The following is a 288,358-nucleotide window of genomic DNA, read 5'->3' on the forward strand; positions in this document are numbered from 1 at the left end:
GAACCACACCACCAGGCCCCCAAGGGCAGGAGCGAGCGGCGGCAAGGACGGGGGGGGGCAAAGGAGCCACCGCAACCGAATCCAAAGCACAAGGTAGGGACCACCGAGCCATATGAGAGCAGGCCCCAGCCCCCAGACAAGAGGCGAGGCCCAACCCCGGGGCCAGGAAGAGCACCAGGCCCCCTGACAGCCAGGCCCGCCAGCGCAGTCAGCAGGGCCCCCCAAACTCCCCCACCCCAACCCAGCCCCCACCCCGGATCCCACCCCAAACACCAAAGCCCATGATCAAGAGACTGCCCGAGCGAGAGCGGGCCCCATCCTGCAGAGACCACGGCCCCCATCCCCCCAGCAGCCACCAACCCCCCAGTGCCAAATTCAATTTTATTATTACACATTAATAAATCACAGAATTTCCCAGATGTTACTGCACATTTTGGCATAGCTTGAAACTTGTTACAAGTACAGTAGAATTGGTAGCGTAACTGATTGTACAATGTAGAATTTTGATTTCTAAATAACTGAAGTTCCACATAACACATTTCTAATGTAACTTTATAAAACTCTTAACGTTTATGAAGCCGTGGCTCCACTTCACGTGGATTCAAGTGCTGCTAAGGCACAGGTGGCTCTGTTCATCTAAGACTGAATTTTAAAAAAATCATACTATGCAACATAACATCAATTAAACTATTATACATTGATTTACTCTTCATCTAATTTCTTTTTGTTGACTTTAATTTTGATGTTGGCCAACTCTGTCTGGCTGTCGAAGTACCGGGCAGCAGATTTATAAAACTGCATCTGCAGTGGCAGGAGTGCTTTCTTAGCATCAATACTGCACTGAAGATACTCCTGCCAAGCATCATCAACCTTCTTGGTGTGGGAGCTTGTGGCTGGTGTTTCTGCTGGAGGTTTAGTGACTGTATCTGCAAAAGGAATAATTAGTTTAACAATACTATTCAAATTGGAATTGTTACAATTTCCTGGATGAGACAATATTCAATCAGTCAGTACTTTACAGTTACTATAATTTTCTCCATAAATTTCTATGAGAGTTTCAACATGAACTGTGCTTTGTTCTACCCAGATCTTTTTGAACAGTCGATATTATGATCACCAGGTATGGTTGTTAAATATGCATCAAAAGTACTGCTAATGTTAAAGGCCAGCCAACTGTCCACATCAAAACTAAAAAAAATTAAAATGACTGCTGTCATTAATTTGCGTATATCGCTCTAATTTACTGGAGAGTAGTGAAGACAACTGATAATTTCAGTAAAAAAAAAATTTTTTAAATAATCTTACCATTTTCAAGTATTTGGAACCCTAGGTTCATAATGCTCACTGGATTGATGATGTCAACTGCTGCTGGAAGAAAAATGTTCACTGATGAAATAAACCGCCTTAACAGAACACTAACTCACCCATATTTATACTGAAAGAGGTAGAACTACTTACGGAGAGCATTGTCTCTTCCTGACTCGAGGACAGTGATGGTGTTCTGGGCCTCGTTCAGGCTGATTCCCTTCTCCTCAGCCTCTGTGAGGACTTGTGTAGGGACACCACCAGTACCAGCATTGCTGTCCGTCTTTTTTTTCCCTGAAAAGTGTTTATTTCTCGTTAGCTTTTATATAATATACCAGAAATAAAGCTATTAGCAAGAAGCTACACCAGGAAGTGATGTCACCATGCTAACCACAAAATGTCTTGTAAATAAGTTCAGAGGTGTTATTTGGTTCCAAAAACAGCGTTTTCAGTTTTACAAGTGTTTATTTCTTGCTAGCTTTTACATAATATATGAGAAACATGAATATAAACACACAAAACAAAGTGGTTTTGAAGAGACCAGTGACTGATGTCATGATGCAGCTCTACACTGACAGCACGGTGACTTAGTGACTAGCACTATTGCCTCACAGCAAGAAGGTCATGGGTTTGATTCCCTTCTGTGGCTTTTCTGTGTAAAGTTTGCATGTTCCACTGTGTTTGTGTGGGTTTCCTCTGGATGCTCCGGTTTCCTCCCTAAAGACATGCAGGTTAGGTGAACTGGAAACTTTGTAATTGTCCAGGGCTTCCTTTGCAAAAGAGGTCTCCATCTCAATGGGACTAACCTGGTTAAATAAAGGTTAAATTAAATTAAAATACTCTGATTAGCTGTCACCTGCATCACTCAAACACAAAACAGATCAGAATGAAACAGAAAGCGACATTTTAACCTCTTAAAATACATTGAGGTTAGCCATCTTTGAACTTGTCCAAGGTCTGTGTCCCAAGAATGTTCTCTGTGAATTTCATGAGCCTGGCAGTAATAGGACTGGACTTATGCTGAGCACAGGCAGACAGACAGACGGACAGACGAAAAGCCTTCACAATACCTGATGGCCATATTTTATGGCCTTGGGGCAAATGAGACTTAATTATCCAATTTTTAAAATTTGGATTTTTGTCAAAAATAACCATGAATTATCCATATACAACCAGATATCTGTGACAAAACACATGAAAGGGCAAAGCATTTTTTAAACAAATAAAGTGTTGTTGATTCACTACAACTTTGTCCCTTCGGCCATGAGACTGTACAACTCTTCACTTAGGGGGAGGAGTAACAGGAAGACAGAGGACGGGAAGGAGAGGAACAGTAGTAGACCTACTGCACAGTTTCTGTAAGCTTGATAACTATCTATGAAATTTATCCTTACCTGATTGAAGGATGTTTTTATATTTTCTCCTGACATCTTCCCAGGAGCGTACAGCATTTACATTGAAGCTGTAAATTGAAACAAATTAATTACTGGCCTGATTTGATGACCAGACATACATACAAATACAAAAAAAAAAAGCAGTGAAATTTTTTCTTCATTAACTTTTTCTTAGTTATAGCATAGGCTTAGTAGGCCTAATTTTTTTGCAGTAGCAGCCCCTAAAAATGAAAAAGTAAAAGCCATAGGCAAACAGAAAGGCATTTCAAACAGAAAGGCATTTCGTTATGGGCTGGATTGCTGAAGATCACATGAAAAATCAAACCCAAGAAATAGTATTATGGCCTAGACTTTTTAGGCAGGTAGGCCTACCTACCAGTATTTGTAAGTACAGCTAATTTGACGCACCACCGAATGTTTTTGCCAACTTTGAGGCTGTCATGTTACCTAATACAAATTCAAGCTGTTCTAAAATCTTCATGAATGATAAGTAGAGATCATCAACAAAATTTACTCCTTATAAAATATACTTACACTGAGCAAACTGTTTATGTAAAATCCGAGGTCAAACTTTGGTTGGACCCCGTTTGACCCCGTTCAGAAGGGTGGGGCAATGGCCTACGTCACCCCTGGCAGAACCTGGGGTTCTGTCCATAACTACTTTACTTTGTATCTATCAAATAGACATCAATTTGTCTCTCTATATCACTTCCCACAACTTGTGGGGTACCACAAGGTTCTGTTCTTGGTCCCCTTCTCTTTCTATTATATTTTAATGACTTAAAAAACTGCTCCAATATATTTTATTTTCATTTGTTTGCTGATGATGTTAATTTATTCATCGCAGATCATTCCATAGAATCCCTAGAATCGAAAGATAATTTGGAATTGAGTAACATAAATTGTTGCCTATGTGCAAATAAGCAGTCATTAAATAGTGATTAAACAGATTTTATTTTCCATCCACCTCAAAAGGGATTGGAGACAACCCTTGACATAAAGATAAATTATAAGCCAATAAAACAAAAGAATAGCGTCAGATGTCTTGCAGTGGTTATAGATCACTATCTTAAGTGGAAAGAACACATTAACCAATTGTACAAAAAAAAAAAACTCCAGGGGCATTGGCATTTTATCTAAGCTTTGCCACTTTGTCACTTGAAAAATCTTTATACAGCTTTATTTTACCCTTATCTAGCCTTATTTAACATATTGTGCATTTGTCTGAGGGAATACTTATGACACAAGTTTAAAACCCCTTTTTGTATTACAAAAAGGCCATTAAAATAATTTTTTCATCTTTCAATGAGCATACATCTTCTATTTTTAAGAGTGAAAATATCCTGAACTTTAATGATTTTTTTTTTTTTATCTAAGTTGGAGAGAGAGCAAAGATAGACCTACCTATTGAGGGACACTGCAATCTCCTCCCAAGCCTGTCTTTTGGCAGCTAGGGCTGATGATGTTCCTGTGGAACACTCAAGAACACCCCTACGTCGCTCGTATTCCCCCAAAAGGAGAGCTTCCTCCGCTTTGGAGAATGTAGGGGCCTTTTTCCGGGAGTGTTTCTCCTCTGGTGCAGCGGACTCTGCCATGGTTGTAGCAGATGACCAACCTAGGTATCATAAAATGAGCAGATTGAACTGCATGATTAGGGAAAATGTCATTTTCTGCAATACTGTCTTTTCTTGCTAGCTGCTGATCTGAAGCCAGGTAAAAGCTATTGCACTGCATTGATTCCTTTAATAAATTAATACAACTAACTTCGGAGGAGATGAAGACAAGATAAAGATGGAATTAAAACTTTTAATACACTTGAAATGTGAATTGTGTAAACGTGACAACAGCCCAATGCCTTTAAAAATGTCCCTAATGGGTCGCAGATCCACAGCATGTGACTAAAGTAAACAAAACTCTCTCGCATTGGAGGCGTTTCTTGGCCACAGCACTTGCGCGGCTGCTTATGCCCATGAAAATTGTTGACTAACTTTAGACGGCTAATCTACATGTACACTCAACAAAAATATAAACGCAACACTTTGGGTTTTGCTCCCATTTTGTATGAGATGAACTCAAAGATCTAAAACTTTTTCCACATACACAATATCACCATTTCCCAAAAATATTGTTTACAAACCAGTCTAAATCTGTGATAGTGAGCACTTCTCCTTTGCTGAGATAATCCATCCCACCTCACAGATGGGCCATATCAAGATGCTGATTAGACACCATGATTAGTGCACAGGTGTGCCTTAGACTGCCCACAATAAAAGGCCACTCTGAAAGGTGCAGTTTTATCACACAGCACAATGCCACAGATGTCGCAAGATTGGAGGGAGTGTGCAATTGGCATGCTGACAGCAGGAATGTCAACCAGAGCTGTTGCTCGTGTATTGAATGTTCATCTCTCTACCATAAGCCGTCTCCAAAGGCGTTTCAGAGAATTTGGCAGTACATCCAACCAGCCTCACAACCGCAGACCACGTGTAACCACACCAGCCCAGGACCTCCACATCCAGCATGTTCACCTCCAAGATCGTCTGAGACCAGCCACTCGGACAGCTGCTGAAACAATCGGTTTGCATAACCAAAGAATTTCTGCACAAACTGTCAGAAACCGTCTCAGGGAAGCTCATCTGCATGCTCATCGTCCTCATCGGGGTCTTGACCTGACTCCAGTTCGTCGTCGTAACCGACTTGAGTGGGCAAATGCTCACATTCGCTGGCGTTTGGCACGTTGGAGAGGTGTTCTCTTCACGGATGAATCCCGGTTCACACTGTTCAGGGCAGATGGCAGACAGCGTGTGTGGCGTCGTGTGGGTGAGCGGTTTTCTGATGTCAATGTTGTGGATCGAGTGGCCCATGGTGGCGGTGGGGTTATGGTATTGGCAGGCATCTGTCATGGACGAAGAACACAGGTGCATTTTATTGATGGCATTTTGAATGCACAGAGATACCATGACGAGATCCTGAGGCCCATTGTTGTGCCATACATCCAAGAACATCACCTCATGTTGCAGCAGGATAATGCACGGCCCCATGTTGCAAGGATCTGTACACAATTCTTGGAAGCTGAAAATGTCCCAGTTCTTGCATGGCCGGCATACTCGCCGGACATGCCACCCATTGAGCATGTTTGGGATTAAGTCATGTCTGGACCGGCGTATACAACAGCGTGTATCAGTTCCTGCCAATATCCAGCAACTTCGCACAGCCATTGAAGAGGAGTGGACCAACATTCCACAGGCCACAATTGACAACCTGATCAACTCTATGCGAAGGAGATGTGTTGCACTGCATGAGGCAAATGGTGGTCACACCAGATACTGACTGGTATCCCCCCACCCAATAAAAAAAACTGCACCTTTCAGAGTGGCCTTTTATTGTGGACAGTCTAAGGCACACCTGTGCACTAATCATGGTGTCTAATCAGCATCTTGATATGGCACACCTGTGAGGTGGGATGGATTATCTCAGCAAAGGAGAAGTGCTCACTATCACAGATTTAGACTGGTTTGTGAACAATATTTGAGGGAAATGGTGATATTGTGTTATGTGGAAAAAGTTTTAGATCTTTGAGTTCATCTCATACAAAATGGGAGCAAAACCAAAAGTGTTGTGTTTATATTTTTGTTGAGTGTATATCCGTCAATGTGAAATAAAAAATAGAAGTAAGTTTAGTCGACTAAAAGATGATTGGCTTTACAACCCCAATTCCAATGAAGTTGGTATGTTGTGTAAAATGTAAATAAAAACAGAATACAATGATTTGCAAATCCTCTTCAACCTATATTCAATTCAATACACCACAAAGACAAGATATTTAATGTTCTAACTGATAGACTTCTTTGTTTTTGTGCAAATATTTGCTCATTTTGAAATGGATGCCTGAAACACGTTTCAAAAAAGTTGGGACGGCGCAACAAAAGACTGGGAAAGTTGATGAATGCTCAAAGAATACCTAATTGGAAACAGGTGAGTGTCATGACTGGGTATAAAAGGAGCATCCCCAAGCTGTTCACAAGCAAAGAAGGGGGGAGGATCATCACTTTGTGAACAACTGCGTGAAAAAATAGTCCAACAGTTTAAGAACAATGTTTCTCAACGTTCAATCGCAAGGGATTTAGGGATTCCATCATCTGCAGTCCATAATATAATCAGGAGATTCAGAGAATCTGGGAAATTTTATACACGTAAGCAGCAAGGCCGAAAACCAACCATGAATGCCCGTGACCTTCGATCCCTCAGGTGGCACTGCATTAAAAACCAACATCATTGTGTAAAGGATCTTACCACGTGGGCTCAGGAACACTTCAGAAAACCATTGTCAGTTAAGACAGTTCGTTGCTACATCTACAAGTGCAAGTTAAAACTCTATCATGCAAAGCGAAAGCCATCAACAACATCCAGAAACACTGTCGCCTTCTCTGGGCCTGAGCTCATTTGAAATGGACAGATGAAAAGTGGAAAAGTGTGCTGTGGTCTGATGAGTCCACATTTCAAATTGTTTTTGGAAATCATGGACGTCGTGTCCTCCGGACAAAAGAGGAAAAAGACCATCCAGATTGTTACCAGCACAAAGTTCAAAAGCCAGCATCTGTGATGGTATGGGGCTGTGTTAGTGCCAGTGGCATGGGCAACTTACATATCTGTGATGGCACCATCAATGCTGAAAGGTACATCCAGGAGCAACACATACTGCCATCCAAGCAACATCTTTTTCAGGGCCGTCCCTGCTTATTTCAGCAAGACAGTGTCAAGCCACATTCTGCACGTGTTACAACAGTGTGTCTTCGTAGTAAAAGACTGCGGGTACTAAACTGGCCTGTCTGAAGTCCAGACCTGTCAGACCTGTGTGGCGCATTATTATTGCATTATTATTGTTTGACCTGATGCTCTCAAGCAGGAGGTCTGGGCTTGCCCTGTTTCTTAAAGTACTATTGGGCTGCAAATATAAGTAAAATAATATACTGGATATCCACGTGGAGCAGTAGTCAGGGCCCAGTTTGGGCCAACATGGAGCTGTTTGGCAACCCAGGAATTTATCCTATTTCTTTATTAAGTTCCGCGATTCCTACGGGTCCACAACCTCAGATCCCTAACCCGGTTCTCAAGCACTCTTTAAAAATATGGTTTCAGTTTAGGAAGCATTTCCGTATCAAACAGCTATGCTCTTTTTCTCCTCTGGTAAATAATCATTTCTTCCGGCCGTCTCAAATTGATTCTGCATTTCAAATCTGGCATAACAACGGCCTAGTCTTTTTTAGTGTTGAGTGTTGATGTCATTCGAAATGTTACAAAGGAAATACAATATCCCAAAATCTCTTTTTTTTTTTCTTTTTTTTTTTTTACAAATTAGGAGTTTCGTCAATAAATATTTTAATCCTTTGGCCCCACCATCTAAGAATGTCATAGATGACATATTAAGCTTGAAGCCCTACACGAAAGGTAATATATCAAAAATTTACAACATGATTCAGAATATTCACCCACCCTCCTGGAATAAAACCAAATTAGCATGGGAAAAGGATTTAAACATTGTGCTCTCCAGTCTGACCTGGCAAAGTTATTTGAAATGTATCCATACTTCCTCTGTCTGCATTAGACAATGTCTGATTCAGTTCAAAGTATTGCATCGCCTTCATTATTCGAATGACAAACTTTCAAAAATGTATCCCAATGTCAATCCAGCATGTTTAAGGTATCATCAGGTTCCAGCTACTACGGGACACATGTTCTGGCATTGTCAATCACTGAAAGGGTTCTGGAATAACATTTGTGATGTCATTTCATATATGTATCGGAAAAAAGTGACACCTTCTCCATATATCTGCATTTTTGGAGTTCCCCCACCTGAAATTTCTATTTCTAGGTCACAAGCAAGTGTTATATCTTTTGCCTCTTTAATGGTACGCAGACTTATTCTTTTTCAGTGGAAATCAGCTAAACCTCCGCTATTTGATGGCTGGATTAAGGAAATGCTCGCTATGCTTCAGCTAGAAAAATTGAAATATTGCAGAACTAATTGCCCTGAGAAATTCTGGGCGGTTTGGTCGCCCTTTTTTGGCTATATAAAAACATACGTATACCAAATTGATACCTCCTTTTTGTTAGAATACAAGATGTGATACAGATATGATGGAGCAGGTCTCGCCCTTTTTTTCCCCCGTTGTTTAATTTGCTTATTTATTTCTTATTGTTTATTTTATTTATTTTTATCTTTATTTATTTTACTTATTTAAATTTTTTTTTTTTTTTTGCTGGGGTGGGAGGGTTTCAACGGGGGGGTGGTTGCTGAATGTGTTGTTCATTTTTGCTTGTTGTGAAATGAAAAGTTATAAATAAAGTTATAAAAAAAAAAAAAAAGGCATTCAATTCAATTATGAAGCGCAAAATACGACAACGGAAACCCCGGACTGTTGAACAACTGAAGTTGTACATCAAGCAAGAACGGGAAAGAATTCCACCTACAAAACTTCAACAATTAGTGTCCTCAGTTCCCAAATGCTTACTGGGTGTTGTTAGAAGGAAAGGTGATGTAACACAGTGGTAAACATACCACTGTCCAAGCTTTTTTGAAACGTGTTGCAGGCATCCATTTCAAAATGAGCAAATATTTGCATAAAAAGCAGTAAAGTTTATCAGTTTGAACATTAAATATCTTGTCATTGTGGTGTATTCAACTGAATATAGGTTGAAGAGGATTTGCAAATCATTGTATTCTGTTTTTATTTACATTTTACACAATGTCACAACTTCGCTGGAATTGGGGTTGTATGACACCGGGCCCAGGGTGGTCCAAACACCTTTGAGGAGGATAAGCAAGTTGACAGATGCACCGAAGCTAGCAGATGCTCTGACGGGTCATTCTGAGTGAGCGAACGCTAACAACAAATTAACTCATAAAAGAGTGGCAGGCACACTTGTGTCTAGCAGCATTAAAGGAGCGGTGAGCTCAGCAGTGGTGCTCAGCAGTGATAATGGAAATGTGAGGTTTGGCTTCATAAACATGAAAAAAAAGTGTAAAAAAGGTTGTTGAACAGGTACATGTTAAAGTATATCCTGTACTTTGTCCATGCCAAGAGCAATGTAAGGAGGATGAGAGGTACATCCATCTGGGCTCTCAACCCAACTCTCCGACCCTCCTCTGCTGCCCCACACTTCTCGTCCATGCTTGCCTCCAGTTCCTTATACCTGCCACTCCACATAACAGTTGGAACTATTCCTTATATCCTTTATATTTTTAATGACCAAAATTCTGAGAAAAAACAAAAAACAAAACAAAAAAAAACAGTTAAAACCAGTTTTGGCAGGCATATGATGGTCCACATCACACTTGCAACTTGTGAGATCATGTTACGAGGCGGACGATGGTGAGTGCTATTGATGATGGTGAACTCCCACCAAACACAACATACTCACTCCTCTCTTACAGCCTCCTGTACTCACCTCTCTCACAAGAAAATCCTACTGAAGATATTAGTGACTTATAGCGCCTTGGGGCAACTGTTTGTTGTGATTTGGCGCTATATAAGAAAAAAGTTGATTGATTGATTGATTGACTTATTTCATATTATTTAAATATTATATACTGTTGACTGGCTTTGATAACTTGAAGATGTTGAGTAAGAATTTAACTGTAGATATCAAATGGTTCTAAATCAAATGTTAAACAGGTATACTGAATATGTTGAAAATGGAATAATTTACATTGCACTCAATTTAAGATGGATTTGATTGATATGTTTAAACGAAAATAATAGTACTTTGCATATATATGTGTTAGTTATCAGAGATTTTCAGGATTAATTTTGACTTGCACAGCATGACACAATGTCGAAATACTAAATGCTATAATACAAGTTGAATATGAAGTATGATACCAATTGTTAAGATATGATTTTGGCACAAATTATATTGCATTTACTGGAGAGTAGTGAAAATGACTAATAATTTCAGTAAAAATTCATTTTTGAAAGAATCTTAGTATTTTCAAGTATTTGGAACCCTAGGTTCATAATGCTCATTGGATTCATGATGTCAACTTCTGCTGGAATAAAAATGTTCACTGATGTAATAAACCTCTTTAACAGAACAGTAACTCATCCATTTTTATACTGAAAGAGGTAGGACTACTTACAGAGAGCACCGTCTTTTCCTGACTCGAGGACGATGATGGTGTCCTGGTCCTCGTTCAGGCTGATGGTCTTCTCAGTCTCTGTGAGGACTTGTGTAGGGTCACCACCCATACCACCATTGCTGTCTGTCTTTTTTTTCCCTGCACATATAAAAAAATTGTGCATTCTGAAAGCACTTTGGTCAGTTTTTCGTGGTTTAAAACACAGTGGTATTTTACTCACACTGGAACAAAATATGGCTCAATTTATTTACTATCTTGTATGTATTGTCTGTAATAAGTTTCCACAAATGGACTGACTGCCTGCATTAACTGACTTTAATTCTGCTTTCATTGTTTTCATTCTGCATTTATCAAATTCTAAGCGTGTCTTAAACAAATCAATAATTACACCCTTTCTGCTTTTAGTAAATAATATACTTAAAGACACTATAACTATTGACAGTGTCTTTTGCCACTTGTAAGTCATTTAAAACTGATGCAATAGTTAAAAAATTTAATAAAAAAGACCATCACCAGATCAGTATCACATAATAATGTCAAATACCACCACCAGACCAACTGAATTCTAAATAAAGTGGTGTGAAATGCCATCACCAGAATGCAGTGCTTTCAAATGCCACCAGTTGTAATATCAATAATAAAAATCATAACCAATGAATATACCTCTACAGTATTTAGCACAGTGTTTTATCTATTAAAGAGTAAAAACTGAAGGAAATCAATTGTAAGGCCTAAAACAAGTTTCTGTAGGATGTATTTTAGCCATAAGGTCAAGTGTGGGAAGTGTTGGCTTTTAAAATACTTGAAAGACACTGGACTCACTGAGCGGTTTTAGTACAGCTATAAACAACAGGGTGATTACAGTAAATAGGAAATTGCTATTCAGAAGAGACTGGTATGATAAATAGTCCAGGAGCTACATGACTTTTATTCAACATGAAAGGTGCGGAAGGTCTGTAGTATCAAAAATGCTTATTAGGCTAAACTGTGCCAGGAAATGCGATTCTTAAGTTTCGCAAGTGGTGGGTGTGGCTAGGGGCCACACCCAGATTACCCCCAAAATCGGTTTATTTAACATGGGAGGTGCAGACTTCGTTCCAATGCCAGTTGATGCAGGTGTATTTACTGAATGAAAAAATCCAACTTAAGAAGATTTTCTTTGGTGGAAGCACTAATTAAGAACACAATTAATTAGTGCTAATTAGAGGTTTATTAAACATAAAAGGTGCACAGTTGAAACAAACTTCATTATATAGTGCCACATCTCAGTACTCATAAAATAAACTTAAGAACAAAAATGATGGTGGAAAGATCCCTTAAAAAGGGCCACACCCTGCCACACACCCCCAAAATGGATTTATTTAACATGGGAAGTGCAGACTTTATTTCAGTGTCAACTGATGTGGGACTGTTCACTGAATGGAAAAACCCAACTTAAGAACATTTATTTTGGTGGAAGCACTAATTAAGAACATAGTTAATTAGCGCTAATTACAGTTTTATTTAACATAAAAGGTGCGCAGTTGAAACCAACTTCATTACATAGTGCCACATCTCAGTAGTCAGAAAAATGAACTTAAGAACAAAAATTATGGCAGAAAGACCCCTTTAGAATGGTCATACCAAGATACCCCCAATCACTGAAGGGGTATTCACAGAAACCCTATTGTTAAATCCTTTTGGAAGGTCACAGTTGAAACCTACTTCATTACATAATACCACATCTTGGGGGGATAAGGAAAAAGTAATGCCAAAAGTCACTCCTTACAAATAAAATAAGGAAGGATGATTTGTATAAAAGCAAAGAGGTATAATATATAATATGTGCTTTTATACAAATCATCACCCTTAAAGTATTAAATAGCAGACATCATAATGCTCCTACCTGTGTACTTTCTAAAACATGTTGAATGACCATTGGGTAATCAGAGGAAAAACGGTATAACTACTATTTTGGGCAAAATATACTTTGTTCAGAAGACAAAATTGGATAGTCCTCCAACATTTTGGCATTGTAGATTGACATGAAATATGTATGACTGTAATTAAAGCCATCTAAATATAGGCATATGCAAGCTATCTAATAATACATTTGATGAAACAACATATTCACAATCAAAATATCTCAGAATACATTTGTCTCTGAGTCTCAACAACATAACCACAATCAAAATTAGTTAGAAAAAAAAGTTGTGTTTTCAGTTTGCTCCATTGTGATTACAGCATTTACTTACTAGGACAACAAATTATTAAACTATTATTAAAAATTAAAACTTAAACTGTGTTTACCCAATGATCAAGATGGGAAAACACAGTTTAAGTTTTGTAACCACTTTTCAAAGTTTGAATACATCTATATAAAGTGTAAAATGCATTAATATGATATCATCAAGCAAATCCACTTAGTGACATGACCATTTTAGAATGATTTTCATAGTGAGAAAGGGTGAAGATATACAACCATCCTCAATACTGAATGTCAAACCTACACCAGCAGCAAGGGTCAAAATACATGTAGACAGCTACAAATAACCCTGATATAATGCAGAAAACTGCCAAAAGGATATAATAAATCAGTCAATCAATATTATACTGCCTTAGCATATGGTATTAACTATACTAGCTTTCTATACAGTTGTCTACACAGTACCCTGTCTGGTGAATGTTCGTTTCCTCATAATGCAGCTGAAGACATTTTTACTCTTCATCTGATGATAGGCAGCGTTCTTCATCAGAGGATGAAATCTCAAAGTTTTCATCGGAGTCTTCTTGTGGGTTTCGGAAGATAGTGAACCACATTTTTCACCATTTTATGGACCAAACAATTCATGGAGAAAACAGTCAGCAGAATTCATTCATTCATTCATCTTCTACCGCTTAGTCCAATTAAAGGTCGCGGGGGGCTGGAGCCTATCCCAGCAGTCATAGAACGCGAGGCGGGGTACACCCAGGACAGGACACCAGTCTGTCGCAGGGCCACAAATAGACAAACACAGACACACCAACACACACACCTACGGACGATTTCAAAGATTCCAATCCACCTAACCCGCATGTCTTTGGATGTGGGAGGAAACCGGAGCACCCAGAGGAAACCCACGCAAACACGGGGAGAACATGCAAACTCCACACAGAAAGGCCACAGGAATTGAACCCACGACCTTCTCGCTGTGAGGCAACAGTGCTAACCACTAATCCACCGTGCTAGTCAGCAGAATTGATTTTTAAAATAATAAGTTTCAACCTATATTAGAATGAGTGTGAGTGTATGTACGGTATATATATATATATATAAACTTAAACTGTGTTTTTCCATCTTGATCATTGGGTAAAAGTGTAATTTACTACAGGTGTAATATAAATTCAATAATTTGTTGTCCTAGTAAGTAAATGCTGTAATCAGAATGGAGCAAAATAAAAACAACTTTTTTTCTAACTAATTTTGATTGTGATTATGTTGTTGAGACTCAGAGACAAATGTATTCTGAGATATTTTGATTGTGAATATGTTGTTGCGTCAAATGTATTATTACATAGCTTGCATATGCCTATATTTAGATGGCTTTAGTTAGTCATACATACACTCAACAAAAATATAAACGCAACACTTTTGGTTTTGCTCCCATTTTGTATGAGATGAACTCAAAGATCTAAAACTTTTTCCACATACACAATATCACCATTTCCCTCAAATATTGTTCACAAACCAGTCTAAATCTGTGATAGTGAGTTCTCCTTTGCTGAGATAATCCATCCCACCTCACAGGTGTGCCATACCAAGATGCTGATTAGACACCATGATTAGTGCACAGGTGTGCCTTAGACTGCCCACAATAAAAGGCCACTCTGAAAGGTGCAGTTTTATCACACAGCACAATGCCACAGATGTCGCAAGATTTGAGGGAGCGTGCAGTTGGCATGCTGACAGCAGGAATGTCAACCAGAGCTGTTGCTCGTGTACTGAATGTTCATTTCTCTACCATAAGCCGTCTCCAAAGGCGTTTCAGAGAATTTGGCAGTACATCCAACCAGCCTCACAACCGCAGACCACGTGTAACCACACCAGCCCAGGACCTCCACATCCAGCATGTTCACCTCCAAGATCGTCTGAGACCAGCCACTCGGACAGCTGCTGAAACAATCGGTTTGCATAACCAAAGAATTTCTGCACAAACTGTCAGAAACCGTCTGAGGGAAGCTCATCTGCATGCTCGTCATCCTCATCAGGGTCTCGACCTGACTCCAGTTCGTCATCACAACTTCGCGCAGCCATTGAAGAGGAGTGGACCAACATTCCACAGGCCACAATTGACAACCTGATCAACTCTATGCGAAGGAGATGTGTTGCACTGCATGAGGCAAATGGTGGTCACACCAGATACTGACTGGTATCCCCCCCAATAAAACAAAACTGCACCTTTCAGAGTGGCCTTTTATTGTGGGCAGTCTAAGGCACACCTGTGCACTAATCATGGTGTCTAATCAGCATCTTGATATGGCACACCTGTGAGGTGGGATGGATTATCTCAGCAAAGGAGAAGTGCTCACTATCACAGATTTAGACTGGTTTGTGAACAATATTTGAGGGAAATGGTGATATTGTGTATGTGGAAAAAGTTTTAGATCTTTGAGTTCATCTCATACAAAATGGGAGCAAAACCAAAAGTGTTGCGTTTATATTTTTGTTGAGTATATTTCATGTCAATCAACAATGCTAAAAGGTTGGAAGACTATCCAATTTTGTCTTCTGAACAAAGCACATTTTGCCCAAAATAGTAGTTATAGCTTTTTTCCTCTGATTACCTAATGGTCATTCAACATATTTTAGAAAGTATAGCATTTGAATATACCAAATGCACAGGTAGGAGCATTATGATGTCTGGTATTTAATACTTTAAGGATGATGATTTGTATAAAAGCATATATTATATATTATACCTCTTTGCTTTTATACAAATCATCCTTCTTATTTTATCTGTAAGGAGTGACTTTCTGCATTATTTTTCCTTATCCCCCCCGAGATGTCGTATTATGTAACGAAGTCGGTTGCAACTGTGACCTTCCAAAAGGATTTAACAATAGGGTTTCAGTGAATACCCCCTTCAGTGACTGAAATTAAGTCTAAACCTATTGTGTTATATAATACCATTTGGGGGTATCTTGGTATGACCATTCTAAAGGGGTCTTTGCAACATCATTTTTGTTCTTAAGTTCATTTTTCTGACTACTGAGATGTGGCACTATGTAATGAAATTGTTTCAACTGCACACCTTTTATGTTAAATAAAACTGTAATTAGCACTAATTAACTATGTTCTTAATTAATGCTTCCATCAAAATAAATGTTCTTAAGTTGGGTTTTTCCATTCAGTGAACAGTCCCACATCAATTGGCACTGAAGTCTGCACTTCCAAATAAATCCATTTTTAGGGGGTGTGGCAGGGTGCGGCCCTTCTTAAGGGATCTTTCCACCATCATTTTTGTTCTTAAGTTTATTTTTATGAGTACTGAGATGTGGCACTATGTAATGATGTTTATTTCAACTGTGCACCTTTTATGTTAAATGAAACTCTAATTAGCACTAATTAATTGTGTTCTTAATTAGTGCTTCCACCAAAAAAAAATCTTCTTAAGTTGGAATTTTGCATTCAGTAAATACACCTGCATCAACTGACATTGGAAGGAAGTCTGCACCTCCCATGTTAAATAAACCCATTTTGGGGGGTACTTTGGGTGTGGCCCCTAGCCACACCCACCACATGCGAAACTTAAGAATCGCATTTCCTGGCACAATTTAGCCTCATAAGCATTTCTGATACTACAGAACTTCCGCACCTTTCATGTTGAATAAATGTCACCTAGCTCCTGCACTAAAAGGCATTCTGTTTGTAAAGGATGTAATGGATTCTGATGGAAATCTGTTGCACTATTTTTATCTATTTTTTTTGCACTATTTTTATTTTTATTCTATTTTATTGCACTGCAACTGGATGGCCCTAATCTCGTTGTACCAATGTATAATGACAATAAAAAGCATTCTGATTCTGACTACAGGGCTTGGCCAGAAAAATTAGATTAATTGTACTTAGAGAGAATATATTAAGATTTGTAAAGCAATCCCCTTATCATTGATTCAACTAATCCAAAAATACCTTATTATATTCAAATGTTAAATTGGTATTATGAAAACTGATGATAAATTACTGTAACCTAAATGATAACAAATGTAATAAATTGATTAGTGCTGCATTAAAATCTGTAATATTTTATGATTATAACAGAACATTTAGGGGAGGTGATGGTCTAGTGGTTAAGGTGTTGAGCTTGAGTCCAGAAGATCATGGGTTCAAACCCCGCCTGACTGGAAAATCACTCAGGGCCCTTGGGCAAGGCCTTTAATCCCCTATTGCTCCCAGTGTGTACTGAGCGCCTTGTATGGCAGCACCCTGACATCGGGGTGAATGTGAGGCATAATTGTAAAGCGCTTTGAGCGTCTGATGCAGATGGAAAAGCGCTATATAAATGCAGTCCATTTAAAGCACATGACTGATAAAGTATACTGTGTCTATGATGGTAAAAGCTTATTCTAAATATAGTAGATGGCCTATTTCGCCAAAGATTAACCCTCTGGGGTCCGAGGGCATTTTTTGGACAGTTCACTCGCCTGGCATAAATGTTTTATTATTGCTGTTAACAGCTCTTCCTGCATCCCACAATCACGTTTTATGTCTCTTTTTTTTCCAGGACAACCTGTGCTTTCAGAATATATGTTTGTGTTGTGTTTTATAAGTGCAATAAAGGTTTACAATCAAAAATAGGCAAGAAAAAAAAAATAAAGCGAAAAATAATTTTCCACACACATTTATTCAAAACACACAGCAAACTATAATAAACAACTGTTTTGACACTTTATAAAGGTAATTTGAGGTCTTGTGTGAAAATATGTACAACAAAAAGGTTCAAACAATAAACACAAATGCACATTTTGAACAATATATACAAAATGGTCTATGCATTTTGTTGGTAAGGTAAATCTGCCCTACGATTGGATTTTGGAAAACCATGTGACGGTGAACCAATTCCGATTGGACACTCACACTGCGCACGTCATCACACAGCTTCTATGAGGAGTACAAAGATGGCCGATGGCTGGCTCGAAAGTCCGCAACGTTAACTTTTCAGCAAAAAAAAGTAAGTTTCTATCTCATATCATTCAAAAGTTATTTATAATTTAGTAAAGCTTGGTCTTAGCCATCGTATATGACGGCGTCAGCCCCAGAGGGTTAAGGAAACTCATTTTATGATACTTTATAAGGTGTACCTGGTTGCAGAATTAAAAAAAAAGATTTAAATCTGAAGTTGAACTTTGTACCTTCTGTAATGCAGCAGATGAAACATTAGAACATATGCTTTTCTTATGTCCTGTGCCCTGGACGTTTTGGGTAGAAATAAGAAATTGGTTATTACTTAGAATAAATGACAGCCTAGCTTTTGAGATTTCTCATATATTATTTTCTGTGTATTTTTAAAAATCCAAAGTCTCTGATATAATAAATATGATTATTCCAATAGGTAAATATCATATTCATTGTCATAAGTGGAGAAATAGTAAATCCTTTGAGTGGTTTATAAACTACTTAAAATGATTTTTCCTATCCCTTAAAAAAATATACTCCAACAAAATAGCTAGAAAGATCTGTGGAGATATGTCATTTCTTGCATATTTGAATTATGCCCAAGGCTTTGCTTCTTTTCTTCTTTTTTTTTTTGAGAGCATTGCCTTGTGATCCGTAAAACCCCAGTCCTTGTATTTTTTTCTATTTTTTACTTTATATTTCTCTGTATTTTGATAACACTTTTATTGTTTGAAAATGTATAGTCCCTACGAGAAGATGCATGCTTTTATATAATTTGTTATTGTGTTCAATTAAAAAAAACAACAACAAAAATTAATATTGCTATAATGGAATGATGCAGACGGTGGCAGCAATGCAACAATAAGGATGCCGGCTGCCATTGAACACCACAGAACAGTGGTGTCCAAACTATTCCAGTTGGGATGAACACATTCCACCTGGAACTCATCCCACCTGCTCAAAGTAATGTTAATCAGTGAAATCACCTGCTGGAGTCAGTGGCTGCAAAGAAAACCTGCACCTTCTCGGCCCTTTCTGGAATAGTTTGGACACCACTGCCATAGAAGAAGAGAGAGTGCATTTGATTTACTGCACAGGGACATGTTTTGTGAGGAACGCATTTTGCGTCAAAATAAAGCCATAAAGAGTAAAAACTGAAGGAAATCAATTGTAAGGCCTAAAAGATGTTTCTGTAGGAAGTATTTTAGCCATAAGGTCAAGTGAGAGGGGGAAGTGTTGGCTTTTTAAATATTTGAAAGTACGGCTGGGTGATATGACCAAAAAGTCACATCCCATCATTGGAATCACTTGAATCCCTTCACTCAACCATCACCTCCTTTTGAGGTGACGGTCTAGTGGTTAAGTGTTGGGCTTCAGATCAGAGGATCCTCAGTTCAAAACACCAACCAAACTGGAAAATCACCAAGGGCCTTTGGGCAAGGTCCTTAATCCCCTAGTTGCTCCCGGTGTGTAGTGAGTGCCTTGCATGGCAGCACTCTGACATCAGTGTGTGAGTGTGTCTGTGTGAATGTGAGGCATAATTGTAAAAGGCTTTGAGCTTCTGATGCAGATGGAAAAGCACAATGTAAATGCAATCCATTTACAGTCACAGTATATATTGCGATATAAACTTCTTAAGTGTAAAAATGATAATGGAAGTGTTTCTGAATGGGTTATATAGCCCCTTAGCAAAGCTAAACTGATAAAAACAAATAAATAAATAAACAACAAAAAACAAAAACATATGATTTTGAGAACACTTATTGTGCAGATATCAAAACTATAGCTACAAATTGCCAGAGGGTACATCTAAGATGCAAGCCTAGATTTGATGTTTTGGAGAAAGAATTAAATAAATGTATTTTAGGGCTGAAACGATTAGTCGTGTAATTCGAATAATTCGATTACAAAAAATGTTCGAGGCAAATTCTGTGCCTCGAAGCTTCGTTTAACGTTGTAGTACATATGCCAGGCCTGTGTGTGGCGCTGTAATGTCCCCAGAAAAACAGAAGAAGTAAAGCAAGCGCTAATCAAATTAGCACAAAAGCTACAGCTTTCCAACGCGACAGAGGGAACTACAGCTTTTTAGGAAAAAGACGATCCACGCTGATCATAGCTTACTGTGCATTTAAAGCAAAACAGTGTGTGTGTTTTTTTTTTAACAGTTTCGTCCGCTGGCCGCTCTACGCGCGGCGGCCGGCTGCTGCCTCTCTCTGCCCGATGTGAGCGGCTCAGCTCTGCCCTCACACAGCTCCGTCCCGGCCACAGACAGTCTCTGGAAAAAGTCCACTCTTTCTTCTGTGCGACTCGCAATGAGTGTTTCGCGTTTTAATTTTCGCTTTTTTTGGCAACACACAATGCTTCACAAACATGGGAACTCAAATAAAATACTAAAAAACAACTGACTGCGAGGCTGCATGTTCAACCTCCAGCTGAAAATGAAATGCGTTGGCTGAACCGCAGAGAGTGTTAAAAAGAAATTCATGCAGGGAGCTAGTCCACCACCTTAATTAATAAATAAATAAATGAATAAAAATGGCTAAATTTTACAAGTTGGGGGAAACAAAAAACAGCCACAACCCATCCCCATTTCAGCAAAATATCAAGACTTTGGCCCGAAACCAGGAAAGATCCAAAACTTGTAAAGATGTGAAAAAATAATTACCCAGGAAAACAGAAAGGGATACACTAAATTTGATCATCTCCATGATGACGCAGTGACACTGTGCCATTATTTAGGGAGAACCCTGGACTGTTAATGTTTTAAAACGCAAAAGTACTTTTTATCCGATTACTCGATTAATCGCCAGAATAATCGATAGAATACTCGCTTACTAAAATAATCGATAGCTGCAGTCCTAATGTATTTATTGTTGGGTCAGTGGCTGAAGTTTCATCTCTTGAACATAAGATGGCACACCCGCTCTGAAAAGATGCAGTGTTTTCAGGATGGTCAGAGAGTATTTCCTCATTTACAAAGCTCAACACAAAACCAGCAAAAACATTAATAAAAGTACTTCATTTACTCATATTTGAAGTCAGTTTGGGTAAATTGGCTTTCCCTGGCTGTTTTTGTTTTCCTGTTTGGGTTAAAAAATTCTTGACTTATTTAATATGGTGTTTTCTCAAATGTTTGATTCAGGTCACAATGGAGTCGTCCGCCTCCACCCGGAGTGTCTGCTAAAATAAACAACGGCTTTGCAAAATATTGCACATTGCCTATTTGGCTTTGTGATGTTTAGCGACCGAACTCCTTGCCTGTTCGCTGGCTCCTGAGTACACTACAAAAACTGATATCTATGAAAGTTTAAAAAAAAAAAGAAAAACAAAAAAAGACTTGTAAAAAAAACTGACTTAATTTTTGTCTAAATAGAAAAATAACCTTATCAAGCACTGTTTAGATAAGAATAAATGTCTCTAGTTTTGGAAAATGTGTTTCACCTTTTAAGTTTTTCCCAGCTAATACCAGGCTGTATTTCACCAGTAACAAGGAAAGGCAATGAATTTCAAATCATCCAAGCAAAGAAAAAAGACTGTTTTCCTTATTTTAAGACAGAGGCTAATCTCAAAATAAGAATTCTCTCTAGTTTTAAGGCAAATTTTGATTATTCAGTGCCTAGACATTTTGCTAGTTTTAAGAATTCTAACCAAGTAAATTTTTCTTACCCCACTGGCAGATTTTTTTATTATTTAATACAAGACAGTCTGACTAGATTTCAGATTATTTGGCTTATTTTGAGAGGGACAGTTTTGCACTGTATGGAAGACACTCACTGCTCGAATGGAAGCGGCTCATATTGCAACAATCATCGTCTCAGTGAGAGACACGCCTCAGCTCAGAACATCAAACCCCGCTCCCCTCTGCCGGTGAGCAGTGGTTCACAGACACTTCACAGAGTTTTCCTGGATCAAAAAAACTCTGCGGGCATTATCGCAATTGGTTGGTGGAGTCCAAATCTCTACCATAGCTCAAATTTATATAATTTCTACCTTCAACCGCAAATACCACGCACCCCTACTAGAAAGACACTGGACTCAGAGGATTTAGTATTGCTATAACGGACGGATGCAGAAGGTGGCAGCAATGCCACAATAAGGATGCCGACTACCATTAAACACCATAGAAGAACAGAGGGGTGCATTTGATTGACTGCACAGGGACATATTTTGAAAGGAGTGCATTTTGCATGAGTGCGGATGGTTCCCGGTTCAAACCCCACACCTGCCATATTTCTCCATGTAATGTGGAGTTGCGTCAGGAAGGGCATCTGGCGTAAAACCTGTGCCAAACCAACACGCAGACCCACCTGAGATCTGCTATAGCGACCTTGAGTGAAAACAAGGGAGCAGCCTAAGGGACTTATTTTTATATACACACACACACACACATATACATATATATATATATATATATATATATATATATATATACACACACACATACTATTAGAAAAGTATCGGACCTTATTATTTTTTTCAAAAACCATATGGATTTGAATTACGTGTGATTGCGTCAGACAAGCTTGAACCCTCGTGCGCATGCGTGAGTTTTTTCACGTCCGCACGTCTTTCATTACAAAATCTCCTTTAACAGTGGAATGTCTGTATAAACTGCTGATCCCGACCTCTTCTGAAACTTCTCTGTTCTCACGATGTCCTGGGTCAATAGAGGCTTAAATGTGGAAGTTTTCATCTCGAAACAGGCTGACGACGGCGGCTCGGGGCGCGGCGGGCCGTCTGGCGCCATGGGCTGTCCTTAAAGCGATAGTAACACTCAATCTCTCATCAGTCGTTAAAATTTTCACCGAAAACCGTCTGAATTTCTCGAATGGTGTCCACTTGGATGTGCCTTACAGTTTCTGAAAAAATTTTGATCAAGCAAAGCGCCAGTCTCTCAGCAAGAAGTCAGACAAAGGAATTCCGACGGGAGGGGTGGACCAGTGCTCACTCAAAGCCTGCCCACAGGCGAATGACGCAACCGACAGGCGTGAAAAAACTCACGCATGCGCACGAGGGTTCAAGCTTGTCTGACGCAATCACACGTGATTCAAATCCATATAGTTTTTGAAAAAATAAAAAGGTCAGTTTCTTTTCTAATAGACCTCATATATATTTATATATATATATATATATATATATAAAACCCCTGGCAATAATTATGGAATCACCGGCCTCTGAGGATGTTCATTCAGAAAAAAAGCAGATCACAGACATGACACAAAACTAAAGTAATTTCAAATGGCAACTTTATGGCTTTAAGAAACACTATAAGAAATCAAGAAAAAAAAATTGTGGCAGTCAGTAACGGTTACTTTTTAGACCAAGCAGAGGGAAAAAAATATGGAATCAATTCTGAGGAATAAATTATGGAATCACCCTGTACATTTTCATCCCCAAAACTAACACATGCATCAAATCAGATCTGCTCGTTAGTCTGCATCTAAAAAGGAGTGATCACACCTTGGAGAGCTGTTGCACCAAGTGGACTGACATGTATCATGGCTCCAACACAAGAGATGTCAACTGAAACAAAGGAGAGGATTATCAAACTCTTAAAAGAGGGTAAAGCATCATGCAATGTTGCAAAAGATGTTGGTTGTTCACAGTCAGCTGTGTCTAAACTCTGGACCGAATACAAACAACATGGGAAGGCTGTTAAAGGCAAACATACTGGTAGACCAAGGAAGACATCAAAGTGTCAAGACAGAAAACTTAAAGCAATATGTTTCAAAAATCGAAAATGCACAACAAAACAAATGAGGAACAAATGGGAGGAAACTGGAGTCAACGTCTGTGACCAAACTGTAAGTAACCGCCTAAAGGAAATGGGATTTACATACAGAAAAGCTAAACGAAAGCCATCATTAACACCTAAACAGAAAAAAAACAAGGTTACAATGGGCTAAGGAAAAGCAATCGTGGACTGTGGATGACTGGATGAAAGTCATATTCAGTGATGAATCTCAAATCTGCATTGGGCAAGGTGATGATGCTGGAACTTTTGTTTGGTGCCGTTCCAATGAGATTTATAAAGATGACTGCCTGAAGACAACATGTAAATTTCCACAGTCATTGATGATATGGGGCTGCATGTCAGGTAAAGGCACTGGGGAGATGGCTGTCATTACATCATCAATAAATGCACAAGTTTACGTTGTTATTTTGGACACTTTTCTTATCCCATCAATTGAAAGGATGTTTGGGGATGATGAAATCATTTTTCAAGATGATAATGCATCTTGCCATAGAGCAAAAACTGAAAACATTCCTTGCTAGTCCGGATCTTAATCCAATTGAAAATCTTTGGTGGAAGTTGAAGAAAATGGTCCATGACAAGGCTCCAACCTGCAAAGCTGATCTGGCAACAGCAATCAGAGAAAGTTGGAGCCAGATTGATGAAGAGTACTGTTTGTCACTTATTACGTCTAGAGACTGCAAGCTGTTATAAAAGCCAGAGGTGGTGTAACAAAATACTAGTGATGTGTTGGAGCGTTCTTTTGTTTTTCATGATTCCATAATTTTTTCCTCAATTGAGTGATTCCATATTTTTTTTCCCTCTGCTTGGTCTAAAAAAGTAACCGTTACTGACTGCCACAATTTTTTTTCCCGATTTCTTATAGTGTTTCTTAAAGCCAGAAAGTTGCCATTTGAAATTACTTTAGTTTTGTGTCATTTCTGTGATGTGCTTTTTTTCTACAAAATTAAACAACTGAATGAACATCCTCCGAGGTCGGTGATTCCATAATTTTTGCCAGGGGCTGTATGTATATATATATATATATATATATATATATATATATATATATATATATATATATATATATATATATATATATATATATATATATATATGTTAGAGGTTTTATATGATGATATAAACGTAACATGGAAACAAATTTTGATGGACCCATGCATAAGCCTCCAGAATGCTTACTACACAGTTTCTGTAGGATTGATAACTATCTAGCAAATTAGTGCTTACCTGATTGCAGGATGTTTTTATATTTTCTCCTGACATCTTCCCAGGAACGTATATTGAAGCTGTAAATATAGACAAATGAATAATTAACTGGTCTAATATGATGACTGCACATACAGCGGGGAAAATAAGTATTTGATCCACTGTTGATTTTGCAAATATTCCCATCTACAAAGAATCGAGAGGTCTGTCATTTTTATCATAGGTACTCAATGGTGAGAGACAGAGCCAAAAAATAAAAAATAAAAATCCAGAAAATCACATTGTATGATTTTTTAAAAATTAATTTGCATGAAATAAGTATTTGATCACCTACAACCAGCAAGACCTCTGGCTCTCACAGACCTATTAGTTTTTCTTTACGATGCCCTGCCATTCTGCACTCATTACCTGTATTAATTGTGCCTGTTTGAACTTGTTACCTGCATAAAAGACACCTGTCCACACACTCAATCAATCACACTCCAACCTGTCCACCATGGTCAAAACCAAAGAGCTGTCTAAGGACACCAGGGACAAAATTGTAGACTTTCACATGGCTGGGATGGGCTACAGGACAATAGGCAAGCAGCTTGGTGAGAAGACAACAACTGCTGGCACAATTATTAGAAAAGCAAGAAACAACATAACTGTCAATCTCCCTCGGTCTGGGGCACCATGCAAGATCTCACTTCCTAGGGTAAGGATGATTCTGAGAAAGGTCAAGAATCAGCCCAGAACTACACGGGAGGACCTGGTCAATGACCTGAAGAGAGCTGGGACCACAGTTGCAAAGATTACATTAGTAACACACTACACCGTCATGGTTTAAAATCCTATAGGGCATGCAAGATCCCCTTGCTCGCACCAGCACATGTCTAGGCCTGTTTGAAGTTTGCCAATGACCATCTGGATGATCCAGAGGAGGCATGGGAGAAGGATGAGTGCAACCATAAGAACACTGTCCCAACTGTGAAGCATGGGGGTGGAAACATCTTACTTTGGGGTACTTTTCTGCAAAGGGGACAGGACGACTGCACTGTATTGAAGTGAGGATGGATGGGGTCATGTACAGTGGTCCCTCACGGACGTTAGGTTCTAAAAATCACCCGCGATAAGCGAAATCCGCGAAGTAGTCAGCGCTGTTTTTTGCAATTATAGACATTTTAAGGCTGTAAAACCCCTCACTACACACTTTATACACTTTTCTCAAACAGGCATTAACATTTTCTCTCCTGTGTAAACACTCTTTTTTCTTCTGTGTGAGAAAATTATAAACAGACACATGCAGAACACAATGCGCGTGCTCTCCCTTCGCTCACTGCCTCCGGAGGTACGGATGCGGGACCCGCAAAGAATCCAAGTCCTCTCTCGGTGGCCACGGAACTCTGCAGCTGGGGTCAACATCTGCATCAAAACAGCGAGCGTAGTCTCTGGACCTGTTGCCAGATTTGGCGCAGCCCCGCACAGCAGACAGGAGGGGGGTGCGAGTGGCCCGCTGCTGCGTTTACCAAGCCCACAGAAAGCGCATCGGAGGCAGTGAGAGCAATCGCGGTGATGCCGACCGGTGCCGCAACCGGCCCGCCTGATAGGACGCAGAACACAATGCGCTGTTTAAAAAAAAGCTTGCAAAATTGCACTAACAAAAATCCGCGAAATTGCGAGGCAGCGAAAGGTGAACCGTGTTATAGGGAAGGACCACTGTATCGTGAGATTTTAGCAAACAACCTGCTTCCCTCAGTAAGAGCATTGAAGATGCGTTGTGGCTGGGGCTTCCAGCATGACAATGACCCAAAACACACAGCCTGGGCAACTAAGGAGTGGCTCCATAAGAAGCATTTCAAGGTCCTGGAGTGGCCTAGCCAGTCTCCAGACTTGAACCCAATGGAAAACCTTTGGAGGGAGCTGAAGCTCATTGTTGCCAAGTGACAGCCCAAAAACCTGAAAGATCTGGAGAAGGAAGATCTGTATGGAGGAGTGGAGCAAAATCCCTGCTGTAGTGTGGGCAAACTTGGTCAAGAACTACAGGAAACGTCTGACCTCTGTAATTGCAATTACATTGGTAATTTGGTACAGAAACAAAGGTTTCTGTATCAAACATTAAGTTCTGTTTTTCTATTGTGTCAAATACTTATTTCATGCAATAAAATGCAAATTACTTATTTAAAAATCATACAATGTGATTTTCTGGATTTTTGTTTTTTAGAGTCTGTCTCTCACAGTTGAAGTGTATCTACGATAAAAATTACAGACCTTTATATGTGGGAAAACTTGCAAAATCAACAGTGTATCAAATACTCATTTTCCCCACTATCCATACAACTACAAAAAAAAGCAGTGAATTTCTTTCTTACGAACATTTTCTTAGTTATAGCATAGCCCTAGTATGCCTAATTTTTTGTAGTAGTGGCCCCTAAAAATGAAAAATTAAAAGGCAGAGGCAAACAGAAAAGCATTTCGTTATGGGGCTAGGTTGCAGACTATCATATGAAAAATCAAGCCCAAGAAGACGTGAAAGGCTATTATGGTCTAGACTTCATAAGCAGGCAGAACTACCTACCAGTATTTGTAAGAACAGCTAATTTGACGTACTACCAAATTTTTTCACCAACTTTGAGGTTGTCATGTTGCCTAATCCAAATTCAAACTGTTCTAAAAACATCATGAATGATAAGTAGAGATAATTAACAAAATTCACTCCTTACAAAATATACTTACACTGAGTTTCAGTAAAATCCGAGGTCAAACTGGTTGTCAAAATCAGCGGTGCGTCAAATTAGCCCTCTCTACTATACCACAGAACTCAGTAACAAGACATGAAAGAACCCCGCTTGTGTGAGTTGTGTTGGACTAACTTGGAAATTTCCATGCTAAAAACGGTAGCTAATCATCAGAAGATCTCCCAACAAATTGTGAAACTTACATTCCAACTTCTGAAAATCGTTTTTATTTCTAACAACTTGGAGAGCGAGCGAAGAAAGATCTACCTATTGAGGGATGCTGCAATCTCCTCCCAAGCTCGTCTTTTAGCAGCTAGGGCTGATGTTGTTCCTTTGGAACACTCAAGAGCACCCCTACGTCGGTCGTATTCCTCCAAAAGGAGAGCTTCTTCTGCTTTGGAGAACGTAGGGGCCTTTTTCCGGGAGCACTTCTCTGGTGTGGCGGACTCAGCCATGGTTGTAGCAGAGGACCAGCCTAGGGATCATAAAATGAACAAAATGAGCTGCATGCCTCTTGATGAAACCGTCTCATGGATGTCTTGTCTGGTCAAAATTGAGTTTTGGGGATCTGTCCGACTTTGACCGGGCATATAAAAGCCATGAAAAGAACAATGAACATGTGAGTGCATGTGCAAGGTTAAGCTGGCCATTGAGAGGACACTGGTCAAGTCTCTGGAAAAGATGCCAACTTGGTGCGATAGGATCACAGACCACTTTCTTGAAAATGCTCCCAAATACACCACATGGCCCTGAGACCACACCCTTTAGTGTTAAACAGATTAACACTGTATGCGTGCTGATGGAAGGTCATTAGCTCTGCAAATCACAGTTATACAGCTAGACAAATATTTCAGGTTACAATGGTAACTCAGAAGATTGCATAAAAGACGTAAAGATCAGTAACAGCAATGAATGTAAACCACAAAACATGCAAGAAATGGCATTAACGGTTAGTTTTTTGGAAGCAAACATGCTACCTAGTGCATGCTGAGAAAATCCCAACTTCCGCTCCCCCACCATACAACATTATGTTAACTGAAACAAGGAAATACTATAAATGTGTTTTATTTACAGTGTAAGAAATGAACAATGGAAATGTTCATGTAATTTCACCAAGCAAATACCAAGAAATGGGTTGCAGTTTGTCTTTCGACTTCAGTTTCAAAATCCATGATGGTGTATATCGCAAAATATCATCATGCAGAAGCTCAGCGTCCAGGCCAGCCCACAGCTCCATTCACCCCCAGAGACACTGAGCGTCCAGGGCGGCACAAAATCATGGCATTTATCCAATGACCATCGAGTTTTGAGGGAATGGGAAAAAAAAAAACTTCCGTGCAATCCCAATGAAGTGAACTGACGTTCAGCTTCTACAGGCAAATGCACTTAACATAGTCCATATAAGAAAACGATTTCTTTAAATGTATGGCACTGACGCTACAGGAATATATGAGAAGTTATCAAAATCGAGTCAGTCGATTTGTGATAAGTAGCTGATTCTGAATGAACTCATCTTTGAGATGAATGTGTTCCAACGCATTTGTAGTCAATGAAATCTTACCACAAATGTACATATTTGACGATTTCATTTTTTACATTTTAGGGGAAGCTGAGCTTGCCTTGCAGTCTTTGCAAAATCACCTATGGTGAAATCTCCGCCCCCTCTGTTGCCGTGTTCAATCCAAGCAAAAGCAACACAATGCATAGAACAACACTACCATGTACTGGATGGCAGTGTGAATAGCAAGCTACATACAGTTGTATACATGCAAAAGTTTGGGCACCCCTAATAATTTTCATGATTTTCATTGATTGTCTGGATCAGAAATTTAAGTTAAACATATCATATAGCAGACAAACACACTGATATTTGAGAAGTGAAATGAAGTTTATAGGATTTACAGAAAGTGTGCAATAATTCTTTCAACAAAATTGGGCAGGTGCATAAATTTGGGCACCCCAACAGAAAAAAAATACATCAATATTTAGTAGATCCTCCTTTTGCAGAAATAACAGCCTCTAAATGCTTCCTATAGCTTCCAGTGAGAGTCTGGAATATGGTTGAAGGTATTTTGGACCATTCTTCTTTACAAAACATCTCAGGTTTGTTGGTTTCTGAGCATGGACAGCCCGCTTAAAATCACACCACAGATTTTCAATAATATTCAGGTCTGGGGACTGAGATGGACATTCCAGAACCTTGTACTTGTTCCTCTGCATGAATGCCTTAGTAGATTTTGAGCAGTGTTTAGGGTCATTGTCTTGTTGAAAGATCCTGCCCCGGAGCAACTTCAACTTTGTCACTGATTCATGAACGTAATTTTTTAAAGAATCTTACCATTTTCAAGTATTTGGAATCCAAGGTCCATAATGCTCACTGGATTCATGACGTCAACTGCTGCTGGAATAAAAATGTTCATTGATATAATGAACCTCTTTAACAGAACACTAACTCATCCATTTTTACACTGAAAGAGGTAGGACTACTTACAGAGAGCACCCTCTTTTCCTGACGCGAGGACGATGATGGTGTCCTGGGCCTCATTCAGGCTGATGGTCTTCTCTTCAGTCTCTGTGAGGACTTGTGTAGGGCTACCACCAGTACCAGCACTGATGTCTCTCTTTTTTTTCCCTGAACATATAAAAAATGAGACTTAATTATTCCATTTTTAAAATTTAGGCTTTTGTCAAAAATAACTGTGAATTAAAAATTGATCTCATTCATATTAAACTAGATATCCGTGACAAAACCCATCAAAGGACAAGGCATTTTTAATGCAAATAAAGTGCTGTTGATTCACTACAATTTTAATTTTTTTCTTAAAAGATTCATTGATTTATTCAAATTTTTAATAAGGAAATAATTATAAAAAGAAAAGCATATTCACTGAGCTGAGATGCTGAATAGTTCTGAGATTTTCAATTTATTTTATTTATTTATATTGCGCCAAATCACGACAAAGCTGCCTCAAGGCGCTTCACACAAGTAAGGTCAAACCTTACCAACCCCTAGGGCAAGCACAAAGGTGACAGTGGTAAGGTAAAACTCCCTCTGAAGATTTGAGGAAGAAACCTCAAGCAGACCAGACTCAAAGGGGTGACCCTCTGCTCGGGTCATGCTACCGACACAATTGACAAAACAAATATACAGGAAATTTTGGGAGTCCATGCTGGTGTCCAGGATGGGAGGCTTGCAGAAGAAGACACCCAGTCCCACTTCTGAATGGAGCCACACCTCAAATGGAGAGAGAAATAAAAAACACAACAGAATCAGGCAGTAGAAAGACAACAAATACGAGGTCTATTAGATAATAAACCGACCCTTTTATTTTTTTTACTATATGGATTTGAATGACGTGCGATTACACCAATCATGCTTGAACCCTCGTGCGCATGCGTGAGTTTTTTCACGCGTGTCGGTGACGTCATTTCCCTGTGGGCAGGCCTTGAGTGAGATGTGGTCCCGCCCTCTCGGCTGAATTCCTTTGTTTCACACGCTGCTCGAGACGGCGCGCGTTGCTTTATCAAAATTTTTTCTGGACCTGTGAGGACTATCCGAGTGGACACTATCGAGAAATTAAGCTGGTTTTCGGTGAAAAGTTAACGGCTGATGAGAGATTATGGGGTGTTTCTGTCGGTGTAAGGACTTCCATGGAGCGGGACGTCATGCAGCGCTTCCAGGCGCCGTCGTCAGCCTGTTCGACCTGAAACATCCTAATTTAAGGCTTAATTCACCCAGGACGTCGTGAGAGAACAGAGAAGATTCAGAAGAGGCCGGCATGAGGACTTTATGCAGACATTCCACTGTTTAAGGACATTTTTTAAATGAAAGACGTGCGCGCAAATTCGCCGAGTCGTTTCCGTGACGACTCAGCAAATCTGTGTGCGCCGCAACAGGAAAAACACCTCCATGTTGAAAACCATTTGTAAAATTCAGGCGGCTTTTGATGGCTTTCAACAAGTGAGTAACTGAGAAATTGTTTAATAGCTTGGGCATGTTCCAACTTGTCCGTTAAGGTTTCCAACGGAGGTGTTTTTCCTGTCGCGACCCCTCGCGGTCGGGTCCGGCCCGACATGCGACTCTGTCCGCACGTTCTTTCATTACAAAATGTCCGTTAACAATGGAATGTCCGAATAAACTCCTCATGCCGACTTCTTCTGAAAGTTCTCTGTTCTCTGATGACTTACTGGGTCAACAGAGCCTGAAATGTGGAAGTTTTCAACTTGAAACGGCGAGACGCTGCCGCCTCGAAGCACAGATCGCCGTCAGGTGCCGTGGGCCATCCTTACGGCGACACTACCAGACCAAATCTCTCATCAGCCGTTAAACTTTTTACCGAAAACCAGCTGAATTTATCGAATGGTGTCCACTCAGTTGTGCCTTACAGTTTTGAAAAAATTTTGATCAAACAAAGCAGCAGTCTCTGAGCCATTCCTAAACAATGAAAAAAATCGACGAGAGGGTGGGCGACTCCTCACTCAAAGACTGCCCACAGGCGAATGACGTAACCGACAGGCATGAAAAAACTCTCGCATGCCCACGAGGGTTCAAGCATGTCTGATGTAATCACACGTGATTCAAATCCATATGGTTTTTGAAAAAAATAATAAGGTCGGATACTTTTCTAATAGACCTCATATAGTACAATTATTATAATTTATGCTTTTCAATCTTCTCTTTAATTCAACATGAGAAGCTGATACTCAAATTATTAATTATATTAGGTAAGCTTCCAGAAGGCTTACTGCACAGTTTCTGTAACATTGATAACTACCTAGCAAATTAATGCTTACCTGATTGCAGGATATTTTTATATTTTCTCCTGACATCTTCCCAGGAGCGTACAGCATTTACATTGAAGCTGTAAATGTAGACAAATTAATAACTGGTCTGATACAATGACTAGACATACATACAAATACAAAAAAGCAGTGAATTTTTTTCCTTCATTAACGTTTCCTTAGTTATAGCATAGGCTTAGTGGGCTTAATTTCTTTGTAGTAGTGGCCCCTAAAAATGAAAAATTAAAAGCCAAGACAAATAGAAAGGCATTTCGTTATGGGGCTGGGTTGCTGACAATCACATGAAATATCAAGCCCAAGAAGATGTAAAAAACTATTATGTCCTATAAAGTATTTGTAAGTATAGGTAATTTGATGCACTGGCGAATGTTTTCGCCAACTTTGAGGTTGTCATGTTGCCTAATACAAACTCAAACTGTTCTAAAAACTTTATGAATGATAAGTAGAGGTCATCAAATGTACTTACACTTAGCAGATAGTTTTTTGTAAATATCTGAGGTCAAACTCTGGTTGTCAAAATCTGAGGTTCGTCAAATTACCCAACTCTACTACACCACATAACTCAGCAACAAGACATGAAATAACCCCCTGGAGAGCTCCCAACAAATTGTGAAACTTACATTAAAACTTCTGCGAGAATGGTTTTATTTATAATAAGTCAGAGAGAGAGAGCAAAGAAAGACCTACCTATTGAGGGACACTGCAATCTCCTTCCAAGCCCGTCTTTTGGCAGCTAGGACCGATTTTGTTCCTTTGGAACGCTCAAGAACACCCCTACGTCGCTCATATTCCCCCAAAAGGAGAGCTTCCTCCGCTTTGGAGAACGTAGGTGCCTTTTTCCGGGAGCACTTCTCCTCTGGTGTGGCGGACTCGGCCATGGTTTTACCAGACGACCAACCTATGTATCATAAAATGAGCACAATGAGCTGCATGATTAGGGGAAAAGGTAATTTTCAGCAATACTGAGTCTTTTCTTGCTAGCTGCTGAGCTGAAGCCAGGCAAAAGCTATTACATGGAATTAAACTTTTCCCACACTTGAGATGTGAATTGTGCAAAAGTGACAATACAATGTCCCTAGTGGGTCACAGATCCACAGCATGTGACTGAAGTAAACAAAACTCTCACGCATTGGAGGCGTGTGTTGGCAAGGGCACTCTTGAGGCCGCTTATGCCCATGAAAATTGTTTGCTAACGTTAGAAGGCTAATCTACATGTTTAGCTGTCAATGTGCAGGCTTGGGGAGTAACGGAATACATGTAACGACGTTACGTAATTAGGATACAAAAAAAGGTAACTGTATTCCGCTACAGTTACAGAAAAAAAAAAAAAGACGTATTCAGATTACAGGTATAAGAGGTCTATTAGATAATAAACCGACCCTTTTATTTTTTTTTTTAAATATATTGATTTGAATGACGTGCGATTACACCAATCATGCTTGAACCCTCGTGCGCATGCGTGAGTTTTTTCACGCGTGTCGGTGACGTCATTTCCCTGTGGGCAGGCCTTGAGTGAGATGTGGTCCCGCCCTCTCGGCTGAATTCCTTTGTTTCACACGCTGCTCAAGACGGCGCGCGTTGCTTTATCAAAAATTTTTCTGGACCTGTGAGGAATATCCGAGTGAACACTATTCGAGAAATTAAGCTGGTTTTCTGTGAAAAGTTTAACGGCTGATGAGAGATTATGGGGTGTTTCTGTTGGTCTAAGGACTTCCCACGGAGCGGCACGCCATGCAGCGCTTCCAGGCGCCATCGTCGGCCTGTTTCGACCTGAAAACATCCTAATTTAAGGCTTAATTCACCCAGGACGTCGTGAGAGAACAGAGAAGATTCAGAAGAGGCCGGCATGAGGACTTTATGCGGACATTCCACCATTTAAGGACATTTTTTTAATGAAAGACGTGCGCGCAAATTCGCCAAGTCGTTTCCGTGATGACTCGGCAAATCTGTATGCACCGCAACAGGAAAAACACCTCCGTGTTGAAAACCATTTGTAAAATTCAGGCGGCTTTTGATGGCTTTCAAAAAAGTGAGTAACTGAGAAATTGTTTAACAGCTTGGGCATGTTCCAACTTGTCCGTTAAGGTTTCCAACGGAGGTGTTTTTCCTGTCGCGACCCCCCGCGGTCGGGTCCGGCCCGACATGCGACTCTGCCCGCACATTCTTTCATTACAAAATGTCCGTTAACAATGGAATGTCCGAATAAACTCCTCATGCTGACTTCTTCTGAAAGGTCTCTGTTCTCTGACGACTTACTGGGTCAACAGAGCCTCAAATGTGGAAGTTTTCAACTTGAAACGGTGAGACGCTGCCGCCTCGAAGCGCAGATCGCCGTCAGGTGCCGTGGGCCGTCCTTACGGCGACACTACCAGAAAAAAATCTCTCATCAGCCGTTAAAATTTTTACCGAAAACCAGCTGAATTTATCAAATGGTGTCCACTCAGTTGTGCCTTACAGTTTTTAAAAAATTTTGATCAAACAAAGCAGCAGTCTCTGAGCCATTCCTAAACAATGAAAAAATCGACGAGAGGGTGGGCGGACTCCTCACTCAAAGACTGCCCACAGCGCAATGACGTAACCGACAGGCGTGAAAAAACTCTCGCATGCCCACGAGGGTTCAAGCATGTCTGATGTAATCACACGTGATTCAAATCCATATGGTTTTTGAAAAAAATAATAAGGTCGGATACTTTTCTAATAGACCTCATATTTAGTAAAAATGGGGATTACTTCGCAGGATTACAATTTTAATTTTTTGTATATAATATTTTTCTGTCTTTGAAATGAAAACGTCCCTTCATGGACAGCGACATGACATCTCCTAACCGGGCAAAATATTGATGAAGTTCACGGATGTTAATGCATTTTCAATGGACATCCACGACTGCACACACTCAGAAAAATGCGTGTAAAAAAAATGCCATTTTGACCTGGATATTGAGCCAATAAAATTAAATTACATTAATTATGTCAGGAAAGTATTAAAACTGACTCTGACACACACACATTCCCAAATATTAGGGTGAAAGTTACCACAGATCTGCGCTGTTCCACCTGCTGAGCTGAGGCGTCCTGCTGCAGCTGCTGTTCAACGCAGCTCCTAAAACCATTACAATACATTTATATACTTGTATATTATATTTTTACACATCCTTCATTTGACCGAGTTTCATTCATGAAGTCAGTGGTGTGGGTACACATCTCTATGTGTGGGTGTGACGCGGGACATTATAATCTCATTATTTTAAGGTGCAAATAAAAAAAATCCCCAGTCTTGTCGAACAATTTAATCACTAACGACAAGTATTTTAACTAGACATTGGTCTAGCAGTGGAAAATATCAACTAGACATAAGTGAAGAGTTAATGGTCCGTGTCATCGGGCGACACAGGTACAGCAGGAAACATACAGCTGTTTATCATCCAAATATCACGGACAAAGTGACAAGAAGAACAAAAAACACTTACTTATGGAAGGAAATATTGTCTCCCTTGTTCCTCCGTTTCTGGCTTTGCCAACATGCGCAGCTTTCCGGCATATTCCACCTGTTTCTTGAACTTCTATGTATGCAAATCACTAACTTGCCCGGAATTAAAATGGCGACCACGCCTCCTTACTGACAGTATTTACTTAATGGTTTTCATTATGCTGTTGTTCTTATTTTGAAAGTTCAATAAGTGGACTGATATGTTAAACATGGTGCGAATTTACTGAACAAGTAGTAGACTTGTATATTGTTCTGCAAGCCACTTTAATTACAAATTCATCCACACATGCCTGAGTTTTTCATTATCCCTTCATTTGTTTGGCATTTGTTGTTGAAAATTTAGGTGAACACTGGGTGTGTTTAAAACATATTGTGGTGCTCTTAATTCATAATGTGAAGTAAAACAGAGCATGCCATGTAAAAGAAACAGTTTTATTTTTGCTTATAAACTGTACTATGTAGTCAAGACTATTTATATTTAGTTTCTTTTGTCTGTATTAGCATATCTGATATTGGAGTAATCCAGAAGTAATTGAAAGTAATCAATTACATTACTTTAATATTATGGTACTTGGTTACGTTACTGATTACGTTTTTCAACAGGTAACTATTAACTGTATCGGAATCATTTTTAAAGTAACCCTCCCAACCCGTCAATGTGAACAGAGAATAGATGGCTTAATGTTGGGTGACTACCCTACTCGACTAAGTAAGTTTAGTAGACTATAAGATGAGACTGCATTTTGAAACTGGGCCCAGGGTGGTCCCAAACACCTTTAGAAGAGGACAAGCAAGTTGATGGATGCGTCAAGCTGGTAGGTGCTCTAACCTTCATTCGGAGTTAACAAATACTCACAAATGAACTCTGATTCAAGGAAGCGGCGGGCACCTAGTGTCTAGCAGCATTAAAAGAGCGGTGAGCACTCTGGTGCTTAGCAGTGATAATGGAGCTGTGGAGTTTGGCTTCATAACAAGAAGAAAAGTGTAAAAAAAGGTTGTTGAGGATAAGTGCTTTGATATGGTAAAATGATTTTGGTATTGATCAGTGTATTCTTGTGTGTTACCGAGGAAATGCACCCAAGGAGGAGGAGAGGACTGGTAGGGGCATGGTGGGGAGAGTCACAAGGAGAGGTTTGAGGATGGAGGGGAGCAGGATGACATTTGCTACAAATGTAGCAAACCTGGACATTTGGGCAAGAAAGTGCAGGAGAGGAGGAGGTGACAGAGAACCCAGACTGGATCAAGAACATGCTCCGACATGACTCCTTAACAAAAGCGTCATGCACATGCGGCACACAAACATACATAAACATAGAAAGTATTTAGCTTATTCACTTTTGAAAGAAAATGAGACACAAGAAGCATTTTTTTGTAGAACATTGAGGATAGATGACCATAATGAGAGACAATGACAGCCAGACAGACACCTCACGATGGCATTAGGTTATCCAGGCCTTACGGTAACAAGCCACTTGAAGCCACTAAAAGCCACTTGATTCAAAAGCTCTCAAATTTGTTTGCAAATCTCTGAAAAGTGGGTGTTGTAACCTCACAGCCTGCAACGTAAGTGCACATGTACATATGCCGAAATTTCAAAATAAGGATTCAAATGTTCCAAACTAATGCTTCCAAGTACTCAAACCTTTGCCCCACCACCACCACAAAAACACCAGTTTTCAGATCCAATTTACAAGGTTTCAAACCTGGAAAACAGAATAATGCACCAGCACAAGAGAGACAAATTGAAAATGCCCAGTGGTGTCAAAAGTACACACATTTGTTACTTAAGTAGAAGTATAGATACTGCAGTTTAAAAACACTCTGGTAAAAGTTGAAGTATCAACTCGACCTCTTTACTCAAGTAAAAGTGAAAAAGTATGTGCTCCAAAACCTACTTAAAGTATAAAAGTATAAAGTAACCTTAAAAAAAAGAAAAAAAAAAAAGGTAGATGCCACTATATGAATTGAAAGCTTAATTTAAAAACTGATTTGTTCTACATGTGGCCCAAAACCCAAAATTACCCCCCAACACCACCTGCATGAAAATGTTTCAATTCTAGAAGCTCTGAAATGCAATCTGGGACTATTCCAGACAATGAACTGCAGTGAGTGCAGCATCCATTTAGTGAAGGAAAAAAAATAAAAAACCCCACAACTTTCCTTGTTCAAATTCATTCCAGTAGTATTCTGCTCTTACTAGGATACAGCAGTTTTCTAGTTTGGCAGATAGTTCTGGAGGAAATCACTGAAGAAATTAACACATTGAAAATATGGTTTGACCGAAACAAACTGTCATTAAACTTAAATAAGACAGGGATGAATGGAGGTGTGAGAGTCACTAGGTGTTCACAGGAAACACTTATTTATTTCTGTATGTATGTATTTATTTATGTATGTTCATTGTTAGTTGCTTTTATATTTTCTCTTGTGTTTCTATTCAGGTTCTTTTTGCCTCTTTCTCTAAAATTGTATATAATAATCATTAGATTATTAATATATAAACAAAAATAAATTTAAGAAATATTACAATTTGAAAACAAATGCACCCGAACGTGATGACGGCTGCAGTTGCTTAATGCTATGTTTTAACATTGAAAATGCCATAGACATGCTAATGCGTTAGCATCGCTCCCGTTTTTAAGTTATAAAATACATCAGCTGTTTCAGAAGACCATAACAGGTCGGTTTAACATAGAAACGGTAAATAATACTCACAGAAGTATGCTCTTTAGGGTTTTAGTGGGGGAAAATTAAACAAAAGAAAGAATAAACGAAGCAATAGGTCGAAGGATTGCTTCAATCTGCGAACCACTGCTTCGATTGGTTCACGGTTCAAAGCAAAGCCACGCTGCAGAAAAGTTGATTACAGGCGCACATGATGTGAAATATATATATATAAACATTAAACTGAAGCCAAGAGTAACGAGGCTGTTTTAAAAATGTAAGGAATAGAAAGTACAGATACTTATGTGAAAATGTAATGAGTAGAAGTCAGAAGTAGGCAGAAAAACAAGTAATGGAGTAAAGTATAGATACCTAAAAAGTATACTTAAGTACAGTAACGAAGTATTTGTACTTTGTTACTTGACACCTCTGAAAATGCCCAAAAAATGTGTTTGCCATATGGGTGATTCTATGGTAACGGAATTACGACGACGGGAAACTCTGGCCACATTTTAGCTCCCCATTGTAATTCCGTTACCACAGAATCGCCCATATAGAAAAAATAGTGTTTGCGAACATTTAAATTATGTTTTAATCGGTCAAAATATTATCCAAGTCTTCAAAAATATTCATTAGATTGCACCTTTTCATACCTTCAAACTTAGGAATTACATGAAATCCATCTGTCAGCATCAGTGTGAGAAAAGTCAGAACCCTTACCATCAGTATGTGGTTGTACATCTGAGTTGCTGGCTGGTTGCGATGCTCCACAGTCCTCTCCGTTAGCTCCTATTTTCAGTGTTCTGTGCTCAGTGGAAAAACTCGCGAGAAGCTCCACTTCTGTACTCTCATCTCTCTTGCTTTGATGAAGTAGTGGTAACTGTGGTTTTTCTTCAGAGTCACTCTTCACAAAGAACACAGTGAAAGAAATGTTAATAAACAGCCTCCCCCATCGCATGCAGCTGCTTTCCCACCTGACTTACCCAGAGTTCCTCCTGTTCCTCTTTAATGTTAGGAGGCTCTGAGTCCTTTTGGACGAGACATTGATTCCATTCCTGCTGCTTAGGGAGAACATCTTTACTCACTATGGATTGCTGCATGTCTGCAAGGAATAATTTAAATAGATAAAATTACAAATAACATTAATTATAATAAAGATAAAGCCGTATACTGGTGTGTGTGTATGTTATGTACAACAGCATGTTGTTGGACTGAGGAAATCAACTCAGCTCTGGGATCATGTGCCGCTGTTGCACGTTGCTGCATCCACCACACTACAGAACTGCACTGGGTCCTGTTTGGTAACCAAGCGGCAACCTGAGACCGCAAAAAATGAAGCCTATGCGAAAGTGAAGTCCATTGACTGGTCGCTTGAGGCTGGCTCAAAAACAGAGCACATTCTCACAGGCCTGTGTGTTAAAATGTCCAACATTAGAGCAGAAATAAACATGTTCACTACCTGGTAGAAGCCTCAGTACGTGATCATGAGACTATATACTTGTACATGTATTTTCTATTGTAGGGTGACCATATTTTGATTCCTGAAAACCAGGACAATCGGCCCGGCAATGAGATACTCAAACGATACTCAAAGTTACTCAAAGATGGCTTATAATTTCAATACATTTAAAGTATGCTTCCTCTGTATGGATAGAAAATTGTTATATTACAAAATACTATCTACAACCAAACACAAATTCAGATAGGCTTCTCAGAGGTTACTCAACATGTTTTATTATGCCTAAAACAATACCTCTTTGATTAGACAAATATTTGGCTTTTGGATCTGTAGTTGTTGTGATGTTTCACAGTATGAAATGCCAACACACCACCCACTGTTTTTCCAGGTCTAACAAAGAACTCTGTCAACTTTGCTGAAGTACTCTCACCTCGCACAGCTTTTTTGTTTTTCGGTGTAGGACACCGACAGTGTCCAAACATATGTGCCAGATTTGCACACAGTGCACTCAGCCTCCCAATTTTTTCTGCAACTCAAACGTACACTTGCACTTCAGCATTTTGCAGGCAGACGTAACGCTGCTTGAATGGCTGTTCACCAAGCTGTCTGCTCGCTCATTTGAGAGAGAAGACACCCCGCCTACACGGCAGCCTCTCAGGGATTATGTCACGTGCAGCAGAGGGCCCTAATGCCGGTGCTGCTGACCGAACCGCCCCCCCTAAAAATCGGTTCATCCTGCCTTCACTGTGCATGCATCATTTCGTCTGAGACTGACTATCTACACCAAAAGCGATCAAAGGGAATAATGTGATTATTAACCATCAGATGACAAAGTAAAACCTCTTAAATCATTCTAAAGTGAGTTTCATGCAGAAACAAGGTGATAATCGGTGAAGTCGCTACTGACGCTCCGAAATGACATAGGCGCAGCAACATATCAGACTGCTCTGATCGCTTCCCCCATCTTTTATTATTAAATAATGCTGAATTTGTGGAAATTATTGTTGTACAAAAGCTTCAGCTGTCGCTGAGATAGATGATGGCTGGAGTGCAGTTTTAAGCAGAAACACGGGTGATAATCGGTGAAACACTGCTGATGCTCAGAAATGACACATGCACAGTGAAGGCAGGGCGGACCGATTGTTAGGCGGGACTGTTCAGTCGGCAACCCCGGAGTCAGGGGCTCAGCACTCGACTAGACTGAGCACTCCTCTATAACTAGTCTGCGCATGCGCAAACCCGGTGTTGCAGTGTGATCTGTTCTGTCACGTCGGAGTGTTAGCAGCAATTAGATTATTGCAACATTTCTGCTTAAAACTGACTTTAGAACAATTTAAGAGGTTTTACTTTGTCATCTGATGGTTAATAATAACATTATTCTGTTTGATCGCTTTGGGTGTCGAGTCAGACTCAGAGTCAGTCTCAGACGCACTGGTGTTGCGCTCTGATCGCTCACCTGTCTTTTATTATGAAATAACACTGAATTTATGTGTAAATGATTGTTGCACAAAAGCTTCAGATATCTGTCACTGAGGCAGATGATGACTGGAGTGTAGTTTTAAGCAGAAACAAGGCGATAATCGGTGAATCGATGCTGATGCTCCGAAATGATGCATGCAGTGAAGGCACGGGGAGTGCTCAGAAAGGGGAGGGCTGAGCTCCTCACACCCGGACAATTTAACGGCCCAATGAAAAACAATGAAAACCAGGACATTTTCATCACTTTCTAAAAAAAACAAAAACAAAAGACGGCCAGGACAGGACGTGAAAACAGGACATGTCCTGGGAAAACAGGAGGTTTAGTCTCTGATACGTAGGTTCTTAAAACTCCTCACAAGGATTAATACGGTGTCATGGTCTGAGTTTGCGCCGGTCTCATTTTACCACGCGCATGCTCAAATCGATTTTTTTTTTCGCGGTCAACTTCCGGGAGGTCTAGAATTACGATTTCTTGCTGCGATCTTCAACCGAGCAGACGTATTTTGAAATAACTGTATTTTCCACACACTTTTGATTCAGAAAACTTTAAGTGGGACATAAATTCAGACTTGCAGGCTGGAAATTTCAGACTAGCTAGGTAACTAGTAACCAGAATTATAATGGTTAAATCAATAAGCATCAACAGAAAGTGACAGGATTTACTTGTGGTTCCAATTTAAAAAATTATTTAATATATTTGCTTGGCAAATTTGGACCAGGGTCAATAACACACAAGTCTCAATATACCAAGATGATAAAATCAGACTGGTGGTAAGTTCAGACTGTGACTGCTACAGTCTAATTTTACCTGGTAAATTCAGACTGGTAGCAATCTCAGACCGTGACAACGGCTACGTATGACCACTCCATAAACATAAAGTTTAGTGAACAAACCTGTTCTGTATCAGCGAACTTTAGGCTTTCAAACAGCATCCAGCACTTTGACTCGTTTCTTCTCTTCTTTTAAATCACTAATTTATTATTTTTACTATTTTGTTATAACTCGAATATCTCTTCATTAGCAGCAGTTAGCCGCTGTTTCACTAAACAAACCTAGCTGTTGGACTTTTTGCGCTAACTCCGCATTTCTTCCGGGGTTTTTTCGTTCTTTCGCGCGTCTAGAGAAACGTATTAAAAGTTTACAGCGTGAAGTCCGATCTGATCCGAGGAGAGTTTTCAACGTTTACAGCTAACTTGCTTTAGCTTCGGAAGCTAACAGACGTGCGTCTTCTTCTTACTCCTCTTGTTTGGTTTATTGGTGGTTGGCAAACCTAGAGGTGCGTTACCGCCACCAACTGGGCTGGAGACAGCAAACTGACAATAAATAAATAAAATAAAATAAAGAACAGTCACCACCGCCAGGCGTCCCATCACTCAGTGCAACCAAATAATGCCCAGAAACCTTTCAGCTGATTTCACAATTATTTTCATCTCCCCTGCTCACCTTGTCACCTGTGCCAAATCATACCAACCATAAACAAGACAAAATGTTAACCAAAAGTGCATCCACCATTCCAGCACGATAAGAATCAGAGGCCATGGGGGGCAGTGGCGCCGAAGGAGGTGAGTTTAAATACTTAGGGTCAACTGTCCAAAGTAATGGAGAGTGTGGTGGAGAAGCGAAGAAGAGAGTGCAGACAGGGTGGAGTGGGTAGAGAAGGTGGCAGGACTGACTTGTGATAGAAGAATATTTGCAAGAGCGAAAGGGAAAGACATTAGTGAGACCAGCTGTGTTGTACAGTTTAGAGACGGTGGCAAGAACAAAAAGACAAGAGGCAAAGTTGAAGATATTGCGATTCACTTTGGGAGTCACAATGATCAAGACTCTTCTGAGTTTATGATGTTTTCTTGTTGCCCATTGGCTCAAGCATGTCACGTGATATAAAGGCGCACTCTGGCTATTGGTTCATCCTGTTTTAGCTCGAGGAAGGACAGAGGACAAATTTCATTAAATGTATTCATCCATGTACAATGGCAATAAACACCATTATTATTAGTAGTATTATTTGCTCTGCATCCAGAATCACTAGCTGTGTTTATTGCTTATAAATTTGGATTATGTCTTAATTTCATGTTGTAAACAATGGATTGTCCAGGCTTGGACCCCTAAATTTCATCTGTGTCACCAGGCCAGGCAGCACTGGAATGTAAAGTGAGCCTTTTCATGAAAATGATGCGTTAAATGATGGATTATATCTTAATTTCAGTGGCAGTTTGTCAATAGGGGGTGCTAGTGCACTGCCCCCTCTGAAATTTGACAGAAGAAAATTTACATAAACATAGCAAAATTTGTCATTATATTACATTTAAAAAAGTTGAAATAAGGTTTTACTTTTACCATGAATTTCATGTTCACATGGGTTTCCAGTCTTTGACCCTTAAATTTTGTCAGCGTCACCATTTTGTCTCAATAATTGACTGGTTACTGCTTTTGTTGTGTTGTATTTTTTTAACGTTTGCCGGACCCCAGTGGAAACAAGCGTTTCTCACTTTCTTGTGCTATCTGTGTATTTTAATGGGCAAATACACATGTATTTTGTGCATTATTCTACTAAATAAATTCAACCAATTCAATCAGTTATTCAATCAGTCAGACCAGGCTGAACTGGAATGTAAAGTGAGCCACCGTTTGTGCGACTGATTCGAGTCCAAGTCTCAAGCTAAAGTTGTTAAATTACTTTTGTATTAAATGATGGACACAAACCCTGACAGGGTGTTGGGAAAGTGTAGGTACACGGACCCACAACAGGGGGCGCAAATGAACGGACAATGGAGGAAGTCAAATAACAACACTTTACTGTTGTGAATGGGCACAACAAATACAACAGATTACAACAATGGACAAAAAGCCAAATCACAAAAGGTGTGGTGTGGGCAGGCTCAAAGATAGGAGACGTCTGTCCAAAGCAGAACCGGAACCACACGATTTCCTCCGCCACCAGACCCCGGGAATACTGGAGCCGCCAAGTCCCGAATTCCCAGGTGGCCACTGCCTCCGCGTGTCGGACCTGGTACTGCTGGCGAGGAACAAAGAAACAATTAAATGTGGGCGTGTTTGCACCCAGCAATCCGCACGGCAGGAAAACTACCTCCACCTCTCGTTGGAAAAGGAGTCTGTTATACAACGCACAAAAGGTTACTGTCACACAGTTAGCTGAGAATGTTACCTTCCAGGTAGAACGATATCTCGGCAAAGAGGTGGAGACGTCGTCCTGCTGATGTACCCCTGCTGATCAGATGATTGGTAACAGCTGTTGCAGGTGATGCGTGACAGCTGTCACCCTGGCTGCTCCTGTGAGGCGGCTGCGCCCTCTGGTGCCTGGAGCCCGCACTCCAGACAGGGCGCCCTCTGGTGGTGGGCCAGCAGTACCTCCTCTTCTGGCGGCCCACACAACAGGACCCCCCCCTCAACGGGCGCCTCCTGGCGCCCGGCCAGGCTTGTCCGGGTGGCGGCGGTAGAAATCGGCCAGGAGGGCCGGGTCCAGGATGAAGCTCCTCTTCACCCAGGAGCGTTCTTCGGGACCGTACCCCTCCCAGTCCACCAAATACTGGAAGCCCCGGCCCATCCTACAGACATCCAAAAGCCAGCGTACAGTCCAAGCCGGCTCGCCATCGATTATCCGGGCAGGAGGCGGCGCCGGACCCGGAGTACAGAGGGGTGAGGTGTGATGTGGTTTAACCCGGGACACATGAAACACAGGATGGATCCGCAGTGAGGCTTCAGCTTCCGGCCTCACTGCGGCTGGACTGATGACCTTAAGGATCTTGAATGGGCCGATGTATCGGTCCTGTAGCTTGGGGGAGTCCACTTTGAGGGGAATGTCTTTTGTGGATAACCACACCTCCTGCCCTGGCCGATACGCAGGGGCCGGGGTCCGCCGACGGTCTGCATGGGCTTTAGCCCTCGTCCGAGCCTTTAGCAAAGCAGAACGGGCGGCACGCCACACCCGACGGCACTTCCGTAGGTGGGCCTGGACCGAGGGCACACCGACCTCTCCCTCAACCACCGGAAACAACGGGGGCTGATACCCCAGACATACCTCAAAAGGGGAGAGGCCGGTGGCTGAAGACACCTGGCTGTTATGGGCATACTCGATCCAGGCCAAATGGGTACTCCAGGCTGCCGGGTGCGCGGCAGTCACGCAGCGCAAGGCCTGTTCCACCTCCTGGTTTACCCGTTCTGCTTGCCCATTGGTCTGAGGGTGGTACCCGGACGAGAGACTCACCGTGGCCCCCAGTTCCCGGCAGAAGCTCCTCCAGACTTGCGAGGAGAACTGGGGACCGCGATCGGAGACAATGTCTGTTGGAATCCCATGCAGCCAGACGACGTGGTGGACCAGGAGGTCCGCTGTCTCCTGGGCTGTTGGGAGCTTCGGGAGGGCCACGAAGTGGGCCGCCTTGGAGAATCGGTCCACTATCGTGAGGATGGTGGTGTTACCCTGGGACGGCAGGAGGCCCGTGACAAAATCCAGGCCGATGTGGGACCAGGGGCAATGAGGCACAGGCAGCGGCTGGAGTAAACCTGATGCCCTGCGATGGTCAGCCTTGCCCCTGGCGCAGGTGGTGCAGGCCTGGATATAATCCCGGACGTCGGCCTCTAGGGATGCCCACCAGAAGCGCTGCCGGACAACTGCCACGGTTCTTCGCACCCCTGGATGACAGGAGAGCTTGGAGCCGTGACAGAAGTCCAGGACTGCAGCCCTAGCTTCTGGTGGGACGTATAGTTTGTTCTTCGGCCCAGTTCCGGGGTCCGGGCTTCGTGTCAGGGCCTCCCGGACGGTTCTCTCTACGTCCCAGGTGAGGATGGCCACGATAGTGGACTCCGGGATGATGGGTTCCGGTGGATCCGACAACTCCGCTTTGACTTCATCTTCATGTACCCGGGACAAGGCATCCGATCTCTGGTTCTTGGTCCCGGGACGGTAGGTGATCCGGAAGTCAAAACGGCCGAAGAACAGTGACCAGCGGGCTTGCCTGGGGTTCAGCTGCTTGGCGGTCCTGATATACTCCAGGTTCCGGTGGTCAGTGAAAACCGTGAATGGCACGGACGTTCCCTCCAACAGATGTCTCCACTCTTCAAGAGCCTTTTTCACCGCAAGGAGTTCTCGATTGCCGACGTCATAGTTCCGTTCGGCCGGGGTCAACCTGCGGGAAAAATAGGCACACGGGTGAAGGACCTTATCGGTCTTCCCGCTCTGGGAAAGCACAGCTCCTATCCCTGAGTCCGAGGCGTCCACTTCAACGACTAACTGGCGACTAGGATCGGGCTGCACCAGAACGGGTGCAGACGAGAAGCGCCGAGTCAACTCCTTGAACGCGGCATCGCAACGATCCGACCAGGTGAAGGGGACTTTTGGTGAGGTCAGGGCTGTCAGGGGGCTAACTACCTGACTGTAGCCCTTAATGAACCTCCTGTAGAAATTTGCAAAGCCGAGGAACTGTTGCAGCTTCCTACGGCTAGTGGGTTGGGGCCAGTCTCTCACCGCCGCAACCTTGGCCGGATCAGGAGCGACGGAGTTGGGGGAGATGATAAACCCCAGGAAGGACAAAGATGTGCGGTGAAACTCACACTTCTCGCCCTTCACAAACAGCCGGTTCTCCAACAACCGCTGCAGGACCTGACGTACATGCCGGACATGAGTCTCAGGATCCGGAGAAAAGATGAGTATATCGTTTAGATATACGAAGACGAATCGGTGCAGGAAATCCCGCAAGACATCATTAACTAATGCTTGGAACGTCGCGGGGGCGTTTGTGAGACCGAACGGCATGACCAGGTACTCAAAGTGACCTAAGGGGGTGTTAAATGCCGTCTTCCACTCGTCTCCCTTCCGGATCCGAACCAGTGATTACGTATTTCTAAGATCTAGCTTAGTGAAAATTCGGGCTCCATGCAGGGGCGTGAACACTGAGTCCAACAAGGGCAACGGGTATCGATTATGTTCTTTCTTTGCTCTTCAGGTGGCATGGAAAACTGATTTGTCTGTGGAGAAGGTGCTGGCTGAAGAATCCTCACCCTCATCAACATCATGTGTAGCACCTGTGACTGGTGCTCACATGCAACCTTAAAGACCTTCAGCTGAAGCAGATAATTGGATGCGTTCTGCATTTAAGTCATGTGTGATTCAAGCAGAACTGCCGGGAACTCGACCTTGTGATGTTCGTTTGTGAGACGCTGAGGACCGCGCCTGGGTTGACACATCAAGCCCGTGAAGCAAGGAAGGGTGAGGACACATGCTGTCAGCACACATTAAAGGTAATTAGTGTTTGATTAATTGTTGATAGTAACTTGGTGTTTGTTACACAGTACTTGAATTGTGATGAGAATTGTGCAGCTTGCTTATCACTGCTGTGGCGTGCGGATAAGTGATCCTCCACTTGTTGTGAGAAGCTGCTCATTTGCATAAAGTTAAAAAAGATACAGACCTGAATGTGTTGCTGATAGCGTGTGTCCTTTGAAAGATATTGTTGAACTGCTGGACTTACCTCACCTCTTCTTTTGCTTCACAGAGAGTCAGTTTGTCTGTGTCCACCTGGGGGGGTGTTTGGCGGTGGTAGTGGGTCCAGGAGCGTCGGGCTTTGATCCTTGCGGGCGCTGGAGAGCGTGCCAACAGTCACTCCACCAGAAGACGCTATTTTTGTTTTTACCACTTTTTATGCAGCGGGTGAAATAAATATATTGTTTTTGGAACCGCTTTTTCTGGTTATTTGTAGCGCTGGGTTCCATCTGACGCAGGTCCGCTCCTCAAACCCCGCGTCGACACATAACAGGATAGCAGGCAACGTGAGTGTTTGTATTTGAGTCCAGTTGGAGTGTTTTCTCTCTGGAATCTGGAAATTATCACTATTCTACTCCGCAGTCACCCAATGTTAAAATTTTGTCTTTTACTAAAATACTAATGAAGAAATAAAATCAAAAGCCACATTTATTCACAGTTACTTCAGTGTTTAATACATTTGCATCGACACCATAAAACATTTTGTACTTAAATACACAGAAAAGTCATTATTAATGTTAAACCTACCCATCACCACACTAGAATCACAGATCACAGACAGCCTTTGTTCGTGTGCCAAACCACCACAGTGGTCTTGTTATAAAATGTGGTTAAGCCGATGTCCTGCAGTCCCAGTTTGGCTGATCTTCTGATTTGGTGTTGTGCAGTGTTATCCTTGAAATTGAGGATGTTCTGTTGAAACCAGAGTGATGCCATAGTTCAGGGGTGCCCAAGTTCAGTCCTCGAGATCTACCACAGGTATGATTTTGTGTCAGAGGAGAAGTTGCCTCAGCAGAGTCAGATCAAGAGTATCACTTGCATTGTGAAGGAAGGTCAACTACAACCTTCTGTCCATGTAGCTTGTTTCTCTGGGTGTGATCAGTAATGTTTCAGGTTTTCAATGTTGAGGACCCCAGTGGTTGGAAAAAGCCAAGAGTACACCCAAGTCTCCCTACCTACAGCACATATGGTAGATCTTTCGGTGGGGGGTGGGGGGTGGATCTGTCTGCCTGGGTGGTTGGCATCTAGGACCCAAAATGGTTCTTTGGTCTGACACGGCAATGCACGATGCCAACGCCTGCTCCCAGAGTCTACCTAAACTGAGAAAACACATGAAGTCACCATATTTTATCAGGTTTGGTTGATAGGACAGGCAGGACGCAAATGCAGGATGCAGGAACACAGCTTAGTGGCGTAAAAGCGTTTACTTGGTTATCAGGCTGAGGTCGGTACACAGAAAAACAGTCCACACAGAGCAACAGGATCAAAAGCATCAGGCTAAAGGCATGGTCGAGGAACACAATGAGGCAATCAGAGCAAGGCAAAAATACAAGAATAAGGCTGGAAAGAGGCACTAGGCACATCGATCTGGCGAAGGACAAAGGCAAACTGTGAGGCTTATAAAGCACCCAGGTGATTAACTGCAAATCAAGAACAGGTGTGTGGAGAAGCTCCCAGAACTTGGGTGTGGCCAGACAGAGAGAAACACCCAACACCAAGAGCCAAGAGAGGGAGACAAGAGAAAGCAGGACAGAGAACAACCAATCAAAAAGACAGTGCAAGAGACAGACAGAACCCAAAAGCATCCCAAAAGACCAAAAACCTGACACATTTGAGTGTTTTGTTTACATGTCTTCTTGGTAAAAGGTGGAATTATGCAGGAAAAAAAAAAACCTTTAATGACCACAGCATGTGTCGAAGCTGACAGTAGCCAACGTGAGTGTTTGTACTTGAGTCCACTTGGAATGTTTTGTCTCTGGAACCTGGAAATCATCACGATTCTACTCCACAGTCACCCAATCATTTCTGTGCCACTTGTACAAACTTACAAAATGTAGCGCGATGACGCCTGCTCCATGATGTCACTCTTTGAGGTGTCGAACCTCTGCACCTGTACGTCTGCACCAAACATGAGCCAGGTTTTAGATCTTTGCAATCCTCAGTGTAGACACACCCGCACCTGCATGGATTAAGTGGAACTTTTTGAATTTAGGTGAACGCAGACGATGTTAACACCCGGAATCAATCCTTGCGGTGTGTTTTCTCCTATGCTTGAGCGGTAAGATGAGATTTTACCCTGCTTGATGATCATCTCATGCAGATTGACGTCTCCCTCTTCATTTGGACATTTACATGGTAACTACAGCACTCGCCAGTTTCCTATTGACCCGATCCATTTTCTCGAGCTGTCTATGAATATAATATTAGGGTTTTTATCATCCCGAGTTGAGCCTGCTCTGTTGGCACGCAGCGCATTCAAAAGCTCTTCATCAGACACTCAGATTCACACGCAGACCCTGGCTGCTGCAGAGGATTTTTATCCACACAGACGCACATAAATCCCTCCAAGCCAAAGGCCGGGACAACAAATGTTCCCTTCTGACATACTCGTATGAGTGTACACACACTGATACTTTCTCACCTGCCTCAGATGGTTCCAACTAAAAAAGAACAAGACAAGAATCTATGCAAGGGTAAGAATTACATATATACATTTTGTCAGCGTGTCTCACTAAACACGTCTTACTTTGATTAGTATGGAAGCCCTGAAGCTACAAAAGATGGAATTTTGTGACAAGTGTATTGGCACCCTTATAAATAATCATTAGTGAAACCATTTTGGGAAATCTTTTAAATACTTTTTAACCACAGGCAAAACTAATATGAAGACTCATCCATTTCTTTTACAACAGTGATATTATTATTATTGTTATTATTACTTTATTTCATGTTATTTTTAAGAAGCACTGCCAAAAGAATGTCAGATGACTGTAGACCACAAAGACGTGATGTTACACCAAATAATAATTGCACTATACAACGTTTTTCCCAATCACAGAAGACTATAACAGCTCCAGACTTGTCAGGTCCATAAGTATTTGGACAGTCTTGCTGGCTTCCCTCCCTTGTCTCCTACTCACATGGCCATTCAAATTTTTTCATTATTTTTTTTTTTAGAATTAAACAACTCCAGAATAATTTGCCATACAGTACTATAGTGACTGTATTTCTTCATCATTGATGTAAATTGATGTTCATTCATTTATCTCCTGACTTGTCTAAAAAAAAAACAAAAAACAAAAAAACAACTAGCTGTAAAGATGATGATTAACGATAATCCATATATTTAGTTTGTCCAGTTGCTCATGGTCTATGAAAATGGATCTGTATATAAAAATTGCCATAATTCCTTAAATAGTTAATGCAAGTGTTTTTGATCAGTCCTTTATACAATCACAGAAATATTTAACCCTAACTTTAAGATTTATGTAATTTTATTATATGACAAATTCCCATTTACTTTTTATTTAGATAATTTTAATACAAACCTACCAAATAAACCTTACATGATGCATATTCATTACTGTAATAAATCCTATTCATTTGAAATGCATAATCCTCAGCTTTATGTATTTAGTATTAATAAAATATAATTACTCTAAATCAATAATAATGACAGTATTTATTTAAAATACATAAAGTATATTGTTTGAATTGCATAATAATTATGTTACCTATGCCATTTATCTTGTATAGGTAACATAATTATTATGCAATTCAAACAATATACTTTAAGTATTTTAATAAATACTGTCATTATTGATTTAGAACAGGTTTTCCGTGCGTCAAGGTCGAGGCCAGTCGCGGATTGTTGGCATAGAGCGTCCAGCCAATCAGAATGGAGTCTGTCAGCAAGACGTGGTAGGCACAGAGCCCCAGCCAATCAGAAAGCAGGGATTAGTTCTCATTCACAACTTAACGCAGGGAGTGAGTGGGTTCAAATCCAGCAGTGCACACAGACGTCACATCTGCATTTTACTGATTTAACCTTCATTTTGAAAAAAATGTTGCTGAATTGTAATAGTGTATATCATAAAATCCAATCTTGTCCTAATTTTAAACAGTTTGTAGCGTTTCATCACTGTTACTAGTGGGATGAACTGACCAACTGAGATATGTTTTCTTTGATCTGCAAATGTTTATACAGTAAAATAGATTGCTATAAATAGACATCTTCATCACCTGTTTATAGGAAAGGGAGTGTTTATTTGTATATTTACACTAAATATCTGTTTTAAACACCACCACTATATGCAGCACAGTAATTAATCAGCAATAAAAGCATTTTTATATACAAATATTTATTTTTACCCCGTGACGGGTAATTGGCTTATTGTAAAGATAACCAAAATATCAGTAGTTAATCATAAAACACGAGAAATTATTAAAAGTCAATATAATGATATTATTTTGTCAAATATAAGCTATTTACATGTACACAAACATATCTATTTGAAAAAAAAAACACGGCACAGTCATAATTTTACACAATATGATGAATATATTTTCAGATTTATATACAATTCATAGTCACGTGGACTTTAGGCAGAACACACATGAAAGAAACAATGACAAAAGTGACTGGAACATGGTCAAGAATGACTGAACTCATGCAACGGAATAGAACACGTCCCAAAACAGTCCTCAAGGGTAGGAACATGTCTCTGAACCTGTTGGCTGCTGCACCTCTCCCACTACTGCTGGTGATAACAAAGCTGAAAGACAAATCCCAAATATGTTTGTTAAAAATACACAAAAATCAGCTCTAATACCTGACAGTAAGTAGAACTTACACATATCTGTATACTCAGGGGTTGTTGAAATGCTGAGCATTGTCCTTTCGAGTTCCTCATCTTCTTCCATTTCTTAAAAAAAATAAATACATAAAAATACACTTACTGAAATTGTTAATGCCTTGCCATGATTTAGTGCCTCTTCTACATGTGATGCTGATGAAATCCCTTCTGTCTATTAAGAAGTCTGCATACATTCTAGTGTATATAGTGTTTACTCATTACTCATTCTACCTATTTACTTTAATAATTATTTCAAAGACTAAGTGCTGTGTAATGTGGAAAAATGCACTTCAGCAATTTGAAGCTTTTTATTCACCCATGGGTTCAGCAGATGAGACAGAGGTGGTGTGGACAGAGGGAGGGTGGATGGGAGTGGAGGACACAGGGGTGAAGGACAGCTGCTGTCTCTTCTGGAGGTACTGCTGCAGTTTGTGCATCTTGGTCCCCGGAGCGCACTTCCTTTTTTAGGATGAAGGCTGCATAGCCATCAGCCCTGCTCTCCCAGACTTCCCTCCAAGTGCTCTTGGCACCGGCACCGAAACCAACCCGCTGGTCCTCCTCTGCTGCTGGAGTGGTGGGCACAGAAATTTTCTGCGCTTCATGTTTAAGCAGAGCGGTGATCTCCTGGAAGCTGAGAGCATAGCGGAGGAAGGACATCAGGCTGTCTTTGCTACGCCCCTCAGTCATCAGAGCGCCAGCAGCTTCCTCTCGCTGATGGCTTTGGATGAGATACAAGGTGTAGCCCACATCGTTCTCAAGGAGCCAGCGGAAAGACTTCCCCTTGTACCTCCCAAACTGTAGGATGTACTCTCCCAGCAGCTCTTTTGGCTCAGAGGCATCTCCTCCCCTCATCCGTATTATAGTGAGGGCGTCCTGCCTCACAGTCTCCTCCTTCACTGGGGCACTTTGGTCCTTCATAGACGGGTTGTTCTTCATTTTTTTGGCCTCATCAGAAGGGTCTTGCCGCAGGAAACCCAGTGGGCCCTTGCGGAAAACCACACTGATTCGGACAGGGTAAAAAATAGTCTCCTTCATTTTCTCTCTCTCTAAAAAAAAAAAAAAAATTAATAAATAAATTAGTATACTTTTATTACTAGACTAACTTTGCAGTACACAGCACTTCAATGCAATATACATTGTGTGAAATCATTCCCAAATTATACTACCATATAATGTTGATAATGATGATGTTATAATCATGAATTATCTGATTATCTGATAATGTTGGAGAACAAAAGAAAACATTAAAAACAGAAATAAATTGAAATGAACTGGATTGTATGACACTGATATAATTGTATAAGCAAGTGTTGGGAAGGTGTAGTGACACGGACCCACAACAGGGGGCGTAAATGAACGGACAATGAAAATACCAAGAGATAATTTAATGTTGTGAAAATGTGCACAACGAAATACAGATACCACTTTTAGGAAACAGTCAGTTAAACAATAGGTGACGTGTGGGCAGGCTCAAGGATAGGAGACGCTTGTCCAGAGAAGAGTCGGCCCCCACACGATTTCCACTGCCAGTGGATACCTGCAACACATTGGAGCCGCCAAGTCCTGAGTCCCCAGGTGGCCACCGCCTCCAGCTGTCGGATCGGGTACTGCTGACAGGAAGCACAAACAGATTATGTGGGTGTGTGAAACACCCAGCAACAGTCAGCAACTCACAGTTCTTTCTGGAGTGACAAGTCCTTCACTCTCAGGTAGCATGAAAACCAGTTCGTGCAGTGCCTATTGAACACGAAGAAATTTAGGAACGGAATCGCCGACTCCTCCAAATTTCCAACACACCAGCTCCAAGCTGTTAGGTACGGTAGGTTACGACTGTAAACAGGTTAACATTCAATATGTGCGTACGGCACAGAGAAAGGCTGAGAAGGTTACCTGTAGGGTAAGCAGATTTCTCGGCAGGTGTGTGATGTCACTGCCAGGTTTTTATGGAAGATGGTGATGATAGATGATTGATGACAGCTGTCAGCTCCGGCTCCTGGGGGCGACTGCGCCCTCTGGTGCCTGAAGCCCGCCTTCAGGCGGGGCGCCCTCTGGTGGTGGGCCAGCAGTACCTCCTCTTCTGGCGGCCCACACAACAGGATCCCCCCCTCAACGGGCGCCTCCTGGCGCCCGACCAGGCTTATTGGGATGACGGTTGTAGAAATCGGCCAGGAGGGCCGGGTCCAGGATGAAGCTCCTCTTCACCCAGGAGCGCTCTTCGGGTCTGTAACCCTCCCAGTCCACCAGATACTGGCACCCCCGGCCCTTTCAACGGACGTCCAGGAGCCGGCGTACTGTCCACGCGGGCTCCCCGTCGATGAGCCGGGCAGGAGGTGGTGCCGGTCCGGGGGCGTACAGGAATGAGGTGTGGTGAGGCTTGATCTGGGAAACATGAAAAACAGGATGTATCCACAGTGAAGCTGGCAGCCTTAGTTTCACCGCGGCAGGGCTGAGGACCTTGATGATGGTAAAGGGTCCGATATAGCGGTCCTTGAGTTTCTGCAACTCAACCTGTAGCGGGATGTCCCTGGTGGAGAGCCATACCTCCTGCCTGGGCTGGTATGCAGGAGCGGGGGTACACCGGCGGTCTGCATGGTCCTTAGCCCTCGTCTGGGCTTTAAGCAGGGCAGAGCGGGTAGTGCGCCACACCCGACGGCACTTCCTGAGATGTGCCTGGACCGAAGGGGCCCCGTCCTCTCCCTCCACGACTGGGAACAATGGGGCTGGTACCCCAAACACACCTCGAACGGGGAGAGGCCGGTTGCTGATGATACCTGACTGTTGTGTGCGTACTCAATCCAGGCCAGATGGTTACTCCAGGCCGTCGGGTGCGCGGAGGTTACACACCGGAGGGCCTGTTCCAGTTCTTGGTTGACCTGCTTTGCCTGTAAGTTGGTTTGCGGGTGGTACCCGGACGAAAGGCTCACGGTGGCCCCCAGTTCCCTACAGAAACTCCTCCAGACTTGCGAGGAAAACTGGGGACCACGATCCGATCCGATGTTCGTTGGGATACCATGCAGATGCACGACGTGGTGGACCAGGAGGTCTGCAGTCTCCTGAACCGTCGGGAGCTTCGAGAGGGCCACGAAGTGGGCCGCCTTGGAGAACTGGTCCACTATTGTCAGGATGGTGGTCATACCCTGGGACGCAGGGAGACCCATGACAAAGTCCAGGCCTATGTGGGACCAGGGGCGACGTGGCACGGGCAGCGGCTGGAGGAGTCCTTGTTCCTTTTTATGTACTGCCTTGCCCCTGGCACAGGTGGTGCAGGCCTGGACGTACTCCCGGACGTTGGCTTCCATCGACGCCCACCAGAAGCGCTGCCGGACCACTGCCACGGTTCTTCGCACCCCTGGGTGACAGGAGAGCTTGGAACCGTGACAGAAGTCCAAGACTGCAGCTCTGGCCTCTGGTGGGATGTACAGTTTGTTCTTCGGTCCATCACCGGGGTCCGGGTGTCATGTCAGGGCCTCCCGGATGGTCTTCTCCACGTCCCAGGTGAAGGTTGCGACAACAGTGGACTCGGGGATGATGGTGTCTGGTGGATCCGACAGCTCTGGCCTGACCTCCTCTTCATGCACCCGGGACAGTGCATCGGACCGTTGGTTTTTGGTCCCGGGGCGATACGTGATTTGGAAGTCAAACCGACCGAAGAACAGTGACCAACGGGCTTGCCTGGGGTTCAGACACTTAGCGGTCCGGATGTACTCCAGGTTCCGATGGTCCGTGAAAACCGTAAAAGGTTCCGCAGCTCCCTCCAACAGGTGTCTCCACTCCTCAAGGGCCTCCTTCACCGCCAGAAGTTCCCGATTGCTGACATCATAGTTCCTTTCGGCCGGGGTCAACCTGCGGGAATAATATGCACAAGGATGGAGGACCTTATCGGACTCCCCGCCCTGGGACAGCACGGCTCCTATCCCTGAGCCAGAGGCATCCACTTCAACTATAAACTGGCGATTGGGATCGGGCTGCACCAGAACTGGAGCAGTCGAGAACCGGCGTTTCAACTCCCTAAACGCAGCTTCGCACCGATCCGACCAGGTGAAGGGGACTTTAGTGGAGGTTAGGGCCGTCAGGGGGCTAACTACCTGGCTATAGCCCTTTATGAACCTCCGGTAGAAATTTGCAAAGCCGAGGAACTGCTGCAATTTCCTACGGCTCGTCGGTTGGGGCCAATCTCTCACCGCCGCAACCTTGGCTGGATCAGGGGCGACGGAGTTGGAGGAGATTATAAACCCCAGGAAGGACAAAGAAGTGCGGTGGAACTCGCACTTCTCACCCTTCACAAACAACTGGTTCTCCAACAACCGCTGCAGGACCTGACGTACATGCTGCACATAAGTCTCAGGATCCAGGGAGAAGATGAGAATATCGTCTAGGTATACGAAGACGAACCGATGCAGGAAGTCCCGCAAGACATCATTAACCAAAGCTTGGATCGTCGCGGGCGCATTGGTGAGGCCGAACGGCATGACCAGGTACTCAAAGTGACCTAACGGGGTGTTAAATGCTGTCTTCCACTTGTCTCCCTTCCGGATCCGAACCAGGTGATATGCATTTCTAAGATCCAATTTGGTGAAGATTTGGGCTCCATGCAAGGGCGTGAACACTGAATCTAACAGGGGTAATGGGTATCGGTTGCGAACCGTGATTTCGTTCAGCCCTCTGTAGTCAATGCATGGACGGAGTCCACCGTCTTTTTTGCCCACAAAAAAGAAACCAGCACCCATTGGGGAGGTGGAGTTCCGGATCAACCCGGCAGCTAAAGAGTCCCGGATGTAGGTCTCCATTGATTCGCGCTCCAGACGTGAGAGGTTGTACAGCCTGCTGGACGGGTACTCAACACCCGGGATCAAATCAATGGCACAATCGTATGGACGGTGCGGGGGCAGTGTGAGTGCCAGATCCTTGCTGAAAACGTCAGCAAGGTCGTGGTACTCGGACGGCACCACCGCCAGATTGGGGGAGACTGGAACCTCCTCCTTAGCTGTCACGCCGGGTGGAACCAAGGATCCTAAACACTCCCGGTGGCAGGTTTCGCTCCACTGAGCCACAACCCCAGACGGCCAATCAATCCGGGGATTGTGTTTTACCATCCATGGAAAACCCAAAATCACTCTGGAGGTAGAAGGTGTTATATAAAACACAATCTCCTCCCTGTGATTCCCAGACACAACCAATGTCACGGGCTGTGTCTGGTGTGTGATTAGTGGGAGAAGGGTGCCATCTAGTGCCTGTACCTTCAATGGTGAAGGTAGGGCCACTAGAAGGAGCCCAACCTCCCTTGCCCATCTGCTGTCCAGCAGATTCCCTTCTGACCCCGTGTCCACCAGTGCTGGGGCGTGAAGGGTTAGATCCCCACTCAGGATCGTGACTGGGATGCGTGCGGATTTATGGGGTTTCCCTGTGTGAGTGTTATGGCCCACCCTTAGCCCAGTCTCGAAGGGCGAGTGTTGCTGTTTTGACCGTATGGGGCAGTTTTTCTGCGTGTGCTCGGTTGAGCTGCAGTGAAAACACTTCCCACGGGCCAGCCTCCTTTGTCTCTGATCTGATTTTTTTCTTTGGCCCTGCTTGTTTCCCTAACAACGTCAGCAGGGGGAGCTGTTGTCACGTGGAGTGCCCTGGCTGTGCAGCGTGGGGAAGACAGCTCCCTTTCGGACCCGGGAGGAAGAGGGACGGCTCGTGCCTGACTACGCCCCTCGTCTCGCTCCCGTCGGCGTTCTGCTAATCGGTTGTCTAACCGTATTACCAGGTCGATAAGCCCGTCTAAATCCCACGGCTTGTCCTTTGCCACCAGGTGCTCCTTAAGAACCAGAGACAGTCCGTTTACGAAGGCGGCGCGGGACGCAACAGTATTCCAACCGGCTCGCGCTGCCGTGATGCGGAAGTCGACTGCATACTCCGCTGCGCTCCGACACCCCTGTCTTATCGACAGCAGCACGCTTGAAGCGGTCTCGCCTCTATGAGGGTGATCAAACACCTGTCTGAACTCCCTCACAAACTCAGTGTATGCTGATAGAAGCCGTGAGTTCTGTTCCCAAAGCGCTGTAGCCCAAGCGCGTGCCTCACCTCGAAGCAGATTTATAACATAAGCCACCCGGCTGGCATCTGATGCGTACATGATGGGACGCTGTGAAAAGATGAGCGAACACTGCATCAAGAAGTCTGCGCACGTCTCGACACAACCTCCGTATGGTTCCGGAGGGCTTATGTATGCTTCAGGGGAAGGGGGGGGGGGGGGGGGTTCATTGAACAACCACTGGTATATCTGTATGTGGCACTCGGTCAGCAGGAGGAGGTGCTGTAGCAGCACCCGGCGCGTGCGCTTCCACCCGAGCGGTGAGAGCCTCCATCCTCCAACTGAGTATAACGCTCTGCTCGGTTACCAAGTCCAACCGAGCAGTGAAGGCGGTTAAGATTTGCTGCAGCTCACCCAACACGCCTCCTGCTGGTGCCTGTGCACCTTGCGTTTCCATTGGTGGTTCACTCATTGGTTGACGCCCCTTGGGATCCATGACGATTGGCCGAGAAATCCTGTTGGGAAGGTGTAGTGACACGGACCCACAACAGGGGGCATAAATGAACGGACAATGAAAATGCCAAGAGATAACAATTTAATGTTGTGAAAATGTGCACAACGAAATACAGATACCACTTTTAGGAAACAGTCAGTTAAACAATAGGTGACGTGTGGGCAGGCTCAAGGATAGGAGACGCTTGTCCAGAGAAGAGTCGGCCCCCACACGATTTCCACTGCCAGCGGAGACCTGCAACACACTGGAGCCGCCAAGTCTTGAGTCCCCAGGTGGCCACCGCCTCCAGCTGTCAGATCGGGTACTGCTGGCAGGAAGCACAAACAGATTATGTGGGTGTGTGAAACACGCAGCAACAGACAGCAACTCACAGTTCTTTCTGGAGTGACAAGTCCTTCACTCTCAGGTAGCATGAAAACCAGTTCGTGCAGTGCCTACTGAACACGAAGAAATTTAGGAGCGGAATCGCCGACTCCTCCAAATTTCCAACACACCAGCTCCAACCTGTTAGGTACGGTAGGTTACGACTGCAAACAGGTTAGCATTCAATATGTGCGTACGGCACAGAGAAATGCTGAGAAGGTTACCTGTAGGGTAAGCAGATTTCTCGGCAGGGATGTGATGTCACTGCCAGGTTTTTATGGAAGGTGGTGATGATAGATGATTGATGACAGCTGTCAGCTCCGGCTCCTGGGGGGCGACTGCGCCCTCTGGTGCCTGAAGCCCGCCTTCAGGCAGGGCGCCCTCTGATGGTGGGCCAGCAGTACCTCCTCTTCTGGCGGCCCACACAACAAGCAAGTTTTTAAAGATTTTCTAGTGTTTCATGTTAACACTAAACAAAATAACATAATATAATAATTATACTAATAATAATAAGACATGAACAAAAACTGAATTAGTGATGAGTTAAATTAGTAATTTGTAAGCCTCCTCTGGAACTCACCTTACAGTACATAAGACAGTAATGAACCAATATAGAGAACTGGCACAATGCCTTGTTAGCAAAACTCACACTGTATATTAGTGTTACGATGAGACTTTGACAATAGCTACGATGAAACAGTACTACAGTTAGACACTAATAATCATCAGCTCTGAAAGCCAATCAATTTGAGTATTTTTCTCAACTCCCTGAGCCTCCCTGAGCCTGGTTCTGCTGGAGGTTTCTTCCTGTTAAAAGGGAGTTTTTCCTTCCCACTGTCGCCAAGTGCTTGCTCACAGGGGGTCGTTTTGACCGTTGGGGTTTTTCCGTAATTATTGTATGGCTTTTGCCTTACAATATAAAGCGCCTTGGGGCAACTGTTTGTTGTGATTTGGTGCTATATAAATAAAATTGATTTGATTTGAACTAAAATGTGTTGTCACTCTGAAGTCTGGACAAACAATGAGTGAAAGTGGAAATTTACCAGATAAAACACGGCCTGGGTTCGATTCCCGGCCAATGCAAATACCTTTTTTAAAAAATATTTAGTAACCTATCTTATTTACATTTATTTATTTATTTTACTAAAAATCATAAATGTAGATACGGATCATTATAATACATTCAATTAATTATTACATGAATTTTACAAAAAAAAAAAAAATGTAACAAAATAGAAGCACACACCAACACTGAAGAGGTACTGACTGCACAAAAGAAATATAAATACCCTGAAAATTTGTTGTTGAGTATACTGTAACCCAACCGGCGTGAAGTTAGACAGTAGTTCATTATTCAGACAGTAATTCGCGATGAAGCAGTTCTGGTTGTATTATGGGCAAAAAAATGTTTTTAAAATGGAAATAAACGTGCCCTGTTGAATTCTACCTTAAAAAATTCCAAAATAAAACAATGATTCGGTTTTGATGCTAAAACCAAAAATACGACAGAATATGGAAAACGTAAACAGACATATACTCATTTATTAGGCTTGTGCTTTGAATTAAATCTGTCAACTCCTTACACCTCACTCTAGTCACAACTTTAGTTAAAAAAAAAGTGCTGCAAAAACAATTATGAGAAGAACTGACAGTTACACATCAAAAAACAACTAGAAATAAAAGAATGACAAAAGCAATTTAAAAATTAAAGAAATAGTCAAGATGACAAGTGGCTACTGTACAAATAATATTTTGAAAATTCTGATTTTCTGCACTGAATAACTGTCCACATTTAAGCAGTAATACCTTTTACATGGGCAAGTGCATTTTAGCACCACCTGCCCAGATATGTCGAGTGCCCTTGCCCCATACCCACCAACCTCCATTTCACCCCCTCCCACCCCTCAATTTCACTGTATTTAATGATATGGCGAACTACTGTCTGGAATTTGAATCACTGTCCAGAATCTGAATAACTGTCCACATTTAAGCAGTAATAGCTTTTACATGGACAAGTGCATTTTTAATTCAAAGCACAAGCCTGAATGAGTATATGTCTGTTTACGCTTTCCATATTCTGTCGTTGTATTTTTGGTTTTAGCATCAAAACCAAACCATTGTTTTATTTTGGATTTTTTTAAAGGTAGAATTCTACAGGGCACGTTTATTTCCATTTTAAAAACATTTTTTGCCCATAATACAACCAGAACTGCTTCATCGCGAATTACTGTCTGAATAATGAACTACTGTCTAACTTCACGCCGCTCTGTAACCGAAAAAATATTTTATTTTTTGCATCAAAGCTGTTTTTTTGTGGTTTGTTACATAAAATACATATATTAAAATCCAAAGAATTGGCTGCGCATTGGGCCTTGTGTGTTTTCACAAACATCACTTACTTTGCATTTTAACTTGACATGTAAATGCACAAACAGATATTTCAAAGGATTTTAAATGTTTTGAAGTAGTGGTGTGAGTTAGATATTAATTGGTTCATCCTTACAAAGATAAAGATGAAGATAAAGATAAACTTTATTGATCTCACAGAGGAGAAATTCACAAGTTACGTCAGCTCTTAAAGAACACACAAGGTGGGTGCAAGTAGAGGAAAAAGTTCATCAAATAGTGTGTACAAAGATTAGTAATAATAATAATACTTGTAACAGTACAAGACATAAGAAAATGAGGTAGAAACAGAATATATATATATATATATATATATATATATATATATATATATATATATATATATATATATATATATATATATATATATATATATATATATATATATATATATATAAACATGATTGGGATTGAAAAGGAGATAGGAGCATCTTCTTTACAATATGTGAAATGGAGTTTAGATGTGGTAAGGTGACACTGGTGCAAGGATTTGTAAACGAGTTGTTATTGCACATGATATGTGGACATATTAATAATATTGCACGTGATTTGTGAACATATTATTGCATGTAGTTATTTCACAGTGTTATTGTACAGCCTGACAGCAGCAGGGATGAATGACCTGCGGTATCATTCCTTCTTGCACTGAGGGTGCCTCAGTCTGTCACTGAACGAGCTGGTCAGCTCCACTACAGTTATGATGTGATGTTTTCAATTTGTTTTATTGGAACGTAACATTTATTGCTTTCATCATCTGCAAATGGTTGCGATGTTTACAAGAACACAGGAGAAGTCAGCCTGATGGAAGCTCTCCCACAGCTGTGAACTGGGCCCAGTGTCAGGGACTCAGTGCTCTCCTAGACTGAGCACCCCCTGCCTCCACTGTGCATGCCTCATGTCGGAGCGATTAACAGATTATCGCCTCATTTCTGCTTGAAACTGACTTTAGAATGATATACTGTAAGAAGTTTTCCTTTCTTTTCCTTGTTTACAATCACATTATTCCCTTTAAGAGTCAGACTCAAAGAACCAGACTCAGAAGTGCTGCTGTGGCGCACTCATTGGTGCCCCGCCTCTTATTATGAAATAATGATGAATTTATGTGGAAGTGATTGTTGTACAAAAGCTTCAGATATCTATCCCTGAGACAGATGATGACTGGAGTGCAGTTTTAAGCAGAAACGAGGGGATAATCGGTGAATCGCTGTTGATGCTCCGAAATGACGCATGCATATTGAAGGTGCAGGTGAAGGAAGGGGGAGTGCTCCGAAAGGGAGTGCTGAGCTTCCACCGGGAGCTAAAACTACCTCAGGCCTCTCCAACCCTGCTCTTGGACTTCTCATCACTTAACTGTACCAACAGCAGTGTCCACACCTGAACTTCATTATATCATGACAGCAAGCACTGTGCGTGCACACCACCCCAGTGGTGTGTTTGAGAACCCCAGGAAATCAAGCATCCTTTTTTTTTTAGTACTTATGAAGCCTAAATATCAACAGTATTTCTTTGTGGTTTATGTTATTTTCAGTTGATCAAGCTGCTGTCTGGGAGATCCTGAGAATTTCTTTAATTCTAAAGAAGTTACTGGACATCATCGCCAGCATGTACACAGATACAGTGAGTGCTGTACAGAGGGGGTCTGGATCATCTGACTTCTTCCCAGTGAATTCTGGTGTTCCTGGGATGTATTCTGGGGCCTGCACTGTTCAACGTTGCATGGACTGAGAGTGTTGGATTGTCGAAAACGTCAACTCAGAACATGGCGCCATTTTGGGTCCAACTGCGGTTAACTACTGCATGAACCTTTTTATGTTTTCAACATTTTTTTTTAAATCATTTAACCCCATACATCAACACATCCAGGTACAGGTACTATCAAAATAAATATAAAAATAGTTAAGCTATCAAATTTACATCAATTTATGATGATTTATTTAATTAATTTAAAGCCTGATTTATGCTTCTGGAGCTCTGTAACTCTGTGTCATGACGTCGACATGTGTGACAGTTTAAAGTTCTCCGTTGCTGGATTATGCTTTATTATGGATTAATTTGACCCTCGTCACGCTTTTCTTTCTACAATCATGACCTCCAAATCAAAGGTAAGTTGTACAATTTCATCTTTTTCAGACTCTGTGTTGTAAAGTTGTGGACTTTTCTGTCAAACATACATGATCCTGAAATGGAATCAGCATGCACACTGCAAAACTATTAAAATATGATGAGAGACAAAGGAGTGAAAGCAAAAAAGTATCAAATTACAGCCTTTCATGTCTGATTTAACAGGTGCATGTCAGGCTGTGGGTCTGAGTCTGAGCATGGTTTGAAAAAATAAACGGTCAGGCTTTTAATCATGGAATTGACTCCGGTCCCACTTTCCTCAAATCGGTGGCGAGTGTCCGGGCGCTGAACTTTAATTTGTACCTCTGTTACTTTGTGTGTCCAGACTGCTCAACGTTTTTAATGGAAATACATACAATGTTTATTACATGGAAAACAATACAAAAATATTGCCACTTATTTTGTCTGGTGACTGTGAATTTCTGGTTTATATGGTGACTGTTTAGGTGAGTTTTACTGTACATGGGACTGAAGAATAAATTTACCTCTCAAAACTTTTACAATGAAGTCACTTCTATCAATCAAGGGGATCTAGTCAAAACCAGTGACTAATGTTTTCATTAGTGATACCCCTGTCACACCTTGATTTTGTGTAAGTTAAGAGCACATTGAAGCATGCTGATATACGACGTAATACGCCGAGTACCTCAAAAACTTTTGGGCATTTTTACCGTATGACTCATACGTCCCGCACCTGTGGGACATAAGTTGTACGTAACGTATGCAACTGTTGACACGTTTCTTGTAATTTACTCATTAGTTGAAATACGTCCATTAATACTGTCCATTGATTGGCTGAAAGCTGCAGTCCTCATGTGAACAGTGTTTCAAATATTAAAACCATTCTGAAATGGAGTAGATATAAAAAGTCTTAATCCGAGAAAACTGTCAACTTTTAACATTGTCAGGACCATGCTGACTTTTGTTTTATCATGCTTTTATATAATCAGTTTTATATTTTTGTCTTGTTAAATGGTTTGGAAACGTATCCCTGAAAAGCAAAAACTGTTTAAACCTAATTGTGAAATGGCCGAGCAAGCTGATTGAAGAGTCTCAGCTTCGTTGAGAATCCCTGTATGCAAAACAGGTATAAAGGATAGCCGGCTCGATTGCAAGAGATGACTCTCACCCTCTTAATGGTGACTTTCAGCTGCTCCCTTCGGAGGTCCATGGTACTTGCTTGTAAAACCAAATGATACAAAAATAGCTTTGTACCAGTAGCCATTAGTGCTGTTAAGTGAGAGAAACTGCAATATAATTTCTGTGTTTATTTTTTGTATTGTTTCTCTTATCTTGTTTTTACGAATGGCACATTTTTCTCCTTTGGTTTGACATTTTTAGGCTTTTCATCTATTGAACTCATCTTTTTTGGGGGGGGGGGAGCTGTCCTTTGTTGTTCTTTCAGGCTTACCACTGTCATCACTTTGTCTTGTACTGTGTTGTTTGGTGTGTTTACAAAAAGACGTGACTCGCTCACTGTAAACCAAATTTACCCAAGGGTACCATGAATCTGAATCTTACCTGTTCATTTCACTCTGATTCATCATCACAGCCTGATGAACACGTATTCACATAAAGCCTCCTGATTTTGGAAAAGGATGTCTGAAAATACTTTAATCCCTTGTCCTGGTTGAAGAAATAAGTCCCTTTGTGTTTTTCTGCTCCAGGGTGCGTGTCTCAGCCCGAGGAAGCCGGTGTCATTCATGAACATCTCAGTGTTTACCACAGACATCAGTCAATTCTGTCTGCATGCAATCAAATTAAATCCCATGATACCCAAAGACAAAAATAAAATGTTAAAATTACCATTTTGCCAACTTGCGGAGCGGTGACACTGCAAGAAACTGTACATGCACTGGATGACGTGGTTGTCAATATTTCAGTGTTCCACCTGACAAACAAAAGGGTTTTGCCTGCTGTGGAAATGCAAACCAAGCTAAACTTAACCGCTCCAACACGTACGAGGTCTGTTAGAAAAGTATCTGACCTTTTTATTTTTTACAAAAACTATATGGATTTGAATCATGTGCGCTTGCATCAGCCAAGCTTGAACTTCGTGCGCATGCGTGAGTTTTTCATGCCTGTCGGTTGCGTCATTCGCCTGTGGGCAGGCTTTGAATGAGCAGTGGTCCACCACTCTCGTCAGATTTTCATTGTCAGGAAAATGGCCGAGCGACTGCCGCTTTGCTGCATGAAAATTTTTTCAGAAACTGTGTGAGACAGCCAGGTGGAAACCATTTGGAAAATTCAGATGGCTTTCGGTGAAGATTCTACGGGCATCACAGAGATTAAGGAGTGGTACAGCCGGTTTAAAGACTCACTCAAAGCCTGCCCACAGGCGAATGACGCAACCGACAGGCGTGAAAAAACTCACGCATGCGCACGAAGGTTCAAGCTTGGCTGATGCAAGTGCACATGATTCAAATCCATATAGTTTTTGCAAAAAATAAAAAGGTCGGATACTTTTCTAACAAACCTTGTATAATACAGTGCAGCATCAACCTGAATCACTCGGTAGAAAATGGGACTGTCAGTACATACAAGTTAAGTCATCAAGGTGTGACAGCTGCATTCATTTATTAGACATACGCCCACATACGAGGTCTTTGAGAAAAGTAACGGACCTTATTATTTTTTCAAAAACTATATGGATTTGAATCACGTGTGATTACATCAGACATGCTTGAACCCTCGTGGGCATGCAAGAGTTTTTTCACGCCTGTCGGTTACGTCATTCGCCTGTGGGCAGTCTTTGAGTGAGGAGTGGCCCACCCTCTCGTCGATTTTTTCATTGTTTAGGAATGACTCAGAGACTGCTGCTTTGTTTGATAAAAAAATTTTCAAAACCTATAAGGCACAACTGAGTGGACACCATTCGATAAATTCAGCTGGTTTTCGGTGAAAATTTTAACGGCTGATGAGAGATTTTGGAGTTTTACTGTCGCCGTAAGGATGGCCTGACGGCGATCTGCGCTCCGAGGCGGCGTCATCTCACTGTTTCAAGCTGAAAACTTCCTAATTTCAGGTTCTGTGGACCCAAGACTTCGTGAGATAACAGAGAACTTTCAGAAGAATTCGGGATCAGGAGTTTATCCAGACATTCCACTGTTAAAGGAGATTTTGTAATGAAAGAACGTGCGGGCAGATTCGCATGTCGGGCCGGACCCGACCGCGGGGGGTCGCCACAGGAAAAACACCTCCGTTGGAAACCTTAACGGACAAGTTGGAACATGCCCAGCTGTTAAACAATTTCTCAGATACTCACTTGTTGAAAGCCATCAAAAGCTGTTGTGGGCTGGGGTGTTTGGCTGGCTTGGTTTTTGTTTTCTGTTTCTCCCACCAGGTGGTATGCATTCAGGACTGAGTGGCTGAGCATTAGGACCTCACCCTGAACACCTGAGGCTTGTTTTCACATGCAGGTCATCAGGACTCACAGCTGTGGTGTATTTTGTCTTAATCAGAGATTGCTGCATTTAAACCTTGAATGCACAGTGTGTGATTGCCAGAGACTCGACCTTGTGAGCAGACGTGTGAGATCGACGTCAGGAGAACAATCTCACCATCACGGACGCAGAGACTGCTCCAGGTTTGAGCCACAGTCTGTGAAGGAGGATTGGGTGAGGTCTCACACTCTTCAGCACACTTCCTGAGGTAATTCGGTTTTTGGTGACTTTTATGAAGTAATGACAGTGGATTTGGTGTCCCTCACACCTTGTGTTAGTGAGCTGTCACATTATGCTAATTGTCTAATCAGCTTCTGCTGCAGTGGAGATTTGAACTGAGTTGTTCCGTGCCTGCAGGGTAAGAAGCTGATGTATAGATTTAAGGCAGGAAGTGTTTGCTGATTGCGTGCACCTTTGAGTTGTGTCTCTCTGGGTGGAGTTGGACTCGCCTCATGTTTTCTTTCTTCACAGACTTGGTTTGTCGCGGCCACCTGCGGGGTGTCGGCGGGGTCCCTGGGTCCGAACTGCTGTGGCTCCGGACCGTTTGCGCTGTTGAGAGCGCGCCGTGTTTCCACCTCACCAGACCGCGGACTTTTTAGTTGTTTAGCACTGCATCTCACTGTTATGTTTATTAAATTCTGTTATCTTTTGAACCGTGCTCTGCTTATTTTATGCTGGGTCCTTTCAAACGCTGGGTCGGTGCTTTGACCGCGTCCGAGACATAACAAAAAGCCGCCTGAATTTTACAAATGGTTTTCAACACGGAGGTGTTTTTCATGTCGCGGCGCAGACGGACTCGGCAAATTCGCCCGCACGTTCTTTCATTACAAAATCTCCTTTAACAGTGGAATGTCCGGGTAAACTCCTGATGCCGGCTTCTTCTGAAACTTCTCTGTTCTCTGACGACGTCCTGGGTGAACAGAGCTTTAAATTAGGATGTTTTCAGCTCGAAACAGCCAGACGGACGCCACCTCCGACCGCGCCGCGCCGATCCGCTTTGTGGGCTGTGCTTAAAGCGAAAGAAACTCCACAATCTCTCATCAGCCGTTAAACTTTACACCAAAAACCAGCTGAATTTCTCGAATAGTGCCCATACGGATATCCCTCACCGGTCCTGAAAAAATTTGATAAAGCAATGCACGCCGTCTCCCTGCAGCATCTCAGACTAAGAGATTCTGACGGGAGGGGGAGTCCACACCTCACTCAAAGCCTGCCCACAGGCGAATGACGTCACCGACAGGCATGACAAAACTCACGCATGCGCACGAGGGTTCAAGCTTGCCTCGTAAAAACATATGAATCAAATCCATTTATTTTTTGAAAAAAATAAAAAGGACCGCTTTTTTTAATCACAGACCTCATATGCCAGCGTTTTTAATACGGTCAACATACGCAGACTAAATTGTCAAGGTGTGACAGGGCCATGAGGAAAGATTTATTGACCTTGACTTTGATCTTTGCAGAATCAATGGATACTCTGATTGCAGTACCTGAGTGAGGAACTGGATTGTCTCATTTTGCGATTGTCCTCCTCTCCCTCCAAACAGCACTGTTATATATATATATATATATATATATATATATATATATATATATATATATGTGTGTTATCACTGTTAAACATTTGTAGCTTTGTCTTCTTTCTCATGAGAACGGTGTTGTGCTGTTTTGCACTTCACCCTGAGAACGTACGTGTTATTCAACCTTGTTTTAGCTTTGTCTTCTTTCTCATGAGAACGGAGATGTGCTGTTTTGCACCTGTCTTAATGCAATCCTGAGAATTCAATTTTGTTTTAGCACTCTGGGGTCAATCTGAACTGGGAATGAAGGACTGGATGTACTTATTGTTATAACATAACTTTGTTTTCGTAGCCGCTAACGACTGGGAGTAAAAGAACTGAAGGTTGAATTTTGACTGATTGTGATGTGTTCCAGGCAGATGCAAAAAGCTGATAACTGCAACAGACGAACGAGATGTGCTGACCTGAAGTGTTCTTCCTTACAGCTGCACTTGACGTATGCGTTTATGTTATGGGAAGAAACTTGTCTTGCGTCATTACCCCCACCCTTAGGACAAGTTTCTTGTTTATGTGATGAGGGCGTCTCTTAATAAAAAGAGCGGAAAAGCAGGCCAGACTTTAGTGTAGCCTTGGTGTACAGCCTGGCCGCACTCCGCGCGTAATATTTGACTTTCTGTCTCACTGGTGTTTCTTGACTCTGTTTGTCTTGTTAAAGGTTTAAAAATGTTTGGAGGAGAAAATACCCAACATTGACTGGGGGCTCGTCCGGGAGCTCAACAATACCGGAGGTGTCCAGCGGAGGTCGTCAAGTCCAGACGTAAATCCTTGGCCAAGGTCCGATCGATTGATCGTGTCTGCAATTGTCGACCACCGTTGGCATCGTCTGGTTGACGAGATTTTCCCGAAGAAGACAGACAGGAAGTCGAGTCAGTGAGTAGAATTTCTTTGTAAATAGTACTGAGTGAGTGGTGATCAGATCACATAAACAGTTAAATTCCGCAAGCGATGATACAGAATCGTCTGTTAATGCAAAGCAGTTAAACTCTGTAAGGAGGGCGGACTCCTCTGTTTATATACGCGTACCGGTAGGGGATAAAAGTGATCACATAAAACAGTTAAACTCCGTAAGCGATGATACAGAATCGTCTGTTAATGCAAAGCAGTTAAACTCTGTAAGGAGGGCGGACTCCTCTACGGTTGCGAGGGACGCAAGTAGTTAAATTCCGGAAGGAGGATACGGACTCCTCTGTTTTAATACGTAAAGGAAATCCCGGGTAGAAATACGTGCACTGTAAAAAGTAGTTAAATTTGGCAGGGACGGCGGAGTCCCCTAATGCAGGACATTAGTTAAATTTCACAGGAGGGTGAGCTCCCCTGGCATAAGAATACGCGTACGATTATTAGGAGTGTTTCTATGTGTAAATAGTGTTTTGCGCAAGTGTAAATAACTGTGTGAAAACTGTGTGTGTGTAATACTTTGGACAACGTTAGTGACAACCGTGCGTGTGGAAGCAGAGGCAAGTGATTCCGCTTCCTACGGGGAGGTGAAAGGAATCAACCACACGACGGCAAATTAATTGTCACGTCCAAAGAAAGTGTGAAAACTTCAGATTTAGAACACCCTAGGTGTGCCCCCGTCTGAAGTCCAAATTATAACAAGGGATAATAAAAATGGGGGGTAAGACGTCTATAAATAAGGAAAATTTATCAACTGACGACTGGAAATTTATGGAAGCAAAAAATCCAAAAACAACAAAAAATTGGAGACCTGGATTAATAAACATGACTTTGACGGACGACTGAACCTGATCAGTATACAGAAGCTGAAGAAGGAGTTAGAACAGCAACATAAAGGTGATGAGAAAAAGATGCAGAAAGTAGGGGCAGATTTAGTGGCATTTTGGGAGGAAGAAGCAGAGAACAGACAGAAGGGAGCAGAGAAGCGACGATTAGAGAAAGCAAGAAAAAAGAAAGCTGTAGGTAAGGCAGAAGAAGATGTGATAATTCAGCACAGAGAACCAGAACAGCCTCAACAACCACCGCCGGCTGGACCGTCGGTGGCAAAGAGACCTTTATCTCCTCTACCAGAGGATGACGATGTATTGCCACCACAGTATGATTTGGCAGTAAAACCTAAGGTAAAAAGAGAAAAACCAGAAAAACCACAAACACGCAGTCAAGCAAAAGTGCCTACAGCCCCTCCCATGGTGAACATAGTGATCAGGGAGGTGCCTATCCTATGATAGAAGTACCAAATCCTCGTGCAGAAACAGCAGGACAGCTACCAACCATGCTCGTTTATCGGACATGGAATGCTGATGATATCAAAGCAGCAGTCGACATGATACCATCGCCACATGTCGACATTGAGGGATTTATGCAGGATATAGAAACATTAGAACATCTTACCACCTTAATGGACCTGAAGTCCAACAGGTGTGGATGAAAGCATGTGGCCCTAAATGGAGTCAGGTACGTGGAGACTGGAATCCTGCAGATCAACAAGGCGTACCACTGACACATGATGATCTAGTCTTGAAAACAAGAGTGGAAGCTACGATTACACGTGCAAAAGGAGTGTTAGGACCAAAGATAAATTATACTGAAATTACCAGGACAACTCAGAAAGAAGGAGAACCATGGATAGAGTTTAGATGCAGATTTGAGTGTATTTAGAGTCCATAGTGGCATATTGCCAGGAACACCAGTGTATGAAAACAAATTGAAAAATATTTCACCTGTGAAGCTGATAATGACCGATTTGATTCATGATGGCAACTCAACAGCTGTCATAACAGTAACAGGTGCCACTGAAGATGTTTTAAAATTGAGATTCACAGGTATGCCATTACATGTGTCACTTTGTAAACCATATTTGACAGAATGGCAAGAATTGGGACTGACAGTCATAACAGCTTTGTCAGCCACTGATTGGAGCAGAGTTGGACCACGAACGGAGTTCAGTCCATCAACTAAATTGTATAAAGTGCCAGTTAATGTCTCATTGGTGCTGACAGCTGGAACACAGATTGATGTGTCCACTTCACAATCCTGAGTGTTTCAGTTGAGTCCTGAAGAGGACGATCTTCTCTCTTCTGTACCATCAGGATTGTGGACAACAGGTCCTTCAGACGTAGGACTGATAAAAAAAATGCACAACCTGTAGTTATAAGACCAAAAACAGAATACAGACCATGTGTAAGACAGTATCCATTGAAACCTGATGCAATTGAAGGAATCAGGCCAGTAATAGAGAATTTATTAACAGCAGGAGTAATAGTGCCATGTCCAGATTCACCATGTAACACACCCATATTTCCTGTAAAAAAAGGCTCCGCCCTCAGTGGGATGGAGAATGATTCAAGATCTGCAGGCAGTAAATGCTGCTGTAGTAAAAAGAGCTCCATGTGTACCAGATCCGCACACACTGTTAAGCTCATTGAGATTAAATTCTAGTTGTTTTTCTGTAATAGATATCAGTAATGCATTTTTTTTTTTTCCGTACCAGTACACCCAGATAGTCAATTCTGGTTTGCTTTTACCTTTAAAGGACAACGATATACATTCACCAGATTACCGCAGGGTTACGCAGAGAGCCCAACTATTTATTCTCAAGTCATGTCAGCATGTTTAGCCAATTTCGTTCCACCGGCAGATAGCCAACTATTAGTGTATGTTGATGACATTTGATTGCCTCTGACACACGAGAAAACTGCATAACTGACACAGTAGCATTATTATGTTTCTTATTTGATAATGGCCTCAAAGTGAGTAAAAACAAAGTTCAGTTGTGTAGGGATAAAGTAAAATATTTAGGACATGAATTATCAGCCACAGGGCGCACAATCCTGTCTGACAGGAAGGAAGCAATTTTGCACGCTCCAAAACCACAAACCAAAAAGCAGATGATGTCATTTTTTGGACTGACTAATTACTGCAGGGCATGGATTCCCTGCTATGCAGAATTGACTAGTCCACTTTCTGATTTGATGTACAAGGATGATATTTCAATGTCAACCGTGTTGGAATGGAACAAAGATGCTGAGGAAGCTTTTGTAAAAGTAAAACAAACAGTGTCATCCACAGTTTTGGCACTACCAGATTATAGTAAACCATTCATTCAAACAGTTGATTGTAAGAATAAGTTCATGACTAGTGTTTTGGTTCAAGTGTATGGCTCAAAATTGAGGCCAGTTGCCTACTACTCATCTAAATTGGATGCAGTAGCAAGTGCTCTACCACCATGTGTACAGGCTGTTGTTGCAGCCTCTATGGCTGTTCAAAGTAGCAGTAATGTTGTTCTATTCCATCAGTTGACACTGAAAGTTCCACATGCAGTCTCTGCACTTCTGTTGCAGACAAACATGAGCCTTTTGTCCCCAGCAAGACATCTTTCGTGTATGTCCTTGCTATTATCACAACCACATCTTACGGTAGAGCGATGTACAACATTGAATCCATCCACATTGATACCCTTACCTGAGGATGGTGAGCCGCACAATTGTCTTGATGTAGCTACGGTCTGTACGAAAGCACGTCCAGACCTCCAGGACACACCCATCCCAAACAGTACAATTGTGTATGTGGATGGTTCTTCCACTAAAAACGCTTATGGACAAACACAATCTGGATATGCTGTTGTCACAAATTCAGAAGTATTGGATTCTGCTTCATTGCCATCCTCATTTTCAGCACAAGCAGCTGAATTAGTTGCTTTAACTGCAGCTTGCTATCTGTTTAAAGGTACGGCTGTATCAATTTATACAGACAGCCAGTACGCTTTCAGTACGCTGTGAAATTGCCTAACCAAATTGCTATATGCAAATGTGCGGCTCACACCAAAGGCTCTGACAGTGTTTCAAAAGGAAATGACGTTGCTGACAAAACCGCAAAGGCGGCAACAGCTCTTTCTATTTTTCTCCTATATGACACCCCTCCGGATATGACCACAAAAGAAACCCATATTGCCAAAAAAAAATGTTTAAATGGGCAGCTATTATGAGCCATGGCGTGACGCATGTCTCATCAGGGGGTATGATATCGCAATTGCAATCTATTTTTTGTCTTTATGGGTTCGATGCATATGCAAAACAGCATTGTAGAGCATGCATGACATGTGCAAAACACAACTCACAAGGCAATTTGAGACCCCAAAGAGGTAAATTTCCAACACCACAATATCCCTTTCAAGTGATTCATATGGATTATATACAGCTGAGTAAACATGAAGGGAAGGAATTTTGTTTAGTCATAATTGATGCCTTCTCAAAATGGGTAGAATTGTTCCCTACAAAACATGCAGATGCACTTACAGTGGCTAAGGCATTGTGCAAAGACATCATTCCATGATTTGGAATACCAGAAACAGTCTATTCAGATAATGGAGCGCATTTTGTTAATACAATAGTGCAATACGTAGGAGAAGCGCTACAGGTCAATCTCAAAACTCATTGCGCTTATCATCCACACAGTGCCGGATTAGTGGAAAGGACAAAGGGCACAATAAAAATAAGATTAAGGAAATGTATAGAAGAGACAAAACGAACCTGGATTGAATGTTGGACCTAGTAAAATTGTATATGAGAATAACACCAACACCATCAGGGTTAACACCATTTGAGATACTTTATGGACGACCATATCGTCTACCAATTTTGACATGGATACTAAACAGCAGATGAGGAACAAACATTAGCAAATTTTATGAAAAAGACATTAACACAGAAAGAGATAACTTAAACACATTTACTGCCGAATAATTTTGATCTTCCACAGGACGGCCTTCCAGTAGTCTAGCCAGGAGACTGGGTGTTCATCAGAGTGATTAAGAGGAAGAACTGGTCCAGTCCTCGTTGGGAAGGTCTATACCGAGTGCTGTTAACAACACCAACTGCAGTAAAGATAGCGGAGAGATCAACGTGGATACATCACTGTAAGATACAGCGTGTGTTGGCGGCCTCCACAGTGTAAGGGGAAGTCTGGCTACAAAGGGAGTCTATTTAATTAGCAATAGATTGTCTCAATGCCAGTGAAGCAGGGAGATCCTTGCACTATTAGGTGAGGTGGTTAACAACACTGTATCCTAGCAATCATGACTGAACTACAGCAGACCCCGGAGCGGCGTGCTCAGCGCCGCCGCTGCCGGACTGTTGGTAGGGCAGCCGGTTGTGTTGTGATCTTAGTGTGTTTCGTGCTCCTCGGATTCCTGGCCTGGTGGTTGACCCAAGAATTGCAGCTCACTGTGGACCGAGCCAGAGAACAACGCAAGCAACATCAGAAGAGGTTTATTCATAATGTGAACGAGACAGATGGACACCCTCATATATACCATACTATATGTGGTACAGATATGTTCATTTATTGGCTATGGAATTACGTTACTAATTATTATGTTTGTTCGCAAATACCTATATCCTCAACACCCCAGCTCTGACGGCTAAACCGTACCCTGCTAGGGTGACAGAATGTCTTATCATACGGATGCATAATCAAACTGTATTTCGGGGGCAGCAGTTCTCAGCAAATCTGATAAGATGTAACACCACTTGCCTCAGTGCAACCACTTATATGATAGGGATTTCAACAGAGGACGTACAAGCGTGCCCAAGTGCTGCTCCATTGACTAGACTGAAGGGAAACGCAAAAATATCATCACGTTAAATTGTCATCACAACGGCCATTCCCAATTTGCTTTTACGGGACAGGGAATAAAAATGTAGGTAAAATTAAGAAACGTCTGTGTACCCAAACGTATGTTTTATCAATTAATTTAAGCCTAACCAAAACATAATATGTGGATGGTACTTATCTTCATCACATTGGACGGGGATGTAATTATACAGGCTCCTGTCCATGGGGAACGGATGAATCATGTGCTTATGTTAGTAAGTTTTGCTACCACCTGTAAATGGTACTCCGGTGTATGATGACATCTATTGGCTTTATGGTTCCAGACTGTACATGAGTCTCCCACCAAATTGGGGTGGTGTGTGTGCACCTACCCAGGTGACTGACCATACATATGTGGTAAGACCTCCACAGAGAAGAATGGCAGCACCAGACGGAGGAGATTGATATACCCAGATGTGTTACCACATAATCACATGTGGGGCTCGGATGTACTAAAGGACCAAAAAATTGTGGTCTGTAGGAGATAAAATAGCACATTCATTGTTCCCCTGGATAGGAGTGGGAAAAAATTCATTAATGATTGAAACTCTGAATTATTGATTGGGTCTGTTCATGAATGTAACAAAAAAAATAGTAGCAGCTCAAAACACTGAAATAGATGCTTTACGTACCATGGTGATGCAAAATCGCATGGTTTTAGACTTGCTTACTGGTTCACAGGGAGGAGTTTGTGTTCTGCTGAACACAACATGCTGTACTTTCATCCCAGACTCCATTCATTCAGTGGATATGCAGGACGCATTGGAGGAGCTGAATGAACTTCGTGATGCAATGCATAAAGACACCCTAGCCGTGAACCGGTGGAATCCCTGGTCCTGGTTGACTTCAGGACCATGTTGGCAGTTACTATTGAAAATGGTGTCAAATACATTTGTACAGCGTAATCTGGCCTTCCAACAAACTATGCCAAAATATCAAGCATTGAAACAGTCAGACCTTAGTGGAGAAAACTGTAATGACTGTACTGAGAATTATGATGATATTGAAAAGCTCACAACTCCAGTTCAAGCTTGAACTGTTGACGTGATGAGTTAACACACTCTTAGCCTATGAAGCTTTAGCTGAAAAAGTAATAAGACAAGTGGTGTAGTCGAATAATACAGAAAAACGGTTCATTTATACCAGTCGGTAGGAGTGATGTATGGTGGTGGTGTGGTGATAACAGAATCTTTGATAGACTGCCACGAAATGTGTCAGGTTATTGTGCATTAATATCATTATTGTTACCCATGACCCCTGAAGACGTTACGACATATGCAGCCTCTTATTCCTGAGGATTGGCAGAAAGGCATAGCCAGACATAGAGTAAAAAGAGATTGGAAAGGAGTAGGAAATCCAACATATATTGACGCAATAGGAGTCCCCAGAGGAGTGCCTGACGAGTATAAACTGGTTGATCAAATAGCAGCTGGATTCAAATCTTCCATCTGTTGGTGGTGTTCAATTAATAAAAACGTGGACAGAATAACTAAGTTAATAAACTAACTAACTAAGCTGGGTGATGCCTGCTATACGTTTAACAGGTGATAAACAGGTGGGAAATGTTAAGGATTTTATATATATATATATATATATATATATGTTATCACTGTTAAACATTTGTAGCTTTGTCTTCTTTCTCATGAGAACGGTGTTGTGCTGTTTTGCACTTCACCCTGAGAACGTACGTGTTATTCAACCTTGTTTTAGCTTTGTCTTCTTTCTCATGAGAACGGAGATGTGCTGTTTTGCACCTGTCTTAATGCAATCCTGAGAATTCAATTTTGTTTTAGCACTCTGGGGTCAATCTGAACTGGGAATGAAGGACTGGATGTACTTATTGTTATAACATAACTTTGTTTTCGTAGCCGCTAACGACTGGGAGTAAAAGAACTGAAGGTTGAATTTTGACTGATTGTGATGTGTTCCAGGCAGATGCAAAACAGCTGATAACTGCAACAGACGAACGAGATGTGCTGACCTGAAGTGTTCTTCCTTACAGCTGCACTTGACGTATGCGTTTATGTTATGGGAAGAAACTTGTCTTGCGTCATTACCCCCACCCTTAGGACAAGTTTCTTGTTTATGTGATGAGGGCGTCTCTTAATAAAAAGAGCGGAAAAGCAGGCCAGACTTTAGTGTAGCCTTGGTGTACAGCCTGGCCGCACTCCGCGCGTAATATTTGACTTTCTGTCTCACTGGTGTTTCTTGACTCTGTTTGTCTTGTTAAAGGTTTAAAAATGTTTGGAGGAGAAAATACCCAACAAGCACTTTAAATGAAGGGACTTGAAAGGAAGACTTCAAATGAAGCGGAAGTTGGAAATACTAGAATGCTTTGCAAACAGACTCAGTTTTGGAACAAAGATGGCTTCTGAAGCAGGGAAAGTGTCAATGTATATAACATTGCAAATAACACCGACGACAAAAATAGACTGGAACACCACCGTATTATGTACATGCAAATGGAATATACATTAATTGTTCTGTGACAACATACACCTGTTGTGTGTTGGGGGGGCGTGGCTGGCTCTGTTGGTGTTCTTTTCTTTTCTTTGCTCTCCAGGTGGCATGGGGGCTGATTTGTCTGTGGAGAGAGTGCTGGCTGAAGAGTCCTCACCCTTATTAGCGTCGTGTGGAGCACCTGTGGCAGGGGCTCACGTGCGGCCTTGAAGACTTGCAGCTGAGGCAGATGATTGGATGGCGTTCTGCATGTAGGTCATGTGTGATTTGAGCGGAGCTGCCGGGAACTCGACCTTGTGACGTTTGTTTGTGAGACGCTGAGGACCGCGCCTGGGTTTGACATATCGAGCCCATGAAGCAGGGAAGGGTGAGGACACATGCTGTCAGCACACGCTAAAGGTAATTAAGTGATTAAGTAATTGTTGATAGTATCTTGGTGTTTTGTTACACAGTAAACTGAGATTGTGAAGAGAATTGTGCAGCTTGCTTCTCACTGCGGTGGCGTGCAGGATAAGTGATCCTCCACTTGTTGTGAGAGGCTGCTCATTTGCATAACGTTAAAAAGAAACATTGACCTGAGTGTGTTGCTGATAGCGTGTGTTATGCGAAAGATAGAGTTGTATCTGCTGACTCACCTCACCTTCTCTTTGCTTCACAGAGAATCGGTTCATCGTGTCCACCTGGGGGGTGTTTGGCGGTGGTAGTGAGTCCAGGAGCGCCGGGCTTTAATCCTTGCGGGTGCTGGAGAACGTGCCACTTATCACTCCACCAGAGGGACGCTTTTTATGTTTTACATTTATAAGCACAGGTGAAAAATAAATTTTCTGTTGGGAGCCGCCTTCTGGTTATTTTTACCGCTGGGTTCTGTCAGACGCAGGTCCGCTCCTCAACCCGCGTCGACACATAACAACACCTCAGAGAAATCACGAATCAAGATGTCATTATAACTTCATGCAAACAACAATTTGTGCATGACAAGGTTATTTCAGACCTGCTTAAGAAGGTTAAGTTTATGGATAACCCCACAGCAATGTTTTGGTCACACAACTTAAACTTTTTGGTTTTGCAAATGCCTTTTTTTTTTACAAATGAAAAGAATGACATTTTACAAAAGCACATTTATTTGTAAACACAAACATACGTTACATTCACTTGTGTTAGTTTTTACATGGAATGAATTAGTCAACCAATCAGTATGAGTGGGGACTAAGTTTGCCCATAATCCCTTTGGGCATCTGTGTGTTAATTTTCAAATCTTCAGAATTAGTGCATTATTTTAAAATGAACAGATATTATATTTTGTCTTTGCACATTTTAAGAGTTGACATTAAAGTAGTTATTCTATCTGGATTAATTTGATTTATAAATCAAAACCATAAGTCAAACCTGCTTTCCTTTTCAAGACGTCTGCCTCATGGCTGGACCGCTGTATGCTGTCAAGGTAAATGATGCTTCCCTATAGCAGAGGGCAGGGCACAGAGACAGAAGCACTGAGTCATTGGCTATATTTGGGTTTGTGATCGCCTTTGATTCTATCAGAATTGCTGGCGATGTTTAAACTCAAAATTGGCTTGTTAGTAGCGAAGAGTGTACCAGAGGCAATACTGAAAGTTATTGGGTATCCACAGTAACACTCAGCAGAGGGTTGTTCATTTTCAAATTAAGATTCTAGTCTTCACAGAAAGTGTGTAATAATTATTTAAACAAAATTGGGCAGGTGCATAAATTTTTGTACCTTTGTCATCTTATTGATTTGAATACATTTAGCACTAATTATTGGAACACAAAATTGGTTTGGTAAGCTCATTCACCCTTGACCTCCTTACACAAGTGAATCCAATCATGAGAATAGGTATTTAAGGTGGCCATTTGCAAATGTTTCTCTCTTTGCATCTCTTCTAATGAGTGGCAACATGGGATCCTCAACTCTCAAATGTCCTGAAAACAAAGACCGTTCAACATCATGGTTTAGGGGAAGGGCACAAACGCTATCTCAGCAGTCAGGTTCCATTGTGAGGAACATAGTGAGGAAATGGAAGACCGTAGGCATAGTACTAGTTAAGGCCGAAGTGGCAGGCCAAGAAAAATTTCAGATAAGCTGAAGTGAAGGATGGTGAGAACAGTCATAGTCAACCCACAGACATGCTCCAAAGACCTACAACATTATCTTGCTGCAGATAGTGTCTCTGTGCATCATTCAACTATACAGCACATTTTGCACAAAGAGATGCTGTATGATGCTGTAATGCAGAGGAAGCCTTTTCTGTGTACATGCCACAAACAGAGTTGCTTGAGGTATGCTAAAGCACACTGGACAAGCCAGCTTCATTTTGGAATAAGGTGCTGTGGACTGATGAAACTAAAATTGAGTTATTTGGACATAACAAGGGGTGGCATGCATGGCTGAAAAAGAACACAGCATTCCAAGAAAAATGCTTGCTACCTACAGTAAAATTTGGAGGTGTTTCCATCATGCTGTGTTGCCAGTGCAGGTACTGAAATCTTGTTAAAGTTGATGGTCACATGTATTCCAATCAATATCAGCAAATTCTTGAGAATAACGTTCATGAATCACTGACAAAGTTGAAGTTGCACCAGGACTGGATATTTCAACAAGAAAACCACCCTAAACGCTGCTCAAAATCTACTAAGGCATTCTTGCAGAGGAACAAGTACAATGTTCTGGAATGGCCATCTCAGTCCCCAGACCTGAATATTATTGAAAATCTGTGGTGTGATTTTAAGCAAGCTGTCCATGCTCAGAAAACAACAAACCTGAGATGTTTTGTAAAGAACAATGGTCCAAAATACCTTCAACCAGAAACCAGACTCTCAGTGGAAGCTATAGGAAGTGTTTAGAGGCTGTTACTTCTGCTAAAGGAGGATCTACTAAATATTGATGTATTTTTTCTGTTGGGGTTGGGGTGTTTTATGCACCTGGCTAATTTTGTTGAAAGAACTATTGCACACTTTCTGTAAATCCTATGAACTTCATTTCACTTCTCATATCACTATGTTTCTCTGCTATATGATATATTTAGCTGAAATTTCTTATCCAAACAACCAATGATTTATAAAGGAAAAATCATGGAAATCATCAGGGGTGCCCAAACTTTTACAACCCCAATTCCAATGAAGCTGGGACATTGTGTAAAATGTAAATAAAAACAGAATCCAATGATTTGCAAATCCTCTTCAACCTATATTCAATTGAATACACCACAAAGACAAGATATTTAATGTTCAAACTGACAGACTTTTTTGTTTTTTTGCAAATATTTGCTCATTTTTAAATGGATGCCTGCAACACATTTCAAAAAAGTTGGGACAGTGGCAACAAAAGCCTGGGAAAGTTGATGAATGCTCAAAGAACACCTGTTTGGAACATTCCACAGGTGAACAGGTTAACTGGAAACAGGTGAGTGTCATGATTGGGTATAAAAGGAGCATTGCCAAAAGGCTCAGCCATTCACAAGCAAAGATAGGGTGAGGATCACCACTTTGTGAACAACTGCGTGAAAAAATAGTCCAACAGTTTAAGAATAATGTTTCTTATCATTCACTTGCAAGGAATTTAGGGATTCCATCATCTACAGTCCATAATATAATCAGAAGATTCAGAGAATCTGGGAACTTTCTACACATAAGCAGCAATGCCGAAAACCAAATTTGAATGCCCATGACCTTCGATCCCTCAGGCAGCACTGCATTCAAAACTGACATCATTGTGTAAAGGATCTTACCGCATGGGCTCAGGAACACTTCAGAAAACTATTGTCAGTTAACACAGTTCATTGCTACATCTACAAGTGCAAGTTAAAACTCTACCATGCAAAGTGAAAGCCATACATCAACAACATCCAGAAACGCTGCCGCCTTCTTTGGACTCGAGCTCATTTCAAATGGACAGACACAAAGTGGAAAAATGTGCTGTGGTCTGATGAGTACACATTTCAAATTGTTTTTGGAAATCATGGACGTTGTGTCATCCGGACAAAAGAGGAAGAAGACCATTCAGACAGTTATGAGCGCAAAGTTCAAAAGCCAGCATCTCTGATGGTATGGGGGCGTGTTAGTGCCCATGGCATGGGCAACTTACACATCTGTGATGACACCATCAATGCTGAACGGTACATCTAGGTTTTGGAGCAACACATGCTGCCATCCAAGCAACATCTTTTTCAGGGACGTCCCTGCTTATTTCAGCAAGTCAATGCCAAGCCACATTCTGCACGTGTTACAACAGCGTGGCTTCGTAGTAAAAGAGTGCAGGTACTAGACCGGCCTGCCTGCAGTCCAGCCCTGTCGCCCAGACTGTTGAACAACTGAAGTCGTACATCAAGCAAGAATGGGAAAGAATTCCACCTCCAAAGCTTCAACAATTAGTGTCTGCAGTTCCCAAACACTTATTGAGTGTTGTTAGAAGGAAAGGCAATGTAACACAGTGGTAAACATACCACTGTCCCAGCTTTTTTGAAAAATGAGTGTTGGGAAAGTGTAGTGACACGGACCCACAACAGGGGACGTAAATGAACGGACAATGGATAGGCCAAAAATAACAATTTAATGTTGTGAATTGCACAACGGAATACAGACAATTGCAGTTGAGAAGTACAGTCAATCGTACAAAAGGTGACGTGTGGGCAGGCTCGAGGATAGAAGACGTCTGTCCAGAGAAGAGCCGGATCCCACACGGCTTCCACCGCCAACGGATCTGAAGAACACCGGAGCCGCCAAGTCCTGGGACCCCACGTGGCCACCGTCTCCAGCTGTCAGACCTGGTACTGCTGGCAGAAACAGAAACAGTTAATGGTGGGTGTGTGAATACACACCCAGTAATCTCTCACTACTCAGTTCCTCCGGGAGGGAGAACCTCCACCTCCAATATCAAATCAAATCAAATCAATTTTATTTATATAGCTCCAAATCACAACAAACAGTTGCCCCAAGGTGCTTTATATTGTAAGGCAAGGCCATACAATAATTACGGAAAAACCCCAAGGGTCGAAACGACCCCCTGTGAGCAAGCACTTCGTGACAGTGGGAAGGAAAAACTCCCTCTTAACAGGAAGAAACCTCCAGCAGAACCAGGCTCAGGGAGGGGCCCTCCAATATAGGAACACCCGTGCAGCTCCTGTCAGTCGCTTCTCTGGATGGAGTGAGAGGCGAAGACGTTGCAAACCCATGTTCCTGTATCCACAGGAACAAACGGCTGCACACAGAACAATATTTAGTCACGGTTCAGACACAGCGGAGAATATTACCTGAGTGGTAGCTGATTTCTCGGCGGGGAGGTGGAGTTGCAGTCCGGCTTTTATGGTGATGTGGATGATGATAGTAGAATGAGTGACAGCTGGTGCTGTTGATGAGTGACAGCTGTCACTCTCTGTTGCTCAGACGCCCTCTCGTGCTTGAAGCCCGCACTTCAAGCAGGGCACCCTCTGGTGGTGGTAGGCCAGCAGTACCTCCTCTTCAGCGGCCCACACAACAATGAGCAAATATTTGCACAAAAACAATAATGTTTATCAGTTTGAACATTAAATATCTTGTCTTTGTGCTGTATTCAACTGAATATAGTTTGAAGAGGCTTTGCAAATCATTATATTCTGTTTTTATTTACATTTTACACAACGTCTCAACTTCATTGGAATTGGGGTTATACAACTGTACATTGGTTAGTAGTTACTGTTACGCATTTAAAAAAAAAAAAATCACCTTTAAACTCTAAAGCATCAAGCATCAATTACATTTTCACCCCCACAAACACACAAAAATGCATTATCGGTCAGGCACTAATAAAAACATTTAAGAAACACTTATGGTGCTACAATAATTGTCAATTGTCACAACAATTGTTTATTTTAATGTTTGATGAGAGCAATTTATACCTGGAAACCATTCCACAAAGCAGTTTGCCTGTTAAACTGAATTTCTTGACAGAGTCAACATCTTTGAGTTCATGTTATCCATTACATGACTCTGATCAATCTGGACCTCGAGGTCTCCAAGAAACACAAGAAACTAAATACAACATAATCACAGGGAAATGTGGCAAAACAGTTCATAAACAAACAAATAAACCTCCCCCACCCACCAAAAGAACAAAACAAACAAAAAAACAATAAACAATCACATATAAAATGCACTCCTGTACAAAAGCAATGGTGTTGTAATCACTAAGTGTATGTCTGTGTGTCTCTTTAATTGCAGGACCTCAAAACTCTCCAGACTGGATCAAGACCTGTAAATGGATCAGCCACAGCTGCCACCTGGCATATGAGGTATATTTCAGTTTCAGTGGACCTGCAGGACAATAGTCCAATGTGTGCCATTTCTGCTTTTTATTGGTTTATACCTTGAACGAGGCGGTTGATTTCAATGATGCCTGGACCGCCATATCTATGAGGCAGATGTATTCTCTCTCTGTATTGGTTTCTCTATATACGTAACTTTGTGTAGGGTGAGCATCTTCCTAATCTGACTATTTAATTTACTGGATTCAAACTATGGCCAGTATATAATGTCAAACCCATGGGTCACCACTGATAATGCAAACTTGTTTATGGCTGTGATCTTATTATTCAGTGTTAATTTTGACTTGCAGATCCTTTTAAAGGGGTCTAAGTATTCTTGTTTAACAGTTTCTCTCATGTTCTATTGTAGCATTTTCTTCTGTTCTGAATTAATTCTCATGTGGTTGGTGCAACTGCTCTTATGTCTAAATCTTTTACCACAATCTATACATCTAAAAGGTTTCTCTCATGTATGAATTTTCAAGTGTGTAATCAGATTGCTTGGATGTCCAAATCTTTTACCACAATCAGAACAGCCAAAAAGCCTCTTTCCAGTATGAATTGCCATGTGTGCAATCAAATCATCCTTCTTTCCAAATCTTTTACCACATTCAGAACAGTTGAATGGTTTCTGACCTATATGATTTCTTAAGTGTGTGACCACATTGCCCCAATGTCTAAATCTTCTACCACAATCAGGACAGCTGAATGGTTTTTGACTTTTGTTTTTTCATTTATCTTTGATGTCTTTTTAGTAGAATGCAATGGGCCCCAAACCTGGGGTCTAAAGTTGCATCCTAGGTTCTATAGTTATCTTAACCAGATCTGGCATTGTATCCGAGGGCTCTCTTCAAGATGGTGATCGTTCCCTTAATCGCAGACAACTGCACCTCATGTGCACTTGGGTGACCGGGGATTGCCTCAAGGTATTTCTTGAGGTTCTTCTTCATCAGGCCTGTTGCTCCTACCACAACTGGAATGATATCGATGTCTTTCAATGACCATGTTGTTCTTAGGTCATTTTTCAGGTCTTGGTATTTTGAGATCTTTCCCCTTTCAGCTCGATTCAGGCCGTAATCATTGGGGACTGTCACATCAATGATTTTGGCTGTTTTCTCTTGCTTGTTCCAGATGACAATATCAGGTTTGATTGCACCTCCTTCTATGTGTCTTCCTGCTGGGATCTCTTTGTCATAGAAGATCGTTATTTTTCCGTTGGATGAGACTGGTGTTGGCTCGTGCTCCCAGACATGTTCTTTAACTTCCAACTCCAGTTCCTTGCAGATCTTCCAGTGGAGATATTGACAGATCTTGTTATGTCTGGATGTATAATGCCCATCTGCCATGAGGATCTGGCATGCTGATGTTAGATGGTTTACACTCTCAACAGCTGTATGACAGAATCGGCATTTATCATTTTGTGAGATCCCTGCCATTTTTTTGAAGCCATTAGTTAGAAGTCCCTGATCTTGTGCTCCAATCAGAATTCTTTCTCCATCAAAACCAAGTTTTCCATTTTTTAGCCACTGCATTGATCCAACTTTGTCGATGTATTCCTTTTCGAGTTCTTCTTGGAAACGTCCGGCTCTTTTGTGTTGTTTCCATCTTTCCACTCGATGTTTTCCTTCTTTTTTGCAGTATTGTTCTCTGGTCTGTCTTGCAAGTTTTGTTGCAGGCATGAGACTGTTGCTTTTTCTCTCTTGTAGAAGTTCTCCGCCAAAGTTTTTTGCCAGTTTAGTGATTGAGGTCCGTTCACTTATGGTCTCGTGGTGTTGTGTGACCGTTTTTATGATTTCTTCTTCAGAGCTCTTTAAGTACTGTCCAATACTTATTATCGATGCTCTGTAGGCCTGGTTGATTTCAGTAAGACCCATACCGCCTTCTCTGCGAGGTAGGTATATTCTGTCCATGCATTGATTTCTGTATGTGATTTTGTGGAGGGTGAGCATTTTTCTGGTTTTTGTGTCCAATTTGTTAAGTTCGCATTGTGGCCAGTTCACTATGCCAAATCCATAGGTCACCACTGGTATTGCAAACTGGTTTATGGCTGTGATTTTATTTTTTGGTGTCAGCTGTGTTTTGCAGATCTTTTTTAAGCGGTTTAGATATTCTTTTGTTGTTTTTGTTCTCATTTTCTTGTGTTCAATTGAATTACTTTGTTCAATTCCCAAGTATTTGTATGTGGAGTCTGCAGCCAGGTCTGCAATGTAGCTCCCTTCATCCAATTGTATGTTTTCGGTTTTTGTCTTTTTTCCTTTTGTCATTGTGCATTTTGAGCATTTATCCAGTCCAAATTCCATGCCAATGTCTTTTGAGAACTTATGGGCAGTTTCCACGAGTTGAGTGAGTCCGTTTTTTGTGTTGGCATAGATTTTCAAATCATCCATGAACAACAGATGGTTCACAAGTTTTTGGTTTTCCTTTCCTTTGTCTTTACTTAAGTCATATCCAATGTCTTGCTCCTTCAGGATCTTGCTGAGCGGGTCCATGATTAAGCAGAATAAGAGAGGTGAAAGGCTGTCTCCTTGAAGTATCCCTCTCTGAACTCGTACGTCTGGGATTGTTGTCCCTGTGTGATTGAGGGTGATGGTGGTGTTCCACTTGTTCATTTGTGCTTTCAGGAAGGTTCTTATTTTCTCATTGATGTTGTATAGTTCTAAGCACCTCAAGATCCAGGAGTGTGGTACACTGTCAAATGCCTTTTTGTAATCAATCCAAGCCATGCTGAGGTTCCTCTGCCTTGTTTTGCAGTCCTCCAGGATAGCTTTGTCTGTCAGTAACTGGTCTTTAGCTCCTAATCTTCTTTTGGAACATCCTTTCTGTTCATTTTCCAGGTAGCCACCATTGTCAAGATGTTCATAAATGGCATCAGCTATGATTCCTGTCAGCCATTTGTATGTTGTTGTTAGGCAGCAGATGGGTCTGTACTTGTTGGGAAGCTGTGTTTCCTTGGTCTTTGGAATTAGGCTTGTGTTCCCTGTCGTTAGCCAGTCTGGTGTATCCTCTTCTCCGTTCAATATTTTTGTGAAAGCCACAGCATAATGTTGGTGTAATGCTGTCAGTCTTTTCAGCCAAAAATTTGGGATTTTGTCGATGCCAGGTGCCTTGAAGTTACTGTATTCACTCATTTTCTTTCTGATCTCTTCTTCATTGATTACAATTGCTGGCATTTGTTGTTTGTCTTTGTTTTTCTGTTGTATTTTTTCAATCCACTCAGCCTCTTGGTGTTGTTTTGGGTCTTCAAAGAGTGGTCTCCAAAATTTTTCAATTTCCTTTCTCTCAGGTGGTTGTTGTACTTCTATTGTGTCATTTGCCAGCTTTCTGTACACTAGTCTGGGGTTTGTTGCAAATAGTTTATGTTTTGCTTGTATTTTCTTGTCTTTATTCCTAATTTGTGCTGCGAAAGCTTTTACTAAGGCTTGATGTTCAGCCAGCCTTCCACCTAGCAGTTTGTCTTCAACATTGTATTTTCTTTTAATGCGATTTATTTTTTTTAGAAGATTCTTTTTGTGGTTCTTGTTTCCCAAAAATGTGGCCATTTGGGAGATCTCTGCTCTTAGGCAGTTGATTTTTTGTTGTAATTTCTTTTTCCATCGTGGCATGGTATTCTTTTTCTTATTTGTGGTACTGTTTCTCTCCAAATCTTGTGGGGCTAATTTACTTTGTATGTACCATGCCGCTCCATAATTTACAGAGTTTAACTCTGTCAATGTGGCTCCTCTTGGGACCAGTTTGGTCAGTCCTATGTTAACTTTTTGAAGGATATTTTTGAATTTTTTATTCTCTTTTAGTTTAGTCAGCTTTGGGCGCTCTTTCATGTCCATTTTTCTTGTTTCTTCAATCTTATTTGCCAATTCTGTGTGTGGTCAGGTTGCTCTTCTGTCTAAATGTTTTGCCACAGTCAAAACAGCCAAAAGGTTTCTCACCCATATAAATTCTCATGTGTGTGATAAGGTCGTCCTTCCGTAGAAATCTTTTACCACATTCAGAACAGCCAAAAGGTTTCTCTCTCTCTTTTTTTTTTCATTTGCCTTGAATTTGTGGTCAGGTTGCTCTTCTGTCTAAATGTTTTGCCACAGTCAAAACAGCCAAAAGGTTTCTCACCCATATAAATTCTCATGTGTGTGATAAGGTCGTCCTTCCGTAGAAATCTTTTACCACATTCAGAACAGCCAAAAGGTTTCTCTTTTTTTTTTTTTCATTTGCCTTGAATTTCCTTCTACAAGAGTGCAGTGGGCCCCAGACCCGGGGTCTAAAGCTGCACCCTTAACATTACTGACTTTGTATCTGAGGGCTCTCTTCAAGATGGTGACCTTTCCTCTCCTCAAAGACTGCCTTTGATCTCCTGCCCCACTTCTCATGTTTGAGTAAGCGAAGCAGTCTTCAGATCCCCCTTCCGTCCAAATCTTTTACCACAATCAGAACAGTTGAAAGGTTTCTCTCCTCTATGAATTCCTATGTGTTTAGTGAGATTGTCCTTGTATCCAAATATTTTACCAGTCAGAACAACCACATGGTTTCTCCCCTGTATGAATTTTCATGTGGGTGTTCCGATTCCCTTTATTTCTAAACCTTTTACCACACTCAGAACATCCAAATGCTTTCTCTCTTTTTTTTCCATTTGCCTTGAATTTCCTTCTACTAAAGCTGCACCCTTATCATTACTGGCTTTGTATCAGAGGGCTCTCTTATAGATGGTGACCTTTCCTCTCCTCAAATACTGCCTTTGCTCTCCTGCCCCACTTCTCAAGTTTGAGTAAGCGAAGCAGTGAGAGATCTTTTTCTTCTCCCCAATGGACCAATTTACAATGATGCAGTTTCACTGGATTCATTTAGCCCATTGATGGTGTTGTTGCTGGGGTCCAGGATCAGAACTATCTGGTGGATGACACCGCTGATCTGGTGGATGACCCAGCTGAGTGCTGCTACAGAGGAGATGTCTCCCCTGTGTGAATTGTCATGTGTATGATCACATCTTGTTTCTGTCTAAATCTTTTACCACATTCAGAACAGTCAAATGGTTTCTCTCCTGTATGAATTCTCGTGTCTGGTCATATTGCTCTTTTGTGCAAATCTTTTACCACATACAGAACATTCAAATGGTTTCTCTCCTGTATGAACTCTCGTGTGTGATCATATCATGCTTGTGTACAAATCTTTTACCACATTCAGAACAGTCAAATGGTTTTCTACTTCCTTGAATTCTTCTGTGTTGCTTTGAGACCGAAAACGTTCTCTAGTCTGTTTCTGTTCACAACTGTTGTCAGTATCAGTTTTAGAACTGTCTGAATTCCTTCCATTGGCATCTGGTTTTAAACACCCAGTTACTGGCTGGTTGTGGTCCTCCATTGTCCTCGCCATCAGCTTGTGCTGTCAGTGTTCTGTGTACAGTTGAGTTGCTGGGTCCAGGCTCAGCCTCTGCGCTGTCATCAGATTGGCTTTGATAAACCTGTGATGACTGTGGTTTTTCATTGCATTCATTCTTCAGAGGAACAACAGTGAAAGGGACCGTAATGATACCAGCCTCCTGCAAAAGGTGAAGTTGCTGTCCCTGCTGACATATCCAGAGTTTCTCTTGTTCCTCTTTAATGTCCTCCTGGTCAACACTCAGGTTCCACTTCTGGTCAGCGAGAATATCTTCTTTCATCACCAACAACTGTTCTACATCTGAAAAGAATCAGGTAAATTGATCATTTAGAATAATATTCATTAAAATAATTACAAAGCTGCAGTGTGGAGAATGTGACTTGCCAAGTTTCTTTTTCCAATTTTAATTGTTTAACTGATAGAGTAGTACATATTTAAAAGTTACATATTAGATTGATAATGTTTTATTTTAGCAAAACGTGTCTTCTTGTGGTATTACAAAATGGATTAGAGTAGGTCAGGGTTGTAGCTAGAACCATTTTAGTGCCGGGTAATTACATGATCCCGACTCATGGCTGGGGGTCTATGGGCCCCCGGCGGGGGTTAAGGAGGCAAAACACCCTGAAGCTATAGGGTTTTATACCTCTAAAATGTTATTGGCAAGCCCTAGTTTAACTAATTTTGAGTGGTTTTAGATGCATTGAAAGCAAGAATAACATAAAAAAAAAATTACATTTATGTTGTAATATTTGTAATACAAGTTCTTTTAGTTAATAAAATAACATTGAAAATGTCAAAAACACATTAATATTTGATGGGCATATAGTATTTGCTCGCTTCTGTACTTTTAATCCAGTGAAGCAGGTAGAGTTTTTCCTGTCATGACAGTTTTATTTCCTACATTTTTAAGTGGGATTGCATTATTTTATTTTAAACAACATAACCACTTGTTTGAACAAAAGCTGAATGTGGACTGATTTGATTGTCAAACTTGCTTTTTAAACATTAAACCCTGGATCAAAAACTTTCTGAATCAGTTTTTCACTTTCCTGTTTCACTGTGGCTTGTAAACAGCAAACAGTTTGTAAACAGAGTGCAACCTTCCCCTTCCCCTCACTCTTAATGTGAATGTGGTTTTTCCTCCAAGCTTTTTGGAAACAGTGAGCCTTTAAACTGTAAAATAAACTGTAAATTTCTGCATGTATCAGCATCTACGTACACAGAAGGAACTCTGGATTATTTAATGAAAGATTTTGATGGAGGTTTTTTCCTTTCAGTTAGAGTGGAGAGAGCAGCTCTCTCCACTCTGAGCAGCCTTTACTCAGTGCTGTGGCTTCACAGAATGCTGAATGCAGCTGACTGCTGTTTGCGGCTGATTTGATACAAAGAAAATGAGAAATACATTTCTTATTTATTGAATTATTTGGTTGAAATTGCAAAATAAAGCAAAAGTAAAACTTTATAAGCTTGAAATACGATCGAATTGGTACATTCGTCAGCAACATTTCAGTTAACTTCATAAAATCTGTACTGGGCAGTATAGCCAATTTGAACCTGAGAGCAACGAACAAGTCTTTCTTCTTCTGAATGTGACTGATCGGAGACCACTGACGTTTATTGCTTGTGAAAGCACAGTTTAGTGTGTGTACCAGTGTGAACAATTTGATTTTGGTGAAATGGACATTTAGTTGGGGAGGTTGGCGTACAACCCCAATTCCAATGCTGCTTGTGATGCAGCCGGAATGTGCAGCATTCTTTATCCTGACAACAAAGGATACAGCAAGTGGATCTTTTATGGACCATACAGTTCCATGAGTCATTAAGCAATTTTTTTCCAAAGACAAAATGGTAGAGGGCTCACGAGATTAGCTCTTGTTTTGTGCATGCACATCCATTATAAGATATGCATGCCAATTTAAGTGTATACATTGTGATTTATAAAAACAAAGTAGACAACAAAATCTAAAAATATGTTCACAAAATGTGACCCATGTATACAAATATTTTGACAATGATGAAGTGAAGGCAGATAGTCAGAAAAATGTGTGTGATAGCATTACAGATCAAATGATGCCCTGTACTTGTGTTCTTCCACTTGTCCCTGCCCAGCATCCTGCCTGTTAAATGTTGCTGCCATTTCAGCCACTTTATCTCTATTTTATACTTTAGCCATTTTGTTGGTTCTCATTTAGATTCCACTTATCTGTCTTATCACTCACTAACTCATCTTCAACTGCTTACTCCAATTAAGGGTCACAGGGGATTGGAGCCTATCCCAGTCACAGCACGTGAGGTGGCTTGCACCCTGGACAGGATGCCAGTTTGTCACAGGGCCACATATAATTAAATTTCAATTTATTTAGGTTATATAGCGCCAAATCACAACAAAGCTGCCTCAAGGCGCTTCACACTGCCTCGCGGGGGTGTCCCATGGGGTGATTTCCTGCATGGCATGATATTCACTAGCGTTGTGGTACGCTGATGCAGCAGTCAGCTGAAGCAATATGTATTTTAATTTATTCCCACGCAAGGACAACATGCAGACGTCCGCGCTTCACACTGTAGTTATGCGACTTAACATCCAACACGCTGAGGAAGACTGTTTGTCAGAGCCTGATGAGATGCACTTGACCTCTGTAATACAGCCAAAGTTTTATTCAAAATAGTCTTATACCTATGTAGATTTCACAGAACAGTGGTAAGTGATAATTTACATGGGATAATTTAGGCCTACGTGTCAACAAAATACATTTAAGTTAGCTACCTGCCTGGCTGCATTATATTAACAGTGTTGCACCTTCATAAATGTGTCAGCGACCACTGGCATTCCCAGCAGCTGTCAGTGTTCCACACACCCCAGCAACCGTCTGTGCACTCTGCTCCTCTGCATCCACCACACTCCTTGTCCTTTGCAGCCACTGCTGAGGGTGGTACTAAGAAGAGGAGGAAATGGAGGAAACGACAAGTTGTAAGTCAGCTCCGGAAGAAGCTACAGCACTCGAGCTAGCATCCACCAGCTTTACATTTATGTTTTCAACAACCAAGACTTTCAACATGAGATGAAAATCCTTGTTTACAAAGCTGTTGTCATGCCAACCCTGCTGTACGGATATAAGACCTGAAAACACTCGAGCAATTCCACCAATGCTGGTTGAGGAATATCCTCTGTATCGAGTGGGAAGGCTACAGTACCAACATCATGGTCCTGGCTGAAACCAAGCTCCAGACCATTGAGTGTGTCATCATCAAGAACCAGCTTCGGTGGGTGGGTCACATTGTTAGGATGGATGACAGCCAACTTCCCAAGCAGATCTTCTACTCCAAAGAAAAAGAGCAAAGAAATATAGTCCATAGGAAAATAGACGTGACAAGGACCTCCTGAAGCACAAACTCAAGGGCTGCTCCATTGACTGGAAGACGTGAAAAGAACAAGTGAGGGACTGAGCCAGCTGGCAAGCAATCATCCCCACGGGAGTACAAGCCTTCAAAGAAAGGTGGACAAACACAGAGGTGAACAGAAATAGGAAGCAAGATCGTAACGGGCAGAAGCTTCCCACAGCAACCACATGCAGTATCTGTCATAAACGGTGCGTGTCAATGCTTGGTCTTGTGAAGTGCCTCAGGGTGATTTACATTGTGATTTGGTGCTATAAACAATTGAATCGCTTCTTTGAATGGCCATGTAATATGAAAAAAACTACAACAATATATACACAAAGACATTATAATAATGTTTATGTTGGAAAGCACTGATGTTCCTGGTTAAAAATGCCAATGGGATACATATCACTTGCAAGATTTAATTATACATTTGACCCTTCCCCCAGTAATATAATGGCACCCATACTCATTCATATAACATAATTGACTGATTTTATTTTGCCAAGAGAAACACAAAAAAAGAAACTGCAAAACACCACATTATAATACAATAATTTAAAAACACATCTTAGTAGGGAGTACTACAAAGTCAAAATTGTGAGATATCTATTGTGGACCCACAGAAGTCCATGCTAAGGCAAAGAAAAAAACAAGGGAAAAAATAACGCACCGTACAAAATAAAAACGGCATTGTAGGAGAATTCATTCAATGATCAACAATGGAATTGAAGGATTGAACACCATAACACCAGATAAAGGAAAAAGAAAAAAAAAAAACTCCCATAAAAGTGAAAAAATAAATAAATAAATTATGTTCTTTTAAGACAGAGGGGTTCTATACAATAGTTGCAGACATTAAGGCAGAGAAACCATACTCCGCACCTCCAGGAACATCACTAGAGCTAAAGTAAATACAACCCCAATTCCAATGAAGTTGGGACGTTGTGTAAAATGTAAATAAAAACAGAATACAATGATTTGCAAATCCTCTTCAACCTATATTCAATTGAATACACCACAAAGACAAAATATTTAATGTTCAAACTGATAAACAAATATTTGCTCATTTTGAAATGGATACCAGCAACACGTTTCAAAAAAGCTGGGACAGTGGTATGTTTACTACTGTGCTACATCACCTTTCCTTCTAACAACACTCAATAAGCCTTTGGGAACTGAAGACACTAATTGTTGAAACTTTGTAGGTGGAATTCTTTCCCATTCTTGCTTGATGAAAATTCAGTAAGTATATCTTCTATTATACATACCAAATCTAAGGTAGAACTTTACTAGTGTATACTAAAGTACAGTGGTGGGCACAGTTCCGCTAATCCGCTAACCGCTAATTATCAACGATAATGTTTTCATTATTGGACTAGTTTTGCAGATAACTTTGAAAACCATCATCGGACCAATTATCTTCCAATAAGTTTTGGCTCGATAATTTTTAGACCGCTAACATTTTTGCAGATGCAGCTTTTTGCAGCAGATGTGCATTTCTATCCTCTACAAACAGAGAAGATTTGGTTCTAGAAGAAACCGCTCTATCCTCTGCAGGCAAACTAGAACTGGTCATAGAAAAGAAAAAAAGCTAATTTCTTCTGACCCCATACTAATATGCTGGCAATAGCACCGAAGTCATCCAGAGGCGTACGATTTTAACTTGTTAAAATTCTAACCAAACTAATTTCGGAGAAGTTATGGAGATGCTCCTTTTATACCCAATCATGACACCTGTTTCCAATTAGGTGTTCTTTGAGCATTCCTCAACTTTCCCAGTCTTTTGTTGCCCCATCCCAACTTTTTTTGAAATGTGTTGCAGGCATCCATTTCAAAATTAGCAAATATTTGTACAAAGACAATAAAGTTGATCAGTTTGAACATTAAATAGCTTGTCCTTGAAGTGTATTCAATTGAATATAGGTTGAAGAGGATTTGCAAATCATTGTATTCTGTTTTTATTTACATTTTACACAACGTCCCAACTTCATTGGAATTATGGCTGTAAGGGTTGTAAATGGTTTCTATTTTCTTGTAAATTTTTTTTTTTTTTTTTTGAGCTCCAGAGCCCAGGTCTATATTTGCACCCTAGACAGGACAGGTGTCAGGCACGATTCTGACCCATGGCTCACTTTTCTATATAAAATTGTGACCTCTAGGTCACATTTCTAGTATGGAAAAATGACCCAGCCCATAGAATTGTGACCCCTAATATGAAATTTTATCTTTTGCAATAAAAATCTTCTATTGCTGTTATTTAACAGAAATCTTAATTAATGTGTATATATCATAACTATTAAAATATATAAATTAAATGTTCAATTATGTACTACAGTATATACATATATGATCTATTCCTTCACATGAAACGCGCAATTAAGATTCACAGAATTGTGCATTTCATACAAAACATTAGATGTGATCAATTTTGAATCTTTGTGATTAGTTTTTAAAATTAATACCTTTTAAAGGTATAATGTGATGCGTGAAAAATAACTGCACTACATCACTGTAGATTTGAGTCCATAAGAAAGGTGGTAATCTTAAAAGACTATGGCTATGTTGCTTAGATTACACCTCAGAGTAGATTTTAAGCACAGTTATGAGTTACATGAGTTAGTTAAGTGATTTATAAGGCATTTTATGCCAACACTTTTCAGCAGTTCAGCTTCTACAGAATGAAATCAAGTTTATTTGGCAGTTTTTGTGCATTTCTCAGCAGTCCAGAAGAAGCCAGGGTAAGTTGAGATTTATGCATTTATACTTACATAATATACATTACTTCTATTGCCTATTTTTGTTGCATCATGCGTTACATATAATTATACATACTGTTTTGGGACCAGGGTCACTTTTCCATGTTATAGAATATAGACCTTGTGAATTCTTATGTGTACTTTCATGTTTATATGTAGTACTTTGTTATAGGTTTATCCAGAAGGCAAAGACAAGAACAACTTCTGACTGATATGCGCTCGGTACACTTTGATTGGTGGCACCCATCATTATCTTCACATGAAGTACAGTAACCCACGTCTTCAAGGAGACAAAGAAGCAGCAGATCCTTGAAGCCTCCCACACCTCACCTACACCAGGACATTTAGAACTCAGTAAGACTACTACCAATGTTGCAACTAGATACTACTGGCTGTCACAGTACAAGGACAGAAAAATGTATAGGTAAATATGTAGTAGTCTCATGCTTGCAATTATTCTCACACACTTGTTTGTGATTTGTGACTAAGGTCACTTTACGTGGAATAAAATTTGGACCCAATCAGTTTAATTATTATTATGATATCATGCATTAGCTAATTTGAGATTTGTGTCACTTTTTATGTAACAGAATTATATCAGATACTATATATTTTTCATGATCTTGCATCTGACGAAAACCCCAGCTGTTCTCCACCCTGTTCTGTCACCAGATACCAGCTTCACACAGTTTGGGATGGATCTCGTTGGACCGCTCACCACTTCTAAGAGTGACAATAAGCAGATCACTGCTGACTGATTACTTAGCAAAGTAGCCCGAAGCTGAAGGCATCCCATCCAAACACAGGGATGGGCTGATAAGATCCAATATCAGTATAAGGTTCCGATACAACATAATTCACGGATTGGAAATTTCAGATACAACCGGCAGAGGTTTCCAATGCAGAAGCCACATCTGCGTGTGTGTTTTTCTACCGAACCGTCTCCACAAGTGCTGCTGGCTGCGGAGTGCGGGGGGTGTCCTGAATGGAGGCATGTTTCAATGAGATGCGGAGTAATGAGTCACGCCTCTGACTGGGAGGTCCTTTCATTGTTTGAAGCCAACGAGCGGGCGAGCATTAAGCAGCACTGTTGCTAACCAATTTTTCATCACAGCATGTCTGCGGTGTGGAAATATTTTATACTAGAGACACCGCAAAGCAAGACAGCAGCATGCAATGCTCCCACACTCAACAGCTGTATGACAGATTCAGCATTGATTTTTTTGGTGAAATTCCTGCCATTTTTAAAAAACATTTGTTAAAAGTCCCTGATCTTGTGGTCGAAGTATAATTCTTTCTCCATCAAAAACATGTTCACCATTTTTAAGACACTGTATTGATCCTTCTTTACCTATGTATTCCTTTTCTAGTTCTTCTTGGAATTGTCCAGCCCTTCTGTGTCTTTCCATCTGTCCAGTCTTTGTTCTCTTTTGATGTTTTTTTTTTTTTTTTTTTTACCCTGGTCTTTCTTGCAGGTGTCAGATCTTTGCTTTCTCTCCCTTCTAAGAGGTCCCCGCCAAAGTTTCTAAGAGGTCTCTGCCAAAGTCTCCGCCTGTCCTGTATGAGTTCTCATGTGCTTCATCAAACTGCTCTTATATCCGAATGTTTTACCACAATCAGAACAGCCAAAAGGTTTCTCTCCCGTATGAATTCTCATGTGTGAATTAAGAGTGCTCCTTCGTCGAAATCTTTTTTTACACTCTGGACAGCCAAATGGCTTCTCTCCTGAATGAATTCTTATATGGGTGATCAGAGTGCCCTTCCGTCCAAATCTTATACCACAATGAGAACAGCCAAAAGGTTTGTCTCCCGTATGAATTCTCATGTGTTTGATCAGATCATGCTTCCGTCGAAAACTTACACCACAGTCTGAACAGCCAAAAGGTTTCTGTCCGGTATGAATTCTCATGTGTGTAATTAGGTTGCTCTTATTTCCAAATTCTTTACCACAGTCAGAACAGCCAAACGGTTTCTCTCCTGTATGAATTCTCATATGTGAAATAAGATTGTCCTTCTGTCCAAATCTTTTTCCACACTCTGAACAGCCAAATGTTTTCTCTCCAGTATGAATTCTCATGTGTGAAATAAGATTGCCCTTTCTTCTAAAACTTGTGCCACACTCAGAACATTCAAAAGGTTTCTCCCCCGTATGAATTTGCAGGTGTTTGATCAGATTGCTTTTCTGTCCAAATCTTTTTCCACATTCAGAACAGTCAAATGGTTTCTCACCTGTATGAATTCTCAAATGTTTGATGAGATTGCTCTTCTGTCCAAATCTTGTAGCACACTCAGAACAGCCAAATGGTTTCTCCCCAGTATGAATTCTCATGTGTATGACCAGATCGCTCTTTTGTCCAAATCTTTTACCACATTCAGAACAGTCAAATGGTTTTACACTTGCTTGCATTCCCCTGTGTGGCTTTGAGACATTGTTATTTGTCTGGCAGTTAAACCCTGAATGGAGTTCTCTGGTTTGTTTCCATTCACAACTGTTGTCAGTATCAGTATCAGAACTGTCTGTACTCCTGGCAATGGTATCTGGCTGTAAATGACTAATTGGATCAAAGTTGCTGGCTGGTTGTGGTCCTCCATTGTCCTCTCCATCAGCTTGTGCAGTCAGTGTTCTGTGTATAGATGAGCTACTGGTTACAGGCTCAGCCTCTGTGCCATCATCACGTCGGCTTTGGTGAACGTGTGATGACTGTGGTTTTTCATCATATTCACTTTTCACAGGGACAGTGGTGAAATGGAACTTGGCGATAACTGCCTCCTCCAGCTGATGAAGCTGCTGTCCCTGCTGACATATCCAGTGTTTTTCATATTCTTCTTTCATGTCCTCCTGGCCAATACTCAATTTCCACTCCTGGTGTTCAGGGACAATTTCTTCTTTAATCACTGACAACAGACTTGTGTCTGCAAAGAATCAATGAAATTGATAACATTCAGAACAATGTTCATTAAAATAATGATGAAGCAGCAGAGTGGTGAATGCAACCTGACTCCAGTAAGTTATGGCACTGATGGAACAGATGATATTAAAATATTTATCAGGAGTGTTTTGTGTTGTGTTTCACACATTCTTGAGCTGCAGTCAAACATTTTCACAGCTTTGGTTATTAGTTCCATCAACTCAAACTGAGAAACAATTTTTACCTTGACAGGATACAGATGTGATGTCAGCAATCAAAGTTGAGTGCAGTGTGAGTTCCTGTCAAACACTCTGCGCTTCATTTTTAATAAACTCATTTTATAATCTTCTGTCTATACTGCAATTGGTTATTCCATATCCAACACATATGTGGAAGACATCTAGTGGGTGAACTAGACATTGCATGGTATATTGGTATCAGTACTTGGGATAACTTTAGTTCTTCCATGTTTAGAGCAAAGTGCAAGATGCACTCCTTTATGTTCGGATCCTTAGAGTAAATATATCTGTAATGATTGCTTTGACTTGTTTAACAGAACTATAGCGGATTAATACTTGTATGAATGTTTATGTGACAACAAGCAGATATAATCTATTAGCCTGACTAACCTGTTGATGTCTCCTCATGTGTATGCTTCCTTGTTAGGCAGTGGTGTGTGAAAGATTGTTTATATGCTGAGCAAACACTATGTGACATCACCCATAGGTTTTCTACAGAGACCCGGATCAGTCAACATGATGCCCAGAATTTGATGCTCTGGGCATTGCTATGTTGGTAGTGCCTATTCTGCCTACATCATGATGAACCTATAAATGGATAAAGAGTGAGCATGAGTGACTCCATGTGTTACCTGGGTGGAATGAAAGAAGCTTGAACACGGTAGTTCTCATAACTTATGGCCTGGTCACACGGCACTAACGTAGGGCAACAAAGCCCAAACTAAACAAGAAATCTGGACTTTCGTTGACTTTTGTTGGCATCGTTTAACCTTTGCTCAGCTTCGTTCCTGCAGGTGGCGCTTCGTCGGGATTTTTAAACTGTCGAAAAATTTGAACGAATGCCACCGAAAACCTCAATTTGTACGTATTTCATTTTGCTGTTGTTCTTGACGGTTTCTTATCATTTGCTTAGTTTTTGTAATGTTAGCATTTTGTTAGCATTTCCTGTGTGTTTATGTCACACATGCAGCAAAAAGGACCATTTCCTTCTCTGCTGCAGCAGTGACAGCGGTGGGATGAAACATGACTCCTTCTTTTTCATTGGTGGAAAAGGCACGAGCTAACCAATCACAAGTCACTAACTCCATGTGTATTTAATCACAGCCCACCCACCAGACATGGTTTTGTTTGTGGGTGTGCACTTCCCAAAAGCTTGGGACTCCTGCGAGGGCGGTCGCATCTCCCGGCTCCCGCTCACGCCACCCCCCCCTCAAGCTGGCGGCGGCACGACTACATGTTGCTGTGGCCCCCCACACATCGCCTCAATTCGGAAAATGGACTGTTTCAAAATTTAGTGCACATAAACAATGTCAAATGTATATGTGTTGTCTTTAATTCTGATGTGTGCCATTATTATGGTAAACAAGTAATAATTGTGGATTAATTGGTGTATCCTGTGGTAATTTGAGTGTGGACGTAATCTCGTTGTTGTTGCACTTGTGTAATGACAATGACAATAAATCTCATCCATCCATCCATGCATCCTCCCATGACGCATGCGAACGGATGTTCTTTCCTTCTTTCCTCCCTCTCTGCCCGAAGAAACAAAAGTAAAAAAAACAAAACATGCATTTGTCTTTATCACTGGTGGAAAATAAACTACATAAGCCAATAATAATGATCCCCAAGACATGTAATTTGGTAGCTGAGTGAAGGGATATTGTGGGTGATTCGGCGAGGAGAGAGAAAAGCAGACAGCAATTAGAGTTTTGGTATTTGAGAGATTTGAGAAATATTTGGCGTGTTTGGCGTGTGCATTATTTTGGTGGAGTATTTAGTGTGTGTGGTTAGTGTGTTGGTGTTTTTTTGTTTGTTTGTTTTGTAAAAAATGAGGCATCTTCTGAATGTTGAGCAAGCACTTCAGTTTTTTTTGTTTTTAGTTTTTTTTTTTTAAATTGGAGGAAGACGGAGCGCGCAGCGCATCATCAGAGTCTGAAGCAGATTGTGAGGATTCTGATGATGAAGGAGATGATCCCTCTTTTATTCTGGATGAGCAACCAGAACAGGTGGATCCACCAACATGTGCAACGGTCTCTACAGTGTATCGGAGAGCAGGATGCAGGATGCAGCTGGCTGCGTGCAGCTTTTATAGCTGCTGTCAGTCACGTAATCGTGAACATTTCGTTTGAAGTGTCGAGGTCACCGTTAGCTTCAGTTTAATTTCTTTCCTCTTTCGTTCATTTTGCGCTCTTGATTTGCAGGCTATTCGGTGATGGGAAAAGTGAAAGCTCATTCATCCACCTTTTTTTGACGATTTGTGACTTCGTAGCTTTTTTTCCTTCGTTAAGGAATCGTCATATGCCGTGTGACCGGGCATTAGCTTTGTGTGGGCCAGGGTTCTAGCTACGATGGAGAGAGCGCGCACAAGGGGGAGCCTCATTCACCTCTTGTTCAAACAAGACAATTATTGGTTATACTGTTTTTGTTTCTTTTGTTTGTTTGTTTGTTTGTTTTAAAGTAATGCTACCCCACTGAAATATGTTGGAAAAAACTCATGACAGAAAAACTCTGCCTACTTCACTGGAGTAAAGAAGAAGAATAGCGCAAATGCTATATGCCCATCAAATATTAATGTGTTTTTAACTTAGACTTTGACAGAAACATAAAAAAAAACAAACAAACAAAAAAAAAACTTTGGTTTTACAAATATCACAACATAAATGTAATTTTTTCAGAGGGCTTTGACCCCCAGTGAGAGCCCCTGCACCCCCAACCACGAGTCACCGGCACTAAAATGGTTCTAGAAGGAAACCTTGGTGTGTGCATTAAAAGTCATAAGCCACTTATTTTCTCAGTAATCGTGCATTAACTGGACCAATGGTACAAATAGCTGCTAAATGTGTTGGCATAGAACACTAAATAAGATGAGAATGTCACTCAGCACAAATATTGCATCAGGGACATCTTGGGTGAGCCATTAAAACATTTCACCACACAACAAGCCATATTATTTCAGGTATCTGACACAAGACAAGATAAGAGTTGCACTTGGCAACGCCGCTGTACCACAAAGCAACCATTCCCCTAATTTTGCATAATTTTATGTCTTAAAACAGTTCAATAGCACTTCTTGGTCTAGTTTTTGCAAAAAGTCAGTGTCATGGTACACAGAAGTCATGGTTCGGTTCACACATCACGGCTCTGTATGAGTTTGGTTTTAATAAATTTTTCAAATCTTTATACTTTAACTTTAATTTGTGAACAGCCGAGAGCTGCTGTCAGACACTTTAGCACTGTGAGACAAAGTGTAAATATAAACTTTTTTCATTAATCGTTCATGATTTGGATTACATCTCGTCATTCACGTTGGGATGAGTTTGCTGTGTAGCACATTCAGCATTTTATGTTTGTTTTTATGCTGCACTAAGTATCGTGCCAGACCACCTTCAAAATTTTTGTCCATTTTAAATTAGTTCTTTGCGCAAATAAGTTAAAGTTCAAGAGTCTTTATTGTCATTTGCATAGTCGTACAATGTACACCAGCATAATGAAATTGGGGCACAGCCCTCCCCTCAATGCAAATCTCGCATTAATATGTAAAGAAAATAAATAAATAACTAAAACAAGGCATACACTTATCAAAACAATATGTAAATGTCTGATTATTGTTTCTTGCACCTGGTCCATGGTTGAAATGACACATGATCATATCAAAAGTTTGCATTTAACAGGGCTATGGGCCTGTTGTAGACAGCTTACGGCTCTCCACTCTCAGTGTTTTCTCTTGAACTTGAAATAACAGCATCTCTCAATGTACAGCTTTCAGATTACTGTTTGTTGGCCATCTCATCTGTGAAATTTTACACCAATTCATATAAAATGTCAACTTTGTCATAAGATGGTGGCATTGCCTGTCTAAACTTGATTGTGGTCTGAGTTCATACGGGGACAGTAATTAAACACATGCAGAAGGGTACACTTTTCACTTTTAGGTTCATATTTCAGAAGAAAAGGGTAAATTAAATTAAATTTAATGCTTCCAAACTTTCTGGGTGGAATAATGCGGTCACTTGCTTCGAGTGGCTGGTGGCAGACTGAGTGGGCCGGCCACGCTTCCTGCACAGAGCAGGAGGCTAGAGCTTTGTTTTGTTTTCAGATCCTCATTTGCTTATTTAGCTGTGGTTGGACATTTAGGTACACTCATCATCGGCATGAATGCCATGGCAATTTTGGGCTTTTAATCACATTTGAACTGTTCTTTTGTCAGGGTGGAATAATTGTCCATCATCATTAATTCCAAAAACCACGAATTAGGTGCACAAGTTAGAATTTATTTAGAATTTTCTTTTATCCACAGAGGGTGAAAGTTACACATACAGGCTCATACACCTCCATTAAGCAGCACCTATTACCAAACACTTGTGGCAGCCATCAACAAGCTTCTGGCATAATTCTGGCTGGATATTTGACCACTTTTCTTGGCAGAATTGGTAGAGTTCATTTAAGAAGGTTGGTTTCCTGGCATGTACACTTTTAAGCGTAGTCTACAAATTTTCATTAGAAATGTTTCCAATAGACCTTCCCAACTTATGTAAATCTACAATTCTCCTTTTTAGATCATCACAGAGTTCCTTGGAGATTCCTGTTGTTCTGAGTGTCGGTCAGCTGGTGAGTCAAGCATATCGGTTTTATGCTGGCAAAGCGAAACTACCAGTTGCAGTCAATCATGATCTCTAAAGAGCAGTTCATAGGCCTTGGTAGTATGTTAAAAGACACTGTAGAACCTTCAGCACCACTTATTTTTATTTCATCAATTTATTTGAGCATCAGATTTATAGACAATGCAGACATTTGATAAGGAAAAAAAAGGAAGTGTGTGCGATGCCCAAAAGGGGCAGGCTGAAGCAGAGCTTAAAGGTGTTTGCCCCCATCCCCAGATGCGTCTCACCCATACCCAGGCACATACACTCAACAAGTGCATGTGTTTTCCCATGGACAGTTTGCAGTGTGCTGGGTAAACATAACAAGGTTGCACTACAAAACATTTAACATAAAATGGCATTTCTTTTGAACAGATATATATCATTTTTCTCAATTAACATATGAGGTGTACTTTCACCATGTGTACTGACACATGCATGTGCACAAGCACATTTCTTCAGAGCAAACAAAAACATAATTTAATCATTTAGAATTTATTAAAAGATTTAAGTGAATGCATGTATATATTTGAGCCTGTATGTATAATTTTGATCCCGTGTCGATTTGAGAAGATCCAAAATAAATTCAGACTTGTGCACCCAGTTTTTTTTTAAGTCACTAATGAAGTATGTTTTACAATCCTTCTACTCTGGCAAAAGAACAGTTCAAAATCATCATTAAAAGCCCAAAATTACCATAATCTTCATGTCCATAGAGTGTATGTTATCTTCTGACCACAACTGTACAAGATTTCAATCCTAAAAGATACACTAACACACTAGAAGAAGAGAGACAAATTAAAAACTCTGAAAATTGTTTGCCGTTTCCAAAAACAAAATTCAAATATGAAACACTGTGTTAAGAGATTTAAAAAATGTTTTTAGTCTGTCAAAAACACAACGTCCTCAAAAAATTTTATTAGTCGCCACCTTTTCAAAGGTTCAAATTTAGGTATTCCTTTAAGTCTATATATCAGTGTCAGCATGAGAAAATTCAGAAGTCTTCTCATCAGCATGTGGTTGTAAATGACTGCACGAACCTGAGTTTCTGGTTGTTTGTGATCCTCCACAGTCGTCTCCATGACCTTCTGTTTTCAGTCTTCTGGGTTCAGTTGAGTTGCTGGCGAGAAGCTCCACTTCTGTACTCTCATCTTTTTGGTTTTGATGAAACTGCAATGACTGCGTTTTTTCTTCATCTTCACTCTTCACAGAGATGACAGTGAAAGGGAATTTAGTGACAGAGCTCAACCTATATATCGCTTGGCCGATAATATTGGTTGATATGAGCCGTTCACCAGCATATCTATCAGTGTTATTTTTGCTGATATGGAAACTTTTATTTTACTGAATAACCAATGCAGAAAATACTGTAGCTGTTGGGAATGGTGTCATTATGTAGTTTATCCAGCAGAAGACACTTTGATCGTAATGGGCCTCATGTATCAACGTGCGTACGGCGATATTTGAGCGTATATGGGGTGTATGCCAAAACGGCTGCGCCACTTGGCATTTATCAATGTGGTCGTTGGCGTACACTGCGCTGAAAATATACACCAGGTCGAGAGGTGGTGTAAATTATACGCCAAAATGAACCAGCACTGGAATCCACATAAAAATGAATATGATCGGCCTGATAAACAGCGCCATTATACAAATCAATGCATATGTTACATAAATAACACTTTCCTGATTATACTACATAATAATCAATACAAATCCCGCTTTTGCGGGATTGATGATCTATCGAGCACAATCCGTGGCCACAGCACTGACCGCAAAGAAATCGCTGCTCGCCTTTTTCTCCAGAGCCTGGAGCCAGAGCAGCGCTGAGCTTAACTTTATGTGGTGTGATCGTTTTAGACAATGAAATTGATAATTACAACTGTAGTGTTCTCATTCCCTTCGCCCGTGCTGCAATCAGGTTTTGTCGTCTCCATTCGTTTGTCACAATAAAATAAATAAAGAAATACATTTTAAGAATAAAGAAATCTGAAAAATTAGGCATGTCTTATTAATTGAGCGAGCAAATATCCCCATGTCAAGAATTATTGACATGTGAAAAGAGAATACAGCAGTCTCTCGCTATAACACGGTTCACTTTTCGCGGCCTCATCGTTTCGCGGATTTCTTTAGTCCAATTTTGCATGCTTTTTTTTACAGTGCATTGTGGTTTGCGTGTCTGTTTATAAGAATCTTCTCGCACCAACAACTACTCATAACTGTGTTTGTCACTCGGAAACAGACACCTGCAGCCAGGTGTGAGTGGAAAAAGGCACGGCGTCAGGACGAAGAGGCGCGATCTGTGAAATACTGGTCAGTCACTATTAATAATTTCTTATGTGTCCAACCTCATAGGTTGATCGTTAAAATTAAATTCGTTAGTTCTAAAAGCCATCAGAATTATTTATAGGAAAACATTCTATTTTTATTTCTCAAACAAATGTTTGGGCCTGAAAACAGTTTGGTCTTATTTTTCTACTAAGGTTTGAACTTTGAGAGTGTTTACACACGAGAGAAAAGTGAGAAAATGTTCATGCCTGATTGAGAAAGTGTATAAAGTGGTTTTACAGCTTTAAAACGTCTATAATAATTGTAAAAAATAACGCTGACTACGTTGCGGTTTCGCGTATTACGGGCTATTTTTAGAACGTAACTCCCGCGATAAACGAGGGACCACTGTAACACTTTTTTGATTATACTACATAACAATTGATGCGACGGCCGCTTTTGACGCTCTATTGGCACGCGTCGTGATTGGTGGAGTTCTTTTTCTTCGCCGTCTTCCTGGCTTCCATGTCGTAAAATGAGGGTGTGTCTGAAGCGGAGTCTGAATATTTATGGGCGTGTTTATTATAATTACAATTGTTTTCACCCGCCGCATTTATCAAGGTCACGTCAGGCGTATGCCGGAAATGGGCAGGTGCGCACTGCTTGATACATGTCACGGCAACTTTGGTGTACTTCAAATTTACACCGTAAATTTACGCCACAAGTGCGCAACTTTGATACATGAGACCCATTGTCTCAATGCTGTTAAGAATGGCTGGGAACCCCATCGCCCCTTGGTCCCATTAGCTACAAGATCCAGGGGCAAAGTGGCCAGCTGCCATTCATTTTCAATTGAAGTGGGTGTCTTGCAGCAACAAGAGACCAGTGGTCACTATGCAACCAGCTAGATGTGTCCAAAATAGACGAAAAGGCAATTTTATGCAAATACTGAGTGATTCAATACAGTGAATGCCAACTGGAGTGAATACAGTATGAGGTACTTTGGTTGGTTGCTGGTAGTAACTATTAATAAAGTTCATGTTTAAACTGCAAAACATCAAGCCTCAGTTATATTTCATTGTCATCAGGGACTGACAACAAGTTTGGAATCATTGCCCATGTATATATCAGCAGATATACATATATAACAGCACTCCAAAAAATCTGTGTCAGTCAGGCTCTACTTTGTGATAGCTCTTCTAACTTACCCAAAGTTCCTCCTGTTCCTCTTTAACATTTGGAGGCTCTGACTCCATTTGGTGCAGACACAGATTCCATTGATGCTGCTCACGGAGAACGTCGTCTTGATTCACTAATGGCTGCTGCATGTCTGCAATGAAGTATTTAAATAGACAAAATTACGAACAACATTCATTGTGTGTGTGTGTCTTATTCCAGCATGTTATTGTAGTGACGAAATCAAGTCGGGTCAGGGTGTGTTGGATGTTGCTGCATCCAACACACTATAGAACTGTCCATCCATCCATCCATCCATCCATCTATTTTCTTCCGCTTCATCCGAGGTCGGGTCGCGGGGGTAGCAGCTCAAGCAGTTAATATAGAACTGTACTAGGTCATAATTGGTGTCAAACCACCATTCCATCAAAACATCTAAAAAGTAGCTATCAAAGTGACACTTGGGCACTTGGCCTTTTTCAGTTGCTGGTATCCTCAACACTGATGTACTCACACTGTTCATGGGTGCCATTTATTTTAAAAAAATAAAAAATTTTTACTCAACATTTTTAGAGAAAAATGTATTTGAAATGGCAGAGCCGTAAGTGCTTCAAGATGATGCCATGAAGCAGACTAGCACCCCCACCCCCAAAAAATCTATTAAATTTGGTTTGATTTGATGCATTTTTCAAGCGCTGAATTAACACTAACTCACCTATTCAATTGATTTAAACCCTGTTCAGACAAAGTACTGCTGAAAGAGTCCAGGAAAGCAATATCATTAAGAGACTAGCGTACCGCATTCGTAGAGCGCAAACCTCTGCCAACACTAGTTTCTAGTTCCACAAATTTTTACCTTAGAAAAAATTTTCAAGATCAAAGTTCTGCTAGACGTGGCTTTTCATAAGCTAAAATATAATACAAATTTTAGATCAAAAGAGCTTTTCAATGTTAAAATCACATATTCGCTAAATCCACAATACAGATCAGATGCAGATCAAACAGCCTATTCATTAAGAGTGCCTGTTTGCACCTCACTGTCACAAATAAGAGGAACAGAAGCACTTTTGATTGAGATATAATGCAAAATGTACATCAAATTGGGTTTTTGATATTCAATTCAAATGTCCACAAAATTCACAATCCGAATCAGAGCCAGATCAGTGAGTGTCAGTCCGCACCTCACTTTCAAATATGAGAATGACTGACATGTTTGATTAAGATATAATATAAAATACATACTAAATAGGGTTTTCAATAGTAAATTTAAGTGCCCACAAAATCTGTAATCTAGATCAGATGCAGATCACTTTATCAGTCGATAAAGGATACCATCCTACATAACACTCAAATATGAAAGAAATTAATTTTGTTCTTCTGACAGAGTTATGAATTTTTGAAAATTCAATGTTAAAGGATAGGGATCTTTCCAATTTTCCAAGATTTTTCCTGACTTTGACCTATGACCTTGAAAATTTAATCAGTTCTTGTCTATCAGGATATGAATCCTCTGTAAAAAATTTCATAATGATATATGAAAAATTGTAGGTTCCATGCTGTTCAAAAACAGACAAACAAACAGGGGTGAAAACATTACCTCTGCCCCACCTACTTCGTTGGCGGAGGTAATAAGATCAGAATTTCTTCACATTAAACATGATTTTTGTCCACACAGAAAAGGTAAACTGAGTACAGAACAAACTGCCCATTTTCCGTACATGTGCAGAAGCGAATCTACAAATCTGGTACGAGAATAATCTCAGTGTGTGAGACTGTCCACTGCTCCTAGTGGTTGGATTGTGTCTAACTGTAATTAGGATAGCGAATGAGTTAAATGCAGAGGGCAAATTTTGTTGTACGAGGGTAGGCTGAAAAGGTCTAAGGCTCACCAAGAAGGAGAAATGCCATTTCAATAAAACTTGGCATGCATTAAGTTCAACTCTTCTGATGACTAACTGTTTTTTTCTTCCAGGTTGTGAGGTAGTTTGTGGTTCATAGCCAAGTTTGAAAGTTCGTGGTAGATGGAAACGGCAAAAATGGACAAAATCTGGCATCGCGGTGTGATTAAGTACCTGCATAAGAAGGGGTTAAAGCCCAAGGACATTCATGCGGATATGGTTGCTACATTAGGGGATGAAGCTCCCTCCATATCTACAGTGCAGAAGTGGGCAGCTGAATTTAAGAGGGGCAGAGAGAGCCTTGAAGATGACCCAAGGTCTGGGCGGTCTGCAACAGCCACAACCCAGAAAAACATTGACCTTGTTCATGAAATGGTGATGATCGACGATTAATCAGCTAGCAGATGCTGTGGGACTATCCCGTGAGAGAATTGAACACACTCTGCATGAAGAACTTGGAATGTCAAAGGTGTCAGCGCGGTGGGTGCCACATCTTCTGATGCCTGATCAGAAACGCACCAGGCTAGTCATGCTGTCGAAGGCAAACTTGGCGCAATTTGAAGAGGATCCAGCCAATTACATGGAACGTTTTCTTACCCAGGATGAGTGTTGGGTTCACCACTTTGAACCAGAGACAAAAAAACAATCAATGCAGTGGAAACACCCAAGGTCACCACCTCCAAAGAAGGCCAAGGTCATTTCGTCTGCGGGGAAGGTCATGGTTTCAGTTTTCTGGGATGCCAAGGGCATTGTGTTCGTGGACTATCTTGAAAAGGGACAAACCATAAATGGACAGTACTATTCTAACCTACTGAGACAGTTACGCGAGGCTATCAAAAAGAAGCGACCAGGAAAGCTGACGAAAGGGGTGCTGTTCCATCAAGACAATGCCCCAGCTCACACGTCAACAGTGGCCATGGCCACTATCCACGAATGTGGATTCGAACTGGTAGATCACCCACCATACTCCCCTGACTTGGCACCCTCAGACTTTCATCTGTTCCCAAACCTGAAAAAAAAACTTGGCTGGGAAGCACTATCGGAGCAATGATGAGGTGATGGCTGCCGTTGAGGACCATTTTGACTCTCAAGATGAAATCTTCTATGCCAAGGGAATCGAAGCACTCAAGCACTGCTGGAAGAAGTGTGTGGAGTTACAGGGAGACTATGTAGAAAAATAACCCTGAATTTGTTCAATTCGACAACTGCATCATAGTGAGCCTTAGAACATTTCAGCCTACCCATCATTATTATATATTATTTGATAAAATTTTTCTTCATGTTTTGATTTGGAATAGAATGAGGAGTGTTATCAATACATTTGTGTGTCTGGAAATAAAAGCTATTATAAGGACTTTGAGCTTGACTCACTTTTTAAACCCACTGCTATTATTTTGAACACAACTGCATATCTTACTGGTGAGGTGTCGGAGCCGCCGAACTGAGCGAGGATGATGACAGATGAGCGTGAGCGTGTTCTCGCAGTCCATCCAGCTGTTTTGATGACCGCAAACTGGAAGTACACTTTTCTCACCGCAAACAGGAAGTATAAACAGGAAGTACACAAGAAGCATGATGGGAGAGACTGAGGTAATGGAAGAAGTTTTCCCCAGAAACGTGTAGAAACAGTGTTACATTGTCACGCCGGACACCAGTGAAAGGCTGGTGTAGGAATACCCTGAGTGAGCCGCATTACCACCAGAACTGTATAGCAGGCTGGCGTACGAATACGCTGAGCGAGCGGCATTACCACCTTAACTGTATAGCTTCAATCAAAAAAGTAGTTTGGAAAAAATAATTAATACTCGTATATTCTGTTCACGTATGAATTAAAAAGCAGGAAACACATCGAAACAGCATTAGCTGGTTACTGCTATCGTTGCATTTGTTTTGCGGTCATCATGACAGACACCAGCGAAAGGCTGGCGTTGGAATACACTGAGTGAGCCGCATTCCCACCATAACTGTATAGCTTTCGATCAACAAAGTAGTTCGAAAAATTAATAAGCCAGCTTCGAGTTTCTCAATGAGCATGCACCGCAAGCTACCTAAAACTTCCGGTTCACAGGTCATGGCATGCAAACTCACTGCAGACGCTGTTCCACTGATCCAGTGTTGTAATGTAACGAAGTAGAAATACTTCTTTACTGTACTTAAGTAGAATTTTGACATATCTGTACTTGACTTTGTTATTTACATTTCTGGCGACTTTCACTTTTACTCCACTACATTTCCTCAGTAAAATGTATACTTTTACTCTGATACATTTCTCTAAACATCTTCGTTACTCATTAGTACACTATAAAAGTAGAAGAAATTTGATTGGGCAATGCCTGTTTGCAGAGGTGAAAGTATAAACCGGAGCGCAGCACATACAGTCCTCTTCAGCCAGAGCGCAGCGCCTTTCACCCCTGCAGCAACAAGTCCCTTGTTTGACATAAAACACGTTGTACAGACAAAAGAAAAAAAAAAATCAACAAATAAAATTAAATGTGAATCTGCGCACCCACTGAGGAAGAGCAAGACTGTGGAGGGTGAAAAGCATCTGCGCTTTGGACACCAAACGCGCACATGCTGACACACACACATACAATGAAGTGCAGCGCACGATCGGAGTTAACATACACGTAAGGGGAAAACTACAGACAAAATGAGCCGACGTGCCTTTCATTTTATCTTATTTGAAATGTTCGCAGAGAAGCACTGCGTAAAAGTGGCTCCACGATTTGGATTCGAAAACACAAAGAGCACTGTGTCTGGTTGCTTTGCAGTGGTTGGTGGTGGTGATGCTTGGAAAGTTTTTACTTTTCCTTAAATTTGGCATAACTGTGTAGCTATATATGAGTGTTCTGTTTCACAAGTGCCTGGCTGTTGTGTTTAAAAGAAAAGTGCATGTTGCTCTTCCAGGAAAAAGACTGCATGATCTTCAGAAAAAGAATGGCACTCATCCTGTCACCAACACAAACTGCTCCGCCAGAGGCAGATCCAGCCTTTTACAGGGGCTGAGGCCCCCTCCTGGTTTCTCCAAACACCACACTGGCTTTCTTTTCTATCACCATTTCACTCTCCACTCATTTTGGATTTTACTTTTACTCAATACTTTTACTTAAAGTACATTTTATATGAGAAATTTACTTTTGATACTTAAACACAGTAAATGTCAGAGTGGTTAGTGCGCTTGGTTTCGGTGCAGAAGGTTCCCGGTTCAAATCCCATCCCTGCCACATTTCTCCATGTAATGTGGAGCTGCGTCAGGAAGGGCATCAGGCATAAAACTTGTGCCAATTAAACATGCAGATCCACCTCAGATTTGCTGTGGCAACCCCGAGTGCAAAACAAGGGAGCAGCCGAAGGGACTTACTTACTTACTTACTTTAAGACTTTTACTTAAGTAATATTTTTAAAGGAGACTTTAATGTTTACCAAAGTAATTTTATGGTAAGATTCTTTGTACTCAAGTATCACTTTGAGGTACTTTATACAAGACTGCACTGATCTGTATATAACACTGAATATCTCATTAACCCACACACTCCGTACAGACCGCTGAAGCAAAAGGGCGGCCATCTTACCACTCGCAAGTTATGTGGACCACACATAGGTGGCTTATTAGAATGTCAATAATTACAAGTAATAACTGAGTTGATTCTCTCATTTCCTTCTTTTTGTTCTCCAGTTAATGTAACTTTCATCCCTCCTAATCTATGTCTGCCATAATTAGCTATTTGACTTATTTTCTTTGTTCCTTTTAGTACTTTGACACATTCTCCCCTTCTATTCTCACTCATATCTCACTGGGACAAATACTCAATACTAAAAATTATGATTCTTTAATCAAAGTTTATACAAGTGTTGTGTAATCATCAGCAAGCTTATACACACACACACACACACACACACACACACACACACACACACACTGGTACCCATCATGAACCAAAGTGAACAAGAACAAAAGTGGATGGATAACAAATTCATAATGGATAATAGCAGTAATGGATTTTTTTAATACTCGCACTGAAATAATAAAATACCAATTAATTAGCTACAGGAGAGTTGGTTTTCCCTTGCAATGACAATATTCATTCCGTACAGCCCTAATATTAGTAATAAATTTGTAGCAACAACGCTTAAAGCTCCAAAACTATGCACAAGTAGACCTAATAAATGTCTTAAAATAGTTTGTTCAATACAAAACTCAACATGTGGCTACACACAAGCCACACCATATATTACTGTCATTATTATTACTGTTATTATTATTATTGTTATTGTTATCATTATTAGTATTTCTTTCCATTTCAATTATACTCACAGGTGAAATGTTCATCCACAGCCTTTGAGCTGCCGATTTGCACCGTTCATATCTGCACATGAAGTCTTTTTTTTTTTTTTTTTTGCAAAATCGCAAAGAATAAAATTGTGTGTACCTGGTTAAAGATCGGCAGAAAAGACCATTCAGGAGCGGTACATGCAAGTGGTAATATGCTGGTCGATTTTCTTCAGAAATATTGGCCAATGAGCTGCCCCGTTCACGCCAGTAAGAAGACTGTTTTTGAAGCAACATAACACCTAAAAGAGCTGAAATAAGTTACACTGTGGACAATAAAATGTATGTAAACATTTCCAAAGTCAGTAGTTGGGCCGTGTAGGCCCCATTCTATGACAAACCACTTCCAGTATTTACAAAGTACCAAAATTATCAAGCTATGAACACTATATTAATAAGCTGATTGTGTACTAATTAAAAGGCAACGGAATAATAATGAAACTACGCTCTGGACCTACATTCAGGTTAGTGATGTTTTTATCTGAAAGTCAAATATAAACCCCAGTTAGTAATCTACTCGTGTCACAAAGGTCTTCTCAATGTTGAAATATCCCAGGAATCCACCTGAAATCTGACTATCTAATGGATCAGCTTCTTAAAAATTGCTCAGTTGTAATTAGTCATTTATAATCAAATTTGTGAATTAGGCATAAATAATATATTGTTGTGACACTGATCACAGATCTTGAAGAAAGAATCAAATTTATATACATACATATATATATATATATATATATATATATTATGTGTGTGTGTGTGTGTGTGTGTGTGTGTGTTAGTAATTTGTTGCTTATTCATAAAGGCAGGTACGATAATGAACATTTTACATATAGAATTACAGTGAACTGTTACTAATGTGTTGCTTATTTATAATTAGAGGTCCTGTAATGAATATTTCTACATTGTACAGCGCATAAGTATCTAGTTTCATTGAATTAAAATGTTGTTGTCTTATGATATTGTCATTAAATATCTCTCAGTATATTTATACTTGCAATTTAATACGTTATAAATGCTGCCAGTGCCACATACGTCAGGAGAATAAATAACGTTTGTTGTATAAACTTGTATAAACTTTTTGAATGAAATCATCAACCCCTGAAGAAAATTAATAAAATACTGCCCAATTGAATCTTCAATTTTTACAGTATTTCAATCAAACAACTTCAATATTTTTCCATAGAGAAAAACGCTGCTCGGTCAAAGGGTTTGCCTTCATTATATTATTGTCAAACAAAAACTAAAGTTTAAAAACAAACCTATGTATCAGCAAACCTCAGACTTGAAAACAGCATTCAGCAATGTGACCAGCTAGCCGCTGTTTCGACAGACTCCGCAGCTTCTTGAGCTAACTTCGGCTTTTCTTCTTCCCGTTTATTTTCGATTTGTGATGGTTCGGGGCGCTTTAAGAAACATATTAGAGTTTTACTGACTAAAGTATTTCAAAGACAGTTTTCTTGGTTTCGCGCTAACTAGCCGGAGCTACGGAAGCTGGCAGGAAGTCGAACGAGATTCGTTTTTATTTTCGTCTTCTTTAGAGGAGGGCAGATGGATTACTGCCACCTGCTGGCTGGAGAGGGGATAGGAGGCCAAACTGAGGGTTTCTGCCAAATACGAGGGTAGGCTGAAAAGTTCTAAGGCTCACTATAATGCAGTTAATGCATTACTCCTTCATGGGGAGCTTTAGAACTTTTCAGCCTACCCTCGTATTTGAACGATTACAATGTGTATGTTTACAGGCCTGCTGTCATAAAATTATCTAAATTATCATATTGAAGAAGTGCACTCCCACCTGACAGAGCCAAAAACTCTCAAGATTCTCTTTCAGTTGTTGCTCAGTTGTAAAGATTCGGGCCCTCACAACAACAGTGTTGTGTCCAGTCAAAAATGCAATCTAAATTTATTTGTTGAGTATATTTCAAAACAACTGCTGACCAAAGTGCTGTAGAGTGAAATATTTCATAGACATAAAAAGCAAAAATACAAACAAACAAACAAACAAATAACATAATAAGAATTAAAACAAAAACAAAAGACTCAAACATAAAAAGTCAGAAATCATCACAACAATAAAGGCAAAGCCAAAAGAACAGAGCAAAGGGAATTAAAAGCCAGTGTGTACTTGAGATTGGATTAGGAGACAGTCATGTTGGGAATTCTGGTATTCTGACAATTTGTGCTGCTTGGTCATGACCCTTTAGCAATATGGTTGTAAGCTGACTTTGTGCTGTCACAAGGACTATGAATTGATCCCTACCATGATTAAATGATTCCAACAACAGTAAGGGCAAGTGCATATATATTTGTTCTACAAGCATGTTATATTCTTTTTTTAAAGGCCACAATGGACACAAGCAATTGACTGGATACTTCTTCACTGAGTCATATGGTATTTTTTTTTCATTGCCTCCTTTGACTTGGTGTATTACACTGATCTGTATCTGTGGGTGTATTAAGAGTACTGCAAGAGAAAACCAGCCCACTGTACCTGCGTATTGAAATTCCAGAAAACACTGGTTTAAATCAGAAGCATGTCAACATATGAGTAGAAAGTATTATAATACTTTGGCCTTAACAATTTATTACAGCCTTTAATGTAAAATGAATTATATACTTCAGGTCAGATTTACTACATGACATAAATGCTGCTTCTTTGAACATAGTGAAAATACTACTCCAGATTGCGATATATTGATAATGGAGTAGACGTCCACAAATTTTTCAGTTGTTCCCTTTAATGTGAAAACGTGTTTAATTATCACTAATATCCTCCAAAAGGATTCATGATGTTTTGATCAGAGTAACTGCACCAACATATTTTGACACATTCTCATGAAACAGAAACTATTGTTGCAGGCAGCAAAATTAATTTGAAGGAAATCAATTAATTCTTACTATTTCCCAGGAAGAAAAAAAAATGATATTTGAATGTGAAATCAATTATTCTTACTATTTCCCAGAAAGAAAAAAAGATGTTTGAATGCTGATCTTAAAGGTTCAATAGTATTCCTAAAAAGCTTATATTTATGATTACAGTCCATGCTTTACATTTGTTTAAAACACTGAGATGTGCAATAAATAAGTAAAATTATAAATGTCTGTATGGAGGGGTACATTGCTTCATCTTCACAGCCTTCTGGTCAATATAGTTTGTCTATCATAAGTCTGTTTATCTTAATGTTATATCGTTGTGTTTCAAACTGCATGTTGGTTAAATGTACAGTGATGCATGGCTGAGATCCTCTCATGATTTACTTTATTAATATTTGTATTTGTACTGTATTCTGTGACCGTGCGGTTTTTAATGGAAGCTTGTGTTTGTTATGTTAATAGCTTTGTGTTTGCCATTCTCAGTTAGTCATTCTCAGCCCTTTTCAGTGCATCCTGAAAGTATTTACAGTGCTTCACTTTTTCCACATTTTGTCTTGTTACAGCCTTATTTCATAATGTTGTTGTTGCTATTGTCCTTTCATAAATGGTAAATGGACTGCATTTATATAGCGCTTTTCCATCTGCATCAGAAGCTCAAAGCACTTTACATTTATGCCTCATATTCACCCATTCACACCCAAGGCGCTCACTACACACCAGGAGCAACTAGGGGATTAAGGAAGGGTCCTTGAGCCTTTCAACTGCTCCCATTTTGTTTGGGGTGGCCACGGTGGATACAGCCAGATTCAGTACACTGGAAGACAGTCCGCGGAGCAAAAGTACCAGGCAGGGATGAGACAGAAGACGTGGTCATAAACAAGCAGGGTCAGTACACGACCAAACTGGGTTTTCAGAGCTGAGGCAAAAAGCAGGATCCGGTACAGAGAGCAGAGTCAAAGACATGGCTTGGCATAAACAGGACAGAGACGAAGTGCTGGTAAGTGATAGAGATCAACAAATGAGCAACGAGGGAGTGAACAGATGGAGTTTAAGTAAGGAAGGCGGTGACAGGAAAACAAGACGCACGTGAGGACGAAGGATCTGGAAAGGGGCCGTGGCTGACAGATGAGGAACAGGTGCAAGAGAGTGAGGGGAGGAAAAACACAATGCAGACAGAACCAAGAGAACTAAGTCACTGGAAAATTAATGGTGGAAAATGTAACATGCGTAAGGCAGACAATAATTAATGTGAGCAAAACAAAAGGGGGGAAAAAAACTAGGAAATAATGAGACTAATCTAAAAAGTGGGAAACTAGGAGATCAATAATAAAACTCGAGACTGGAACAGAACTGACACTGAATAAAGTATAAAAATTAATGCAATGATTGAAAATTAGATGACAATACAAGACAACTAATAAACAGAGAATGCAATAAATCACAAATGAAACAAAGTCAGATATGAAACACTGCAGATAAATAATAAGCAAAACCTGTGACTAAAGCATAATGCAGTCAATATGAAAAACTAAAATAAAATAAGACTAAAAACAAAATGAATTGTAACAGAAACTTGTCGGGGGTGTGTTTGATCTGCTTTTATTTCTTGGTTGTAGTCTGTTTTTGTGTGTAGGCTGTCTTCTTTTTTGTTTATCTCCTTGTTGGATGCTTTTCTGTTTGGGTCTCTCTGTCTCTTTTACAGGTGGGTGTGTCTGTCTCTCTCTCTCCCTGGTCACGCCCCCCTTTCCAGTCCTTTCCATGCTCACCTGTGTTCAATTTGCAGCTCGTCGCTGGGGTGGATATATACTGCTCATTATTCTTTGTTTCTTTGCCAGATTGATGCGCCCTGTGCCTTCTTTCCAGCTCTCATTCATGTTCCATAGTCCTGCCTGCCTCAAAGTGTTTTCGACCACCTGCCCGTTTGTTCTGACCACGATAAAGCCTGATGTTAATAATTCTGCTGCTGTGTTTTCTGGACTGTCTACCCATGTACCGACCACTGCTTGTCACACCACTAAAGTTTGTCAACCAGAGCTGTGTTTGTGAGTCTTGCATTTGTGTCCAAACCAAACCTTCTGTCAAAACTAAAACTCATGACTACCAGAACACAACCAGACATAGAAGATAAATATGAAGAAAGGTCAGAGAATGCATATCAGCTGAAGTTAACCAATACAGACACGACTAATATAATAAAAGATAACCAAGATTGATAGTGACTCAAGCATACAGAAAGAAAAGCAATAAATGACTGAACTGAAAATGCAATACAGTGAACCAAGAATAAAATAAAGAACCAAACCAGGGACCACAGAATAATACATGAACACAAATAATGAGACCCAAACTGTTATGTTTCGGACGCGGTCGAAGCACCGACCCAGCATTTGAAAGGACCCAGCATAAAATAAGCAGAGCACGGTTCAAAGGATAACAGAATTTAATAAACATAACAGTAAGTGACGTGCTAAACAACTAAAACGTCCGCGGTCTGGTGAGGTGGAAACACGGCGCGCTCTCAACAGCGCAAACGGTCCGGAGCCACAGCAGTTCGGACCCAGGGACCCCGCCGACACCCCCCAGGTGGCCGCGACAAACCGAGTCTGTGAAGAAAGAAAACATGAGGTGAGTCCAACTCCACACAGAGAGACACAACTCAAAGGTGCACGCAATCAGCAAACACTTCCTGGCTTAAATCTATACATCAGCTTCTCACCCTGCAGGCACGGAACAACTCAGTTCAAATCTCCACTGCAGCAGAAGCTGATTAGACAATTAGCATAACGTGACAGCTCACTAACACAAGGTGTGAGGGACACCAAATCCACTGTCATTACTTCATAAAAGTCACCAAAACCAAATTACCTCAGGAAGTGTGCTGAAGAGCGTGAGACCTCACCCAATCCTCCTTCACAGACTGTGGCGTCAAACCTGGAGCGGTCTCTGCGTCCGTGATGGTGAGATTGTTCTCCTGACGTCGATCTCACACGTCTGCTCACAAGGTCGAGTCTCTGGCAATCACACACCGTGCATTCAAGGTTTAAATGCAGCAATCTCTGATCAAGACAAAATACACCACAGCTGTGAGTCCTGATGACCTGCATGTGAAAACAAGCCTCAGGTGTTCAGGGTGAGGTCCTAATGCTCAGCCACTCAGTCCTGAATGCATACCACCTGGTGGGAGAAACAGAAAACAAAAACCAAGCCAGCCAAACACCCCAGCCCACAACACAAACAAGAATGAAAATAGTCAAGTGGCAAAAATATAAACAACAATAAAATCAAGACCAGGGTAAACAGAAGGAAAAGAAAAGGGGACAAATAAGACAGGAACCCAAACAGGACCAAAGCATGACATAATGGATGAAATTATTTTTTTCCTCTTAATGTGAAAAACGTTTTTTTGAGATTTTTGCAAATTTATTGAAAATAAAAAACTAAGCATTCACATGTACATGACTTTTCACAGTCTTTGCCATGAAGCTCAAAATTGAGTTCAGGTGCCTCCTATTTCCACTGATCATCCCTGAGATATTTTGACAGCTTAATTGGAGTCCACCTGGGGTAAATTCAGTTGATTGGACATGATTTGGAAAGACACACACCTGTCTACATATAAGGTCCCACAGCTGACAGTGCATGTCAGAGCACAAACCAAGCATGAAGTCAAAGGAATTGTCTGTAGACTTCCGAGACAGGATTTTCTTTAGGCGCAAATCTGAAGAGGGGTACAGAAACCCCCTCAACTTACTTACTTACTTACTTACTTACAGAAACATTTCTGTGGCTGTGAAGGTCCCAATGAGCACACTGGTCTCCATCATCCATAAATGGAAGAAGTTAAGATCCACCAGGACTCTTCCTAGAGCTGGCCAACCGTGCAATCGGGGGAGAAGGACCATAGTTAGGGAGGTGACCAAGAACCCGATGGTCACTCTGTCAGAGCTCCAGCATTCATCTGTGGAGAGAGGAGAACCTTCCAGAAGGACAACCATCTCTGCAGCAAATCAGACCTGTATGGTAGAGTGGACAGACGGAAGCCACTCCTTAGTTAAAGGCACATGGCAGCCCACCTAGAGTTTGACAAAAGGCACCTGAACAACTCTGAGCATGAGAAACAAAATTCTGGGATCATGATGACACAAAGATTGAACTCTTTGGTGTGAATGTCAGGCATCATGTTTGGAGGATACCAGGCACCATCCCTCCAGGGAAGCATGGTGGTGGCAGCATCATGTGGGGATGTTTTTCAGCAGCAGGAACTGGGAGACTAGTCAGGATTGGGGGATAAGATGAATGCAGCAATGTACAGAGACATCCTGGATGAAAACCTGCTCCAGAGCGCTCTTGACCTCTGACTGGGGCGACGGTTCATCTTTCAGCAGAACAATGACCCTAAGCACACAGCCAAGATATCAAAGGAGTGACTTCAGGATAACTATGTGAATGTCCTTGAGTGGCCCAGCCAGAGCCCAGACCTGAATCTGATTGAACACCTCCGAAGAGATATGAAAATGGCTGTGCACTGACGCTCCACATCCAACCTGATGGAGCTTGAGTGGTGCTGCAAAGAGGAATGCACAAAACTGTCCAAAGATAAGTGCACCAAGCTTGTGGCATCATACTCAAGAAGATGCCAAAGGTGCATCAACAAAGTGTTGAGCAAAAGGTGTGAGTACTTATGTACATGTTGTTTCTTTTTTAATTATTTTTAAGAAATTTGCAAAAAAAAAAAAAAAGTCTAAGAAACTTTTTTCATGTTGTCATTATGGGGTGTTGTGAGTAGACATTTGACATAAAAAAAAATAATTCAATCCATTCTGGAAGCACTGTGAATACTTTCCAGATGCACTGTATGTCAGGGTGGACTGGGAAAATGCATACACACGGTGTCTTGTCCAAGGTTGCAGACAGATGTCTTGACAGGGAATCAAACCAAGGTCTACATGGTAAATGAAAAGTCTGTTCCTACTGCAACTGCAGACAACAGGAGCAACACCTTCAGAACTATCAACCCCATTACCTTCATTCTCAGTGACAGTATTGAGGAAAGGCTGTGAATGCTTATGTACATGTGACTTCTTTTTTTATATTTTTAATAAATTTGCAAAAATAAAAAAACTTTTTCATGTTGTCATTATGGGGTGTTGTGAATACAATTTTGAGGGAAAACATGAATTTACTCCATTTTTTAATAAGGATGGATCACAAAAAAAATTTGGAAAAATGTGAAGACTTTCCGGATACACCATAGATCAATCACGTGGAGGCTTCCCCCAATTTGCGTGAGAGGGTGGGAGGCACATGGCAATAAGATGATTAGAGTACCGATATCTGTTGGCTGTTCTCTTGAATAAAATAATCCAACATGGCAGAAAATGCTCAGACACAGCTTATTTCTGTATAAAATTAATATTTTTCCTATAGATTTTGTAAAAGTTAGTGAGAAATATTTAAATCTAAAAACGTTGTTTTTGAAACCAGGTAATATCAAAATCTCATGCATATGCACACACACATTCTCCTGCAAACAGCTTTTAAAGGAAAATAAAATATTAATTGTGGAATTCCCTCCAGGTTTGTTCTCTTCATTAAAATGAGCTGTAATTTTGCAACATGTTTCAAAAATAAACCGACATTATCATACTTGGATTTCAGTAGAAACAAAATTTTGTCGGGTTGTGAAATTTGAAAGACCATACAACTTTAATAAAATTTTAACTGTTGTTGACCCTCTAATTTTTGCCATCTGATTATGTTTTCAGAAAAATTTAGTTGAAATTGAAATTGTGGTTCCCGAGTACCTCCATGACCAGTGAAAGATCAAGGACCGAGACGTCGCCCGGTATGGCGGAGCCGGGGTCCCACCCTGGAGCCAGGCCTGGGGTTGGGGCTCACGTGCAAGTGCCTGGTGGTCGGGCCTCAGCCCATGGGGCCCAGCCGAGCTCAGCCCAAAGGAGCAACGTGGGCCCGCCCTCCTGTGGGTTCACCACCTGCAGAGGGGGCCATGGGGGTCGGGTGCAGAGAGGATTGGGTGGCGGTCGAGGGCAGGTGGCCCGGCGGCCCGGTCCATGCTCACAGCCCCTGGCTGTTGGGACGTGGAATGTCACCTCGCTGGGGGGCAAGGAGCCTGAGCTTGTGCGGGAGGTTGAGAGATACCGACTAGAGATAGTCGGGCTCACCTCCACGCACAGCATGGGCTCTGGTACCCAACTCCTGGAGAGGGGCTGGACGCTTCATTTTTCTGGCGTTGCCCACGGGGAGAGGCAGAGAGCTGGGGTTGCAATGCTTATTGCTCCCCAGCTCAGTCACCATGTGTTGGAGTTCACTCCGGTGAATGAGAGGGTCGCGTCCCTACACCTTCGGGTCGGGGACAGGTCTCTCACCGTTGTCTCTGCCTATGGGCCGAGCAGCAGTGCAGAGTACCTGACCTTCCTGGAGTCAATGGGAGGGGTACTAGATAGCGCTCCGACTAGGGACTCCATTGTTCTCCTGGGGGATTTCAACGTCCACGTGGACGGCGACAGTGAGACCTGGAGGGGGGTGATCGGGAAGCACGGCCTCCCCGATCTGAACCCGAGTGGTGTTCAGTTGTTGGACTTCTGTGCTAGTCACAGTTTGTCCATCACAAACACCATGTTTGAGCACAAGGGTGTCCATAAGTGCACGTGGCACCAGGACACCCTGAGCCGGAGGTCGATGATCGACTTTGTAGTCGTATCATCTGACCTTCGGCCACGTGTCTCGGACACTCGAGTAAAGAGAGGGGCAGAGCTGTCGACCGATCACCACCTGGTGGTGAGTTGGATCCGCTGGGAGGGGAGGAAGCTGGTCAGACTTGGCAGGCCCAAACGTATCGTGAGGGTCTGCTGGGAACGACTGGCGGAACCCTCTGCCAGGGAGATCTTCAACTCCCACCTCCGGGACAGCTTCTCCCAGATCCCAGGGGAGGTTGGAGACATGGAGTCCGAGTGGACCATGTTCTCCACCTCCATTGCTGATGCGGCCGCTCGTAGCTGTGGTCGCAAGGTCTCTGGTGCCTGTCGCGGTGGCAATCCCTGAACCCGGTGGTGGACACCGGAAGTAAGGGATGCCATCAAGCTGAAGAAGGAGTCCTACTTATCTTTGTTGGTAGGTGGGACTCCAGAGGTAGCTGACAGGTACTGGCAGGCCAAGCGTGCCGCAGCCCGTGCGGTCGTAGAGGCAAAAACTTGGGTCTGGGAGGAGTTCGGGGAGGCTATGGAGGAGGACTATCGGTTGGCCTCGAAGAGATTCTGGCAAACCGTCCGACGCCTCAGGAGGCAGAAGCAGCTCTCCACCGGCACTGTTTACGGTGCGGGTGGGGAGCTGTTGACTCTGACTGGGGATGTTGTTGGGCGGTGAAAGGAGTACTTTGAGGATCTCCTCAATCCCATCGTCACATCTTCCGAAGAGGAGGCAGAGACTGGGGACCCAGAGGCGGACTCATCCATTACCCAGGCAGAAGTCACCGAGGTGGTTGGAAAGCTCCTCGGTGGCAAGGCTCCTGGGGTGGACGAAATCCGTCCTGAGTACCTTAAGTCTCTGGATGTTGTGGGACTGTCTTGGCTGACATGCCTCTGCAACATCGCGTGGCGATCGGGGACAGTGCCTCTGGATTGGCAGACCGGGGTGGTGGTCCCTCTGTTTAAGAAGGGGGACCGGAGGGTGTGTTCCAACTATAGGGGGTTCACACTCCTCAGCCTCCCCGGTAAGGTCTATTCCAGAGTACTGGAGAGGAGAATTCGACCGATGGTCGAACCTCAGATTCAGGAGTAGCAGTGTGGTTTTCATCCTGGTCGCAGCACACTGGACCAGCTCTACAGGCTCCATCGGGTGCTCGAGGGTTCATGGGAGTTCGCCCAACCAGTCCACATGTGTTTTGTGGATCTGGAGAAGGCGTTCGACTGCGTCCCTCGGGGCACCCTGTGGGGAGTGCTCCGGGAGTACGGGGTCCGGGGTCCTTTGCTAAGGGCTATCCGGTCCCTGTATGACCGCAGCAGGAGCTTAGTTCGCATTGCCGGTAGTAAGTCAAACCTGTTTCCAGTGCATGTTGGGCTACGCCAGGGCTGCCTTTTGTCACCGGTTCTGTTCATTATTTTTATGGACAGAATTTCTAGGCGCAGCCAGGGTGTAGAGGGGGTCTGGTTTGGGAACCACAGAATCTCGTCTCTGCTGTTTGCGGACGATGTGGTTCTGTTGGCTTCGTCAAATCAGGACCTTCAGCGTGCACTGGGGCGGTTTGCAGCCGAGTGTGAGGCGTCTGGGATGAAAATCAGCACCTCCAAATCCGAGGCCATGCTTCTCGACTGGAAAAAGGTGCTTTGCCCTCTTCAGGTCGATGGAGTGTCCTTGCCTCAAGTGGAGGAGTTTAAGTATCTCGGGGTCTTATTCACGAGTGAGGGACGGATGGAGCGTGAGATCGATAGACGGATCGGTGCAGCGTCTGCAGTGATGCGGTCACTGTATCAGACCGTCGTGGTGAAGAGAGAGCTGAGTAGGGGGGTAAAGCTCTCAATTTACCGATCGATCTACGTTCCAATCCTCACCTATGGTCATGAGATTTGGCTCATGACCGAAAGAACGAGATCGCGGGTACAAGCGGACGAGATGAGTTTCTTCCGCAGGGTGGCTGGGCACTCCCTTAGAGATAGGGTGAGGAGCTCGGTCACTCGGGAGGAGCTCGGAGTCGAGCCGCTGCTCCTCCACGTCGAAAGGAGTCAGTTGAGGTGGCTCGGGCATCTTTTTCGGATGCCCCCTGGACGCCTCGCTGGAGAGGTGTTTCTCTCCTCCCTGTAGAGGGACAACACTTTGGCAGGGCAGTAAACATATTTTCCCGGTACCCCAGGGAAACCTGTGTGGATGTGGGGGCTGTTTGGACCCTGTTTCAGATCCTGCTTGCAGAATCTGCACTTTCTTCCCTGTGCAGGTGACTCCTCTCTCTTCCTCTTCTGTTGCTCCTCCTCTCTCTTCCTCTTCTGCTGCTGTTTTTCCTCCACTCTCTGCCTTGTGGCCTCAAGCTCCCTCTGGAAGAACTCTGTGTCCACAAAGTTCTTAAAAGGCATTCTGGGATCTGTCAGGCCCTCTGCTCCATATGTATCAAATACTTTTTTGGAGCAGTAGAAATACCTCACAGGACCTTTTTGATAGAATTCGTGGATAGAGCTCCCATCACCCTCATATTTGGATTTTGGCTGGCCACAAGACAGACATTTTTTTGCATGGGGCTTTTTCAGCTCTGGAGCTGGCTGCTGCTGTTTCTGCTGCTTCTCCATGATATCCACAACGATCTTCTCTATGGTGTGGTGAGAGACAGATGAGGTGACAGAGAGAGCAGGCAGGGGGGGGGGGGGGGGGTTACAGTGGCAGCAGGCATGGTCACTACAGGCATGGTGGTCATGCTGTCTGTCGTGAGGAACTGCCACAGTCTCTGTGTTTCCTCTAGCTTTTCGGAACTGGTGTTAAGTGATGAAGATGTGTTTAACAGTTTGCAGGTGTGTTTGATGTACTGTGAAATGTGTACTTTGGTGGTTGGATGCAGTAGGCTGTTGGGATCTCAGCTGGTGTTGTGGACAAGTGCAGAATACTCCTGATGCACAAGCTTGAGCATGTCCTTCTGTTCACGGTGCTTGTTTAGAAGACCATCAATAGCAGCCTTCATGGGAGCAGGCCAGCACTTGTGGTCCAACACAAAGACCCTCCCTCCTGTCTTCACTGGTCCAGTACAGGCTGCGGATGGAGAAGGCTTGATGGGCAGTGGCAAAAGTGTGAGCTCTGGGCAGAAAGAGAAATAAACACAGGTGTCAGTTATTTTACATTTTATTTAATACTTGCATTTTTTTTTTTTTATCAAATTATGACATTTTGGCTAGTGGGTGGTTACCTGACTTAGTCTCAGGCACAGTCATCAAAAATGCAGAACCTGAAGCTGCATCAGAGTCGACAGAAGAAGCTGCAGAGGAAGCCAGAGCAACAGCAGCAGTGGTGGTGGTAGCTGTTGATGTAGTAGAAGGAGTATGGAACACAGGATTGAGAGATGAGAAGCTGAAGAGCCTGGTGAGAGCAGTGGAAGCAGTAGGAGTAGTAACAGTAGACGAAGCAGTGGTGGTAGCAGATGTTTTAATCGCTGCCGAAAGCCTGAAGAGCCTGGTGGGAGCTGAGGAGGATTGCGGGTTAGGCTCTAATGCTGCAGCAGATAGAGCAGAGTGAGAGGGTGTTGCGGCGGCACTGTGGGCTGTGTCCTTCCTGCTCTTGTGTTTGTCCCAGTCTAAAGGGACAGGGTGACAGTCTGGTTCTGTGTATTCCAGGCCAAACCTCTCCCCTGTGTCTTCAGTAAAGAGATGCAGCGCTGGGTACTTCTCCTCTCCAGTGACATGTTTGGACACAATGTTTAATGAGTGAATAAGAGCAGGGTCAAACACAGGTGGGAGGCGCACACCGGGCTGCTTCAGGTCAACCAGGTGCTGATAATTCCAGCGGCACACTCCTGTCAGACCCTGAGCCTGGAACAACTCTGGTGACACTTGTGTTCCTGTCACCCATTGAGCTTGGTGGAAGTGGTAGCCCTCCTGCTGAGAGGTGCTTCGGATTGGGATCCAGACAGGGACTTTGGCGGGCTCACCTGGCACATGGTTGAGTTGGATGGTTCCTCCATGGCGGTAAAGAATGCCTCCCTCCACCTCTGGATCACTGAGGCACCCGCGGAGTATGTGAACCCTCTGCATCCTCCAGGTTTTCAGCATTGAGGGTTTGAAAAGATAGACACCGTTTGGGTCTGTGGCCATGTGGAAGTGTTTGAACACCCCCTCTACTCTCTGGATCAGCTCCCTGGGCTGAGGAATCTTCACCCTGCAGTGCTCACGGATGTGCTGCTTGGTGGGATTTGCAGGCTGGATGCCACAGAAGGCATATGCATCTTTAAGCCTCTGCAGGTCATCCTGGTCCACCACAGAGAAGGCAGCTGTCAGGAACTGTGCAAATGAGCTGTACAGAGGGTGATGTTCAGAGATACACTCACGGAGGAACCGTCTCATACAGTGAAACAAGTCCAGCTTGATGGTAATGGCACTGTTGTAGTGTATTCTTGATGCACTTGAACTTAACATGTTCCCTGAAGTGGCCTCAGTAACAATGGCATCTGTTGTTGTCCACGAGTCCCAGGTCAAATGTTCCCCTGCCAGAGACTCCGCCACCCTGAACGATGCACAGCAATTCCTAAAGACAAAGACAAAAACACTATCAGCACAGCACATGTAATAAGTACAGACATGCAAAGGAGATGCAGTCAACACAACTAATTTATTCTTTACTTAATTATTCACAAGTTGAATAATTATGCATCAAGATTGTAAATTGAAAGTTATTACAAAATGAATTAATGCATATCACTGAATAGGTTCTATTACTGATGTTAAAATGTATGGAATACTGAGCAGCAAAGCATAATAGACAATAAAAACAATAAAAAACTGGTGTCTCACCTGTCCACCCACTGATACTGGGCCTTCTCAATGCCAACCCTGCCATAGCGGTTTGAGAGGCCCTCGTACGTGTCAGGCTTTTGTCCGTCTCAGACTGCACCATGACCCAGGACAAGATCATCCAGTTCTCATTCATCACGGCGTAGGATGACATAGCGCCAGAGGAGAACGTGACTTTCCTGGCGACTTTACGGGTATGGTCCGAGCGCAAAGCCTGTCCAAATGTTCCCTGCAGCAGCCGCTGAATGATGTCCTTTTGGTGCTTGAACTCATGCAGCAAGCAGTCTGTGAGGTAGTCAGAGGACACAGAGACCCCATTCCAGCCATCAGAGTCACTGTAGTCCCCAAAAGGCTCTGGCATGGACTCCTGCCGCAAGAACTGGGAAATGGTCTTCTGCCCATAAGCTCCTGCCTCACCGTCCATCAAGTTCTGGGAGCAGAGGAGATACGAGGTCTGTCCAAAAAGTATCGGACCTTTTTATTTTTTGCAAAAACCATATGGATTTGAATCACGTATGATTGCATCAGCCAAGCTTGAACCTTCGTGCGCATGCGTGAGTTTTTTCACGCTTGTCGGTTGCGTCATTCGCCTGTGAGCAGGCTTTGTGTGAGCAGTGGTCCACCCCTCTCATCGGATTTTTATTGCGAATAAATGTCTGAACGATTTGGAGCTTTGCTGCATCAAATTTTTCCAGAAACTGTGAGAGACCTCCAGCCGGACACCATTCGGGAAAATTTAGATGGCTTTCAGTGATGATGTTATGGGGATTACACAGATTAAGGAGTGCTCCACCTGGTTTAAAGACCGCCCACAGCGTCTGAGAGCGACAGGCTCAAACCCCGCTCAAACAACCAGATCATTTCCAACGTGAAGGCTTTGTTGATCCGGGATGTCGTCTGACTTTCACAAAAAAGGCAGAAGTCGTGGACATCAGCACTTTTTTGGCACATTCTACTGTTACAGGAGTTTTTTTCATGGAAAGAGAAGCGGAGGGATGTGCCTCCATGCCGCTCATGGCGCGGGACAATACCACCTCCGTGTTGGTCTCACAGGACGGCTTTCAGGTGGCTTTCAGACGGCTTCCGGTTGCTTTTCAGTCGGGTGAGTATCCGAGAAATTGTGCATGAGCTGGACATGCCCCAACATGTCCTGTGAGGCGTCATCACGGCGTTGCTTTGCACCATGCGGCTCCACCGCGACGCGCAGAGTTCCTCAGCACGTCTGTCTCAATGTGCCGAAAAAGTGCTGATGTCCACGTCTTCCGCAATTCCTGTGCTAGTCAGACGACATACCGGATCAAGACAGTGTCCAGTTTAGAAATGAACGGCACATTCCACTGTTACAGGAGTTTTTGTCATGGAAAGAGGAGCGGAGGAACTCCGCATGTCGCAAAGCAACGCCGTGATCTCCATAAAATCGTCGCTGAAAGCCATCTAAATTTTCCGAATGGTGTCCACCTGGAGGTCTCTCACAGTTTCTGGAAAAATTTGATGCAGCAAAGCTCCAAATCGTTCAGACATTTATTCGCAATAAAAATCCGACGAGAGGGGTAGACCACTGCTCACTCAAAGCCTGCTCACAGGCGAATGACGCAACCGACAGGCGTGAAAAAACTCACGCATGCGCACGAAGGTTCAAGCTTGGCTGATGCAATCACACGTGATTCAAATCCATATGTTTTTTGCAAAAAATAAAAAGGTACGATACTTTTTGGACAGACCTCGTATGCCAGGTTGGCACGCTCATATTTGAGGTGCAGCATCTCTGTGATCTGGTTGGCCATGTCAGTGGGGGATTTTCCAGTCCTTCTCAGCTCATCCAGGACTGACTTACAAATTGCCTTCTTGTAGGTCAGTACAGCTGGTAACAGGTTGGTGAATCTCTGGGGGAGATTTTCCAACCAGAGAGGGTTGTCAGCATATCACCTCCACTGGCATCTCTTACAGCAGAGCCTGGATGACAGTAAGTAGTACTGTCCCGTTAGGCCCACTATCAAACATGGTCTTCCCACACCTGCAGACACGACACAAGGCTGAGCACAGTCTCCAGAGCATGGCAAGGAGTCATTATTTTTCAGCCATGCCATCAGGTCGTCACTCTCCGGCTTCCAAATAAAAAAGTGGTGGAGCTGAAAGTATTTGGGAGAGGGCATATTGTGGACAATGTCAATCAGTTCAGGTTGGGGAGGTAAGTGCCACAAGGAGAAGGTCTTCATAGGATTGCTGACAGGATGGGAGCCTGGCCACAGACCCATAGTCTCCAGCTCCATTCGGAAGATTCAGACGGCTTTCGGTGGCTTTTCAGTCGTGTGACTATCCGAGAAATTGTGGACGAGCTGGACATGCCACAACATGTCCTGTGAGGCTTCATCACGGCGTTGCTTTTGTCCTGCGCCATTAGCAGCTCCATCCCGACGTGCGAATTCCTCCGCACGTCTTTTCATGACAAAAACTCCTGTAACAGTGGAATGTGGCGAAAAAGTGGTATGTCCACCTCTTCTGCCATTTCTGTAGTAGTCAGACGACGTCCCGGATCAACACAGCGTTCACTTTGGAAATGATCTGGTCGTTTCAGCCTGTCGATCACTGCTCGGAGCGCGGTGCACCCTCCGCCATTGTGCGCCGTCTTTAAACCGGTTGTAACACTCCTTAATCTGTGTGATCCCCATAGAATCGTCCCTGAAAGCCATCTGAATCTTCCGAATGGTTTCCACCTGGCTGTCTCTCACAGTTTCTGGAAAAATTTGATGCAGCAAAGCTCCAAATCGTTCAGATATTTTCCTCACAATACACAATGGACCACTGCTGACTCAAAGCGTGCTCACAGGTGAATGACGCAACCGACAGGCGTGAAAAAACTCACGCATGCGCACAAAGGTTCAAGCTTGGCTGATGCAAGCGCACATGATTCAAATCCATATAGTTTTTGCAAAAAATAAAAAGGTCGGATAGTTTTCTAACAGACCTCGTATAGCGTTTACTCATTACTCATTCTACCTATTTACTTTAAGAATTATTTCAAAGACTAAATAAGTGTTGTGTAATGTGGAAAAATGCACTTCAACAATTTGAAGCTTTTTACTCACCCATGGGTTCAGCAGATGAGACAGAGGTGGTGTGGACAGAGGGAGGGTGGATGGGAGTGGAGGACACAGGGGAAGAAGACACAGGGATGAAGGACAGCTGCTGTCTCTTCTGGAGGTACTGCTGCAGTTTGTGCATCTTGGTCCCCGGAGCGCACTTCCTTTTTAGGATGAAGGCTGCATAGCCATCAGCCCTGCTCTCCCAGACCTCCCTCCAGGTGCTCTTGTCACGGGCACCGAAACCGACAAGCTGGTCCTCCTCTGCTGCTGGAGTGGTGGGCACAGAAATTTTCTGCGCCTCATGTTTAAGCAGAGCGGTGATCTCCTGGAAGCTGAGGGCATAGCGGAGGAAGGACATCAGGCTGTCTTTGCTACGCCCCTCAGTCATCAGAGCACCAGCAGCTTACTCTCGCTGATGGCTTTGGATGAGATACAAGGTGTAGCCCACATCGTTCTCAAGGAGCCAGTGGAAAGACTTCCCCTTGTACCTCCCAAACTGTAGGATGTACTCTCCCAGCAGCTCTTTTGGTTCAGAGGCATCTCCTCCCCTCATCTGTACTACAGTGAGGGCGTCCTGCCTCACAGTCTCCTCCTTCACTGGGGCACTTTGGTCCTTCATAGACGGGATGTTCTTCATTTTTTTGGCCTCATCAGAAGGGTCTTGCCACAGGAAACCCAGTGGGCCCTTGCGGAAAACCACACTGACTCGGCCAGGGTAAAAAATAGTCTCCTTCATTTTCTCTCTAAAAAAAAAAAAAGAATAAATAAATTAGAATACTTTTATTACTAGACTAACTTTGCAGTACACAGCACTTCAACGCAATATATATTGTGTGAAATCATTCCCAAATTATATAATGTTGATAATGATGATGTTATAATCATGAATTGTTATCTGATTATCTGATAATGTTGGAGAACAAAAGAAAACATTAAAAACAGAAATAAATTAAATTAATTGTTATTCAAAGGATTCAAAAGAATTTTATTGTCATATGCACAAAGGAACATGTTCCCTGCACAATGAAATGTGTCTACTGCATTTAACCCATCCTAATTGCCAGTTAGGAGCAGAAGTCGCCATTAGACGCCCGGGGACCAGCTCCAGATGTACATCCCTGCCTTGGTCAACAGCAGGGCTGAGCAAACCAAGACCGACCCATAACAAACGACACACACATAACACACAATACACATAAGCCGGTCCGGTACATAAACACATATAAAAAGCACACACGAGGTAAGGAAGAGAAAAAAACCCTCATAGCCGCTGCGTTACACAGCAGCAATGAGGAAAAAAAACCCCATCAGCACAGAAAAACAATAATCACACAGACAAACAAAGACGCAGGACAACAACCGAGATTTGAAAGTCCAGTTTATCAGAACACTCTGGAGGCAGCCTATTAGGCGCCATCAATGGCCTTGTCCGACAATCCTGGAAGGGGGAGGGGCTCAGCCCTGAGCAGTCCACTGTCCACAGTCAACGTCAGAGCTGGAGAAGCTGAGGGGAGGGGGATGACCAGGGAGCGAGGCTTAAGTGTTGATCTTCTTGAGGAGGTTTTTTATTGCAGCGGCCTTGAAGTGCAGCTGTGTTTGGGGAAGCCAAATGAATATCCAGATTAGCAGACACCTGAAAGATTCCACAGTTCTGAGAACAGAGTGGCTCTCAATACATCTGAATGTAGGATGTGGTCTTTACTGACAGTCAAAGTGGTTTTCCAGAGCTGCAATCCTGCCCGAGATGTTTTCCAGCGTGCGGTTAACACCCGCCGACTGCGCAGCCACTGCCTTCCCAATCGAATCAATCATGTGGGGCAGCCTGGACGGCCCAATTATTGCTGCTTCCACCTTCTTAATTTTCCGGTAAACCAGCGCCATGCCCACTCCACACAGCAGAAAGCCGGTCACCACCAAGCCAAATATATACACATCTTCGACGTCCTCCACGAGTCCATCACATAACCCATCACATGCGTCCCAGCAGGACAGGTCGGGTCCTCCACCCCCGAATGTCGTGGAAAAAATAGTGTCAATTGCGTTCAGAGACCACTTGATTATTTGATAATGTTGGAGAACAAAAGAAAACATTAAAAACAGAAATAAATTAAAATGAACTGGATTGTATAACGCTGATATAATTGTATAAGCAAGTTTTTAAAGATTTTATAGTGTTTCATGTTAACACTAAACAAAATAACATAATATAATAATGATACTAATAATAATAAGACATGAACAAAAACTGAATTAGTGATGAGTTAAATTAGTAATTTGTAAGCCTCCTCTGGAACTCATAACGTTACAGTACATAAGACAGTAATGAACCAATATAGAGAACTGGCACAATGCCTTTTTAGCAAAACTCACACTGTATATTAGTGTTACGATGAGACTTTGACAACAGCTACGATGAAAAAGTACTACAGTTAGACACTAATTAAACATCAGCTCTGAAAGCCAATCAATCTGAGTACTTTTCTCAACTAAAATGTGTTGTCTCTCTGAAGTCCAGACAAACAATGAGTGAAAGTGGAAATTTACCAGAAAAAACACGCCGGCCGTAACAACGACGCCTGTGGCAGAACGTGGAACTACAGGGGGCAGTGGTTTAGCACTACCATAGGAAATGAATGGGGAGCCATTTAGGGCCGTTTAACGAAAGAATCACGAGTTACTTTATTTTTTTTTTTTAAGCACTATTTCACTTTTTGATACATTTTTACCAATAATTATGTTACGTTCTCAGGTTATGTGAATTGGTCATTTTGTGCGTGCATTAAAAGTGTGAATTTCTTTGTCCATATATGTCCTGCGAGACAGACTAGTGTCCTGTCCAGGGTATACCCCGCCTCAGGCCCTGTGATTGCTGGGTTAGGCTCCAGCCACCGTGACCCTTAATTCGAATAAGCGTACATATATATTAGGGGTGGGCAAACATAAAAAATCTTAATCGCATTAACTCAATGACTTTCTGTGATTAATCATGATTAATCGCATGGTATATGTGAAACCCAAAAATGAATTCAAAAGCTGCTTAAAAGCACAGTTTTATTTGAAAATGTAAATGAACACTGCATAAATTTGAAAATGTACATTTCAACTGAAACACACTAATGAAATCAAATATAAAACCACTGGCAGGTCATTTGTTATCCTGTTTCATATCAAAATAACAATATTCATGTCCACGACTAAATGTACTAAAACAAATACGTCACAATTGTACACATACCACAATTTGATATGTGTACAATTGTGATGTATTTGGTGTTGGGAAAGTGTAGGAACACGGACCCACAACAGGGGGCGCAAATGAACGGACAATGGAGTAAGTCAAAATAACAACGCTTTACTGTTGTGAATGTGCACAACGAATACAACCAATTACAGAAATGGACAACAGTCAATTCACAAAAGTGTCGTGTGGGCAGGCTCGAAGATAGGAGACGCCTCTCCATGGTAAGACCGGAACCACACGGCTTCCTCCGCCACAGGACCCCGGGAATACTGGAGCCGCCAAGTCCCGAACTCCCAGGTGGCCACTGCCTCCGCGTGTTGGACCTGGTACTGCTGGCGAGGAACAAAGAACAGTTAGATGGGGGCGCGTTTGCACCCAGAACTCCGAACAGCAGGAAAGGTACCTCCACCTCTCGTTGGAACAGTAATCCAATAAACTACCTCAGTCCAAAAATATGTGCTCTGTTTGCTTCGATATGTTACCTCTCCGGTAGAAACGCTATCTCGGCGATGAGGTGGAGATGCCGTCCTGCTGATATACCCCACTGATGATTGCCGTCAGCTGTCTCAGGTGATGGGTGACAGCTGTTACCGAGGCTGCTACTGTGAGGCGGCGGCGCACTCTGGTGCCTGGAGCCCGCACTCCAGGCAGGGCTCCCTCTGGTGGTGGTGGGCCAGCAGTACCTCCTCTTCAGCGGCCCACACAACATTTGGTTTAGTATATTTAGATTTTGTTGTGATTTGGCACTTTATAAGCCGATTAAACTGAATTGAAATTGAACATTTTATTGAGTCTTAAAGTAAGGGGTGGTGGCCAAGTGGTTAATGCGCTTGGGTTCAGTTCAGAAGGTTCCGGGTTCAAGTCCCACCCCTGCCACATTTCTCCATGTAATGTGGAGTTGCGTCAGGAAGGGCATCTGGCGTAAAACTTGAGCCAATTCAACATGCAGATCCACCTTGGATTTGCTGTGGCGACCCCAAGTGCAAACAAGGGAGCAGCCGAAGGGACTTACTATTGAGTCTTAAAGTAAATAAATATGAATTTGGTCACTGGATCCTTAAACTTTGTACATAATGAACTCTACATGGTGAATCCTTGATCTCTGGACATAAATAGGAATAAACAAAATCTGTAGTTTTTGTCAAAAGCATTTCCTTTCAGACATTGGCATGAATGTGTTTCCAATATACACTCAACAAAAATATAAACGCAACACTTTTGGTTTTGCTCCCATTTTGTATGAGATGAACTCAAAGATCTAAAACGTTTTCCACATACACAATATCACCATTTCCCTCAAATATTGTTCACAAACCAGTCTAAATCTGTGATAGTGAGCACTTCTCCTTTGCTGAGATAATCCATCCCACCTCACAGGTGTGCCATACCAAGATGCTGATTAGACACCATGATTAGTGCACAGGTGTGCCTTAGACTGTCCACAATAAAAGGCCACTCTGAAAGGTGCAGTTTTATCACACAGCACAATGCCACAGATGTCGCAAGATTTGAGGGAGCGTGCATTTGGCATGCTAACAGCAGGAATGTCAACCAGAGCTATTGCTCGTGTATTGAATGTTCATTTCTCTACCATAAGCCGTCTCCAAAGGTGTTTCAGAGAATTTGGCAGTACATCCAACCAGCCTCACAACCGCAGACCACGTGTAACCACACCAGCCCAGGACCTCCACATCCAGCATGTTCACCTCCAAGATCGTCTGAGACCAGCCACTCGGACAGCTGCTGAAACAATCGGTTTGCATAACCAAAGAATTTCTGCACAACCGTCTCAGGGAAGCTCATCTGCATGCTCGTCATCCTCATCGGGGTCTCGACCTGACTCCAGTTCATCGTAACCGACTTGAGTGGGCAAATGCTCACATTCGCTGGCGTTTGGCACGTTGGAGAGGTGTTCTCTTCATGGATGAATCCCGGTTCACAATGTCCAGGGCAGATGGCAGACAGCGTGTGTGGCGTCCTGTGGGTGAGCGGTTTTCTGATGTCAATGTTGTGGATCAAGTGGCCCATGGTGGCGGTGGGGTTATGGTATGGGCAGGCGTCTGTTATGGACGAAGAACACAGGTGCATTTTATTGATGGCATTTTGAATGCACAGAGATACCGTGACGAGATCCTGAGGCCCATTGTTGTGCCATACAGCCAAGAACATCACCTCATGTTGCAGCAGGATAATGCACGGCCCCATATTGCAAGGATCTGTACACAATTCTTGGAAGCTGAAAATGTCCCAGTTCTTGCATGGCCGGCATACTCACCGGACATGTCACCCATTGAGCATATTTGGGATGCTCTGGACCGGCGTATACGACAGCGTGTACCAGTTCCTGCCAGTATCCAGCAACTTCGCAGAGCCATTGAAGAGGAGTGGACCAACATTCCACAGGCCACAATTGACAACCTGATCAACTCTATGCAAAGGAGATGTGTTGCACTGCATGAGGCAAATGGTGGTCACACCAGATACTGACTGGTATCCCCCCCCAATAAAACAAAACTGCACCTTTCAGAGTGGCCTTTTATTGTGGACAGTCTAAGGCACACCTGTGCACTAATCATGGTGTCTAATCAGCATCTTGATATGGCACACCTGTGAGGTGGGATGGATTATCTCAGCAAAGGAGAAGTGCTCACTATCACAGATTTAGACTGGTTTGTGAACAATATTTGAGGGAAATGGTGATATTGTGTATGTGTAAAAAGTTTTAGATCTTTGAGTTCATCTCATACAAAATGGGAGCAAAACCAAAAGTGTTGCGTTTATATTTTTGTTGAGTGCATATATATAGGTCCCTAATCCCCTATTGCTCCCGGTGTGTAGCGAGCACCATGTTTGGCAGCACCCTGACACCCTCTTCTGCACATGTCTTTTATTTAACAGAGGGACTTTGTGGGAGATTCTTGCAAATAAATTAGCTTCACACAGGCGTCTTCTAACTGTCACAGCACTTACAGGTAACTCCAGACTGTCTTTGATCATCCTGGAGCTGATCAATGGGTGAGCCTTTGCCATTCTGGTTATTCTTCTGTCCATTTGAATGGTTGTTTTCCATTTTCTTTCACGCGTCCCTGTTTTTTTTTTTTTTTCCATTTTAAAGCATTGGAGATCATTGTAGATGAACAGCCTATAATTTTTTGCACCTGCGTATAGGTTTTCCCCTCTCCAATCAACTTTTTAATCAAACTACGCTATTCTTCTGAACAATGCCTTGAACGTCCCATTTTCCTCAGGCTTTCAAAGAGAAAAGCGTGTTCAACAGGTGCTGGCTTCATCATTACATAGGGGACACCTGATTCACACCTGTTTGTTCCACAAAATTGACACTCACTGACTGAATGCCACACTACTATTATTGTGAACACCCCCTTTTCTACTTTTTTTTTTTTACTAATAGCCCAATTTCATAGCCTTAAGAGTGTGCATATCATGAATGCTTGGTCTTGTTGGATGTGTGAGACTCTAATGAATCTACTGGTACCTTGTTTCCCATGTAACAATAAGAAATATACTCAAAACCTGGATTAATCTTTTTAGCCACATAGCACTACTATTATTCTGAACACTACTGCTGATTATCGGTCTATCCCTACAGAGCACCCAGAGGGATTATCCCTGATGCAGATTATTGCCTAGCCGATTGTGGTCTATCCCTAGACAGTCCCAAAGTGCACAATAAAGTGCTACAGGAACAGTTGTGCTCCAGCTGGTATTATTCAGATGAACAAATCATCATAGCAAATTTTGCACCATTTTAGGTGGTTGCCAGGTTGTGGTCTAGTGTGGCTCTGAGCACTTTCATGTCTTTGTGGGTATGTCAGTGTTGTCCCAAATGTTTAATAAATTGGATGCTCCCTGTTACTGCAACACAAATCTACTTACTGGTATCAATAAAGTAATCTGAACCTGAACCTGTTCCTGTTGTCGGCTGCAGTCACACTGTGGCGCAGAGCCAAGACTCTGTCATAACTTCAGTGAGTGCAGCTTTTCAAGACAGCAATCAGTCAAAGTATACAAACAGTGTACATGCTAACGCACGTACAGGCCCTGCTTTGACTGCGGCCTCTAAGTACGATATTTAAAAACAGTGTGATCCCAATTCATTTGTTATGTTTCAGAAACCAGTGGATCGTTTTGAAGCATTTGTTTTCTTTCAGTTGGTGACGTGTTGAGGCCACACAGCTTTTGAAGTGTCCTTTTTTCATTTGCAGTACTGAGGTTTCAAATCTCGCAAAACTTCAGAGAGGTCGCCGTTCTGCGAGATCTCAGTTACATTGAGAAATGCACTGAGATTCTCTGATCAGACGGCACTTTAACCCCTGCTCACGGACAACAGCATTAACATGGCAACATAAAACTCTTTGTATATTGTGCCTAAAACTCTCGTGAATATATTATCTGCATTTTTAGGCGTTGTTATTGTGCTTGTTTTATGTAAACATGCGAGATGCTCAGGTTGATTCTCTATTATTTTCAATGGGATTTGCTGTGAGCCGTGATCGATTCCTGTTCAAGTCATTCTGGGGGAAAGTGAAGGTTGCTCTTTAATGTCCTGATTATTGTCCTTTACAGCACTGTTGGTCCAGTTTGTTCTAGAGTAATATATATAAAATGTCTGAAATTTGGTTTGCGTTTATTAAATTCCAAGCAGGTTAAATGTAGCAGACATGGATTATTTGGAATATTTGTTTTAGCAAGTTTTCAGTGTCTCATGCATGCAGTCTCTTACTGACAGGATGAAAAGCATAATAAATTATATTTTGGTAGTACGAGGTCTGTTAGAAAAGTATCGGACCTTTTTATTTTTTTCAAAACCCATATGGATTTGAATCACGTGTGATTGCATCAGACAAGCTTGAACCTTCATGCGCATGCGTGAGTTTTTTCACGCCTGTCGGTTGTGTCATTCGCCTGTGAGCAGGCTTTGTGTGAGCACCGGTCCACCCCTCTCGTCGGATTTTTATTGCGAATAAATGTCTGAACGATTTGGAGTTTTGCTGCATCAATTTTTTTCCAGAAACTGTGAGAGACCTCCAGGTGGACACCGTTCGGAAAATTAATATGGCTTTCAGGGACGATTTTATGGGGATTATACAGATTAAGGAGTGTTACTGCCGCTTTAAGGACGGCCCACAACTGCTGAGAGCGCGGCGCACTCCCAGCGCCGATCGACATGCTCAGACCCCGCTGAAACAACCAGATCATTTCCAACGTGAAGGCTTTGTTGATCCGGGACCTCGTCTGACTTTCACAAAAACGCAGAAGGCGTGGACATCAGCACTTTTTGCTGCTCACAGGCGAATGACGCAACCGACACGCGTGAAAAAACTCACGCATGCGCACGAAGGTTCAAGCTTGTCTGATGCAATCACACGTGATTCAAATCCATGTGGTTTTTGAAAAAAATAAAAAGGTCTGATACTTTTCTAACAGACCTCGTATAATGTTTATTCACAATTGTCATCATGTGGTTTCTCCATGTTAGACTGCAGTGACTCTCTGGCTCGCAAGGGATTATGGGATATCTCAATATGGCGAATACGTACAGCAGAATAGTGTTTAAAACAAGTTTTCAAATACAGTGGTGATACAACTACCTTAAAAGTTAGCTTTGATAACTGCTAACTGAACGGTTAACTCTGAAAATGCTCAACACATACACAGCTAAAATATTTAGCTGAAGCTATGATAACCCTAATTTTTACTTCATGAATTTCTTTATTGGAAGCTAATTCATCCACTAATGGTTTTCAGATTTTGGTGAAAAGATAATCCCTAGAGAAAAGTTAGCTTCACTTATGAGCAGATTAGCTGAACAGTGTCCACAATTGTTGAAATACTGTTTCGAGTTAGCCTTCACTAATTTGCAGTACTGGAAAAAAGTACTGGCTTCATCCCTAGCCACATATTCTATCTCTAAATATAATTCCAATTTTACTTGCCGTTGTGTTGTATATTTTGCACTGATTTTGCCCACATGTAATGGGTATCATGTTTCTCCCTGTGGCTATTAGCTTGTTAGCTGGGTGGTATAGAACAATAAGGACAGCACATCCAGTGTTCAGTATTCAACCCACATGTGAGTTTTAACCACAGCTTTTCAGTATTTATACAGCTTCCACTCTCCACCCATATCTGCTTACAGTAGCTGATGCTACTGGAGGTGGGCACTCCGAATAACTATCCAGCAGGTGGAAGTTGCTGCTGTTTGTCTGCTGTATTCAGCATTGACCATGTTTTTGTCATCAAGGGAAAAATGAGGAGGGATAATGACGAGATGGATTTTTATGATGAAAGATGGCAAAATGTGATTCAGTGAAGAACCTCTCGCTTTCTTTGAACCACATTCTATTGCCTGAAATCCCTCTGAGTCTAACGGCAGGACATGGTCAAGATGCTGAGAGATGGAAACGGGTGCAGTGGATGGCCGTGATGTCACATATGTCACACTGCTCAGCATGCTGCTCTCGTTGGAGCAACATCTCTGCTATTTTGGCATTGTGGGATAGCTTGCCCACAGATTGCGCTACTTTCGCCTGAGCCAGTTTCCGGTTGTTTGCAAAATGGCGCTGAATTTGCTGACATGAGAAGATGCTGATGGATGAGTGTGAGTACTGACTTATGATCATTTAGGCATAAAAATACACGAGATACACAAGTTCTTGTGCCAAATATACTCCTGATGTTTTTGTTACCCATGAAAACGCACTGTCATCGCAGGTCTTGGAACTACTTTTTGTGCAGGAAATCATCAAGCACGTCAGCCACGGGCGCGTACTAACACAGAACATACAGAAACTGTATAGTTGTTAGGCCAAAATGAGAGCGTCCACTGTTGGCTTGCCATAAGCTAATGGCGCATGAGAGTATGTGTCTCATCACCCTCTGTCTGTTGAACCAACTAATTATTGATTTCCTCCGCACAGTCTGCCAAATCCAGCAGGTGGCAGTATGTCTGTGAGACATTAAACAATAGGAAGGGGCACCAGCGCTTCTTCTGCCTCAGGAAGCTGCCCTACATCCACATCAGACAAACCATGTTAACACTATTTGCTTTTATTGAGTCTCTTTTATCCTTTTCTTTGGCGGCATGGTTTAGCAGTCTGACACTGAAGGACAGGAACAGACTGTGTCAGATCATAAAATGGTCCACTCACCTGATTGGGGAGCTGCATCTGATCATAGATTAGATCAGATTAGATTAGACAGAACTTTATTGATCCCTTGGGAAGACTCCCCCAGGGAAATTGAGGTTCCAGCAGCATTGTATTGCAGCACACAGGGTAAGAAGCACACAGAGTATCAAAAGTGAAAGGAAAAACAAACAAACAAAAACAGCCTGCAAATATAAATATAAACACACAAATATAAATACCAGACATACTGATCAATACTGGTTTACTGGCTATTACTGTTCCTCTCCTTCCTGTCCTCTGTCTTCCTGTTACTCCTCCTCCCCCTGAGTGAGTAGCTGTACAGTCTGATGACCTAAGGGACAAAGGAGAATCCCTGTACACCAAACCGTTACAGCGGATAGCCAGCTGCATCACAAGTGATTACTCCCACCCTCTGGCTAATGAATTCCAGCTCCTACCTTCTGGTCGTAGGTTTATATTCCCAAGGTGTAGGACAAAACACTACAGGAGCAGCTTTATTCCAGTTGTGATTGAACAAATCAGGGTTTGTACATATTTTTTTATTTATCTCCTTATTTATTTACCCTTTTGCATACTTTATGCTGGTGGTCTTTTATTGGTTTCTCTTGATTCCTGTTTTAGTCTTTCAGTCAGCTAAGAGTATCTGTTTGTGTCTGTGTCACACTTTTGTTCTTTGTCAGTTTTTAGCGTTTTCATTGTCAATGTTTTTGTCTGACTACATGGATGCCCTTTCTTCTGTTTTGCTGCAAGACAAATCTACCTACGGGTACAAATAAAGTTACCTGAACCTTCCTATTGATCATAATATGCAAGACTGTTCTCATTACGTCTTCTTTAAATTTTGTGAGTTACACAATGATTGCATTTGTTGTTTTTGAATTATTGTCTCTGCAAACTGGCTGGGATGGACTCACTCATTCACTCCATCTACAAGTTTGCTGTTCAAGCCCTATGCTTTTACCAGTGCAGGTGTTTTATACACAACATGTCCAGTACTTTTTGACTGTGTGACTATCGCATTATATTGCTGTCATTGATATCTTTTCGATTTATATATATATATGTATTGTTCTCAGTGTGTTTATTGTTATTTTATGTATCTTGCTGCCATTTCTGCATTGTTAGCAGTTTTATTGTGTGTAACATGCAGAACATCCTGGAATCCTATAAGAACAACAGTAGTAAAATACAATCCTATGCTTAAATATTGAATTCATAGCGGCCACAAAGTACAATATAAACTTTCAGAAGTAGAACAGGAAACAAGGTCAAAGAGAAAACTAAACAGGAAACATTTTCTGTTGAAAGGTGTGTCACGTCATGTGTGCTCAGTAATCACACCCACACCTACAGTGTAGGTGGGCAGACCCAGAGAGGATTAGTGACTTTCATACAGGCGGCAAAGTAACATTTTACACGGCAGGCTGAGAGGACGCATAGATAAGAGCAGGACGAAGACTGAACATGAATCCTGATCCTGCAGCCAATATCTCAGAGCTGGATACCTTCAGTGGGACACCAGGAAATCGCACTAAATCTGACACAAAGAGCTGCTCTGACGAGCAGTTAAAGGAACCAGAGTTGGACCCTGTCCTGGGTTGGGCTCCCAGTGGGCGTCGCCTGATTTCTGGCCTGTTGGGCCTAAACGTGGTGCTGCTGGGAGCTGCCCTGGTAGCTGGTCGGGCTTTTAACCCCTCAGGTCTGAAACATGAGGAGCCCCAGCTGTTCCTGCTGCTGCTGATGTTCTTCAGCTTGGTTTGGATGTTGTGGTACCTGATGTGGGCCAGAAATCAACCTGGCATCTGTCCACATAAAGACCACCACGCCGGGGGAGTCACAGTCATAGGTAAGTGCTCATGCATCATATCACTACCGTCAGTGCTACAGAAGCTTGTCTTGGCTCATGCATATTTTTTGTTTCTCCTGCTGCTCTGTCCCAGTGGTCCTCATCTTTTTTGCCGCATTCAGCGTGCTGCTCTTCATCTCTAGGATCGGTTATTTGCTCAGTATGAGGGAGTGCAAACCTGTGGCTAAGGTGGTCTCTCCATTTATCGAAGCTCCCTTTCTTGGACTTCAGGTAAAGAACAAATTCTATAACTTCATTTTCAACAATAATACATTTTTAGTAACATTTGATGGTCAAAAAAAAATCTCAAATTCCTAAAGGTTTATTGAAGTTCACTCTCTGATTTAGTTTAAGGATATTTATAGTCTGGTCCATAAGTATGATGGATTGGATAGTGATTGGAGAAAATGTGAATAGTGCAGTTTTTATCAGTCATCTTTGCAAGTCATTACAGGATAGAGGCTTGTATCTCTTGTCTTGATGGCTTCCCTCATTTGTTGTCTTGCATGGCCACAATTTTTGAGACCTGTCTACTCCAGACAGATTTACTGTACATAACCATACAGTTTGCATTTCCTAATTATTGATATAAATGAAATCCAAGACATATTCAGTGACTTGGAAATGCTCACGTGTAAATTTGCTGAGTGGTCTAAAGAAAACTGGCTGATTATTTGTATTTGGCCAGTTACGTCTTGGCTCTGATGAGTTGGGTCACCAATATTTACTCCTGGGTTTCATTTCTGAACATGCAACTTGTGTGCGTCCTTGGACATGTCACTTCATTTGCATTGTCCCAGGCTACCCAGCTGTAAATGGGTACCAGCCTTGGGCTGGAGACATAACCAGTGTCGGACTGGCATCCTGTCCAAGAGGAGTCATAGATGCTCATCCGCTTCACTTACTTCATCTTCTAAAAATGGAAGCACTGTATATGAACATAACTGTAATTCTTAAATAGTTAAAGCAATATTTTTGTTATGCCCTTTGAATTAAAGCTTAATTTGAAGCGCATCTTGATTATTTCATTTCATTTCCATAGTAGTGTTTTACTAAAGTACAATTCCAAAAAATTTCACTGTCCAAATACATATGGATCTGTGTATCCACAATGGCTGAAGCCTGCAGAAAAGACAGAACTTATGCCCCTCTATTTTTAAGGATGCTTGCCTGTTTCATTGTCCATTTTGTGACATCTATATTATAATATCCAAGTGGCCTCTGTATGCGTACGGCTTCGATCACACAGAAACCAGGGAGAACTGACATTTGCCGAATCATTTCAAGTGTATTGTTTGGATACTGTTGCTATTAACTGCAGTGATGAACAAAGAGTTGTCAGTGCCCCTGAAAAATGCCATTGTTCACAAGGGTGCAATTTAGAACTAGAAATTGGGGGGACAAAGTGCGAGGCCCGCAGGGCCGAAGCCCATAGGGCGGGGGTCTGGGGGCCGCTTTAGGCCCCCAGAAGCCAACGGTTTCTAGATAAGCTCAGATGCATTCTGAGCATCCAGAACAGTAATTTTAATGTTTTGAGAAGACCATAAAGTGGACACCATTTGACTTATGCAATTTGAAACTGTGGATATTAGTACTTTATTCTGAGAATAGCCAGCATTGATTTTATTAACATATTTGTGTAAATAAGGTATCACCACATGTGTAGAACTCAAAATGAATGATAGGTTGAGTTTTCATTAAAAAACAACTGCAATGTGGTAAAATGTATTCATAAATATGAAAGAACAGGCTCTTAATAATGATTAACTATCGCATACTGTATTTTTTTTTTCTCAAGATTTGTTTTTGCATAAGTTTGAAAAAACAACAGATTATAAGTTTAGGATAAATTACTTATGAATTAAATTTTCGAAGTGGCACTAATGACAACACTCATACTGAACATAATTTCGCTTGCATAGACTGATTTTGGAGATCAAGCAATAATTGCAGATGGGTCCCAGATAGCTTTTCTGATTTCCTTTTCTAACTGTCAGAATTTAGTAAATTAGCACATGGTCCATTGATACTTATGTGTAGACACTAGTCCCTAGAAGCAACTATTTTTGGTTTCAAATCTGGGCAAACGCAGTCCCAGAAAATTCCGAATGTGACAAACAAGAAACAGGTGTTGTAAACAAGTCAATGCTGCTAAAAATACAAACTTGTAGAAACAAAGATACTATTCTGACATGGTTTTGCACATAAGACTGACATAGCATGTTTCAAGTACACACATATATGTCAGAAGGTGGGGGGGGGGGGACATACCATATTCTGTCCCCCCTGGTTGAAAAGGTGGGGGGGACATATCCCCCATATCCCCCACCAAATTGCGCCCATGATTGTTCAGCAGAAAACCCAAAACAAACTCAGACCGACAGTAAAAGGTGTGTCCAAATCAATGTACCAGACAGTTGTCTGGTACATTCTTAAAAAGAAAGAACAAACTGGTTTACAGTGGATCAGCAGCATGGTAGATGACAAAAGAGTTGTTTTAACAACATTTAACCAGATTGACAGCACCTGGAAGGAGGTCACAATACTACATCAACATCAAAGACAACAATCAAGGCAAAAACTCAGTAAGCTAAACTAAGTAAACAGAGATTTACCGCAAAAATGGTAAATCAACTGCATGTACATAGCAATTTCATAGTCAAAGTGCTTTACAGTGATGCCTCACACCTATATCAGAGTACTGCCATTCAGGCCACTCACTAAACACCAGGAACAACTTGGGGCTTGCTTGTAAATATAGTAGAGTCATTAATCAATTCTCAAGCAGCCAAGAAATACAATGCAACGGGTAGTAATGTTAGCAGATGGCAAGTCCATCTTACAAATTTTTATTGCCAGAGAAAAGCTTACTGTGGCCTGAAAAGCAGATGCTTCCTTGGGATTGACAGGGGAAGTATCACTATTGGCTTTAAAATGTGTTATAATTAGCATTGTTTTCACATACGTAAAAGCACTTATTTAAAAAACAAAATTGGTCTTAAGGTAACATTTCAAAAGCATGCCTTAAAAAACAGGCATCATCCTATCGGTGGGGTTGTCTTATATTTGGAAAAACATGGTAATACCTCTGATCTGCCAAAATACGCAATTCAGTACTTCTCTTTACAGGTCAAAATTTATGTACACTTTTTTATATACAGTTCATGGACATTAATCTAAGGAAGTCATACAGTGCACAATAAAGGACAATTATCTTTCTGAATAAACTAATCAGGCAAGATATCTTGTTTGAAGAAATGTTCTTGGACAATGTACATTCACAAAAATCTTTCAGTCAACTTTTAATCATGAATGAAGGAGCAAATCAACAAAATATGTTTATATTTAAATTTGCACTGAGAAAGGTTTTCTGTGTTACCAGTGGCACCATGATGAGGTACTACCACTACAAGGACAAATTATTTTCAAAGCACTAAATATTTTTTCCTTTAACAATAAATATCTTTAGTTTTCTAACTGACTTTATGAAAATAAGAATTGAATTTCGTAAGAAAACATCAAAAATGGACTTAATCTAAAGAAAATTATGATTGCCCTTGCTTAACAGTATTGCTCAGAAGAATATAGACATACAATAAATAAATAAATAAATAAATAAGAATAAAAAATTACCTACAACTTTCATTTTAATGCTTGTGGCAGTTCAGTGGCAAGATATTTTCAAAGTTTGTGTTTAGAATTACCTTGATTGTTGTGCATAAGAACCATTTGTTTTTGCTACTCACTAATTTTGGTAGGGAGTGATAGATTGTGAGTTTGCGAGGAGAATGACTGGGAGGAGTCAAAACACAACAAAACACAATACTTAAGTATTTGAACACCCTGCGATTTTGTAAGTTCTCCCACTTAGAAATCATGGAGGGGTCTGAAATTTTCATCTTAGGTGCATGTCCACTGTGAGAGACATAATCCAAAAAAAAAAAAAAAAAAAAAAAAAATCAAAAATCACAAAGTATGATTTTTTTTAATCATTTATTTGCATGTTACTGCTGCAAATAAGTATTTCAACACCTGCCAATCAGCAAAAAGTCTGGCCCTCAAAGACCTGTTAGTCCGCCTCTAAAATGTCCACCTCCACTCCACTTATTATTCCAAATTAGAAGCACCTATTTGAGGTCGTTAGCTGCATAAAGACACCTGTCCACCCCACACAATCAGTAAGACTCCAACTACTAACATGGCTAAGACCAAAGAGCTGTCCAAAGACACCAGAGACAAAATTGTAGACCTCCACAAGGCTGGAAAGGGGTATGAGGCAATTGCCAAGCAGCTTGGTGAAAGAAGATCAACTGTTGGAGCAATTAGTAGAAAGTGGAAGAAGCTAAACATGACTGTCAATCTCCCTCGGACTGGGGCTCCATGCAAGATTCCACCTCGTGGCGTATCAATTATCCTAAGAAAAGTGAGGAATCAGCCCAGAACTGCACAGGAGGAGCTGGTCATTGACCTGAAGAGAGCTGGCACAGTTTCCAAGGTTACTGTGGGTAAGACACTAAGACGTCATGGGTTAAAATCATACATGGCACAGAAGGTTCCCCTGCTTAAATCGGCACACGTCCAGGTTGTCTTAAGTTTGCCCATGACCATTTGGATGATCCAGAGGAGTCATGGGAGAAAGTCATGTGATCAGATGAGACCAAAATAGAACTTTCTTAATTCCACTCACCGTGTTTGGAGGAAGAAGAATGCTGAGTACCATCCCAAAAACACCGTCCCTACTGTGAAGCATGGGGGTGGAGGCATCATGCTTTGGGGGTGTTTTCTGCACATGGGACAGGACGACTGCACTGTATTAAGGACAGGATGACCGGGACCATGTATTGCGAGATTTTGGGGTACAACTTCCTTCCCTCAGTTAGAGCATTGAAGATGGGTCGTGGATGGGTCTTCCAACATGACAATGACCCGAAGCACACAGCCAGGATAAGGTTCTGGAGTGGCCTAGCCAGACCTAAACCCAATAGAAAATCTTTGGAGGGAGCTCAAACTCCATGTTTCTCAGCGACAGCCCAGTAACCTGGTTGATCTAGAGAAGATCTGTATGGAGGAGTGGACCAAAATCCCTGCTGCAGTGTGTGCAAACCTGGTGAAAAACTACAGGAAACGTTTGACCTCTGTAATTGCAAACAAAGGCTACTGTAAATATATTAACATTGATTTTTCACAGGTGTTGAAATACTTATTTGCAGCAGTAACATACAAATAAATTATTTAAAAAATCATACATTGTGATTTCTGGATTTTTTTTTTTTTTTTTTTTTAGATTATGTCTCTCACAGTGGACATGCACCTAAGATGAAAATTTCAGACCTCTCCATGATTTCTAAGTGGAAGAACTTGCAAAACCGCAGGGTGTTCAAATACTTATTTTCCTCACTGTAGCTGTTAACTTCGCTTCATTTGTGTGTAAACATAACATCTTTCTCATATATTATGTAAAAGCTACTGACAAATAAACACTTCCAAAACTGAAAATGTTTTTGTAACCTGATACCTCTGGAGTGATTCACAAGACATCTTGCAGACGTCAGTGTGCACGTTAATATCAAAGCTAACTTCCGCTCTTGTCAAAAGCTCATGTATGCGCACACACACGTCCTCTTGCAGACACCATTAAAGTGTGATTCTTTAATTATGGGCACTATTGGCCTTGTAAATGTAATTTCCACCACACCATTGCCTTACAATATAAAGCGCCTTGGGGCAACTGTTTGTTGTGATTTGGCGCTATATACATGTGCTCTGATGTCACTGTTTATCTCCATAGAAACTACCTAAACAATCTTTCATACAAACTGTTTAAAGGGACATTACAGTGTTGTGGTGGAAATTACGGCAATAGTGTGGGACAACTACATTTTGTTTAAAAAAATCACAACAGTTGTATGACATTGAATACCCCAATTATGTTTTGATTATTTTACTGATATTTTATTCAGAGATATTTTAAAACATTAGAAAAAAAAGTTTCTTTACCATTCATTTTTATCATTGAAGATCAAAAGAATGGGTGTGGGACAAGCACAAAACAGCAATATTTGCATATAATGAAGGTGAAAAAGTCATCATAGACTACTAGAACAAATTTCTTAACACACTTTCATTGTAAAGATAACTATAAAAGTGTGAAATTTTCCCTTTTTTCTGTTTTTCATACAATATGATCAAAGGACATAAGTGCCCGTAGTCTAAGAATCACCCTAAAGCGTAAATGAAATATTGTTTATGATTGATTGAGTTTATTCTGCAATGTCGCATAAACATACAGACACAATAAAGCATAAAGGCTTATTTTCTTTGTGCTGCTTGTGAAATTATCACATCACAAAATATAGATGCTTGTGTATATATATATATATGTTTACCACTGTGTTACATCACCTTTCCTTCTAACAATACTCAATAAGCGTTTGGGAACTGAGGACACTAATTATTGAAGCTTTGTAGGTGGAATTGTTTCCCATTCTTGCTTGATGTACGACTTTAGTTGTTCAACAGTCCGGGGTCTCCATTGACGTACTGTGTGCTTCATAACGTGCCACATATTTTCAATGGGCGACAGGTCTGGACTGCAGGCAGGCCAGTCTAGTACCCGCGCTCTTTTACTATGAAGCCACGCTGTTGTAACACATGCAGAATGTGGCTTGGCATTGTCTTGTTGAAATAAGCAGGGACTTCCCTGAAAAAGACGTTGCTTGGATGGCAGCATGTGTTGCTCCAAAACCTGGATGTACCTTTCAGCATTGATGGTGCCGTAAACTGGCCCACATGTTCCTGTAGTGGAACAAGCGTTATTTTACTTTACCAAAAAAAAAAAAAAAAATTGTACCCTTAAAAATTCATTCAGAAACCTCTCTAACACCTCCAACATTTGCATGACTTCAGTGAAATGCCCTTAAATTAAATATGAACATTTTCACTTTAACCTCATGTTCATCATTTGCTTCCAACTTAAAGTCACTTTGTCGACAGATGGACAAACACACAAGACTGAAAACAAAATCCCTGCATTTGCTACCGCATGAAAAAACATGAAAATATGAGGTGCTGCGTTCCAAATGCCAAATGGGATGCAAATCAACAGCAACATCAACTCCAGACTCTGTGGTGATTTGACTGCCTGTGTTTTTTTATGTTCTCTCACATCTGCTGTATGTGATTTGTGTTTAATGATCTGCTCTTTTGCGCCTTTTTCCTTAATTCTTTGCAAATATTGTGCTTTTTTATTTTGCAGACTTATTTACTGTGGGCTCATTCCAAAGACTGTATTCACAGACACAAGATAATCACCAGGTACATCTACATTATTTAGACATTTTAAATTTTACTTGCATTTATTCATAGATTTCAATCTTGGGATTGCGTAACACACACAAAAAGTTGCATCAGCTCTCACGTGCGCTTGTGTTTCATTTTATATTTGCATTCTGCGTTTGCTTCAGGTCTGGTCTCATGGTGATGTTCTCAGCTGACCTTCTGCTGTGGCTGAACGCCGTGACAGAGGACACGATCCATCAGGAAGTCGAGTTAGAGAAATCAGGCAGCAGCATCAATTCATCTGAACATGTAGACGACTCTGACACAGCAGGTATCACCAACATGCCTTTGTGCATGGAACAGATCCCACTGAGCATCAACTCTCATTTACCTTGTCATTTTATAAAGCACCACGAGACCAGTGCTTGAAACAATTGGATGAATTTTAGGTGTGTGTGTATATATATATATATATACGAGGTCTATTAGAAAAGTATCCGACCTTATTATTTTTTTCAAAAACCATATGGATTTGAATCACGTGTGATTACATCAGACATGCTTGAACCCTCGTGGGCATGCGAGAGTTTTTTCATGCCTGTCGGTTACGTCATTCCCCTGTGGGCAGTCTTTGAGTGAGGAGTCGCCCACCCTCTCGTCGTTTTTTCATTGTTTAGGAATGGCTCAGAGACTGCTGCTTTGTTTGATCAAAATTTTTTCAGAACTGTAAGGCACAACTGAGTGGACACCATTCGATAAATTCGGCTGGTTTTCAGTAAAAATTTTAACGGCTGATGAGAGATTTTGGTCTGGTAGTGTCGCTTTAAGGACGGTCCACGGCGCCTGACGGCGATCTGCGCTTCGAGGTGGCAGCGTCTCGCCGTTTCAAGTTGAAAACTTCCACATTTCAGGCTCTGTTGACCCAGTAAGTCGTCAGAGAACAGAGAACTTTCAGAAGAAGTCGGCATGAGGAGTTTATTCGGACATTCCATTGTTAACGGACATTTTGTAATGAAAGAACGTGTGGGCAGAGTCGCATGTCGGGCCGGACCTGACCGCGGGGGGTCGCGACAGGAAAAACACCTCCGTTGGAAACCTTAACGGGCAAGTTGGAACATGCCCAAGCTGTTAAACAATTTCTCAGTTACTCACTTGTTGAAAGCCATCAAAAGCCGACCTGAATTTTACAAATGGTTTTCAACACGGAGGTGTTTTTCCTGTCGCGGCGCACACAGATTTGCCGAGTCGTCACGGAAACGACTTGGCGAATTTGCGTGCACGTCTTTCATTAAAAAATGTCCTTAAACAGTGGAATGTCCGCATAAAGTCCTCATGCCGGCCTCTTCTGAATCTTCTCTGTTCTCTCACGATGTCCTGGGTGAATTAAGCCTTAAATTAGGATGTTTTCAGCTCGAAACAGGCCGACAACGGCGCCTGGAAGCGCTGCAGGACGTCCCGCTCCGTGGGAAGTCCTTACACCGACAGAAACACCCTATAATCTCTCATCAGCCGTTAAACTGTTCACCGAAAACCAGCGTAATTTCTCGAATAGTGTCCACTCGGATATTCCTCACAGGTCCAGAAAAAATTTTGATAAAGCAACGCGCGCCGTCTCAAGCAGCGTGTGAAACAAAGGAATTCAGCCGAGAGGGTGGGACCACATCTCACTCAAGGCCTGCCCACAGGGAAATGACGTCACCGACGCGTGAAAAAACTCACGCATGCGCACGAGGGTTCAAGCATGATTGGTGTAATCGCACATCATTCAAATCCATATAGTTAAAAAAAAATAAAATAAAAGGGTCAGTTTATTATCTAAGAGACCTCGTATATATATAGAATCTAACAGATCTTGGATGAATTAAGACCAACTTGCAAATTATACCATTAAGAAAAATGTTTATATATTATACTTAACCAGTGGTGGGCACAGCTAACTGAAAAGTTAGCTTCGATAACCATTAAATCGCTAACTGAAAAGTTAACTTTTATAACGCTAAACCGCTAAAAAAAAAATTTTTTTTTGCAGAAGCTACTGCTAACTTTTAGTATTAACTTGGTACACTGTTGGCTACTGATAAGCCAGTTTCAAGATTAAGCGCCACAGGGGCTGCTGGGTAAATTCAAAGGCGATCACGAACACACAAAAAAATAAACAAATAAAAAATAAAACCCCAAACAGTATCATCTTTATCAAAAGCAGTAAATCACAGTATTAGAAGTCACAGTTTCTCTCTATATTATATATTGATAAACCGTGAATGGAACTACGGCTCACCCGTACTGCGTTCACAAGCACAAAACAAATGCACGAAAAATAAATGAATAATAAAAATACTGACTTTTGAGCTGCTTACATACTGCTTTCGTCCACAGTGTAACAACTTGTCTTCTTACCAGCGCTTGTGCACTTTGACCTGTGAATTGGTCCTCTAATGGTTTTCAAAGTTAGCTGAAAACTAATCCACTAATGAAAATGTTAGCTTCGCTAATTAGCGATTAGTGGATTAGTGGAACTGTGCCCATCACTGTACTTAACTATGTTTAACTGATCTTTTCTGCTCTGATTACTGCACACGGCAAAAAAATCCCAACCTCTTCATTGCTTTCAAAAGCTTTAAATGAACATAATAATGAAAATAATATGAGCGAAGCGCCGCACAGTGGCGCAAAGCTCGCTCTGTAGTAGACAATGGCCCAAAAATCTGCCAACGAAGGCACAAACTGGAAATGGCACAAAAAAATCTGCCCATGGGAGACAAAGCCAAAAACCGGACAATACTGTCGTAAAAAGCCACAAACCGATGGTAGACGAAGCCACAGACCGTTAATGACATGGTGAGATGCTGTAGAGCTTCATACGTTCATGTCCGCGACATATACATATTATTCACACCTAAATTAATGCAAGCTGAAACCAGAACCACAGCACATGCACAATGCATTATGGAACCATGTACGTAATAACTATACAATGTAATTTGTCACTTTTAAATAACTGCAGTCGGCCACGTTTGATAGAGTGAATATTGAGTGAATATTTGAGTGAATATTGTGTACATAAAAAATGAATGAGTTCCTCCAGTTTGGTAACACTGGAACAGATCAGGTCAGCTTTGGGAGCATTCACTGGTGTCACCTGTTGCTGCACTAACAAAAACATGGGTGTGGTGATGGGTCGTAGAGCCTTGGGTACTGATGGCAACAATTCAGGCAGAAACTAGATTTCGTGCCACCTCTCAAAAGTAAACATCTGCCACAGTCAAGTGAAAAATGGGTGTTTCTTTGGCTGTTCACATTGAGTCATCTACGTGCTGGATCAAGTCTACAGAAAGCCACTGCATGGCCAAAATGTCAGCGCTGATGCGCCCTCGTAACACAACCCTCCTCACCCCCATCTCCTTAATTAATACAAAGTCATTCCAGTGGTACCAAAGGATCCATAGGTCACCATAGTTCACAAGTTAGTTTCCAAGTCTCACAACCATATAATAAGATGGGAAGCACCAGGACCCTAAAGACCCAAAAGACAAAATGCAGGATTATAACATGCAGATGCAGTTCTACATGGAGGAATTAGTTTCTATGATTTAAATGAAATGAAAGCAAGATGAGAGCAGACATCACCTTCACAGCGGTGGACAAAAAGACCTTGGTGTATGTTTATATGTCTGTAAAAATGAACTTAACTGTCCTAAGAAATTCTACGGGAAAGTTAAAACGTGGACACATGCCAGCGCAGTCTCTGGCTGTGTGCTCAGCTTCTCTAGCTTTGATTAACCTCCTCTGTGTTGCAAATAAAGTCACCAGCCGACCTTCAGTGTTCTTCGACACAGTAGTGGTGCAGTCTTTGTGAAAATGATATTCTTTCATGTTTGTTATTATAAAACTACAAGTAAAGTTCAAATCGTGATTCAATGAATTCTCAGATTCACTATGAGAAACAGTGCAGAGCGTGGCAAGGCTGTCTCTGCGAGTTTCCAACCAGTATGGTTGTTGTTTAAGTAGTAAAAGCACTTGTTGTCTGCTTGCCAATCAGCGTGTTGGACTTTAAATGAGCTGTGGATAGGCCCAAAGATTGCGCATTGGTTTTGCCAGGTTACAGAAAGTGATTGTGTCACAGATCACCAAAAACCTGGTCTGAAGACAAAGATACATACACACACACCTCTTCCTGTACGGGGACCATAGTGAGGTCTTGGAAAATGCTCATTGGGAATGAGGACTACCCTTTCTGCTAGAAATAAACTGATGCTGCATTTAAACTCTAGACGTCTCTCTAAGTCCAGTTGTCACCTCAAATTTTGAAGAATCTCTTTGAGAGGAGCTTTTTTTTTTTTTTTTTTTTTACAGCCTCTGGAAGCCTTTTCATTAAAAATCTTGTGCAGACCGGCCTAAATGTCCTCACTTTCCAAAATGGTCCTCACTAAACAGGTCTTCTATCCACGATGATCCTCACAAAGACAGATGGATAAACCAAGAAGCCTAGATGGGTGATCTAAAGCATATTGATCAGCAAAATATTTGATTGATTGGTATGAAACACTTTATAAACATCATACTGAAGTCCTACATATTCAAAAACACCTTTATAGACAAATGTATATTTACTTGAACATTTACAGTAGTGTTCAGAATAATAGTAGTGTTATGTGACTAAAAAGATGAATCCAGGTTTTGAGTATATTTGTTATTGTTACATGGGAAACAAGGTACCAGTAGATTCAGTAGATTCTCACAAATCCAACAAGACCAAGCATTCATGATATGCACACTCTTAAGGCTAGGAAATTGGGATATTAGTAAAAAAAAAAAAAGTAGAAAAGGGGGTGTTCACAATAATAGTAGCATCTGCTGTTGATGCTCCAAACTCAAACTCAGTTTTTCATGATTTCTTCACATCTGCGAGGCATTAATTTTATTGGTTTGGAACCCAAGATTTTGTTTACTAGTGTGCTTGGGGTCATTGTCTTGTTGATACACCCATTTCAAGGGCATGTCCTCTTCACCATAAGGCAACATGACCTCTTCAAGTATTTTGACATATCCAAACTGATCCATGATACCTGGTATGCGATATATAGGCCCAACACCATAGTAGGAGAAACATGCCCATATCATGATGCTTGCACCACCATGCTTCACTGTCTTCACTGTGAACTGTGGCTTGAATTCAGATTTGGGGGTCGTCTCATGAACTGTCTGCAGCCCTTGGACCCAAAAAGAACAATTTTACTCTCATCAGTCCACAATATATTCCTCCATTTCTCTTTAAGCCAGTTGATGTGTTCTTTGGCAAATTGTAACCTCTTCTGCACGTTTTAACAGAGGGACTTTGCGGGGGATTCTTGCAAATAAATTAGCTTCACACAGGCGTCTTCTAACTGTCACAGCACTTACAGGTAACTCCAGACTGTCTTTGATCATCCTGGAGCTGATCAATGAGTGAGCCTTTGCCATTCTGGTTATTCTTCTATCCATTTTGATGGTCGCTTTCCATTTTCTTCCACGTCTCTGGTTTTTTGTCCATTTTAAAGCATTGGAGATCATTGCAGATGAACAGCCTATATTTTTTTACACCTGCGTATAGGTTTTCCCCTCTCCAATCAACTTTTTAATCAAACTACGCTGTTCTTCTGAGCAATGTCTTGAACATCCCATTTTCCTCAGGCTTTCAAAGAGAAAAGCATGTTCAACAGGTGCTGGCTTCATCCGTAAATAGGGGACACCTGATTCACACCTGTTTGTTCCACAAAATTGGCGAACTCACTGGCTGAATGCCACACTATTACTGTGAACATCCCCTTTTCTTTTTTTTTTTACTAATAGTCCAATTTCATAGCTTAAGAGTTGTGCATATCATGAATGCTTGGTCTTGTTGGATTTGTGAGAATTTACTGAATCTACTGGTACCTTGTTTCCCATGTAACAATAAGAAATATACTCAAAACCTGGATTAATCTTTTTAGTCACATAGCACTATTATTCTGAACACTACTGTATATTGTGGTGTATAGATTACGCAACGTATGCATATAAATGAATGAGTTTCATTTTTTCATAAAATTCATAACTGTAATCATCCTCAGCATACTCAAACTCTGCAGAATTGCCTTGAACTTGATGGTTGGTTTTATGGTTAAAAGAATGCTGTTCCCCTGTCATGCTTCAGGATTTGTCAATTCCACATTTTGCCAGTGCAGCGTGAGCACAGCCTGCCTCACCTTCAGGAAAGCCTATGAGATTCTTTATCCTTTCAACATCGAGTATTACTTAATGGCCGGCTGTATGGTCTACGTCATGTGGAAGAACGTGGGCCGCAGGATGAGTCCGGGTCCCCATGAGCATGTGACTCCCAAGCTGACTCTCCATGTCATCTACCAAGGTGGGATCACATTTGGACTGGTGTTTGGTGCCCTGCTGCTCGTAGTAGGAGTGATTGTCTTCATTCTCTATCAGATTTGGGTGAGCCAGCAGGAGCTTCGTTTCACAGCCTTCCTCTTATTTTACGGCTACCACTTAGCCATCATGCCCGTCATGTCTGTGTGCTCGCTGGTCGGTCTGCTGGTCCACAGGCTGGAGAGGAGGGCACAGGAAAATGGGCACAACCCCACACGTAGCCTAGATGTCCTCCTTCTCACTGCTGCTGCCCTCGGCCAGTTAGGCCTGTCCTACTTCTCCCTAGTGGCAGCCTTCGCTCTGGGGACCAGCGGAACGCTGGCAGACCTGGACCTGTCCTATTCCATTATCAGCCTTCTGGAGTTGATCCTCCAGAACATCTTTATCATCGAAGGTCTCCACAGGCATCCTCACCTACTGGCCAAGAAGAAAGACAAGCGGCGGAGCAACATCTTCACAGTAAGCATGCCTGCCTTTTATGTGGTAGATTAGAACAGTTTTTTAAAATTTAAGTCAGCCATTTGAAAAGTTTTGTTTAAATGTTAAACTGCCCCATCTCACACAGCTGAAGAAAAAGGACACCGCCTCAAAGAAAGAGGAGGGGCAGACAAATGTTTCTCTACTGGATCGTAATTTGTCAGCACCCTCTGCTGCCCACGAGCATGATGGGAAAACACCCTGGACCAAGAGAGTGATTCAAGAAATCTGTGCTTTCCTCATCCTTCAAATATCATGGTAATATCCCAGAGCTTGTACAAAAATACTGCAAGGTTATCCCGATCAATTGTTTTTTGCCCCCTGATCTGAGTCATTCAATGATGAGTGAGAGTCCCGATCTGATGCATGTATTTTCCCAGATATTACACTTTCACAGACACTGCAAGCACTTTAAGGTCAATCAGGTATACGTATGTATTTGACAGTTTAACAGCTCTGTCTTGTATTTAAAAGCCAAACAAACAAACAAGAACTACCCCTTAATTGTTATTAATGGTGTAAACAGGTTTTTTTTTATGACATCAATTCCTTTTAGTGCAGCATTAAAGTAGTAAAATTTCAATTTATTTCATTTATACAGAACCAAATCACAATAAAGCTGCCTCAAACCGCTTCACACAAGTAAGGTCAAATTTTACAAAACTCTTAGAGCAACCACACAGGTGACAGTGGTAATGGCCCCTTCACAAATAACACAAAGTTGGGCGAAAGACGCAAAAACCGGCTGAAAGAGTGATAATACAAGGAAATGGCGAACCACGAAATGTTCCACCCGCTGTTGGGAGGAACACACGGTCAGACAGGTGTGAACGATCCCGAGGTGACTGTTTCGTGCACGTGCACACAGTGCGAGGACTTGCATCGCGCTCGTACAGTAGCACATTACATGCTGATATATTATTTATGCTGTGGCATAAATAAACGGAAATGGGTTTACCACAAAATAATGTGAGTGCACAGAACATTATAAGAACAATGAATGTACTGTTTAAATGTAAGACAATCATGTTACTGGCCATGATTCTGTTCTCACTGAAGAAAAACAACCACACACACACACACTCAATTTTTAATATTTAATTCCTGTTAAAAAGAGCGGACAACATATGAATTATCCTCCTCTTGGCCGTAAACAAGGAAGTAATGAATTGACATGGATGACTTTTTCTTCCTTTTATTTTTTACATGAATAACCTGATGCACTCATATCATTGACACATCAGCTGGCTCCACGTGTCCCTCTGTCCAGCACACAGTGAAGTGCTGGTGGCCGCGTTGCAAAGGGGATATATGGTTTTATTTATTACAATGTGAGGAGAGCCCACCGATGCACAAGCCTCATGGTGGCATCTCATTCAGTGATATTCTGCATGGCATGATATGTGTTTCCCAGTTGTGCGTAGTGATGATGCAGCGGTCAGGTGCAGTTCTGACTGCATACTCATCGCTGTGCATGCTAAGACGTGGTTGGGGTGATCCAGTTTGTTTTTATTTTTTGGCATGTCAACGTTTGCCTTGCACAAGGGTGATCAATATGTGTCCCCAGGTTTGCGTTGTGATGTGGCTGCGAACAGGAGCGCCGCACACTGCAGGACCGCAGCACTGGCAGTGGCCGGTGGTCAGCCCCCTTCCTCCATGATTTCAAATGTCATCCAAGTCGTGACATGGTTAACTGTCAACCACAGTCCCCTTGACAAACGCATCACATAACTGTAGTGCATGTGTGTGCGTGTGACCATGTCAATCAATACATGATTGACACACGACAAGCCCACCTTCCCATTGCAGCAATGCGCTCACATAGATTGGCTCACGGGTCCAGCCTGTGGGGCAATTGAGCTGGCCACGCTGATTTTTCGGAGAGGTTGTCAGTCAGGGTGTGACATGACCATCGACCGTGGGCGTTGCGTTCACGTGTCACATGACATGCCTGTCCAGTCGGCTGGTGGGTGGCGCATAGTGTGTCACGCAGCCTGGGCTGGGTTCTTATGTGCATCTCTGTTGTGGTGGTGTGGGTTTGCGATATGTCTGGAGTTCCACCAGCTGTCAGTTGTGCCATTATGGACATGACGACCATCACACTGCACTGCAGCCACCATCCGCAACCTCAGCCACACCTTGACTATAGGCTTGTGGTGTGGGGGGGAATGACACACTTGCATACCATCTGTGGGGAGGGGAGCACGTCACACACTCGCATGCCATTTGTATTGGGGGGGACACTGCACACTTGCATGCCATTTGCGTTGCAGGGGGAAACGGCACACTCACACACCATTTGTGTTGCTTGGTAACACACTCGTGGGGCACTTTGGAAATGTGGGGCCATTCACATAGCAAGCTTGAAAGTGGTTGCGTGCTCTCGGTTTCATGCTGGGCAGTGCAATGGCCCCCCTTTTCTAAGTGCCCCGCGAGTAGTGTTGGATGTTCGTGGATGGCATCTGGACTCTGGCCGACTTTGGTCAAGAATGGGTCAAATGGCCATTGTCCGGCATATGCCGACATTCGGCCACTGGTGTAGAGGCTACCTTGTTTGCGCCATTAGGCCATGGTTCAACATGGCCGATGATTTCATGCAGTTCCTCGGCCGCAGCACGATATGGCCGACCTGCGTACGACATGGCTTGTGAATGCTGCGAACATGATCAGATGGCAGTTTGACCTCTTCGAATGGGTTTCCGGCACGCGAATATAGAGTGCATGTGCTGTGCCTGAATGGATGTGGTAACCGCTGTATGAGGGGTTCGAGTGTGTCTCCCATTTCCGATGAGTGCCGTTCGAATTCCCCTTTGTGCGCCATTCTGCCTCTATTGTGTCATGTGTGAAGGGGCCCTAAAACCAGTTTAGAAGGAGCTGCCCATACAGGGTTGTTGTCAACTAGCCCCCAATGTATATGCCACGTACTAACTATATCCAAATGTCTGCTCAATATTAACACAAATGTCATTTGTATCCATAGGAGCGGACTTAAGTGTAAAAACATACATTCTCACCTCAGTCTCTGGAGGTGACAGTTAAAGTATCAAGACATGCCAGCAGCTCCAGCAGTTCAACCAATTCACTGACGAGCTGAGGATGCAAGCTGTTAGCACTGGCAAGTTCTCATACTTGAAAACATTATAGAAATGTTAACTTTGTACATTTCCCCTCCAGTATTTATTCGGTCAACAAATGTTTATCAGGGTTACTGTTTCTACTTATTTGGGATTCAATGAATAATGTGGGGCTGCCAGAAACTAAAAATTTATGTTTGAGCTGATCAACTGTCTCTTATTTTATTTCATAGAATAAATATCCAAATAATCACAACAAAAAGGCCTTAAGGTCAATGGATTACTTTTAGGTTTTCATCATAACTAGCAGGGCTACATGCTGATAAGGGCCAGTTGGTGAGATGCTACTTGGTACAGGGGCTACCTGATAATGGGGATAATTGGTGAGGGACCACTACTTAAGATCTAGCTCGGGCTACCACGTAATGACCCTTGTTGATGAGGGGCTACCACATAATGGCGCCAAGCTGATGAGGAGCTACCTAGTAAAGGGGCTACGTGATGAGGATAGTTGGTGACATAGTACCTCATAATGGTGCGAGTTGGTGAGGCCTACCAACAAATAAAGACGAGTTGGTGAGAGGCTACTAGTTATTAAGATGGAGTTTTTGAGGGGCTACCACATAATGGCGCCAAGTTAGGAACTACCTGGTCATGGGGCTACGTGATAATGCAGATAGTTGGCAATGGCTCTAGCTGACTGTAAATCACAGACAGATGAAGGAACGGGCAATTATTATTGCCCCCCCCCCCCCAAATATATGTATATATGAGTATTATGATGCAATTTTTGTCAAAACATCCACACTTTGTTGAAGGGGGTGAAATAATTTGACAATGAACGCTCACATGTTGATGAACAAATTTGAAACATTAAAATTTCCCTTTGTGGGTTCACTGTCTGATAAAAACATGTGACCTTTTTCTTCCAGCTGTGGGTCATCCCTGCGTTTGGAGTCCATCCGCAGTTCGAGAACGGTCTGGGCAAACTGTTTTTTGGCTTCACTCCTTGGTTCATTCTGGTCAATCTGGGTCAGCCGCTCGCTGTCTTTTAACAGGATGCACTCTGTAGGAGCTCTGATGGACTGCTCATCTCTGCTTAACATCTATTGACACTACGCATATTTGTTCACTGTCGAACAAGACAAGATACAAGGAACATTATAAATGTGTAGGTTTCAAGAAATACTTTATTTCTTCTGAAGACCTCTTCTTGTCATTTCAGCAGCAGAAAATGTTTTCAAGGAGTTGACGAGAAACCAGGACTAATATCCCCTGCACCTGAGTTAGGGTTCAGTCTCTTATCAGTCTCCACTTTTTCTCTAGTTAAAATAACCTTTACAATGTCTTTCCATGTCATTGGCAAGAAGACTGAATGATGTAAAAAGAGGAGCACAGTGATTTAGACAAAATGCCACAAAAACATCCCCTTGTTATTTATACAATTATGGTGAAATAACTTTTTTTTCTTGTTGTTGGCAAAAATAATTTATTCAACATTAATGCGCTCTGTAACTATGACCATTTTGCATTTCTTCTTTGGTGTCTACTACAGTTTGTTTTTGTGAATAATTTATTCTGTTTCAGAGTTTGGCAGGAAACGTGCCCGCTGGGTAGGTAGGATGAAGGCAAACTGGTACATCCTCCTCCAAGGCCTCCAAGGCCTAAATCCGTTGGATCTCAAAAAGTCTGATATCCGTGTCGTACCAGACTGGAGGGTCAACATTGCTAAGAGGAGTCCAAAAGAAAAACAAGTCATTCAGTTTATTTATAATTAATCAATAAGTGAATTGAAGAGAGCTGGCTTCTGGAATTCTTTATTATTCACGTTGCGTACCGTAATATATAACGCCCCACTGTAGGGGTGCGGAACCACATGGCAGTTCCAGCGTTGGCCTGGGTACTTCCTGATGATGGATGGGATGAGGACTGGGAGGAGGGCCCACGAGTGTCCCATGTTGAAGGAATTTAAGATTTCTGACTCATCCGTCGTCCTCTAAAAAAAAAAAAACAATAACACTCAGATCAAGAAATAAAAACAAGTTCAAACTGTTGCCCTCAGATCACTCCCAAACTTTGAAAGGTCACAACTAGACTGTTAAAACCCACATAGTGATTTCTGACCACCTGATCAAGATGGGATCAGTCTGTCTCGTGCGTTTAGAGTAGCCGGCATCTTTTTGTTTAGTCCTGCATCAAGCCAGTGATCTGTGATCAAGATCGCAAAATGACACACCCCACTTCACCACACACGTAGCTCCCATGTATATTCTATAACTGGTACTGGTAGTAAATCTTTTGTGATGAAATATCTGAATTAACGAACCGATCACCCCTCCATAAACGTAACTGCAAATATGACGTATAAAGCAGTTTACCACAGGAGTTGCTGTTACAAAGTCAGTATTGGATAGATCAATTAAACACAAAAGGTCCAATGATTGGCTCCTTGAAGATATCAGATCAGATGTGGGAGCATGCACGTCTTGGATAGCAACCACCTAGGCAGACAATCAGTCCATCACCACCTCAGTCCATCACCACCTCTCTAAAGTAACCACCCTACATACTGCAGCAAAATTAAAGTTTGGGCATCTTGTTGGCTTTGTCCAGCTGATGGGGTCCTCATCACACTGAGGCACCCGTGTGCAGGATTATGCTCAGAAAACATCCTGGATGAAAACCTGCTCCAGAGCAATCTTGACCTCGGCGACGGTTCATCTTTCGGAAAGACGATGACCCTAAACACACAGCCAAGATATCACAGGAGTGGCTTCAGGGCAATTCTCTGAATGTCCTTGAGCCAGAGCCCAGACCTGAATCCGATTGAACATCTCTGGAGAGATCTGAAAATGGCTGTGCACACCGACGCACCCCATCCAACCTGATGGGAGCTTGAGAGATTCTGCAAAGAGGAATGGCCAAAACTGATCAAATATACAGTAGTGTGCAGAATAATAGTAGTGCGTATGTGACTAAAAAGATTAATCCAGGTTTTGAGTATATTTCTTGTTACATGGGAAACAAGGTACCAGTAGATTCAGTAGATTCTCACAAATCCAACAAGACCAAGCATTCATGATACGCACACTCTTAAGGCTATGAAATTGGGCTATTAGTAAAAAAAAAAAAGTAGAAAAGTCTGTGTTCACAATAATAGTGTGGCATTCAGTCAGTGAGTTTGTCAATTTTGTGGAACAAACAGGTGTGAATCAGGTGTCCCCTATTTAAGGATGAAGCCAGCACCTGTTGAACACGCTTTTCTCTTTGAAAGCCTGAGGAAAATGGGACGTTCAAGACATTGTTCAGAAGAACAGCGTAGTATGATTAAAAAGTTGATTGGAGAGGGGAAAACTTAAACGCAGGTGCAAAAAATGATATGCTGTTCATGTACAATGATCTCCAATGCTTTAAAATGGACAAAAAAAACCAGAGATGCATGGAAGAAAATGGAAAACCACCATCACAATGGATAGAGGAACAACCAGAATGGCAAAGGCTCACCCACTGATCAGCTCCAGGATGATCAAAGACAGTCTGAAGCTAATTTATTTGCAAGAATCCCCCGCAAAGTCCCTCTGTTAAATAAAAGACGTGCAGAAGAGGTTACAATTTGCCAGAGAACACATCGACTGGCCTGAAGAGAAATGGAGGAATATTTTGTGGACTGATGAGAGTAAAATTGTTCTTTTTGGGTCCAAGGGCCGCAGGCAGTTTGTGAGACGACCCCCAAACTCTGAATTCAAGCCACAGTTCACAGTGAAGACAGTGAAGCATGGTGGTGCAAGCATCATGATATGGGCATGTTTCTCCTACTATGGTGTTGGGCCTATATATCGCATACCAGGTATCATGGATCAGTTTGGATATGTCAAAATACTTAAAGAGGTCATGTTGCCTTATGCTGAAGAGGACATGCCCTTGGAATGGGTGTTTCAACAAGACAATGACCCCAAGCACACTAGTAAACCAGCAAAATCTTGGTTCCAAACCAACAAAATTAATGCCTCGCAGATGTGAAGAAATCATGAAAAACTGTGGTTATACAACTAAATACTAGTTTAGTGATTCACAGGATTGCTAAAAAAGCAGTTTGAACATAATAGTTTTGAGTTTGTAGCGTCAACAGCAGATGCTACTATTATTGTGAACACCCCCTTTTCTACTTTTTTTTTTACTAATAGCCCAATTTCATAGCCTTAGAGTGTGCATATCATGAATGCTTGTCCTGTTGGAATTGTGAGAATCTACTGGTACCATTGTTTCCCATGTAACAATAAGAAATAGTACTCAAAAACCCGGATTAATCTTTTTAGTCACATAGCAGTACTACTATTCTGAACACTACTGTAGATGCCACAAGTTTGGTGCATCATATTCAAGAAGACCTGAGGCTGCAATAGCTGCCAAAGTTCCGCGGGGGGGAGACACGGGCGATACACATTAATGGACTGTATTTTTTAATGTTTGGACTGTGTAATTGTTTGTGATGCTGCACCATGGTACCGATGTTGTTCCGTGTGTCATGTGCTTTAATGTATTCTCAAGCTGCAAAACTGATTGCCCCATGGGGGGACACAAATAAAGTGAAGTACACACGCACCCCACATGTTGAGGAGGGAGCCAACACACTGGCACACCACATGTGCTGCTTTGCAATGCCACACTCGTGGGGGCACTTAGACAAATTTCACATCCAGCTCAAAAGCTGCTAAAGCAAAATACAAGGCAAAGATTGAAGACCACTTTATGAATAGAGATCTGATGCGTGCGTGGCAGGCCATCCAGCAGATCACAAACCACAGAGGCAACCCTGAACCCCTGTAGACATTAATGTCCTTCGCTGGCTGAGGAGCTCAATCATTTTATGTGCCCGTTTGAAACAAAAGGGCTTAACAACGGTAGCTATTCCCCACCCCTCTGCTGACACAGACTATCCACTCACTGGTTCGGCAGAGAGGTGAGGGCACATCTTAAGTCTATGAACACTAGGAAGGCAGAGGGGCCTGATGGAATTCCAGGAAGGGTGGTTAAAGACTGCGCCCACCAGTTGGCAGATGTCTTTGGGGCAGATATTTTTAACAGATTCTCTTCAAAGGTACTGTACCAACTTGCTTCAAACAGCCACCATTCATTCCAGTGCCCAAGCAAAGTAACATTAGAACCATGAATGACTACAGACCGGTGGCTCTTACTCCTATTGTGGCTAAGTGCTTTGAGAGGCTGGTGATGAAGCATTTAAAATCTGTCCTTCCCCTCAATCTGGACCAGCATCAATATGCCTATAGGGCAAATAGATCCACAGAGGATGCTATCATCACAGCTCTCCATACAGCTTTAATGCACCTTGACAATAAAGGGGCAAGTGTGATAATGCTTTTTATAGATTACAGCTCTGCTTTCAAAACAATTGTACCCAGTAAGTTGGTCACAAAGCTCCTCAACCTAGGCCTTAGCAATACTTTATGTGCATGGATTAAGGATTTCCTGTCTGACCGCCCACAGGCAGTCAAACTGGGCCCACATCTATCCTCCAGTCTGTCTCTTAGCACTGGCGCACCACAAGGCTGCGTGCTAAGTCCGTTGCTTTATTCCATCTATACATATGACTGCATTCCCACCCATCCCTCAAACATGATAATAAAATTTCTTGATGACACGACTGTGGTGGGACAGATCTTCAACGGCAAAGAGGCAGCCTATAGAGATGAAGTTGAAAGGCTAGTTAAATGGTGCACAGAAAATAATTTGACCCTCAATGTCAAGAAAACCAAAGAGATTATAGTTGACTTCAGGAAGCACAAGGATGACACCTCTCCCTTAACCATCAAAGGTGAGGTAGTATAGAGAGTCTCTTGTTTTAAATTTCTGGGCACCTGGATCACTGAGGATCTTAAATGGAAAGATAATACATCTGCAAAAAAGGTGCATCAGAGGCTTTATTTTCTACGAGCATTGAAGAAGAACAACCTGTCAGCTGAGCTGCTCAAGGCCTTTTATCATTGCTCCATCGAGAGTGTTTTAACCTATTGCATTACAGCATGGTTTGCAAACTGCTCGGAAAACAACAAGAAATCCATCAGACGAGTCATAAGAACAGCAGAAAAGCTCATTGGTCTCCCTCTGCCTTCACTGGATGATGTTTTTAGGACTCGCTGCCTCCGCCAAGCAAGCAGTATTCTGCAGGACAGAACACACCCCTCACACCACCTTTTTTCTTTGCTTCCATCCGGCAGGCGTTATCGAGCCATTAAAGCCTACACCACAAGGCTGAAAAACATCTTCTTTCCTAGAGCTGTTACTGAACTGAACAGACACGCCCAAGCTTCAGTTGGAACAATTGCATTATTCTAATTAAAATAAGGGCGGACATGTGCAATAATTGTTTTTAATTATTTTAATTTTAGGTATATTTATTACTGTTTTAAGCTATTTAAGGGTTTTTATTAAGTTGGGTATTTTTACTGTTAATTGATGTTTTAGAGGGATACGTGCAATATGGGATATGTGCAGCATGGGATAAGTGTAATATGGGATAATGACAATGTGGGATCAGTGCAATACGAGTTATGTTTGTCTCCAAGCTTGCCCCCCCAATCTCCTGATGTTTTTTTCAATATTTATTGAAGTATGTGTATGGGTGAGTGTGTTTGAGGGTGGTCATTGTTTTTGAGGATGCACAAGCAAACTTCGCTGTGTTGATTGCTGTGCAATGACAATAAAGGTGATTGTGATTTTGAAAAGTGGTCGCATGCTCACTATTTTCCAGCTAACAGCATGAATGGCCCCCCAAGTGTCCAGCGAGCGGTGTTGGATGTTCGTGTGTGTCACTTGGAATTTGGCAGACACCTGCTGCAAGGGGGATCGAATGGGCTCTCACAGAGCACACTCTGTCTTTTGGCTGCTGGTGTGCGCGAGTAGTTGTAGCAACAGGTGTACGAGGTACAATTTTTCACAAATGGCATGCAATCCCTCTTTCGTGCGCTAGTCGGCTTCAGTCGTGTTATGTGTGAAGGGGCCCTAAACTTTGATCCACCTTTTGGTTTGTCAAGTTCAGCACATGTGTTTTGACCCGGTCTCCCCAAATTTCCCTCACCTGTCACTCATTTCTGCAGTGGGTGGGAAGTGCAAAAACACTTTTACAAACAGCAGAACACTTTTATAAGAAGTCCCAAAACAAATTTACAAATGAAAGATCCTGTTGGAAGGGGAATGTACCAAATGACAGACATTCCCCTTCTGTCAGAATCTGTCATTTGTAAATTTGTTTCAGGACTTCTTGTATTTAAGCCTGCCCTGCTTTCCGTTTCCTTGCCCTTTTCTTCTCATTGGTTCCTCACTGCGTTTGTTGTTTTGTTGTTTAAGTACTTTTGATTATCTCTGTCACCTCCTCCTGGTTGTAGCCATGTCCCGTTCATTAGTGTGGTTAATTTTCTTGTTATTTTCGTGTTAGGTTTTGTGTTGTTAGTTTTGGACTCTGCCCCTGTTGGACTCTCGTTGTTTGTTGGACTTGATTTACCTGTTCTTGGGACAATAGGTCACCTGTGTTTTCACCCACCTCCCATTTGGCTGCTGCCTGTATTACTGGGTTCAATTTCTACAGCTAGCTGTAACACACACAGCAGTTGTCTGTGGGCTGCTGTGTGAATGAAACACACTGAACGCTGTCTGCAGGACAAAAGGCGGCAGCGCCCCCCCCCCCCCACCCCCACCCCACACACACACACAAATCCTACAAATCCAGGTTGCTTCAAAGCATACACAGATGGAGCATATCTGTGTGTGTGTGTGTGTGTGTGCTTGGAGGAGAGCTGTTTTTGTACAGGTAGATACACTTGCAGAATGAATGTAAAAGAGCAGCACCTGTAGATATCAGTCCTGCTGATCAGGGCAGGACAGGCACATTCCAAATGTGTCACAGGCATGTGTGATGTGGTAACAGCATTTTAAGAACACACATGATGATTCGTGCGGTAAAAAAAATGAGTGGGAATGTGTTAGACCCTGTGAGAACGTGGCACGGGAGTAAAAGCGTGGCCTCGAAAACGGCACAATGTTTAATTTTGACCACGTCAGTGATGTGTCAAAATTTCCAGAATTCTGTGTGGTCTTCACGGGATACTTATGGCTTCACACTTTTTGACATGTAGTCTGCATTATAATTTATACTGCCTGAATAAGAATTTGCCAACAGTCTGTATGTCATCATTAGCAGGAACATGTTGAAAATGATTGAAAAATTTTGATAGGAATCTGATCACTGTGAGCACGTGGTAAGCAGGGTAAGCTCGTGTGTGCAACTAAAAACAAGGATGTATTTTTGCCAGACTTGGTGGGAATATTACTTCAGTTAGTATCTCCATTTTTGCAACAGGCTGATCAAAGGTCAAGGTCACACAACCACGTTTAGCATTACATCTCCACGACCAATCTGTCTATAGATTTGATCAAAGGCTCATATTCATCAGTAAAGTATCAATTGCTATAAGTGACATCATGATGAAGTCACAAAGAATTCATAATAAGAAGTCATATATTCATGTTTTAAACACCTCTAACTAAGTATTTTGTTTGCAGTTCTTATCAGTGGTCACAAAAGCAGTTTCACCTTCAGAAAACAAAACCACCACGACATCAAAGCCACCTGGTTATGAGTCCCAAGTTTTCTTACTTGTCGATGCAGATTTTTTCCACCTGAGGAACGAGTACTTGTAGCAGTCGCATGATGGTTTGAAGAGGAAGCTTTGCTTTCCACGACATCACCTGAGAGCACACAGGGAATTCAACACACCTTCACGCAGCAGGCGTTCAAACATTAGAAACACAACGGAGTTCTTCATACCCAGTCTGGGCTCGGGCTCCAGGCTGTGGACGCTGATGATACACTGGACAAGCGGCTTCTTAATGACTCGGCATGGTTCACCTGACAATACAACATAAAGCCCGGCGGCACTTTTACCACAGCGGAAAAAAAACAAAAAAACAAAAACAAAAACATCTTAATAAACAACAGGAGTGATTAATGCCTCGTGTACCTCTTGGTCTCTCTCGGAGTTGGACTCCGTGTCACTGGCTCCAGCTATGGTGCCGTTATCAGCAATAGTCTCTGAGGAGCGCGACTGTGGCACAGAAATCAACGTACCATCTTCACTCACCTGGGATTTCTCAGTTATCTTATCAATGCCTAAAGGACAACAAATCTTATATTAGCCATCTCTTCTGCGTTGACCCCGCCTCCAGGACAGGTGTGACAGTCTCCATAAACAACTCAGAAAAGGTGAGTGTTTGGCAGCAGTCCCACACTGATGCTTGACATATTTATTACAGCTACTTGGAATGAATGAATAAATGAGCCAAGGAAGAAGAGATTAAATTCTGAGTCACCTCAGAATCCAGGGGAGGACGACAGTAACTTTTTATCCTCTTTCCTAAACACAATATATATTTTAGTGTATTTGTAAATGGTGCATTTCTATTGTGCTTTTTCAATCTGATGTAGATGCTCAAAGGCCTTTACAATGATGCCTCACATTTATTCACTTACCCACAAATACTAATGTCAGGATTAGTGTTAATTTTGTCACACGTTTGTTTTTTTTTTAGTCAAAAGAGAACTGAATGTATTTTAGTCTTGTTTCAATCGAGACATTTTAGTCTTTTTGATTTAAAAATAAACATTATTTCTGATTACCATTTCAGTCAAGATTGTGTTTCATACTTCTCAAATGTTATCATTACCTTGAGAATATACACTTGTTGAATTATTGAAGGCTTGTGGTGTTTTCTCCCAATATTTGAAATCTGCAAGGTTTCCCATCAGATGCAATTAGACATTTGGTTTTCTAGTAAATCCACTAGTAAAGTCACTGAGCTGTAGGGGTGCAGGTCTTTTGAAATGAAATATTTGTTGGTTCGGGTTTTTCTATTTGCATGTTCAGAATTGGCTAGAAATTTGTTAAAGCAAAGCAGGATAAAAATAAAATAAAATATGAAGATTTTTAATGTTTTTATCTATAGTAAGAGCCACAACTTGAGCCAATTTAGTTTAAATATGATGCACACTCCATATTTTATTATTTTACAAATGATGTTAAAAATGATATTGGATGGGTGTAGTGCTTGCTGCATTCAAAAATCTACACACAGTATCTTTAATCTGAGCCCCAGAGAGGTGATCAGACACTTTAACACCATCCAGCATGGAAACTACTGGATTTCTTTTTTTAATGCTGATTCAGGCATGACTCAGATTGTGAGAACTGCCTATCAATGTTATCAGTAATCATATATTTTAAACGCTAGAATGTTTATGTCAATTATGACAATGAGCCGTTGGTACAGTATGTGCAAATCTCCAAGAGCAATGCATTTTGCAAGTCAGAAATTTATGATGTTACAAATAATTATATGAGTTATGATGGACAAAAGCTCATAAAGCCAAGTTTAAAACAAAGCCCTAGTCCACCAAATAATGAAGGATGAATAATGAGCCACGCAGCATGTTTTGTTTTGTTTTGTTGCTGTGAGAGGAGGTATTCAACTATTGTGGGAGAATAGCGGCTCTGAGAGGCTCATAGAGGCAGTATATTTGGTTAATGAGGCTCATCTCTGAACGTGGTGCTAATTTCAAGATGTTCAAAATTCAGCAACAACAGCATTTGTGCACAAGGTACTACGAGGACTAACGAGGATTATAGAGGCATGTGTGTGGTGAGGATGAGGCTGCTAAAAGCCCATTATCTGAGCACCTGGCAGCTACGAGGACTGTTTAGGACAGGGGCTCAGCCCTCTTGCACACAATTCCACCTGCTTTATGCACCAGATGCTGTATATAAAATCATTATTTTGTAGTGGATTAATCATTTTCTGTCACAGCTTGGATGTTGAAAAGACCTCTAATCGCTTCTGGAATTACAGATGATTGTTTCATCTGGACCCTTTTTCCCCCCTCTCTCTATTGTTATGTTTTAATAGCTTGGTAAAACAGTTGCATGTTTATTCCTAGCTGTAAAAGTATGTAAATGATAGATTTAACATCTTGTTAATGGATCAGATGAGGTGCACTCTGTGCGCGCTGACGCAGTGACTTGAATGGCACCCAAGACAAGCATTTACATAAAACGCCAGCGCGCAAAAGAGTGATTCTGCAGTCAATAACAGACGAACACAAAGTTAAAAGTTGGATTACGGCGTCAAAGTGGCTGTGTGTTTAAAGCCGTGGAAGAATAAAGCCAGTGAAGCCGCAGATGGGGCGAAAAGGAGCGCAGAGCTGTCCAGGAACGCAGAACGAGAATGCGCAAAAGAGCGACTTTGCAGATATAACACAAAGTTAAAAGTTGGATCACGGTGACTGTAAGCTGTGGAAGAAATAAAGAAATTTTTTTTTTTGGAAGTGATCCACACAGTTGCGGCAGCGGGTGTATATAATTAAAGCGGCCATTTCATTGTGGTGTCTTTTTTGTGGTCACAGAGAGCTGGGTGAACGCACAGAACTGCTGCATTTGACTCTGGAACACAGGTGAACAGCAGCCTGGTGCACGATACACACCAGCCAGTATCATGCCAAAGTAGTTATCCCTGACAGAATTTGTATCCCCTGGTGCGGGAGCGCGCACTCACTCAGTGCAGCGTCTTTTTTGGACTGCGTTTAAAAAATGTAACATCTTGAATGGATGCTGTAAACTGAAAACTTGCACTTTAAAAGGGATCAAGTGTGGGAGGGCTGGAGGTTTGGACAAAACTCATGCCTAAACGTGCACCAATGTTGCATTACATGGCGCTACATGGATCATGTGTGGCTTGACGTGGATCATATGCGGTGACACAAGCCACTTGAGGCTGGACAGGGCTCAAATGACAGGTCGGTCGTGGCTCACTAGAGGCTGATGCGTGGCACATGTGAGGTACAGAGAGGCACCTTAGTAGTGGATACGTGACGGCTTAAAACGTGGACCATTCTTCAAATAATCACTGACACACCCATGTGTGGCTCATTATCCATGGCTTATTATTTGGTGGGACCTAGGCTTTAGTGGCAGTAACAATAGTTGGCAGTAACTGATGTGGTGATGTCAGAATTTGCAGAGAGTCATCATTATATGAGGTCTGTCAATAAAATATAGGTCCTTTTTATTTTTTTCAAAAACTATATGGATTTCATTCATATGTTTTTACGTCAGACATGCTTGAACCCTCGTGCGCATGTGTGAGTTTTTCCACGCCTGTCGGTGACGTCATTCGCCTGTGAGCACTCCTTGTGGGAGGAGTCGTCCAGCCCCTCGTCGGAATTCCTTTGTCTGAGAAGTTGCTGAGAGACTGGCGCTTTGTTTGATCAAAATTTTTTCTAAACCTGTGAGGCACATCGAAGTGGACACAGTTCGAAAAATTAAGCTGGGTTTCGGTGAAAATTTTAACGGCTGATGAGAGATTTTGAGGTGATACTGATACTGATTTTTTTTAATGAAAGACATGCGGACGGATTGCAGCGTCGGCTCGCAGCCGCTGCGACGCTCCGCCACAGGAAAAACACCTCCGTTGGAAGCCTTAAGGACAAGTTGGAACATGTCCAGCTGTTAAACAATTTCTCATATACTCACTCCACTGAAAGCCATCAAAAGCCGCCTGGATTTTACAAATGGTTATCAACACGGAGGTGTTTTTCCTGTGCCGCCGCACCGCGCCGGCTGCGTCCCGACGCGCGGACCCGTCCGCACGTCTTTCATTAAAAAAATCTCCTTTAACAGTGGAATATCCGGATAAAATGCTGAAACCAACTTCTTCTGAAACTTCTCTGTTCTCTCACGACGTCCTGGATCAATAGAGCCTGAAATGTGGAGGTTTTCAGCTTGAAACAGGCTGACGACGGCGCCTGAGAGCGCTGCGCGACGTCTTGCACCGTGGGAAGTCCTTAAAGCGACAGTATCACCTCAAAATCTCTCATCAGCCGTTAAAATTTTCACCGAAACCCAGCTGATATCTGCAGATTCAAAGAGAATTCTCATGCCTGCCCTCCATACCTGGGGTGGCCTCCAGGCTGGCCTTGAGCATGCCTAACTCAGCCGTTGCCAGTCTGGAGTTTTTTGTGGAGTCTGACTCTGTGGAGTTGGTCCTGGAAATCCCAGTCACAGGCTTCTTTTTTCTGTGAATTGCCTTTTGAATAGACACCGAGTCAGACGGCAGGTTGGCCAACTGGTGGACGACGTTCCGCTTACGGATGATGGTATACACTAGGTTGTAGTTACCTGTGAGGGAGATTTTAGACAGCAGCTCTAAAATGTTATTGGTAGCGGCCATCACAGTGATGAGGCCAGCATGCGAAATCAAACACTGACATGTTTTTTGGAGGGAGGGGTGAGTGATTTCACAGCTGTCAAAAAGGAAATATTTCAACTGCTACCTGCCATCGCAACACACACAAAACAGATGTTGTCTTATCTTAGACAAGGAGAAAAGGCGCAGCACTGTGCAGACAGTCACCCGGTTTCAATCAGGTAAATTCATTAAGTTATTGATAGTTTAACTTTTTCAACAGTATAATAGGTGACAAAAGCCTGCCTCCTTCATTTAATTTGTCCAAAAGTCCAAACTATCCAAAAAGTGGTTTCACACTACAAATGCACCGGACCATGGTTCAATTTGATTCAGCCTGAGACCACGTCTTTTGGTTGGACCAAAAGTTGGTCCTTTAGTCTGGACAGTGACATGAGCCCTTTTTGTTTCAACAGTATGATGCATTTTTAGTGGGTGAGTAGTTGGATACTTAAGCGGATGGACATATGCACACATATGTGAAAACAAAGAAAATGACATTACTTTATGTTCTTTTACACTTCGACTAATAGCCTACAGTACATACGAGTAAATGTGTAGAAATAATATAAATGGTACGGGCTTCTGGTTCTACTGAAGAGGTTATATTGACAAAGATAAGCTCAGAGTCACTGATCATAAACTACATTAAAAATATAAAGAGTGAACTCAGAATGTGAATTTATTCATTTTAGTCTGTTTGAGCTGAATTTTGAGCTAGTTCTTGCACAAAGCTGATTATTGTTATGGGGCGAAGGGTGTGCAAACTTAGAATGTACACAGGGGTACGTGACCTAGAAAGTTTGGGAACTAATGATCTATTTCCATCTAAGTACAGCATATTATAGGGAACATGCCTTAGCAGTTCCAAAGCATACAAATAAGTCAGTTCAGGAATGTCTTGTTTATGCTCAGTTCTCACCATCAAACTGGTACTGGATGATGTTATTGAAGACCTCAAGTAGGAAGAAGACCAGATGGTGATTCTGTGGGGATGTGAAGAGGAACCAGGGTGTGGAGAAAGCCTCCAGAAGGTGCAGCAGTTTGCTCGCTGCCACCATGGATAGACTCTTTAGATAAGGTGAAACTGTGGTGTAACAAAAGAAACTGTTGAAATATCACTGCAGAAATGGCGACATAGCAACAGGGGAGTGACATTCAGGCAGTCATACTTACTGTTTACGATTACTGTCAGCAGACAGTCATACAGTGGCTGGAGGCGCTGGTGACCAGAGGTGATGATTTTATGGAAGATCTAATCATTAACAAGTTAAAAAAACATGCATTAATAATGAGTTCTTGCATTCGTCCTTTAAGGCCCCGTCACATCTTGAGGATTTAGCCTGTATATGCCAACGTATTAAAAATACACCCAATACACCGGCATGCATCTAATAAGTTATGAGTAAGTTTTGAATGAGTTAAAAGCACGTCAAAGCACACGTATACGTCTTAGTATGGTGAGTTCGTTGAAAAAGTTTTGATGCATGCCAGCGAACGGTTCAGACCGTTTCAAATATTAAAATCATTCACACGGAGTAAATATAAAGTCTTACGCTTACTTGCTGTGTCATTTCAGTCGGCATTATCATCACAGCCTGACGAAAACTTATCCACGTAGAGTATCCTGATTTGGAAATCGACATCTGAAAATACTTTAGTTCCTTGTCTTGGCTGAAGATACGTAGCATTTTAAAAGATGTCCCACTGTGTTTTTCTGCTCCTGGTGTGTTTCTTAGCCTGAAGCAGAGAACACCTGCGCTTTGTGCCACAACAAGAATATTAACTTGTTTTAAAAGTTGAAAGTCACAGTGTCTCATTCATTCACGCCAGCGTTTATCACAGGCATCAGACGATCCTTCAGTATTCTACACTTGATGAAAATAAATCCCATGATCCACCAAGACAAAAATAAAATTGAATAAAATGTTTAAAATGTTAAATTACTCTGGCCTTCATGTGGAGAGAAGAAGGCACGCAACAGTGTACACATGCTTGAGAACGTGCATGTCAACATCGACATGCTCCACCTCCCAGGCAAAAGGGTACTGCTGGGGGTGAAAACGCAAGCCAAGGCAGACATAATCGTTACGACCCGTACCATCACAGACCGCTGGGTGGAAATGGGGCTGCCAGCATACGCTGGCTAAAACATCATAGTGTGACAGCTGCATAACTTATTCACCATAGCCACCGTACTGGCCAAATTTTTCATAAGTTGACATATGCTGGGTAAATCGCCATGGTGTGACAGGCCCATTAGCAGCTACTGAAGAGAGCTGAGCTAACTGTGATGCACTGCAATACGAGTCATTGCTACTCGCTAATTCATAGATATATGGCAGAGATTTGTTCAGCTAAAATTTGAACCTGTCATGACTTCATGCTGAATCACCAAGATTTCCCTTATTATCATTGTGTAACTATTTATACTGTCCTCCACTAGATGGCAACAAGAGGTTATATGTATTTGTATACCACATCCCACAACACATTCATCAATAATGAAAAGATGTTGTGAGTGACAGCGAGCATACACATGAAATTCTAATCAAGTGACCATCTACTCAATATTCACTCTGCAAAAGAATGATTGTGTTTACAGTCTTTCCCAGGGAATCTCTGTTGAATTTAAATGTATCACTAAACCACATGGCAGTGGTGGCCTTGGTGACTACGAGAAAATTAAAAACTGACAACAAGCAAGGGGAAGATGACTTAGCACTTTTTTCTTTTTTTTTAACAGGGATATTCTTCATTTGTTCCTGCCTTCACTCTCCCTGCTCTCTGGTTTCTTTTCCATTATTTATGCATGTGATGGTAGGATTATATCCTGAAACAAGCCCAGACATGTTCAGCATGTTGGACAGCTGTGGAATATATATACATACACCACAAGCAAACACAAAGCTGCTTTTTGGATTGATCTGATGCATCAAGGTGACCCAACATCTCTTGGTTCTTGATCCTCCTCATGTACCCTTTTAATTTATTGAGTTACAAGATGAAAGCGTTTAGTGTTTTCATTCAAGTGGAAGAGTTGCACAGTTACTCAGTGCATTTTACAGTGAACCAGATTACACAACATCAGGGTTCATAATAAACAATGTCCATATTCATCCTGAGCACTGTGCGCATAAACATGCCATCATTCTTGCGCTTGCAAAGGACGCATCTGTGCAACTTGACTTTGCGTGTGTGCCACACGGTATGTGTGTGGACTGCTCCAGATTTGTGCCCATATTTTCACTGCCATTCCGGTCCGGATGGCATTCAGTGGACAGTCGGCTGCCATGCACGTACATATCGGGAGGACCAATTCAGTGAGATTCCACATGAGCAAGATGATGACTTTTTGCCTGGTTTTGTGTGATTTTATGTCTGTGCCTCCTCCTGACCAGTCACAGCCCAGTGAGATATGAGCCTCAGCACACACATTTTATAACCAGAAAGTAAGACAGGAAGCAGCAGGACCCTGAAGACTTGGATCTTCTTTCGCCTACAAAAGTATTACCAAATATCTCTGTTCAGTGACCTCATGACTCCATAGGTTTTTCTAGGCATATCCCTATCTCAATGGAAAAAGAGCCAGACACATTAAGGTCACTGCTATGGTATATCACAGACGGAGCATATGCAAATACAGCGCTTGAGCTGCAGATGAGGTAAAGGAGGCAGTCTTGGTATGTTGACCAAATGGCGGACATAAATGACCCTACTCTGTCATTTTAGTTGCTAAAATAACTTGGTAGCTTGAGGGTCAATTAACATCTACTGTATCCGCCCTTTTCAGGTTTCAAATCCCGCAAAACCTCAGAGAGGTCACTGCGCTGCGAGATCTCAGTAACATTGAGAACTGGATTGAGACGCTCTGATCACGCTGCACTTTAACCGCTGCACACAGACAACACCATTAACATCACAACATAAAACTATTTTTATATTGTGCCTAAAACTGTCATGAATATATTCTCTGGGTTTATAAATGTTGTTATTGCATTTGTTTTATGTAAACATGCGAGAATCACAGGCTGTCTCTCCGTTATTTTCAATGGGAGCTGCTGTGAGCTACGCTCGCTTCCTGATCATGTCGTTCTGGGAGAAAGTGAAGTTTGCTCTTTAACGTCTTGATTATTGTTCTTTACAACACTGTTTGTCCTCTTTGTTCCAGACTAATACATATAATATGTCTGAAATTCAGTTTGCGTTCATTAAATTCCACGCAGATTAAACGTAACAGACACAGATTATTTGTTATAATTGTTTTAGCAAGTTATCAGGGTATCATGCATGGAGTCTCTTATTAACGTGATGAAAAGCATAAAAAATTACATTTCTGTAGTATAATATTCATTTACAATTGTCATCATGTGGATTCTCTATGTTGTTTTGACTGCAGCGACTCTCTGGCGCGCAAGGGATTATGGGATACATGATAACCCTGGATTGTGTAATTCTCTCAGGCCCAAATCTGTGTCTGTTACATATTAGTTAGGTGAAGAAAAAAAAAAAAATCAGGAACCACACATAGGCAGATTGTCATTTTTTTCTAGACAACATGCAAAATTACCTGAACAAAATGCAAACTAAAAGTGTGTTTTTAAAGTACATTATAAATCCTGTTGCTCACAATGGAGGTGCAACAGCTCAAGCTAACATTAACTCGTTGGCATTGCATTATGTGATGCTAGTGAGTTTTCATGCTAATGTCAGCAAGTATATGTTGTATGTATCTGTTTTTTTATTACATGCATGATAAACCCCACTGCTCACAATGGAGGCAAAACAGCTTATGCTTACATTAGCCCATTAGGTGCAATATCAGCACCTTGACATCACACTAAACGCCAAGATAGCGCCAAGCCAACATATTATCTAAAGACTGTAACCTTTCTAAAATAAGGAAACAGCGTAGCATTTACCAATTATGAACTGCAAGTGGATTAAATACAATTTAGAAGGACCTTGGAACATATTATTCAGCATTTTCCAAATACTGTTCTAAGGAAATTCTAATTATTCAAGAGATTATAGACATTTATTCACTGTGAGCATAATAAAGTAGATTTTATTCATCAACTCACATTTAATATTTAATAAATACTATGGCTAAAGAAACTTATTTAAATACAGATGGTTATTTTGGAGGTTTTATATACTTCAATAATTAAAAAAATTTCCTAAAATATATTTAAATATTTTTATTTTAGGGAATTTCAGCTTGATTAGAGTGGATTTATCCACAGGGATTGTCCTAGTACTTAACATATAGTATCAAATTTCAACATATCAGAAGATCTTGTGAGGTGGAATAACAGAATATTTTGTTTGATATCATTTTGCTTGTTTGTTGTGAAGTGAAAACACTCACGACAATGAGGAGGTCAGCATGGGTGCCTGTGAAAACAGGCGTGTCCATCGGGACACGGAGAGTGTACGGTTTGTTCAGACGCACACCGAAGTTCCTCTCTCCGCTCAGCAGCAGCAGGATAAACACCCCGATGTGCATGAGTCCCACACAAGCTGCGGAAAACAACACAGGACAAGTTGTGGCGAGTTAACACACACGTGCATGCACTGTATCTCTCAGCAGGCAGTGACTCACATTGATCTGCTCTGGCATCGTTCAGGTAGAACAGGATGGGAATCAGCATGTCCAACACGTCACTGCTCTTCAGCACAAAGAAGAGGAATTTCTAAAACACACAACTGTTTCATTCATGATGACCTCAGGAAGCAGTTTTAAAGTTATAGTAAGACTGAATATATTCTGTCAGTTATTTCCTTTGTGCATTAACTGCAGTGCTTTTTAAACTGTGTGCACTAATCAAACCATTCAGACAAAGCAGACTGAGTGTAAAGCTGCACCCTCAATTTGTAATAAGAATTTTGCCCACAATTAAAATCTGAAAGCCAAAAAAAGGATAGCTAATATATGTCAAAGTACTGAGGTGTTTGATTTATGTTTTTCTTTAAAGCTGTACTACCAAACTTCTCTAATCACAGCCACAGAAGCCAAAAACTCCTTCGGAGTTCTCACTGGTGTCTTGGTGGCTTCCCTCACGTTTGTCCTTCTTAGATAGTCACTCAGTTTTTGAGAGTGGAGACTATAAACGGTTCACAATACATTACCATACGGTTTGTATTTCTTAATGATTGAAGTAAAGGAAGTCCAAGAAATATTCAGTGACTTGAAAACGCTTGTGTATCCATCGACTGACAAATGATCTTTTATTGCATAAAAAAACAAGTCTGAATACATTTCATCTTGTATCTTTATGACATTTCACAGCAGAAAAGGAGTCGCACCTTATTGAAGTCACAGAGTTTCCAGAAGAGAATCAGCAGTTCCTGATGGAACTGGATCTTCTTGGCAGAGTGGGGCAGGTACGTCTGAACCAGGGGATTGTTGAGCAGGCGTGCCAGGCCTTTCAGAATAAAACTCAAGTCCTGATAAACAAACAATGTGTGCTTTAACATCACGTCTTTCTATTTAATACAAAATAGTTAGCAGTATTTTCGCAGTACCTCTTCTCTGTGTATCCTGGAGAGATAATTCACAAACAGATTATCAGGTCCAGCTGGCTGAAAAAAATGAACAAAAAAGAGACCCAAGGTTTTCTTGGCTCTTATGCAACGTGGATATCATGGTTTGTGATAAATAAACAATAAAGTCATTGATTCTGTCACTGTCTTCTTACTTCCTGTTCCTCCACCATTGAGGAGGATGCAGAGACATTCAGGGTCTGGAGTGTGGTGCCAGCAGCTGTCGTGGGTTCATTTTCCAGAGTGACAATCAGGACCTGGACAGCCTGTTCCACCAGCTGCTCCCGGTGGTTGGAGAACAACAGGTGGTTGTAGGGGAAGCCATAACCCACAGGGTCGTAGGCACACACCACGTTGAGCAGAGATGTGAACAGGGGCAGAGCGTGTCTAAGTGGAAGGAATCAAAGACACATCAGGATCAGTGCTCAATGGTGCTGGAGGTTTGGATGGCTGAAAAATTTAAAATGAGAACTATGACATTTTTCAACCTATGCTCTATTTTTAGATTTTTTTTTTTCAGAGGGGGAAATCATTATTTCACTTCTGATAAAATTTAATTAACGAGCGTATTAGTGATTTAGAACTCAAACATTGCTGCAGGCTAATTAGCTGTTGCTGGACAGGGCTATCAGAAAAACTCAGAGTAAACCATTTCTTGTCACCACTGAAAACGCAAAAATGCTACTTTGACCGTCTGGAAGCATGGACGAGATCCCTAAGGAGGTAAACGTGCGCATGTTTACTTCACCAAATACAAATAAACCTTTGAAAACAACCGATTTATGGCCATTCCTCTGTGCTGAGGAAGATTGTCTGTTGATTATTAAAGGGGAGAGGATTTAGGGGAGGTGATGGTCTAGTGATTAAGCGTTGGGCTTGAGACCAGAGGATCCTCAGTTCAAATCCCTGCATGACTGGAAAATCACTAAGGGAACCTTGGGCAATGTCCTTAATCCCCTAGTTGCTGCCGGTGTGTCGTGAGCGCCTTGGATGGCAGCACCCTGATGTCAGGGTAAATGTAAGGCATTAATGTAAAGCGCTTTGAGCATCTGATGCAGATGGAAAAGCGCTAGATCAATTTCTGGACACGACGTAGTGAAACTCTACATCCAAGGATGATCTAGAGACGGCTGTGCATGAGTTCGTTTAACATGAGAATGTCGCTGCACGCTGACAGAACACATGGTCCTTGACTGATCCTGATCCTGGTCTGATGGCTGGAAAATCCCAGATGGTCAGGGTCTGAGGACCTGCTGCAGCCTTCATCCACCTTCACAGTTGTTGGGTTAGAAGCCATCACCTCCTTCGCCTGATCTGCCATTGAGGACTTGTTTCACCAGAGCCCCGTTAGCTGTCTTGTGTTCTGGGTTCCTGTTGGGTCTACATGCTATTACCGTAGTGGCCACTGGTCACACAAGATCACCACCGTATTTCACTCCAACAGGCAGTCCCCTATTTGATCTGTTACCAAGGTATCATGACACGGATGAGGGCTTGGATTTTGACACCCAAAAGACGAAACAAATGAACACTGGGAAAAACAGTACTGTAAAGTTAACACAGTACTGCAGCCTTGTTTCAGGAGAGGAGTTTTTTTTTGGCAGACACTTAAAGTATCTTCGGAGAAAGCAAACTGCAAGATAATTCACAAGTGATCAATTTTAATTTTGTTCATTTTTGTGAAACTCCTTACAATCTATTGCACTCCATGTTGACACATTGTACAAAAAAAATATCATGAAACATTGTAATTTCAATGGAAATATGATATTTCAGGTTGTAATGATACTAATTTTAATTCTAATTATTGTAATTATGGAAACGTGACTGTGATTACAAGAGCACTAAACAAAATTTAAAACATTAATGCAACAGCCAACAGATAGATTTTGTGGCGTACAGACTCCTAAACAGAGAAAAGAAAAACACTCCCTATGTGTGTTGTTAGCTAAGCTTTTCTGGCCCTTGTTTATATAACTGGGACAGCTACACATTCATGTTTACAGCATGTAATGTCCACAAGCTTAGTGTATGCCACTCCCATCCTGTGTATTACGTTTATAAAGAAACAGTTGTAGTCACGTCTCATGAATTCCAGAAATTTGTCCAGAAACCACATTCAGTGGCTAAAATATTTTTGGCCAAGAACACAGCAGGAGTAAAATCAACACACATCTGGCTTTTACCACACAGAGAGCCATTAGACCCATTAAGAACTCTAACTTGACATTCCTTCTACTAAATGCAAAGGAGGGAGGGTTGGAGACGAGTGGCTGAGGAAGGATATTTGTTTTGGTTCTGCAAAGTTGGAACTAGTGCAACATCTAATGGCACAAAAACATTTGATGCACCTTTAACTACAATCCTTACATGTATTTACTTTGTCCAATTACTTATGTCCTCTTAAAATGAAGGTACTGTGTATCAAAATGACTGCAGCTCCAAGAGCTAAAGCTGAAACATCTACATAACAAGCACACCTTGATGTGCTGTTTGTTTGATTCCTAGTTACTCTTATCTGTACAATGAAGTGTCCTTGAGCAAGACAATTAAGCAGCCCAGCGTTTTACATAGGACCTCCTGAAGCATCAATGTAAAGTGCTTTGGGCATGTGTTGTGTGATAGAAATGCAGCCCACTTACCTGTTGTCTGCAGAAGTGAAGAAGCCAATCCAGGGATTGACATTTTTACTCTCAGAGGAAGGAGGAAGATACATGGCTTCCGAGAAGCAGGTCAGGAGCAGCTTCAGGAGTTCTGTCCTGGGAGATGTGAGCATGGGGGGTGGGGGTGGGTGTTCAGGACAGGTGCAAATATAAATACATTTATAAAATAGAGAAAGAGAATTTCAAAATAATCATGTTGATATTCATAAAAACATTTTTAAAAAATTACACCCTGTCTGGGTTTGTGCACATAGGCAGTTTTCATCATTTTTAATAGCTCTTGCCACCTTTTGATTTGTCAAACTGTACATCATACAACTTTAGTCTTTTGCATCACCAGTCACACTTTTATGATGAAGTGCAACACAGAAAGACGAACAAAAGAAACCACATCAAATCTAGGCTCAGGTCTCCCAAGTTCCTTCTGGCATAATGAAGCTGAAATTTCAAATCTGCAATTTTTAAGGAAATCTTTCTCTGTTCAATGTCGATGTCATGTATACGTGTGCTTAAACCAGTTGTCTACAGTCCTTGACCCCACTGTATCATTGTGCCTTGAGATTCATCACTGGCTGTAGCTGCCTCACTCACCACTGTGAGTTGTATGCCAATGCTGGCATGCCGTGTTTGACTGTAAGGAGACATACACATTGGATGACTCTGGTTTACAAAACTCTTATTGGCCTGGTTCTGATCTATTTATCCAGTGTACTTCAGAGATCTGAAAGCCGTTATGCTCTGTGCTCGAATGACATGCTGTGCTTCTGTGTACCTCGTGTTCGCACTGAAACGGGAAAGAAAGCTTTTAGTTTCTCTGCTCCGTCAGATTGGAATGTTCTCCTTTAACTGAAACTGTCTGGGTTGATTTCTTTGAATGCCTTTCGCTCTATTTTAAGAGATCACAAATGGAATTCTTTTGCACAATGCCCGTTTTTCTAAATTCTAATTTGTTTTATCCTATATATCGTTATGACCAAGCTGATTGTTTTTTCTGTATATTCCTTGTATTTTATTTGTTTTTAACATTTTCATGATGATGTGACCCTGTCTACTATGACGTGTGCTACTGCCTTTCTTGGTCAGGTCACCCTTGTAAAAGAGGTCTTGATCTCAACGGGGTCTTGTCTGGTTAAATAAAGATTACTATTATTATATTTCTTTAAGACTGACATCACTGAAGTCCAAAACATATTCAGTCACTTGGAAATGTTCATATGTTCATTCCCTTGTTTAAAGAAAGCGTTAACTATAAATTCAATGTGTAGAAAAAATTGTGTCCAATGCATACATTTTACATTTGTGTGTTTGTTGTTCTGATTTTTTTAATCACCAAGTGCATTTTGTTTTCTTGTTGTTCAGTCATTTTGGACATTAAATATTCTGATGACAACAAAAATTGGTTCATTTCTATTTATTTCTAAACATAATTTAAACTCCGTACTTAAATATTAGGGGTGCCAGTAACTGGGGCATGATATCACCATTACATTTTGGATATAATATTGATAATGGAAGATTCAGTAGCTGCCTAAAGAAAAACACACAGAGCCAACAATGTGACTCAGATGGGTGCTTTTTTGTTGGCTCATTTTGTTTTTTGATATCCGATCCAGTCATTTCTGTCAATACTGGACCGATACAAAATATCAGACTGGTGCACCTGTACCAATAACTGTGAGCTGGTCTGTATATGTTCACATTACAGTTGCAGGTTTAGTTTCTATCAGGAAAACTGACCAAGATGAGTGAGTACTAACAGCATGGAGGGTAGAAGTAACGCGGCGTGATACACAGAAAATGTATGCTAAAAAATATAAATAAATAAGCAACAGCAACAACAAATATGTTACATTAGGTGGGAGGGAAAAAAATGTCATCAAACAAACTGGCCACACGGTGTCACTGGTGGACCTGGATCCGAGAACATTTGTTTCACAGCACAGATGTTCCAAAACTCAGTCCTCATACAGCACTGCCACATTTTCCGTTTCTCTTTTCTCTGCAAACACATGATCAAGCAGACGTGCTCAGCAAGTCACCTGGGCATGTGTAAGCAGAGCTCAAAGAACATTAAACTTTCGCATCAGGACCAAGTTTGGGAACCTCTGACATAAACTGCACTCAAAATATCATCACATTTAATGGAAACCTTCGTTTTTGTGAGACCTGCCTAATTAACATATAGACACTTAGACAGACAAAGACTTGTACCTGTTGAGGTCATGGACATAATTTGGAGGTGGTGACTGAGAAAAGCCCACCCCGGCCTCCCAGATGTACTCGCAGCTGTCCATGGATCGAACGTCTTCAGTTGTATTCTGCACAAGACGTGAAATGCAACGTTTACTGCCGTGTACTACAATTACAGCAACACAGTCAAAAGTACATCAGACATGTTGACTTTTCTCTCTTCACTCCTTTTCAGATATTCCATGTACAGCGTAGGACCAAGACAGGAAAAATGCAGATAGGTGGGTGACTGACTGAATGACCAACCAGTCAGTTTATGCAGAAAAATAACAAAAAAAACAAAAAAACACCACCATCATCGTATAAGGTCCCAAAAAAACTGAGGATGAATGACAATGATTTCTTGGCGAAGAGATCAATACCAAAATCATCTACCATAATTTCCGGACTAGAGACCGCACCTGAATATAAGCTGCACCCACCAATTTTAAAAAGAAAAAAACAAAAAAATTGTACATAAATAGGCCGCAGTGTCTATAAGATGAAGATCTTTTTTCTTTCTTTCTTTGTGGATTATGAGATAATTTCATCAAGTACAGCCATGATTGCCTGGTGTCTGTGGTAAATGAGATGTTAATGAGGCGCTATGACTTTTTCAACTTGTGGCGCAAAGACAGAGAGGCAGTGGGGGACAGAAGCTCCACTGACTGATGTGATGGCACAACTGCGCCACAAAGTGCCAGAGGGACTTCTCTTCAGCCACGACAAGGAATTAAAGTATTTTCAGATGTTGTTTTCCAAAATCACGAGGCTTTATGTGGATAATTTTCCTTCAGGACATGTTGATGAATCCACTAAACGAACAGGTAACACTTTATATTTACTTAGTGTGTGAATTTTCAGCCAATCAATGCACAGCATCAACTGAGGTATTTCGACTTATGAGAAAGCCTGTAAATATCCATAAATTAGCTGCATTACTGTTTAAGCCGCAGTGTTCAAAGTGTGTGAAGAAAGCAGCAGTCTGGAAATTACGATATAGTTTGCCTATGTGATACCCCATAGACGTGTCTGCCACCTGCTGAACTGTAGTGATCGATTATGTTCAATTAGGAATAGCTGTGGCTGTATTTATGTGTAGTTTATCTGCCAAGTACAGCACACTGAAAACATTGTGTGCTTGTTTGTGACAAATGGTGCCCCCTTTCACATCCACTAAAAACATGCTGGCAACCACAGGGTGAAACATGATGGCCAGGTACATGTACAAATAAAGGAAAAATACAACAGAACAGAAAAGTATGAATTTAAAAGTGAATAGAACATGTGGTTTGGAATGACACCAAACAATTAATCGAAAATGTACAGTACTGAAGGTAAACGTTTGGGAAAGTTGTCATGAGAAAAGGAATATGTGTTGTGCTGCCACTGGCACCTGCTGCACCGCTCATGAACATGTGTCCATGCGACATTATGAAATTCACATTCATGGTTGACAGTGCAGGAGCTGTATTTGTACCAACGTGTACATGTTTGTGCAGTTATTTACAAAGAAATCACAGATGCCATAAACACAGTCTATTGTTACGTCAATGTTCAAAAAAAGTTTTTATAAAAGATAGTCAATGGAAAATAAATGATGCACAGATTGCTTCAACTGAAGATTTGCTTTTATTTTCAAGTTCCACTCACTGTAATCTGACTATCATCGGGTTGGAAAACAGCGGGAATGGATGTGTCAGTGCGCATGACCTCACGCACTGCATCATGGGATCATCTGTATATCTGCAGCTGACTGCTGTGGCGTCCATGGATGTAAACAAAGAGGGATGTGCTACTTTTAAGCCAGAGCTGTTATTTATGGTGTGGACGACTTTGTGACATAAAATGTGCACACTTTGAGCGAGCGTGACTTGCTTACAGAGAGAGACTTCGTAAGAGAGTGTGCTACAGACTGCCAGTGCACTGAAGAACTTAGTTCTTTGTTTGTTTGTTTTGCTCACATGTTATTTGTCCTCAAAATATGATTTGGGTGTAATATTTTTCTGCGCTCAAATAATCTTGACTATGCATCTCACATGAATACACCCAATTTCACTTACTCAGCAATATGACAGCTGTGATTTTGCCACAAGTTGTGGACAAAACTACTATATTCCAGTGAATCTAAATTGCTTAATATTTCTCCTTTTTACACAGAGAAAAAACTGGTATAATGGTTAACAGCTTGGCGATGTATGTCTGATGTGTACTCTCAAGTGGTTTGATTGGAAAAACCATTGGTGAGTCTATCACATACTTTTTCTGGCTGCAGACTCAATGGGTTGATGTCGGCTTGAACTTATTAAACTTACTTTTATTTTCAGCTCTTCCAGTATTGTGAATCCACTTGTTTCGAAGCGCTGCATTCTTAGTAAAAACATACAACTTCACATGTTTAAGCCTGAGATACTGTAGTTACTGAAGCATCCAGACACAACAAGTAATCCATGACATTCTGATCCTTTTCTTTACTTTCCGACTGTGTCTGTGCATCCGTAGTAGGCACACATTTCCCACAATCCCCTTTCTTGACCAAAATCCAATATGGCGGGTGTGCATTCAAGTCTTTTTGTTTTTTTTTTTAAGGAATTTTGCATTTTTTGCGCCATTTGTCATAAATAATTAATAATAATAATAATAATAATAATAATAATAATAATGTGTTAATCGAGTAATTTAATTTTGACTAGCAGTGTGCCGGGGCAATGCCTGGGTGTGATATTTTGTCGATGTGTAATTTGTTCACCTCTGATAGTCCAGATTTATAGATATCAATCAACAATCAAAGTTTATTGATATAACCCATTCCACAGCCCAGAAGGTGAGTAAAGTGCTTCACAGTCAAAAAACACACAGAATAATGATAGGCCCCTGGATTTGACGGTGTAATGGTTTGAGAATAATTTCACATAAACATTGAATTCATGCACTTATGTAGATGACTGACTGTACTTCTGCATGACATGGATGCCCCCTGGTGGAGATTATATGAATGCCTGTACACAGTGAAGGTATCCCACAATAATATGGAACAAAACTTTTTGAAAGGTAAACAATATAAGGAATTACAGGTAGTGGATGATATAAGGAGCTACATGACACGCAGGAACGATACACAAAGGCTTTGAAAATCTAGAAAACATTATGCAACCACATGTAGGTTAAAAGCGTCTTGGTAGAGTGATGTATATTCTACATTCTTGAAATGCTCCTGCTGGCAACTGTGTGAACTAATTTACATAATCAAGGTGCAACACGTATTCAAGATGATAAAAAAGTAAATGTTATGATATTGATTTTGTTTGACTGTGATGGGTGATGTCAACGTTTTTCATGGACATACATGCATAAATAAAGAGATACACTGGTAAACGATACATACAGCTGCCTTCAAATACCCCCCCAGTGGCGATTACATGAACTATTGAATGAATGAATTTATTCGGCACACACAGCTCAAAATAGTACCCATGTGTCCGAAATGGTGTAGGCAGAAGCAAAAGCTTATAAGGCTTATAAATATTGTACATACATAATCAAGGTATTCTACTTACTCTGGGCAATAAAATGAATTTTATGATCCCCTTTTGATGGCCCGTGATGGGTGATGTGAATGTTTTTCCTCAGACACATACAACTGTCTTTTGTATATAAAATGACCATGTCAGTGTTAGTCTGACATGATAATTATTCTTCAGTTATTTCAGTAAGCATCAGTTGAGCTTGTTAAGCTTTGGCATTTAACACAACAGCTTGGGGGGCGGAGAAAGAGTGCCCAAACTTACTTCTACCACGTGATCTGACAAGTGGACTCAGCTGACAAATGTCAGTGTGTGACACCTACTCTAAGATAACGACAGCTTTATGAATAGATTTGACTCCATCACTATTGTTGAAATGACAGAAAAAGCAGCCAAGCCATGTGAAAGAATGGACAATTCCTTTCAAGATATTTATTCTTATACCAAAAGATGTTAAAGGTTCTACAAATCTGGCTTAAATGTAGATGAATATTTATAGCTGTATGTACATTAGCTGTGCCCAACCCTGTTCCTGGAAGGCCCCTGCCCTGATGTTTTTCCTTGTTCCACTCCCAGGCAATTAACTCTATCAGGTGTGTTCAGCCAATCAAGAGATGGAAGACACCACTTCTAAAAAAAAAAAAAAAAATCAGGTTTGACTTGAGTAGGTAGATGTGGAAAACTTGCAGGGCAGGAGTTCTCCAGGGTAAAGGGTTGGTGACCCCTGCTGTACTTTAAATATATATATTTTGTAAACTCCTAGTTCAGAGGTGTTATCAGGCTTTAGAAGTGTTTATGTCTCACTAGCTTTTGCATAAAATGTGAGAGACATGTATATAAACACACAAAGCGGTTTTGGAGAGACCAGCCACTGACGCCATGGTGCAGCTCTACTCTGATTGGCTGTCAGCCCCGCCGCTCAAAAACAAAATCCAACACATTGAAACAGAATGTGACTTTTAACCTCTTAAAATGTGTCAAGGTTAGCCATCTTTGAACTTGTTTAAGGTCTGTGTCCCAAGAATGTTCCCTGGGAATTTAAAGACTGTGGCAGTAATAGGACTGGACTCGTGTTGAGCACAGACAGACAGACGGACAGACGCAAAGCCTTCGCCGGATGGCCATATTTGATGGCCTCGGGTAAAAATGGCTCTGTGGAAATAAAGCAGACAATATGTCCTATCAGATTTTCTTTGGAACCTGAACTTATTTACAAGATATTTTGCGGACGTTAGCATGGTGACGTCACAGGCTGGTAGCTAGCTGCAAAACTGAGTTTCGTTTGTGTGTAAACATCCATCCATCCACCCATTTTCTTCCGCTTTATCCGGAGTTGGGTCGCGGGGGCAGCAGCTCAAGCAAAGCCGCCCAGACCTCCCGATCCACACACACCTCCCCCAGCTCCTCCGGGGGAACCCCAAGGCGTTCCCAAGCCAGCCGAGAGATGTAATCCTTCCAGCGTGTCCTGGGTCTTCCCCGGGGCCTCCTCCCAATGGGACGTGCCCGGGAAACACCTCTCCAGCGAGGCGTCCAGGGGGCATCCAGAAAAGATGCCCAAGCCACCTCAACTGACTCCTTTCGACATGGAGGAGCAGCGGCTCAACTCCGAGCTCCTCAACCTATCTCTAAGGGAGCGCCCAGCCACCCTGCGGAGGAAACTCATCTCGGCCGCTTGTACCCGCGATCTCGTTCTTTCGCTCATGAGCCAAATCTCATGACCACAGGTGAAGATCGGAACGTAGATCTATCGGTAAATCGAGAGCTTTGCCCCCCTACTCAGCTCTCTCTTCACCACGACGGTCCGATACAGCGACCGCATCACTGCAGACGCTGCACTGATCCATCTATCGATCTCACGCTCTATCCGTCCCTCACTCGTGAACAAGACCCCGAGATACTTAAACTCCTCCACTTGAGGCAAGGACACTCCACCGACCTGAAGAGGGCAAAGCACCTTTTTCCGGTCGAGAACCATGGCCTCGGATTTGGAGGTGCTGATCTTCATCCCGGATGCCTCACACTCGGCTGCAAACCGCCCCAGTGCACGCTGAAGGTCCTGATTTGACAAAGCCAACAGAACCACATCGTCCGCAAACAGCAGAGACGAGATTCTGTGGTTCCCACACCAGACCCCCTCTACACCCCGGCTGCGCCTAGAAATTCTGTCCATAAAAATAATGAACAGAACCGGTGACAAAGAGCAGCCCTGGCGGAGGCCAACGTGCACTGGAAACAGGTTTGACTTACTACCGGCAATGCGAACCAAGCTCCTGCTGCGGTCGTACAGGGACCGGATAGCCCTTAGCAAAGGACCCCGGACCCCGTACTCCCGGAGCACCCCCCACAGGGTGCCCTGAGGGACACGGTCGAACGCCTTCTCCAGATCCACAAAACACATGTGGACTGGCTGGGCAAACTCCCATGAACCTTCAAGCACCCGATGAAGCGTGTAGAGCTAGTCTAGTATTCTGCGACCAGGACGAAAACCACACTGCTCCTCCTGAATCCGAGGTTGGACCATCGGTCGAATTCTCCTCTCCAGTACTCTGGAATAGACCTTACCGGGGAGGCTGAGGAGTGTGATCCCCCTATAGTTGGAACACACCCTCCGGTCCCCTTTCTTAAACAGAGGGACCACCACCCTGGTCTGCCAATCCAGAGGCACTGTCCCCGATTGCCACGCGATGTTGCAGAGGCGTGTCAGCCAAGACAGTCCCACAACATCCAGAGACTTAAGGTACTCAGGACGGATTTCATCCACCCCAGGAGCCTTGCCACCGAGGAGCTTTCTAACCACCTCTGTGACTTCTGCCTGGGTAATGGATGAGTCTGCCTCTGGGTCCCCAATCTCTGCCTCCTCTTCGGAAGACGTGACGATGGGATTGAGGAGATCTTCGAAGTACTCCTTCCACCGCCCAACAACATCCCCAGTCAGGGTCAACAGCTCCCCACCCGCACCGTAAACAGTGCCGGTGGAGAGCTGCTTCCGCCTCCTGAGGCGTCGGACGGTTTGCCAGAATCTCTTTGAGGCCGACCGATAGTCCTCCTCCATAGCCTCCCCGAACTCCTCCCAGACCCGAGTTTTTGCCTCTGCGACCGCACTGGCTGTGGCATGCTTGGCCTGCCGGTACCTGTCAGCTGCCTCTGGGGTCCCACCTTCCAACAAAGATAAGTAGGACTCCTTCTTCAGCTTGACGGCATCCCTTACTTCCGGTGTCCACCACCGGGTTCGGGGATTGCCGCCGCGACAGGCACCAGAGACCTTGCGACCACAGCTACGAGCGGCCGCATCAACAATGGAGGTGGAGAACATGGTCCACTCGGACTCCATGTCTCCAACCTCCCCCGGGATCTGGGAGAAGCTTTCCCGGAGGTGGGAATTGAAGACCTCCCTGACAGAGGGTTCCGCCAGTCGTTCCCAGCAGACCCTCACAATACGTTTGGGCCTGCCAGGTCTGACCAGCTTCCTGCCCTCCCAGCGGATCCAACTCACCACCAGGTGGTGATCGGTCGACAGCTCTGCCCCTCTCTTTACTCGAGTGTCCGAGACACATGGCCGAAGGTCAGATGATACGACTACAAAGTCGATCAACGACCTCCGGCTCAGGGTGTCCTGGTGCCACGTGCACTTATGGACACCCTTGTGCTCGAACATGGTGTTCATGATAGACAAACTGTGACTAGCACAGAAGTCCAACAACTGAACACCACCCGGGTTCAGATCGGGGAGGCCGTGCTTCCCGATCACCCCCCTCCAGGTCTCACTGTTGCCGCCCACGTGGGCGTTGAAATCCCACAGGAGAACAATGGAGTCCCCAGTCGGAGCGCTATCTAGTACCCCTCCCAGGGACTCCAGGAAGGTCGGGTACTCTGCACTGCCGCTCAGCCCGTAGGCCGAGACAACGGTGAGAGACCTGTCCCCGACCCGAAGGCGTAGGGATGCGACCCTCTCGTTCACCAGAGTGAACTCCAACACATGGCGACTGAGCTGGGGAGCAATAAGCAATGCAACCCCAGCTCTCCGCCTCTCCCCGTGGGCAACGCCAGAAAATGAAGCGTCCAGCCCCCCTCCAGGAGTTGGTTACCAGAGCCCATGCTGTGCGTGGAGGTGAGCCCGACTATCTCTAGTCGGTATCTCTCAACCTCCCGCACAAGCTCAGGCTCCTTGCCCCCCAGTGAGGTGACATTCCACGTCCCAACAGCCAGGGGCTGCGAGCATGGACCGGGCCGCCGGGCCACCCGCCCTCGACCGCCACCCAATCCTCTCTGCACCCGACCCCCATGGCCCCCTCTGCAGGTGGTGAACCCACAGGAGGGCGGGCCCACGTTGCTCCTTCGGGCTGAGCCCGGCCGGGCCCCATGGGCTAAGGCCTGACCACCAGGCGCTCGCGCGCGAGCTCCAACCCCAGGCCTGGCTCCAGGGTGGGACCCCAGCTCCGCCATACCGGGCGACGTCAAGGACCTGTTTGCCTTGGGAGACCCTACAGGGAGCACAAAGCCTCCGACAACATACCTCCTAGGATCATCCGGGTACGCAAACTCCCCCACCACGATAAGGTGGCAGCTAGAGGGGGAGTGTGTAAACATATAGTCTCATATATTATGTAAAAGCTAGCAAGAAATAAACACTTCTAATCTCAAAATGCTGTTTTTACAACCTTTTGTAACACCTCTTACAAGACATTTTGCGACGTTAGCGTGCACGCTAACTTCTGCTAACGCAAAGCAAACTTCCTATGGAATGAAATTTGTGTCATTAATACCAGCAAATGCACAGAGTGATCTACAAATATTTCTTGATTTGCACAACTTCCGGTCTTCTCAAAAGCTTGTGTACAGGCACACGCAAGGCCTCCAGCAGATGCCATTAAAATGTAAACATTGTTTTTGATTGATGGATTGACTGATTGATTGGCTGTATTGAACATGTACAAATTGTTATGTAAGACAATAGGATCTTAATAATTAATTAAACAATTGCAAGTTATAAATAACGCAATGCTCATACGAGCAAGGGTATTTAACCACTGCGTTATATTTAAAATAAATAGTTTCAGCACAATTTATTCAGCTTTATTTCAGTTTTTATTCACCATGTCAGATTTTCAGTGGGTCAAAGGTTTACACCCCAAGATGAATGCCTGAAACGGTACAGAATATTCTGGAAACTGATGGAATTACTTTTTAAAGTTTCTGAATGACAAACTGGCAAAATTTAGGCTCAATTTGGGAACCTTTGTACATAATTAAGGGCCTAGCTGTCAAACCAGTGCTTTCTTGTGTTTAAGAGTAGGTAAATACACAAATGCAGTAAATACAAATCAAGACAAGGTATCAAGAGCACAATGTTGGCTCTCTACCAGTCAGGTTCTTTCTTTGGAGCCATCTTGGAAACTTTCATGGTACCATGATAAACTGTGCTGTATTATAGAAAGAACATAAGCAGCTTGGGAGCACACAGACACAATCATGCTGAAACTGAAATTAACACCCAGGTATGAAACGTTTGTTCACCAGAACCTCAGGATCACAACTAAGAAACTGATGAAGGAACTGGAGGTAACAGACAGACATGTAACATTGTCCACCTTGAAGACAACACTCCATCACCATGACATGAAATGCTGTCAAGCACGTACGAAGCCACTGCTCCAAAAATCAACATTAGTTGTGGTGAAATGATACAACTTCTCTTCTTCACACATTCCTCATAGTTAACAGATTATCAATCAGAATGATGAGATCTGACAATGTTGCAAATCAGAATAATTAAGAAATTCTTACAGGATGACACACTAAATGTGAGATGTTGACACTTATGTCTGAAGCTGTCAACATACTCAGCATGTGGCATTCACACAAGTACATGCATCACAAAGGGATAGTTGACTGTGTACTGTGCCTTACTATATAGACTCTCCACGAGGGGGCACATTGAAACCAAATTGTCCCTGGCTGACTAATCCTGAGAAATAATCCTTGAGAATGTCTACTTTCTTCTGCACTGTGTTTCATTGATGATCTCATGCTGTGTACTCAGTTTTTATATATGTCCACATGATGACAGCAAGCAGGCACATGCGCGTCACAGTGGACAGTTGTTAGTTTATGTCCGTCCAAACACAGTACATGTTCCCCAGCTGTGACGTCCAGATCTACAGATCTCCACAGCCGCTCCTGTTGGCAGACACACCCCGTCAGTTCAGTGCACACACCAACGTGTCACTGTGTCTGCAAAGCCACACTCGTGGGGCACTTGGACAAATTTCACGACCAGCTCCATAGTGATCGTCTTCTAACTGTTGTCATGTTAACAGTGTGAATGGCCACACATTTTCTAAGTGACATGCAAGCAGTGTTAGATGTTCGTGCATGTCACCTGGAATTTGGCTGACACCTGCCGCGAGAGGGATCGATGGGCTCTCACAGGGCACACTCTGTCTTTCAGCCGCTGGTGTGCCCAAACAGTTGTAGCAACAGGTGTATGAGGTGTTAGAGGCAGGTACAATTTTACATGTTTTGCATACAATTCCTGCTTTGTGCGCGCTTTGACCAAACTTTGCACGATGTGTGAAGGGGCCCTAAGCAAACTACAATTACTCGATAACCAGGGAATGCAACACAGGTAGGGTGGTCAGTGCTACTAAACATTTGCTGCTGGTTGCAAAAATACAAGATATACTTTTATTTTTGTTGTGTGTACTTATAAAAAGAAGAACAACAAAGTCCTACACAGTCCCTGAGACTCCTCACAGCAGTGCTTATTCTCAGAATCTATAGCATAAAGTAGATGAGAGTCTATGACTCCCCTGGACAGGACACCAGTCCATCACTCGTTACTTACCCAGCCAAAGGTTGGTGCCCGTTTACAGCTGGGTAGACTGAGACAATGTAGATTAAGGGTTTAATTTACAGAGATTCTGTGCAAGGAGTGCTCATTTGCGTGGACTTTCCAAACTAAGAATAACTGCACAAATGACACTGAGTGGTAACAAACGACAGAGTGTGTTAATAACTCTAAGCACAAAATACAATCCAATAAGCCACTTTCAGGTATGTCCAAAATAAGATGTACTTTTTAAAATTTAAAATGTCATTTACTGAACATTTACCAAATCAGAAATGAACGCACCTTGAGGATGGTTTGTCACAGGAGGTGCACAGTGTTTGGCACAAGTCCAAATTTTGCACCACTCGCCTTAACCTCTGTGTTTAAGGTGATCCTCAAATGCACTTTGCCATGACAGCACGATAACTCTGGTGATATTTTGTCTTCATTTTAACATAATCACAGGGTACGTGATATGTGATGAGAATCATCTGTGTATGTTTTATATGTAGGTGACTGTCTATAGTCCTGAAAATAGACTGTAGAGATGACTGCAGTTAGTTCTCATGCACAATGATGCAAGGCAGCTGAACATACATGCATAGAAAGACATGATAAATTTAATTTTACTGAAACAGTGTATTTTTTTGAAAAATAGTCTGCTATAAATTAATGTTTAATTGTGGTATTTTCAGTGTTAAAGAAGATTCTTGAGTGAAAATAAAGAAATGCATACCCAAACAGCTAACAGGGAATGTCTTTGAATCAGATGTAGCAATGCATGACTGCACTGATCATGCAGCACTGGCTCAGTTAGCACCAAGTTTTCGAACATGCTGATTTACAGATCTCAGCCTCTGAAATTGTTTTTAGCCTTGATAAATCATATTGTGTGTGCAAACTTTACTTATTTGAGTGCTCAATACTCACAATATTTTGACAACTTTTAGTGCACATGCACAAAGGAAAACATGATGAATGGACAATACACTTTATTTGCACATTGGAAAAATGCTATCCTCAGTGTGCACCATTTTTAAATCAGCACAAACATGTTCTTTTTCATGTTTGCAAGTGCTATGGTGTTTGACATGTAAACCTTTAGTAAATCAGACCCCAAGCGGCTTGTCCAAGAACACAGATAGGTAGTGTGAAGCATAAACCTGGAAGCAACCCCTGACCTATGCATTGGTAGTCCAACTGCTAATCCACAGAGCTAAATGCTCGTTTTTGAATCACTCTGTACACAGATTATTTGGGAAGGACTTACTCAACTGCATTTTTGCTGCCCAAGCCTTCAGTATCCACTAACCATGCAGCAGGAGGCAGTGTTCAGCAGGTGCCAGGCAGGTCTATGTGATATTACACAATCAAAGTTGCTTTTTTGATTGATGTGCAGCATCAAAGTTCACCAAATTTTAATGAGTTTGTCCTTGTTATATGCCATATTAATGTGGAAACATACAAGACGATAGCATTTTTTTTTTAAAGATACAGTGTTAGACTTATACTGAGACAAAGTCCTCATTCATTTATCTTTTCACTCACAGCTCGGATGGCTCAAAAATTCACTGTGTACTTTCAGCCATGTATTTGCCTTATCATGCTCTCTGAGTAGCTGCTGGCCCTTTTCCACCAGGTGCTGCACAATTTCACTCTCGCTCCACTGAGCGTGACATTTACTCGTGATGTATTGGAGCAATGACCTTGTCTGAGAGGCAAGACCCTGGAGACAGCTATTTTCCGTCACCTCTCATGCTGTCCAACTCCCCCGCTGTTTACTCACTGTGGTGAAAAGTTGCCCACCCTGTTCTTCTCAGCCCATTTGACAAACATGACCACAAGCCACTCCTTCCAACTTCTCATGCACAGAAGCCTGGAGTCACTCATTAACTCAGGGAAAATGCTGGAGAAGGTTCTATGAAGGAGATAAGCGTGTGCTGCAACTGGGCTCTAAAAACATACAGGATGGGCAGCACTCTATTGACACTGTTGAAGCTTCATGGCTAAAACTAAATAAATATAAGACTTACTTTAATGCCAGATGGGTCTGCTTGAGGTTTCTTCCTCATCACCATAACAGGGAGTTTTTCCTTACCACTGTGTGATTGCTCTAGGGGTTTGATAAGGTTAGATCATATGAAGCGCCTCGAGGTAGATTTGTTGTGATTTTGTACAAAGATGTCATCTTTGTGAATAAGCCCAACATGATGCATGGTTAAACCTCCTTAATCAGCATGAACATTGGTTTTGCTCATAGGCTGTACATTATAAGCACTTTGTGACATCACCCGTAGGTTTTTTCTATGTTTGAAACTCAGATGGGGTAATTCCAAATGTTGCAACTTTGGCTGTGCCTGACTCCCCTTCTCTCCCAGCTGACCCATAAATACGTATGTAAAGAGGTGGAGCATAGGCAAGACCAATGTAATGAATAAAGCCCAGATACACACCCCCGTATCAAACTTACCAATTAAGCTAAATCTAACAGGTCGATATTGATTCAGGTTTGATTAATACATATTTTGCGGACTGGGTGGTGGTTTTCCTAACAGGTGGATGTGGGTATTAACCAGCATATTGCCTCAGTCACTGTGGAGTAACAGCGGACCTAATGTCACCAACCTATGGATACCTGCTAATCAGTGCTAATGGTGCTAACTTCTAAGATAGTCCTTTAGTAGAATTAATTGCACAGCAAGTCATATTATTTCAGATATTTCTAAAAAAAAAATGCTCATGAAGGGCCAACTTTCTGAAGACCATGACAACTACGCAAATGTGCTAGTGGCAGTGACCAGTGCTAGCAACACTGATCTCAACTCACCAGCAAGTTAGCCGTCACTCAAAGTGAACATGCCCCTAATTATTCGAAAAAATTATGACTTAAAATCTGAGGTGGAAAACTCCTGCATCAGCGAGTAAAAGCCTGACCGCAGATTTGTTCCATCCAGCAATTAAACCAGCTGATTTTAATAACTTCATCTTAGCCGCGCTAACCTGTGAAATAACCTGTTTGAGTTGCACAGGTAGAAACAATACATGGTAGAAGTTTCACTCACTGAAGCCGGGGTTTTCCACCACTACTCAAAATAGATCAAACTGAGGAGTTATAAATACATTCACCTCCCATTATGTTATCATGAACAGGGAAACTAGAAGTAGAGCTGCAACAATTAACCAATTACTAATCAACAATTAAAGTAATTAGCAACTATTTTGATCATTGATTAATTGTTTTGAGTTTTTTTTTTAAATAGCCAAACTGTATGATTTTAGATTTTTAAATGTGAATACTTTCTGGTTTATGTCACGAGTGTCTTTACTCCTTTCTGGTAATCAACTGAATATATTTGGGCAGTGGAAACAAAAAAAATTTGAAGACATCACCTTGGGCTCTTGAAATCACTATCTGACATTTTTCATTATTTTATGACCCTAATAACTAATCAATTAATCAATTTAATTAATGTTTATTTGTCTTGATTAATCAATAATGAAAGCAATACTTAGTTGCTGTCCAACGATGGAAACCAAAATTTTTCTTTTTCTTTATTTTTTCTGGTAGGAGTTGGGCAATTTAACATGAGCATCTATGTGGAGTAACTTGTTTTTGGTGCCAGCCTTAAGTAGCAACTCAAAGAACTGCAAGATCTGGCACTTCCGTGTTGGCCTCTCTTTTCAGCATAGCTGATTGCCTCTTGGTTTTACTGTTTGACACAGAGGACAGTACACTAATGACGTTGAATAAGCACACAGATCGGTGTGACCACAGTTGCTGGACTCACTGTGCCGCTCTTCTTGTGGCTCTGAACAGTGAAATCTGGACAGAAGAGGAGGTCGGCGATGGCCAGCAGCAGGGACTCAGCTAGTGGCTGTGCGTCATCATCAGCATCATCGTCCAAATTCTGCAGTTCAAAAGATGAAGTACAACAAGTCACATTTGTGGTTTGGCCCAAATATCACAGGAGCTGGATTGTGACCTCAATGACTCTGATATTATGAATTTTTGTAACATTAATGACAGTGATAGACAAAAAAAAAAGTAGTATATGCTGTTTATTCATTGGTAAGCGTTCATGTCAAACACTAACTGTGCAGCAACCAAGATCAATCAACACAGACAAACACATGTGGGACATGAAACAAATGAAACACCACAGGTACATATACAAGTTCCTTGAGAGAGAGAGAGAAAAACTTGTCAAAGAAATTCCTTGTGTCTAGTCACCAAATTTATTGAGGATATCTTTGACCATGCAGCTTATTTTTCACAAAGCTGCCCAAAGACAAATGTAAATGCAAATCCAGTTAACTAGGGCTGTGCAAAAGTAAATAAATATACAAATAAATAAATAAAATTGATACAGTTCAGTATTGCAATGTTTTTCCTCACAATGCCATTATCGATTTTCCCCACACCTCATACTGATACACTAAACGACTTAAAAATGTCCTTAGTTCCTCCATTTCACTCGTTGGGGAGCTCTTTGCACTGAGCACTTCTGACTGGCTCACACAGATGCGAGATGGCTCCCTCCTCCTTTGGAGGAATTGTTTACTTTGATTTTGTGGATGTTTATTTTTGGCTGCATAAAATTCATATCATAAATTTTTTTTTCACCCAAGTGTGAAGTGTTTTTTCACTGATAGGGAAAAACCTTATTTGTTGTGCAAATAGCCTGACCGCTAGCGGTGTGCGATACTAATACAATAACATGCTTTTGGAGGGCGGTATGCATTTTCAAGAGGCCCGATGTCCATGCCCAGTCACCCAAAATGACATTGCCGGCGAAAGGATGGACGGAGGGACTCAGAAAAATGCATACCGCACGTCAACAGCATGTTATTTGCATTATCACTTTTTACTGAGATACACAACACGTAACGCGTACATAAAAAGTTGGCTCACTTAATTTCTGTGTTGTAGCCTGGCGCACGCGCTGCTGTTCAAATTCAGCAGTGCATCCTCATCAAGCTGGCTGCTTTAGCTGCTGTTCATTGTCATACTATCCATGAGAAAATCATCCGGAATATTCATATTGGGACCAAAACACAGTCCTCGCCTTTTCATCTTTTCCTCTGCGGACAGTTTGTTTGGGGTTTTTTTCCCCTCTGCGGACAGTTCTTGGGCTGCGCGCTATGATGTAATTTGTTTATGCACAGGGGGCGGGTATAGCCAGATACCGTCGACGTACATCTATGATACCGGCCTAGCAACGCCCCGGTAAAGTGATAATAATGCAAGATTTGGTACTGACCCGAGGGCCAATACCGCCGATAGCAACACTGCTACTTTTTAATAATTAAGGTGGATGCATCATCAAATTGCTAAATCTGAATGAATTTTAATGGCCTTTAAGTGAAACTGAGGAGAGAAACTGAAACTAAAGACTCGATCTCATTACACTGATATCAATCAATATCGATACCAACGTTGGTATTGATATTTGGATGAATCCACCCACCACTACTAACTGCCACTGTAACTGAAGGCAAGTCATATACACTGCTCAAAATAATTAGGGGAACACTGCATTCACCTAATTATTTTCAGGAGTATACATGAATCTGAATTGGACAGCCATTAAGAAACAAAAAAATTAAGCAAAATTAAAGCAGAACAGCCTGCTTCTCTCACCCTAGCGCAGGATAAGGAAACAAGCCCAAAATTTCCTTTAAATCCTACAACCTCCACTCCTGCAGATGCCGCTGTAGTACTAATAGGTACTTATCACTTCGGCATTATTTCACAGGTGAGTATGGCTGAAAATACAGCAAACAGCACCTTCATCTTTTAAAACAAGTGTGTGGGTGCAATTTGGTGCTAAAATCAAAACAAGGACTAATGACTAACCACAACTTCAGACACATCATGTTATGTGGATCAGAACTGATGGCACATGACTGAGTGAACATCATGAAGGCATTTATTTTTGAGCCCAAAGTTTTAGCAGGTGGCAGCATTTTTGCAGCAAACTACAGCTAAACTCATTGTGTGGGTGTGAAAAAGCAGTTCAAAAGCATATAAGAGCATTTTCTTGCAAAAGTCCAACACTAAATCCAGACGACTACAAACAGTGTTTTCCTGTTGCATGTTTCCTCTCTCATACCTTAATTAAAAGGACATCCAATACCTTGTTAACTCAACCACCGGCCAGCAGGAGCGTGAGACACAATGTGGGCAGTGTTTGGACCGTGGTCCCCTGCCGGCCAGGTAACTAGACACCCAGAGGATGTGAGGAGGAAGAGGGCAGTGGAGTGGGGGAGTGTATCGTGGGGTGGTTACTTCAACAACATCAACACTTTCTTTTAACGCATTACAACCAATTCTGAACCTCAACAGCATCAGTATTTTGCAGCAATCAGCACAGATTACAACAAAAAGCTGACAGAGGTTGGATCCTTTAAAATCAGAGAACCTGAACGGTACTGACAGATTAAACTGTCCGAGCTGTCAGCAGGTAGATAAAATTCTTCTTTCAGCTGCTTCCAACACATCATGACGGGTTGTTTCAGAGGTTTCTGCGATATGGCAATTTAGTGAGATGGGCAAATGTTCAAATCTGCTAGTGCAAGACTTTTTGAGTTGTTCAAGCAGGCAGGCAGATAGAGAAACACCCAGGACCATTCTCAATGACCACACCAAATTTAAGGTGGTTTTATATCAACACATTAAATGTAATGAGCCTGTGTTTTCAAATAAAACTGTAAAGAACTCTGCGCGTTCTGAATGACCTCCTGCAATTTAATGTACATTTCACTTTACTGTGTTATTCATGTATTTTTTAAATTTATATACTTTGGTATGTGCATTGAATTGTGCTAAATTAATGCTAAAGCATTAAATTAATTAATTAATTCTTATGTCGTTTGTCCAATTACTTATGCACTTAAAATGGACAGACTGTGTATCTGGGCTAGTGCTATGATATACAATAATGTTTAGCTAAGGGTGGTCTCCCATTGTTGATTTTTGATACCCGATTGTGTACGTTGGTGGTGCAAAAACATAAATATAAATCTGATACCCAATCAGAGCCTGAAAATGTTTAAATCTGTGGTCTAAGTAGCACTGCAGAACACTATGAGCAATCGGGAAAGTTTTAAACTTGTTTGAAAAATTTGCAATGTCAGCTTAAATAATGAGCCACAAAACATGAACAGTCAGTTTTATGTAGTGCAGACCGGGGTTACGCTTGTGTAAAAATAGGTGAAAGTGGACGAGCAGGTACAGTATGCAGTAATCGCAATCTCCCGTTCTCTTTGAGCAGAAGACTCCTTCTGATCCTCCTCCTCAACATGAAACTGGTGAAAAGCATGTCCCCCTCTTCCATGGAACACAGTTTTGAGTCATAGATAAGAAAGTAATAGGAATTTTGCCTACAATAAAAAAAAATAATAATTTGGACAGAAACTGGGGACAAAATCTGCAATGGGAGATGGCCTTAAAGATGCATTTTGTCTTTAGGCACACAATGAATTCACAGCAGCCAAATTCACATACCAAAGAGTTCGTCAAAGATTTGATTTAATAATTACCCCAGTAATTGCAGAGGGTGTGTAATCATTATGAACTATATATAAACAAGAAAGAGATTCTTATCTACCGTCTGTAAAAGCAGCCAAATTCTCATAGATCTAACATGGATCTGCATGTTGATTTGGCACAAGTTTTAATCCCAATGTTATTCCTAACACAACTCCAAATTGGAGAATGGGTAGGGGTGGGTGTGAACTGGGAACCTTCAGCACTGGAAACAAGTGTATCACTTCATCTAAGAAGAAGCAAAATGTGTTAAATCACCATAGTATTCATTTATAAGGCACTCATGGTATAAAAGAGCACAGGTAATGAGCTAATTAATGTCACTATAAGGGCCCAAAATGAGCGTAAACTGCTTCGTTCAGTCAGTGAAAAGACAATCATATATGAGGTGAACGCACCACCATGTAATTTAAACTTGTTTTATAGTACATTTATTAAATAAACTCACCATTAATTGTCATCTGGCTAAAGGCATGGACCAGCGGACCTGCTTCGCTGGTGGTTTATCCCTCTGGAAGATCATTTTTCATGGATCTTCCCAGCTACAGACCCCGTTTTGTGATCATAGGACAGACTGTTTTATTTGAGTCTCTTTCCAGAGTGGAGTCAGGTGTTTGAGACTTTTCCTCTTCCTCGTTTAATGGTGGATTATTTACTCAGATTTTGAGCCCAACACTGATGTTTGTCAGATTACTTTCTACATAGAACATTTCCCCAAGTGACAGAGCGATGGGCAAGTTAAGTTTAAAAGCAGCTCACAGCACATTTAATCTGTTTACTGTTCATGTTGTTACTCTACTGTACAAATGAACAGCTGTTCATTTGCACCGTAACAATGCACAGACATGAATGTCTGTTCCCGTGTATTTTTACGGTGAAGTTCTTTGTATCATTAGACATTCTGTGTTATTTCATAGACATTAATATATATATATTTGCTTGATGTGAGCATGACTGCTAACAGTATTTTATTTGGAACCCAACATCAGCAAAAGCTCAAAATAGTAACGCCATGATGATCACGCATTTAAAGAACACTTTAAGTGTGACCTGACTCTGTTTTAAATATATGCTGAAAGTAACCAAGCCCTGTTAAGAAGTTTCTACCTCTCTCATTTTTTAAAACTAAAAGGCAGTATAATAGTGTGTTTCTCATTTCAAGTGTAAAGAAAATTTGTGATTGTGATTCCATATATAAGTTGCACCGCACCATAAGTCACAAAACCTCTCAAGCTCGTAAAAAAAGTGCTTTACAGTAATGCCTCACATTCACCCATTCAGAGATGCACACCAACATCACGGTGCTGCCACACAAGGCATTCATTACACACCAGTAGCAACTTGGGGATTAAGGACCTTGCCCAAGTGCCCCGAGTAATGCAGCAGATAAAAGAATATTTACAGAGGAATCTTTCAAATGGTGATACAAGCATCAAATTCGGCACAAATGCTCCGTAGACATTACTGTTTTGAAAAATTAGACTATCCAATAACTATTTTAACTGAAGCATATACAAAACCTAAAAAGAAAATTGTATCCAAACTATATCAGGGACTCCACAAACAAAGAGGTGATAACACTGGATATGTTAAACAAAAGTGGGAACAAGAACTGGGTATGGAAATGTCACAAGAGCATTGGCGTTCAATGTGGGGCACTCAGCATAAACTACTCGCTCAAAAAAGTGGAGAGAATTTGGATGGAAGAACTCAGTTAATTTCTTTATTACACCACTAATCAAAAGTAAACAGGCTCAGTTACCACAGCCGTGCTGGAGACCGTGCGGACACATGGACACCAATCACTCCCACATATTTTGGACTTGTCCAAAAATCCAACTATTTTGGGGTAAAATTTGTTCAACGATACAAATTTTTTTAGGATATCCAATTCTTAATGATGCAAAAATCCTGTATCTTGGTGTGATAAAAGTAGATGTCATTATTCCAGAAGACTGGCATCTGTGTAAGATTTGTTGCTTGTAAAAAGGCGATTACCAAGAACTGGTACAAACCGGGCTCTCCAAGCCTTTTGGGCCTTTCACACTGAATACGTCAGATGCGTCAAATGCGTCAAAAATCAGTCTAAAAAGCATTATTTTCAATGAGACGCGTTGCTTTTTAGATGTGTCAGATGCATCGCGTCAAAAGCCGAGCTAAACCGACGCTTCTGACGGGAGCGTGCATTGCCGCTTGTCGGCAGTCAAAGTTCAATCCAATCCAACTTTCGACGCTCTGAGCTGTGACGTACTTTTGTGTTGTCCAATAGGAACGACGTGTTGGGCCAAAACCACTGGCAGAAACCACTGATCTCTACAAAATGGATCGGTGTAGAAACAAACCACTGATCTCTACAAAATGGATCGGTGTAGAAACAAACCACTGATCTCTACAAAACAAGCGTGTCAGGACTGCTCATTTATGGAGCAGTTTTCTGAAGAAAAATCCTTGGAAATGCTTTTTGTTGTTGTTTGTTACCTCAGAATTTCTGATTACTGTTAAATTTAGAACACGTAATTAAAATAGCTAAATAAATCAATAAATGGTTCTTTAGAAACCTTTCATCTGTAAATTAAAACCACCTGTGATTTCAGATTAGATAATTTCTTGTTTAACATAAGGAACCCCAGACATTTATTTTTAGACAAATAACATGGAAATTTGTACATTTTTTAAAGTCTGGTAGATTCTTTATATCTCATTTCAACCATAAAAACAGACACTGTAAATAAATACAAATGTTTATTATAAATGCAACAGGAACAACAACGACAATGACTGCAGTGTGATTGTAAAGTAGGATTTCTGTGACATAAACCTCATGATGAATTTTTTAATGGTCATTTCAACTTGTAATTTCGCCAAAATATGTAATCGCCTTTAATGTTGTTATCAGGATAGAGTCATTTCGAAAATATGAATTTGAGCGCAATAAGTGGAGAGCTTCTACTTGTGCAAATGTCTTTTGACTGAGTTCGTGGACATTTTTAATGATCCGTTCATTTATTGTTAAAATATAAAATGAAACAGCTTTTTAAAAAATAATAAAATAGTTGCTGTTCAAAGAGCCTTTTATTTAGAAGCAGATGATGTTCTGCTGGATTCTTGGGACCAAATGAAGGTCTTCTGCAGCTCTGAACTCTGGTGGTGTTGCTGAAGACACTTTTGTCCTATTTTGAAGAGCAGAGATATTTTCTTTCGACTGGACTTCGTGGTGTTCAGCTCATCAATGGAAGTTTGGTTATCTGCACAGCAAATGTTCCTGATTGGGACAAATAAAAATATTTTTTTAAATATAAAGAAACACTAAACAGTTTATATATAAGAAAGGGGGAAAAAAACGGGGGGAAAAAAACGATGGAAAAAACACTCAAAAAAATAAGTTATTTAAAGGTGAGCTTTTGTGGTGTCTGAAAAAAGCTGTAGCTTTATTTGGTAAAAATAAAAAAGACTGAACCATTTAGAAATTAAAGCGTTCACTCAGATCAACTGTGCTAAAAGGCTATGCTAACGTTAGCCGATCAATAACCCTTCACAGCAGTTCAGCAAACGTCACGTTTTATTTTTACATTATTCTCACCTCGATAAAGCTGCAGAACTAAACTCCGTTGGGCAAACTGGGACTTCGCATATATCCAAAAAGTGGGAGATTTCGGACTGAGTGGGTCTGCTCCATCCCCTCAGCTGCCTGCCTCGGTCTGCCCAGGAATAATGCCTGAAGGCCGGCTTCTCTGTGCGGGTTGGCCCGCTGTCGCGGTTCGATCAATATCCCACCAAGTCGTCAGTCCTCCCTCGGTCGGCGTCACTCCGAAAAGTACCTGAAAAAAAAGCTTCTCCCAGCAGGGTGATGGGAGAATCGTTCTGCTGCTGTTTTTTAAAGCTTTTTTGTGGTTCAGGCGACCCAAATTCAAGACGGCGATCGCTGAACTTTTTTCAGGTTGTGGAAACAGCCAGAGTGTGACGTGGCAATCTCCGCCGCCTTGCCGCTTCCGAAGGGACGCGTCTGACATCATGCGTCGGATGCATTAAAAATGCATCTTGACGGATTGGAAAGCGTTGACGGATTGGCCTGAAGTATGCAGTGTGAAAGGCCCATCTAACAATGGACAAACACAGTAAAAGAAATATTTTTAATGGAGAAGATGACCTTCACTTTGAGGTGTAGAGGAGAAGACTTGAATGGATCGAAATGGATCTCCTACACAACACGGGAAAAGGATGGTGCCTCCATGTGATTCAAGTTTGGACTACCAGAGAGTTATGCAATTTAAAAAGGATATGGTATACTCCCACACTGTAACTGTTTTTGTTTATGTATATGTTCTTTAAAATAAGTAAAAAAAAAAAAAAAGCAATAACTAAAGAGTGATTAAAAAAGAAAAGGCAGGCTATCCACTTTTTTCAATAGGCAGCCAGGTAGGGGTCAATGAAGATTTACACAGGGGTCAAAATTAAAAGATGTTCCAATCATATTGAAAACTATACCACATTATTTGTCTGATCATAAAGATTCCAAAAATGTATAGTTTGGACTATGTTTAACTGAATGCTGTGAAGTTATGGGGTAAAAACAGCAAAAATGGTGACAAAGGTCAATTTCAGTTTGTGCAGGGGGCCAAAGGTGAAGTTGCTCCAATTTTGGTAAAAAAAAAAGAAAGATGCAACTTATTGGTTGAGCTAACAGGATTAATAAATGGAATAGTTTTGACCGTGTTGAATGTTAATTGGCCAATATCAAGGTCAAATTATGTCAACGTCCATTTGGATTCTATGGTGTATGACATATGCTACCCTGTAACATGATAACTAAGCACGACATATTGTGCAAACTATTCCTTTTTAAAACCCCATTCACTCAACCAATAATTTGCATCACTTTTTACCAAAATTTGAGCAACTTTAACTTTGGCCCCCTGTACAAACTGAAACTGACCTTTGTTACCATTTTTACCCCATAACATTCAATCAAAGATAGTCCAAACTATATCTTTTGGGAATTGTTATGATCAGATGAATAATGTGGTATACTTTTCAATATAACTGGAACATTTCTAAATTTTGACCCCTATGTAATTCTTCATTGACCCCTACTTGGCCACCTATTGAAAAAAATCAAGTGGATAGTCTGCTTTTTCAAAGGAGTAATGTTTAAGGGGTATTTGTGCCAAATTTGGTGCTTATATCACCATTTGAAAGATTGTTTCAATTATCTGCTGCACTATAGTATTGTTCTGGTCAGACGGGGGCTTGAACTAAGGATCCCCTAGTCTCAAGCCCACTCCTTAACCACTAGACCATCACCTGCCTCACTACTTGTGGATCTGGCTGTGTACAAATACATGCATGTCAGTTTGTAATTTAACTTGTAAAATCTTTTTCTTGAACACATTCATTTCCTATTATACGTAGTATCAGTTTCCCTGTTTTAGTCATTAATGAACACGGTGTGAAGAAAAGGCTGTTTGCAGCTTGGTGACTTCACAGCTCTGCACATTTACACTTATTCTCTTGTCTCAGTGGGAAACTGCCTGCTTTCTGCAGCAGAAAATCATGGAGGCTCATCTAACAGGTCTCCTACATTCAACACTACACCTCATACTACCCAAGCATGTGACGGATCAAGTCTCAGTCTTACCCTGGCTCTGCCGGCACCGGGTACAGTTGACCAGAAAAAGCCTCTCCAGTCAGCATCCTCAAAGATGTACGGCAGAATGCGGGTGAGCAGGCGCGTGCAGTTCAGGACCATCTGCCTGTCTTTCTCCGTGGGGCAGCTGGAGTCCGCGGCCTGGACCAGTTTTTCCACCGCCTGGAGAACAAGCATGCACACAATATTCACCAGGCTGCAGGCACATGTTCATCTGTTCAAAGCAATGAACTAATTTCTATCACAGTTAAGAGAACTGCAGGTTCTCTGGATCCATCAGTTAAATGATACGGGTGTAAACTGGGACCTAAAAACAGAATCTCTGCACACTTTGACTGTGAAGCATTCCACATGGATGCTGTGACACTTGCTGTTTTTTTTCTTTTTAGTCTTTTTGTTGTACTCCTATTGAATACAAATAAGAAACTGATAAAAAAAATTATTCCACAATATTTAAAAGGGACACATTTTTCAGCATGTTACACGATAATGACATGGTGAACTTGGGCTGAAATTCAATTTAGGAAAAAAGGCAAGAATGTACATGTGAATAAGCATAATTTAATTTCTGATTTATTTGACGGCCAGTTGTGGCCTGTTGAGGTGCAATAAATAGCAAAAGTTCTAAAATATCTATTATGTTTATTGTTCTACTATTAAGAACCCAACGCCATCACCCCAGGTGCCACTGTAGAGTCCTTCCTTTATCTGGGGATCACCATCACCCAGGACCTCAAGTGGGAGCTGAACTTCAGCTCTCTCACCAAGAGAACACAACAGAGGATGTACTTTCTGCGGCAGCTAAGGAAGTTCAACTTGCCAAAAATAATGATGGTGAACTTCTACAATGCCATCATTGAGTCCATCATCTACTTCTCTATCACCGTCTGGTACCCTGCTGCTAAGGACAGGAGCAGACTGCAGCGTATCATCCACGCAGCAGAGAAGGTGACTGACTGCAATCTGCCATCCCTACAGGACCTGTACACCTCTAGGGCCCTGAGGCAAGCAAGGAAGATAGTGGTCAATCCCTCTCACCCAGGACACAAAGTTTTTGTTACCCTCCTCTTTGGCAAACAGCTGAGATCCATCAGGATTAAAACCTCAAGACACAAAAACAGCTTCTCTCCGTCCGCAGCTAGACTTATAAATAATGCCAGACACCCTCACTTACCCTGCCCCCCCCCCCCCCCACTGCCACAAAGTACAGAATGAAAGATACTGTACATCTCCATGCCTGCACAGCCCCATTCCACTATATTTATTTGACAGTAAACAGTTTTGCCCATTTGTCTATTTGACTCCTTTACTTCTTACAGAAGTATTTTTTCTTTTATTGTTGTTTATGCACCAATTACTTCTTACAGAAGTATTTTTGTTGGGTTTTTTTGTTTTTCCTTTTCTTTTCATTGTTGTTTATGCACCAATAACACCAGATCAAATTCCTTGTATGTAAGAAACTGCTTGGCAATGAATTTGATTCTGATTATTTTTGTTTTGTTTGGGCACCCCTGATGATTTCCATGATTTTCCTTGATAACTCATTGGTTGTTTGGATCAGAAATTTCAGTTAAATATATCATATAGCAGACAAACACAGTGATATTTGAGAAGTGAAATTAAGTTTATAGGATTTACAGAAAGTGTGCAATAATTCTTTAAACAAAATGAAGCAGGTGAAAAATTTGGGCACCCCAACAGAAAAAAATACATCAATATTTAGTAGATCCTCCTTTTGCAGAAATAACAGCCTCTAAATGCTTCCTATAGCTTCCAATGAGAGTCTGGATTCTGGTTGAAAGTATTTTGGGCCATTCTTCTTTACAAAACATCTCAGGTTTATTGGTTTCTGAGCATGGACAGCCTGCTTAAAATAACACCACAGATTTTCAATAATATTCAGGTCTGGGGACTGAGATGGCACTTGTTCTTGTTCCTCTGCATGAATGCCTTAGTAGATTTTGAGCAGTGTTTAGGGTTGTTGTCTTGTTGAAAGATCCAGCCCCGGCGCAACTTCAACTTTGTCACTGATTCATGAACATTGTTCTCAAGAATCTGCCTATATTGACTGGAATCCATGTGACCTTCAACTTTAACAAGATTCCTAGTACCTGCACTGGCCACACAGCATGATGGAACCACCTCCAAATTTTACTCTAGGTAGCAAGTGTTTTTCTTGGAATGCTGTGTTCTTTTTCAGCCATGCATCCCGCCCCTTGTTATGTCCAAATAACTCAATTTTAGTTTCATCAGTCCACAGCACCTTATTCCAAAATGAAGCTGGCTTGTCCAAATGTGCTTTAGCATACCTCAAGTGACTGTTTGTGGTGTGTACGCAGAAAAGGCTTCCTCTGCATTACAGCATCATACAGCATCTCTTTGTGCAAAGTGCGCTGTACAGTTCAACGATGCACAGAGACACTGCCTGCAGCAAGATCATGTAGCTCTTTGGAGCAGGTCTGTGGGTTGACTATGACTGTTCTCACCATCCTTTGCTTCAGCTAATGTGAGATTTTTCTTGGCCTGCCACTTCGGGCCTTAACTAGTACTGTGCCTGCAGTCTTCCATTTCCTCACTATGTTCCTCGCAATGGAAACTGACAGCTGAAATCTCTGAGATAGCTTTTTGTATCCTTCCCCTAAACCATGATGTTGAACAATCTTTGTTTTAAGGTCATTTGAGAGGTGTTTAGAGGCTCCTATGTTTCCACTCATTAGAAAAGATGCAAAGAGGGGTAACATTTGCAAAAGGTCAAGGAGGTCAAGGGTCAATGAGCTTACCAAACCAATTTTGTGTTCCAATAATTAGTGCTAAATGTATTTAAAATCAATAAAATGACAAGGGTGCCCAAATTTATGCACCTGCCTAATTTTGTTTAAATAATTATTGCACACTTTCTGTAAATACTAGAAACTTCATTTCACTTCTCAAATATCAGTGTATTCATCTGCTATATGATATATTTAACTGAAATTTCTGATCCAGACAACCAATGATTCATAAAGGAAAATCATGAAAAGTATCAGCGGTGCCCAAACGTTTGCATGCAACTGTAAACATAGTAATGTCATGACTGGGGCTTGTGGGGTTTATTGTTGTATCGTTTTTTTTCAGTGTCGTGTGCACGATTGGGATATTGGTGTCAGGGATTCCTCTTGTCTGGTGGTGGGCTTTTCCTTCCTGTTTGCCATGCCCCATTCCAGGTCTTTCCTCCACACCTGTCCTGCATTTCCTCATAATCACTCCCTCCTTATAAACTGCACTGTTCCCTTCACCCATTTTCAAGATTGTTGAGCCTCTTTCAAGCCTTTTGTCTTCAGTGTATTAGTCCTGTTTTTGCTTACCTGTGTTCTTATCAGTCTGCCTTGTTTTTTGGACCCTGTCTCTGCCTTATGTTTAGGACACTGTTGCTTATAACGCCCTGCCTTTTTGTGTACCGAACCCAGCTTGACACAACGTTAAACTCTGAAGCTTTTACATCTGAATCCTGCATTTGGGTCCTACCACCTCGAACTATCATGTCTGACAAGCAATGGTAATATCTAAAATAATGTATTCAATTTGATGGGTGTCTTGTGTCACATTGTCCCACAGCAACATTAAAATAGTGTAGATTAGTGTACAATGTTTTCTGTTAATAATTAATTCTATTAAATGTCCATCTAATTTATTAAACATATTTAATATTCAGCTTTATTATAAAATAATTGACCATACAGTTGAATTTAAAGTTCTTCTGGCGGGAGGGTGCATCCAAATTCATTGACATATTTGAACATTTTTAAGAAGTAATGCAATAGTTACTTTCCTTTGTAACTAATTACTTTTATAATGCTGTAACTCAGTTACTTTTTGGAAGAAGTAACTAGTAATTATAACTAATTACTGGTAATAATTAAGTAGTTAAGGTAATGTGCCCAACACTGCTGACACAACACAAATACAATACGGCTCAACTCAATGTGGTTACAGTGTGTGCTGAGCAGGAAAGCAGCAAAACAGGTCAGGATACTCGAGCTTCCTCTACGTGCATTTTGCGGTTCAATGTGACTTCATATATATATATATATATATATATATATATATATATATATGGCAATCTATGTATGTATGTGGCACAGTTTGAGTTCAGGGTGGATTGCTACAGTAATTAAGTAATCAACACCAAACGTGGTATGGTGATTGCGGGCACCAAGGTGATGGTCACTGGGGCCCATAGTTGGGTCCCAATGAGTGTTCGCACATGCACGAACACACATACACACACACACACACACACACACACGCACGGTCAGCCTTGTACTTGTATATTAGATCACAACCCGCTCACTGGAGCCCTTATTTTCACAGTTCACATGGTACTCAGGTCACGTAGTATGCATCACATTTTACTTACTACATAGTAGCGGCTGGTGAGAGCGGACTTTAATTAGAATCCGAATGGGTCTGGGCGGCTTTGCTTGAGCTGCTGCCCCTGCGACCCAACTCCGGATAAAGCGGAAGAAAATGGATGGATGTATGGGCCAGTGCGTACTGCATGCGAGTTAAGGTGTGCGTGTTTTGACTTAAAATGTACCTGTTTAAAGTTTAAATTTGGCAAAATCTGAAAAAAAATTCACTGCTTGTCTCGTACGTCTGTTAACAACCCCACACTGGTCCACTTCATCTATCCTCTACAGCCAGGTGACACATGGGTGTCCCTTTGGTCTGATTCAGTCCCTGGAGCCCTCAGCAATGAGGTGCCTGTGCTCTGGATCATGCAGAACACTGGGCCATAGTGTCAGAGGTCATAATCCATCAGGATACATTTAATAGGACTCATCGAACAGCTACAAGAACCACAGCACTGAAATGTCCCAGAGTTTACCACTGTGGTACAGCGGTTACCATCTATATCATGTGACACAGATGAACATAATATTTTGGTTCCTCTGGTAGTTCATCAGTAACAGAAGTAACAAGTCCCCAGTCAGAGTTCAAAAAACAGGTCCTTCTACAGACACAGGAGTTCTGTAGGAATCCATCTGCCCATTTACGTACAGTGCCCACAAACAGTGGTTGCCTCTTTATCTCTCATGGTTTCTCATTTTAAATGCTTTTCTAAGCAAGTCATATTATCTAAAGGTGTAACATGTTACTGTCTGGTCTCGTCATGTCCTTCCTGATCGTCACTCAGTTTTTCAACCCACTCCAGACAGATTTAACTCTGTGTCGTTCTCACCTCATTTAAAAAAAAATAACTCATTTAACTGCACTCAAAGAGATATCTGATGACTCAGACTTTTTTTTTTGGTTACGTTTTCTCCTGCATTTAGGGCCTGCAAAACATTCCAAAAAAGTTGGGACAGTGGCAACTTAAGGCTTGTAACAACAAGTAAAAAAATTAATAATCATGTCAACAGGTGAGTGTAATCATGATTACGTACAAAAGGCTGAGACTTGGAAGAGAAAACACAGGCAGATCTCCAGTTTGTTAACAAATGTATGACAAAAACTATTAAAATGTTATTTTCAACTTGGCGTCAATTAAACTGAACTTGAGGTTACAGTACTTTCAGATTTGTATCACTTGGAATGCATGGGGGGTGCCAGGGGGGCGCCATGGGAGCGCTAGAGTTGCCCCTGGATTTGTCATAGCACCCCCAAGAAAATAATTCCTTATTTATTATTTTAATTTAATTTCATCCCGTTTTTAAGGCCTTGTCCAAAATGAAATTGAACTTTTGCTATACAAGCTTTTCTTTGTCATTTTCAAAAAGTGTTCCATTCAATAAAAATCTCAGTTCTCACAGATCCAGTGACAACGCGTGAAAATGCTGTAGTACACATGCCAGGCCTGTATGTAGCGCTGTAACGCTTCTACAAAAAAAAAAAAAAATGGAGAAGACGTGGAGCTAACAACGAAAGCTAAAACTTTACAAGTCTTTTAATCTGACCCGTTGCCAGGATCCATCATCACAGGTGAAAACAGTTCTCCACATGACAACCTTTTTTTGGAAGATGACGTCTTGAAATGCGTTAGTTCCTTATTCCTTAAGCCCCTTTCACACCGGGGCTGCTCCCAGTTACTTCCTATTGCGCCATGACGACGCCGAAAAACCGCTCTGTTTTGAGTTAATTGCCGGTTAATTACTGTGTCGGCTTGCGCCTGATGACGTCTTGTTGTGCTGCGAGTTTGGCTGCCAGGTGCTGCCAGTTGCTCCCCCTCACTCTAAACTTTAAATAGCCTCATTTTCTGCCTCTCATCCAGTCTGTTTTCTGAACACAGTACACACGTCGCTGCCCTTGGAAGTAGTGAGCTGTTTTTGCGGTCTGTTCTTTCCTTCTTTGACTGCGAGATGCGCGCGCACGTGCACGAACCGTCCTTTAAAGCAAATGTGGAGATGTCTGGAGTTCAACTTGATGGTGACATGTCCTGGACTTATGTCCTTTTTTAACTGTGATAAGAGAGTTTGAGGAGAGAAAGGAACTAACTGCCTGCAGACAATTTTTTTCTTCTTTCCTCCTTCGACCGCGAGATGCGCGAGCGAACGAACCTTCAAGAGAATGTGGAGATGTCTGGATTTGTGTTTGATGTTAACATGTCCTGTCTCAGGACTTATGTCCTTTTTTGTCCCTTTTTTAACTGTGATGTGAGAGTTTGAGCAGAGAACAAGGAACTAATGCCTGGAGCCACACTTTTTTTTTTCTTTTAATTGTTCACATGTGCGCGCGTGAATGAACGTCCATGAGTGGACTAGAGATGTCCAGACTTTTTACTGGATATTTCTGGCAATCATTCTGCTTTTTTTTTCTTCAGCATGTAGTTTTTACTGCATTAAGTACACGGTATAACAACAATCCTGTGTGATTTATACTGCGGGAACAACGGAACACAGCAGGAATCATAAATTGGCTTCGAGTCCCGTCGGGTAACGTCTCTTTGCCCCGACTTGCGCTGGAACCACTTCCTTTCTGCGCTGAGCACAGGAAGGATTAATTAAACAGGTTTAATTTTTCGGCGCCCAACTTGCTTCCTCCTTTGTGCCCTCGCGCTGTTGTGGCACCAAGCTGCATCGTCTTGGCACTGAGTTGCTTCCACGTGGCGTCGTCATAATGACGCACGGCGCAACTGGGAGCAACCAGGAGCACCCCCGGTGTGAAAGGGGCTTTAACATTTACTTGTTAAGGGTTTTTTAAGAAGTCCCTCAGTGTCCATCTGCTCTGGATGAGTTTCTCAGTCTGAGCTGGAGGACGCCAGCACTTTGTCCCACCACCAACAAGAAGAAAAAAATAATAATATGCTGAATTAGACTGTAAAATTACACTGTTAACATGTTATAGAGGCAGGGCAATGACATCCTTTCAGTTTTCCACAGTAAGACACTTGCGGCATTTTCACATTTATGTGATTAGATAAATATTTCACTCACAAAAGATAATAAGCATTCATCAACAGAACTGATTGTTTTACACAAAGTAAGTGTAATGTGACGTTCAGTGACATCACATGCAACAATTTCATGATAACAATACTAATAAATTTCATTTATTATGTATGTGGAATGTGAGTGCGGAAATCTTGTTGTTGTAATGACAATGATAATAAAAGCTATCTATCTATTATACAAGCGAAGCATCACACAGCAGCGTGACGCTCGCTCATGGTACAGGGCGTCCTAAACAGGAAGTGCCAAATTTTGAATCCACAGTAAAACAGGAAATGTTTAAATGTCAAACACTTCCTGGATTGACAGACGAGATCCCATGGAATCTCGCGGGAACTCAGTGGCAAGCTCACACTCAAACAGGAAGTGCAAAATTTTCAGTCACAGTGAAACAGGAAATGTCAAATGTTGAACACTTCCTGGTATGGGTGGAGCTAGAGCAGAGGCCAGGGTTTCACTGGACTCCCCTGAAATTTGATTGGACACAGATGATTGACATGCCACGGCACCGCACATCTGGTTGAAAGAGCTGTATTTTGAAATTAGTGATTCACATTGATTGCTAGGTTCCTCCTGTCCAGTAGGTGGTGCTGTGCACCACAAAAAGTTCTAACCCACCTTAGTAGAAGAAGAAAAATGTTTGCCTCAGATTTGAACTTAACACATCATTTGAACTATGGGCTTCTAATCACACCAAACTTATATTGGTGAGTAAACAACCATATTTTATGCCAGAAATGAGGTCCAGGTCGTTAAAAGCAGCATTTCTCCTTTAATTCAGGTTGCCTTATATACACATGTTTAAGCTAACAGACAGCAGCTGGTTCATGCTCTGTTGGCTTATTAGTGCATCAGATAACTGAAACAGTCCTTCAAATGGTGATACAAGCATCAAATTCAGCATAAATACAGCTTAGCCACTACACTACTAAAAAAAACGACTGGCCACTTGAATTTTCAATAGCCGGCCAGGTAGGGGTCAATTGAAGAATTACACAGGGGTCAAAATTTTAAAATGCTCCAATCAAATTGAAAACTACATCATGTTACTTGTCTGATTATAAAGATTCCAAAAAGGTATAGTTTGGGCTAATGTTATGGAGTTTTGGGGTAAAAACGGCAAGAATGGTGACAAAGGTCAATTTCAGTTTGTACGGGGGTCAAAAGGTAAAGAGTTGCTCTAATTCTGGTAAAAAGTGATGCAAATTATTGGCTGAAAGGTTTTTGCCATGCTAATGCTCCCCTAAAGCACATACTCAAAATCAATTCTGAAGGACCTAAATGGCATGCTGAGATGCTGATGAGCTTCGCTCATTCATGTCCGCGACATATGCATATTAATGCACCTTTCATAAATAAAAATCTCAACGTGCTACAGAAAAAATAAAATAAAACCAAGGATAAACAAGGGAATAAAAACAAAAAATCAGCAGAATAGAATAATACCAAAATGAAATAATAAAATGTAATAAAAAGACTAAGATGCAACAGATTCAAAATATTGAGACCTGTGATGGGCCTGTCTAAACAGATATGTCTTGAGGCTTTTTAATAAGCTTCCACAGTCTGTGGAGCCCTCTGATGATCAGGGAGGGAGTTCCAAATATGAGGGGCAGCTGACCAGAAGGCCCTCTCTCCCATGGTGTGAAGTTAGGTGCGAGGGAGACGGAGAAGATTAGTGTTGTATTCACAGAGGAAACGGGAGGATGTGTGGGGAATGAGAAGGTACTTGAGGTATGTGGGGGCATTGCCATGGATGCAGTGGTGGGTGATGAAAGCAATCTTAAAATGGATTCTGTAGGTGATGGGGAGCCAGTGAAGGATATGGAGTATAGGTGTGATGTGCTCCTGTTTACGTACTCTCATCAGAATTCTAGCTGCACTTTTTTGAATGCATTGGAGCCTTTGAAGGTTTTTTTCCAGAGATCCCAAAGAGCAGGGAGTTACAGTATTCAAGCCTAAAGGAAACAAAGGCACAGATGAGGTTTCCAGCATCAATGATGATGTCGTACTGCAGTGAGTGTAGTTTCAAGTTGCTGAAATGGTTCGGTTTTTGCTGCCCAAATATCCATGAGTGGAATTGGAAAGAAGTGAAGTCTGTGTCACCTAAAGAACTACCTGGGGAACAGCAGAAGGCAGAGACAAACAAGTGACCCGGTGTCACTTCTGGCAATTAACCCTCAGAGAACACGGTCTGTGGACAGCGACCAAATCATTGATGCTTTTCTCTTAACCACAACAAGAGGCACACTGTGCTGTTATGAAGACATCAATAGTAGGTGAAAGATTTTCTCTCTGCCTGCCTTTGGCATTTTTCTCCTGAGGCTATAGGCTACATGTGTAGATCTGTGAATATTTGTACTGAACAGTAGCCTAGGTTTGTGTGTGATTTTGTTCATTCTGTATGTCATTAGTGACTGTGGCAGATCAGAATGTGGCTATGTGTACGCACACCCGTGAATGTGGCAGAGATGTAAGAGAGCCATTGCGACACACAAGCCCATAGCACCCTCATAAAAATGCCAAGCTCCCTCATGGCACCTGCAGAAAAAAAAATCTCTGGAGCCGCCACTGTTGGAATGAGCTTTAAATGACAGCTAGTTCTAGCTGCTGTATCTTCTGAGATATGAGCATTTAAATTTGCAAAGATGAACCAAAATTGCATTAGTTTGTATTTCACTAATCAACAGGACATAATTAAAAGGAGTTTGTAAATCTTTACAAACTTCTGAGCGCTGTCGGCATCTGAAATATAATTACTGAATAAAACCATTTTATTTCAAACTGAGGAGTTCCCTGTCACTCTCTCTGGCTTCTCTTTTGGTCATCAGGTTTATTTTGTAACCAGTCTACAAATGTCCATCTGCTTTACGCAAGTGACCTTTGACATTTTCAAGCAGCGACGCTAAGCGTGGGAACAGCAAACGGCAACATTCCAACATTTTGACTGTATCCAGGACGGACAGGCTTGGTGCTGCTGACACATAGCATGATCAGCTGTCTGATTGTCCTCACCGCCTGTCCTGACTAACATCCCTTCAACTCATCTTGATAAGCTAATCCGGTTACCTTGTAGCAGAGGGTTGCCAGGTTTGATGGAGACTCCTCTCTCAGAGCTCGAATTTCAGCCGCAGGCACCAGAGCAAAAACATCCTGTACACTGGTCGACGTGTCAGCCCAAAACTGGTCCCAGAAAGCATCATCTGTAGCTTCTACAGGCTGTGGAGGACGACAACAGGTCAGGACTGTTTGTGTGTGGGTGGGCATGGACATGATTCAAGATAGGACAAAAACAGACAAAAGATGCACTTTGCACAATTTCTACAATCACAGCCACAAAAGCCTGTAACTTCTTCAGAGTTGTCTTGGTGGCTTTCCTCACTCATTTCCTTCTTGCTCGGTCACTAAGTTTTCAGAACTGCCTCCTCCAGACAGATTTACACGACAGTACCACACTGTTTATACGGTGAATCCAGAAAGTATTCACACCACTTCACCTATTCCACATGTTATGTTACAGCCTTATTCCAAAATGGATGAAATTCATTTTCCCCTCCCAATTCTACTCACAACACCCCATAATGACAAATTAATATATTTTTTTATTTTTGCAAATTTATATATATATATATATATATATATATATATATATTTATATTAAGAAATAACGCGTACTTAAGTATTCACACCCTTTGCTCAATATTTTGTTGATGCACCTTTGGCAGCAATTACAGCCTCAGGTCTTCTTGAATATGATGCCACAAGCTTGGTGCACCTATCTTTGGGCAGTTTTGCCCATTCCTCTTTGCAGCACCTCTCAAGCTCCATCAGGTTGGCTGTGTGCTTAGGGTCATTGTCCTGCTGTAAGATGAAGCGTCGCTCCAGTCTGAGGTCAAGAGCGCTCTGGAGCAGGTTTTCATCAAGAATGCCTCTGTACATTGCTGCATTCATCTTTCCCTCAATCCTGACTAGTCTCCCAGTTCCTGCCGCTGAAAAACATCCCCACAGAATGATGCTGCCATCACCATGCTTCACTGTGGGGATGGTGCCTGGTTTCCTCAAAACATGATGCCTGGCATTTACACCAAAGAGTTCAATCTTTGTCTCATCAGACCAGAGAATTTTGTTTCTCATGGTCTGAGAGTCGTTCAGGTGCTTTTTGGCAAACTCCAGGCGGGCTGCCATGTGCCTTTTACTAAGGAGTGGCTTCCATCTGGCCACTCTACCATACAGGCCTGATTGATGGATTGATGCAGAGATGGTTGTTCTTCTGTAAGGTTCTCCTCTCTCCACAGAGGAAGACTGGAGCTCTGACATAGTGACCTTCAGGTTCTTGGTCACCTCCCTGACTAAGGCCCTGTGGTTTATGTTAGTTTAACAGTGTTGTTAGTGTTATTGATTTGTGTTTTTGTAGGACAATTGGGTTAGACAATATAGTTAAGTCTTATGTTGCTATTACCATGAGTGACTTAAATTTCATGTTGGTAGCATGAGTAGAATGTGTAATGATTTTTAATGTCTTCTGCCACTGCCTTTGTTTGTCAAATTAAAAGGGCCTGCTTGCAGGAGCTGTGCGTGCAACTTCGATCACAGAAAAAACTGTGACAGCCGACATTTGCCATTTGGTATGCTTATGTATTTTGGGTCAAGGATGAACACTGCGAAAACAGAACAATGGATGTTGCTAACTACTTTCCGGACTCACACGCCATTCCAGCAGGGGGTGGTAAGTCATGTTTATATAAAAAGCGTGAGTGTGGTGAGTGATTTTAAGTTCATTGTAAGTACATAATATAATTGTAAATATGTTAAAAATGCATGAATGACAAGAAAGTGAAAACACATTTCCATTGTGGTCCATTTAAAAATCAAATGACAAAATAGAAGTAGAAATAAAATAATAGTGTGCGTTTATGATAACAAGAACCTAAACAATTTCTAAATACATTAAGCCAGTACATTAACATTTAAAAAATTACATAATTAACAGGAAATAAAAAGGTTGAGTTCTTCTTTTAAAATTGTTGAGGTCTAAGGTTCTAAAAACATTCTGGACTAAATCCAACTCATTATACAAGCTTTGCTTAATTTATTACCACGCTTGAAAAATGTCAGCTATCTATTTTATAAACACGACCCAATCTACAGCCCTTGGATCCCCATGGGCAACACGCCAGTTTTTTTGTAATAACACTGAATTGCACATGGTCCCAGTCCAATTCTGGAATTTTTCTGATTCGCATGGTACATGGAACACCAGCACCACGACACCTCTGGATGTTCCAAAGGAAATTACAGTGAACTTAAGTGGTATATTCTCACAGCACATACATCTTAATTTATGATGTTACAAACGTGAACCTTGTAACTGTTAGAACGGCCTAAGCAGTGGGTCACCCCTTTGAGTCTGGTCTGCTTGAGGTTTCTTCCTCAATATCATCAGAGGGAGTTTTTCCTTGCCACTTTCGCCTGTGTGCTTACTCTAGGGGTGGGTAAGGTTAGACCTTACTTGTGTGAAGCGCCTTGAGGCATTTTTGTTGTGATTTGGTGCTATATAAATATAAATAAAATGAAAAGTGACCAAGTTTAAGGTCAAAACCTTGGGTTAAGGTAAGGGTGCAGATTGTGCCTCAACTACGTTGGGTAGTTTAAAAGCAATGGGTGCTATACTCATTGCAACTTGCTGTTTGCATATGGTACAATAATCAACAGAAACAACTTTTTGTTTTGAGAAGGGGGAAACATTTGCTTTTAACCCTTAAAAAAACAGGCTAGTGAGTAAGACGTAAAAAATTTTAGATGTTTTGTGCAAGACGAATATTTTCTGTATGAGATCATTTTAGTACGACTTTAAATAGCATGTAGATACTAATAACATGACACCCATAGCACAGGGAAATTCTTTCATATTTATTGTAACATGTCAGTTCCACCTTAAATTTATCTGTCACCAAAAGCAGCTATCCACCTTTAATTATGGAAAATTAAGTCTTCTTTTTTTCCCTCTCATATCAGATAAAACTTCACTAAACTTATTATAATGTCACAAAACACCCAAATTATGACGGCCAAAATATACCCTTGTAGAATGTTCAAAAATAATGATCAAAAACAGGACTGTTTTCCAGGCTGCTTTTGGTCAGGCTGCCATCTGGTACTGAAACTTTTCCTCCACACTCTCACGGCTGACTCATTCTACGTGTCTTACGGTTTCATTTAAAAAGTCCTAACTGACAACCGACCTGTGTTTTTGTGGTGAGCTGTATGACAGCTTTTCTGAAGCGAAGTTTGGAGTCGGCGTTTCCCATATTGAAGAAAGCACCTGCTGCTGCCGCGGCCGCTCCGCCTGAAGGAGGATAATCCGCTCAGCCACGCTGACTTCACGTACTGCTCGGAAAAGACAGACACTCTGGGCTGCTGGCGGGCAGCACATTTTCCGATGGAAAGAAAGTACTGCTATCTGTCTGTCTATCTATCTAGAAAGAAAATAAATAAATAAATAAAAAACAGCTGGCAATGTAAACAACATTATGACATAAATGTATTAAACGATAATTATGACTGATTTAATTTGTATAGTTGTGAATTCACCAGTGATATTTAAGAATGATAACAATATAAAATCTGTGACCACTTCTCCTTTTTAAAATAACATAATTTCCTTTCGATTTATTTATAATTCACACTTGCAATCTAAAAGACCATCAAAGACCATCAGCTATTTGATCACATTGCTCATAACGAGCTGTTCTGTATTGTCACATACTGTGTTTTGTTTTAGGTGAAAAATAAGATTTGTTATAAAAGTTGTTTTTTTTTAAGCATCAAGATGTTTGAATATTTCAAATTTTACTTTTTGTTTCCAAACTGAAGACAGAAAAAAAACAACACTGAATTGTTATCAAGCTACTGGATGCTGATTACATGTTTTTCCCCAGAATTATTCATTAATTTACTCTTAACCTATTCTTAGAAGCTATAGTATCTCAACTTTGCTTTCAGATTTATTCATTCACTCATTCCTTTATTTTACAGTGACCCTGTTCCACCACATGTACTGAATCACACACACTTCTCTTACGTGAGACACATATCACATTTCACGTTTCCCGACACCACGTGAAGGCACCATACCTCAAGCAGGATCCAAACTTGGGAGACTTCCGGGATCCTAATGTACATATTTGCTTTTGCTCACGTTGGTGTTACCAGGACTTTCACAAACAAACAGCAGGGTGATTTGGATGTCGTTTATGTGATCTGAAACCATGAACACACAGCCTCCGGTCTTCACTATGACGTCACAGCTGATGGGAGATCAGCTGGTGAGGATGGGCGCCTTTCACAGTTATTAGACTAATTAGAGGCAATAAGCTCCTCTATCAACAACAGAGCAACAGTGACATCCAGTGTAGGCTGCACGCACCGCCACTTTATTAGGTACACAGCATGACACAAATCTGAACGTGCTGAAGACCCATACGGTTTATTGGGTAAATGTGTGTACCTAATAAAGTGGCCACACAGTGTGTGACCCCTAGGAAAAAAATGTCAAACAATTAAAAACTGAATCACCTTTTTATAACGACTTGTACATGATGCCGAAGTTGATAAGCAGCATTTCTTCTCAGTCAAAATCGAACACTTTAGAAATATTGAAAACACGTCTTGGAAGTTTCCCACTCATCTGTTTTGTTTATCCTCACTCTGGTTTTTAAGTGAGCCTACACTAAACAAAATTACTTCACACTACCATGTTGCTGGTGGAAAATATTGTCCCCCACCCTGCCCCTTCATTATCCTTCTCCCTATGCACCCTGGGTCCCCCCTCTGCACATATCTCAATCCCCTCTGATATGTTCATTCCTAATCCTGTCCATCCTCGTCACCCCCAAAGAGAATCGCAACATCTTCGGCTCTGCCTCCTGACTCCTTGTAACTGCACTATTCCACTGGGCTCCCTCTCACTCACACACATGTACTGCCTCTACTCTCACTACAGACCACAATGTCATCAGCGAACATTATAGTCCATGCAGACTCCTGTCTGAACTCATCCATCAACCTGTCCCTCACCATTGTGAAGAAGAAAGGACTCAGGGGCAATCCTTGGTGTAATCCTACGTCCACCTTGAATGAATCTGTCATTGTAACCACATATCTCACCGCCATTACATTGTCCTTGTACATTTCCTGCACCACCATCACATGCTTCTCTGCTGCTTCAGACATCCTCACACAATACCACACTTCTCTTGGCACCCTATCATAAGTTTTCTCTAAATCCATAAACCCAAAATGCAACTCCTTCTGGCCTTCTCTATACTTCTCCATCAGCACTTTTAAAGCAAAAATTGCATCTGCAGCGCTCTTTCTTAGCATGAAACCATATTGCTGCTCACAGATCTTCACCTGTTTCCTAAGCCTAGCTTCTACTACTCTTTCCCATAACTTCATGCTGTGGCTGATCAACTTTAAGCCTCTGTAGTTACTGCAGTTCTGCACATCCCCCTTGTTCTTCAAAATCTGAACCAGCACACTTCTTCTCCACTCCTGAGGCATCCTCTCAATTTACAAGATTTTATTATAATATCTGGTTAGAAATTCCACTGTTATCTTTCCTAGGTGAAGATGTTCATCTATTGAACAAAAATATTTTGTCATATCTGTGATTTGTTAATTTGTGAAAAAAAAAAATTTTTTTAAAGTCTTTTGAACATTTACACTATTCCTGACACTTGATTGTGCCTCTCAGTGTACGCTATTCCAGCTTGCATCTTATATCTTGCTTCTATGTGCGGGACTGTCTCTGGGCCACGTTTGCACAGTCTGCAACTTGGGTCCTGTCGGCTGTGGTAGACTCCTGCCACTATGGATCTGGCGCTTAAGGCTTGTTCGTATGCTGCCATGATTAGAGCCTGTGTGCTGTCCTTTAGGTCAGCTTTTCTTGCCACTGGTAGGATGTCTTAATGTCAGCCACTTCCCCTATCTGTCCATGGTACATCTCATGGAGGGCCTTGGTCTTTCCTGATACCTCCTTCTATTATACAAAAGCAAAACAGTTCAAATTAGCAAACAATAGACAGTCTAGATAGGCAGTAGTTCAGGCACATTGTAATCTGTCAAACAGGTAACAGTCTTTTTGAAAGAGGCAGCAGAGGGTCATCCAAAAACAGGCAAAGTTCACTAACAAAGAGTTCTCACACCAAGTGATCAATCCAAAAAGGCTGGCAAAAATCAGGAACATGGGCTGCAGCAAAGGTCTGCAACAAGAAGGCAAAAGCACTGGATGTAAGCACTGTAAGTGAAATGTGAGACAGCAGGATGAACCTAGACAATATGGCAATGAGGGAATGCTCAAACAGTGATTATAAACTTCAGTAAAAAAATAATGTAGAAGTGCAAAGACTCAGGAACCCAGAAGACAAAAATGAAATGAACACAGAAGAAACATCAAAGTAGAAGTGCCTACCTGTCTGTGACCTACAGACTGTACCCTGGGGATGCCACTCCATGCATCTATGGGCTGCTCAAAATCCACAAACAGGACGTGCCACTCAGGCCTATTGTATGTAGCACAGATTCCATCACTTACAATTTGGCCAAGCACCTCAAGTGGATTTTGGCTCCTCTAGTGGGTAACTCAGACCACCATGTGGATAACACACAAGATTTTGTGAACAAGATCAAGGACCTTCAGCTGGAGGCAGATGAAACTATGGTGTCATTTGATGTGACATCGTTGTTCACCTGCATCCCCACTGCTGAGGCCATGTCAGCTGTGAGGCAGAGGCTACTGGAGGATGCGTCTCTACTTGAAAGGACCAAACTTACACCAGACCACATCTGCCAAATCTTGGAGATCTGTCTTAACACCATGTATTTCCTGTTTAGGGGGAATTACTACAGGCAGATCCATGGATGTGCGATGGGATCTCCGGTATCCCCCATTGTGGCCAATCTGTACGTGGAGCTATTGGAGAAGAGAGCCTTAGCATTGTTCATGGGCATCTCTCCCAGTCACTGGTTCAGATATGTCGATAACACATGGGTTAAAATCAAGCAACGGGAAGTGGAGGCCTTTACAGGGCACATCAACTCAGTGGATGTCAGTATCAAGTTCACACGTGAGGATGCCAGAAACAACCATTTAGCCTTCTTGGACTGTGATGTTACGATTGAAGAGAACAGGCAGCTCCAGACAGGGGTTTACAGAAAACCCATTCACACTGACCAATATCTGCTCTTTGGCTCAAACCACCCCCTAGAACACAAGCTCGGGGTGATCAGGACTCTTCAACACAGAGCCCTACAGGTGCCCACAACTACAGAGGGAAGGGCTAAAGAACAACAGCATGTCCGGAAAGCCCTCACAGTATGTGGGTACCCACGATGGTCCCTGGATAAAGTGTAGAAGTCCCAAAGAACAAAGAGACCAGACAGACAGGAGACGGAGCCAAGAAGAAGAGGAGTGTCTCTCCCGTATTTAGCAGGAGTAGGGGAAAACCTACAGAGGATCTTCAGACAGCACAAAATCCCACTTTACTTTTAAACCTGTTAACACCTTGAGACAGAAATTAGTTCACCCTAAGGACATGATCCCTATACAAAGAGAGCAATGTAGTGTATTCTATCAGATGTCAGGAAAACTGTAACGAACACTACATAGGTGAGACTAAGCAGTCGTTGCACAGAAGGCTATACCAGCACCGCAGAGAGGGCGCTGGTGGACCTCAGTCTGCAGTTCATCTCCACCTTAAAGACACTAACCACACGTTTGAGGACAAGGAAGTTAAAATCTTAGCCAGAGAAAAGAAATGGTTTGAGAGAGGAGTGAAGGAGGCATTGTATGTGAAACAGTTGAAACCCAGCCTTAACCGGGGAGGGGGTCTGAGACACACTTTGTCCCCTGTTTACAATGGGGTACTCAGGTCTAAGCAGTTTCAGTCTTTTGTTCATGGTAATGAGCCATTCATGTTATCAGGAGAGTCGTCAGGAGAGCGTCAGGAGAGGTGTCAGTCCCATCGTTAGGAGGGACAGCTACCCTGTTATTAGGAGGGTGCTAAAAGGGGGCACAATAGGTGCTAATTAGAGCAACTGTTTAGTCACTAGCCAATAGCAGTCTGCCTCTCGGTAGGAGGGGTCTGGTTAGGTTTAATACTCCAGCTTTTGTAGCTTCTGTTATTCTTCTCTACCAGAGTCAAGACAGAAGTCAGATTACCAGAGCAAGAATTTTAGCTGAGGAAGCTTCTGCGATTTGAAGTGAAACGTCCGCGCGTCAAGCAACCCAGTCCAGTCAAAGAATCAAGCTTCTCTACTATGGAAACCACGTGGACAACTGAGAGCCTTCACAGAAAGACCACACAGAGACAGGAAACCAATGAAGGGAGGCTAAAATTGGTGTAATGTGGTCAAACATTCTACTTCTTGTCAAAATTGTGGCAGCAGCATTTTGAACCAATTGGAGACTCTTAATGCTGGACTACGGTAAACCAGAGAATAGAACACTGCAGTAGTCCAGTATTGAAGAGACAAATGCATGGATCAGAATCTCTGCATCAGCCATAGACAGGATGGGACAAATTTTCACTATGTTTTTCCGAAGGTGGAAGAAAGCAGTCCTTGTGATTTCTCTGATGTATAGGTCAAAGGGCAACATGGGATCAAAAATTACCCCAATGTTCCTCACTTTGTCAGTGTGATGCATAACGTGACGCACAAGCCTAAATTAAGTGCTAGCTGGTCAAACTGTTGTCAGGGTCTCGCTGGACCAAGGACCATCATTTTGGTCTTGTCCGAATTTAAAAGTAAGAAATTGCTGGACATCCAGCTTTTTCAGTGACGCAAGGCAATCCTCTAGTTTAGATTGGGCCACACACCGCATATGCGCCGCCATGCGTGTATAATTTCCAGCCCAATCTGAACCGGCAGTAAGGATCTAAAGAGGAAGGTCACATCCAAAAACTTTGAATAGTCAGGAATCGTCCACGCTGACGAAGCCCTCATCGCTGATGTGCAGCAGCCGGAGGAGGATGAAAAATATCCTGAACCCACTACAGATGAAGGAATCATTGTCCAGAATCGTCCGCACTGACGATCCCTCCCAAAAACGGTCAAAATAAAATTGACTTTCATAAGTAGTCTAAATTTTCGGGGTCCACAACTTGACCGCAAGTAAAGCTGAATCACGACTTATGCGAGCGGGAGTTAACGGGGCTCACCTGTATTTCATGTGCATCAGTCAGAGTGCCCTTTTCTGGCTTCATAGCAACACTGAAACCACAGTTTACCTCAACCCAGTAAGAGAAATCCCTCCACCTGAGATGCACTCAGCTCTCCCCTGTTGAATGGAACCAGTGGATGCTGGATGGATAACGTTTAAATTGTGGTCAGAATGGACACTTTATAGCAGTCTGTCCCATATGGCCCAAAAGACCAGTTATTGATTGCCACACGAGTGGATTTACTAATGAGCCACACTTCCAATTCCTCAGTCTCCCATCCAGGTTTTTATTGTTCTGTCCATCTCTGCTGGAAAAATAATTCCCTGGTGTTTATTGATTCAGGGGCAGACGAGAGCTTTATTGATGAGTCGTTAGCTACACATGCTGTTATCCTCACTGAATCACTAGGGTACCATTTGCAGGTCAACGCCTTATGGTAGGCATCTGGTCCTCTACAGTTATTTGTGTCAGGCAACCACAGTGAAATTATCCAGTTTAATAAAATGAAGTCTCCCAATCATGCTTTACTTTTAGGCTGCCCCTGGTTAACACAATATAACCCATAATTAGATTCGAGTTGAGGTGAGATAGAGGGCTGGAGACCTAAATGTCATTCTTTGTGCCTGCAGTCTGCTTTTTTTCCAGTAGATGGCAGTGCCACACCTTCCACAGCTGAACCACATGACCTAACCAATGTCAGTAATGAATGTCATGACTTTGCCACAGTGTTCAGGCTCAGTTATTTCCTCCCCACAGACCTCATGACTGTGCAATTGACATTTTGCCAGGAGCTCCCTTGCCCAACAGCCATCTGTTCAACTTATCACACCCTGAAAGAGACATAATGGAGAAATACATTACAGAATCCCTTGCTGACATTCTAATTCACCCATCCTTATCACTTGTAGGGGTGGGGTTTTAAATCATTGTTAAGAAAAATAAATCTCTCAGATCATGCATTGATGTTCGAGGCTTAAACAACATCATGGTCAAAAAACAAATACCCCTTGCCATTAATCAACTCTGCTTTTAAGCCACTCCATGGTGCCACAATCTTTACAAAACTAGACCTCAGGAATGCATATCACCTAGTTCACATCAGACAGGGTGATGAATGAAAGACTGCTTTTAACACCCCAATGGGCCATTCTGAGTATTTGGTCACGCCCTTTGGAATGACTATCCAGCTGTTTTCCAGGCCCTAGTGAATGATGTGCTCAGACATTTTCTTAACTGTTTTGTATTTGTCTACTTGGATGACATTCTTATTTTCTCCAAAGACGCTAAAGAACATATCTTAGATGTAAAACACGTCATTCACCGAATTCTGGAAAACAAATTGTTTGTAAAGGCAGAGAAGTGTGAATTCCACACAAACTCTGTTAAGTTCTTGAGTTACATCTTAGAGGCAGGACGAGTCAGAGCAGACCCCTACAAAATCTCAGCAGTTGTGAATTCGCCAATTCCAACATCATGCAAACACCTTCACTGATTCCTGAATTTCCCAAACTTCTACTGCTGGTTCAAGTCGCTGAGTGAAGACCACTCACTCAGCTCACCTCAATTACTAGACCATTCTTTTGGAACCCAGAGGCTAATGCAGCCTTTCATGGTCTCAAATATCGATTCACATAAGCTCCTGTCTTGATTCAACCACACAATTTATCATTGAGGTGGATGTCTGTGATGCTTGAGTTGGGGTCTTGTTGCCCAGTACTCTCCCTCTGACCAGAAATTGCATCCTTGTGCCTTCTATTCTCATCGTCTTACCCCTGTTGAATAAAACTGTGATACTGGAAACCGGGAACTACTGGCAGTTAAACAGGCCCTAGAGGAGTGGAAGGACTGACTGGTGGGGACTGAATATCCCTTCAGCGTCTGGACTGACCATAAAAACTTGTTTTATATCCAATCTGTGAAACGACTGAACACACAGCAAGCACGTTGGGCCTTATTCTTTGGTCGTTTTTACATCTCAATCACTTACCGCCTTGGCTCAATGAACACAAAGTTCACACAGTAACAAGAGTGATGAAACGGGCTGGGTGTACTCATTCACATCCTGGCAACGATCTACCTAATCACCTTTATGTGTCAGACTCCGTTCTTTCCCAGGTCCCACAGTGGGTCCACGATTCCAAAGTAGCTTCTTATACAGGGAGTGCTCAGAACCTATCATTACTACATCTTCAATTTTGGTGGACCACCATGGAATGTGACTCTCAAGAGTGTATAGCTGCTTGTACAATCTGTGCACAGCACAAAGCCTCTCATCAACCCCCAGCTGGCCTGTGCTGACTACTGCCTACCCCGAGTCATCCCTGGTCTCAAATTGTCTTAGATTTTGTCACTGGTTGGTCTCCCTCTTAAGGATACACAGTCATTCTGACGATATTAGGCTATTTCTCCAAGGTAGCTTATTTTGTGGCTCTTCCCAAACTTCCCTCAGCACAGGACACAGCTGATCTCCTAACCACCCACATATTCAGATTCCACGAAATCCCTTCTGATAGTGTATCTGATGGAGGACCACAGTTCGTGTCCTAGATGTGGGGCATATTCGTCATTCCCTCGCTGCTACAGCCAGTCTTTCATCTGGATTCCATCCACAGACTAATGAACAAATGGAGCATGCCGACCAGGACCTTGAATCAGCCTTGCGCTGTGTCTGTCAGGACAACCCATCTTTCCGGAGAACTCATCTTCCCTGAGTCAAATATGCTCATAATTCTTTGACGAGTTCACCCACAGGCATGGCCCCTTTGAAAATGGTCCCTGGGGTATTAACCACCAGAGCAGGAGGTTGCTGTTCCTTCCATCCAAGCTTATTGGTCTGTTCACATTTCATCCATTATCAACCCCTTGGCAGTTCACCCACAGCTCTCCTGCTTTATGAGGGTCCATCCCACCTTCCACGTTTCACACAGTCGGTCCAAACTACTCTGTCTTGCCCATCTTCCAGGTCTCCTCCTCCCGCCTGGGTTGTGGGAGTTTATCTGGCTTTTACAGTACAATTCAAATTGCTGGATACCCGCCAGTGGGGTTGTGGTCTCCAGTACCTCGTCGATTGGGAGGGTTATGGTCCTGAGGAATGCTCGTGGGTCCCTCGCCACTTCATCTTGGACTCATCTTTGGTACGGGACTTTCATCTGGCGCATCTGGGCAGGCCCGGACGCTTGTCTGGGGCCTCACCTTGAGGTGGAGGTACTGTTATGGTGCAGCCTCTCTCCCTCCTCACTGAGTCTCACTAATTGAATGCACCTGTTTCTTTACACAGCTGCAGTCACGTTTCTGATCAGTGCTCAGCCTTCTCAAGGGACTCTCCAACATGAGTCAGCACTAGATTGTAAGTGTTCCATTGTGGCCTTCTCTGCAGTATTCCTCACCTCAATTTTCTTAGTTTTGATCTTGGCTTGTTTAATATTTTCCTGCCTTCTGCCTGCCCTTGACCTTTGACCCTGTTATCTTGAGTGAGTTTTTGCCTAAGCCCTAAGGCTGCATTTACACATAGGCAAGAATGTTATATTTGCGTCATTCTTGGCACATTCCTGACATTCTTAACGTGACTTAACGCATCTGAATAGGTTTCTTAATAATGTGTCTTGATGCATGATATTTGTGATTTTTGTGGAGCATGTTTTTGGCTGTCAAAAATTCTTCCACGAATGTCATGCACCAACATGCGTTGGACAGGTCTAGACTGCAGGCAGCCCAGACCTGTCACCCAGTGAAAATGTGTAGCGCATTATGAAGCACAAAATACGACAACGGAGACCCCAGACTGTTGAATAACTGAAGTCGTACATCAAGCAAGAATGGGAAAGAATTCCACCTACAAAGCTTCAACAATTAGTGTCCTCAGTTCCCAAACGCTTATTGAGTGTTGTTAGAAGGAAAGGTGATGTAACACAGTGGTAAACATACCACTGTCCCGGCTTTTTTGAAACGCGTTGCAGGCATCCATTTCAGAATGAGCAAATATTTGCACAAAACAATAAAGTTTATCAGTTTAAATATTAAATCTCTTGTCTTTGTGGTGTATTCAATTGAATATAGGTTGAAGAGGATTTGCAAATCATTGTATTCTGTTTTTATTTACATTTTACACAACGTCCCAACTTCATTGGAATTGGGGTTGTATATTGTTAAGCTCTTCTTGTAATTATGTTTCTGAAATATTAATTTGACTTTCGGATCAAAAATAAATAAATAAATTGCCATTCTCAGTGTTGCCAAGACCCGTGTCTTGAGACATCTGTGGTTAATGAGGTCATGAGGTTTCAGACATACAAAACTGAGCTTCTTAGATGAATGACTATGTAAATGTCACACCCATTCACGAATAAGCCTTTTTTATTATTTTGACATCACTGTTTACTTGCATCAGTTACCCAACTTCAATTGCTGTGATTTCACTGCTGTGACATCCATGATGGTCAAAGGGCATGTACACCAAAATACTGTCAATTTGTGATGGTCATATTGTGAAAATATGCATATTATTGGCTTTGTTTGATGATTCTGATTTCTGTTGAATTCACTATGTGAACTGCAGAAGAAGCAGCACCTGATCCGATTGTCCTCACTGCTACCGACACACACAAAACATGATGTTGACATTCCTTGGGAATTTTAATAACAAAGATTAAATGTGTGTTAACAATTGACTCATGCACTCGGCGTACGCCACCACACTGTTTCTTCACACCTACTGGACCGCCCAGTCAAGTGCATTCCCAACCTGCACACATTTCCTCAGCAGAGCACACCTGAGGACTCACAGCTCTGTGCGTGCATGCCTCTGCAGTCTGGATTTTAATCTGTGCATTCAGGCAATATGATAGCAACTGTTTTACTGTGGGCGCTGGCTTCCCTCTCAAAGACGGACGCAGTAAGGACTTATTTGTCTTCAATGTTACAAGAATAGTGCATTGAATTTTACTTGAAATAATGTGATTTTTTTTCGTGGTTTCAGCTCAGACGACAAAGAATAAGCCTGAGTTTTTCCAGGTCCTCCTCCTCTTCCTCCTCCTCCTCCTCCTTTGAGCATACAGGTGAGAAACTGCTCTGCAGTGCACTGATTTAAGGTGTTGATTTGACTCCATAATTTACATTTTGTGTTCTGCAGGGGGAGTCTGCCTTAATGGAGGCACCTCTGTTCCTTCCTTGTATCGGCGTGAGCACATGTTTTGTGTGTGCCCTGACGGTTTTGGCGGGAATAACTGTGAAATTGGTAAGAACCCCAGTTGAATGAGCATTCCCTTTTTCAGCTTTTGAATCAGTTATGGGATTTTTTTTTTTCTTTCTTTCTTTTTAAATGCTGTTCATTTAGTAACAGGTGCCCTCTGCTATGAGGGCGTTGGCCTGTACTACAAAGGGACGGTGTCTCAGTCAGAAAGTGGGCTAACGTGTCAAGAGTGGGACTTGGAGACCAGGGAAAGGTATTTGGCTTCAGATGTCAATTCAGGAAGGCACAACTACTGCAGGTACTGTTCTTACTTTTTCACTCCAACCAAATATGTATGAGGTTAAAGTGTTCACTAGCTGACATTCATGTCAGAAGAACTGTTTGTCTAATTTTTATACCCTTCAAAACGAAACGAGGCCCCACATAGATGCCATGACCTCGAACAACCTTCAAAGGGGAACTCTGAAATTTTTTCAACCTTGGGTCTAGTTGTAGATGCGTTTGAGTTCATCTTTTCACTTGGGACAAATAAGATTTAATCGGCCCCATATTGATTTAGAACTCTAGCACCATTACAGCCTAAGTAGCAACACAATGTAAAGCGATGGGGCAAGCTAAAAATGATCAAACTGCTTCTTGTCACCACTGACATGGTGAAAATATAGCAGCATGAAGAACACTACACACATTTGGTTGTGTATATGTAAAGAAATATTTTTAAACGACTGATTATAGATGGAGATGAGTACTTTAGCATTTTGTCCATTCAGTGGCGTCGCTCTCCAAGAAGTCACAACTAATCAGTTGTCAATGAGGGCTTATTCCTGTTGACAGCAGAGCACTGAGCTCCTTGATCTTCAAACACTCCACTATCATCCCAGTCCCAAAGAAACCCTCTAGAACAGGACTAAATGACTGGCACCTGTAGTCATGAAGACTTTTGAATGGCTGGTGTTGAGCCACCCGAAGGGCATCACAGGACCCCTGTTGGACATCTTGCAGTTTGCCTACTGATCAAACAGGTCAGTTGAGGATGCAGTCAACATGAAAGTGCAGTACATCCTGCAGCACCTTGGCTCTGCAGGGACGTATGTGAGAATCCTGTTTGTGGACATCGCGGACATCAGCTGAGCGTTCAACACCATCATCCCAGACATTCTCCAACAAAAACTCTCCAACCTTTCTGTGCCAGCTCCCACCTTCAGTGGATCTCCAACTTTCTGACTGTCAAAAAACAGCAGGTGAGGCTGGGGAGCATCACATCCAGCACACGGACAATCAGCACTGGTGTCCTCAGGGGTGTGCACTCTCCCCACTGCTCTTCTCCCTCTATACAAACTCCTGAAGTTTGCGGACGATACCACCATCATTGGTCTCATCAAGGATTGTGATGAGGCCGCATACAGACAGGAGGTGGAACAGTTGGTCCTCTGGTGTTGTCAGAAGAACCTGGAGCTGTGGAGATGATAGTGGACTTCAGGAGAAAGCCCCCCCCCCCCCCCCCGCCCATCCTCAACAACACTGTGTTGGACACTTTCCAATTCCTGTGATCCACCATCTCCCAGGATCTAAGGTGGACCTCCCACATAGACTCCATCAGGAAAAATGCACAGCAGCAGATGTAATTCCCCAGACAGCTCAGGAAGATCAACCTGCCCCAGGAACTGCTCATCATCTTCTACACATCCATCATCCAGTCTGTCCCGTGCATCCATCCATCCATCCATCCATTTCTGTTTGGTTTCCCTCTGCCTCCAAACATGACAGGAACAGACTTCAAAGAACTGTCAGGTCTGCAGAAAAAAAAAAAAAATCACTGTAGCCAGCCTGTCCGCCATCCAGAACTAATACTGGTCCAGGACCAGGAAGCGAGCTGGTAACATCTCTGCAGACCCCTCACACCCTTGATCTGTTTAAACTCCTCCCTTCTGGTCCACGTTATAGAGCTCTGTATGTCAAAACAACGAGACACAGGAACCGTTTCTTTCCATAGGCCATCACACTGATGAACAATTTAACCTGCCAAAAAACTCACTAATTCATATACCTCATGTACAACCTCAGTCTGTTTCTCCTTTGCACATTTTTCTATGGCACATTTTTATTGTGAATTATTTAGTTGTCAGTGTTAATTTATACATGTTTGTACAGAGAGAGAGAGAGCTCCCCCTCTAGCTGCCACCTTATCGTGGTGGGGGAGTTTGCGTACCCTGATGATCCTAGGAGCCATGTTGTCGGGGGCTTTGTGCTCCCTGTAGGGTCTCCGAAGGCAAGCAAGGAGCCTGAGCGGGAGGTTGAGAGATACCGACTAGAGATAGTCAGGCTCACCTCCACGCACAGCATGGGCTCTGGTACCCAACTCCTGGAGAGGGGCTGGATGCTTCATTTTTCTGGCGTTGCCCACGGGGAGAGGCGGAGAGCTGGGATTGCATTGCTTATTGCTCCCCAGCTCAGTCGCCATGTGTTGGAGTTCACTCTGGTGAACGAGAGGGTCGCGTCCCTACGCCTTCGGGTCGGGGACAGGTCTCTCACCGTTGTCTCGGCCTACGGGCCGAGCGGCAGTGCAGAGTACCCGACCTTCCTGGAGTCCCTGGGAGGGGTACTAGATAGCGCTCCGACTGGGGACTCCATTGTTCTCCTGGGGGATTTCAACGCCCACGTGGGCGGCGACAGTGAGACCTGGAGGGGGGTGATCAAGAAGCACTGCCTCCCCGATCTGAACCTGAGTGGTGTTCAGTTGTTGGACTTCTGTGCTAGTCACAGTTTGTCCATCACGAACACCATGTTCGAGCACAAGGGTGTCCATAAGTGCACGTGGCACCAGGACACCCTGAGCCGGAGGTCGATGATTGACTTTGTAGTCGTATCATCTGACCTTCGGCCACGTGTCTCGGACACTCGAGTAAAGAGAGGGGCAGAGCTGTTGACCGATCACCACCTGGTGGTGAGTTGGATCCGCTGGGAGGGTAGGAAGCCGGTCAGATCTGGCAGGCCCAAACGTATCATGAGGGTCTGCTGGGAACGACTGGCGGAACCCTCTGTCAGGGAGGTCTTCAACTTCCACCTCCGGGAGAGCTTCTCCCAGATCCCGGGGGAGGTTGGAGACATGGAGTCCGAGTGGACCATGTTCTCCACTTCCATTGTTGATGCGGCTGCTCGTAGCTGTGGTCGCAAGGTCTCTGGTGCCTGTCGCGGTGGCAATCCCCGAACCCGGTGGTGGACACCGGAAGTAAGGGATGCTGTCAAGCTGAAGAAGGAGTCCTACTTATCTTTGTTGGTAGGTGGGACCCCAGAGGCAGCTGACAGGTACTGGCAGGCCAAGCGTGCCGCAGCCCGTGCGGTCGCAGAGGCAAAAACACGGGTCTGGGAGGGGTTCAGGGAGGCTATGGAGGAGGACTATTGGTCGGCCTCGAAGAGATTCTGGCAAACCATCCGACGCCTCAGGAGGCGGAAGCAGCTCTCCACCGGCACTGTTTACGGTGCGGGTGGGGAGCTGTTGACCCTGACTGGGGATGTTGTTGGGCGGTGGAAGGAGTACTTCGAGGATCTCCTCAATCCCATCGTCACATCTTCCGAAGAGGAAGCAGAGACGGGGGACCCAGAGGCGGACTCATCCATTACCCAGGCAGAAGTCACCGAGGTGGTTAGAAAGCTCCTCGGTGGCAAGGCTCCTGGGGTGGATGAAATCCGTCCTGAGTACCTTAAGTCTCTGGATGTTGTGGGACTGTCTTGGCTGACACGCCTCTGCAACATCGCGTGGCGATCGGAGACAGTGCCTCTGGACTGGCAGACCGGGGTGGTGGTCCCTCTGTTTAAGAAGGGGGACCGGAGGGTGTGTTCCAACTATAGGGGGATCACACTCCTCAGCCTCCCCGGTAAGGTCTATTCCAGAGTACTGGAGAGGAGAATTCGACCGATGGTCGAGCCTCGGATTCAGGACGAGCAGTGTGGTTTTCGTCCTGGTCACAGCACACTGGACCAGCTCTACACGCTCCATCGGGTGCTCGAGGGTTCATGGGAGTTCGCCCAACCAAATCAAATCAAAATCAAATCAATTTTATTTATATAGCGCCAAATCACAACAAACAGTTGCCCCAAGGCGCTTTATATTGTAAGGCAAAGCCATACAATAATTACGGAAACACCCCAACGGTCAAAAGGACCCCCTGTGAGCAAGCACTTGGCGACAGTGGGAAGGAAAAACTCCCTTTTAACAGGAAGAAACCTCCAGCAGAACCAGGCTCAGGGAGGGGCAGTCTTCTGCTGGGACTGGTTGGGGCTGAGGGAGAGAGCCAGGAAAAAGACATGCTGTGGAAGAGAGCAGAGATCAATCACTAATGATTAAATGCAGAGTGGTGCATACAGAGCAAAAAGAGAAAGAAACACTCAGTGCATCATGGGAACCCCCCAGCAGTCTAAGTCTATAGCAGCATAACTAAGGGATGGTTCAGGGTCACCTGATCCAGCCCTAACTATAAGCTTTAGCAAAAAGGAAAGTTTTAAGCCTAATCTTAAAAGTAGAGAGGGTGTCTGTCTCCCTGATCCGAATTGGGAGCTGGTTCCAGAGGAGAGGAGCCTGAAAGCTGAAGGCTCTGCCTCTCATTCTACTCTTACAAACCCTAGGAACTACAAGTAAGCATGCAGTCTGAGAGCGAAGCGTTCTATTGGGGTGATATGGTACTATTAGGTCCCTAAGATAAGATGGGACCTGATTATTCAAAACCTTATAAGTAAGAAGAAGAATTTTAAATTCTATTCTGGAATTAACAGGAAGCCAATGAAGAGAGGCCAATATGGGTGAAATATGCTCTCTCCTTCTAGTCCCTGTCAGTACTCTAGCTGCAGCATTTTGAATTAACTGAAGGCTTTTCAGGGAACTTTTAGGACAACCTGATAATAATGAATTACAATAGTCCAGCCTAGAGGAAATAAATGCATGAATTAGTTTTTCAGCATCACTCTGAGACAAGACCTTTCTAATTTTAGAGATATTGCGCAAATGCAAAAAAGCAGTCCTACATATTTGTTTAATATGCGCATTGAAGGACATATCCTGATCAAAAATGACTCCAAGATTTCTCACAGTATTACTAGAGGTCAGGGTAATGCCATCCAGAGTAAGGATCTGGTTAGACACCATGTTTCTAAGATTTGTGGGGCCAAGTACAATAACTTCAGTTTTATCTGAGTTTAAAAGCAGGAAATTAGAGGTCATCCATGTCTTTATGTCTGTAACACATTCCTGCAGTTTAGCTAATTGGAGTGTGTCCTCTGGCTTCATGGATAGATAAAGCTGAGCATCATCTGCGTAACAATGAAAATTTAAGCAATGCTGTCTAATAATACTGCCTAAGGGAAGCATGTATAAAGTGAATAAAATTGGTCATAGCACAGAACCTTGTGGAACTCCATAATTAACCTTAGTCTGTGAAGAAGATTCCCCATTTACATGAACAAATTGTAATCTGTTAGATAAATGATTCAAACCACTGCAGCGCAGTGCCTTTAATACCTATGGCATGCTCTAATCTCTGTAATAAAATGTTATGGTCAACAGTATCAAAAGCAGCACTGAGGTTTAACAGAACAAGCACAGAGATGAGTCCACTGTCTGAGGCCATAAGAAGATCATTTGTAACCTTCACTAATGCTGTTTCTGTACTATGATGAATCCTAAACCCTAACTGAAACTCTTCAAATAGACCATTCCTCTGCAGATGATCAGTTAGCTGTTTTACAACTACCCTTTCAAGAATTTTTGAGAGAAAAGGAAGGTTGGAGATTGGCCTATAATTAGCTAAGATAGCTGGGTCAAGTGATGGCTTTTTAAGTAATGGTTTAATTACTGCCACCTTAAAAGCCTGTGGTACATAGCCAACTAATAAAGATAGACTGATCATATTTAAGATCGAAGCATTAATTAATGGTAGGGCTTCCTTGAGCAGCCTGGTAGAAATGGGGTCTAATAGACATGTTGATGGTTTGGAGGAAGTAACTAATGAAAATAACTCAGACAGAACAATCGGAGAGAAAGAGCCTAACCAAATACCGGCATCACTGAAAGCAGCCAAAGAGAACGATATGTCTTTGGGATGGTTATGAGTAATTTTTTCTCTAATAGTTAAAATTTTATTAGCAAAGAAAGTCATGAAGTCATTACTAGTTAAAGTTAAAGGAATACTCGGCTCAATAGAGCTCTGACTCTTTGTCAGCCTGGCTACAGTGCTGAAAAGAAACCTGGGGTTGTTCTTATTTTCTTCAATTAGTGATGAGTAATAAGATGTCCTAGCTTTATGGAGGGCTTTTTTATAGAGCAACAGACTCTTTTTCCAGGCTAGGTGAAGATCTTCTAAATTAGTGAGACGCCATTTCCTCTCCAACTTACGGGTTATCTGATTTAAGCTGCGGGTTTGTGAGTTATACCACGGAGTCAGGCACTTCTGATTTAAGGCTCTCTTTTTCAGAGGAGCTACAGCATCCAAAGTTGTCCTCAATGAGGATATAAAACTATTGATGAGATAATCTATCTCACTCACAGAGTTTAGGAAGCTACTCTGCCCTGTGTTGGTATATGGCATTGGAGAACATAAAGAAGGAATCATATCCTTAAACCTAGTTACAGTGCTTTCTGAAAGACATCTACTGTAATGAAACTTATTCCCCACTGCTGGGTAGTCCATCAGAGTAAATGTAAATGTTATTAAGAAATGATCAGACAGAAGGGGGTTTTCAGGGAATACTGTTAAGTCTTCAATTTCCATACCATAAGTCAGAACAAGATCTAAGGTATGATTAAAGTGGTGGGTGGACTCATTTACATTTTGAGCAAAGCCAATTGATTAAATGCAGTGTTGAGGCTGTCATTCTCAGCATCTATGTGGATGTTAAAATTGCCCACTATAATTATCTTATCTGAGCTAAGCACTAAGTCAGACAAAAGGTCCGAAAATTCACAGAGAAACTCACAGTAATGACCAGGTGGACGATAGATAACAACAAATAAAACTGTTTTTTGGGACTTCCAATTTGGATGGACAAGACTAAGAGACAAGCTTTCAAATGAATTAAAGCTCTGTCTGGGTTTTTGATTAATTAATAAGCTGGAGTGGAAGATTGCTGCTAATACTCCGCCTCGGCCCGTGCTACGAGCGTTCTGGCAGTTAGTGTGACTCGTGGGTGTTGACTCATTTAAACTAACATATTCATCCTGCTGTAACCAGGTTTCTGTAAGGCAGAATAAATCAATATGTTGATCACTTATTATATCATTTACTAACAGGGACTTAGAACAGAGAGATCTAATGTTTAATAGACCAGTCCACATGTGTTTTGTGGATCTGGAGAAGGCGTTAGACCATGTCCCTCGGGGCACCCTGTGGGGAGTGCTCCGGGAGTATGGGGTCCGGGGTCCTTTGCTAAGGGCTATCCGGTCCCTGTATGACCGCAGCAGGAGCTTGGTTCACATTGACGGTAGTAAGTCAAATCTGTTTCCAGTGTACGTTGGCCTCCACCAGGGCTGCCCTTTGTCACCGGTTCTGTTCATTATTTTTATGGACAGAATTTCTAGGCGCAGCCAGGGTGTAGAGGGGGTCTGGTTTGGGAACCACAGAATCTCGTCTCTGCTGTTTGCGGACGATGTGGTTCTGTTGGCTTTGTCAAATCAGGACCTTCAGCGTGCACTGGGGCGGTTTGCAGACAAGTGTGAGGCGTCCGGGATGAAAACCAGCACCTCCAAATCCGAGGCCATGGTTCTCGACTGGAAAAAGGTGCTTTGCCCTCTTCAGGCCGGTGGAGTATCCTTGCCTCAAGTGGAGGAGTTTAAGTGTCTCGGGGTCTTGTTCACGAGTGAGGGACGGATGGAGCGTGAGATCGATAGACGGATCGGTGCAGCATCTGCAGTGATGCGGTCGCTGTATCGGACCGTCGTGGTGAAGAGAGAGCTGAGTAGGGGGGCAAAGCTCTCGATTTACCGATCGATCTACGTTCCGATCCTCACCTATGGTCATGAGATTTGGCTCATGACCGAAAGAACGAGATCGCAGGTACAAGCAGCCGAGATGAGTTTCCTCCGCAGGGTGGCTGGGCGCTCCCTTAGAGATAGGGTGAGGAGCTCGGTCACTAGGGAGGAGCTCGGAGTCGAGCCGCTGCTCCTCCACGTCGAAAGGAGTCAGTTGAGGTGGCTCGGGCATCTTTTCCGGATGCCCCCTGGACGCCTCGCTGGAGAGGTGTTCCGGGCACGTCCCATTGGGAGGAGGACCCGGGGAAGACCCAGGACACGCTGGAAGGATTACATCTCTCGGCTGGCTTGGGAACGCCTTGGGGTTCCCCCGGAGGAGCTGGGGGAGGTGTGTGTGGATCGGGAGGTCTGGGCGGCTTTGCTTGAGCTGCTGCCCCCGCGACCCGACTCTGGATAAAGCGGAAGAAAATGGATGGATGGATGGATGGATGGATGTACAGAGAGAGTACAGTTCAAACTCGAGTCAAATTCCTTGTATTCTTTGAAGATACTTGGTGAATAAAGGCTATTTTGATTCGGATTGCTAACACTCGAATGGAGTTTGTCCAAATGGTTAAGTTGGCATAAACATTACTAATTAATTTAGAATGACCTAATTCATTAAAGCACTTTAAGTTGGTCGAACAATTCTTTTGATATTTTCCACAGAAATATACAATACAGAAGGCGTCCGTGGTGTTATGTTTGGAAAAACCAGGAGTTGATCTGGGAGTACTGCGATATTCCACGTTGTGGCGCTGAGCTGAGTAAGTGTTTTCTCCTCACGGCCTTCCAAAGAACGCTAAAGCAGAGTTCATAATTCAGCACAGAATAAAACAAACATCTGTCATCTTGTAGTTCCAAGTCTACCTTCGCTTGCTCCCACTGTGGAAGAGCCAAGTAAGTACACCTCCTAGAGGTCAAAATAGTCCAGCTTCTGGAGGTATAATTAAAAAAATTATTCATCTCCTCCCTACAGGGCTAAAATGTGGCCAACGCACTCAAAAAAAGCAGGTGAAGATCGTGGGTGGAAGAGTTGCCAGTGTAGACTCCCACCCGTGGATGGCTGCCATATTTTGGCACAGCAAATCTAAGGACAAGGTTTTCCGCTGTGGCGGGAGTCTGATCGCCCCCTGCTGGGTTCTGACAGCTGCCCACTGCTTCCCGGATGGGTAAGAGCTGAAGTCACTTACAGTAACCCCAACAGGTGCTCTCACACATGCACAACAGGTGTTTTGAATGTTGCTGAGATTTGTCTTTTCAGGACAAACAGTAAAGCGCGTCGCTTCTGGGTGGTCCTGGGGAAGAATGCACTGAATGAAACTGACCATGCTCTGGAGCAAACTTTCAAGGTGGAAGACATTTTCATCCATGAAAGCTTTGACAACAGCGATGGAAACTTTAACAATGATATTGGTAAGAAGGTAGTAAGACTGAAGTGTCGATCAGTTTCATCAAATCAGTAAGTGATGGCTGTTTTGCAGCACTGATGAAGCTGAAGGCCAAGCGCAATGGTCAGTGTGCAAAGGAGCAGAGCTCAGTTAAAACTGTCTGTCTGCCTCCACCTCAGCTGAGCCTCCAGCCCGGTGCAACCTGTGAGATCAGTGGGTACGGGAAGGAGAGACAAGGTGAGACATCTCCATGCTGCTTTCTGCATCCTGCAGGCTTTGCAAATGTTACTGCAGTAATTCATCAAAGTTCATTTCATTACACAAAGAACACTGAAAATTTCAGACATTCAGGTTTACAGATCAGGCAAAGAGAGAGAAAAGAGAATGACTGGAGAAATTGCAATGAAAGAAAGGCAAGAAAAAGTAAAACAAGTGAAATAATGAAGGTGAGAGAGAAAATTAAGGAAATGAGGTGACAATGAAAGATGCAGTGCAAAAAAAGATGGATGGAGAGAAGGAGGTGCAAAAGCTAAAGCACAAAGGGGGGAATGGAGGAAGGAAGGAAGGAAACTAAGGAAATGTAAAATTAACAATCAACATAAGAGACGTAAAATACTGAAGAAGGGAAGAAATGTGAAATAACTGAGGAAGGAAACGAGGAAGTTGACTAAATGGTAGAATTAAACATGAAAAGAGAAAAGTATAAATACTAAAGAACAGTGGAATGATGAAAAAACTATGAGTAAGTACATACGTTGCCTAAAGAAGGGTAGAGTTAGCAATAAACCAGAGAAAGGTAAAAATACTGAAAAAGGGAGGTACTTTGAAAGAACAAGGAAGAAGGAAGGAAGGATACTATCTTATCAGTGACCCCAGTGCAGAGAACAACAACAGAGGTGGGTTAAAAAAGATGGTTTATTGTACAAAGGTGGAGTTGGCTTTGCGAGAACACAACAGGGACAGTCTATACCAACAATACTGTCCAAGAAGAAGCAGACAGGGTAATTGGTCAATTTAACAGGCAGAGGTATGGTATATGGAAAAACAGTGCAATATGCAACAGTGTCCTAGATGGGGGCAGCAGAAGCATTATCCACAAAAATAGGGAGAGGGTCAGTACACAACAAACAATCATACCAGGCGGCCAAATCAGAAATCGGCAGGCTAACCTTAGAAAACAGCAGGGCAGCATAAGTCGGTAACACAGACCAAACATGAAAGAAAAGCACGATATGAAACTAGACAATCTGGTAGGGAGGTTATGAATTAAAAAGACAAAGAAAGTGGACTGAAGTGGGGAAACACAAGAACCCAAAAACAAAGGAACAGGAAGTAAAGTCACAGGGAATAAACATGGAAGAGACTTCAAAATAAAATGCTTGAGGAAACAGTACTGGAATGAAATGCTGAAAAATCACAGCTATACAGGGAAACCAAAGACAAGAAACCAAAACACCAGCAAACTAAGCAATGACAGGAAGGAAGGAAAGAAGGAAGGAACGAACAAACGAAGGAAGGAAGGAGACTAAAGAATGGCAAAATTAAATAAAAAAATATGAAATTAAATAAAAAAAAATACTGAATAACAGCAGAATTATGTAAAACCTAGGACAAAGAAGGAAGGATGGAACAAAGTTGACAAAAGAAGGGTAGAATTACCGATAAACAGGAGAAATGGGAAAGATGGTAGAAAGGAGAAAAGCAAAAATACTGGCGAATGGTGGAATTATGAAAGAATTAGAAAGAAGGAAGTTGATGAAAGAATGGCAGACAAACATGACAATGGAGAAAAGTGAAACTATGGAAGAACAATGGAAAAATGAAATAACTCGGTTGAAGGAAGGAAGTTTTGAATGAACAGACAGTAGAAATGACAAAGGTAAAAAATACTTAGGAATGGTGGAATTAAAGAAGTAGAAGGAAAGAAGACAAGAAATGAGGCGTTAAAGAAAGAAAGAGGTGATGAGGTTGATAGTCAACATGTCATTGAGCTTCTTCTGTGTTCCTCAAGTTTATATCTTGGAAGCTTTTTTGTAACTGTATAGACATGACAACAGTTCTGTGTCAAATGTTAAGAAAAGTAGAAGGTGTTGAGAATCTCGAACCACAACAGGACTTGGGTAAATGGAATGAGTTTCTGTAATTACATGTTAGGGTAATGTGTAGTAATTTCCCGGCTTTAAAGTCTTTTCCTGCTTGTGTTCAGGTTTGTGGTATAAGTCGCAGTACCTGAGAGAGGCTCAGGTCAGCGTTCTGGCTGACAGTGTGTGTCGACAAAAAGACTATTATGGAAGTCTGATCACAGATAATATGTTCTGTGCTGCTCGTCCTGACTGGAGCCAGGATGCCTGCGAGGTATTCAGTGCAAGTCGGAACTCGACCTGGTTTTGTTTATGGAATTGTCCCGACACTGCTCCTGCCTTTTCCACAGGGAGATTCAGGAGGGCCCCTGGTGTGTGAGCGGGATAACAAGTTCTTCCTCTTTGGAATAATCAGCTGGGGTGACGGATGTGCACAAGAGCTTCGTCCTGGTGTGTACGCCAAAGTGACCAATTATAACCGATGGATCGAGGAGAAGACGGGCCTTTCGGACATCACTGCGTTTCCCTCAACAAACATCTCACGTTAGTGTTAAGACTGTTAGAGGTGATGCTTAAAGAACCAGGTGATCTACATCCAAATAAACTACATGTGTGCAGCGTGCGTTTAGGAAATTTAAGAATGTATGATTTATTATTGTGGATTCAAATCTACAAAACTAGTGCAGCACATAACTGAAACACTCCTTCAAATGGTGATGCAAGCACCAAACTTGGCACAAATACTCTTTAGACATTACTCTTGAAAAAAATGACTGGCCACTTGAATTTTCAATAGGTGGCCAGGTAGGGGTCAATTGAAGAATTACACAGGGGTCAAAATTTAAAAATACTCCAATCATATTGAAAACTATACCAGATTATTTGTCTGAACATAATGATTCCAAAAAGGTATAGTTTGGACTATCTATGACTAAATGTCATGGAATTATGGGGTAAAAACAGCAAGAATGGTGACAAAGGTCAATTTCAGTTTGTACAGGGGTCAAAAGTAAAAGTTGCTTCAATTTTGGTAAAAAAGTGCTGCAAATTATTGATTGAACTATTAAGATTTATAAATGGAATAGTACTGACTGTGCTGAATGTTTGGTCTCCAAAGTAAAGGTCAAACAATGTCGACTTCCATTGGATTCTATGACATGTGACATATGTTACCCCGTAATGTGATAACTAAGCATGACACATGATGCAAACTATTCCTTTTCCACATCAAAAATTCAAGTGGGCTGACCATTTCTTCAAAAGAGTAATGTCTAAGAACTTGTGCTGAATTTGATGCTTGCATCACAATTTGAAGGATTCCTCTGTAAATATTCTGGTATCTGCTGCACTAAACTACGTGTGTGGTTCTTTGAGCTTCTTTTCAAGCTTTGGGTTTTATACTGGAATGCACTGTAGCTTTGTCTGTACAAAGACAATGTATTATGTTTCATTTTACCTGCTCATTACTGTGTTGTTCTGTAAATGAAATTAGTGACACTGAAAGCCTACAATTTAGATTTATCTTATATAGAACATTAATGTCCAAGCATACATACATACATATATATATATATATATATATATATATATATATATATATATATATATATATATATATATATATATATATATATATATATATAGTGTATGTGTAAAGTATGTGTAATTTTCAAACTTTTTTGCAAGTAGCACTTGAAAATAATTTTTTATTTAATTTTTGAGGGCATATTATCATAGAATGAATGAAAGACCAAAGGATAAATCAGAAATATGCATATACAATTTCAAACAAGTATCACTGTCTCCCAGCAGAAAATATATGAAATGTCCAACCCCCCTCTCAAAAAAATACAAATCTGTATGAATTTTTGTGTAAAATTTTTCATACTTTATGAGAATTTTTTAGTGAGATCTAGCCGAGTACCTGCCCCAGGGATGGTTTGATTCAGAGACTGAAATGAAACTTCATCTTCACCATAAAGCTATCACCTCCCACCTATCCTGGATTCCAGAGAACTGTTACACCCCTCTTCCACAGGGCACCATTCTATTATGATCCCTCACGATCCAGAAAAAGGGCAAAAACACGATGAAACAGCTTACTCCGCCATGCTTCCTATCAGGCTGGCTTATAAAGTGCATACCTGGCAACCCGACCAAAACAAACACTGCTTCTGTTTCTAATTTTTACTCAGATGGAGCACAATCAAACACCTTTTCAAGCTGTACACACAAGGACTACCCAGTTTAAGTATGTTTGAAGCTGTTAAGACTACGAACATCCAGAAGTAACTACGTAATGATGCTGATTTGGTGAAGCGGGATAAAATTTTTTCAACAGGTTGAAAATTTTACCCCACATTTCAAAACTGGTGCTGATGATGGCCATAACTACTACACATACCAACTTTGTTCAAGATTGACAAAGAGGGAGTAAGAAGTTACTGTGATGCTTCAAAACGCACCCTGATTGCTATTCAGGTTAAAACTTGAAGGAACGGCACTCTGTGGAATAGCCCTATTAGGTCACGACAAAAGCTGCCTTAAGAAGGCACACCTGCTATTACGTAAAAAATAAAGACGTAAAAAGTTCAAAGGAAAAAAGAAGTCAATAGAAAAATATGACACCAACCTTTGAGCACAATTGCTGATGCTGATGATGCAGCACAAGTGTCTCCCCTTAACGACTACTACTAGTGCTTTTAATATAATTAATATTTAGAGGTAGCACATCATAGCTGAAGGTTGTAAATATATCAATTATCGCTGCCTGAGTGCCCGTGCAATATAGTCCGGTGGCTAAGGGACAAATTTTAGGGGAATCATGCACTTTTATACAAAAGTGCCAAAACTTTATCAGAGGTACTTTATAGTGTCCTGAAGTATATAAGATTGGGAGACATTGAATCCATAAACGTCTACACTTGGGTTTAAGAGAATAACCATTTTCAGCCTTCTACAGCATATAATTCATGACAAACTCTTATCCAAATGTCTTTTTAAGTTCATAATATAAACTTGAAGGTTATGAAAAATGTATTAAGTGTTGTGTGGGCCGCTGAAGAGGAGGTACTGCGGGCTCCAGGCACCAGACGGCGCTGCCGCCTAATGGGAGTAGCCTGGGTGACAGCTGTCACCCATCACCAGACTCAGCTGTTCCACTCAGCACAGAGGTATATCAGGAGGACGGCGTCTCCACCTCAGTGCCGAGATATCGCCTTACGTTAAAGGTAACGTTCTCTGCATTAATATTCTGATTAACTGGCTAAAAGATTTGTTAAACCTTTGCAGGACAGCTGATTATTGTGAGCTAAATTGCTTGGAGAAGTACTCACCTTTCTGCAGTATTGACGTGAGGTGGAGTCAGCTTCTTCCCTCTCTGTGTACTGGGTGCAGCCGCATCCACACCTGTGTGTTTGTTCTCTTGCCAGCAGTACCGGATCCGACGAGCGGAGGCAGTGGCCACCTGGGAATTCGGGACTTGGCAGTTCCAGTATTTCCAGGGTTCGGTGGCAGGGGAAATCTAGGTGGTTCCGGCTCGACTTGGACGGACGTCTCCTACCTTCGAGCCTGCCCACACGACACCAGTGGAATTCGGTGTAAACCCAAATTGTCAATTGTTGTATTGGTTGTGCATTTTCACAACAGTAAAACTTGTTATTTACTTTCTCCATTGTCCGTTCATTGCGGCCCCTGTTGTGGGTCCGTGTTCCAACACTTTCACAACAGGATATCTCGGCCAGCGTCACGGACCCCGAGGGGCGTCAACCGGCTGTTGAACGGCCAATGGAAGACCAAGGCGCGGCGGAGGCTTCGGGAGGGGTAATCGGTGAGTTGCAGCGGATTCTCACCGCTTTCACCTCTCGGATCGACTTAATGACCGAGCAGCACGTTCTCCTGAACCGCAGGGTGGAGGCTCTTGCCGCACAAGTGGAGGCGCGCCCTTCGGGCGCCGCTGCGGCTCTCCCTCCCGAGGACCCTGCGCGCGAAAGTGACGTTCCACTGGTCGTTCAACGGTCCCTTCCTCCGTCCCCAGAAGCATACATAAGCCCTCCAGAGCCGTACGGAGGCTGTGTGGAGACGTGCGCGGACTTTCTGATGCAGTGTTCGCTCATCTTCGCACAGCGTCCCGTGATGTACGCGACTGATGCTAGCAAAGTAGCTTATGTGATAAATCTGCTTCGCGGGGAGGCACGCGCTTGGGCTACAGCGCTCTAGGAGCAGAACTCACGGCTCCTTCACACATACGATGGGTTTGTACGGGAGCTCAGAACGGTGTTCGATCATCCCAATAGAGGAGAGTCCGCTTCAACCGCACTACTGTCAATAAGACAGGGGCGTCGGAGCGCAGCTGCCTATGCAGTCGCCTTCCGCATCGCGGCGGCGAGATCCGGCTGGAATAGCACTGCCCTCCGCGCTGCCTTTGTAAACGGACTGTCACTGGTCCTAAAAGAGCACCTGGTGGCTAAGGACGAACCGCGGGATTTAGATGGGCTCATCGATCTAGTTATACGACTCGACAACCGGTTAGAAGAACGCCGTCGGGAACGAGGTGAAGGGCGTGGCCAGGCACGCGTCGTCCCTCTCCCTTCCGGGTCCGATCGAGCTCCGCCCTCCCCACGCTCCTCTGTTCCTGCGCTCTGTGCGCCTATGGCTCCCCCTGCTGACGAAGCTATGGACACAAGCAGGGCAACATTTAGGGCACCTGGAGCACAAAGGAGGCGGGCCCACGGAGCCTGTTATGTTTGTGGCTCGAGTGAGCATCTCGCAAACGACTGCCCCGAGCGGTTAAACTCCAACGCCCGCCCCTAGAGACTGGGCCAGGGGTGGGCCAAAATATTCACGTGGGACACACCCACATTGCTACACGACTCCCAGTCACGATCCTGTTTGAGGATTCGACCCTGAAGGCCCCAGCACTGGTGGACACGGGCTCTGAGGGGAATCTGCTTGACAGTAGATGAGCCAGGGAGATAGGGCTCCCTCTGGTGGCTCTTACCTCGCCTGTGCAGGTTCGGGCGCTAGATGGCTCCCTACTCCCACCAATCACACATAAGACACCTCCAGTAACTCTGGTGGTGTCAGGTAACCACCGGGAGGTGATCGAGTTCTTTGTGACTCAGGCCACCTCCCGTGTGGTTTTGGGGTTTCCATGGATGCTAAAGCACAATCCCCGGATCGATTGGCCGTCCGGGGTAGTGGTTCAGTGGAGCGAAACCTGCCATCGGGAGTGTCTAGGTTCCTCGGTTCCTCCCGGCTCCCAAGCTAAGGAGGAGGTCCGAGTCCCGCCCAATCTGAAGGCGGTGCCGGCGGAGTACCATGACCTCGCTGACGTGTTCAGCAAGGATCTGGCTCTCACGCTTCCTCCCCACCGCCCGTATGATTGTGCCATTGATTTGGTTCCAGGCAGTGAGTTTCCGTCCAGTAGGCTGTACAACCTCTCACGGCCGGAGCGTGAATCAATGGAGACCTACATCCGGGACTCATTAGCTGCCGGGTTGATCCGGAATTCCACCTCTCCGATGGGTGCTGGTTTCTTTTTTGTGGGTAAAAAGGATGGCGGGCTTCGTCCATGCATTGATTATAGGGGGTTGAACGAAATCACGGTTCGCAATCGATACCCGTTGCCCCTGTTGGATTCGGTGTTCACCCCCTTGCATGGAGCCAATATCTTCACCAAACTTGATCTTAGGAATGCGTATCATTTGGTTCGGATCCGGAAGGGAGACGAATGGAAGACGGCATTTAACACCCCGTTGGGCCATTTTGAGTACCTGGTCATGCCGTTCGGTCTCACTAATGCTCCCGCGACCTTCCAAGCGTTGGTAAACGATGTCCTGCGGGACTTCCTGCACCGGTTCATCTTCGTGTATCTGGATGATATACTCATCTTTTCCCCGGATCCTGAGACTCATGTCCGGCATGTCCGTCAGGTTCTGCAGCGGTTGTTGGAGAACTGTCTGTTTGTGAAGGGCGAGAAGTGTGAATTCCACCGCACTTCTTTGTCCTTCTTGGGGTTTATCATCTCCTCTAACTCCGTCGCCCCTGATCCGGCCAAGGTTGCGGCGGTGAGAGATTGGCCCCAACCCACAAGCCGTAGGAAGCTGCAACAGTTCCTCGGTTTTGCTAATTTCTATAGGAGGTTCATTAAGGGCTATAGTCAGGTAGTTAGCCCCCTGACAGCCCTGACCTCACCAAAAGTTCCCTTCACCTGGTCGGATCGGTGCGAAGCTGCGTTCAAGGAGTTGAAACGACGCTTCTCGTCTGCACCAGTTCTGGTGCAGCCCGATCCTAGCCGCCAGTTAGTGGTTGAAGTGGATGCCTCGGACTCAGGGATAGGAGCGGTGCTCTCCCAGAGCGGGAAGACCGATAAGGTCCTTCACCCGTGTGCCTATTTTTCTCGCAGGTTGACCCCCGCTGAACGGAACTATGACGTCGGCAATTGGGAACTCCTTGCTGTGAAAGAGGCCCTCGAAGAGTGGAGACATCTGTTGGAGGGAACAGCCGTGCCATTCACGGTTTTCACTGACCATCGGAACCTGGAGTACATCAGGACTGCCAAGCGACTGAACCCCAGGCAAGCCCGCTGGTCACTGTTCTTTGGCCGTTTTGACTTCCGGATTACCTACCGTCCCGGGACCAAGAATCAGAGGTCGGATGCATTGTCCCAGGTGCACGAAGACGAAGTCAAAACGGAACCGTCGGATCCCCCGGATCCCATCATCCCGGAGTCCGCTATCGTGGCCGCCCTCACCTGGGACGTGGAGAAGACCGTCCGGGAGGCCCTGACCCGTGTCCCGGACCCCGGAAACGGACCAAAGGACAAACTATACGTCCCACCAGAGGCTAGGGCTGCAGTCCTGGACTTCTGTCACGGTTCTAAGCTCTCCTGTCACCCAGGGGTGCGAAGGACCGTGACAGTCATCCGGCAACGCTTCTGGTGGGCATCCCTGGAGGCCGACGTCCGGGACTACGTCCAGGCCTGTACCACCTGCGCCAGGGGCAAGGCCGATCACAGAAAGACCTCAGGGCAGCTACAGCCACTGCCCGTGCCTCATCGCCCCTGGTCCCACATCGGTCTGGACTTCGTCACGGGTCTCCCGCCGTCCCAGGGAAACACCGTCGTCTTCACGATAGTGGACCGTTTCTCCAAGGCGGCCCACTTCGTGGCCCTCCCGAAGCTCCCAACGGCCCAGGAGACAGCGGACCTCCTGGTCCACCACGTCGTCCGTCTGCATGGCATACCATCAGACATCGTCTCCGATCGCGGTCCCCAGTTCACCTCACATGTCTGGAGGAGCTTCTGCCGGGAACTGGGGGCCACGGTCAGCCTCTCGTCTGGGTACCACCCCCAGACCAACGGGCAGGCAGAGCGGGCGAATCAGGAGCTGGAGCAGACACTTCGCTGTGTGACAGCCGCTCACCCGACGGCCTGGAGTACCCACCTGGCCTGGATCGAGTACGCCCACAACAGCCAAGTGTCATCAGCCACCGGCCTCTCCCCGTTTGAGGTGTGCTTGGGGTATCAGCCCCCCTTGTTTCCGGTGGTTGAGGGAGAGGTCGGTGTGCCCTCGGTCCAGGCCCACCTACGGAAGTGCCGTCGGGTGTGGCGGGCCGCCCGCTCTGCCTTGTTGCAGGCCCGGACGAGGGCGAAGAAACATGCAGACCGGCGGCGAGCCCCGGCCCCCAAGTATCGTCCTGGGCAGGAGGTCTGGTTGTCCACCAAGGACATTCCTCTACAGGTTGACTCACCAAAACTACAAGAACGGTACATCGGACCTTATAAGATCCTCAAGGTCATCAACCCCGCCGCAGTGAGGCTCCAGCTTCCGGCCTCACTGCGGATCCATCCAGTTTTTCATGTTTCCCGGATCAAGCCTCTTCACACCTCACCCCTCTGCACCCCGGGTCCGGCGCCGCCTCCTGCCCGGATCATCGACGGAGCACCGGCTTGGACAGTCCGCCGGCTCCTTGATGTCCGTTGGATGGGCCGGGGTTTTCAGTATCTGGTGGACTGGGAGGGGTACGGACCCGAGGAGCGCTCCTGGGTGAAGAAGGGCTTCATCCTGGACCCGGCCCTCCTGGCCGACTTCTACCGTCGCCATCCGGACAAGCCCGGTCGTGCGCCAGGAGGCGCCCGTTGAGGGGGGGGTCCTGTTGTGTGGGCCGCTGAAGAGGAGGTACTGCTGGCCCACCACCACCAGAGGGCGCCCTGCCTGGAGTGCGGGCTCCAGGCACCAGAGGGCGCTGCCGCCTAATGGGAGTAGCCTGGGTGACAGCTGTCACCCATCACCAGACTCAGCTGTTCCACTCAGCACAGAGGTATATCAGGAGGACGGCGTCTCCACCTCAGTGCCGAGATATCGCCTTACGTTAAAGGTAACGTTCTCTGCATTAATATTCTGATTAACTGGCTAAAAGATTTGTTAAACCTTTGCAGGACAGCTGATTATTGTGAGCTAAATTGCTTGGAGAAGTACTCACCTTTCTGCAGTATTGACGTGAGGTGGAGTCAGCTTCTTCCCTCTCTGTGTACTGGGTGCAGCCGCATCCACACCTGTGTGTTTGTTCTCTTGCCAGCAGTACCGGATCCGACGAGCGGAGGCAGTGGCCACCTGGCAATTCGGGACTTGGCGGTTCCAGTATTTCCAGGGTTCGGTGGCAGGGGAAATCTGGGTGGTTCCGGCTCGACTTGGACGGACGTCTCCTACCTTCGAGCCTGCCCACACGACACCAGTGGAATTCGGTGTAAACCCAAATTGTCAATTGTTGCATTGGTTGTGCATTTTCACAACAGTAAAACTTGTTATTTACTTTCTCCATTGTCCGTTCATTGCGCCCCCTGTTGTGGGTCCGTGTTCCAACACTTTCACAACATTAAGGCTAAGTAGGGATGCTTCGAATGTACTTCAGTGTGCTTACACTCTTAGAAAAAGCGTTAATCTAGGGAAAGTGACTAAATATTGTCTAACTCATTGTGAATATCAATATACCTATGCAATATAGCTGTTTGTGAGCATAGGGCAAAGGAAAGATGCTACTCATGCACTCTAACATATTTACACTCTAATATAACAGTGTTTGAACGGAAAGAAATGCCTTTTTATTAATTACAAGAAATTGAGTTTGTTTTTATGCCCATAACCATTATTATTGTTGTTGTCGTCATTATTATTTTATGTTATTGGTATTAAGACGATTATCACCATATTTTTTAACTGAAAACATTGTAAATACCTGGTTGGCAAACTTCCTAGATATGAACAAATGTTTCATGAATATTTTTAATGAACTACTCTCTACAGCTTTCATGCTAGGAAGATCACAGTGACCAATTTTTATGTCTCATAGGTAGAGGCCTGTTAAAGATCCCTACAGGCCTGAAATGAGTCCTGTACCTTCCATTTTGAAACATACCACCCTGCTAATGTATAAGGATGTACGACGACGTATGACGCCGCACGACGGACGATACATGATCACATAAGCTCAGTATAGCTTTGCACTAGTTGCAGTAGCCATTCTCTACAGCTTAACAATGTCCAATCTTGATCACTGGCCCCTACATAATAACCATATGATCGTATTGTCATATGAATAGCAAAGTATACACTGTATTATAACCATGCAAACACCCTTTTAAAAAAGCAGGATACTGGGCTAAAATCAAATGTCTCCCGCTTTGACATGACTTAATATAACCTAAATAGTCCCTGGACAAAGTTTGGCACTTTTGTAAAAAAGTGCACGATTCTATCCCTTAACTGCTGACTAAAAGGTTATCCATTATCCAGTATCTAATCACATGACTTATAAAGAGGATAAAGTTAACCACCTGAGTGTAACTAAAGTATAATTTTATATTCAATTTAAAAATATACCTGGGTTTAAATATTCCTCACAAACAACATACTTTCAAAAATGTTATTCTAGGCTACAAGCTGAAAATTTTGCTTCATTTCACAGCTTCTTTTCTTTCAGATTATTGGTGATGGTGAATCTAACATGAGATAAATGTAAAAAGAGACACTTGCTGACTTAACATGCTTAACCATTAACTGGAAACTTCAGTAAAATATGTCAGCTACTAGAAGTAGAACATTTGTATACCTTATTGGTTCCACCGACTGTGAAACAAATTGCCCTCAAATGGGCAAATACTCAAGGTATTTTTCTTCAATCATGCTGATTTGAAGAAAACTGTCCATGATGCTGCTGTGACTACTATAGACATGGCAATTCCTTTTTGGGAGAGAGCTAGAATCCCACTGAGGGCCAAGCAGCATCTGATCACAAAGTTAGAAAAGGTGTTCGGAAAATGGAAAACATTGAAAAAGAATTGCAATACAGACAAGCAGAAGAAAGATGAAACAGTGTTTCATGAATCTTTGGATGGCTTGTTTGACATGGCACATCAGGATGTCCTAACAATGATAAAGACTGAAGATGACAGACAGTTCCTACTTGCTCAGTGAGAGAAAGGTAGAAGGGGATGCATGGCAGGCATAGATAAAATACAAACTGCCAAAGAACAAAGAGCAGAAAAAAGGAAAGCTGCAGAAGCAAAATACAAAGAGAAACTGGAGGAGCCTGGACCATCTAATGTCTCACTACCCGACACTGCAGCCAGAGTGAAGAGAACACAGAAAGTTCTTTGTTATGCCAGTGCCATGTGAACCTAAAAGATTAAAGCCAGTAAAATTAAAGCTGTTGTAACACCAGGACTTGCAGCAGCATTGGATAGGACCAAAAAAACAGACAGAAGTGCCACCTATATTCTGACTGAAACGGCAGCAAGTCTTGGTCATGATGCAAGCAACTTAAGTATCATTATCATGTAAAGGATATTCTCTTATGTTACACAGCTGTATCAATGGTTCTTGTGCTGATTCATACATTTATTTTTGAATATTAAGTACTGCAAGGCATAAAGAATATTATTGTTTGGAGCTAGATCAAAATATTTGTGGAAATATATAAAGCATAGACTTATTTAAATTTATCAATAATGAAACAGTATTTGATCAATAAAATGAAAATACAATGTTTGATTGTTACAAAATCTTCGCTACCCCAGTATGTAGGTATTGTAGGAGCATGATACATATACGAGAAGAAGTGCATCTCACAATTCATGTTTTAGTGTTTACTATTTTTATGGGCTATGAAAAGAATTGATTTTCCAATGTATTGCCATAATTTCTGTCCTGACATATCAATATTAAACTGACAGAAATAATTTGGAAATATTTGGAAATTGCCATACTATATATGACAAAGTTACTGCGAGGAAAATCTTTAAGGGCTGTGTGCTACCAGTAAATATTATTAGATTTCTATGAAATTGTACATGATGTGTTTTATGTTAGGTACAACAAATTTAGAGGGTGAGATGAAGCATTTTGAAAAAAAAAATTGACCATTTATATATATATATATATATATATATATATATATATATATATATATACACACACACACACACACACACACACACACATATACACACATACATCTGTCTCTTAGTATATAGATAGGCTGATGTGTGTGTGTGTGTGTGTGTGTGTGTGTGTGTGTGTTGGGGGGGGGGGGGGGGGATAACACAAGTTTAAGCTATTGTAAGTCAGACACCTATGAAAAATTAGGTGAGAGGTCACCATGAGTGACACCTCATGTGCAGGGTCACAGCAATAGCTGCTTTGGCCATGACTGTGTTTGTCTTTTCTGACGATTTTAGTCAAATTACAGTGCATCCAGAAAGTATTCACAGTGCTTCACTTTATCCACATTTTGTTATGTTACAGCCTTACTCCAAAATGGATGAAATTCATTTTTTTCCTCAAAATTCTACACACAATACTCCATAGTTTAGTTTAGTTTTTTGTTTGTTTTTTTTTGTTTTTTTAGATTTTTGCAAATTTATAAAAAAAAAAAAAAAATGAAGAAATCACATGTGCATTGCTGTAATTGCTGCCAAAGGCGCATCAACAAAGTATTGAGCAAAGGGTGTGAATACTTAAGGGGATAGAGAATCAAAATCATCTTTTTCATGTTTTTGGTGTTAGTTCAGAGTCTCCCCGCTGTGGGGAATACACATGAAGTGCCAGCAAGTTTCAGAACCTCTGTTTCAAGTATTTCTCCTTTTTTGAATTGCCCCTAGAAAACAGGCCAATCTGTTTTTGAGAGAAAACTTACGTCACTTTTTCACCAATAGCCCCCCCACACACACCCACACCCACCCCCTTTCACACACGTCCCTTCGAAATTAATTATTCATAAGGTTGTGCCCATCCATTCGTAACACTCGAAGAGAAGCAATGGCGAGCTACAGGTGTGCTTTCCCAGGCTGTTTTGGCGGACTACGATCTTCCCACGGAAAGCAATGTACGCGATCACTGGCTTTTATTCATTTTTAACCGCATCCCCAGTACATACAACCGCCGACTATTTCTTTGCTCTGCGCATTTCACGGAAGGACTGTTTCACAAACCTTGCACAATTTCGAGCTGGCTTCAGTCGGCATTTAATACTCAGTAGAGGGTCAGTTCCGACTCTGTGACAAAATCAACCCCAGCAATCAGTACAGCCTGTAAGTATCACATTTTCTTTTGTTTTAAATTTGTGGTGCGCCATATTCCTGTTGTAAGAATTGCACGTTAGAATGGCACGTTAGCTCTGGTTTGTTCCTCTAAAGGGAATGAGCTAACCCCTTAGCAGCTAGGGATGTGTATCGAGAACCGGTTCCTTTTGGGTATCGTTAAGAAATGACTCGATCCACCGACATCAATAAGCTTTGTGCTTAACGATTATGTTATCGGTCCTTCAGAGTGGCCGTTGTTTTGGGGGGTGTTTGTCAGGAAAATGATAATTTCTTTATTGATTACAGACCCTGCAGCGGGTCCGTAAACAACTTTTCTGCAGCGCGGCTTTGCTTTGAACCTTGAACCAATCGAAGCAGTGCCTCGCAGATTGAAGCAATGCTTCGATTATTCTTTCTTTCTTTTGCTTAATTTTCTCCTGCTAAAACCCTAAAGAGCATACGTCTGTGAGTATTATATACCTTTTCTATGTTAAACCGACCTGTTATGTTCTTCTGAAACAGTTGATAGATGTATTTTATAACTTAAAAATGGGAGCGACGCTAACGTGTTAGCATGTCTATGGCATTTTCAATGTTAAAAGTTAGCATTGCAGCTGTCATTACATTCGGGTGCATTTGTTTTAAAATTGTAATATTTCTTAAATTTATTTTTGTTTATATATTAGTAATCTAATGATTATTATATACAATTTTAGAGAAAGAGGCAAAAAAAAAAAAACCTGTATAGAAACACAACAGAAAACTATAAAAGCAATGAAAATAAATAAATAATGCTTTCTTTTCAGTGAGAGCAAGGGCAGCCAATCAAACAACGGCAACCGATCAGCGCCACCTACTTGCATTTCATAATGAGGCTGCCAAATAAGCTCCGAAACAACGCCATTAAAGGCAAACGAGGCATTCTAAACCCAGCATAGTAACATATCTGTTTCAGAGAGCCTTTAGGAAGGTTCTGAGCCATTACAGACCCAACCAATTTTTTGGGGGGCTACATATCACATCACAGAACAAGGATTAATGCCCCATTCAACCTCTCTCTATCACCTTTAAGTTTTTAAGAAGTTAATGTGATGCTTCAAAACGCACCCTGAGTTGCTATTCAGGTTAAAACTTGAAGGAACGGCGCTCTGTGGAATAGCCCTATTAGGTCACGACAAAAGCTGCCTTAAGAAGAGACACCTGCTATTACGTAAAAAATAAAGACGTAAAAAGTTCAAAGGAAAAAAGAAGTCAACCCTTAATTGGACTACGCGGTAGAAGATGAATGAATGAATGAATTATTTTTTTAATAAATTTGCAAAAAAAAAAAAAAAAAAAAAAGTAAAGAAAAAAGAATTTACTCCATTTTGGAATAAGGCTGTAACATAACAAAATGTGGAAAAAGTGAAGTGCTGTAAATACTTTCTGGACACACCGTATCTGAGATAGCATGGCTTGCTGTGCAGTAATTGTATCTAAGCAGTCTGTGCTCCAGTATTTCCTTTGAGAAAAATGTTTGTATTATTTTACTTGCATGTTTGCACCATAGTACTGCTATGCTAGCACTTCGGTTATAGAACAAGTATGTCGGTTGTAGTTTTTAATGGCCGCATAAAAGCCAATAATTATAAGAACAAATGCTAGTCCACCCAGTCTGCAAAAATATATACTAACTAGAAGCACTCAGAGAGTGCAAACCTCCGCCAAGGCCATGGGGTCACTGACGCCATAACATCTACACGCCGTGGAATCATTGAACCTAAAAAAGTCTAACAATGATGTTTGCTCAGTCGTAAAAAAAAGTTTCATCTGCTGTGACTGGATAGCATGTATCCTTAGCACTTGGCATCACAGTTTATTGCAGCTTGCACCTTTCCCAGAAGCTACTGTCATCTGAGCACTGATATTGATACTGCATGTGCTTATAGACAAAAACAAATAAGAGACAAAATTCAATTTATTATTCAACTAAAACTAAAACTGCAAATATATGAATTTTTTAACATTTATGAAACACTTCTCTAAACAAGGCCATAGGGTCACTGACCCTAAAGAGATTCCCTCCTTGGCACAGTGATCTATTCAACAATTCAGTGTTACAACCAAAACTATGATACATACACTTTTCTTTCCTTTATATTTGACATCCTTGACCATGAAAACATACCACTAGAACTTGGAATCACTTTTATGTCTTTATTAGTTCAAAAGTTATTGTATAAAAACGATTTTTCGGTAATGGCGGTTTTCTTCTGCATGTAGCTCCATAACATTTGAAGCTACATCAAATCTGATGACACCTTACTGAATCAGTACAGATTCAGCTACAATGTGGTGTTAGTTGTGCATCTCTAGCTTCATTTGTCACCTCACACTGACACATTTTCTATTTTCCCTATATTTTTGCATATTCTGGATCACCAGATCCGGAATCCGGATCCGATCATCACCAAACTTTGTTGTTTGATAGAACATTTGACTATGTTACACCCTAATTTTTTTTCAAGCCTTTCTGCCTTGTTTTTGTGGAGTTAGAAACTAGAATGTCAAAATTCCCCCTATCCCGCAATGGTGAAGAATCCTTAAAAAATTCCTGGATCCGGATCGTGATCCGGATCACCACTAAAATTTAATCACTTGTTCCTCTTGTCATTTCCAACCACTCCACAAAATTTCATCAAAATCGTTTCAAAACGTTTTGAGTTATCCTGCTGACAAACAGACAGACAAACACACAAATGCGACCGAAAACATAACCTCCTTGGCGGAGGTAATAGTCATTTGTATTCAGATTGCCTTTCCCGTTAGCTTTAGCTAGCTTGGTACCTTTGAGACTGATGAGCATGTTTGGGCTTCATTCATCTCACCCAGGTGTTGTCAGTCCTACCCATGTTTCACCACTTTAACCCATTTATGGATTGATTGGTAGTTACAAAGTGAGGCAATGCCAAGATGGTGATAACTAGGACTATGCTATTTTTGCTTCAGATTTGCTCATAGAAATCCAATGGGTGATGGCACAGATGGCTTGTACACCATTGTTAGCATTACTATTTGCACTGGTTCGTAAAGCAATGCTTACTGTTTCAGCACTCTGGCAAAACAATTTCCTTTGGGATTAATAAAGTTCTTTCTTATTGTTACTCTTGACTCACAGTCAGGAGGTCAAGGGTTCACTTCCACCAAAGTGCCGCCCTTTTCTGTGATGAGTTTAAATCTTGTCCTTGACAATACTGAACACACCCTCCATGACTTCACCCATAGGTTTTCTGAAGAACGGTTCTGAAGCTCAAACACTGCGACTTTGGAGGTCATCACGTTGGCAGTACTTAATTGTGCTTAATTCCTGGTCAACCCATAAATAGGCAAAGTGGTAGCACATTGGCAAGCTTGGTGTGACCTAGGTGAGACAAATGAAGGCCAAACACAAGGCCCAGGTTGGTCCTGCTGAGCAATGCACAGAAAAAGAGACGCCAGACACTTCGTCTTCAACTCCTTTCATTTTTGAGAGATTCTGTTAGTTCTTGGATCCAGAAATGCGCTGAGCATGCAACAATCAGAGCATGTGGCTGTTTTATCAACAGGCTGTGTTCATGACTGTGCGATGTACATGTGCAGCTGCTTTAACCGCCAATCAGACTCTGATTTTACCACAAATGCATCAAAATTAATGCAGTTATCACTTTAAAAAACAAGTTACGATAGCACAAAATAACACATGTAAACTTTGCAAATAATCTGCAGTTCACATGCATGCCGAACTGGGGGGGAGGGGGTTGTTACAGACCATGGATCAACTGTGATCTGTTACACAACTAACGAGAAACGAGTCACTTTTGTAGCCATGCAAGGACCTGCAAGATTTTCCACTTCCGCATTTGTGTCATTGAAGCAGAATGGGAATTCAGGGCATCAAAACATATTTGTTAGATTTGTCTCCTGTGGAGATAAGGAGGATTAGCCCTTCAATCAGTATAAAAACATTCACTCAGTTTGAAAGCCCATGTGGGTGGATACTGGTGTGTGAAGCCGACATCAGGATGCTGTAAAGTGTGGAAACATGCATCTGCCATCTGATCTGAACAGTGACTCACTCATGTGGTTCAACAGTCCTTTTAAGACACCAAAGTGTCACCACCCACAGCATGAAGAAACCTGCATTCCTCTATGGCACCATTATTACCCCAGAGAAGGTACAGAGGAGGGCAGGCAGAACTTTGACTTTTGTCCTTGAGATCTTTATGATGTTGTGAAATGAAAATATTAAAGAGTGACATTAAAAGAAACACAAAGTGAAAAAAACACTGTTATGGTTCAATTTCAATTTATTTTCATTTATATAGCGCAAAGCACAACAAAGTTGCCTCAAGGCGCTTCACACAAGTAAGGTCTAACCTTACAAACCCCCAGAGCAGCAGTGGTAAGGAAAAACTCCCTCTGAGGAGGAAACCTCAAGGAGACCAGACTCAAAGGGGTGACCCTCTGCTTGGGCCATGCTACAGACATAAATTAGAAAACAATTCGCAAAACGAATATACAGGAAATGCTGCTGGTGCACAACACAGGAGGGTCTCCAGCACAAATACCACAACCATCTATGGATGGAGCTGCACCTTAAACATAGAGAAAAAACAGAATCAGGCATCAAAAAGACAAGAAATACAGTATAATCTGTCAGCATTAAACAACAAGAAAAACAGTAAATACAAAGGCGATCACCGGCCACTAGCCTTAAGCTTCACTAAAAGACCCAGAATTTAGGTAAAGTTGAGGCTGCGGCCCGCTCAGTCTCCTAATACAATGAATTAAAAGAGTAAAAAGTGTATAACAAAACTATACCAGTATGCTAGCCATACGAAAGGGAACATAAGTGTGTCTTAAGTCTGGACTTGAAAGTCTCCACAGAATCTGACTGTTTTATTGATGCAGGGAGATCATTCCACAGAACAGGGGCACGATAAGAGAAAGCTCTGTGACCCGCAGACTTTTTAGTCACCCTAGGGAAACTAAGTAGTCCTGCACCCTGAGAACGCAGAGCCCAGGCCGGTACGTAAGGTTTGAACAATTTTATAGGTTAGTAGCAGAACCTTAAAATCAGATCATACGGCTCTTGCTTGCCTCTACTGGTGGTTGGCTCTCACTGCGGTATTGTATCACTTTCTGTTCCGAAGCACAGCGGTGTTTTGCTGTATCTGTTAGCTGTTTAATCTGCGCAGTTAGATTGATCTAGATAACGATTTGTTTCATAGTGTAATCTTCACGTGCCTTAACTAAAGCACTCCCTCTGCTCAATCACCTCTAAATTATTTACACATTATTCACTTTGTGTGTTTTTAGGAATCCGCTAGCTTAGTGCAGCTACTAGCTCATAGCCGGTTTAGCATGGCGGTGTTGTGGGCTGGGGTGTTTGGCTGGCTTTGTTTTTGTTTTCTGTTTCTCCCACCAGGTGGTATGCATTCAGGACTGAGTGGCTGAGCATTAGGACCTCACCCTGAACACCTGAGGCTTGTTTTCACATGCAGGTCATCAGGACTCACAGCTGTGGTGTATTCTGTCTTGATCAGAGATTGCTGCATTTAAACCTTGAATGCACAGTGTGTGATTGCCAGAGACTCGACCTTGTGAGCAGACATGTGTGAGATCAACGTCAGGAGAACAATCTCACCATTACGGACGCAGAGACCGCTCCAGGTTTGATGCCACAGTCTGTGAAGGAGGATTGGGTGGGGTCTCACGCTCTTCAGCACACTTCCTGAGGTAATTTGGTTTTGGTGACTTTTATGAAGTAATGACAGTGGATTTGGTGTCCCTCACACCTTGTGTTATTGAGCTGTCACGTTATGCTAATTGTCTAATCAGCTTCTGCTGCAGTGGAGATTTGAACTGAGTTGTTCCGTGCCTGCAGGGTGAGAAGCTGATATATATATTTAAGCCAGGAAGTGTTTGCTGATTGTGTGCACCTTTTGAGCTGTGTCTCTCTGGGTGGAGAGTGTTGGACTCCATGTTTTCTTTCTTCACAGACTCGGTTTGTCGCGGCCACCTGGGGGGTGTCGGCGGGGTCCCTGGGTCTGAACTGCTGTGGCTCTGGACCGTTTGCGCTGCTGAGAGCGCGCCGTGTTTCCACCTCACCAGACCGCGGACATTTTTGGTTGTTTATCACTGCACTCATTATGATTATTAAATTCTGTTATCTTTTGAACCGTGCTCTGCTTATTTTGTGCTGGGTCCTGTCAAACGCTGGGTCGGTGCTCCGACCGCGTCCGACACATAACAGGCGGCTTCTCCTGTCTCTCCCGCACTTTTCTGCTCTGGGTGTGAAATGTTTAGTTATTCCTCGGCCTCCTTTAGCAGTAATGATACTTGTAATAAGTGTAGCTTTGGAGGCCAGGCTGGGCGAATTGGAGACTCGGCTCCGCACCGTGGAAAATTCTACAGCTAGCCAGGCCCCTGTAGTCGGTGCGGACCAAGGTAGCTTAGCTGCCGTTAGTTCCCTTCCAGCAGATCCCGAGCAGCCGGGAAAGCAGGCCGACTGGGTGACTGTGAGGAGGAAGCGTAGCCCTAAACAGAAGCCCCGTGTACACCGCCAACCCGTTCACATTTCTAACCGTTTTTCCCCACTCGGCGACACACCCGCCGAGGAACAAACTCTGGTTATTGGCGACTCTGTTTTGAGAAATGTGAAGTTAGCGACACCAGCAACCATAGTCAATTGTCTTCCGGGGGCCAGAGCAGGCGACATTGAAGGAAATTTGAAACTGCTGGCTAAGGCTAAGCGTAAATTTGGTAACATTGTAATTCACGTTGGCAGTAATGACACCCGGTTACGCCAATCGGAGGTCACTAAAATTAACATTGAATCGGTGTGTAACTTTGCAAAAACAATGTCGGACTCTGTAGTTTTCTCTGGGCCCCTCCCCAATCGGACTGGGAGTGACATGTTTAGCCGCATGTTCTCCCTGAATTGCTGGCTGGCTGAGTGGTGTCCAAAAAATGAGGTGGGCTTCATAGATAATTGGCAAAGCTTCTGGGGAAAACCTGGTCTTGTTAGGAGAGACGGCATCCATCCCACTTTGAATGGAGCAGCTCTCATTTCTAGAAATCTGGCCAATTTTCTTAAATCCTCCAAACCGACTATCCAGGGTTGGGACCAGGAAGCAGAGTTGTAGTCTTACACACCTCTCTGCAGCTTCTCTCTCCCTGCCATCCCCTCATTACCCCATCCCTGTAGAGATGGTGCCTACTCCCAGACCACCAATAACCAGCAAAAATCTATTTAAGCATAAAAATTCAAAAAGAAAAAATAATATAGCACCTTCAACTGCACCACAGACTAAAACAGTTAAATGTGGTCTATTAAACATTAGGTCTCTCTCTTCTAAGTCCCTGTTAGTAAATAATATAATAATTGATCAACATATTGATTTATTCTGCCTTACAGAAACCTGGTTACAGCAGGATGAATATGTTAGTTTAAATGAGTCAACACCCCCGAGTCACACTAACTGCCAGAACGCTCGTAGCACGGGCCGAGGCGGAGGATTAGCAGCAATCTTCCATTCCAGCTTATTAATTAATCCAAAACCCAGACAGAGCTTTAATTAATTTGAAAGCTTCACTCTTAGTCTTGTTCATCCAAATTGGAAGTCCCAAAAACCAGTTTTATGTTATGTGGGCTGCTGAAGAGGAGGTACTGCTGGCCAATCACCACCAGAGGGCGCCCTGCTTGGAGTGCGGGCTCCAAGCACGAGAGGGCGCCAGACCCAGAAGAAGAAGTGACAGCTGTCATTCATCCTCTGCACCAGCTGTCACTCGTTCATCATCATCATCACCACCATAAAGGCCGGACTGCAACTCCACCTCCTCGCCGAGAAATCGCAACTACTGAAGAGGTAATTTCTCTGCTGACACATACGTTGTGTAATAATCTGAACTTCTGTTGCAGCCGTTTTCCTGGTGGTTTTCCTTGTCTGTGAGATTGGCGTTTGGTGTGACAGCGACGGCTTCGCCTCACACTCCAAACCAGATAAGTGGTTAACCAGGAGCTGCATGAGTGTGTGATTGGAGGTGGAGGTGCTCCCTCCTAACTGTGTACAGACTGTGGATTACTGAGTGTGCGGACTCACACTCATTCCTCTAATCTCTGCTTTCTGCCAGCAGTACCAGGGTCGACAGCCGAAGACAGAGGCCACCTGGGGACTCGGGACTTGGCGGCTCCGTTGGTGGTGGAAGCCGTGTGGGACGCAGCTTCTCTCTCGTCAGGGGTCTTCTATCTTCGAGCCTGCCCACACGTCACCTGGTGTCAATTGACTTTGCAAATGTCTGTGTATTTAGTTGTGTATTATCACAACATTAAATTGTTACTTTTTGGCTTATTCATTGTCCGTTCATTTGCGCCCCCTGTTGTGGGTCCGTGCTACGACACCTTCCCAACATGTTATTTGTTATTATCTATCATCCACCTGGTCGTTACTGTGAGTTTCTCTGTGAATTTTCAGACCTTTTGTCTGACTTAGTGCTTAGCTCAGATAAGATAATTATAGTGGGCGATTTTAACATCCACATAGATGCTGAGAATGACAGCCTCAACACTGCATTTAATCTATTATTAGACTCAATTGGCTTTGCTCAAAATGTAAATGAGTCCACCCACCACTTTAATCATATCTTAGATCTTGTTCTGACTTATGGTATGGAAATTGAAGACTTAAGAGTATTCCCTGAAAACTCCCTTCTGTCTGATCATTTCTTAATAACATTTACATTTACTCTGATGGACTACCCAGCAGTGGGGAATAAGTTTCATTACACTAGAAGTCTTTCAGAAAGCGCTGTAACTAGGTTTAAGGATATGATTCCTTCTTTATGTTCTCTAATGCCATATACCAACACAGTGCAGAGTAGCTACCTAAACTCTGTGAGTGAGATAGAGTATCTCGTCAATAGTTTTACATCCTCATTGAAGACAACTTTGGATGCTATAGCTCCTCTGAAAAAGAGAGCCTTAAATCAGAAGTGCCTGACTCCGTGGTGTAACTCACAAACTCGCAGCTTAAAGCAGATAACCTGTAAGTTGGAGAGGAAATGGCGTCTCACTAATTTAGAAGATCTTCACTTAGCCTGGAAAAAGAGTCTGTTGCTCTATAAAAAAGCCCTCCGTAAAGCTAGGACATCTTACTACTCATCACTAATTGAAGAAAATAAGAACAACCCCAGGTTTCTTTTCAGCACTGTAGCCAGGCTGACTAAGAGTCAGAGCTCTATTGAGCCAAGTATTCCTTTAACTTTAACTAGTAATGACTTCATGACTTTCTTTGCTAATAAAATTCTAACTATTAGAGAAAAAATTACTCATAACCATCCCAAAGACATATCGTTATCTTTGGCTGCTTTCAGTGATGCCGGTATTTGGTTAGACTCTTTCTCTCCGATTGTTCTGTCTGAGTTACTTTCATTAGTTACTTCCTCCAAACCATCAACATGTCTATTAGACCCCATTCCTACCAGGCTGCTCAAGGAAGCCCTACCATTAATTAATGCTTCGATCTTAAATATGATCAATCTATCTTTATTAGTTGGCTATGTACCACAGGCTTTTAAGGTGGCAGTAATTAAACCATTACTTAAAAAGCCATCACTTGACCCAGCTATCTTAGCTAATTATAGGCCAATCTCCAACCTTCCTTTTCTCTCAAAAATTCTTGAAAGGGTAGTTGTTAAACAGCTAACTGATCATCTGCAGAGGAATGGTCTAATTGAAGAGTTTCAGTCAGGTTTTACAATCCATCATAGTACAGAAACAGCATTAGTGAAGGTTACAAATGATCTTCTTATGGCCTCAGACAGTGGACTCATCTCTGTGCTTGTTCTGTTAGACCTCAGTGCTGCTTTTGATACTGTTGACCATAAAATTTTATTACAGAGATTAGAGCATGCCATAGGTATTAAAGGCACTGCGCTGCGGTGGTTTGAATCATATTTATCTAATAGATTACAATTTGTTCATGTAAATGGGGAATATTCTTCACAGACTAAGGTTAATTATGGAGTTCCACAAGGTTCTGTGCTAGGACCAATTTTATTCACTTTATACATGTTTCCCTTAGGCAGTATTATTAGACAGCATTGCTTAAATTTTCATTGTTACGCAGATGATACCCAGCTTTATCTATCCATGAAGCCAGAGGACACACACCAATTAGCTAAACTGTAGGATTGTCTTACAGACATAAAGACATGGATGACCTCTAATTTCCTGCTTTTAAACTCAGATAAAACTGAAGTTATTGTACTTGGCCCCACAAATCTTAGAAACATGGTGTCTAACCAGATCCTTACTCGGGATGGCATTACCCTGACCTCTAGTAATACTGATAAATCTTGGAGTCATTTTTTATCAGGATATGTCATTCAGTGCACATATTAAACAAATATGTAGGACTGCTTTTTTGCATTTGCGCAATATCTCTAAAATTAGAAAGGTCTTGTTTCAGAGTGATGCTGAAAAACTAATTCATGCATTTATTTCCTCTAGGCTGGACTATTGTAATTCATTATTAACAGGTTGTCCTAAAAGTTCCCTGAAAAGCCTTCAGTTAATTCAAAATGCTGCAGCTAGAGTACTGACAGGGACTAGAAGGAGAGAGCATATCTCACCCATATTGGCCTCTCTTCAATGGCTTCCTGTTAATGTTGGGAAGGTGTCGTAACACGGACCCACAACAGGGGGCGCTAATGAACGGACAATGGATAAGGGAAGGAGTAACAATTTAATGTTGCACAAGAACACAACGTAAAATAAACAAAGGTACTGCCAATCACACACAAGAGGATTGCGGGCAGGCTCGAAGATAGGAGACCTCAGATGAACGAAGAGCCGGGACCCACACCGCTTCTACCACCAACGGCCTGAAGAACACCGAAGCCGCCAAGCCCCGAGTCCCCAGGTGGTCTCTGTCCTCCGTTGTCGGCCCTGGTACTGCTGGCAGAAAAAACAGAAGGTAGTGAGTGTGAATCCTCACACCCAGCAACCTTGATTATTGATTCTTGTGGAGGGAGAGCCTCCACCTCCAATCATACACACGTGCAGCTCCGAAAATCCAGTCAAGGAAATACCACCAGGAAAAAACAGCTGCAAAACAGATCAGATTATTATTTGACGTATAAGTCAGCAGAGAGATTACCTTGTATCATAGGAGATTTCTCGGCGAGGAGGTGGAGTCGCCACCCGGCCTTTATGGTGATGGTGATGATGAGATGATGAGTGACAGCTGGTGTTGAGGATGATTGACGGCTGTCACTCCCAGTGGTTCTGGCGCCCTCTTGTGCTTGAAGCCCGCACTCCAAGCAGGGCGCCATCCGGTGGTGGTGAGCCAGCAGTACCTCCTCTTCGGCGGCCCACACAACAGGACCCCCCCCCTCAACGGGCGCCTCCTGGCGCCCGACCAGGCTTGTCCGGGTGTCGGTGGTAGAAATCGACCAGAAGGGCCGGGTCCAGGATGAAGCTCCTCTTCACCCAGGAGCGTTCCTCGGGTCCGTAACCCTCCCAGTCCACCAAGTACTGAAAGCCCCGACCCATCCGACGGACGTCCAGGAGCCGACGAACGGTCCATGCCGGCTCCCCGTCGATGATCCGGGCAGGAGGTGGGTCGGGTCCGGGGGAGCAGAGCGGTGAGGTGTGGTATGGCTTGAGTTTGGAAACATGAAAAACCGGATGGATCCGCAGTGAAGCCGGGAGAGTTAGCTTCACTGCGGCCGGACTGAGGATCTTGGCGATGGGGAACGGCCCGATGAAGCGGTCCTTGAGTTTGTGGGAGGTCACCTGGAGCGGGATATCTTTGGTGGATAGCCACACCTCCTGCCCTGGTTGGTATGTAGGGGCCGGGGAACGCCGGCGGTCTGCATGGGCCTTGGCCCTCGTCCGGGCCTGCAACAGGGCAGAGCGGGCGGCCCGCCACACCCGGCGGCACCTCCGCAGGTGGGCCTGGACCGAGGGTACCCCGACCTCTCCCTCCACAAGTGGGAACAACGGGGGCTGGTAGCCCAGACACGCTTCAAAGGGGGAGAGGCCGGTGGCAGAGGATACTTGGCTGTTGTGAGCGTACTCGATCCAGGCCAGATGGTTACTCCAGGCCGCCGGGTGAGCGGAGGTGACACAACGAAGAGCCTGTTCAAGTTCCTGGTTCGCCCGCTCTGCCTGGCCGTTCGTCTGTGGGTGGTACCCGGACGAGAGACGCACGGTGGCCCCCAGTTCCTTACAAAAACTCCTCCAGACCTGCGAGGAAAACTGGGGACCACGATCCGTGACGATGTCCGACGGTATCCCATGCAGACGCACGACGTGGTGAACCAGGAGGTCTGCCGTCTCCTGGGCCGTTGGGAGCTTCGGGAGGGCCACGAAGTGGGCCGCCTTGGAGAACCGGTCCACTATCGTCAGTATGGCGGTGTTGCCCTGGGACGGCGGGAGGCCCGTGACGAAGTCCAGACCGATGTGGGACCAGGGGCGATGAGGCACAGGCAGGGGTTGGAGGAGACCCCTGGTCTTGCGATGGTCCGCCTTGCCCCTGGCACAGGTGGTGCAGGCCTGGACGTAGTCCCGGACGTCGGCTTCCAGTGACGCCCACCAGAAGCGCTGCTGGACTACTGCCACGGTCCTACGCACTCCAGGATGACAGGAGAGCTTGGATCCGTGGCAGAAGTCCAAGACGGCAGCCCTAGCCTCTGGTGGAACGTAGAGTCTGTTCTTCGGACCGTTTCCCGGGTCCGGGTTCTTAGTCTGGGCCTCCCGGACGATCTCCTCCACGTCCCAGGTGAGGGTAGCCACGACAGTGGACTCGGGAAGGATGGTGTCGATGGGGTCCGACAACCCGACCTTGGCTTCCTCTTCGTGCACCCGGGACAATGCATCAGATCGTTGATTTTTGGTCCCGGGGCGGTAGGTGATCCGGAAGTCAAAGCGTGCGAAGAACAGGGACCAGCGGGCTTGCCTGGGGTTCAGCCGCTTGGCGGTCCGGATGTACTCCAGGTTCCGGTGGTCTGTAAAAACCGTGAAAGGCCCCGTAGCCCCCTCCAACAGGTGTCTCCACTCTTCTAGAGCCTCCTTCACCGCGAGGAGTTCTCGATTGCCCACGTCATAGTTCCATTCAGCGGGGGTCAACCTGCGGGAAAAGTAGGCACAAGGATGGAGAACCTTATCGGACTCCCCGCTCTGGGACAGCACGGCTCCTATTCCTGAGTCTGAGGCGTCCACCTCTACTACAAACTGGCGAGTAGGATCAGGCTGCACCAGAACTGGAGCAGATGAAAACCGGCGTTTCAACTCCCTAAACGCGGCCTCGCACCGGTCCGACCAGGTGAAGGGGACTTTGGTGGAGGTCAGGGCGGTCAGGGGGCTAACGACCTGACTGTAACCCTTAATGAACCTCCTGTAGAAGTTTGCGAAGCCGAGGAACTGTTGCAGCTTCCTACGGCTCGTTGGTTGGGGCCAATCCCTCACCGCCGCAACCTTGGCCGGATCCGGGGCGACGGAGTTGGAGGAGATGATAAACCCCAAGAAGGACAGAGAAGTGCGGTGAAACTCACACTTCTCGCCCTTTACAAACAGCCGGTTTTCTAACAACCGCTGTAGGACCTGACGTACATGCCGGACATGGGTCTCAGGATCCGGGGAAAAGATGAGTATATCATCCAGATACACGAAGACAAACCGGTGCAGGAAGTCCCGCAGGACGTCATTGACCAAGGCTTGGAACGTCGCGGGGGCGTTAGTGAGACCGAACGGCATGACCAGGTACTCAAAATGACCCAACGGGGTGTTAAATGCCGTCTTCCATTCATCTCCCTTCCGGATCCGAACTAGATGGTACGCATTCCTAAGATCGAGTTTGGTGAATATCTTGGCTCCATGCAGGGGTGTGAACACCGAATCCAAGAGGGGCAATGGGTATCGACTGCGAACCGTGATCTCGTTCAATCCCCTGTAATCGATGCATGGACGAAGTCCGCCGTCTTTCTTGCCCACAAAAAAGAAACCAGCACCCATCGGGGAGGTGGAGTTCCGGATCAACCCGGCGGCCAAGGAGTCCCGGATGTAGGTTTCCATTGATTCGCGTTCCGGACGTGAGAGATTGTACAGCCTACTGGACGGGAACTCACTGCCCGGAACCAAATCGATGGCACAATCGTACGGTCGGTGTGGTGGAAGGGCGAGCGCCAGATCTTTGCTGAAGACGTCAGCCAGATCATGGTACTCCCCTGGCACCGCCGTCAGATTGGGAGGGGTTTTAACCTCCTCCTTAGCCGTCATTCCGGGGGGAACCGAGGATCCTAAACACTCCCGGTGGCAGGTTTCGCTCCACTGCACCACGACCCCAGACGGCCAATCGATCCGGGGATTGTGCTTCACCATCCAAGGAAAACCCAAAATCACTCGGGAGGTAGAAGATGTCACGTAAAACACTATCTCCTCCCGGTGATTCCCAGACACAACCAAGGTCACAGGCTGGGTCCGGTGTGTGATTAGCGGGAGTAGAGTGCCATCTAGTGCCCGTACCTTCAAGGGCGAGGGCAGAGCCACTAGGGGGAGCCCCACTTCCTTTGCCCATCTGCTATCCAACAGATTCCCTTCGGACCCCGTGTCCACCAGTGCTGGGGCGTGAAGGGTTAAATCCCCACTCAGGATTACCACTGGGATTCGTGCTGATTTGCGGGAACCTCCCGTGCACATGTTATGGCCCACCCTTAGCCCAGTGTCTAAGGACGGGCGTTGGTGTTTGACCGTTTGGGGCAGTCTTTTAACAGGTGCTCACATGAGCCACAGTAAAAACATTCCCCGCGGGCCAGTCTCCTTTGTTTAATATCTGATCTCACTTTAGCCCTGCTCGTGTCCATAGCTTCGTCAGCAGGGGGAGCTGTTGCCACACGGAGCCCACCGGCAATGGAGCGTGAGGACGACGTCACCCCGTCAGACCCGGAAGAGAGAGGGACGGCTTGTGCCCGGCCACGCCCCCCGGCCTGCTCCCGACGGTGTTCATTCAAACGGTTGTCTAAGCGTATAACCAGAGTGACAAGCCCGTCGAAAGTCTGCGGTTCGTCCTTAGCCAGTAAATGCTCCTTCAGTACTGGAGACAGTCCGCTTATGAAGGCGGCGCGGAGCGCGACGTCATTCCAACCCGACCTCGCAGCCGCGATGCGGAAGTCGACAGCGTAATCGGCCGCGCTCCGACGCCCCTGTCTCAGTGACAGCAGCACGGTCGAGGCGGTCTCGCCTCTGTTGGGATGATCAAACACCTGTTTGAATTCCCGTATAAACCCAGCGTATGACGTCAGAAGCCATGACTGCTGTTCCCAGAGCGCTGTAGCCCAAGCGCGTGCCTCACCTCGAAGCAGATTAATTACATAAGCCACCCGGGTGGCGTCTGCCGCGTACATGACTGGACGCTGTGCAAAAACGAGCGAACACTGCATCAAGAAGTCTGCGCACGTCTCCACACAGCCTCCGTACGGTTCAGGAGGACTTATGTAAGCTTCAGGGGACGGTGGGGGGGGTAGTTGAACGGCCAGTGGAACATCTACATTAGGCCCCGGACCAGCAGGAGGAGACACTGCAGCGACGCTTGACTCGCGTGCTTCCACTCTGGCGGTGAGAGCCTCCATCCTCTGATTGAGGCTTGCATTTTGTTCAGTTACCAGCTGTAACTGAGCAGTGAAAGCGGTAAGGATTTGCTGCAGATCACTTACCACGCCTCCTGCTGACGCCTGCGCTCCCTGTTCTCCCATTGGCTGTTCAAGCTGTGGTTGACGCCCCTCGGGATCCATGACGAATGGCCGAGAAATCCTGTTGGGAAGGTGTCGTAACACGGACCCACAACAGGGGGCGCTAATGAACGGACAATGGATAAGGGAAGGAGTAACAATTTAATGTTGCACAAGAACACAACGTAAAATAAACAAAGGTACTGCCAATCACACACAAGAGGATTGCGGGCAGGCTCGAAGATAGGAGACCTCAGATGAACGAAGAGCCGGGACCCACACCGCTTCTACCACCAACGGCCTGAAGAACACCGAAGCCGCCAAGCCCCGAGTCCCCAGGTGGTCTCTGTCCTCCGTTGTCGGCCCTGGTACTGCTGGCAGAAAAAACAGAAGGTAGTGAGTGTGAATCCTCACACCCAGCAACCTTGATTATTGATTCTTGTGGAGGGAGAGCCTCCACCTCCAATCATACACACGTGCAGCTCCGAAAATCCAGTCAAGGAAATACCACCAGGAAAAAACAGCTGCAAAACAGATCAGATTATTATTTGACGTATAAGTCAGCAGAGAGATTACCTTGTATCATAGGAGATTTCTCGGCGAGGAGGTGGAGTCGCCACCCGGCCTTTATGGTGATGGTGATGATGAGATGATGAGTGACAGCTGGTGTTGAGGATGATTGACGGCTGTCACTCCCAGTGGTTCTGGCGCCCTCTTGTGCTTGAAGCCCGCACTCCAAGCAGGGCGCCATCCGGTGGTGGTGAGCCAGCAGTACCTCCTCTTCGGCGGCCCACACAACAGTTAATTCTAGAATAGAATTTAAAATTCTTCTTCTTACTTATAAGGTTTTGAATAATCAGGTCCCATCTTATCTTAGGGACCTCATAGTACCATATCACCCCAATAGAGTGCTTCGCTTTCAGACTGCAGGCTTACTTGTAGTTCCTAGGGTTTGTAAGAGTAGAATGGGAGGCAGAGCCTTCAGCTTTCAGGCTCCTCTCCTCTGGAACCAGCTCCCAATTCAGATCAGGGAGACAGACACCCTCTCTACTTTTAAGATTAGGCTTAAAACTTTCCTTTTTGCTAAAGCTTATAGTTAGGGCTGGATCAGGTGACCCTGAACCATCCCTTAGTTATGCTGCTATAGACTTAGACTGGTGGGGGGTTCCCATGATGCACTGAGTGTTTCTTTCTCTTTTTGCTCTGTATGCACCACTCTGCATTTAATCATTAGTGACTGATCTCTGCTCTCTTCCACAGCATGTCTTTTTCCTGGTTCTCTCCCTCAGCCCCAACCAGTCCCAGCAGAAGACTGCCCCTCCCTGAGCCTGGTTCTGCTGGAGGTTTCTTCCTGTTAAAAGGGAGTTTTTCCTTCCCACTGTCGCCAAGTGCTTGCTCACAGGGGGTCGTTTTGACCGTTGGGGTTTTTCCGTAATTATTGTATGTGTTGTGTGGCTGGGGGGGCCTGGCTGCCTTTTGTTTCTGTTTTCTGTCCTGTCTTTTGTTTTTCCTTCCAGGTGGCTTGCATTTGGGACTGAGTGGCTGTGTAGCTGAGTTTATCAGGACCTCACCCTGATCACCTGAGGCTGATCACCTGCGGCTCGTCAGGACTCACAGCTGTGGTGCATCTACATGGATTGGAACATGGTGGCATTTAAGACTGGAGTACACAGTGTGTATTTGCCAGAGACTTGACCTTGTGACCAGACGGGTGAGATCGTCGTCTCAAGAGCCATCTCACCATCAGTGGATGCAGAGAACGTCCAGGTTTGATGCATGGTCTGTGAAAGAGGAGGGGGTGAGGTCTCACGCTCGTCAGCACACTTCCCGAGGTACGTTAGATTTTGTGACTAACATTTATACAGTCAGTAAATGCGGTGTCCCTCACACCTTATTATATTGAGCTGTATGTTGGTCGTTTAAATCAGCTTCCACTGCAGTGGAGTTTTGTGAACAGGGTGTTCTATGCCTGCAGGGTGGGAAGCTGATTTGCAATTAAGCCAGGAAGTGTTTGCTGTTTGTACACCTTTGAGCGTTCTCTCTGTGTGTTGAGTGTGGACTCACATAATGATTCCTTCTTTCACAGACTTGGTTTGTCGCGGCCACCTGGGGGGTGTCGGCGGGGTCCTTGGGTCCGAACTGGTTCTGGCTCCGGACCGTTGGCGCTGCTGGGAGCGCACCGCAAAAACCACCACGCCAGACCGCACACTTTTATATTTTTTCACAGCACTGTTATGTTCATTAAACTCTGTTATCCTTTGTACCGTGCTCTGCTTATTTTATACTGGGTCCTTCAAACGCTGGTCGGTTCTCCGGGCTGCGTCCGACACATAACAGTATGGCCTTGCCTTACAATATAAAGCGCCTTGGGGCAGCTGTTTGTTGTGATTTGGCGCTATATAAATAAAATTGATTTGATTTGATCTCACTGGGACAGGAAGCCAGTGAAGAGTGTCAGGAACTGTGAGGACATGGTACGACAGGCAGGTGGACACAAATGCTGACTCATCGCTCAGAGGTGGGATACAGACGGTCGTGAGGTGACGGCGTGGTCACTAACGAGCAGAGTTCCAGCACAAGCAAACAGTTGTATAGGAGGAGGCAAAAACAAAGTCAAAAACAAGCAGAGTTCAGGCAGAGAGAAGCAGGTTAACTGGCTCAGACAAAAGGCAAGGTCAAAACAGGCGAGGGTCAAACATGGCAAGAAATCAGAACAGAACAGCAGAACAACGAGAGGCTTGGAATGAGGCAATATGCACAACGAACTAGCAGTGTACTGTGGAAGACACGGGGTTTAACAGCAGAGGTTAATCAGGGCGTGATGAGAAGCAGGTGCAGGGAAGAAGGCGTGGCTGGACAAGACAGTGGAGTGACAGGTGGGTGTGCCAGAGCAAGAGAGGAAAGTGAGTGACAGAACAAACGTGAAATAATAAGGAACTAATGATACCTAAAATACAAACGTGCGGGAAACAATAAACAAATGAAAAAGCAGAAATAGAACAACAGAAAATTCAAGGATGGATCTAAACTAGAGGAGAACTCAACAAGTGGCTGAAGTGTAACAGAAAAACCTGAGGGACTAACATGCTCAAAACAGAGTGACTGATGAACCAGGAAATAAAGGATGAAGACTAAACTAGAACAGAGCTCAATAAGTGGCTGAAGTGTAACAGCTATTCAAAACCTAATGTGATCACACAGAATGACAAATAAAAAGCAAGAGACTAAACTAGAACAGAACTTAACGTGGCAGAAGCATCACAGATAATAAAACCAGGACTAAAGTGGAAGAAACAGAAAATAAACACTCAGGGTTGGACAGAAGGACAAAGAAAGGGAAGCAAACGAAGACTGGGGGACAGAAGCAGATTCTGGGAAGGTCCAGGGCTAAAACATGACAAAGAGATGCCAAATTGGGTGTAATGTGGTCAAACTTTCTGCTTCATGTCAAAAGTCTGGCTGCAGCATTTTGAACCAATTGGAGAGCCCTCACGCTGTACTGCAGTAAACCAGAAAACATTGCAGTAGTCCAATCGAGAAGAGATAAACGCATGGATCAGGGTCTCAGCATCAGCCATAGACAGGATGGGACGAGTCTCCGCTATATTTCGCAGGTGGAAGAAAGCAGTCCTTGTAATATTTGATAATAATGGTTTGAACCACTGGAACTAGGTTGGACTCCGCGATGCAGATAGCCAGACACAAAATGTAAGTGCAAACAAAAGTATATTGTCCAGGTGATCGTGGAAAATATAAGGGTGAGGCAAACACTCCAAAGTGACAAAAATCCAAAAATTGACTGACAGGGTGAAAAGCCCACAAAGAAAAACTACTGTCCAAAACAGAACGTAATCACACTTACTGATAAAAGAAGAGGGGAGGTAACGGACAACACGTGACTAGATACAACGATACTGACAGAACTGGAAACAAACGACCGGCAACCGGCTAACACAAAGGTGCGTCATATAATAACCAACTGAACAAACAAGAGACAGTTGTGAGCAATCAAGGGGAGGACAAACACAAGCATGTGGGGGACAGAAAGGACACAAAGTAACATCATAGAAAATAAAACCTGATTGCAAACGTCACAAAGGAAAAAACACAGATGATCAAAGGGGAAGACAATCTAATCATGGAACATTAAACCAACATAACACAATGACACAGTGGACAACAGAAATACAATAAATGCACGGAGAGAAATCAAAGACATGAGGCACAAAGGTGAGACAGGAATAAGTGCGCAAGGGGCGGTGCCTTCACAGCTAACAGCTGTCAAAACGCCGCGCTCAGCTGCCAGGCATCGTCCTGACAACCAAGTGCGGCCTCGGACCACGAACTCACGTGAAATCCAACTCATGACACAGTGAATCGACAAAAGAAGTGCAACTCATACCCAATTGCCTCAGACTATGATAAAATGGAAAAAGGATTGCCACCGCGCACAGCTGACAGGTTTAACCTTGACCGCTGCCTGCGGCAGGGTAACAGTGGACTAGACCTCATACATAATCCCATGCAGGATGTGGGAGGAGGAGGTATGCAACAAACATGACAACCACACCGGACTAACCAACGCGCACCTTCACACATCAAATCACACACACACAAACCATGGGAGACATAAAGCCAAGTTGCGAAGGGCAGGGCCCTCGAGCCCGGAGGATGAGGCAGTTGCAACGCACAGCTGACAGGGGTGACCTTGGCAACCATATGCAGCAGTGGAAAGGAGGTCGACACAGGTTGGAATACTCATTCACACACCCACATGCACCACCTCCAAAGATACCCTGAGGGGAACCGCCCATATGTGCATCCACACACAGACACGCGCGCACACACACACACACACACACACACACACACACACACACACACACACACACACACACACACACACACACACACACACACACACACCACCTCCAAAGATACCCACAGGGGAACCGCATATATGTGCATCCACACACAGACACACACTCACACACACACATACACGACGGTGGACTAAAATCACATAAGAAGAACACAAAAACCCCGAACAGTACAGAACCCCTACAAACACAAACTCTTCATTGACCCCCAAGAACAGTATCGTCATAAAACAGTTTATAAACTACAAACCGCTTAGGCCTTGTATCTAAAAACACACAACTGGGAGCAAACCAGTTCCTTCCTTTGTCAGTTGTCACACAACATAATCATGGATGTGGAATCTGCTTTGGCCACATATAATGGGCCCTATCTTGATTATCTATGGCACATGTTCTGAAGTCCATCACAAAAAACTTCTTTTACAGAATTACAGCAATTTACAGCACTGCAGACAGTTTCTCCGATCACAGCCACAGAAGCATATAATTCCTTCAGAGTTGTCATGTGTTCTTGGTGGTTTCCCTCACTGGTCTCCTACAATGTAAGAAACAAGGAATGACAAGAGCCCACAAGGATGTGATAAAAAACATTGAACATGATGCACCAGCACTGAGAAGTAGAAAAGAGGGGTGTAAATATGGAGAAGTGAACTCGGTGAGATTAGAAACAGGTCTGTGAGGGAACAGGAAGCAAAGAAAATGAAATAAACCAGGGAAGGCGACGTTAAAATTCAGCAACTATTGACACAGAGTAATTATGAACACAAAGAAATACTGAGGCAAACAAATAAACCAGGAAGGCAGAAACATAAAGGAATAAACCAGAAAGTAACCAACAGAAACCTTGGCACAAATAATTAATGAAGCCAAAAACCTCACACAAGGAATAAAGTTATTACACAAAAACACACATGCAAGAAGAACCAAAAGGACACCACGAAATAAACAAAAGTATTACAATACCTCAGACTGGACACTCAGAGCTAGTCAGAAATAATAACAAAACCTAAAGCTATAATAATTACTTATAAACTACCAAAACTCTACACAAAGAAAAACAACACACCAAGATAAATGTAAGAACAAAAACTAACAAGAAATAACTCATAACTGTTGTAATAAAAACAAAAACCCAACACAGATTTCTACCAAAGTTGGTATGTCAATGAAGACTGAACTCCAAATTTGCACTAAAACAATTCATTTTGTCCAATGTCTAGGGATTTGATTTTCAACTCAAATTTGACTAAAAGAGGCACATATAGGTGTATTTGAGAATTGTCCTGGCGCGGTCAGACAGCGGTCAAGTATTTGGGTGAAGGACAAGGCTAATGGTGTCAAATGTCAAAATTACAACTATACAAATTTAGAAATTCTACAAAATTCCACAAAAACGATCACAGCTAAAGATAGCAAGTATTCACACAGTAAAGACCCTTACCAAAAAGAAGTATATCCATCTTTACTACCAGTATACCGCTTTTAAACTAACAATATGCTATGTACTTGTGAAATATATGTATACATAACATTTGATGAAAGCCCCATATAGGCCCAGAGGCTTGCTGGTGCTGGTGGTTATTTCTGGATTCTGTAGCAGATGAGTCTACAAATCTGCTTGGATGGGACAGCCATCCGATACAGGTTACTTTCCCAGCCAAGGCCGGTACCCATTTACAGCTGGGTGGACTGAGACAATGTACATTGAGTGACTTGTCCAAGGAAAAGACAGGTAGCATGAGCCGGATTCAAACACAGGTCTATATATTGAAAAATTAGTTCCTTATCCACTGAACTACCTGCTCTCATATACATAACTGATTATACTTAAAATATACTGTGTTTATACTGATAAGTACGAGGTCTGTTAGAAAACTATCCAACCTTTTTATTTTTTGCAAAAACCATATGGATTTGAATCACGTGTGATTGCATCAGCCAAGCTTGAACCTTCGTGCGCATGTGTGAGTTTTTTCACGCCTGTCGGTTGCATCATTCGCCTGTGAGCAGGCTTTGTGTGAGCAGTGGTCCACCCCTCTCGTCGGATTTTTATTGCGAATAAAATGTCTGAACGATTTGGAGCTTTGCTGCATCAAATTTTTCCAGAAACTGAGAGACCTCCACGTGGACACCATTCGGAAAATTCAGATGGCTTTCAGGGACGATTTTATGGGGATTACACAGATTAAGGAGTGCTCCAGCCGGTTTAAAAACCGCCCACAGCATCTGAGAGCGCGGCGCACTCCGAGCGCCGATCGACAGGCTGAAACCCCGCTGAAACAACCAGATCATTTCCAAAGTGAAGGCTTTGTTGATCCGGGATGTTGTCTGACTTCCACAGAAATGGCAGAAGACGTGGACATCAGTACTTTTTCGGCACATTCTACTGTTACAGGAGTTTTTTTCATGGAAAGAGAAGCGGAGGGATGTGCCACAGAGCCGCGAATGGCGCGGACAAAAGCACCTCCATGTTGGTCTCACAGGATGGCTTTGAGATGGCTTTCAGACGGCTTTCGGTGGCTTTTCAGTCGTGTGACTATCCGAGAAATTGTGGATGAGCTGGACATGCCAGAACATGTCCTGTGAGGCTTCATCACAGCGTTGCTTTGCGCCATGTGGCTCCGTCTCGACACGCGGAATTCCTCCGCTCCTCTTTCCATGACAAAAACTCCTGTAACAGTAGAATGTGCCGTTCATTTCCAAACTGGACGCTGTGTTGATCCGGGACATCGTCTGACTACCACAGGAATTGCGGAAGATGTGGACATCAGCACTTTTTCGGCACATTGAGACAGATGTGCGGAGGAATTCCACGCGTTGGGATGGAGCTGCATGGCGCAAAGCAACGCCGTGATGAAGCCTCACAGGACATGTTCTGGCATGTCCAGCTCATCCACAATTTCTCGGATAGTCACACGACTGAAAAGCCACCGAAAGTCGTCTGAAAGCCATCTGAAAGCCGTCCTGTGAGACCAACACGGAGGTGCTTTTGTCCCGTGCCATTTGTCCGCTCCTCTTTCCATGACAAAAACTCCTGTAACAGTGGAATGTGCCGAAAAAGTGCTGATGTCCACGTCTTCTGCCATTTCTGTGGAAGTCAGACGACATCCCGGATCAACAAAGCCTTCACTTTGGAAATGATCTGGTTGTTTCAGCGGGGTTTCAGCCTGTCGACCGGCGCTCGGAGTGCCCCGTGCTCTCAGCCGCTGTGGGCGTTCTTTAAACCGGCTGAAGCACTCCTTAATCTGTGTAATCCCCATGAAATCGTCCCTGAAAGCCATCTGAATTTTCAGAATGGTGTCCACCTGGAGGTCTCTCACAGTTTCTGGAAAAATTTGATGCAGCAAAGCTCCAAATCATTCAGACATTTTATTCGCAATAAAAATCCGACGAGAGGGGTGGACCATTGCTCACACAAAGCCTGCTCACAGGCGAATGACGCAACCGACAGGCGTGAAAAAACTCATGCATGCACACGAAGGTTCAAGTTTGGCTGATGCAATCACACGTGATTCAAATCCATATGGTTTTTGCAAAAAATAAAAAGGTCGGATAGTTTTCTAACAGACCTCGTATATAAAAAAATCTCTTGGTATAAAACTGGACATCATGGTCTAGGGGTTAGGGAAGTGGGCTTATGACCACAGAGTCCTTGGCTTAAATCCCAGTCAGACTGGAAAGTTATTAAAGTCCCTTGGGTATAATGTATGTAAGTACATGACAAAGTCACTGGTTCTGTAACAAAAAAAACTACCTGAATACTCAAACATCACTACTCTTACATTTAAAGTGTACTTACAAATATACTTTTATAAACTAAAAAGTCCCAAGAAGTATTTAAATCGTATAAATAAATAGGGTGTACTGATGTTTATTTCATTAAATAAACTTTAAGTGTACTTTTTTGGTAAGGGAATGTATGTAATATGCCAATGGATGTTATTATCAGGGAAGAAAAGAAAAATGACGGCCACTCTGATTCTCTATTGCACTCTACTGCATGTTTGGTAATTTACAAAGCATGAAACTTCTGGGGTTGAAGCGCAAAGTTTCAAGAAACATCCCAGACTCAGGAAAAGATCAACTCCAAAATCTAGATAGTAAGAACAATCATCTTCCAACCCTACACCCTTTTTAAGTAATTATCACTCAAACCCATGAGGTTTGAGTGCCGCGGACAGAGGTATGGATGAAATGTGAGATGTTTTTCTCCAGAAGTGAGTGGGACAGAGTGAGAGATCAGAATATTGATGTTCAGTTCTTTCCACCAGTGGAGGGTGCTCAATGCTCACTGAACAGAGAAGAAGCAGACCGTAACATCCAAACCTGGATGAAGAGATTTAAACTAAACATCCATGACAGAAGAATGTCTACGTCAGTGTTTGATTCACTAAAAAACAACAGTTTGTACTTTTGAGTTTTGCTTATCGGGACATTTTTTCCACATCCATGCCGCATAAATATATCCGGCGGTCCATCCTTTCGGCTCCTTGTTGGGTTAAGATGTGGACCACCCACCTGGAGCAGCCCTGCTCACATTCCAACATGTCCACATGGGATAACCCTGTCAGTAACTGGAGGACGGAACTCCAGGTCATCTTTGATGTCTATACTGAGAACCACTCCATTTATCTGCTGGTTCACAGGAGTCAGTTATATTTATCATCTCCTAGCCATCCTTTACATCAAAGACCTGTACTTCCTGATTTTATTTTTTGTATTTTGTCATCAATGCACGAGAAGTATACTTGTAAGTACTTTAATACTTCTTGGGACTAAATCAGAATGCCGCTGACACACACAAAGACTTTGGCTCCAGTTGCTGGTGTCTCTCTCAGAGTCAAGTTAAGTCTGGGAGCATGCACTGCTGGTGTACGTCACTACATCAACCACACCACAGAACCGCCCTGGGTCCTGAATGGCAAGCACCCACGCACATAACAGATCCATTCCTGCCGCTCAAAAGTACCCAACTATCTGCCACAGACAAATGAAATGTGGACATCCTCTTGGACAACCAAATTTTCATCTTAGATGCATGTCCACTGTGAGAGACATAATCTAAAAAAAAAAAAAAAACGGAAATCACAATTTCTGATTTTTTTAAATAATTTATTTGTATGTTACTGCTGCAAATAAGTATTTAAACACCTGTGAAAATCAATGTTAATATTTGGTACAATAGCCTTTGTTTGCAGTTACAGAGGTCAAACGTTTCCTGTAGTTTTTCACCAGGTTTTTGGTCCACTCCTCCATACAGATCTTCTCTAGATTTTTCAGGTTTGGAGTTTCAGCTCCCTCCAAAGATTTTCTATTGAGTTCAGGTCTGGAGACGGGCCAGGCCACTCCAGGACCTTGAAATGCTTCTTACAGAGCCCCTCCTTAGTTGCCCTGACTGTGTGTTTGGGGTCATTATCATGCTGGAAGACCCAGCCATGACCCATCTTCAGTGCTCTTACTGAGGGAAGGAGGTTGTTTGCCAAAATCTCGCAATACATGACCCCATCCATCCTCCCTTCAATACGGTGCAGTCGTCCTGTCCCCTTTGCAGAAGAGCACCCCCAGAGTATGATGTTTCCACCCCCATGCTTCACGGTTGGGATGGATTTCTTGGGGTTGTTCTCATCCTCTAAACATGGTAAGTGGAGTTGATTCCAAAAAGCTCTATTCTGGTCTCATCTGACAACATGACCTTCTCCCATGCCTCCTCTGGATCATCCAGATGGTCACTGGTGAACTTCAAACGGGCCTGGACATGTGCTGGCTTGAGCCGGGGGACCTTGCTGCCCTGCAGGATTTTAAACCATGACAGCATCATGTGTTACTAATGTAATCTTTGTGACTGTGGTCCCAGCTCTCTTCAGGTCATTGACCAGGTCCTCCTGTGTAGTTCTGAGCTTTCTCAGAATCATCCTTACCCCACAAAGTGACATCTTGCATGGAATCCCAGACTAAGGGAGACTGACAGTTATCTTGTGTTTCTTCCACTTTCTAATAAATAATCATAACAGTTGTTGTCTTCTACCAAGCTGCTTGCCTGTTGTACTGTAGTCCATCCCAGCCTTGTGCAGGTCTACAGTTTTGTCCCTGGTGTCCTTAGACAGCTCTTTGGTCTTGGCTATGGTGGACAGGTTGGAGTGTGATTGATTGAGTGTGTGAACAGGTGTCTTTTATACAGGAAACAAGTTCAAACAGGTGCAATTAATACAGGTAAAGAGTGCAGAATAAGAGGGCTTCTTAAAGAAAAATTAACAGGTCTGTGAGGGCCAGAATTCTTGCTGATTGGCAGGTGTTCAAATACTTATTTGCAGCAGTAACATACAAATAAATTGTTTAAAAAAATCATACATTGTGATTTCCAGATTTTTTTTTTTTAGATTATGTCTCTCGCAGTGGACATGCACCTAAGATGAAAATTTCAGACCCCTCCATGATTTCTAAGTGGGAGAACTTGCAAAATCGCAGGGTGTTCAAATACTTATTTTCCTCACTGTATGTATATATAATATATGAGTTCTATTAGAAAAGTATCCAACCTTATTATTTTTTTCAAAAACCATATGGATTTGAATCACGTGTGATTGCGTCAGACAAGCTTGAACCCTCGTGTGCATGCGTGAGTTTTTCCACGCCTGTCGGTTGCGTCATTTGCCTGTGAGCAGGCTTTGAGTGAGGAGTGGTCCAGCCCCCTCTTCGGATTTTCATTGCCAGGAAATGGCGGAATGATTTGGGCTTTTTTCCATCAGAATTTTTTCAGAAACTGTTAGAGACTGGCAGCTGGAAACATTCGAAAAATTTATCTGGCTTTCGGTGAAAATGTTACGGGCTTGGTAGAGAATAAGGAGTGTTACTGTCGCTTTAAGGACAACCCCCAGCGGCTGTGGGGCGCGCCGCGCTCCGAAGCCGCCATCGACAGGCTGAACGACCATTTCATTTCTAAACGGATGGCTGTCTGGATCCGTGACCATCGTGTGCCATTTCTCTGGTTATCACAAGAGCTGGACATCAACCATTTTCCGGCAGATTTCACTTTTAACAAGAGATTTTGTCATGGAAAGCCGAGCGGAGGCTTCGCACGTCACGATGGATTCGCTACTGGAGCGAGACAAAACCACCTCCGTTTTGGTCTCACAGGATGGCTTTGAGATGGCGTTCAGACAGCTGTCAGTGGTTTTTCCATCGAGTGATTATCCGAGAAATTGTGGATGTGCCTGGACATGCCAGAACATGTCCCGTGAGGCTTCATCACAGCGTTGCTTTGCGCCATGCGGCACCGCCGCGACGCGCGAAGCCTCCGCTCCTCTTTCCATGACAAAAACTCCTGTAACAGTGGAATGTGCCATTCATTTCCAAACTGGACGCTGTGTTTTATCCAGGACGTCGTCTGACTAGCACAGGAATTGTGAAAAGACGTGGACATCAGCACTTTTTCGGCACATTGAGACAGACGTGTGGAGGAATTGCCGGTGCCGCATGGCGCAAAGCAATGCCGTAATGAAGCCTCACGGGACATGTTCTGGCATGTTCAGGCACATCCACAATTTCTCGGATAATCACTCGATGGAAAAACCACCGACAGCTGTCTGAATGCCATCTCAAAGCCGTCCTGTGAGACCACGAATCCATCGTGACGCGCGAAGCCTGCGCGCGGCTTTCCATGACAAAATCTCTTGTTAAAAGTGAAATCTGCCGGAAAATGGTTGATGTCCAGCTCTTGTGATAACCAGAGAAATGGCACACGATGGTCACGGATCCAGACAGCCATCCGTTTAGAAATGAAATGGTCGTTCAGCCTGTCGATGGCGGCTTCAGAGCGCGGCGTGCCCCACAACCGCTGGGGGCCGTCCTTAAAGCGACAGTAACACTCCTTATTCTCTACCAAGCCCGTAACATTTTCACCGAAAGCCAGATAAATTTTTCTAATGGTTTCCAGCTGCCAGTCTCTAACAGTTTCTGAAAAAATTCTGATGGAAAAAAAGCCCAAATCATTCCGCCATTTCCTGGCAATGAAAATCCGACGAGGGGGCTGGACCACTCCTCACTCAAAGCCTGCTCACAGGCGAATGACGCAACCGACAGGCGTGGAAAAACTCACGCATGCGCATGAGGGTTCAAGCTTGTCTGACGCAATCACACGTGATTCAAATCCATATGGTTTTTGAAAAAAATAATAAGGTTGGATTTTTTTCTAATAGACCTTGTATATACACACATATACACATTTGAACAGGATGTGAGTTATAAGTGCAAGTATAAGTCAAACAAATGTTTTTGTAACTCATCAGCTTATGTCGAGTGTAGCTAGGTACAATGTAGAAGCAGCAGTGGTGGCCAAGTGGTTTGTGTGCTTGGTTGCAGTATATGGTTGGTTCCCAGTTCAATCCCCACCCTTGCCACACTTCTCAATCTAATATGGAGTTGTGTCAGGAAGGGCATCCAATGTAAAACTTGTGCCAAACCAGCATCCAGATCCCAATTGGAGCTGCTGTACTGACTCTGAGTGACAAAAACAAGGGAGCATTTGAAGAAACTTACTTTTTATATGAGGTATATAAAGAGTAAACTGGAAGTATCCTTGTTTAATTTTTGTTTTTTAAAAAGTATACAAATAGTGCCCTTGAATAAACTTTTTTGAAAAAGATGTAATTGCAGTAAATGTTTTTTTTTTTTTTTTTTCACTGCTTTGTGGTTTTCTAAAGATGGGGTGTAACAATCTGACACGTGAAGGGACACCATATCAAGTCTTTGGATGTTTATACAAGATTTCAAACAGTTACTTCCTTGGTTTGTTCCTTCTGAACTCTTCCTTTTTAGGAAATGGCCCACTCTCTTACAGCCCCTCTTGGGATTCTGTGGGAATTCCTTCGCTGGATTCCTTGGCACTTGGTTTTCAATCTTCCAATGTACTTTTTTCCCTGGGTGTGAGCACTGCAGGGAATAGGAAGTGAAAATGTACCATGTTGTCTTGGGCCACGCTTGACAAAACTCTGTAAATGTTCTGTTGAATGAAGTGTTTGCTCAGGAGAACAGTCCTACATGTCTACTTTATTTGGTGTCTCTTCTCATATTAATTGATTGAAATTTATTTGTAATTTTTGCACAAGGTGTAGTTTAATTTCAATCCTCTTACATGATCAGCCAGATCCAGAGAGTGCGGGAGACTCAAGACTAGATTTGAACACTTCATCTGCATCTTCTCAAGTCCACCCATCTATAAATACTGTAGATACGGTCCTTGGCTGGGAGGTAACTCACATCCCATTAAAGGGGACTCATGTACTCTCATCCACTTCATGCTACAGTCTCTAGAGATAAGCACTCAAGGCCTCTAGAAGATGTCTGCTCTGTTTCTGTGCTCAAAAGTCTATGGACTTTTTTTCATTACTTTTAATGGAAGGGTGAGAAATGGAAAAGGGAGGAACCATTTAAATTAGGGTGCAAACAGAGGTGCTGAGGAAAAGGAAGGTAGCACATTTAATATGTTATTTTGAGTTTCATCACCACTTTACCGAAAACTGTTTATCACAATTTTTTCCTTTTTTATCCCCCGCTCGCCGAAGACCCGAAGGGGGATTGTGTAGTGGCAATTTATGTCCATCTGTCTGTCTGTCCATCCATCCATCCCAAAAAAGTGTAAAAGCATTCTTAAATCAACTCCTCTCACATTTTTAGGAAGAATTTCGTGAAACTTGGTAGAAGTCCTTGTTATAGGGTGGTAATATGCATATTATCATATCATTCGAGATGGGCGCATTTTACCTGAGTTATGGCCCTTGATTAACAAATCTAGACACTGCCATTTTCATGAGTGGGTGCCTGCGGAAATCAACTCCTCTCATATTTTTAGGGGGAATTTCATGAAACTTGGTAGAAGTCCTTGTTATAGGGTGGTAATATCCATAGCATCATATTTTTCAGGTTGGGCGCATTTTACCAGAGTTATAGCACTTGATTAGCAAATCTAGACACTGCCAGTTTAATGAGTTGGTGCCTGCATTCTCAAATCAGCTCCTCACATATTTAGGATGAATTTCGTGAAACTTGGTACAAGTCTTTGAAATGTTATCAGAATGTACCAAGCACTTGTAAAGCAGAATTTGCTAGCGAGGCATATTGTGCTCTCAGAGCACTCGTGTCTTTAAATAGCTAGCACAGCGTAGAGC

The 288,358-nt window shown here is 42.6% G+C and overlaps 5 protein-coding genes and 3 long non-coding RNA genes across 13 annotated transcripts in view; 4 read left to right on the plus strand and 4 right to left on the minus strand.

Annotated features, from left to right (window-relative positions):
• Positions 1 to 365: 365 nt before the first annotated feature.
• On the minus strand, positions 366 to 42,800 carry LOC117531192. Of its 3 annotated transcripts, none has more exons than XM_034194236.1 (15): positions 42,439 to 42,800; positions 39,590 to 39,708; positions 39,327 to 39,510; positions 33,143 to 33,353; positions 32,447 to 32,514; positions 30,144 to 30,284; positions 29,991 to 30,050; positions 27,920 to 28,127; positions 24,957 to 25,015; positions 10,840 to 10,977; positions 4,104 to 4,314; positions 2,700 to 2,767; positions 1,459 to 1,599; positions 1,306 to 1,368; positions 366 to 926 (listed from the first exon to the last, which is right to left on the minus strand). In XM_034194236.1, exons 2-15 carry the CDS (start codon positions 39,704 to 39,706, stop codon positions 703 to 705), a joined length of 1,893 nt encoding a protein of 630 aa, XP_034050127.1. In that variant the 5' UTR covers positions 39,707 to 39,708; positions 42,439 to 42,800; the 3' UTR covers positions 366 to 702. The 3 variants fall into 3 exon arrangements, with proteins under 3 accessions (XP_034050127.1, XP_034050126.1, XP_034050125.1); XM_034194235.1 differs by having other exon boundaries at positions 1,306 to 1,365; positions 29,991 to 30,053; XM_034194234.1 differs by having other exon boundaries at positions 29,991 to 30,053.
• A 45,679-nt stretch (positions 42,801 to 88,479) lies between these two features.
• LOC117531231 lies at positions 88,480 to 89,265 on the minus strand. The gene is made up of 2 exons (XR_004566579.1): positions 89,186 to 89,265; positions 88,480 to 88,796 (listed from the first exon to the last, which is right to left on the minus strand). It is a non-coding gene; the product is annotated as an uncharacterized LOC117531231 (long non-coding RNA).
• A 42-nt stretch (positions 89,266 to 89,307) lies between these two features.
• On the plus strand, positions 89,308 to 104,986 carry LOC117531215. Its single transcript, XR_004566562.1, has 4 exons — positions 89,308 to 90,141; positions 92,777 to 92,780; positions 97,102 to 97,111; positions 104,821 to 104,986. It is a non-coding gene; the product is annotated as an uncharacterized LOC117531215 (long non-coding RNA).
• Positions 97,198 to 113,650, minus strand: LOC117531193 (gastrula zinc finger protein XlCGF57.1-like). Of its 2 annotated transcripts, XM_034194237.1 has the most exons (4): positions 113,548 to 113,650; positions 107,252 to 107,373; positions 104,816 to 104,978; positions 97,199 to 98,900 (listed from the first exon to the last, which is right to left on the minus strand). In XM_034194237.1, the coding sequence occupies exons 2-4, from the start codon at positions 107,369 to 107,371 to the stop codon at positions 97,513 to 97,515; spliced, it is 1,671 nt and encodes a 556-aa protein (XP_034050128.1). In that variant the 5' UTR covers positions 107,372 to 107,373; positions 113,548 to 113,650; the 3' UTR covers positions 97,199 to 97,512. The 2 variants fall into 2 exon arrangements, with proteins under 2 accessions (XP_034050129.1, XP_034050128.1); XM_034194238.1 differs by lacking the exon at positions 113,548 to 113,650 and having other exon boundaries at positions 97,198 to 98,900; positions 107,252 to 107,386.
• A 29,068-nt stretch (positions 113,651 to 142,718) lies between these two features.
• On the plus strand, positions 142,719 to 162,056 carry LOC117531018 (proton channel OTOP3-like). The gene is given in 9 exon segments (XM_034194014.1): positions 142,719 to 143,158; positions 143,253 to 143,389; positions 150,414 to 150,472; positions 150,622 to 150,767; positions 156,609 to 157,294; positions 157,401 to 157,570; positions 158,590 to 158,599; positions 161,319 to 161,435; positions 161,437 to 162,056. Coding segments are annotated over 9 exon segments (1,770 nt in total). The 5' UTR covers positions 142,719 to 142,776; the 3' UTR covers positions 161,500 to 162,056.
• LOC117531017 (protein HID1-like) lies at positions 161,719 to 223,322 on the minus strand. Of its 3 annotated transcripts, none has more exons than XM_034194013.1 (19): positions 223,240 to 223,322; positions 222,348 to 222,573; positions 219,175 to 219,324; positions 208,670 to 208,840; positions 199,274 to 199,393; positions 185,115 to 185,221; positions 182,883 to 182,999; positions 180,396 to 180,627; positions 180,223 to 180,279; positions 180,004 to 180,144; positions 179,300 to 179,390; positions 179,066 to 179,217; positions 174,871 to 174,949; positions 174,617 to 174,781; positions 173,403 to 173,627; positions 169,229 to 169,309; positions 169,058 to 169,149; positions 162,224 to 162,382; positions 161,719 to 162,114 (listed from the first exon to the last, which is right to left on the minus strand). In XM_034194013.1, the coding sequence occupies exons 2-19, from the start codon at positions 222,411 to 222,413 to the stop codon at positions 162,106 to 162,108; spliced, it is 2,214 nt and encodes a 737-aa protein (XP_034049904.1). In that variant the 5' UTR covers positions 222,414 to 222,573; positions 223,240 to 223,322; the 3' UTR covers positions 161,719 to 162,105. The 3 variants fall into 3 exon arrangements, with proteins under 3 accessions (XP_034049904.1, XP_034049902.1, XP_034049903.1); XM_034194011.1 differs by lacking the exon at positions 161,719 to 162,114 and adding an exon at positions 169,413 to 169,570 and having other exon boundaries at positions 162,218 to 162,382; positions 223,240 to 223,314; XM_034194012.1 differs by lacking the exon at positions 161,719 to 162,114 and adding an exon at positions 169,422 to 169,570 and having other exon boundaries at positions 162,218 to 162,382; positions 223,240 to 223,313.
• Positions 223,323 to 233,090: 9,768 nt separating this feature from the next.
• On the plus strand, positions 233,091 to 245,812 carry LOC117531481 (tissue-type plasminogen activator-like). Its single transcript, XM_034194598.1, has 11 exons — positions 233,091 to 233,220; positions 233,305 to 233,383; positions 233,458 to 233,562; positions 233,662 to 233,815; positions 242,183 to 242,280; positions 242,372 to 242,413; positions 242,493 to 242,685; positions 242,778 to 242,929; positions 242,998 to 243,141; positions 245,111 to 245,259; positions 245,336 to 245,812. Exons 1-11 carry the CDS (start codon positions 233,167 to 233,169, stop codon positions 245,531 to 245,533), a joined length of 1,368 nt encoding a protein of 455 aa, XP_034050489.1. The 5' UTR covers positions 233,091 to 233,166; the 3' UTR covers positions 245,534 to 245,812.
• A 38,422-nt stretch (positions 245,813 to 284,234) lies between these two features.
• Positions 284,235 to 288,358, plus strand: part of LOC117530904 — an 18,161-nt gene continuing 14,037 nt past the window's right edge. Inside the window, exon 1 of the long non-coding RNA XR_004566477.1 lies at positions 284,235 to 284,245. This is a non-coding gene — a long non-coding RNA (uncharacterized LOC117530904). The remainder of the gene's footprint in view (positions 284,246 to 288,358) is intronic.

Source organism: Thalassophryne amazonica, chromosome 18 (genome assembly GCF_902500255.1).
Source record: "Thalassophryne amazonica chromosome 18, fThaAma1.1, whole genome shotgun sequence".
Classification (NCBI taxonomy): Eukaryota; Metazoa; Chordata; class Actinopteri; order Batrachoidiformes; family Batrachoididae; genus Thalassophryne; species Thalassophryne amazonica.

What these genes read in the sequence shown, in the direction of transcription:
- LOC117531192 (XM_034194234.1), bottom strand. Translation starts at nt 39,706, where the DNA reads ATGCAGCAATCCATAGTGAGTAAAGATGTTCTCCCTAAGCAGCAGGAA. An exon ending in ATTGCAGTGTCCCTCAATAG is followed by an intron (nt 2,768 to 4,103) that starts GTAGGTCTATCT and finishes TTCAATTTACAG; the next exon opens with CTTCAATGTAAATGCTGTAC. An exon ending in AGGAAGAGACAATGCTCTCC is followed by an intron (nt 1,369 to 1,458) that starts GTAAGTAGTTCT and finishes TTTTTCTTCCAG; the next exon opens with CAGCAGTTGACATCATCAAT.
- LOC117531193 (XM_034194238.1), bottom strand. Translation starts at nt 107,371, where the DNA reads ATGCAGCAGCCATTAGTGAATCAAGACGACGTTCTCCGTGAGCAGCAT. An exon ending in AGGAACAGGAGGAACTTTGG is followed by an intron (nt 104,979 to 107,251) that starts GTAAGTTAGAAG and finishes ATCTCTGTGAAG; the next exon opens with AGTGAAGATGAAGAAAAAAC. An exon ending in ACAAACAACCAGAAACTCAG is followed by an intron (nt 98,901 to 104,815) that starts GTTCGTGCAGTC and finishes GATTCTTTGCAG; the next exon opens with ACACAAGTCTGTTGTCAGTG.
- LOC117531017 (XM_034194011.1), bottom strand. Translation starts at nt 222,413, where the DNA reads ATGGGAAACGCCGACTCCAAACTTCGCTTCAGAAAAGCTGTCATACAG. An exon ending in AACTCTGTGACTTCAATAAG is followed by an intron (nt 179,391 to 180,003) that starts GTGCGACTCCTT and finishes TGTGTGTTTTAG; the next exon opens with AAATTCCTCTTCTTTGTGCT. An exon ending in ATGCTGACCTCCTCATTGTC is followed by an intron (nt 174,950 to 179,065) that starts GTGAGTGTTTTC and finishes GTTAATGATTAG; the next exon opens with ATCTTCCATAAAATCATCAC.
- LOC117531481 (XM_034194598.1), top strand. Translation starts at nt 233,167, where the DNA reads ATGATAGCAACTGTTTTACTGTGGGCGCTGGCTTCCCTCTCAAAGACG. An exon ending in CTCCTCCTTTGAGCATACAG is followed by an intron (nt 233,384 to 233,457) that starts GTGAGAAACTGC and finishes TGTGTTCTGCAG; the next exon opens with GGGGAGTCTGCCTTAATGGA. An exon ending in GTACGGGAAGGAGAGACAAG is followed by an intron (nt 243,142 to 245,110) that starts GTGAGACATCTC and finishes GCTTGTGTTCAG; the next exon opens with GTTTGTGGTATAAGTCGCAG.